The sequence below is a fragment of the Coenobita brevimanus genome, chromosome 84 (assembly GCF_032717465.1).
Source record: "Coenobita brevimanus isolate Jiangsu-jjx chromosome 84, ASM3271746v2, whole genome shotgun sequence".
Taxonomy (NCBI): Eukaryota; Metazoa; Arthropoda; class Malacostraca; order Decapoda; family Coenobitidae; genus Coenobita; species Coenobita brevimanus.
In genome coordinates, this window is record NC_137037.1 from 41,815,844 (window position 1) to 42,044,072 (window position 228,229).

General features: G+C 42.3%; 4 protein-coding genes across 5 annotated transcripts; 3 read left to right on the forward strand and 1 right to left on the reverse strand.

Annotated features, from left to right (window-relative positions):
* Positions 1 to 60,130: 60,130 nt before the first annotated feature.
* Positions 60,131 to 92,327, forward strand: mRpS24 (mitochondrial ribosomal protein S24). 2 transcript variants are annotated; one of them, XM_080280418.1, is made up of 4 exons: positions 60,131 to 60,331; positions 67,541 to 67,748; positions 81,463 to 81,563; positions 92,203 to 92,327. In XM_080280418.1, exons 1-4 carry the CDS (start codon positions 60,290 to 60,292, stop codon positions 92,215 to 92,217), a joined length of 366 nt encoding a protein of 121 aa, XP_080136544.1. In that variant the 5' UTR covers positions 60,131 to 60,289; the 3' UTR covers positions 92,218 to 92,327. The 2 variants fall into 2 exon arrangements, with proteins under 2 accessions (XP_080136544.1, XP_080136543.1); XM_080280417.1 differs by lacking the exon at positions 92,203 to 92,327 and adding an exon at positions 91,280 to 92,183.
* A 13,787-nt stretch (positions 92,328 to 106,114) lies between these two features.
* Positions 106,115 to 126,934, forward strand: Vkor (Vitamin-K epoxide reductase). Its single transcript, XM_080280256.1, has 4 exons — positions 106,115 to 106,159; positions 115,320 to 115,582; positions 124,445 to 124,554; positions 126,662 to 126,934. The coding sequence occupies exons 2-4, from the start codon at positions 115,395 to 115,397 to the stop codon at positions 126,880 to 126,882; spliced, it is 519 nt and encodes a 172-aa protein (XP_080136382.1). The 5' UTR covers positions 106,115 to 106,159; positions 115,320 to 115,394; the 3' UTR covers positions 126,883 to 126,934.
* Positions 126,935 to 133,073: 6,139 nt separating this feature from the next.
* LOC145410198 (DDB1- and CUL4-associated factor 13) lies at positions 133,074 to 174,254 on the reverse strand. Its single transcript, XM_080280404.1, has 9 exons — positions 174,176 to 174,254; positions 159,104 to 159,300; positions 154,368 to 154,550; positions 143,401 to 143,587; positions 140,449 to 140,593; positions 135,767 to 135,929; positions 135,343 to 135,489; positions 134,473 to 134,636; positions 133,074 to 133,517 (listed from the first exon to the last, which is right to left on the reverse strand). Exons 1-9 carry the CDS (start codon positions 174,252 to 174,254, stop codon positions 133,349 to 133,351), a joined length of 1,434 nt encoding a protein of 477 aa, XP_080136530.1. The 3' UTR covers positions 133,074 to 133,348.
* A 4,783-nt stretch (positions 174,255 to 179,037) lies between these two features.
* RpL10Ab (ribosomal protein L10Ab) lies at positions 179,038 to 216,442 on the forward strand. Its single transcript, XM_080280433.1, has 5 exons — positions 179,038 to 179,080; positions 193,245 to 193,397; positions 202,264 to 202,412; positions 203,035 to 203,207; positions 216,253 to 216,442. Exons 1-5 carry the CDS (start codon positions 179,073 to 179,075, stop codon positions 216,421 to 216,423), a joined length of 654 nt encoding a protein of 217 aa, XP_080136559.1. The 5' UTR covers positions 179,038 to 179,072; the 3' UTR covers positions 216,424 to 216,442.
* The last annotated feature ends 11,787 nt before the right edge of the window (positions 216,443 to 228,229 follow it).

Sequence of the window (228,229 nt, forward strand, 5' to 3'; positions counted from 1 at the left end):
GATCAACGCCAGCACGGCAGCACCACCAGGATCAACGCCAGCACGGCAGCACCACCAGGATCAACGCCAGCACGGAAGAATCACCAGGATCAACGCCAGGATGGCAGCACCACCAGGATCAACGCCAGCATGGCAGCACCACCAGGATCAACGCCAGCACCAACTCAGCAATCGCATGAACAGCAGCCTGAGTAACACAGACGGACCCTGAAAATAAGGCAAGGTTTTACGAGATAATCTCAAGTGTGTTCAAACTTAATCCTTTTGTCTGTGGAGGAGTTCAATATGGATCTTAATTACCCCCTAGTGTAATGGTGCTGGATGGGGGGGGGGGAGGGCTGCCTGACTACATTTACACTTCTCAATGCCACACCTATCCTGCAAGAGGAGAATGATGGACTACAGAAGGGTAACTCAGCCTGCAGTCCACTGGGATAATGTTCTGCTGTGCCTGGGGTTGAACTACTACTAGTACACAAGACCTAAGATGAACAAATCCATTTTACATCATCTGTCTAGCTCAATTCCTTGGTTATAGTCCCTCAAGTACTTCCTTATTCCCAGCAGAACAAGAAATTCCGACGACTCTGCATTATTTACCGAACTCTTCATGACTGGCTTTATTCCTGTGTTAATGTTTTGTTACAACTCAGCACTGAATAAGGACAGATGGCAGTTTAAACAGAAAGATAGTGGGAAACTGGGTAGTAGATTCCTTCACAATGATGGCCGTCTCCTAATATAAATGAAAGAGTCTGGTGGTAGCAAGTATAGTATGACAAGAGCAGAAGGCCCCATACTACAGGTCCCTTTGGCAAAATTCAAAAAAGTCACAATAGGACACTTACCTGAGAGTGGAGGCAGATGGTTGGTATTACCGTGATTGGGCAGCTGGTCGGTATTAATTTGGCAGCTGGTTGTGGTTTTCTTCTCCCCTTTCTCTGTCTCTGTTGGCAGTTTCCACAGCTGGGTCAATTAATACACCTGAAAAAATAGTACACATTAGTCCTTTCCTTCCAAACTTTAATTAACAAAAGTATCTGGTTAGCAGCAAGAACAACATAACCTGGGAACAGTAAGGTTTAATTACATGGCAGTAAGAATGTGCAAAGTCTGTAGTAATAATAATAATAATAAATAATAGTAATAGTAATAACAATAACAATAATAATCGTTTCATTTTTAAAGGCTCCAACATGTTTGCATGAGTCGGCCTTGGTCACCTAATGGCGGCTCTCCATGCTGCATGATCTATTGCAGCCTCCCTGTTCAGTCCCTTAACCCTGAGGTCACACTTAATGACCTCGTCCCATGTCTTTCTCGGTCTACCCCTCATAACCCCACCCCCAATATTAACATTTCTCACCTTCCTCACCCAATTATCATCCCCCATCCTCTCCACATGCCCAAACCATCTCAATTTACCTCTGCTCATCACAATACCAATACATTCCAGTCCCATCCTACCTCTCAACTTTTGCATCGTAAACCCAGCCCCCTCAGACCTTGCACACAGGGACGCACTACACATCCATCTAATCATTGTCATTTCTGTACATCTAAGCCAGCGAATATCCTCCTCCTTTACTGCTCAGGTCTCACTACCATACAGCATGACACTCCTAACACATGCTGCATACAAAGACCTCTTAGCACGTAGGAAGAGTCCTCTCAATGTCATGAGAGGCAAGAGCTCCCTGAACTTCTTCCAACCACTTCTCACCCTAGCCACAGAACTAGCTCCAGCCCCACCTCCAGCACACATGTTTCCCAAATAACAAAACTCTTCCACACACTCAAGAGATTCACCAGCAAGATCAATCCTTTCACGCCTGACAATCTCCATCTGCTCTCCCCGACACGCCGTACACATAAAATCAGCAGTATCTCACAGTATACCTCTGACAGCGCTACATCTCTTGCCCCCCCATTTATCACAAACACCGCACAAGATGGAATTACTTCCCACGCCCTCGTGTCAAACTGCACATGGCCACTCTCTCTTGTCTTTGACAGTACCGCCACCAACCCTAGATATCATCACTTTTGTTTTATCTGCATTTACCCTTAAGCCCTTGTGCCCCATACCATCCCTCCACTTCCTAAATCTTTCCTCCGCTTCCCTTTCATTCTCTGCAATCAACACCAAATCATCGGCATGCAACATCTCCCACAGGAATCTGCTTTTGAAGTCATGTGAGAGGGCTTCAAGTACCATGATAAACAACATAGGACTCAAAACTGACCCCTGATGCACACTAACGTTCACGGAAAACTCATCACTCATATCTCCATTCACTCTTACCTGGGTGCTACCTGGGTGCGAGCACCCACATACATAGCCATAACCACCCTAACCAGCCACTCCTCCTAGTCAAGCCTTCTCATTGCCCAATTCACCACCTCTCTAGGGACTCTGTCAAAGGCCTTTTCCAAATCAACAAAAACAAAATACAGATCCCTTTTCTTACCAATATATTTTTCCTGAAGCTGTTAACAATGAATATGGCATCAGTGGTCCCCCTACCTGGCATAAACCCAAAATGCATCTCATCAACATTCACTCTCTCTCTAATCGTACCTTCTAAGACTCTCTCCATTACCTTCATTATCTGATCTAAAAGCTTTATACCTCTATAATTTTCTATTTCCAGGTCATCACCCTTCCCTTTATACACATTTACAATTACACTCTTCAGCCAATCATCTGGGACAACACAATCCATCCATCGTCCAATCCTACACTGCCCCATGAGGAGCGTAGGAGCCCGGGGCTAGGCAGTTGGTCTCGACATTTAAGATGAGAGTGACCAGCCTCACTTATCCCTGAGTGGCATTCACTCATAAATAATCATATTTGTCAGGTCAGTGACTAACCGCACCCCTATATCTCCTGCGGCCTTCAACATTTCGGCAGTCAACCCAGACACACCTGCTGCCTTCCCCACCTTCATCCTGCCTATTGCCTCACTCACAGTAGCAGCATCAATCAAAGGCCAAGGGCCAAACACTGGATCTGCTGGCTCCAAACCTTCCCCATCCCAGTCAAACTCCTCATTCAACAACCGGTTATAATGCTCTCTCCATCTATCTATCTATCTATTGCCAGACGCCTCAATCCCGTTTGGGTTGGCCACAAACATATCGCCTCCAAGTCTCCCTGTCCCCCGCCATTTCACTGCCCTGCTCCCAACTCACACCCCCCTCTCTCATATACCTCTCCACCCCATCCCTCCATCTCATCCTCGGCCTCCCCCTCCCTCTTCCACCCTCCACCTCACTCACATACACTCTCTTCGTCAGTCTTTCACCCTCCATCCTCTCCACATGGCCAAACCACCTCAGTGTGTTCCTCATAACGCTTCCTATCACATCCACATCCACACCACAACGCTCCTTTATATCCTCATTCGTCAGCCTGTCTCTCCACGTTACTCCACAGGCTCCCCTTAAATAACTCATTTCCACTGCTCTCACTCTTGACTTGTGTCCTTCCAACAATGTCCAGGCTTCACTTCCATACATTAGAGTTGGTATCACAATACTGTCATGTAGTAACTTTTTTACTTCCATGCTCACTTCCCTGTTCCTTATCACTGCTTTCAAGGAACCAGCAACCTTTCTTCCCTGCTGTACCCTTTCAAGCACTTCACCCTCCAAACCTCCATCCTTACTCATCACACTACCCAAATACTTAAACGTACTCACATTTTCCAATTCCTCACCATCCAACCTCGCTGTACATTCACTGACTTCACCTCTCTCAAAAACCATCACTTTACTCTTCCCTACATTCACCTTTAGGTTCCGTTTCTTACACACTCTCTCAAACTCATCCACCAAGCCTTGCAGCTCCCCTTCGTCTTCACTCAACAACACAGTATCATCTGCAAACAACAGTACAGGGAGTTTCCAAACACTATCCTCTCTCACCAGGGCCACTCCAACATCCACTACCCTACCTTGTACCTCTTTTATTACCCCATCCATGTACAGATTGAACAACCATGGAGACATGACACATCCCTGTTTCAAACCAACTTTCAAAGAGAAAAATTCACTTAGTTCACCATCCACACGCACTGTAGCCTTCGCACCATCGTACATACACTTCACAGCATTCAACAACTTCCCATCTACTCCATATATTCTTAACACTTTCCACAATCCTTGTCTATCCACCCTGTCATATGCTTTCTCCAAATCCATGAAAGCCGCATACAACTTCTTTCCCTTCTCTAGAAACTTTTCCACTAAAGATCTAAGAATGAATATCTGATCTACACAACCTCTTCCCTTCCTAAAGCCTCCCTGTTCTTCTCCAACTAATTTCTCTGTTCTTTCTCTAACTCTGTCTATAAGTATCCTACCATACACTTTTCCTATTATACTAAGAAGACAAATGCCCCTATGATTACCACACACTTCTTTTTCCCCTTTTCCTTTGTACAATGGAATAATTATACCTGACTTCCAATCCTCCGGGACTCTACCTTCCTCCCAGGCCAATCTGCACATCTTCCACATCCATTCTACTACTATCTCTCCCCCATGCTTCAGCATTTCACCACACACTCCATCAATTCCTGGGGCTTTCCCCATGCATCTTTAATATCCCCACTGTTCACCACTACCCTTCCTTCATCATTCTTCACACACTGCTCACCTATAATATCCCGATTATCCCTCTTCATCTCATCACTTCATCACCTTAAATATCATATTTTTCCTTTCCACACTATTTAGGTTATCAAACATAAGTCTCGGTGACTCAGACTTCGCCCTGTATACCTCTCTTCTAGCCCTACGCTTGGCAGCCAAGTATTCCTCCTTCCTATAATGATAATCATCATAATCATCCGGGAAGGGTGAGGAGTAGCAATGTCCAGACAGCCCAAATTTGCCCAATCCAATGGGCTACGCTTCCATTCGCTCACCATTCAAGCCCCCAGAATCCTGGCTCTGTATGATACACCAAAAACATTGACCACGTTCTGTAGCTTCAAATAAACGTATCCGAGAGTCAATAATAATAATAGTAATAATAATAATAATAAAAATGCAGTACCCCAGTCTGCAGTCCACATACAGTATATGCTGGCTACAGTTTACATATCGAAGGGACAAAAAAAATGTCATCATATGCTGAATTAATCTGCCTTCCAATACAAAGAATTACAGAAATCTGCCTATATCACACTCCAGGGGTTGTTGTTGATCAACCCTTGTCTGTCTAGATGAGCAGACCCATCAACTGCAGGGAAGCAACTGCCCTTCCCATGCACTGAGTCTGTATTCCCTTGCGGCTGACAGCGGGGAATAGTGTAAAAGTTTAGTTCCTGGATGGATGTCACATTTGGGTAATTCCACGAAGATGTCAACCTTTTGCGTCAAAATCAGAATTGCTTACAAGTAAATTAATTATACATCATTTTAAAGCTTAATCATTGAATTTTATGAATCTGAAGAGAAAGAGAGCCTAAACTGTCAACTTGGGGAGCTGCATAAAAAACTGTCATGTTATGTCACCAAAGAAAAACCAGTGCTGAATATAGCAACTTTCATAACATCATTGACCAGAGTATGTTATTGTTTGGAATGCTGACATTGTGTTTTACTGAAAATGTGTCTATTTGAGTTGTGATTGACACTACAGTTGTTTACATATACTGTATGTTGTGGTCAGAATGTAGGATGACCTTTAAATGGAAGTATTTCAGGAGTAACATGTCTCATGTTTTTTCCCCATTTTTCCAATATACAATTAACAAACTGGAGAATACCAACATAACTTTATATTATAAACAGGCATCCCAAGGCCTTAATAATGTAACGCTGGGATACTTTGAAATAAACCCTGGTAAGCCATATGGTCTGTCACACACGTTACATGCCCACTGTGAGGAACGTTACCAGAAAATGATGTAAAGTTTCTCACACACACCTTTGAACAAAAAATCAAAGTACCTGCACTGAAGTCCAATGATAAAACCCCTATGTTTGTAATTTAGTATGTTATCTTTAAGTTTTTATTCTTTCCAAACAGTAAATTGATTTTGCCTGGTACCTGGTGAGTGTGCTTTACCATCATGTCTGCAATGACTCCAGCTGATTATTTGAATTCTGCTGGTATTCATTTTACACATGTATCATTGTGGACTACTGGGGCAGCAGCCCACTTCAAGAATAGGTATTCTATGGCAGCTCTAACCTCTTACAAAGCCATCCACAACTGCACTGCTAAATGGAACTTTCAAGAAAGTTATTATGGCAAGGGCCCTCATGATAGGATTGGGGCTTTACTAAAACGGAATGTCTACAAGCGACTTTTGCAAGGTCGCTGTACAGTAAGGTCTGCTGTAGAATTTTATGAGGAGGCTGAACAAATAACAGATAAAACTGAACTAATGTATGTGTCTACTGAACATATAAACACTGAGAAGTCAAGATATGTACAGATCTGGAAAAACTGTAAGGCAGCAAAATTCATTCAGCAGTGCAGGTCAGTAAAACCTCTTGGCCACTGTAAAGTAGCATTGTATCATTTGACTGCAGACCAATCACCTTTTAAGCAGTGCTAACTTCAGGAGACTGGCTATGATCCACAATCTGACTCCAGTACTAGCAGTGATAGGGAAGGTACACCATCTCTTGCAGAAATGTCAGAGTCATTCATGTCCCAGCCTGAGCCACAGAGTACTACTGATATTGAGGCAGCACGAAAACCATCCCCAGGTAACCATGTACTAGTTCATTACGCTACCAAGAAGCTGTCGAAGCATTATGTTGCAGTGGTAGAATCAGTTCCGGAGCCAGGCATGTTTGAAGTTAATTATTTAAGAAAGAGAAGCACTGACAAAATGGGTGATAGTCAGTTTCATTTTCCTGACAACCTGGACAGAGACGAGATCTCAGAGGATATGGTTGTGCAGGTATTGCCAACTCCTCAGGTGTCAAGAATGACATGCACATTCAAAGAGGTGAACTTTCCTTCCTCAATTAATTAGTCTAAAAGGATGAATTTTCCATCTTCGATGAGCAAGTAGTTGATCTTTGTCTTGTTTATATCGCTGTTGTGATATACAGGTAAGCTTATCATGTAACTTTCATATCTCTTACTGACTGTAGGGTTACCTACATGTTATAAGGTAATTTCTGTTCATAATATTCAAAATTACATTGTTCTTTTCCGCTGCATCACCCCCAACCCTGGTTTACAAGAATCATGTTTTGGTTAATTTATCGTGTTTCACATTAATACATGACTTCCATTGTTTTGTGATACAATTACTGTAACCTTCATAAAAGATGATTTTGTAATTATATGAGAAATATAAATCGCACAAGTAACTTTTCTCACTTTTCCTGTTACGTGTCTCACGGTCACATTTTCCTTAACAGTAGTAAAATTCTTAGGGGAAACAGAATTTGCTGGCTGTGATTATGATCCTCATACACTGACATATGACTGATATAAAGCACTTCTTGACCTAACCAGTAAAATCACAGAGTTATTGAAAATACTCACGCAAAGTAAAAGGTGTGGTAGCATCAAGGTAACGTTTCTCACGCCACTTTTAAAAATTTATATAAAATCAGAATAAAAACATGAATAATCTGACCATGGCATAATGTATTGCGAAGTGTTGGTAGTATACCTTGCAAACAGCATTTATTTATATTGCCTACATAATACAAGTGAGAGTAGATCACTAACTTATCTGAATATAACGTTTCTCACGATGGAATGACCCATTTACATCTCTCCACTCAGTTAACAGGGGACCATAGTTGGCTCCACTTCACCTCATAAAATGGTTCACCTCACAAAAATGGTTATCACTCACAGGTGTAAGTGTGTTCCTGGGTTATAGAAGTGAAATCAAAAGTACATTCAAGTCCCTTCCTTCCTCTCAACTCTTCCATTGCAAATCTAGCCCTCCCAGGCGTAGCATTCAAGAACACACATCACATCCATCTAATCACTGTCCTCTGTATGTCTGAGCCAATGAATATCCTCTTCCTTTACTGCCCATGTCTCACTACCATCCAGCATTACACTCCTAACACATGTCCAAGATTAATATAATTTCCTGACCAACACATATACAACATAAGGTCCAATACTAGACTTCCTTTACTTAGCCTAAGGTGCCTTCATGTGGTGGCACTGATGCGTGTGAGTGGTGGAGCTGCCCAGGTATTTAAACATCCCTCAACACCTTCCCTATCTCTGCATGGAGGAGGATGGAAAAAAAAAAAAAATGTTCATCCTTGGTTTGTATAAATCCACCAACTATGTAAATTAAAATAAAAAAAGAACTGACGCTAAAGAGGGATGCCTTCACCTGGTGACACTAATATACAACCTCCCTCAACCCACAATTTCAAATAAGGAGGATGGTGGAGAGGATGGAGAGTGAGAGGCTAATGAAGATAATGTATGTGAGTGAGGTGGAGGGGAGGAGAGGGAGGGGGAGGCCAAGGATGAGATGGAGGAATGGAGTGGAGAGGTATATGAGAGAGAGGGGTGTGAGCTGGGACCAGGGCAGTGAAATGGTGGGGGACAGGGCAACATGGAGGAGATTTGTTTGTGGACAACCCTTACGGGATAAAGGCGTCTGGTAATAGATAGACAGAGAGATAGGATGGTGGACTGCAGGAGAAGAGCAACATCAGCCTGCAGTCCACTATATTTCACAATCTACCTTTTGATTCACTTTCATCAACCGAGATACATGAAAGCAACAAAACCACACGTGCCCTATGGTAACATGCCACACATACCTTCACTATAAGCGTGCACATGCGTACACACACAGAGGGAGTCAATCGAGGCAGACGTGCGACATCGGAGCTCCGTACCGAACCAACACGGCCAGTGGCATTACCTAAATTAGTATCTTTGTATGAGTCAAGCTCTGTACCAGGTTAGACTAAATGATTTTTCATTATTAAAAGAAAAAAAAAAAAAGTTTAAACAAGACTTGTTCAAACAGAAAAGAGAACAAAGACGAAAGAATGCGCTGAGTCAGCTGAGGTTTGTTTAGACTACAGCTGCACGGGGAATGTAAGTACATACTCTGTTCTTTTAGTATTGCAAAATGGATACATACTTTAGTAAAGCAAATTTGGAAAAGAAAAGGGATAAAAGTAGAAAGCAAAATGATGATTTCTACCAAGAACTGGTTGAAGTGGAGACTCACAACAGACTGGTTGAACGTGTAAACAAACTAGAAATGGCTTTCAAAAATGAAATTGATGAAATAAAGAAGCAGATGCACTTGCAAAAGGAAGAAATAGAAAAACTAGGAAGAGAGGCCAACAAGAAAGACACAACCATTAGTGAACTATCAGTGGAACTGTTTACACTTAGGAAGAAAATGATTGAAATGACAAGTACAGTAGTCAATCACGAGAGTGCTATGGAAGAGTTCAAAAATGACACAGAGACAATTAGGCAAGTAAGCAGTCTTACAGACCAGAGCAGTGATTTTGAGGAGAAGATAACACAGGTGAATGAAGCTGTGCAAAGCTACAAAAATGATGTGGAATCCACGTATGCTGAAATGGTGAAAGTAAAGAAAGACTTAGAAACAAGGGCGAAGGAGAAAACCATTAAACAGGAAGTGAAAATAATAATCCAAAACAATCCAAAGTTAGTCACAGATTCAGTAGATATAAACAAATCTATAGTAATCACTGGTATAGAAGAGGAAGAAGTAAAAAACAAGATCACAAGAGACAAAATGGAGATGGCAAATGTAATGAGCTTACTGAAAGAAGTAACAGAGGAAATCTGTAGTAAAGACATAGAGGAACACAAAAGGTTAGGGAAATACGAGAAAAACAAGACAAGACCTCTAAAGGTGACTTTCCAAAGTGTAAACACTGCGGAAGAGATACTAAAAAATGCAAAGAATCTTATGAAAAAAGAGGAGTTCAAAAATGTATGGATAAAAAGATGCCTAACACAAGAGGAACTGGAATTACTGAAAGAGAAAAGGGAGGAAGCAAAAACAAAAAATGAGGGAAGATCAGAAGAGGAGAAGAAATTTTTTTTTACAAAGTAATAGGATTGCAGGTACGAAAGTGGTACACAAACAGGATGGAATAAAAAGGAGGAAGGTAGTAAAACCATGTCATGACAAGTATATAAACAAGATGATAAAGTTGCTGTACTCAAATGTGGATGGAATGGTATCTAAATTACTAGAGATGAATGATTATGTCAGAGAAAATGAACCACAAATAATATGCCTAACTGAGACAAAATTAACACCAAGGATATCCAGTGACATACTAAACTTAGAGGAATACAATATATGGAGAAGAGACAGAAATTTAAAAAAAGGAGGAGGAATTATAATATTAACAAAGAAAAATCTAAAAGTCAATGAAATAAAACTAGATATACCATCACAAGTAGAAATGATTGCAGTAGAGATCAACACATCTGAAGGGAAAGTAATTGTAGCCAATTTGTACATGCCACCCAGATCAAACACATGGGAAAGAGATGAATATGAGGACCTGGCAGAGAGTACAATTCAGAGTTTAAGATCATTACTACATAAAATGGCAGAGAAATCGGAAAGAATTATACTAACTGGGGATTTTAATACAATTATAAATTGGAATACTCAAGATATAATTAGCCAAGAAAGCTGTTGGGACCAAAAGCTCCTGGATCTCATGCAGGAGTTTTTCCTGATGCAACATGTGAGGGAAACCACCAGAAAAAGAGGACTTGATGTACCTTCAGTGCTAGATCTAATATCTACTAGGCAAGAAAATGATACTGACAGTTTAATATATCACCCTCCACTCAGCAAAAGCGATCATGCAGTACTAAATTATAACTTCAGGATAGCATATGACATAGTTAACAGCAATGACAGTTACAAAAAGAGCCTAACCTATAAAATGGGAAATTATCAAGACCTAAAGAAGTATTTCTTAGAAGCTGATTGGGAAAATGAGCTTAGAGGACAAGATTTAAATGCTGTATATAAAAAATTCTGTGAATTTTATGAAATAAAGAGTCCAGAAGTACATCCCACAGCACAAAGAAGCAGATAAGAAAATACAGAAATGGTTCAATACAGAATGTAAAAAATCAAAAGAAAGAAGAGATTTGTTGTGGAATAGATACAGAAGACACAATAGTGAAAGGGCGTATAATAATTACAAACAGGCAAGAAACGATTATACAAGAATAAGGAGGGAAGCCCAAAAAACAGTTTGAGGAGGATATAATAAATAAAAGTAGTGATCAACCAAAGCTGTTTTACAGCTACATCAGAAGCAAAACCAAAGTAAAAGATATAATACAATCCATTACGGACGAGGGAATCACTTATACACAAGAGAAAGATATTTGTGAAGCACTAAATTAGAATTTCCAATTAGTTTTTACAGAAGAAAAAAATTTTGAGAGGGACTATGTGGAACATGCATGTCTACACATACTACCAAATATACAAATAGCAGAAAAAGTAATACAGGAGGAGTTAAGTAGATTAGACAGAGGAAAAGCAAGTGGTCCTGATGAAATTTCATGTTGGGTACTACAAGAATGTGCAAAGGAGTTAAGTAAACCATTATCTTTAATTTTCAAGAAATCCTTGAGTCAAGGTAAACTACCTGATATTAGGATAAAAGCAAATATTGTCCCCTTATTCAAGAAAGGAAATAGACAAAATCCACTCAACTACCGACCAGTATCACTGACCAGTGTTACAAGCAAGATATTAGAAATGCTTATAAGAAAAGCTTGGGTAAATCATCTACAAGAACACAGTATGATAACAAAGACAGTTTGGTTTCAGAAAAGGAAAATCATGTGTTACTAATCTGTTGAGCTACTATGACAGAGTAACAAACACAATACAGGAAAGGGAAGGATGGGTGGACAGTATCTATTTAGATTTCAAGAAAGCTTTTGACACAGTACCACACCAAAGACTTTTATGGAACTGTACCATCAAGGAGGAATTCGAGGCAAACTGTTTTGTTGGATGCAATTCTTTCTAATAAAAAGACAAATGAGAACAGTACTAAGAGGAAACTACTCATCATGGAAAGAAGTGACTAGTGGAGTACCACAGGGTTCAGTGCTGGCACCAATCATGTTTTTAGTGTATATAAATGATATAAACAGTAACACTGGAAAAGAGAGCTATCTGAATATGTTTACTGATGATGCAAAAATACAAAGGAGAATTACTAACACAGACTCTTGTAAAGAGCTACAAGAAGAATTAAATAAACTTCATGAATGGAGTAGTGCATGGCAAATGGAATTCAATGTGGACAAGTGTCATGTAATCAAGTTTGGTAAAAGTGGAAAAAGACCTGATTGGGATTATAAGTTTGGAAATAAAACCTTATATACATCAGAAAGAGAGAAAGACCTAGGTATGATTATTAATAACAGACTATCTCCGGCTGACCACATCAGCGAGAAGGTACGGAACATGTATACACTGCTTGCAAATATGAGAATAGCATTCACATACATAAATGAAGACATGCTAAGAAGGATAATAACATCATTCATTAGACCAACCCTGGAATATGCATCAGTAGTCTGGAGTCATCATCTCAAAAAACACATAGACAAGATTGAAAAAGTTCAACGGGCCGCTACAAGATGGATACCAAGCTTAAGGGACCTATGTTACGAAGAAAGACTAAATAAACTGAATCTACCAACACTACAGGAGAGAAGGAAAAGAGGTGACATGATAATGCTATATAAGTGCACATCAGGGAAGGAGAAAATACACATAAATGATTACTTAACATATGGAGAAGCATCAGCAAGAGGACACTGCAAAAAACTGCATAAGAAGAGAGGTGATAAAGACGTAAGGAAATTCAGTTTCCCAAACAGAGCAATTGATCAATGGAATGCACTACCGAATGAAATAGTGTGTGCCAAAACAATTCACAAATTTAAGGATATGTATGATAAATATGGTTTAAGACACAGGACAGTACGAGCTTGACTCATTCCTGTAAAGATACAATTAGGTAAGAACAATTAGGTAAGGTAAGAACACACACACAAAGATTCATATCCTGATGGGCCTGAAGCAATAACAAGAACAAAGAGGCATCACATTCACACACTTACCACATTGTACAGGCAGGTGTTGGGGTTAACGTCCATTACAGTTTCAAGTTAGCTGGGGATTCCTCTTCTTCTTCTTTCCACCTCTCTCTAGGTAGCTTCCACAGCTGACAATCAACTCACGCACCTGAAAAAATATTACACAATTAGTCCTTTCCTTCTGAACCTTAAGTTTACCTGATAAGAAACGTAACTGGTGGCAACAAGAACAATATCATTTGGGGACAACAACAGGGTGACATGGAGGCAATTTGTTTGTGGCCACCCCTGGAGGCATCTGGCAATAGATTTATATATATATTTTTTTTTTTTATGCACAGAAGGAACACTCAGGCTACAAGAAAAAATAAAAACACAATAACAGAAGCCATATTCAGGACCCAATCATTTCAAGATGCTTGGACACACTGTATTTAAAACATTAAAGATCACAGACAGTACGAAATACAAAGACAGTTCCAGAGTTGACCTGTTGCATACATGAAGTAATGAATGTAATGGTTAACTCTTGCATTTGAGAGTTTACATATTACAGAGTGAAAGAAAAAAAAATGTCACCATAGACTGAATTAATGTCTTTCAAAACAAATAAAGGAATCAGACTTAACAACATTCAAGAACAGACTCAGCACTCTTTCTCTCTCTCTCTCTCTCACACACACACACACACACACACACACACACACACACACAAAAGGGGGCGATGCCTGGTAGATTTACCCCTTAATACACTTAAAGCATCATACTAGCAAGTGCAAGTGCAATAAGATTATCATATTGTTTATAAAGGCTCCAACCTGATTGCATACATTCGCCTTGGTCACCTAATGGCAACTCTCCACATTACTTGATCTCTGGCAGCCTCCCTATTCTGTCCCTTATCCCTGAGGTCACACTCTATAACCTCGTCCCAGGTCTTTTTCAGTCTGCCTCTCACAACCCTACCGGACATTCCTACTTCTCACTTTCCCCACCCAATTGCCATCCTCCAGCCTCCCCACATGCCCAAACCATCTCAATCAACCCCTCCTTATCACAACACCAATACACTTCGGTCCGATCCTTCCTCTCAACTCTACCCTCGACGTTCACACCTCTCACCCTCCACACCCAGTTGTCATCTTTCATCCTCTCCACATGCCCAAACTGTCTCAAGCTACCCCTCCTCATCACAACATCAATACACTCCAGTTCCATCCTTCCTCTCAACTCTTCATCAACATCTCTCACCATACCAGTTGTCATCTTCCATCCTCTCCACATGCCCAAACCATCTCAATCTATCAATCCTCATCACAATAATGTTTCCATGTACATTTTTATACCCTAACTCCTGTTGCAACAATAATCAACTTACATGGTGAAACTAAAAAATCCCTAATTATATATGACATGGTGGGCATACAAAGACAGGAAAAAAAAAAGATCTATCTATCCATTGCCAGACACCTCAATCCCGTTTGGGGTGGCCACAAACAAATCGCCTCCAAGTCGCCCTGTCCCCTGCCATTTCACTGCCCTGCTCCCAACTCACACCCCCCTCTCTCATATACCTCTCCACCCCATCCCTCCATCTCATCCTCGGCCTCCCCCTCCCTCTTCCCTCCTCCATCTCACTCACATACACTCTCTTCGTCAGTCTTTCACCCTCCATCCTCTCCACATGGTCAAACCACCTCAGTGTGTTCCTCATAACGCTTCCTATCACATCCACATCAACACCACAAAGCTCCTTTAAATCCTCATTCGTCAGCCTGTCTCTCCACGTGACTCCACAGGCCCCTCTTAAATAACTCATTTCCACTGCTCTCACTCTTGACTTGTGTCCTTCCAACAATGTCCAAGCTTCACTTCCGTACGTTAGAGTTGGTATCACAATACTGTCATGTAGTAACTTTTTCACTTCCATGCTCACTTCCCTGTTTCTTATCACTGCTTTCAAAGAACCAGCAACCTTTCTTCCCTGCTGTACCCTTTCAAGCACTTCACCCTCCAAACCTCCATCTTTACTCATCACACTACCCAAGTACTTAAACGTACTCACATTTTCCAATTCCTGACCATCCAACCTCGCTGTACATTCACTAACTTCACCTCTCTCAAAGACCATCACTTTACTCTTCCCTACATTCACCTTTAGATTCTGTTTCTTACACACTCTCCCAAACTCATCCACCAAGCCTTGCAGCTCCCCTTCGTCTTCACTCAACAACACAGTATCATTTGCAAACAACAGTACAGGGAGTTTCCAAACACTATCCTCTCTCACCAGGGCCACTCCAACATCCACTACCCTACCTTGTACCTCATTTATTACCCCATCCATGTACAGATTGAACAACCATGGAAACATGACACATCCCTGTTTCAAGCCAACTTTCAAAGAGAAAAATTCACTTAGTTCACCATCCACACGCACTGCAGCCTTCGCACCATCGTACATACTCTTCACAGCATTCAACAACGTCCCATCTACTCCATATATTCTTAACACTTTCCACAATCCTTGTCTATCCACGCTGTCATATGCTTTCTCCAAATCCATGAAAGCCGCATACAACTTCTTTCCCTTCTCTAGAAATTTTTCCACTTCTATATTTTTACCTTAGAAAGTGCAGAACTAACCTATCTCCTTGCTGGGTATAATTTAGTCAACTACTGAGGGTGTGTTTATACTTCAAGATTACTTTTCTCATTTATTTGTACCCTTAAAATTTGCACACACACACACACACACACACACACACACACACACACACAGGTTCATTTGTGCAACACTGGGGGGTTACAGTAGTTCTTAGCTTTAACTCATCTGATGTCTGTCTATCTATTGCAAGACGCCTTAATCCCATGAGGGGTGGCCACAAACAAATCTCCATATTGCCTTGTCCTGCTATTTCATTGACCTCCCTGCAACTCAACATCCGCTCTCCGATCTCTCTCCACTCCATCTCATCCTTGTCTCCCCCTCCACCTGACTCAAACAGATCTCCATGTTGCCCTGTCCTCTTCTACTTGGTTTACCCTTCTCTAACTCACACTCCTCTGTCTCATACATCTCGCCACTCCATCCCTCCATCTCATTCTTGGTCTTCCTTTCCACCTCAAAATGAACCGATCTTGAATTTGGCTCTCTTTTGTATTGTTTTTGTTTCTTTCTTGGAAGGAACGTTAATGCGGGCTCAGCCTTTGGTTCCTTCTTCCTCGCATTAAAAAAAATACAAATAAAAAAAATATAAAAAAATTCACATGAGCTAAGGGGTCTTTGTATACAACACATGCTACGAGTGTAATGCTGTATGGTAGTGAGACCTGTGCAGCAAAGGAAGAGGATATTCACAGGCTTAAACATACAGAAATGGCAATGATTAGGTGGATGTGCAGTGAATCCCTGTGTGCAAGGCCTGGGGGAGCTAGGTTTATGACAGAAGAATTGAGAGGTGGGATGGGACTGGAGTGTATTGGTGTTGTGATGAGGAGAGGTAGATTGAGGTGGTTTGGGCATGTGGAGAGGATGGGGGATGATAACTGGGTGCAGAAAGTGAGAAGAGTTAATTATAGGGATAGGGTTGCAAGGGGTACAGCAAAAAGGACCTGGGACAAGGTCATTAAGTGTGACCTCAAGGTTAAGGGACTGAACAGGGAGGCTGCCAGAGATTGAGCAGCATGGAGAGCCGCCATTAAGCGACCAAGGCTGATGCATGCACGTTGGAGCCTTTAAAAACGAAACAAAAACGAAACTAGTCACACCAGCTACTGACCAGAATTTTTGGACATGTACCTGCACAAACAGTTGGGTTTCTTAGGGTGCTGTTTACCCCTGCATAAATATAAGTTTTTTGCTTTCATTTTATAATCCTGACAGTCTGTTTATATGTGACAGTATGGTGCAGAGACCAAGGATGAGGTGGAGGGATGGAGTTGAGTGATATACAAGGTAGGGGGGAGTGAGTTGAGGGGAGGGCAGTCAAATGGTGGGTGACAGAGCAACTTGGAGGTGTTTTGTCTGTGGCCACCCTTTGTGGGATTAGGGCGTCGGGCTAAAGATAGATAGATAGATGGTGCAGCACAGATGATTTGCCACACAGCACACCCAAGGCAATTACCCTACATGGAGTTTACTGATGACTGACACCGTGTAGGCAGAGCTGATGGAGAATATGAGATAGTAGAAAGGCAAAAGGAATAGGGAAGTGGGCTTAGAAAGACAAAGAGAGAGAGAAAAAGACAAGTAAATAGATAAACAGATAGAGATAGAGAGAAAGAGGAAGAAACTTTATTACAGTACAATAATCCCTACTCTATCATATGGATGTGAAGCTTAGCCTTACTTTATGACACCCTATGGAGATCTCAGCCACTAACCCTCAGTTACGCAGTGCCGTGGTATCAATATATTCTTGCAAATACCCTAGCCTGTTGCAGAATGCAGCAAGAGGTGGTGTGTCTCCCATCTTTTGCAGGAAGGCATTTGATTTCGGCTTGAAGGCTTCTACGGTGCAGGTTAACACGTTTGTGAAATATCCTTGGACGTGGCAGGATCTTCCCCTCTTGCTACGGAACTTTTATTCAAGCTTGGGTAGTACCAGACCCCTCCACAGGGTTAACATGCTGGTCTCATCCCTGGTGAAAGGACACAAGTCAAGGGTGGGAGCAGTGGAAGAGTGGCAAAGAGTGAAAAAATGTTATCTGAGAGGAGCATATGGAGTGGAAAAGAGTGAAAAAGAGGTATATGAGAGGTGCATGTGGAATTATATGGAAAAACAACGACAAATGATGAAGGTGACACGCACTGTGATGTGGATGTGACTGAAAATGTTACGAGAAATACTCTGATGGTTCAGTCATGTGGAGAACAGAGAATGAGACTGACCAGGAGACTGTATGAGTGAGGTATTAGGGGAAACTAAGGCTAAGATGGTGGGATGGAGTGGTGAGAGATATCAGAGGAGTTGTGAATGGAAGAAGACAGAGTGACGTGGAGGCGATTTGTCTGTGGCCACCCCTTGAAGGATTATCGTGTCTGGCAAGTTATACAGGTAGATAAACAGACAAGGTCAAAGGGCATCTGCTGGTAATGCATGACTTCCTGTAAATGTCTGTTACTATGACCTCAGTCTTGGCTATAAAAAAATTAATAAATAAATAAATCATGCCCTATGGGCCAAAAACTTACATATTGAAACTTTTTATTTATTTATTTATAAGTGTACATTAGTGATTATTTAATGCACAGCTTCTCCCTTTCCTATAAAAATTCTAATGCTTGATCATTTTAAAAACACTTCCCTACCTTTGTTCCTGCCTCCTTCCCTTCCTGGATGGTGTGGAGGGTGGGAGATAATCCTGTCTGTTCTTTTCTCACATGTTTGTTAAATCTTTGTAGCCTCACATCCACTCTCTTCTTCTCACCAGAATGAGAGACTGACAAGGAGAGTGTATGTGAGTGAGGTGGAGGGGGGGAAGAGGGAGAGGGAGGCCAAGGAGATGAGATGGAGTGGAGAGGTATATGAGAGAGGGGTGTGTGAGCTGGGAGCAGGGCAATGAAATGGCAAGGGACAGGGCAACATGGAGGCGATTTGTTTGAGGCCACCCCTTATGGCAATAGATAAATAGGTAACCTTAATATGTGGCAATAGGCCCCTGTTATTCCTGCTTCGTCTGAACGCCTGTATGAACTTGATAATTCCTCACATAACTCTCCATTCACTCTCACATGTACAGCAGCTGCCCATTCATAAAATTTCACGTCAACCTGACAATCCATTAAGATACAGTTTTCTCTATCTATCTATCTCCTGCCAGACACCTTAATCCCGTAAGGGGTGGCCACAAACAAATTGTCTCCATGTCGCCCTGTCCCCAGCCATTTCACTGCCCTGCTCCCAGCTCACACACCCATCTCTCATATACCTCTCCACTCCATTCCCCCATCTCATCCTTGGCCTCTCACAGCCCATTTTTACTATCACCCATGGAACTCTATCAAATGCCTTCTCCAAATCCACAACCATCATTCATTTCCTTGATATAGTCCCACCTACTTCTTCCTTCCCCTTTCTCATTGTGTGTCCTCTCTTCCTACTTCTCCCTTGCCATCCTGTCACATTTTATTATTTTTCCAGTGCAGGTGGCTCTACACTGAGTGACAAGCCTAATGGTTTCCTGTAACTGATGAAACTGTTTACAATGCTGGGTGGTAACCATATAACCAGATGATGGGGTGATGTGCAGCCTTCTATGGTGACTGTCAACTGCTTGGACTGACGCATATCCGGAGTCCATCCAGAAACCAAGCCTCCATAATACTCCCTGTGCCTCATTTTTTATTTATTATTACAGTGGGGCACCAATTTTCGCGCCTAATTGGGTCCAAAAATAATGCGCGAAAGTGGAATTAGCAAAAACTGGGGCATTGTCTTTATGGCAAAAAGGCTAATTGGTTCCCGGTTATCCTAAAGTAACATCAGATTTTCATTTTCACTTGCAATACAGTACACCAAATCACTATTGCACATTGCATTGTGAGATACAAACAATAAAAACTGTACAGTACACATTATATGAGGAGAAACATACCACAGAGACCAGGTTGAGGTGTTTAATGGATGTTGGGGGTAAGTATCCGAGGCGCATGGCGGGCTTATTTAGCCACGCCAGACGTATTGGCGCCACCTCTTGCTGCCTCGCTACCACCATGCTGTTTCCTCATACTACGCACTGTTGATTCTGGGATGTTAAATATACGGCAGATTTCACTGTTTTTTGCGCCCTTGTCCATGTGCTCAACTATCTTCCTTTTCATTTCATTATTATACTGCCGTTTCTTCACTCCAACACGATACTCTCTTTTAGCCTTGGCCTTTCCTCGCGACTTTGAATGTCCCGGCCACTTTTTATCACCACCACTGCCTCCCGGCCCTCCCCCCACACCACCAGGCCCTTTCCCCACACTACCAGGTATAGTAGAGGCCATTGAACCGTGAGAATCCAACACAATGGAGCTAGCACGCTCGTACACAATGGCGGGAATGGGTGGACAGAGTGTTGACATGACGTCATTCAAGATGGCCGTGGGTTGCGGGCGGGCGGTGCAGGAAATTCAAAGTTCAAAATATTGTCCCAAACCCAAACTTTGTGCGTGAAAATCGATTTTTTTCAAGCGAAAGTGGAAGTTAGGGAATATTTGGTGCATGCCGCGAAAGTGGATTCCGCAAATCCTGCTGTAGCGAAAGTTGGTGCACTACTGTATTATTATTTTTTAATGCAATGAAGAAGGAGCCAAAGGCTAGGAGCCCACAAACCATTCATTCCAAGAAAAAAACAAAACAAAAACAATACAAAAGAGAGCCAAATTCAAGATCCGTTCATTTCGATATGCGTGGACACAATGTTTTTGAAAGACTGGAGATCATAGTAAGTAGGAAATACAGACAGAGGGAGACAGTTCCAGAGTTGACCTGTTGCATAAATGAAGGACTGGGAGTAACGGTTAACTCTTGCATTAGAGAGTTGGACAGAAATGGGATAAGAGTTTGCTGCTAGACGAGTGCTACGCACCCGTCGTAGAGGTGGGGGGATACAAGCAGACAGTTCAGAGAAGCAGTGACCACTGATGTAGCAACAGAAAAGAGATAAAGATGCAACAATGTGGCAAAGAGAGACAGGTTGAAGGGAGCCAGTAAGAGGGGGAGAGTTAAAGAGACGAAAAACCTTTGACTCCACCCTACTGGAGCTGGGGGGTGGTTTGCATGCATAAGAGAGGCAGAAAATTACTCTTCAGATTAATCAAGTATACCATCTAAGGTTCAGAAAAATCTTGGGTAGACATCTGGATAAGTGGTCAATTTCCAGTAAATGGCCTTTGAACTCGACATAGACATGCAACTTTTTTCACCAAAAATGAAGGTATAATCAAAGACAATATGCCTCAATCTCTGCTTCTAATTCACATGAAAATATTGTTTTGGCGTCTAAATATATGTTTTTGACGTCCAGGAATTCAGCTATGTCAGTTAAAATGTGCCCAGACTTACAGAAATGCATAAAAAGTGGAAAAACTGTTTGCCACAACCGATGGCAAAATCGTTATAGCAGAAAATTTATTGTAAATCGAATTTTGGGGTGGAATTTTTCTATTACTGTTGTAGCGAAACATCATAAACCAAAACATTGTAAAACGAGTAATGACTGTATTATGAGCGTTCATAAACTGGAGAGCTGCTACCACATGTGTGAAGCACAGGCTGTAGCAGCCATCATCACAGTTGAAAACCGCATGTTTGACACAAACTGGAAGGCACACGATTACCCAGAGGTCACTGACCTGGATACCCTGCCAGAAACCAAGAAAGTCAGGGAAGGAGGCAAGAGCATTGAGGTGTGCACACTAGATGAGACTGTCAAGATCATAAACTCTGATGAACAAGTCGTGGTGACCTATTCTGATGATGGCTCAAAGAAGCAGGGTGCTGGGTCATTTTCCGTTCAGGGTATCACCATTAAAGGAAAATACAGGTCCCTGCCCACACTAAGCATTGCTTCAGAGTCCAGGACGAACTTAGCTGCTCTCTGAGTGGTGATCCTGGAAATTCAGGAGGCAGCAAATGCTGTTGCAGCCAAAACTCTGTTCGAGAAAATTGACTCTGTGATCCTCCTTTCGGGACTTTGGCGAAAGCTTTGCCATTGCACTTGACATCTCAAAGGCTTTTGATCGAGTCTGGCATAATCTTTAATTTCCAAACTGCCTTCTTAAGGTTTCTATCTTTCTATCTGTGCCTTCATCTCTAGCTTCCTTTCTGGTCGTTCTATAGCCGCTGTTGTAGATAGCCATCGTCCTCCTAGATCTATTAACAGTGGTATTCCTCAGGGCTCTGTCCTATCACCAACTCTCTTCCTTTTATTCATCAATGACTTTCTAAGCTGTACATCCAATCCTATCCACTCATATGCTGATGACTCCACCCTTCACCTTTCCATTTGGTTCCTGCAACTTCCATCTCAGCAAACAAGGGATGAGGCTATGGCACACCTATTGTCTGACTTGGTTCGTATATCTGACTGGGGTAAAAATAATCTGGTTGTTTTTAATGCATCAATGACTAAGTTTTTACACCTATCAACCCGACAAAATCTTCCACGGGTATACACACTAATGTTTAATAATATTCAGCTTAATCCTGCATCATCCTTGAACATGCTAGGGGTTTCATTTACTCGGGACGTATCTTGGAAAGATCATATTATTGTACATCTCTTGTAAAATCTGCTTCCAAGAGATTAGGTGTGCTAAGCCAACTCCGTTCCTTCTTTACCCTTGCACAACTGTTGACTCTATACAGGGGTTTTATCCGTCCCTATGTGGAATACAACTCTCATGTGTGGGGAGGCTCCCAACATACAGCTCTTCTCAACAGGGTGGAGTCAAAGGCTTTTCGTCTCATTAACTCTCCTCCTCTTACTGACTCCTTTCAACCTCTGTCTCTTTGCCGCACTGTTGCATCTTTATCTCTTTTCTATCACTACTTCAATGGTCTCTGCTCCTCTGAACTGTCTGCATGCATTCCTCCACCTCTATGACAGGCACGTAGCACCCATCTGGCAGCAAACTCTCATCCCTTTTCTGTCCAACTCTCTAACACAAGAGTTAACTGTTACTCCCAGTCCTTCATTTATGCAACAGGTCAACTCAGGAACTGTCTCCCTCTGTTTGTATTTCCTGCTTCCTATGATCTCTAGTCTATTAAACACAGTGTGTTCAGGCATCTCGAAATGATCGGATCTTGAATTTGACTCTCTCTTGTATTTTGTTTTTCTCTTGGAAGGAACAATAATTGCATGCTCACGGTCTTTGGTTCCTTCTTCCTAAAAAAAAAAAGCTCACAATATCAAAGTGGATGAACTGCGGCAGAGAGTCTGGATTCTGAGCACATTCATGATCATCTGTTCTGTAATGAGCACCAACTCTGATGTTCAACAGGGTCATTACCAGGCAATGGGCTGAAATAGAGAACACACTGGGTAGAGACAAGATTACTCAAACTTCCTTGTAAGTGCAACAGCAGCAGCAATGAGTGGCACTGAACAAACCCTGGACTGCATGACTCAACTTATCATGACTTGATCACAAATCATGGGACAAGTGGCATGAATCTGACCTCCACATAGCCCCATCATCAAACAAGTCTGTCAGCCTCAAGGATGAGAATTCAATCACTTGACAATGACCTGCACTATCAGTCTGTACCATCTGGCTACTGTGGCATCCTATCTGCAGAAGTATGAGTATGTTACCAATCAGCTGGCCTGCATTGTGAGGTGTTTTCTGGACTTGGATTTCCTGAAGGTGATGTACTGTGCAGGTGGTCTCCTTGGACTTCATCTGATTGAACCACACCTGTCTCTGATGACATCTGCTGAAAAACAACACACAGCAAGATCATGCCAGCATATCAACAGCTATACCAGGAACTGGAGGATGTAGTGTCAGTCATCTTGTTGCAGACAGAGCAACCAGCATTCTAGTTTGTTCCTCAGGAAAGGTTCCAGCATACAAAGTATGATGAGGACATCTGCAGTGGCATGCTTGAAGTAGCAACCTCATTCCAACCTGAGGTAATCAGACTCCTGAAGATGATCATCCCCAAGCTGGCTACTGGCTTTCAGAGGCAGAAGGGTAATATCTTCAGCTTTGCAGACTGTGACGTGTCTACAGAAAGTTGTCACTCAGATGGATCCAAAGACGTTGGAGAAGGCACCAGTCCACAACCTGAATGCAGGGTGCAGTGTGAGCTTTGTTAACTATGAGCTGTCAGGAAGGGCTACCAAACAGCTCAGGGGTGCATCTGCAGCACAGGTGAATGCCAAATCTTCAGACCTCATTGGCCCAAGACAACCAGGGTCTTTCAGGAACTATGGCAGCATGATCAGGAAAGGAGGAAGGAGGCCTGAAATCATGCTGGCATAACAAAAAGCAAGAGGAACTGAAGAAGCAGGGCTTACAAGACATGGAGATTGCTAATGTAACGGTAGATTGTCGGAGAAACAAAGACCTTGATATACTGAAGGGAATGGGAGGCCCTTTGACATCAGCTGCTGAAGTTGATGAATATGTTGCAGGCACTGACATAGATGAGGGCATCAAGGTAGGACGTCTCTACCTGGAGGTTCGCTATGCTCGGGACACATCACTCTCCCTCCCAAAGTCCAGTCATCTGTTCCAGTTGATGAAAGACCACAAGAAGCTGCCAATGAACACGTATGCAGCCAATCTTAAGCTGTATCTTAATAACATTACCTGTAATACAGAGGTGACCCTGAATGACTTCAGTCAAGCCATGGACACAATTCTGAGCCAGCAGAACTAACTGTCTGTAAACAGACTATGTACCATGACACAAACTGTGGACTTCGACTCCTTCAAACTCAACATTATGGACTTAAATCCTAGCATTATTCTATCTGAAATGTATGTCTGCTGTTAAGAACTATTTTGCTGTTTATGCCTACTGTCTCCTGTAAATAAAAAGCCATATATTTGGTCTCCTGTGTTAGATTTCAATTTTTACGACTATCGGGAGGCGTTTTGGGAGGGTAAAATGCTAAATTTGGGGGTCCACATTTCAAGGGATATGTACAGAGGGTTAGACTTGATTCTTTAGCCAACCAATGCTATTTCCTCACTCTGACAGACCATCTCCATATTTTAGAGGGGGTATTTGAAAATTATGGAACACCACCTCCTACCCAACCCCGATCATTTTACTAGTACGCTATTTCCTTCTGTCCTAGCTCTTCCCCTTCCTTCCGACCCCTACAGTTGGCCACCAAGTACAGCTCCCTATCTGTTTGTAAAGCTGGGGACAATAATGGATCAAAAAATGGCTGGGCAGATAAACAGGAAGATTGACAGAAGAATAAACGGACAGCCTGGCAGACAGTCTGATAGATACAAAGATAATTATGCTGCAGTGCTCCTCTGTGCAACTGACCTTTGTGTCTGTGGCATTTCCTAAACCATCCTGGGATACAAGGGCACTCTATCATCTGGGTAACCACACAACTTTCCTAGGTACTCATTTTACCTTTTGTATTATTCTCTCTCTCTCTCTCTACCAGTATTGCTAGCCACTCTGCTACTCATTCAAGAAAAATGTATTGAAGGGTTTAAGGGAGCACCAACATGTGCCTCTGATAGCAGCATATAAGGAAACGAATCAAGTAAATAAAAAGGGCCCTGGTGATAGGAATAAATGATTACAGGGCAAACATAGGGCAGAATGGGGACAGAAAAAGTATGAAGGACTGTTTTGTGATAGACTGGTGTTCTCTCTCTTTTTTTATGTCAGGAAAAAGGAACTAACGGCTAGAAGCTCAACAAAAATAAGATAAGAGGGTCAAATTCATGATCCATTCATTTTGAGATGCCTGGACACAATGAGTTTAAGAGATTAGAGGGATGTATTCTTGGGGTGGCACTCTATAACCTGTCAATTCCACTCCCTGGCTGTACAAACATCCCTCAACTCCCTACCTATTTCCCTGACAGGAGGGCCACTTCAGCCTGTAGTTGACTGGATGCACATTTGAGATGGGCCTAGGTCTACAACTACTACTATAACTACTGAGATAGACCTTGGCAAACAGCTTATTTCAGTACACAAAACATCATTATTTGCTGAGATTATTTATGTGTACTGTGTCCATACCAAAAAATCAAACATGAATAAAGAACACATGCTTTAGTACTTTCCCCTTTGTCTCTGCTGGCCAAAGGGAGATCAAGTGTGTGTGTGTGTGTGTGTGTGTGTGTGTGTGTGTGTGTGTGTGTGTGTGTGTGTGTGTGTGTGTGTGTGTGTGTGTGTGTGTGTGTGTGTGTGTGTGTGAACAAGATTCTATCTGCACGTGTATGGTAATGAATGCCAGTACACAACGCTAGAGCCTTCTTGATCATTCATAATGTCCATGTGCTGTGTGCATGTAAGGTTTGAGGTATGTGTACATTTAACAATGCACTACAGTACCAGTCAACTGAGTTAGGTCATAACGTTATGTATTTTACCTTTAACCAGCGTGTTACACATGTGCACTACTGTAAACGTAAGCCACTATCAAGAATATAGTAACAACAATAATGCAACCCTTATTCATGTAACTGCAGACCTATTTTATCGTGTGTGATAAAGCCTCGGAGCCAAATGATTACTCTGGCTTTGTTCACTAATGGCAGACCTTGAACTGATAACACAACACTGTCTTATTACAGTCAAACAACCTGTCCATTACGTAAGGCTAAAGATACGATATTCTTCTTAATGATACCTTACTGATTGGATTATCACGGTTCCCACAGGTTAACAGGATGCAGCAGTACTCGTACAGTAAATGGAGCTGCTGGATATGCACCTGACCTATGGTTCTGTGCACGGAAATGGTAGGGAAGCTGCACGTCTTTATACAGAAAGATTCCCCCAGTGGCAGCATCCACATCACACTACATTCACATCCATAGACAGAAGGCTGAGGGTGACAGGAAACTTTAGTTGCAATCTGTCAGAAACAGGACTACCATGCTTTGTTCGCACACTCCAACCTGAGAGGATCCTAAAGGCAGTTGCAACGAATCCACAAGCAAGCACTCGCAATGTGGCAAGTGATGTGAGGGTCAGTCATTTTACCACATAGAGTGTACTTCACGAACAGCTCCTTCATCCCTACCTTTTTCAGAGAGTTCAGTATTTCCTCCAGAGGACTTTCCCCAAAACTCAGATTTCTGTCAGTGGAGTCTAGACCAAACAGCACTCAATCCAGATTTTTCTAGCATGATGCTGTTCACAGATGAGGCATCTTTCACAAGAACAGGAATGTTCAATAGTCACAAAATGCATGAAAGGGGTGAGGCCAATCCCTATATTACATGGTGGAGAGGATATCAGCATCGCTGTTCTATACATGTATGGTGCAGCATAATTACTGTGGTGATTGTATCATAGGTCCACATGTACTTCCTGGTCGCCTAACAGCCCCTATACATCGTGATTTCTTAAAGCATGATTTACTGCCATTACTAGATGATGTACCTCTAGCATGGTGCAGAAGCATGTGGTACATGCATGATGGTGCACCTGCGCACTTCAGCATGACTGTACGGGAATATCTTGATGCCCAGTTTCCCAACAGGTGGATAGGAAATGGCGGTCTCATCTCCTGGCCAGCATGATCCCCTGACCTAAATCCCTTTGATTTCTACCTGTAGGGCCATCTAAAATCACTAGTTTATGAAATGTCTGTTGACACTGAGGATGAACTACTGTACCCATTCATGTGATTGTGTACATACTACACCACATGCATTTGCGCGTGTGCACAGTTTATGGTTCGGCGATGTCAAGTATATAATGAAGGTGGAGGGAGACATGTGGAACCCCTGTTGTAATGTACATACATGAGTCTGTTTTCATGTATTTACATTAGTCTGGTGGGGATCGTTTAATTCCCCTAATGTCAAACATTATGATACAGTTAACAAAATCATTTCTCAGTGACAGACACTGAGAGTGCTAGAAATACTGATTGTTATTTTTCAGAATCATACTCCATTTACTTTGCTACCATACTGAATGTTATGCTGATGTCAGAGAGCTGGGAGTTAATGTGGAAATGGTAGCATATCTGCATCGGTGAGCAGGTCACAACCGTATGCTGTGTACTACACCACAATTTATTACAGGCTTGGTGGATGAGTTTGGAAGAGTGTGTAAGAAACAATCTAGAGGTGATTGTTGGGAAGAGTAAAGTGATGGTCTTTGAGAGAGGTGAAGTCAGTGAATGTAAAGCGAGGTTGGATGGTGAGGAATTGGAAAATGTGAGTACGTTTAAGTACTTGGGTAGTGTGATGAGTAAGGATGGAGGTTTGGAGGGTGAAGTGCTTGAAAGGGTACAGCAGGGAAGAAAGGTTGCTGGCTCCTTGAAAGCAATGATAAGAAGCAGGGAAGTGAGCATGGAAGTGAAAAAGTTACTACATGACAGTATTGTGATACCAACTCTAATGTATGGAAGTGAAGCTTGGACGTTGCTGGAAGGACACAAGTCAAGAGTGAGAGCAGTGGAAATAAGTTATTTAAGAGGAGCCTGTGGAGTCACATGGAGAGACAGGCTGACAAATGAGAATATAAAGGAGCGTTGTGGTGTGGATGTGATAGGAAGCGTTAGGAGGAATACACTGAGGTGGTTTAGCCAAGTGGAGTTTTTTTTTTTTTCTTTTTTTTTCTTTTTTTGACCGACTCTGGGCATAGGCTTCACAGCCTGCTTTCAAGGCCCAGTAGTCCTCCTACGTACTGCACACCTCTACATGTCACCACTTCGGAGCTAACACCCACTGTCCATACTGAATACATGCTAGGGCTGTCTCTACAGGACTGGTGTATTGGTATTACCGGGGGTATTTTTACGACACGTCGGCGGGCCTTCTGATAGATCAGTAAAGTCTGATTTTTCTGAAATTCAAATCTTTAAACTGACAAAGAGATTGTATGTGAGTGAGGTGGAAAGGGGAAGAGGGAGGGGGAAGCCGAAGATGAGATGGAGGGAGGGGTGTGAGCTGGGAGCGGGGCAGTGAAATGGCGAGGGACAGGGTGACGTGGAGGCGATTTGTTTGTGGTCACCCCGAACGGGAGTAAGGCATCTGGCAGTAGATAGATAGTTTTTAAATGGCCATGTAATAAGTGTATTACAATAATAATTAAACTGTTCAAGGACTCAATGTTTCATGTACAGTATTATACACCACAGTAAACATTATGTACAGTATGATCATCATTCGACTGTAACTATGGACAGCACATGGGTATAACAAGTGGAAGGGGGAGGGGGACGGGGTGAGGGACGAGGCACCAGTGTTTGGATTGGTACTAAGTATCCATAGGCTTGGCCTAGTACAGCACTTACTGTTTTCAGTTCATGTCCTGCATCTCATCAGTAGCTCATTTCCCCCCCCCCCCATCATTGTAGAATAATGTGATTTTGTTTTTCAATAAGAGATTTATTCCCAAAGTTTGCCAGTGCCATTCAGTAATACCCTGTATATAACAGCAGAAGGCACAATACTCTGTTCTACTTTACTCACACCAGCTATGACCTCTGTTTATTAGTAAAGCATTAATTTTCAGTACCTTTGTTTCCACTCCATCCTCTCACCTCTCATATTTCTCTCTAGCCCTTTGAATACTCTCGCCATTCAAAGATAATTCATCAGTACATAAAAGCTCCCAAGGTAGTAACTAACGGACAATGACATTAAGTGCCAGGATAACAGCATAGGATTCAACACAGAACTCTGATGAACCCCACTCACAGAATTCCTTGCTTCACCCTCCATCCTCTTACACACACAGTTGCCTCTTCATACAGCAGCTGCATCAATAACCTGTCTTTCCACAGCCCATTTTTACTGTCAACCATGGCACTGTATTAAATGCCTTCCCCAAATCCACAAATACAGCAGTACAGTATGTCCCCCCCCCCCTCTGGCACCTGTCTTGTTCGTTAGTTCCTTCAGGGGGTGGGGGGTGGGGGGAATGTAGCAGCCGTGGCTCAGTGGGTTAAGAGTGTTCAGGTCTGATTGAAGGGTCAGAGGTTCGCATCCACCCAAGGGTCACTGGTAGACATCATGAAGGGCATCTAGTCATAAAAAGCTATAAAAACAAGGTCCTCTATCCAGGGGCAATGCCTTAGCCCTTATCGAAAAAAGGGGACATGGAGTACAGCTCAAAAAAAAAAGGGTAAACTCCCTGACTCCATCTTTCTTCTCCCTAACTCTTACCTTCCTTCTCCCTCACTCTACCTTTCTTCTATGTATCAAGCACTACATTCTGTCCTGTTTTCACTTCATACTTCCATCACAAAGTCACCTTATACCTAGGGGTTCCCTTGTCCAGCCAGACTACATCTCTGGCTTCTACTCTACTCCATACTGTACTCATTGCCATCTTCAGTAACTCAGCCTAAGTATATTTTGTCTATTTGTCTACCTCCCATGTTCGTATTTTTAGTTACAGGGGCCGATTTCCGGGGAGGGGCACTAACCCTTCGCCAACCCACTTGTTGCCACGTACGGAACAAGTATTGGTTGGTCATAAAGTTACCACCGAGTGTTGTAAATGCTTTCCAGGATTAGAGGAAATCAAGAGTGAGAGCAGTGGAAATGAGTTATTTAAGAGGAGCATGAGGAGTCTCGTGGAGACAAACAAATGAGGAAGTGAAGGAGTGTTGTGATGTGGATGTGAAAAGAAGCGTTAAGGAGAAACACACTGAGGTGGTTTGGCCATGTAGGGGGGCAGTGAAAAAATTAATAAAAAGAAAAAAAAAATCTTTATTTTTGTTTATTAAAAACCTGAAGAGAAACATCCAGGGCATCATCTGGTGAAAAGAAAAAATTCCCTCTCTCACTCTGTCTTTGCATAGCACCATGTGTAAGTTTGTGCAGGGGTGGAGTAGTCAGCGGTGATGCACGGCCAGCACAGCCTGAGCTAAGGCTCGCAATGCGACGCTACCCAGCCTGAGCAGTGGCTCACAATCCACAGGTTAAGCACCATGTTATATACCAATTACCTGTGTTGCTGCACACACTCCTCTCTCCTTACAACTTTAACATCCCTCACTAACCTATCAGCCCTCCTGACCAGGAAATAGTCTATCTGGCTGCTATTTCTCCCAAGACTCATATGTAATCAACCTACGCTCACTTTCCTAAAATGTGTGTTACATACAATCATGTTCATTGCCTCCCCATACTCATGTATCCCTTCCCCTTCCTCATTTCTTGTACTATATGCACATCCCCCATGTACTGCTTCATATCCTTGAGCTGCTTCACCTACATGACCATTTCCCCTCTCAAAACTACAATCTCATCATCCCCCACACCACTTCATGCACATATTAGGTCATTCCAGAATCTATCCTTCTTTACCTCATCCAAGCCTACCTGTGGAGCATATACTGATATAAATGACTCTCATTAATGACATATTCCACCCATTTCTCCTTAACCAACACACCCACACCACCATATCCATCTGCCCTACCCCGCCAAAACAATTTGCAACGTCCATCCTTCCCAGCAATCATTCTGGCTGATCCTCCCCTGTACCTGACTTCCTGCACACATCCCACATCCACCCACCTCCTACTCAATGCCTCAGCTACTTCCCCCGCTCTACTCTTCAAACTTCGCACATTCCACGACATCATTCTGATCCCTTTTGTATGATTTAGTTTCCTCAGGCTTGCTTTGAATTTCTTTCTTTCTTGTCATAATCAGTAAATAAATAATAGGAAGAGACATACCATAGGCCCCACCCACCTGCACAGTCCCAGGTCCAGGCATGGGATCTGGGACTCACTGCAGCTATGGCTGTGACAGTGGCCTCGGGGAACCCTGCCAGAACAGCTACAGGAACACTCTCCAGCATACCTTGACACTGTAACTGCCCTAGCATTATACACCCATTGATAGGGCAGCCTCTTGGGGCGCTACTCCCAGATACGGACCCCTCTCTACTGGGCGGAAGCAGGAGCCTGGGTAGCGTAATGCCCTGTACCCTCAGGTTTCAAACACCATCACATCCCGGCACCAGAATCTATACAGGCAAGTCCCCCTTGATGAGCAATCGCTTAATGAGATTTCCAAGACCTTGTATTAGCGTTTCGCTAATACAAGGTCTTGGAATTTGCACCGTCGCCTGTTTAATGAGCAGGTAAAACCCCCCAAAATCCCAACTTACGAGAACTGAAACAAGGGTATTTGTATTTCGTGTGTATTAACCCTTTATTCCCACTTAAAATTGTCTGTCACAGGTGATGGTGGTCAGTGGAGGTTACTTGGCTGGTTGTTCAACCCATACCTATTTTACCTAAAATTCATGTTATTCTGCTTATATCAATGCTGTATTTATATTTCAAGTGCATTACCCTCTTGTATTAACCCATTACTCCAGCTTAAAATGATCAGAAAGTCAGTTCTGGTGGTTTGGGGGGAGGTTGCCCAGAGGCCTTGCTCTCTAATCCTATTTTCCCCATAAGTTCTTCACTTCGTTTAACAAGAATTTGGCTAACGAGCAAAATCCTTACTCCCAAATAGCTCATAAGATCAGGACCCGCCTATGCTGGCGGAGCCCTTGGCATGCCTCACCACAATAGGTCCACCAATAGGTAGCAGCGGCAAACTTTTCAGGCCGCATGCCCTTGCTGGCATCAATTCCTGTGACGTAGTGAGGTACATTCTGTGATTAGTGCATGAAATTGGGAAGAGAGAGTTATATGTAGAAAGAGAGAGGTGAAAAGATTAGTAAGAGAGAGTAAGAAGAAAGTGGATGAGGAATTTGGAAGGAATTTGAGTGTAACGTGGAGGGACTGTAAGAAAATATTCTGGAAAGAGGTGAAAAGAGTAAGACAGGGTGGAAGTGAAGTTAGCAGGGGAGTGAAAGATAAAAATGGTAGATTACTAGTGGAGATGGGAGAAAAAGTGAGCAGATGGAGAGAACACTTTAAGGAATTGTTGAACATACAGGATGGAAGTAATGCGAGTATAAGTGGCTGGGGAATGGCTGGGAGAAGGAGGGAGGTGAGAAGACAGGAAGAAATCAGTAGGATAGAAGTTGTGGAAGCAATGAAGAAAAGTTAAATCGGGGAAAGCCCCAGGAATTGATGGAGTGTGTGGTGAAATGCTGAAGAATGGGGGAGAGATAGTAGTAGAATGGATGTGGAAGATGTGCAGATTGACCTGAGAGGAAGGTAGAATCCTGGAGGATTGGAAGTCAGGTATAATTATTCCCTTGTACAAAGGAAATGGGGAAAAAGAAGTGTGTGGTAATCAAAGGGGCATTTGTCTTCTTAGTCTATTTATCTATCTATTGCCAGATGCCTCAATCCCATTTGGGGTGGCCACAAAAAAATCGCCTCCAAGTCGCCCTGTCCCCCGCCATTTCACTGCCCTGCTCCCAACTCACACCCCCCTCTCTCATATACCTCTCCACCCCATCCCTCCATCTCATCCTCGGCCTCCCCCTCCCTCTTCCCCCCTCCACCTCACTCACATACACTCACTTCGTCAGTCTTTCACTCTCCATCCTCTCCACATGGCCAAACCACCTCAGTGTGTTCCACATAATGCTTCCTATCACATCCACATCAAGTGTATGGTAAGATACTTATTGACAGAGTTAGAGAAAGAACAGAGAAATTAGTTGGAGAAGAACAGGGAGGCTTTAGGAAGGGAAGAGGTTGTGTAGATCAGATATTCATTCTTAGATCTTTAGTGGAAAAGTTTCTAGAGAAGGAAAAGAAGTTGTATGCGGCTTTCATGGATTTGGAGAAAGCATATGACAAGGTGGATAGACAAGGATTGTGGAAAGTGTTAAGAATATATGAAGTAGATGGGAAGTTGCTGAATGCTGTGAAGAGTATGTACGATGGTGCGAAGGCAGCAGTGCGTGTGGATGGTGAACTAAGTGAATTTTTCTCTTTAAAAGTTGGGTTGAAACAGGGATGTGTCATGTCTTCATGGTTGTTCAATCTGTACATGGATGGAGTAATAAAAGAGGTACAAGGTAGGGTAGTGGATGTTGGAGTGACCCTGGTGAGAGAGGATAGTGTTTGGAAACTCCCTGTACTGTTGTTTGCAGATGATACTGTGTTGTTGAGTGAAGACAAAGGGGAGCTGCAAGGCTTGGTGGACGAGTTTGGGAGAGTGTGTAAGAAACGGAATCTAAAGGTGAATGTAGGGAAGAGTATAGTGATGGTCTTTGAGAGAGGTGAAGTTAGTGAATGTACAGCGAGGTTGGATGGTCAGGAATTGGAAAATGTGAGTACGTTTAAGTACTTGGGTAGTGTGATGAGTAAGGATGGAGGTCTGGAGGGTGAAGTGCTTGAAAGGGTACAGCAGGGAAGGAAGGTTGCTGGTTCTTTGAAAGCAGTGATAAGAAACAGGGAAGTGAGCATGGGAGTGAAAAAGTTACTACATGACAGTATTGTGATACCAACTCTAACGTATGGAAGTGAAGCTTGGACGTTGTTGGAAGGACACAAGTCAAGAGTGAGAGCAGTGGAAATGAGTTATTTAAGAGGGGCCTGTGGATTCACATGGAGAGACAGGCTGACGAATGAGGATATAAAGGAGCGTTGTGGTGTGGATGTGGATGTGATAGGAAGCGTTATGAGGAACACACTGAGGTGGTTTGGCCATGCGGAGAGGATGGAGGGTGAAAGACTGACGAAGAGACTGTATGTGAGTGAGGTGGAAGGGGGAAGAGGGAGGGGGAGGCCGAGGATGAGATGGAGGGATGGGGTGGAGAGGTATATGAGAGAGGGGTGTGTGAGTTGGGAGCAGGGCAGTGAAATGGTGGGGGACAGGGCGACTTGGAGGCGATTTGTTTGTGGCCACCCCAAACGGGATTGAGGTGTCTGGCAATAGATAGATATATAGATAGTTTGGGTGAGTATGCTGGTCTACTCTCCATGTTCATGTCCCACTGAAAAGGTCAGCAAAGGGGGATGGTCAGATATTCTGGTAGCTAGTGAAATGGGAGCCAGCTCTCCCTATCACTAGCATTCTCATTCCCCTTGGGAGTAACACCCTAATCGGCTGGTGCTGCTGCCTGCTCCTATCCAGTACAATAGAAATACACCCTTACATCCTCTTCATGATAGGATAAATATGCTACAATAATTCTGCAAAGACATGAGCACTAACCCATTATGTGGTTGCCATGGTAATGAACTGGCACCCAGGCCATACATATTCCATCCCTCTTCTGTTGCTGTATCACCACCAATTTGATCTATACCTGCACACTCAGCCAGCCAATCACCTGCAAATAAATATCAACAGTGAGCATCATCATCATCATCATCACCATACCCATGCAGCCACCCAATCAGCTGTGGGCAAATATGAAGTGGGAAACAAATGGGTCAAATGGTTAGACTGACTTCTTGACCCATTCAATTTTTATATTATTCTTGTTGCTACCACATGAATTTTTCCAGATTAGGTCAATTACAATGGCTGGTTAATCCCTTGAAAATGGTGATTTATTTACTCCTGTTGCTAAGGTTATTTATTCTTTTATTTACTAGCTTGAGTAACCTAACAATGCGGTGATTATTGAAGGATATACATTACCCCACCAGTTAAAGTCTTTGTCTATATAAAACTATATTGGTAATGATAAAAAGAAGTCACCAGACTGAAAAGTAGAAATGAATCCTGGCAGCATAACAGCCATCATTACCATCAAAGGGCAAAAACAAACAGAAAGACCTGAACTTCACAAGAACACTGCAATATTTACTTCTTGTAACATTTTTTTTCTTTTTTTTCTGCCACCAGAGAATTTTTACTTAGCCTTAAGGCAGATCTAGATGTAATGGAGTTAAGGCTGCATCTAACACCTCCAATAAAAAAAATAAATAAATAAATCTCCTAGTATATAATAAAGCAATCTGGAAGCAGCAAGAACTAAAAAAAAATGCAATCAGAGTGATGGGAATAAACATTAACAACAGCTGTCAAGGTTTCTAATGACAGTACTAGCTATATACTGTACAGCCAACTCTTACCCCTTCCAACCACAGGGGCCTGAAGTTGGGCTACCATAGGCCAAGATACTTAAGGGGTAATGACTACCAGTGCATTTCAAAGTAGGCTATATAACCAGCATACTTGACACCATGATAAGAAACCTCTTGGGAATCAAATCTACACTGTGCATGACCATCACTCCAACTAGGGTTTTGTAATTATTAGAGCTAGGGAAATAAACTTCAATATAAACCCTTCCTAGATTGAATAAAACAGTCTGCTGGTATCCAGAACAACATAAACATGCTATCACTGTGAATAAGTTACAAAAGACACTATGTAACCTTCACCATGAAAGGTGTACCCTGAGATTAATAAAGTAGTCTATGGCAGCAAGAATGTTACTATACAGGCTAAAATATTGTATGGAGGCTCAGACAGAAGTTACCTAAAAAAGATGTGTCCTAAGCTAAATAAAATAGTGACAACAAGAATACACTGTTTACATACTGACAGTGGTGCAGCCTGGTGTCTGCTGATGAATACAACTGAAAGTCCTCAATGCAGGAAGAGATTTTTTGGATAAGCAAGTGCTTGTAACCTTTTCTTGGCCCTTTATTTTATGTGATTTTTATTCCCTTTGCATGCATCATACAGAAATTTTACATGCCATCAAGTGACTAGAGGATAACCCAGCTGGGTCAAGCTGAACAAAAAAGAAGAGTGAACAGAAGCAATTTCTGTTACACATATGTATGACTGTGTTACATATTTTCCCTTATGTGAAATGGACGAGAAAGGTAATGCTCTGGGGAACATCTGTGTGGGGAGGGGATTGGTCATAATGATCCACGGGTATACATGGCAAGTGACGAGAAGGGTGGGTGATGAGCTGGATGAATGGAAAGCAATGGAGTGTGTGGATGTAAGATTGAGAAAATATGTGCTGGATGCAAGAGATCACAGAGGTTGGGGACATGCTCTCTGACCACCACTTAGCAGTGGTGAGAGTCATAGAACATATAAGCTGGAGAAGGGCAAGAGGAAGTAGTCCATACAATCAGGGTAGAAAGACTGCAAGGATTTAAAAAAAAAAAAAAAAAAAAAAAAAAAAGCAGAGTATAAGAGAGAAGTGGCGGAGTGTTGGGTAGATATGATCTGCAGCAGGTGGGGAAGGTGGAAGGTACGTGCAAGGTATTCACAGAAGAAATCTGTGCAGCATGTTAGGTGGTGTGTGGGGTGAAGAGAAGACAAAGGGGGATGCAAGAATCAACATGGTGGAATGAAGAGGTGAGATAAGCTGTGGTGCAAAAGATGAAAGCATAGAGTGAAAGGATGGGAAGCAGAGGGAAGGAAGTTGAGAGATGGAATAGAGTTATATGTAGAGAAGAGGGGAGAGGTGAAAAGATTAGTAACAGACAGTACGGTATAAGGAAAGTGGATTTGGAGTTTGGAAGGAATGTAAGCATAAACTGGAGGGAATGTACGAAAATATTCTGGAAGGTTAAGAGAGTAGGAAAGGATGATAAAGAAAGTTGCTGGGAGTGAAAGATAAAAATGGCAGATTACTGTTGGAGAAGGGAGAAAGAGAGAGCAGATGGTGAACACTTAAAGGAATTAACATAGAGAATGAAAGTAACACTAGCATAAGTGGCTGAGGAATAGCTGGGAGAGGGAGGGAAATGAGATGGGAGGAAGAGGTCAGTAGGATGTAGCAGAAGCAAAGAAAGTAAAAATGGGGAAAGCCCCAAGAAATGATGGAGTGTGTGGTGAAATACTGAACAAAGAGGGAGATAGTCACAAAATGGATATGGAAGATAGAGTGCCCGAGGACTGGAAGTCAGGTATATTTATTCTCCTGTAGAAAAAAAAAAAAAAAAAAAAAAAAGGTGTTTGGTAATCACAGGGGCATTTGTCTTCTTAATGTAATATGAAATGTATATGGCAGGATACATATCAACAAAGTTTGGGAGACAACAGGTGAATTAATCAGAGAAGAACTGGGAGGGTTCACAAAGGGAACGGGTTGTACAGATCAGATATTCTTCCTAAGATGATTAGTCCGAAAAGTTTCTTGAGAAGGGAAAGAAGTTGTATGCTGTTTTCAAGGATCTGGACAAAGCATATGGCAGAGTGGATGGACAAGGAATTTGGAAAATGCCTTTCCTTTCTTCCATCCTTCTATCCTCTTCTGTTCTTTCCTTCATTCTTTCCTTGTCCTTCTGCCTATGGGTGACTTTACACCCCCTCTTCTATTTTTCTTTCTTTCATTCTTTCCTTTTCCTTCTGCCTGTGGGTGACTCTACATTGAGTGATAAGCTTAATGGTTTCCTGTACACCAGGAAACCATTTACTACGCTGGGTGGTAACCACATAGCCAAATTTTGGCACCTGGTGGGTTAGTGGGTAATTATTGCGCTCCAGTCGGAGTGAGCCGGTGAAGGTTTATATCCAAGGGGTGGTTCGGGTTGATAGCTCATGTAATGCTACTCAGGGATGAGTGAGGCTGGTCACTCTCATCTTAAATGTCGAGACCAACTGCCTAGCCCCGGGCTCCTACGCCCCTCATGAGGCAATGTAGGATTGGATGATGGATGGATGGATTTTAAAAAATACAGTATATAGTAAATGAAAAACTGCTGAATGCCGTGAAGATTATGTACTAGTATATGGGCGCTAGGGCTGAAGTGTGTGGGGCTGGTGAAGTAAGTGAATATTTCTATCTGAATGTTAGATTGAAATGGGGACATGTCATGTCCTCAAGGTTGTTCAGTTAGTATATGGATGGAGTTACAACACAGTTACAAGGTAGGGCTGTGGATGTTGAAGTGGCCCTAATGAGTAAGGGTTGTGTTTGGAAACTTCCTGTTTTGCTGTTTGCAAATGATACAGTACAGTATTGTTAAAGGAAGACAAAGGTGAACTGCAAAACTTGAATGAGTTCGGGACAGCATGTAAGAAACGGAATCTAAAGGTGAAGTAGGGAAGAAAGTTATGGTCTTTGAAAGAAATCAAGTCACTGAATGCATGGTGAGGCTGGATGGTGAGGAACTGGAGAATGTGGGTGCATAAGTACAGTACTTGGGTAGTGTGATGGGTATGCATGGAAGTTTGGAGGATGAAGTGCTTGAAAGGTTACAACATGCAAGAAGGGTTGCTGGTTCACTGACAGCAGTGATAAGAAATGGGCAGGTAAGCATGGGAAAAAAAAAAAAAAAAAAAAAAAAAAAAAAAATTGCTGCATGTTAGTATTTTAAAAGCATTTATGAGAAATAACAAAGCAATTATGGTAACAGTACAGAACAACAATGTCTCTGTGTGTCAGTTTAGGTTTGCTACAATGACACATTAATTAATGATTTATTTAAGTTATGTACTGTTCTTTTCCATACAATCCTGGATAATACCTAATTTAATCACAATACTGAATGATACCTAATCTAACCACAGTACTGGATGATACCTAACCTAACCAATAGAGGTAGGCTTGTTTAAAATACACTCAATCCTCGTAAATCGCGGCAATTGGGTCTGGACCACTGCCATGATTTATGAAACCCATGATTTATGAATAATAATTCTTATGTGAAAAATTAATTTGGGTCTGGACTTTGGCCAACCTGCCCCCACAGCACCCTACCTATGCCAATCTAGGCACCATCAAACACAAACATACAAATTTTGGAATATTCGGTGCATGTATTAAATAGAAATAAGCAATGTTAAGGGATCGCACCTTAATCCTATGACGAAATTGCTTAAGTGAATGGAGTGGGGTGATGTTGGGAAGAACTTAGAACTTCTCAGCACTCGTTCTTTCAAAACTCTTTCGCCAGCTTTGAAAACTTCTCTCCTTTCTCTACATGACGAATGAGCTCCAAACGTTGACTGTACGACAACGGCGGCAGCTTCTTGACGCCATACTGCTTAGAGCGGTTCATCGGGGGGTCGGGAGGGGCCATGGCAGGTAGGAGGCGGGAGGTAAGTTGCACAAAAAAGGCAGGTAGCTCTCGCACTCCATGGCGACAGTCGGTAGTGTGCAGACTGGCGGGACAAAAACAACAACAACATGGCGGCATTAATATGCATACTTGCCACCAGGGACATGCATTTTCAGTCTGAATGCCGCGGCTTACAGTTCTCCTCGGAAAAGACCCATTTGGGTGCCTAGGTCCGTGATTTTCATGACTTAACAGTGATTTAACCCTTTAACCGCGGGCATTGTTTTGCCCCGACTGGCCTCTCCCGCGGGGGTTCCAGCCAAATGTAAACAAACCTTTAAACCTTAATAACTCTGCACAGAATAAAGCTAGAGAAAAAAATAAGGTACCATTAGAAAGTACTAACCTTCAGCTTTGCAGTGATGTAGGTTTCATGACTTTGTGGACTTTCACAGGACAGGCAGTGCCGTTAGAAGTGAGGGGTGTAAAATCACTATTTTACGCCCCACACACCAATACCAAATGCCAACTACTCTCTGATAATAGTACTATAAACATATATGAACACTGCACATACGATAAACACCCACTCTGTGTTCACTGAGGTAGGTAAAAGGCACTTTAATTGTCCGCACTTCACTGCGGCATCACACGCTCACTGATGTTTGGTTAACGGCGAAGTTTTCATTATTTCTAACTTCTGTTACTATTTTACATATAATCTGGGCAATATACATTATATTTACACTGCACTTATTACTATATTGCGTCACTGTCGCATCACAGAATTACAGCAGTGCCGCAGATTTTCTTATTACCATATCACTTATATACTGGCCATATTTACATAATTTTCTGGGTAAAATATCTCTTATTACTATATTATACAATTATTGGTAAAGCACGTCACTGTTGCATCACAGCAGTGCCGCAGATTTTCTTATTACAATATCACTTATTATACTGGTCAATATTTACATTGTTTTCTAGGCAAAATATCCCTTATTACAACATTATCACTTATACAATTATTGGTAAAGCACGTCACTGGAAAATGTGAGTACATTTAAGTACTTGGGTAGTGTGATGAGTAAGGATGGAGGTTTGGAGGATGAAGTGCTTGAAAGGGTACAGCAGGGAAGAAAGGTTGCTGGTTCTTTGAAAGCAGTGATAAGAAACAGGGAAGTGAGAATGGAAGTGAAAAAGATACTACATGACAGTATTGTGATACCAACTCTAACGTATGAAAGTGAAGCTTGGACGTTGTTGGAAGGACACAAGTCAAGAGTGAGAGCAGTGGAAATGAGTTATTTAAGAGGAGCCTGTGGAGTCACATGGAGAGACAGGCTGATGAATGAGAATATAAAGGAGCGTTGTGGTGTTGACGTGGATGTGATAGGAAGCGTTATGAGGAACACACTGAGGTGGTTTGGCCATGTGGAGAGGATGGAGGGTGAAAGACTGACGAAGAGAGTGTATATGAGTGAGGTGGAGGGGGGAAGAGGGAGGGGGAGGCCGAGGATGAGATGGAAGGATGGGGTGGAAAGGTATATGAGAGAGGGGGGTGTGAGTTGGGAGCAGGGCAGTGAAATGACGGGGGACAGCGACTTGGAGGCGATTTGTTTGTGGCCACCCCAAACGGGATTGAGGCGTCTGGCAATAGATAGATAGATAGAAAGACGTCACTGTCACATCACTGTATATCACTGTCACTGTCAGTATTTACTCAGAGAGTGGTACTCGGCAAAGCAAGGAGTCACACAGAGAGCGACTTGGCATTCCTGGCACTGGTGTGTGCTCATTTTTCTCGTCCGAGGCCTCCGTGTGGTGTTATGACACACTCTGCAGCGGCCCTGTGACAACCTGCCACCTGCGGTGAGAGGCAGTTTCACAAGCTGGTGCCGGCTCATGTAATTGCGGCACTCAAGATGGTCAGGTTGTGTGTCAGAGTGTCGCCTCGGGACCAATGCCGTCACCTGACCAAATCCTGCAAGCAGCTGCTGCACGACAGTGTTGGAGAACTCTCTCAGGGATGGTTGCCTTATGCCCCCAACTTGTGTCTTGTAGAGGAAGAAGGCGTTGAGCATGCACATATCGAGCATGTGGAGGCAAGCCTTCCTGTACCATCGGGTGTTTCTCCTGAGACAGTCTATCTCGCCAATCATCATGTCAGACTTATCAACAAGTCTCATGTTGATATTATAGTCAATGACGGCATCGGGCTTCATGATTGGCTCTCCCGTCCTGTAGCTGACCTTCCCAGTTCTCTGCAATTCCCCCTTGTGGATGGTGCTGAGCATATTCACGACCTTCTTGTCGTGCCACCTGATCGCCAGAAGCTTGTCAGACTTCTTCAGGTGCACATCTCCCTTGGATGATGATGATGCTTCAGGGAAACTTGGCCACTCTTTCCTATGGCTCCGTACAGTGCCAACAGTGCCGATGCCGTGTTCAGCCAGGTATTTGGCGAGTTTCGGTGTTGTGTAGTAATTGTCTGTGTACAGTACATGATTCCCACCAAAATACCTCTCCATCAGCACTTTTACTACAGAGCCAAAGAAGCCAAGGGGGGCTTTCCTGTCCACGTCCATTGTACTTGCACAGTAGATCACGAAATCAAGGATATACCCCGTCTCACAGTCACACAGCACAAAGAACTTTATCCCAAAGCAGTGGCGTTTGCTGGGGATGTACTGCATGAATTTGAGACATCCTCTGAACAATACCAGGGATTCATCTATGATGACTTTTTGCATAGGACAGAAAAATCGCATAAATCGATCCTTAATCCTGTTGAGGAAATCCCTCACTTTCCACAAAGGGTCAGTTTGGGACGGGTTTCCATTGTCAGCGAAGTGCAGGTATCCTAGCAGCTGTCGGAACCGATCTCGTGGCATGTACTTGCCGAATGTTGGGATTGAAGTAATGTCATCAACCAGCCAGTACTCCTCCAACTCAAGTCTCTTGATATGGGGCATCAAGAACATGAGAGCAAAGAACACATACAGCTCTCTGATCCCGACAGGCAACCACGACACTTGCTTTGGTGAGCCAATAGGTCCCAGCCCTTCTGTTGCACATTGAGCTGCATACCTACTGGTCTCATCGCTGACAAACTTCACGATTTCGTCATCCATGAAGGCCAGGAAGTAGTCAACAAAGTCATCTCCTTCGTTGCATGGGAAGGCAGGCTGTATTCCCGCATTTGTCATGTCAAACGGCGGATTGTGTGGCTGAAAATCAGCACCGTCAGACCAAACAAATGCATCCACTTTCCCGGTGCGTGGTTCAGTGGCAGTGGCAGGTCGCATTGCACTCTTTTCCCCGTGAGAAGGAGCTGAGGTGGAGGCAATGGGTGAGGCAATGGGTGAGGCAAGAGGTGAGGCAGGAGGTGAGGGGGAGGGAGGTGAGTGGGGGGGTGGCAAGGGCGAGGGAGCTGGGCGGGGGGCAGGCGGGGGGGTTACTGACCTGGTGTGTGGTGAAATCTGACCCTTTCTTCCAGGCTTATCACCTCACTTATCACCCTGCTTTGCCCTCCTACTGCCACGCATCCCCTTTGTTCTAGGCCGGCCTGCCCTGCTTACCCTGCCTGCATGGCCTGCACGGCCTGCCTTCCCTCGCTGTCCAGGCTCTGGGAATTCATATTCCTCAGATGATGTAGACTGAGGAGAGGGCACAGCAGAAGATGAAGATGATGTAAGGGCAATAGGGCTAGGGGAATGGGAAAGTGGTGGGAAATGCTTGCTAGGGCCTGGTGTAGGAGACGTAAGTTTACGCTTCACTCCCTTCCCACGTGCTACACCAGTTTTCCCCATAGGCGCCTTCCCTTTCCCAGAGTAAGTTGGGGGCGGTGGGGGGGAGACAACATGTTCACTTTCGTCACTGTCACTGTCAATCCTAAACGGTTCACCACCAATCACTGCATAGTCATCACTACTACTTGCTGTAAGTGTATCACTCTCACTGCCACAATCCAGAGTTGTACTTACAATTTTATCCAGCTCTGTCCTAATTTCTGGGGTGCTCAACCCCTTCTGCCTCGCCGTCGGCAGTTCCTTCCTCGGTGTAGAGGTCAAAGGCACACTAGCACTAATAATTTCCGAGGAGGAAGCGAGCGACGATGACTCGGGACGGAGTGCCATTATCACAAACAGAGCTGGGCAGATACTGACTGATGCGTGTCAGGGCAGGGGTGGGGGGGCCCCCAGGGGGTGGGAGGAGGGAGGTATGGGAGGGCTGGCGTGAAAGAACTCGACAGCTACTCTTGCGTGAAACAATTTGCGCACAGGAAAAACGCGCGGTGTTGAAAATATTCACGAACATTCCAGAATGACACCAGCGGTTTGGTCCAGTTTTGTCGATGTCATTCTGGAATGACACCCACGGTTAAAGGGTTAAGGTTGGCAGCAGTCTGACAGCCACTTAGCCGTGATTTACGAATCCGTGATTTATGAACACGCGATTTACGGGGACTGACTGTAATTACAGTACCTTCAAAAAAAATAAATAAATAAAAAATAAATAAAAACTGGGAACAAATGTACGGTGAATAAAATAGCAGTGTTTAGCAGTATACATTACCTTACCTCAACACACTACACGAATGGTTCTCCACAAACAGGCTCAAAATAGCCCAAGCCAAATCTACAGTGACCCTTCACACAAACTGGACAGCAGAACACAGTCACATCCCACACTTCACCATAAACAACACTCCCTTACCACACACACACACACTCAAAATCCTTGGTGTAACATACAATACATCAATGTCATTTAAACAACACATCACAAACATTAGAAATAAAATAACACCAAGACTCAATGCTTTGAGGTCACTTGCCCATACAACATTCGGACACAACAAAGAAACCACCACTACAGTATACAAACAATACATACGTTCATTGATGAATTATGCAAGCCCTGCCTGGGCTTCTAATCTCACCAAAACACACTACAACACTCTACAGACCATACAGAACAAGAAACTAAAAATAATCACAGGCTGCACAGCTACTACACCCACAGACCACCTACATCAAGACACCAAAGTCCTCAAAGTCAAGAATCACCTAGACATGAGGGGCACCCAGTTTCTTGCTGCAGCCTCCACAAACCCACAACATCCACTACAGTACATGGCAGCACATCCACCCACACCAAGGAACACCAAAACAACACCCAGCACATCATATCATACTCAAATACTGTCATCTCTCCCCCCTCAGACCAGCTTCCAGAAGCACATCCACACTCAGATCACCCGCCACTCCATTCAGTCACTTAAAGACAACTCACAGCTGCATACACGGCCTCCTGACATCCACCCTTCTGAATCCTATCTTCCCCGTGAGGTCAGGGTCCACCTGGCCAGACTGAGATGTGGGCACCATCCAGCCCTCTTAAGCTACCAGAAGAGGCTGGATGACTCCGTCGCTGATGCCTGTCCAGGATGCAACACAGCACCCCATACTATTAAGGACATTATAGAAGATTGCATTGCACACAATCACCTATGCCAACAACACAACATACACTCTTTGAGAGCTCTGTGGGAAAGCCCGGTCTCGGCCATGGCCTTCCTAAGGGACTCAGGGCTGTTCGGCCAGACTGCCTAGGGAACAACTACTACTACTACCCATAATTTCCAGCATAACCAGGAATATCTATCTATAGCCAGATGACATAATCCCGTAAGGCAGGGATGGGGAACCTTTCTCCTATTAAGGGCCATTAGGATATTTTTAACATCCTATGTGGGCCACACAAAATTATCAACTTAAAATCAACTGTAGCCCAGTACATAATATATATATATATATATATATATATATATACATATACATATTGTGGCAGGTGGGGGTGCTCACCATCCACTCACTCGATGTAGTGCTGCTCTCGGGTGTCTGCCCTTTCCTCTCCATCCTTCTTTCCTTCCATTCTCTTCTGTCTTTCTTTCCTTCATTCTTTCCTTGTCCTTCTGCCTACAGGTGACTTTGCACTCCCTCTTCTGTCTATCTTTCCCTCATTCTTTCCACTTCCTTCAGCCTGTGGTTGACTCTACACTGAGTGACAAGCCAAATGGTTTCCTGTGCACCGGGAAACCATTTACTACGCTGCGTGGTAACCACATAACCAAATTTTGGCGCCTGGTGGTTTAGTGGGTAATTATTGTGCTCCAATCGGATTGAGCCGGTGAAGGTTTATATCCAAGGGGTGGTTGGGGTTGACTGCTCATGTAATGCCACTCAGGGATGAGTGAGGCTGGTCACTCTCATCTTAAATGTCGGGACCAATTGCCTAACCCTGGGCTCCTACGCTCCTCATGGGGCAATGTAGGATTGGATGATGGATGGATGGATGGATGGATATATATATATATATATATACTGGTATATATATATATATATATATACTGGTATATATATATATATATATATATATATACAGTAATCCCTCTAATATCCGAACGCCCAATATCCGAACATCCCCACTAAACGGACATAATCCTCCTGGGATCCAATATTCCCAAAATGGGCCAAAAACCACAAAAAATTCAAAAAAAATCTGACTTTTTTCCCTCCCATAATTTGAAATTCCCGCCTGGCACCAAACAGCTGTTACACCATGGTCCCTTCACCCCTTCCTTCCTCCCCCTCCCCCCTCCCCTGTCAGGTTGCCATTTGGTATTTTTCATTACCAAGTGTGGGCCAATTTGGTAATGAAAAATTCGTCTGGTAATGCATTAGAATAATGCATTACCAAATGGATTTTTCACATGTATGAGGATACACAGGATGGAGATGGTGGATTGTTTGCTCTCTCTGATTAATCTGCTACCCTACATAGTGTGAAAAAAATCAACATGGTGTTAGTTATAAGGAGAGTGATTACATGTATTTCCACTTGTATATATAATTAGTCATAAGTGGGGTTGGTGGAGGATTAGTGCCCCTCCCTGTAAAACAATTAACTCTAAGCCCTTGGCCACCCCGTCTGGGATACATGGCGTCTGGCAATGAATGAATGAATATATAATTAGTGAAGAATATATGCTAGCTTTACGAATTTGGTATTGAAAAGTTATATTTGACAATGAAAGTTGAGGAGATTGGTAATGTGGCTGTTGCGATCTGGCAACTCTGTTACCCCACCAACATCAACAGTCACAGCTTAACTCCGATGGAGAGCAGATACTCATAACAGTGCAAGCCACATGTGCTTGTTTTTTGTGAATATACAGTGAATAAACTGCAATACCTTGCCACTAGAACACAGAGGAATTTACAGTGTTGTGCAGTGTTAAGAAATTAGAATTTAGAGTGCAGAGGATTAACTGTCGACTGCAAACTGGCGGTTCAAACCAGTCCAGGAGCAAGGGACTTGTAAGTACCCAGAATGTTTAATATTGTATAAACTCACCTCTAAAACCTCATTTTATGGTTCTTTTGCATTTATTTAAGTCTTTTATGTCCCTTATTGGTGTGATTTGGGTCTTAAATAGGTGCAATGCATGTGCAGAGGGAGTTGTATAGGTGTTTTTCAGAGTTAGGGTCCATAAGTAGAAGTCCATAAGCTGGGGCCCAATATCCGGACAGGACCACTATCCGGACCTGCCTATGGCTCTATTGATCCGGATATTGGAGGGATTACTGTATATATATATATATATATATATACACACACACACACACACACACATATATATATATATATATATATATATATATATATATATATATACATATATATATATATATATATATATATATATATATATATATATATATATATATATATATATATATATATATATATATATATATATATATATATATATATATATATATATATATTCATTCACGAGTTTATGGAATTGCATTTATGAATTGCCTCGTGGGACTGATCAAATGGTCTTGCGGGCCTTATACGGCCCGGAGGGCAGACGTTCCCCACCCCTGCTGTAAGGGCTGACCATTTGTCTTTAAGTTGGCTGTTTTACAGGAAGGGACACCAACCCTCCGCCAACCCATCTGTTGGGTTGGTTATATGGTTACCACCCAGCATTGTAAACGGTTTCCTGGTTGACAGAAAACCATTTGGCTTGTCACTCAATGTTAAGGCACCTGAAAAAATGAGTAATAAAATGCGACAAGAAAGATGGGAGAAACAGAAAGAGACAAGGGCAGACACCGGAAAAAAAAAAAAAAAAAAAAAAATGGTGGTGAAGTAAGCAGGCAGCACTACATCAAGTGTGCGGATGATGGTTGCCATCATGAAGAATAAATGTAAATCAATATCGTGCACATGCATATCAAACTCCAAAACAGGTCTAACTATCTATCTATCTATAGCCCGACACCCTAATCCCGCAAAGGGTGGCCGCAGACAAAACGCCTCCAAGTCGCTCTGTCACCCACCATTTGACTACCGTCTCCCCAACTCACCCCCCCCTCCCTCATATACCTCTCAACTCCATCCCTCCACCTCCAAAACAAGTACAGAGGACAAATTTCACTTAAATGAATGATAATCATACACTTTAAGCATCACAAGTAGCTTAACAAATCAGATCTCCCTGATGGTCTTCTATCTTTTTCTGGTTATTTTTTGGGGGGTAACTAAACATTTCATATTAATTTTCTTTTCCTATTCCTTTAAGCCATGTTTCTTCTGCTGTATCAAATGTTACTTGAGTGTAATATTCCAATACGTCCCGGTTGTCTTGTAGTATCTCTTCCTAACCTTACATTTTAACTAGCCCTTACCAAACCAAACCTAACCTAACCTAGCAGTTTATCCTAACCTAACTTTACCAAGAATCGATTAAGTTTTGGCAAGTCTGCCATTACAAACATCAGAGGTATAAGGAACATGATAACAAGGGAAGAAAAGTCAACTGAAAACAATTGTTTCCCACCTTGAAAACAGAAAAATACAGCAAACAAACTGGAGTAATACCAACTGACTTGGTAATGACCTTCTGGTGTTCAAAAATGTAAATTTATCAATAAATGAATAAAATCAAACATCAATTAAGAAAAGTACTGCATAACAGGAGTCATGGTCTGAGTAACCTGTGAAAACTACTCACCAAAAGCTCTCTGAGCCACCTTGGAACATTTAACCCGAGTGGGTTCCTGATGCTAAGAAAAATAAAGAACTTCAGCATAATTCAATACCACCACTATACAAGCATTTCTAACCAGTGAACATACAAATACTTATAGAAGCACATCTAACAACTGAGATTTTAAAGATTAATCATAAAATCCTCCCCTTCAATATTACAAAAATACAAACAACATTTTAAATAATGCAAATTACAAAATTAATCATAATTAACTACCGAAATTAAGAAACATACATTTCAATAACATTACTCTATTTGCATGTCTAACTACAGAAGTTTCAAATATTTATAGAGAAATCTCAAGGAAACCCTTTTAACAAAACTGTAACAATGACAATACCATAGTGATAAAAAACATTTTTAACAAATTACAAAACATTACCATACAGATGTATTTCGTTACTGAAATACGACACACATTCCAATTTGCAAGGAATGGATCTCTGGCAAATTACCTATCATTAAATTACCAAATGAAAATGTCCAAATCATAAAAATTCGTCCCACCATCCTGTATCCATCACCATCCCAACTCACCTCCCTTCTTTCCGTCTTATTCCTCTACTCATCTCTACACAACCCTCACATAAACACAACTCATCACAGGCATTAAGAACTTCTAACACACACACTTACCTTTGCGAATATTTGTGATTTTACACGGCCCTTTGCATCTCTTTTGCGGTGACAGTATTGCGTTTTAAGTACGGGTTCTATAATAAATTTTTTTTTTATTTTTTTTTATCTCCTCGGGTTAAAGTAGTTACATATTATTTGGTCAGACCGTACAAATATTATAGCATAAAAATATGTGTTAAAAATATTGAAATCAAAACATAATTTAAAGTACAGTATTACTGCCAAGCTAGAACATGAACCAGATTGCGGTACACACAAACGTTTGTCCAAATCCATTAAAAATTCTGAAATCACATTCAAATGACACCATTTGACAACATTTAAATTACCTAAATATATCTGCTTAGTTGGATTAAAATTTGATGTTTTATGCAACATATTAGAGACAACTACTTTGCAAAAGTTTATTAAAGGAGCTACTAACATATTCTATTATCCTTCACCTTATAACAGGACTGAACCCTCACCTTACAATTAATAACTGGATTGAACCCTCGCCCTATAATTAATAATATGACTGAATCCCCGCCTTTTAATTAATAATAGGAGTGAACCCATACCTTATATGGCTATGCAACGTCCAGTCATCGCAGGTGACTGCTTAATCATCTCCGGTCCACTGATTGCATTCACATAATCTCGTAGAAGCTGCATCTGAGACATGTTACTCTCTTTTAATAACTTTAATAAGGCAGTAACTGCATTAAAAATTAAGCAATAATGGAGTATTTCTGTTATGCAGCGTATTCTGGGTCCAACTCCTTGGACTCAGATACGGGCACGGACTTGGGTTCTGAAATACCACCCGCGACAACATACCACCGGAACGTCGCGACCCTCACCCCAGGGGGACCACGGAAGGGCTCCGAAGGCGCGTGCACTCCCCAGGCAGTATGGACCTATGTCTCCGACTACCTTGCGCCCTTATTCCCCGCAACGGACCCAACCAGGAGTACGTAGTTGAAGGGCATTACTCTCCAGCCAAACCAGCCCTCACCAGGTTAGGGGTGGGACTGATTCTTCAGTCCCAGACAGCACCCACATGACGGCCATTAGCCGCACCTGTGTAAAGTTAGCCACTAACTGCTTGCTAGCTGCAACCTCCCCCCCCCAGGGACAAGCGACGGCCATTAACCACACCTGTGGAGAGACGGCCACTAGCCGCTCCCCTCCCGCAGCTGCTACAGGGAGTGAGACCTCTGTGACGGCCATTAGCTGCACCAGCAGGAAGGTGACGGCCATTAGCCGCACAGCATCTGCCATCTCCTCTCCTCCCAGGACCAAGGTGACAGCCATAAGCCACACTCAGTTCACCATCCACCACCAGGAGAACAGTGCCGCCCCGGCGACGGCCACTAGCTATGCCAGAGGACGGGCAACGACTACTAGCTGCACCTTCCTTCACAGGACCTCGGTGATGGCCATTAGCCGCACCTGTGGACAGGTGACGGCCATTAGCCACACCTCGCCCTCAGTCCTGCCAAGAAGTCGGGTCCTGGTGATGGCCATTAGTCACACGAACAGGAGAGGGATGGCCACTAGCCGCCTTACCCCTGTTGCCCTTGGGACCTCAACGACAGTCGATCACTAGCCACATCAGGGAGAGATCACCCACCACCCGTCTCTCACCCCCTGTGACTTCACCCTAGGACAGTGTTTCTTAACCTGGGATGCTGAAATTAATATTAGGGGGTGCTGGAAAATGCTGCCTTACTTATTTATTTATTTTTTGTTTTGCTTTGTATTGGCATCCTTGATTTTTTTTTTTTTGAGAATGTGCAAAACAAACTTCTAGGCAGTACTTCACTTTAATCCTGCAGTAGTGTAGCAACTATAGTCCCAGTAACTAGATGTAAAGGGGTGCCGGCTGGACTGAGATCTTATTACGGGGGTTGCTGAGGTCGGAAAAGGTTAAGAAACACTGTCCTAGGAGGACATCACTTGCTCAGCCCACCCTTCCTGTGGCTGAGCGGGATGCCCCTCCCGTTCTCCCCACAGCAGGGGCCCCCAGGAGGAACTACCCTGTCTGGAGGAGGTCTGGCAAGGCCCCATCGTGACCCCAGGAGTGAGAGCAGTCCAGCTGGGGCCCAGGTGAGACCACCCGCTGCCAGATTCCTGAAGGACGCCACAGCCTGCACCTGATGGCGGCCCGACCCAAGGGAGACCGCAGCCCCTCAGGTTCCCCAAGACACCTCTTGAACCCCTGGGTGTGACCTCCCCAGCCCCAAAGGACGACGACCTGCTCTCCAGAGCAGGTGCAGACAAGCACGCCTGCTCTCCCTCTTTAGTCCAAGCCCTAGGGACCGAACGCCCTACCAAGGCCTTAATAAGGAAGGGCCTCTCTCCACGTCGCCCAGAAGACCAATCCAGATGACGCAGACCCTGAGGACGGTCCCGTGCCCCCTGAGAGAAAGCACACCTGACGGGACCCCTCCCACACCTGGCCAAAACCTGTAAGAGCCCAGGGTTTCAGGAGCTCTGTGTAAACCATCCTGTCCTGATAGTACCTTGTGACAGTGTATTGTGGGACAGTGTATTGTCTTACAGTGTATTGTGTCCCTGTCATTGTATAAACCGTCCTGTCCTGTGACTGACTTTGTACCCAGACGGTATATTGCACCTAAGTCATATTTGCATTGTATCTGTTTGTTCCTGAATTTGAGATAATACACATGTAAGGTTGTTGCCCAGGAGTTTTTATGCCTCGCTCCTCTCGTAGTGCATTCTAATTCCGGTCTCGACAGAGAACCCCGGCTCAACAGTTAGTGTGTCTAGGACAAGAAGTCGACCTATAAACACCTAACATAGCAGGTTCTTTTGTTCTGGACCGGGCTAGAGCACCACCCACCGTTTGACTGCCCTCCTCCCAGCTCACTTCCCCCTCCCCCATATACCTCTCAACTCCATCCCTCCACCTCGTCCTCGGTCTCCCCCTCCCTCTCCCTCCCTCCACTTCACCTACATACACACTCTTAGTCAGTCTTTTATTCTCCATTCTCTCCACATGTTCAAACCACCTCAGTGTATTTCTCCTAATTCTCTCAGTCACATCCACATCCACCCCACGTTCTTTCACTTCATTCGTCAACCTGTCCCTCCATGTTACTCCGCATGCTCCTCGATCTCAGGTAACTCATTTCCACTGCTCTCACTCTTGACTTGTTTCCCTCTAGCAAGTTTCACGCCTCACTTCCATAGTCAGGGTAGAGATCACAGTACTAACATGCAGTGACTTCTTAACTTCCATACTCACCTCCCTACTTCTCATCACCGCTTTCAGTGAACAACAACCTCCCATCCCTGCTGTAGCCTACCCTTTCAAGTACTTCATCACATTCTCCATATTCTCACTACTCAACCTCACTGTGCATTCTGTGACTTCATTTCTCTCAGACACCATAACTTTACTCTTGTTTACATTAACTTTCAGATTCCTCTTCTTGCACATTGTCCCGAAATCATTCACCAAATCTTGTAACTCCCATTCATCTTCACTTCACTTGCAGAGAGCCATAAGAAGAATTAAACTTCATGAACAGAGGAATAAATGGCAAATGAAATTTACTGTGGACAAGTGTCATGTAATTAAGTTTCATAAAAGTGAGAAATGTCCAGATCGGGATTATAAGTTAGGAAAATAAAACCTACGCATATCAGAAAGGGAGAAGAACCTAGAAGTGATTATCAATAAGACTATCTCCGGCTGACCACATCAGTGAGAAGGTACGTAACATGTATACACAGCTTCCCAATATGAGAACAGCATTCTCATACATATAAATGAAGACATGCTGAGAAAGATAATAACATCATTCATCAGATCAACCGGCCTGGAGTATGCATAAGTAGTCTAGAATCCTCATCTGAAAAAACACATAGATAAGACTGAAAAAGTTCAAAGGGCAGCTACAAGATGGGTACCAAGTTTAAGGGATCTAAGCTACGAAGAAAGACTATAAAAACTGAATCTACCATCATTACAGGAGAGAAAGAAAAGAGGAGACATGATTATGCTATAAAAATGCATCTCAGGGAAAGAGGAAATAGACGTAAATGAAACTATAACCTATGGGAAAGCATCAGCAAGAGGACATTGAAAAAAAAAAAACATAAAAAGAGAGGCAATAAAGACGTAAGGAAATTCAGTTTCCCAAATAGGGCAATTGATCGGTGGAATGCACTACCGAATGAAATAGTGTGTGCCAAAACTATTCATAGATTTAGGGATATGTATGATGAAAATGATTTAAAACACGGGAGAGTACGACCTGGACTCATTCCTGTAAAGTTACAATTAGGTAGGAACACACCCACACACACATTGTTCCCGTCTTCAAGAAAGGGAACAGCCAAAATCCACTCAACTTTCAACCAGTATATATCACTGACCAGCCTTGGTTGGAGCCTGTGGCAGTGTGGGATGGAGACGTAACAATACTTATTAAAGCCCCCGTCACGCATTCCATTATTAAACCACGACAGCGCCACTAAATAAATTATTGGCGCTGTCATGAAATTTGACCATGATAAACTCCGATAACAATGTCACGATGGTTGTATGTCATGATGGTTGTAAGATGGTCACAATGGAGTCATGATAGCTGTAAGACTGGGTAAAGATTGGCAGATTTTCACATTTTTAACGGTAATTTTGTCGTCAAGATGAGGCCACGATCACCACGATAGTGCCATGACAGTCCCGACAGTGTCATGAACGTACCACGATAGCGTCAAGAGTTATGCCCACACGCTCCCCCATGTGCCACGTGTGCCTGTGCGGTTGCCAAATTGCCGAGGCCGCGAGAAGTGCGTAGGTCAATCGTGACTCTGTCATGACCCATAATTAGCTCTATCGTGACTCAATCGCCGTATTCTTAGTGTTATCGTGAATCCATCATAGGACCATCATGACGCATGCGTGTTAACTATCGAATGATTGTCAAAATTATTAGCTCTATCGTGACTCATGTTTGCATCTATTATGACGCATTCGGCATAGTATAGGCCCTTTCCCACTTCGGCGAAAGTGGGGAAGATAAAGTCACGATGTGTCAAAAATCCCTAATAGTGGGTATTCGTGATCAAAATCTTGTCCCTTCGTGGCATGTCGCCGATACGTCGCACGAGGTGGAAATTTGTCATGGGGGGCCACGACGTTTTCATGCTGCATGAAAACGTCATGGCCCTCCACTATTTTGTAAAATTTCGCAGATTAGTCGTCGACAACAAGGCGATGCCTCGGCGACGTCAGTGATTACCCGGCGTATAAACCGCGTATGATCGCCGACATCGGCGAGGCGTCGGCGGTGAAAAAACCGTTGAGATGTCATATGGTCATACGGCAAAGCGTCGGCAATGTATCGGCGATGCATCGGTGAGGTTAATACGACATAGCCTACGTAAACCGTACGATATGTACCGGGTTGTGCGACAGTAATATTTCATCTTATGAATGTTGGTGATATATCGCCGACATTTCGCGGATGAACCGTCGATTAATCGCCTTAAATACGCCGATGACGGCGAGGCACCTGTGATGGCCTTGGCGTTTTGTCTGCGAAGTGCGTGCGATGCATTCGCTGACACATCGACGATACATCGTCGACAGCACGCCGCCGTTGTACCTTTATCGCCATTGAATCGCCGTTAAAAAAAAACCGTTAAAATTTGAATTTAGAATAATGCTTGCGCATTAGAGGTGTATGGTATGTAGGAGGACTGCTGGGCCTTGATAGCAGGCTGTGAAGCCTATGCCCAGAGTTGGACACATAAAAAAAAAAAAAATTACGCCGACATATCGGCGATATGTCAACTACTAGTCGCCGGTTATATCGTATACTCCGCTGAGGTGTCGGCGTTTTGTCGTACTGGTGTCGCCGTATTACGCCGACACCACGATTCTTGGTCAGAGTCGTTGACACATCACCAACTTCGGCCACGATTTTCATCGTGGCTTCATCGTGCCTATTTATGCCGAAGTGGGAGAGGGCCTTATTAGGGCTATCTTGATTCACTCGTAATGTTTTTTTTTTTTTTTTGTCACGACAGTCACAAAAGGACCTACGACGGCGATGACAGAGTCACATAGCTGCAACAAAGATAATGACAGGGTCACGTAAGACTTACGACAACGCTACGTTGGATTCGAAAATCGGGGAGCTGCCCGATAAATGAACTATCTATCTACTGTCATACACCTTAATCCCAAAAAGGGTGGCCACAAACAAATCGCCTCCATGTCGCCGTCCCCCGCCATTTCATTACCCTGCTCCCAGCTCACACACCCCTCTCTCTTATACCTCTCCACTCCATCCCTCCATCTCATCCTTGACATCCCTCTCCCTCCCTCCACCTCACTCACATACACTCTCCTCGTCAGTCTCTCACTCTCCATCCTCTTCACATGGCCAAACCACCTCAGTGTGTTTCTTCTAACGCTTCCTATCACATTCACATTCGCACCACAACGCTCATTTACTTCCTCATTTGTCAGTCTGTCTCTCCATGTGACTCCACATGCTCCTCTCAAATAACTCATTTCCATTGCTCTCACTCTTGACTTCCGTCCCTCCAGCAAAGTCCGAGCTTCACTTCCGTACGTTAGAGTTGGTATCACAGTTCTGTCATGTAGTAGCTTTTTCACTTCCATGCTCACTTCCCTGTTTCTTATCACTGCTTTCAAGGAACCAGCAACCTTTCTTCCCTGTTGTACCCTTTCAAGCACTTCACCCTCTAAACTTCCATCCTTACCCATCACACTACCCAAGTACTTAAACGCACTCACATTTTCCATTTCCTCCTCATCCAGCCTCACTGTACATTCAATAACTTCACTTCTCTCGAAGACCATAACTTTGCTCTTCCCTACATTCACGTTTAAAGTCCGTTTCTTACACACTCTCCCAAACTCATCCACTAAGCCTTGCAGCTCCCCTTTGTCTTCACTTAACAACACAGTATCATCTGCAAACAGCAGTACAGGGAGTTTCCAAACACTGCCCTCTCTCACTAGGGCCACTCCAACATTCACTACCCTACCTTGTATCTCTTTTATAACCACATCCATACACAGATTGAACAACCATGGAGACATAACACATCCTTGTTTCAATCCAACCTTCAGATAGAAAAATTTACTCAGTTTACTATCTACACGCACTGCAGCCTTAGCACCCTCATACATACTCTTCACGACCTCCAACAACTTCCCATCTATTCCATATATTCTTAATACTTTCCACAATCCTTGTCTATCCACTCTGTCATATGCTTTCTCCAAATCCATGAAGGCCGCATACAAGTTCCCTATAGAAACCTTTCCACTAAAGATCTAAGAATGAATATCTGACCTACACAACCTCATCACTTCCTAAAACCTCCCTGTTATTCTCCAACTAATTCCTCTATTATTTCCCTAACTCTGTCAATAAATATCCTACGATATACTTTTCCTATTACACCAAGAAGACAAATGCCCCTATGATTACCACACACTTCTTTTTCCCCTTTTCCTTTGTACAGGGGAATTATTATACCTGATTTCCAATCCTCTGGTACTCTACCTTCCTCCCAGGCCAATCTGCATATCTTTCACATCCATTCTACTGCAATCTCTCCCCCATGCTTCAGCATTTCACCACACACTCCATCAATTCCTGGGGCTTTCTCCATTTTAACTTTCTTTATTGCTTCCACAACTTCCATCTTACAGACTTCTTCCTCTCTTCCCACATCCCTCCTTCTCCCAGCCATTCCCCAGCCACTTATATTTGCGTTACTTTCATTCTCCAATGCTTGCGATAATTTATCGTGGCCTCAGCCACGATCGATCACGAGACCCAGAATCAGGACCATGATGCAGCAACTAACTGAATTAGTGGCGTTATCGTGGTTCAATTATGGAATGTGACGGGGTCTTTAGGACGTGTGGCTACACCCACGAATGTACTGTACGATCACTAAATGTATATATAACTGTGTGTGGCAAGACCCACCACCTTCTTTTGCTGTATAAGTACTCTGCACACCTTTTAGAACAATAAATAGTATAAATCAAACCAATATGCATAGGAAAGACCCTTCGTTGCGAAGATTTGTCCAACCATCTTTTGCATGGTTGCCACTGGGGAATGAAATACCCACCCCGGCGAGAGATCACGGGCAGGGTGGCGAAACACCCACCCCAAGGAGGGACCAAGGACAGGGTGACGATACACCCACCCTAAGGGGAGATCACAGGGAGGTGCATAGAGTTCACAGAGGGCCCAGGCCAGACGAGCCTTGGTCCCTCACTACCTTGCGCCCCTCTTCCCCTCAATGAAGCCAGTCAGAGGAATGCCACTCCGGCAGACTACTCTCCAGTCAGACCAGCACTTGCCAGGATCAGGGTGGGACTTGTGCCTCTACAGTCCCAGGTAGAACCGCGATGACAGCCACCGTCCACATCGGGGAGAAGTCAGCCACCGTATGCTTCTCTTCTACCACTCCCTGCAGGACCATGGCGATGGCTACCATCCGTGCCAGGGAAGGGTCGGCCACTGTACGCCCTTCAGCCTCTGCTAGAAGCAGAACCGTGGTGACAGCCACCGTCCGTACCGGGGAGAGATCAGCCACCGTCTGTCTCTCGTCTGCAGTCCCAGGGAAGGGCAGAACCATGGCGACGGCCACCGTCTGCACCGGGGATCAGCCACCATCTGTCCTTCGTTTGCCACCTCCACAGGGAGCAGGACTACAGCAGCACGACGGCCACTGTCGCGCTGGGGAGAGATCAGCCACCGTTCGTCTCTCACCTGCTGTCCTAGGGGTAAGAGGAACCGCAGTGACAGCCACCGTCCATGCTGGGGAGGGATTGGCCACCATCCATCCCTTGTCTCCTGCCCCTGTGATGCCCCTCATGGAGGACATCCCTTGCTTGCCTCATCTATCCAGAGGCCGAGCAGGACACCTCTCTTGCTCTTCCCGCAGAGCCAGCCCCCTTGGTGGAGTTGCAGCTGGCGAGGATTTGGAGTGGCCCCACAGTGAGTCAAAGGATCCGCTCCCTACAGCCAGCGCCCCTACGTCGCCCCTCGCTGTCGGACTCCAAGAAGAAGAGACGCTGCAGGCAGCCCCTGACGACCGCAGCCTTCAGTCACTCAGGGGCGCCCCCAGGACTCCAGGACGAGACCTCCCCGGCCCCAACGACAAGCAGTCCTCCAGGAGTGGGCGCAGGGAACCGCACCTGCTCGCCCTGTCCAGCCCCAGTCCCGTGGGTCGACCTACTCACCGAGGCCCCACCAGGGAAAGGCCTCCCTCTGCACCACCCAGCGGCCCACCTCGGACGACCCGGCCCCTAGCAATGGTCTCGTGTCTCCTGAGGGATGGCACGCCTGACGGGACCCCTATCACAGCTGGAAGACACCTATAGCAGCCCAGTCACCAGTAGCTCAATCTGAGTCCTCTTGTCTCATAGTGTGTGTTTAATCTGTGCAGTGTATTGTGTTTAGCACTGCATTATCTTCATAGCAACATACGTGTAAGGTTGGTTGACCCGAGTTTTTATGCTCTATTCCTCTAGTTGCAGCCTCTGGACCCGGTCTTGAAGGGAACCCTAGATCAGTCGCTCGCGTCCACAGAACAAGGAGTTGGGCTACGAACACGTAGCATAACAGGGAAAATAGGAAAATCCAAAACGGCTCACCTAAAATCTCCAAGATAGTATGAAAAAAACCAAGATATACGTAACAGTTTTTACATGTACATACAAATACAGGTATAACTCCTTAAACTCACCTTTTAGGCTTTTATACAGCAGAATTATTGTACTGTACATAAACTGTTTTCCTCTCTGCCACTGGCAACTTCGGTCTCGTCGGAAGGATACGTGTTGCCTGTTGTGTGCTGCAACCACTGCAACACTTATCTCCGTAACGTCGGCGAATTTTGTCACTTTTCATATCAATGATGAGTTCTTTTGATGGTTTCCGTTCAAAGAACGATACTTCTTGTCGAGCGATGGCTTGTTTTGCAAACAACCGATCGACAGTTGTGTGGGTCAACAATCAGTTCGTGGTCTTGATTTTTGTAGCATAGTCATTTGTGAGAAAAATCAGCTGACGCAGAAGCATGTGGTAGAACTAAAAGATCACACATTAATCTTGAAAGAAATTCAGATGTAGATTGATTATTCCCATCATTAATTCCAAGCATTTCATGCCAGAAATATGTTGCTGATTGACTGAGATGCTAAAGAGTTGATCTGGAATGCAACAGATCTTGCCACTATTCCTGTAGAGAATCAAGTTCTTTCTCCTTTACAAGAGTAGGGAAGTGTACCACCAATTTTGCAATTGCTTTTGTTTTTCTGGGAGACAGAGCTACTTTTGGATAAAAAATATTGAGTGATCCCAGCACATTTTCCTCATCAAAAGGAAAACGCTTTTGCATCTGTACAATCGTGAGCTTATAATATGGAGAACTGTCTCCACCGCTAGCGTATGATTTCGGCCGCCATATTGAAACACCTACACTCGTCGCTTATAATACAAAAACATGTATGGAGTGACTTTTTTTTTTTTTTTTCGGCCTAGTACATTTAGCCAATGAGTATAAAACAACGCCACAGATTGCTGCAGTGCAGAATTTACCCTTTACGACATTAAGGCAGAGAAAGGTAATGGGAGAAAGGGAAAAGATATTGTGGTATTAACGATAAAATGATAGCGATGTTGAAGCTGTTTTACGTCGAAGTAATGGTGTTGAAATGCTAAGGATAAACTAGCAAGCAAATGATGATAGTTATCAACAAAGAAGTTTGAAGGGCAAATAATGCCCCAGGACAGTCCACAAATCAAGACCGACACAAACGTCAAAATAGGAACATGATGTTGGGGTTGCACTCTTCTCGTCCAAATATATTATTAGTGAGTATCAGAAACAAGGCGGTTTGGTTTTATTGTATATTATTGATTAAGAAAAAGTAATCATATGGTTTAGTTAAAGCAATAAGAATACCTTACCGATCCTCTTCATCTTTTCCGTGGTTGTCTTCTGTGTTTCTCGGAATCGTTTTCGTGGTGATATAACTTCTGTCTCTCAGTCTATAGCCAGACGTCTCAAACCCGTAAGGGGTAGCTACAAACAATTTGCCCTCCCTGTCCCTTGCCATTTCCCTGCCCTCCCCCCCTACTTACACCCTCCCCCTCTGTCGTATATACAGGTATATTTCATCCCTCGATCTTATTCTTGGTTTCCCCCTCACTCTCTCCCGACCTCCTCGATCGCAAACACTCTTCTTGTCAGTCACACTCCATTCTCACCACATGGCCAAACCATGTTAATGTATTTCTTCCAACGCTTTCTTTCACATCCAAATATAACTTCATTCATTCATTCATTCATTGCCAGACGCCATGCATCCCAAACGGGGTGGTCAAGGGCTTAAAGTTAATTGTTTTACAGGGAGGGGCACTAATCCTCCACCAACCCCACCTGACAGTATAATTTACCACTAGTAATTGCACCTGTTGGCACATTTATGCCCGCAACTTAAACTGTCTCTGCCAATGAGTTATTTTTAATGTGTTCTTTTGATCATAAACATGTTTGAATTCATCTGCATTAATTTTGTGTTGAACATTATTGGGTAAGCTATTCCAATAATTTATTAGTCTTTGGGAGAAGAGTTTTTGATCAAACTGCAGGTGAGTTCTCATTAACAAATGATGAAAATTGTATGACAGACTGTCATTCATAATTATAATTTCATTAGAACACCCAGATTCAGCAGAAATATAGTTTATGTTACTAAACAATGTATAATTCATTCATCTGGCTCAAGTTATGCGAAAATGTGTCACTAACCCGTTAACTGCGTATGGCGTTTTTTTGGAGGTGTCTGTGGTGCACAGACATAGGGGTAAAAATGAAAATTCCCAAAGGCCAAATTTTGTCTTAGGAATTGAGAGAACACATGCCAAAGTAAATAGTAACGAAATATTAGCTCAATATTTACCTTGGTAAAGCCATGGATGAACATCGAAGTCTGATTCCCTACTGGAATGTATGGTTTTCTTTTTCGGTTTCAGTTTCGTTTTTGAAGGCTCAAACGTGCTTGCATGGGTCGGCCTTGGTCACCATGGCACTATATTCGAAATTCAGGCATGCAGCCAGGACTGTACTGAGCAGTCGCACTCGGAACAGCCCAGGCTGTATAGAGCAGTTAACGGGCTAAAGAGCACAAAGTTAGGTTTGATGATATCGGCAATTGCATCTTACAGAGGGTGATGGGCGTGGTTGAGCCCAAACTCATTTGTCCCCAGATTGTTCAGTTTAGTTATCGGTAGGTTAAATGAAGTTTGGTTGGGTTAGGTTAAGTCAAGTCATATTAGGTTGGGTTAAGTAGTGACAGAGTGACATTGGAGCCAGATTAACCTAAAAGTCTGATACTGACCTTTCGCTGACCCACTTGTTGACGCATAGGAAACACATATGGGTTAGTTATATGATTACCACCGAGCATTGTAAATGGTTTCTTGGCTTACAGGAAACCATTAGACTTGTCACTCAATGTAAAACCGCCTGAAAAGGAAAGAACATTAATAAAAAGTGACAGGAAAGATGGGAGAAATAGGAAGAGAGGAAGGAAGAAACAGAAAAAGAATGATAAAGGTAAAGGAAGAAGTAGGCAGCAATACGTTGAGTGAGTGAATGATGATTGTCACCACCTACCACCAAGACGGTGATAATTATGTTATAATTTATTGGGAAAAATATACCATACGATTGTAAATTTCCTGTGTGGGAGCTCGCCTGCAGTTTCACTGTGCTTTTTAATATCTTCCGTATTATGTTGTTTATAAAGTTTGTGCAAGTTGCAAGTAAAATTGTTATTGCTCTGGAAGAAGTGTCTGTTCCTTTCATTATTTTGAATGTTTGTATTCAGTCTCTTTTCTTCTGCTTTCCAATGTCAGTAGCTTCAGTCTTCTTAATCTCTCCTCATACAAGGTCTCTCCAAAAAGACGCTGAACTTCTTAAGTAGTCGCAAACTAGCTGGCCTAGTGTGATCATGCCAGGATCACTGTGTAGCAACAACTTTGAGGTTTAGTCTAACACTAGCTGCATCACGCCACATCACTTAGTCATCAGGGTACACATACATAGGGACCACTGATGCCATATTCATTGTCTGACAGCTTCTGGTAAAATATATAGCTAGGAAAGAAAAAGAGAGCTGTACTGTGCTTTGTTGATTTGGATAAAGCCTTTGACAGAGTCCCAAGGGAGGTGGTGAGACAGGCACTGAGAAAGCCTGGGATAAAGCGTGGCTGCTTTGAGTGGTTATGGCTATGTATATGGGTGTTTGCACCCAGGTGAGAGTGAATGGAGATTTGAGTGCCGAGTTTTCTGCGAATGTGGGTCAGAATTGAGCCCCTTGTTGTTTTTCATGTTGCATGAAGCTTTCTCATATGTGGTTTTGGAAGTGGTCTCCCATGAGAGATGTTGTATGCAGATGACTTGGTGTTAATTAAAGAGAGTGAATGGAGGAGTGGAGAGACAAAATGGGGCACAAGGGTTTGAGAGTAAATTTGGATAAAACAAAAGTGATGATATCTAGGGCTGTTGAACTGTTGATGGTACTGTCAAAGCAGAGGGAGAGTGGCCATGTGCATTTTTTTTTTTTATGTGAAGAAGAAGGAACCAAAGGCTGTGAGCCTGCAATTATTGTTCCTTCCAAGAGAAAAACAAAATACAAGAGAGAGCCAAATTCAAGGTCCGATCATTTCGAGATGCCTGGACACACTGCGTTTGAAAGACTGGAGATCACAGGAAGCAGGAAACACAGACAGAGGGGGACAGTTCCAGAGTTGACCTTTGGCATAAATGAAGGACTGGGAATAACGGTTAACTCTGGCATTAGAGAGTTGGACAGTAAAGGGATGAGAGTTTGCTGCTAGATGGGTGCTACGCGCCCGTCGTAGAGGTGGAGGAATGTATACAGGCAGTTCAGAGGAGCAGTGACCATTGAAGTAGCGATAGAAAAGAGATGAAGATGCAACAGTGCGATGAAGAGACAGAGGTTGAAGGGAGTCAGTAAAAGGAGGAGAGTTAATGAGACGAAAAGCCTCTGACTCCACCCTATTGAGAAGAGCTGTGTGTGGAGAGCCTCCCCACACATGAGAGTTGTACTCCACACAGGGGTGGATAAAACCCCGCATAGAGTCAACAATTGTGCAGGAGTAAAGAAGGAACAGAGTTGGCTTAGCACACCTAGGTCCTAATCTCTTGGAAGCAGATTTTACAAGAGATGTAATACTGTATGATCTTTCCAAGATAAATCCCGAGTAAATGAAACCCCAAGCATGTTCAAGGATGATGCAAGATTAAGCTGAATATTATTAAACTTAGTGGGTATACAAGTGGAAGATTTTGTCAGGTTGATAGGTGTAAAAACTGAGTCTTTGATATCAAGCATTAAAAATAACCTGATTATTTTTACCTCAGTCAGAGATACGAGCCAAGTCAGAGATTAGGTGTGCCATAGCCTCATCCCTTGTTTGTTGAAGTAACTGCTGAGATGGCCGTTGCGGGAACCGAATGGAAAGATGAAGGGTGGAGTCATCAGCGTATGAGTGGATAGGGTTAGATGTACAGCTTAGAAGGTCATTGATAAATAAAAGGAAGAGAGTTGGTGATAGGACAGAGCCCTGAGGAACACCACTGTTGATACATCTAGTAGAAGAACGATGGCCATCTACAACAGCGGCTATAGAACGACCAGAAAGAAAGCTAGAGATGAAGGCACAAATAGCAGGATAGAAACCGTAAGAGGGCAGTTTGGTAATTAAAGATTTGTTCCAGACTCAATCGAAAGCCTTTGAGATGTCAAATGCAGTGGCAAAGCTTTCGCCAAAGTCCCGAAAGGAGGATGACCAAGAGTCTGAAAGGTAGGTGAGAAGATCGCCAGTGGAGCATCCCTGACGGAACCCATACTGACGATCAGAAAGAAGGTTGTGGTAGGAAAGATGCTTTAAAATTTTTCTATTAAGAATTGATTCAAAAACTTTTGAGGGACAGGATGTTGAAGCAATTGGACGATAGTTAGAGGGTTGGGAATGGTCACCCTTCTTTGGGACTGGCTGAATGAGAGCAAACTTCCAGCAAGAAGGAAAGGTACAAGTTGATAGACAAAGGCGAAAGAGTTTGCCTAGGCAGGGTGTAAGCACAGAAGCACAGTTCTTGAGAACAACAGGAGTGACTCCATCATGGCCATATACCTTATTAGTATTGAGGCCTGTGATGGCAGAAAATACATCAGCTGAAGAAATTTTAATGTTAGCCATGCGGAAGTCAGGGGGGGAAGTGATGGAGGAACAGTACCGGAATCGTCTAAGGAGGAATTGGAGGAGAAAGTCTGAGTGGAGAGATCTGCTTTATCAGTAGAAGAAATAGCTACAGAGCCATCAGAGTAGAAAAGGTTTAGGGAAGGATGATGAGGTAAAGTTGTTAGAAAGGTTTTTGGCAAGGTGCGAGAAGGAGCAGGAAGAATTTGAGTTGGAGAGTTGAGAGCATTTAGTACGGATGAAATTATTTTTAGCAGAGCGAAGAACAGACTTAGCACAATTCCGGGCAGAAACGTATAAAAGATGCGATTCAAGGGTGGGTTGGCTCCGGTACCTTTTATAGGCCCTCACCTTGTAGCAGACAGCATTAGAATAAGCGTGATTAAACCAAGGCTTTCTTGCATTAGTCAAAGGATATGAGAAAGGAATGTATGCTTCCATGCCCGAGAGAATAACCTCTGTAATGCGCAAGGCACACTCAGATGACTCCTGGCCATGGAAGCAATAATAATTCCAGGGATAATCAAAGAAGTACTGCCTGAGCGCCTCCCAATCCGCAGCTCCTAAGTGCCACAGACAACATCTCTTTGGAGGGTCCACAGGCCGTACCAGAGCGATAGGACAGGGCGTGGGAAGAAACTCCATCTTGTGCAGTGTTTGTGAAAAGTGGTTGCATAGGAGATATAATGGTATTAGAGGTAGACGGTGAGATAATGCTGATTTCGTTTGTGCGGTGTGTCAGGGAGAGTATGTAGGGATTGTCAGGTATGATTGGATTGAGCTTGCTGGTGAGTCTCGTGTGTGTGGAGAAGTTTTTTTTATTTGGGGAACATGTTATATGCTGGAGACTGGGCTGAAGCTAGCTCTGTGGTTTGAGAGAGTAATGGTTGGAGAAAGTTCACGGAGCTGTTGCCTCTACTGACATTGAGACAGCTCTCCCTCCATGCCAGGGGATCTTTGTATGTGGCATGTTTTAGGAATGTAATGCTGTATGTTAGTGATACCTGGACAGTAAAGAAAGAGGATATCCTTAGACTCAAGCATACAGAAATGACAGTGATTAAATGGATGTGTAGTGCGTCCTTGAATGCAAGGCCATGGGGGGCTTGGATTACAATAAAAGAATTGAGAGGAAGGATGGGTCTTAAGCATACTGTAGTATTGTTCTGATGAGGAGGGGTAGATTGAAATGATTTGAGCATGTGGAGAGGATGACAGTTGGGTGTGGAAAGTGAGAAATGTGAATGTCAGGGGTAGGATTGCAAGAGGCAGACTGAAAAAGACTTGGGGCGAGGTCATACAGCATGATCTCAGGGATAAGTGACTGAATAGGGAGGCTGCCAGAGATCAAGCAGCATGGAGTACAGCCATTAGGTGACCAATGCCGATGTATGTAAGCATGCTGGGGCCTTTATAATGGTACAAATGATACAATATACTGTACATTCTTAATTAGTGCACGGTGAATCACAGAATATTATTTAATAAAGTACTGTACTGTATACAATATATACCTGGCAGTACTGTACCTATCATTTGCCAGATCCTTGAGGTTAAAATACCATTTATTGTTTATGGGAAATTTTGTGATACTTTGGTATACGTCTCTGACTTATAATGAAGGCTGTATGTATCTAAATTGAATATGATAGTAACCTGCTGAAAATGAGATATTTTAGTGGGTTCTTCTAGTTGTGGCCTCAGGCTCATAAAAATGTGATACACTGGACTGCAGGCTGATGTTGCCCTCCTCCCGCATTTTTACTTCTGGGAAGTAGAGCTAGCTAGTTATATCGGTTCCATATCAGGAAAAGATCCCTCTCCAGCACCCCCCCCTCTCCATTTTTTTTTTTTTTTTATATAAAATGGATCATTGATGAAGAGTTATTATCTAACCACCTGTACCACCTGTAGTATGGCCCATCATACAGAGAAAAACATGCAGTGAAACTCTTTAAATATTTATTTTTGATACAAGGATGGTGGTGTCACCACTGCTGAATGTGCAGGGAGGTCAATGGACACTGATGAAAATGAAGAGCTGAAGAGGGTAAGTAGTGTATAACATTAGAGGGAAGGTTGAGGTAGATGGAGAGAAAGAAGAGGAGACAGAGGAGAAAGGGGGTTGTGGAGTGGAAGGAAGAGGGTAAATGGGCTGGACCAAAGTATGAAAGGGGAAGTGTTTGATTTTGAACTGAGATGTGTGATGAAGTAACAAAATTAACTAAGTGAAACCTGTGTTAACAGTTGGTCTAGAACAGTGAACCCATTCCATCCTAAACTTACATGCAGAGATGCTACTCACTGCTTATGAATACCTGAGATATTTGGCATTTTATTATGGTACTGACTTTATGTTATGGTACATATTGTACAGTACCAGTATTATGATTTAATTGCTTCCGTTTGATGTTGTATTTTCAGTTGTATTCCTCCCATGGTACAATTAGAAAAATTTTGATTAAATATTGAAGAAATTTTTCAAACTGAAGGGGATAGATTGTCTCCATTAACCCCATGAGTGCAAGATGTCCTGCTAAAGTTGAATAGTATCCTCTGTACCTGGCAAGAATAAAGTAGAACTACAGGTGCACATCATTGTATTGAAAGGGTAATGTTGTGTTTATAATTTTATCATAGTACAGTACTATACATAATGTACAGTATTTTTCAGGTCGAATGTGATACATTCTTTGCATTCTTTTGCATGTGTAGGTGAGTTTATTAGTCATTTATTAGTGATGGTTATGGTACATGGAATATGATTTATGTTTTTATTTTTCCTTTTAGGCCATGAAGTCCATCTCGAGTCAAGGTATGGCACAGTTTCTACCTTCCCTTTCAATTGTGCGTGGTCTGCATGTAACCCCTCTCCAACTGAAGGCCCAGGCTGGACGCTACAGGGTCACCAGAGACAGATCAAGGCCATTAACATATGAGATGGCCAATCAGCCTTGTCAGATTGCACACAGAAAATCATGGAACAGTTGGAATACCAGTAAGTGATAGTTTCCATCCGTGTCTTCTGTATGTGTGATAAACACACATGTTTGGCAAAAGCTTCATTTAGTGATGACACTGACAGATACTTTGGCATAGTGCTGGCATGTATTATCCAGTGTTGGATTACTAAACCCCTTGACTCATGTAATGTCTTATTATTGTATTTCCATTACCTTAACCCCTAGGGTACGCAATTCTCCAGCCTCGACTGTCCCCCAGGACACAAAAGCAGGCCAATTTTTCGACTTCCTCAAAGGTTAAAAGTTTTATGCCCGATTTATAGAGCTTGAATTTACACACCTGAAAAAGCAAACCCCACCCTCCAAGACCCAATAGTTACCGAGCTATGGTCCGTCAAAGTTTATAATAGTTACCCGTTGCGGCCCTGGCGAGAAAGAAAATACGCCGCTCGCACCTGTTTTCTTCGCAACAATACGTACAAAAATCACCAAAATCAATTTATTTTGGTGTATATAGATGTTATAAACCATTGTAATGTGCTTCGAAAAAATAAAGTAGTAACAAACCCCCCAAATAAATATAAATAAAAATTATCCTTCCCTCCTCTCCTCTCCTCATACCTCCAATCCTCTCCCTCCCCTTCCCTTCCCTTCCCTTCCCTTCCCCTCGCCTAACATCCCCTCCCCTTTCCTCTTCCCCTTTCCCTCCCCGCCGAGCTGTCAAATCTAGCAAGGGAAATAGGTCATGAACCCCCCAATAAAAATATGATAAATAGTAAAAATTATCCTCCCCTTCTCTCCCCTCTTCAAACCTCCAGTCCCCTCCATCCCCTTCCCTTCCCTTCCCTCCCCTCCTCTCTCCTCTCCTTACCTCCCCTCCCCTCGCTTAACTTCCCCTCGCCCCTCCCCTCCCCTCCGAGCTGTCAAATCTAATTTTCATTTCGTTTCGTTTTGAAGGCTCCAACATGCTTCCATGCGTCGGCATAAAATAGAATGTCTTTTTCAAGTGGGTTTCGACTAAAGACAGCTAAAGTAATTGTGGTGTGGATATCTGTATACAGACACCAATAAATTACAGGTAATGATTCAAAAACACGTGCCATAAAGCGTAAAAAATACGCAAAATATTTGAGGCCTGGGAGGTGCTAGGGGGTGGAGGTAGGGGGTGGGGGGTAGGGGGAGTTGGTAAGGCCAGGAGGGGGTGGATGGGGATCGAGGGATGGGAGGAGGCCAGCACAAGACACAAAGGAAGGGCCAAAGTGGAGAACAGGGACATGGAGGGAGGGTAGGGGAGAAATACCCTCCCCCCAGATGACTGGGGTGGGGGACATGGGGGGGATCCACATTGGAGGGGGGGATGCATGAGGAGGGGGTGGGAGGAGTTGTTGTGGTGGTAAGAACGGTGGGAGGTAGGGTAGTAACAAGGTAGTGGAGTAGAAGGACGTGGCAAGAGGGAGGTGGGGGGTACACCCCCCACCGCCTGGTTACGGGCCTGGGTCCCCCCTCCAGTGTGTCCAACACCTAGTTCTGATTGGTTAGAAGCCATCTACGTCACAGCTGGGGTGGAGCCAGCTGCCGCCAGTTTTTTGTGGATGTTGTACGATCGGTGTTGCTCGTCCTCTTAAGAAATTGCGCAAAAAGCCCGATCGATGAGATTAGCACTTATGTAATGTCTTATTATTGTATTTCCATTACCTTAAGATGATTCTGTTTGGCTTGTAAGATACTTTTAAGATTGCAGGGATTGAATATATATATATATATATATATATATATATATATATATATATATATATATATATATATTTTCGTTCATGAGTTTATGAAATTGAATTTATGAATTGCCTCGCTGGCCTGATCAAATGGTCTTGCGGGCCTTATATGGCCCGAAGGCTGGACTTTCCCCACCCCTGCTGTAGAGGGTGGAGAGATGTCTGGGGTGGCACTGTCCTGCCTATTGCTACATTTAGTGGAATTGTTTTGCATTATACCTAGCATAGGGAAAAGGAATTTTATTTTTCGCTAAATTGCTCTCCGTTAAATCAAGCATGTACTGTATATACAGCAAACCCTTGATATAACAAACCCCGGTATTGCGAATTTTGGATATAACGAACGGCCAAATCGTGACCGAACTTCCCCCGGATTTTGTGAACAGAGGTCACTAAATGCGAGAGAAGTTCACGAATCAGCCCATGGTGACAACAGCATCCCTTCCTGGCACAGTAAGTGTACTCTAATAGTACTACAATATACAGCATTCATATTATAGGTACTGCATTGTATTTATATGTACAACTTTGTACAGTTTTGTATTTACATGTACAGCTTAATAAACCATTGAATTCTCCATGTAAAACTTCATAGAGTTAGTTTAGGTTATGTTTGAGCATGTAGAACCGAACAACTCCCCTTATATAGCGAACTGAGTTTGGTAATCCCTCGGAAATACCGAAACCCTTACATATAGTGAACTTCTAGATATAGTGACCCACTCCTCCTCCCAATTAGTTCATTATATCGAGGGTTCACTGTGTGTGTGTGTATATATATATATATATATATATATATATATATATATATATATATATATATATATTCGTTTTCATTTTTAAAGGCTCCAGCATGCTTGCATGTGTCGGCCTTGGTCACCTAATGGCGGCTCTCCACGCTGCACGATCCATTGCAGCCTCCCTGTTCAGTCCCTTAACCCTGAGGTCACACTTAATTACCTCGTCCCATGTCTTTCTCGGTCTACCCTTCATAACCCCACCCCCAATATTAACACTTCTCACCTTCCTCACCCAATATATATATATATATATATATATATATATATATATATATATATATATATATATATTGATAGATATATGTGTGTATATATATATATATATATATATATATATATATATATATATATATATTGATAGATATATGTGTGTATATATATATATATATATATATATATATATATATATATGTGTATATATATATATATATATATATATATATATATATATATATATATATATATTGATAGATATATGTGTGTATATATATAGATATATATATATATATATATATATATATAGTGATAGATATATATATATATATATATATATATATATATATATATATATATATCCATCCATCATCCAATCCTACATTGCCCCATGAGGAGCATAGGAGCCCGGGGCTAGGCAGTTGGTCTCAACATATAAGATGAGAGTGACCAGCCTCACTCATCCCTGAGTGGCATTATGTGAGCAATAAACCCCAATCACCCCTTGGATTACCCACTAAACCACCATAATTTGGTTTTATGGTTACCACCAGCGTAGTAAATGGTTTCCTGGTGTACAGGAAACCATTTGACTTGTCACTTTGTGTAGAGTCACCCATAGGCTAAAGGAAGAGGAAAGAATGAAGGAAAGAAAGACAGAAGAGGGAGTGCAAAGTCACCCATAGGTAGAAGGAAGAGGAATGAATGAAGGAAAGAAAGACAGAAGAGGAAGGAAGGAAGAGAGGAATGGGCAGACACCCAAAGCAGCACTACATTGAGTGAGTGGATGGTGAGCTCCTCCACCTATATATATAAAACTCTAAGAATGACAAATATGGTACAGTATATCATAAGTTTCCAGGGCACCCTGCAGACTTCATAATAAGACTCCGAGGGCGCCGTGGCGCCCACGTGCTACAAATTGGAGATCACTGCTGTACACACACAAGAGCTCATCTGGGCTGTATGTCGCCACGTCGGTCCTCACTGATTTCGAGTCATTTTTCTGGATGTACAAAGTGGTGTCATTAACCACAGCGTGGAACTCCTTCACCGTCTTTGATGTCCAGGACATGTGCTGACTTGTCCCTCCCACCGTCCTCGCCATCCATTTCTTAGCCTAGCGAGCTCCTCTATGAAGAGTTGCTTGATGTGGCTCTCCAGGACATCTTGCACATCAGCTTTGTTGACCTTGTCAAACCCTGCCTCTTGTGAGAGGTAGAAGATTTCACAACAAATGTTCTTCACTGCTGGGAACCCCATGAAGAAGTGAACACACTGGCCATATTTTCCTCAAGATGGTGTTTAGTGCACTTGGCTGTACTTCTTTCCACACTGCCATGATATTGTCAGTGGTGTTCGTTATGTTGCATTTTTTTTCCAAAATTGTCACAGTGCATTAGTCTCCCTTTAATCACTCACTTTCACCATTTGCTCATTGGTGCAGCAGAGGTAGTTTGTGATAACCCCTGCTGGGCTGATTTTTTGTAAAGTATTTTACCTCCCTTGAGGTAATCAATATGAACTGTGCCTCATATGAGGCTTGCAGTGTGGCCCATGCAGACCTTCATTGCGCCTCATATGAGGTCTGCAATGGGACAGGTGGCGATGACGCCTTGGTCTATGGGCTGTAGCAACAGTGTTGTGTTGGGGGACAGGTACACCACCTTCATATTGTCCACCCAGTAATCATGCTGTCAGGGGGGCTTGAGATGTTGTCCACCAGGAGGAGGAAGTGGTTTGTCAGATTGCTTCACTTGGCATAGTCACACAGGCAGTGGGACAGGTAACCTTGCCATTTATGATTGGCATAGTGCAGGGGTCAGCCAAGCCTTGGGGTTACTTTTCCAAATAATTCTCAGGTTCTTCTTAATATATCCTGCGAGTGCCCATGGGATCTCCCTCTCGGCATTAGCGCCAAGGAGAAGGGTGCCTTTAAGCCAGGCACACATCATTCTTCCTTGCTAATATCAGTCTTACAGGAGATGTTTCCAAAACAGGCCTGTCTCATCATAGTTCAGGATCTGTTTTGGAGAGTATCCCCCTCCTTTGATGATCCCCATTAGCTTGGCATGGAAGGTCTCAGCATCCACAAGGTCAGCACTAGCAACCTCCCTGTGTGTGGTCACGTGACTAAGGCCAGTACGGGCTTTAAACCACTCGAACCACACTATGCTTGCCTTGAACTCATCCTTTGCCTCTATTCTTTTCTTTTCTGTGAGGTTCTTCCACAAATCGAGAAGTGTTGTGAAGATGAAGCTACAGTGCAGGGGCTGCTTTACTCTGTTGAGTTCATTAGCTCATAGTGCAAGGAGATGCCTCATCGCCTTCATAATAGGTTCCCTAGTTTTTGTTGGGCACTTAGTAGTCAGAGTAGGCATGTTCAGCAATGCCACTAGGACAGCATCAGATTTTTAAATTATGGTAGACTGTGGACTGGTGCAACTTAAGGGCCTCAGCAGTCTTCCTCACTCCCTATCCCTCCTTATGGTGCTTAGCAGTATCCAGTGTCATATCAAGGGAAAAGCTATGCCTTACCCTTTTAGGTTTGCTGTTAACACCATCAGTAGAGCCATGCATTCTGCTGGGGATGGTGCCAGACATAATAACCAAGTCACAAGTTTCAGTATTTCACACTCAAAACTTTCTCTCCACTCATACACAGCACTATTTATTGCACACTTGTACTGTTATTTAGCAACAGCAGTGGTGTTTTGATAGCCTTGTGAGACATATGAGCAAGTGGTTGAGCAACATGTGGTCTTCAAAAGGATGGCACGAAGGAGGCCTCGTGTATAGAGGCCTAAAATGGGGGTTCAGCACATATAAACATTGGTCAGCCATCTTGGGTCAAACATCTGACTGTCAGCTTGCATGCAGCACGACATGTGCGCAGGATTGTTGTACCCGGCCATCACAATTGTCGTATAAGTGAATTCTGCCATCGTTATACTCAAGCTAGGTACCTTAACATTCACTTCATCATTCTATTGAGCTTTTGAAATCTGAGGCCTGACTAACCAAATAGCAGGGTGATGAGCTTACTATGGTACCCCCAGTTAACAAGGTGGAGATACACAAATGTGGCTTTCATACAAGAACCAAACCACAACACTTTTCCCTGCATTTTGCTGTGGCGAGGTATTATTCTTCACAAGGGAACATTGGTTCACTGTGTGGGATGGCCCTGCAGGGGCAATTGTTTGCATGTGCTTTATGGGACTACTACTACTGCTGCTGCCACTGCAGCCATTGCTGCTTCAACAGCATAGACAAACCTACAGCGTAACCTTAAAAAAAGAATATCTGTGGAAGTGTCCAGTTGAAGTGACTGGATTTATGAAGTGCATTAGGTTCACATTTAGTTATCCCACACCATAACCAACTCTTCCTCTTCAGGTAGCTTAACCCCCTCAGCCTAGTGACATAGTATGTGTGTTATTCTTTGTTGCCTGCAGATGATTTTATTCAGCACTGCAGAGACCTTGCAGCAAAGGGGTAAATGAATGCTTGAAAAGTCTGTCCAGATATGAATAAAATCATGAAAACATAAAGAAGAAACTTCAGAATTTTCATTGGATGGAAGTGGTTAAGAAAGACAAATATTTGTTTATGGGATAGAGGATGTGGCTTCCTTCAGTTATCCATCACCATCTCTGAACAGAAATATATACACCAGTACTGTATACAGACTCATGCATACTATCACACCACACACATTTTTGTTGTTTATATTTAGAAACAATTTGACTATGTTAGCATGTGTGGGTCCTTTGACCCAGTGGCAGCTCTCCTTGTGTCATGATCTTGGACCATTTACCAGCTTAACCCCCAAGCCTGGAAATCTCGACACAAGACCTCCTCCCACATCTTTCTCAGAATGCTTTTGGGTACTCTTGCTTCAACTTTCACACCTGTGACCCTCTTTGGCCAGTCCTTTTCCTTCCTCCACTCAGCATGTCCAAATCATTCAGCCTGTTAGTTTGCGTCATCTCCCTGATACCAGTTATGCCAAATCGTGCATCACACCACTCAGTCCTGTCATTCGTGAAATCTGGGTGCACAAGCACTTCAGTAATTCCAAAAACACACTGTAACATTACAAGTTCACTGTAGGCAAGGAAGTAGGCTGTAGCACCAGCCAGTCAGGATGGTACTCCAGAGGAGGAAGGGAATGCAGGTGAAAGGGAGAGCTGGAGCTCCTGTTTCACTAGCCATCTGGATATCCTGACCATCCCCCTTTGCTGACCCTTTCATTGTAAAACACAGAGAGTAGGCCTGCATACTCTCCCAAACACTTTTCTCTAGCTGTCTCATGCACTGCTACTCCAGATGCATTTTACATATCACACAGTGTACCCCACTACATCACAGGGATTAATGCCAGCATGGGCATGCGGCCAGAAATTTTGCCTCTGCTACCCAGTGGCAGACCTGAGAGGAGGCATGACACAGGCTCCACCAGCATAGTATTGGAATTGGGATTGGATTGGGCTTGGATTTGTGGAGGAGGATACAGTGCATTACGGTTCCCAGGCTGCTGTCCACGAGGCTGCCTTATCATTGAGTGTATAATGGCAGAGCAGTTGCAGTGCCAAAATGTGCTTGGATGGTGTCCCTGTAGCTGTCCTGGCAAGGTTTCCTGAAGTCACTGCGACAGCCACTGGCCACAGCTGGTGGGCTATGGGTTCCAGAGGACTGTGTGGGTGGACAGGGCCTGTGGTCTGTCTTCTTCTTTATTGTAGTTACTGATTTATGATAAAAATGGGAAGAAAAAACAATAATAATAGCAAGTATGTGGAAATCAGATCACCCAAGGGATTCAGAGCAGCATTGTGGAATGTGGGTAATTTGAGGGTAGAGTGGGAGAAGCAGTAGAGACTATGAGTAGGAACTGGGTTGCTGTTGGTTGCGTACAGGAAGTCAGGTTACTGATGCCATACTCATTGTCTGACTGACAGCTTCAGCAAAAATAAAGAGGACTGAAAGGGGAGCTGTACTTTATTTTTGTTGATTTGGAGAAGGCTTTGACAAAATTTCTAGGGAGTTGGTGAAGTGGGCCATGAGAAAGCTTGGGATTGAGGAGTGAAGTGGGCAATGAGACAGCTTGGGATTGAGGAGTGAAGTGGGCAGTGAGAGTAAGTGTGGATTAAGCAACGTGATGATATCTAGGGCTGGTGGCAGTACTATCAAAGGAGAGGGAGTGTGGCCATGTGCAGTTTACCACAAGGTTGTGGGAAGTAACATCACTTAATGCAGTGTTTGTGATTAGTGGCTGCATTAGAGATGTAATTGTAGTAGAAGTAAACTGCAAAATAATGCTGGTTTTATGTATGTGGTGTGTCAGAGAGAGCATGTAGAGATTGTCAGGTGTGAAAAGAATGATCTTGCTGGAGAGTCTCTTGAGTGTGTGGAGGAGTTTTGTAATTTGGGGGACATGTTTTGTGCTGGAGGTGGGGGCTGGAAGTAGCTCTGTGGCTAGGGTAAGGATTGGAGGAAGTTCAGGGAGCTGTTGTCTCTCCTAACATTGAAAGGACTCTCCCTCCATGCTGAGGGGTCTTTATATGCAGCTTATGTTAGGAGTGTAATGCTTTATGGTGGAGACCTGGGCTGTAAAGGAAGAAGATATTTGTAGGCTTAAACATACAGAAATGACAATGATTAGATGGATGTGTAGTGTGGCCTTGAATGTGAGGCCTGGGGGGAGGGGGGCTTGGAGCACAATTGAAGAGTTGACTGGAAGGATGGGACTGGATCGTATTGTTGTTGTGATGAGGATTAGATTGAGATGGTTTGGGCATACTGAGACAATGGAGGATGACAATTGGATGCGGAAGGTGAGAAGTGTAAATGTCGGGGATAGGGTTGCAAGAGGCAGAGCAAGAAAGACCTGGAACAAAGTCATGCGTGTGACCTTTGGGATAAGAGACTGAATAGGGAGGCAGCCAGAGATTGAGCAGCATGAAGAGCCTCCATTAGATGACCAAGGCTGATGCATGCAAGCATGTTTGAGTCCTTATAAACAATACAGTATGATATGTTACCTATTTATCTGTAGCAAGATTCCTTAATCCTGTAAAGGTGGCCATGGACAAATCACCTTGTCATCTTGTCCCCTGCCATATGGCTTTCCTCCCTCCAACCCACACATCCCTCTTCACTCTGTCCATCCATTCCTCCACTGCACTCACATACACTCTTCAAGTCAGTTCTTCATTCTCTATCCTCAACACAAGTCCAAACCATGTCAAGAGTATTTCTTGTAGCACTTTCAATCACCTCCACATCAGTACCACAGTGCTCCTTTGCTCCCTCATTTGTCTGTCTCACTGTTTAACTGCATATGCTCCTCAGAAATAACTCATTTCCACTGCTCTCACTCTTGATTTGTGTCCATCCAGCAAGGTCTAAGCTTCACTTCCGTACGTTAGAGTGAGGGTCACAAAACAGTACTGCTGTGCAATGACTTTTGTACTTCCTTGCTCACTTTGCTATTCCTTATCACTGCTTTCAGTGGTGGTAGGTGGGGATGCCCATCATCTACTTACTTGATGTAGTGCTGCCTACTTCTTCCTTCTTGTCAGTTATTCTTTTTCTGTGTGTCTCCTCTCTTCCAATTTCTCCCATCCTCCTGTCACTATTTACTATTCTTTCCACTCAAGGTGACTTTACTCTGGGTGACAAGCCAAATGGTTTCTTGTAATTCAGGAAACGTTTTTAACGCAGAGTGTTAACCATCTAACCAATGTTGTGATGTGGAGACTGTTATGGTGTCCCTGCTATCTGAGTGGGGAGACATAAATGCAGCATCCACTCGTGAAACAAACCTTGACACTAATCCCAGTGCCTCGTTGTGGTGAAGCGCTGTCATCCACGTAGGAACATCGGTTCACTGCATGGGATGGCCCTGCAGAGACAGTCGCTTGCCTGCAGTTGGTGGGAGTGCTTGACCAGACACTGGGCTAGTACAATAACAACAACAGCTTTCATTGAACCAACAGTCCTTCTTTCTTGTTGTACCCTTTCAAGCACTTAAATCAGTAAATTTTCAATCTTACACATCACACTAAGTACAGTATAGTACTTGAATGCACTAATATTCTCCATTTCCTCACATCCAGCCTCATTATGCATTCTGTGAGTTTATTTCTCTCAAAATCTTTAACTTTACACTTACCTACAGTACATTTACTTATAGATTCCATGTCTGACATACACCTCCTTACTCATTCACCAAGCCTTATAACTCCAATTCATCTTCATTTAACAATACAGTCTCATTGGCAAACAACAATGCAGGAAGTTTCCAGACCCTACCCTCTCTCACTGGGGACACTCTAACATCCACTGATCTATTGTCTCTATCTATCTATCTATCTATAGCCCGACGCCCTAATCCCGCAAAGGGTTACCGCAGACAAAACGCCTCCAAGTTGCTCTGTCACCCACCATTTGACTACCCTCCCCCCAACTCACCCCCTCTCCCTCATATACCTCTCAACTCCATCCCTCCACCTCATCCTCGGTCTACCTCTCCCTTTACATAATTTTTATAACTTCATCCATGTATAAATTGAACAACCATGGAGACATGATACATCCATTTCAATTCAACATTCATATAAAAGAAGTCCCATAGTTCATTGTTCACCTACACTGTAGCATTAGTATCCTCATACATAATGATCACAGCATTCAATAGCTTCCCATCTACTCCATAAATTTTTAATATCATCCATATTCCTTCTCTATGTACTCTATGCTTTCTCCTGACCTATTAAGGCAGCATACAACTTCCCTTCACTAGATACTTTTCCACTAAACTTTTGGTAACAAATATCTGGTATATGTAGCCTCTTCCCTTCCATTAATAAAGGGGAAAATGTTCTTCAGCTACTCATAATTCAGCTAATTTATCAGCTCTTGTTGATAAATATTGTACTTCAGTATACATTTTTCCTCTTACACTGAAGACAGATATTCCTGTTAATGCCAGTTACGTCTCTTTCTCCTTTTCCTTTGTAGCCTATAGGGAACTTTTTTTATTGTAGTTGACTTCCAGCTCTCCAGAAGCCAACCATCCTTCAAGGCCAGTCTGCACATCTTCCATATCCATTCTGTCACCGTCTCTCCCCTGTATTTTACCATTTCGCCACCCTATCAATTAGTTCCTGGAACTTTCCCCATTTTGGCTTCATTGCCTCACTTAATTCCCTCTTAAAGATCTTTTCTGTACTCACTTCTCTTTTTACACTTCATTAAATCCTGGAACTTTCCCCATTTTGACTTTTGTTATTGCTTCAAATAATTCCATCATACAGATTCTTCCTCTCTACTCACCTCTCTTTTTCCCAGGGGTTCCCCAGCCACATACTTGTGTTATTTCTGTTCTTTATGTTCAACAATTTCTTGAAGTGTTCTGTCCATCTGCTCACTTTTTCTCCCTTCTCCATTAACATTCTGCCACTTTTATCTTTTACTCCCCTACTGCTTCCCTTATCACTTCTTGACCTCCTTTCATAACAGTTTCTTACATTCCCATTATGTTACACTCAGATTTCTTCCAAGCTTCTCATCCATGCTTCTCTTATTCTTTCCTGCTACTCTTGTCACATCTCTCCTCTTTTCTACACATAACTCTCTTTTCCGTCTCTTAACATCTTCCATTCCTCAACATCCTCTCAGGCACTATGTGCTTTCTTCTTCGCCGCACCTCATTTCACATTTTCAGTCCACCTTGCTCTTCCTTGCACTCCTTTATGTCCTCTCTTCATCCCACACATCCACACACTACCTCACATGTTACACAGATATCATCTGTGATTATTTTACATATGCCAGTTTGGTAATCAGTTAGTCCACCCCCCCAACTTCTATACACTGTTATGTGCAATATGCATCTCATTTGCTTACATGCGTGCCCACGTGTGCATCTCACACACACACACACACACACACACACACACACATCATTGCCCTCTACTCATCCAACTCGCATACCAATCCTCCTTAGTATTTACCATGTATCGTATATACCTGTAGATCATTTTGTGCCTAAAGAAGGTATTGGTTATTGCCCTGCCCATCTTCACACAAATATCCACCAGAGCACTACCATTTTCAATAAAAACAGCCTTCTCACCTTGGTTACCTGTTGGCTGCTCTCCAAGCTGCAGGTACACCACAGGAGACCGTGCAGAATGCAAAGTGATCAACAGGCCATCAGGTGACCTAGACACACTTGTACATTCAGTGGAACAGCCTCCCAACGATAATGAAAATAAAAACTATTTCCAATTTAATTAATACCGTTATCATAAATAATACATTAATAGTAATAGTAATACTAATAAATGACCAAGTAATAGTAATAGTAATAGATGACCACTAAAGTAATTATCTATCTATCTATCTATCTATTGCCAGACGCCTCAATCCTGTTTGGGGTGGCCACAAACAAATCGCCTCCAAGTCGCCCTGTCCCCCGCCATTTCACTGCCCTGCTCCCAACTCACAGCCCCGTCTCTTATATAATTATAATAGTAATATAATAGAGAGCAATTGATTTTAATAGTAATAGTAATAGAAACCCAGTAATATACCCCATATCTGGTCTGTTCCCCTGAATGCATCTCATTGTAGACTTGTGTCATCAGTAAATTACCATATCATGTTGTATGTGATGTTTGATGTCCCAGTTTTTAACAGGACTGTAGTAGTGTTTATAAGGATAATAACATGACATATGGTGTTTCTGTGGCAGTCTCTGTTGTCTAAGGTATGTGAGAGTTTGGATGTGGCCCCAGAATACATCTCTGGCTTTTCTTCAATATCTTATAGGGAAAGTTGCGTCAATATCCGGCAGCTCACTGTCCAAACACTCCCACCGGTACACAACACTGCCGGATTTCGGGGTATACTTGTACTGAACGTGGTATGTGATAATGGAATTGTGCGATAATGAAAGCACAGAACCTGTGAGACTTATCCTGATTTGTACTAGGCATCCCAAATGCAAGCCCTTTTACAACAGTTTATACCCATTAAATACATACCATACATACTGTTATGATAAATATCAGAAACATACATAAGCATGGTTAGGTTAATAGAACTTGATGAAAAGAGCACAGTAAGGAAGAAATACATGCCATAGAGAGACCTGAGATGGGCTTGAAGTTAGGGTTTCTGAAGCTAGGGGATGGTGAGTTAGTGGTCTCCACCACCTGGGATTAACTCCTTGAGTAGGGCATCATCTTTGAATCCCTCAGAGCCATCTGAAACTGCAGACACTGCACCATCATTGTTGGCAGTAACCAGCTCAGGTGTGCAATACTGATGTTTTTAAGCCAACAAATCACAATAATGAGAGGAGCACAGATTTTCATTTCACAGTGAAATTGAAAACCTCTGTAACCGAGTGTGTGATAACCAAGGGATCACTGTATAAGAGGAGTAGATACTGTAGAAGAATAAAAAAAAAAATGGTGCTTTTGTTAGACAAATATTTGCACAGCAGAAAAACTGCACAATCCATGAATGTAGTGACCTTGGGAATATTGTTGTGACTGCTAGCTTCACTAGTGTCTGCATTCATTCATTTATGAGTGCCAGGATAATCCATTCCTATTGCTATTTGCTGTTCTAACTACTCCTTTTTCTGTTTCATTATTCATATTATACACTGGGGAGCTGTATTTGGGCACTGTGGGCATGTCAAAATGGCTGCCAACCTGCAAATTTTGAGCTTGTGTGTATTGTAAGAATTCAGGGATTGTGTGTGCTTGCAAAGCACAGATTGATGAAAATAAAATGTGTTAAATTTGAGAGCTTACTGTGCCTTTATATGCATAAACCTGGTATACATATATCAGTCCATTAGGCACTGTCGTATGTACAGTACTATCAAGTTGTGTTGTGTTTAGATTGTCATCAAATATATGAGTTATTTTTTCTCTTGCCAGCAAGCCTGTACGAGGGAATGCGGGAGCCAGAGACAGTGATGGAGGACATTTTTATTCGAAGGTTTATGACTGGTACATGGCATGATCTCTTTGTTTCTGAGGTAAGAATGTAACTTCTTGCTGTTCAGTATTTATTTACTGACATTTATTTTTTAGGCATTGAGAAGTAAGAAGCATTGTATTGTTGATGTGGATGTGCTGAAAATTTCTAGGAGGAGAGGGAGAAATCGAGAATGAGGTGGAGGTTTGGAATGGAGGTTCTGTATACAGTATTGATTTGAGTGATGTGTGTTGGAGGAAGTGCAGCCTGATGGTGGAGGATATAAGTGACATGGAGTAGAACAAGTGTATTTGTGGCTTGAGGGTTTGCATTGCAAGGAGGACATATTAGATTATTTGTCATTAGTGTTTTATGTTTATTAGTTGGAGAAGAACAGGGAGGCTTTAGGAAGGTAAGAGGTTGTGTAGATCAGATATTCATTCTTAGATCTTTAGTGGAAAAGTTTCTAGAGAAGGGAAAGACGTTGTATGCGGCTTTTATGGATGTGGAGAAAGCATATGACAGGGTGGTTAGACAAGAGTTGTGGAAAGCATTAAGAATATATGGAGTAGATGGGAAGTTGCTGAATGCTGTGAAGAGTACGTATGATGGTGCTAAGGCTGCAGTGCGTGTGGATGGTGAACTGAGTGAATTTTTCTCTTTGAAAGTTGGGTTGAAACAGGGATGTGTCATGTCTCCATGGTTGTTCAATCTGTACATGGAGGGGGTAATAAAAGAGGTACAAGGTAGGGTAATGGATGTTGGAGTGGCCCTGGTGAGAGAGGGTAGTGTTTGGAGACTCCCTGTACTGTTGTTTGCAGATGATACTGTGTTGTTGAGTGAAGACGAAGGGGAGCTGCAGGACTTGGTGGATCAGTTTGGGAGTGTTTGTAAGAAACGTAATCTAAAGGTGAATGTAGGGAAGAGTAAAGTGATGGTCTTTGAGAGAGATGAAGTCAGTGAATGTACAGCGAGGTTGGATTGTGAGGAATTGGAAAATGTGAGTACGTTTAAATACTTGGGTAGTGTGATGAGTAAGGATGGAGGGTTGGAGGGTGAAGTGCTTGAAAGGGTACAGCAGGGAAGAATGGTTGCTGGTTCCTTGAAAGCAGTGATAAGAAACAGGGAAGTGAGCATGGAGATAGAAAGTTACTACATGACAGTATTGCGATACCAACTTTAACATATGGAAGTGAAGCTTGGACGTTGTTGGAAGGACACGTCAAGAGTGAGAGCAGTGGAAATGAGTTATTTAAGAGGAGCCTGTGGAGTCACATGGAGAGATAGGCTGACAAATGAGGAGCGTTGTGGTGTGGATGCGGATGTGATAGGAAGCGTTAGGAGGAATACACTGAGGTGGTTTGGCCATGTGGAGAGGATGGAAGGTGAAAGACTGATGAAGAAAGTGTATGTGATTGAGGTGGAACGGGGGAGAGGCCGAGGATGAGATGGAGGGATGGGGTGGAGAGGTATATGAGAGAGGGGGGTGTGAGCTGGGAGCAGGGCAGTGAAATGGCGGGGGACAGGGTGACGTGGAGGTGATTTGTTTGTGGCCATCCCGAACGGGATTGAGGCTTCTGGCAATAGATTGATAGATAGATAGTTTTATGTTGGTGCTGAGCAGATAGCTTGATTTGATGACTACATCATAGTCAGGCAAGGTGAACTTGTCTTTCTCACTGGAGAGGACAACTTCTGTGAGATAAGTATTTGGTGAGAGTGAATGGAGGTTTGACTAGATTTGGAATGGACATGGGGGGTAGGGTTGTTGTGGCATTCTCTGTAGTGGTGGGAATTTACTCATCTTTTGTCTGTTTGTTTGATTCTTGTTTACCACATTTGTCTGCATCTGGCTTCATAACTCACACTCATACTTTTAGATTTACTGTGGCACCATATCTCCTGGCTTTATAATATGTCCTCATCTCATTTATATCACCTTTTGGTCCATTCCTGACTACAAAGGGTTTACATTAACCCTGTCTAATCGGTTCTGAACCCCTGGTGCAAAAATTACAACTTTTCAGAACTTGAACACATGGATCTAGGAAAAGCTAACTGCTTCTGGGGTTTATGACTAACATGGGGCTAGACACATCCTCTTACCTAATCATTGACTAAATTGTGTTACTTATGAACTTTTAACAGTACAGTACAATCCCAGTTAACCGGGTGGCTTGGGGAATTTACCTTCCCGGTTACAGATTTTTCCCGTATTTCTGATTTTCAAGTCAAATCTATACAAAGGCTATCACAGCAGTAAATACAGTTCAGGTACTCACCAGTCACATTAGGGGTTACACTAAGAGATTCTGCCTGAAAAACTGCCTTGTAAACACACACCATGGTCATAACACACGTGCGTACAATGTCTAGCAATTTGCAGTACTGCAAATTGCACCAGTCCATTGTTTACCGAATTACTGTATTCATTATATGTACTGTACTCATAAAAATTGAAAAATAAAATAAAGAAATAAAAGCTTGAACATTTATTAGTGAACTGATGATGTGTTAAGACTGCACTGTAGAATTATCATGACACCTGTGCCCCCACGTGAGTTTGTTTACGTTTCTGACCCCGACTGTTCTTCTTCTTCCCCATCTGACCTCCATCACTCCACCCCTCACCCACCACTCAGCTGTTTTGCAGAAAATAAAATAAATGATGTACGTATGAAATGCAGGCATATTATTTATTTATTTTTCTTCCAACAAAGTAAACTTTCATTCCTATTAACATTTATATTCAGCCATTAGTGTTTTATGATGTTCGCCTTTTTCAAGTGTGTTGCATATGTCCAGCTTCTGTTTCAAGGTAAGCACGATACGCTTACGTTTAGTTTGCACTTTAGGCATTTTGGAGTGTACAAATTACCGTCTATCAGAGGAACACAATAGCAAGAGAGCTTGTTTACTGTCTGGTGGCAAAAAGCAGACTGGTGATTTTTGGAGGGTGTGGAGGATGACTGAATTCAAGTAGGGGAAAGAGGGGGAGAGGAGGGGTGGTTAAGAGGATTTCCTAGGGATTTACATTAGCCGGAAATGCCTTCACCTCGCTTTGTCTGACTTCACCCAGCCTCGCGTGACACGATCAGACGGCGGTTTGGCGGTCCATTCAAATTGGCGCACAGTTATAACTTACTGACATTTTTACCAGCCCTTGAATTTTCCAGTTTTTCTGAGTATTCCATTTGTCTGGATACTGGATAGCTGGGATTGTACTGTAATATGTACTTCAGTACAGGTATAGTACTGGGCTGAGGTGAGTATTGGGTATAGTGTGGTAAGGAGGTTAGGTGACTTTGAGGCCTGGATGGCCAGATGAAGTGGACTCTTGCTTTATGCAGGCTTGCTTTGCACTAACCACCCTCTATGCAGCACCCCAGTCTCCACCCTTCTTTTCTTTATGTTGGCCCTTCCATGGTTTATGTGGGAAGATTGTGGCTGTTAACCCTGGGTTGTTGCCTTCAGCATTCAAAATATCCATGCAGTGACGTGGTTGTCACAGGATGTTGACATCATGACTTGATGCATGTGCATAGGCTGCTCTGGGTATCCTTTCTATGCCCTTTTGCACCATGCAGGCTGCATATTGTCCCAGTCTTGACCCATGAGCTTATCAGAGTCCTGTGTAATCTTACCTTGTATTACTGTACATGAACTATGATGTCCTCCACACAACAGAAAAACTGTCAGTGTGGTAGTAAAGGCAAGTGAGTGCCAATTACTGTTGGGAAAAAAAGAAAAGAAAAAAAAAAGGATATCTGAAGTGCTTTGATATTGGAGAATGTGTGGCAGACACTGCAAAGTTTTACAAGATTAATTAAATCAGCTATAAGGTCTGTGCACTTACACTGTACCAAGTTAAGGTGGAGCAGGCAATCAGACTGGCCAGCCTCAATTGATTGAAATGTTTATTGTTGTAAAAGTGTAGCATTATGGTGATATTGCAAGCACACTTGCACTCTAGGCCCACTCAGCAGACACTGTCTCACCTGTCTTCTATTGAAAGTGCTGTTTTCACATTTCTTTTAGATTATGCTTTGAGAATGTGACTTTCAATGATGATGATGTATGTACATGCTAGAAGTAGCTATGGATGCATTTTAGAAATGAACATTGTATGTAAATAGTATCAGATGATTGGATTATTTATTGTGATCAACTGAATGAAGGATAGAGTGCTTTTGTTGGGTCACTGAGCCTTAAGCCAAAGGCTGAAGCCTGGCTTAAGTCTCAAGTCTTGCAAAAATGCCACACTAGTCATTACAACTACTGTGTCAAGCTGAGTTTAAATACCATTATTACCATCTTTCTTGTACAATCATTGTTTAATATGTGCAGTGATGGTCAGAGGAAGTTTAGAGGATGAAGTGCTTGAAAGGGTGCAACATGGAAGAAAGGTTGCTGGTTCTTTGAAAGCAGTGGTAAGAAATAGGGAAGTGAGCATGGAAGTAAAAAAGTCACAGCTTGATAGTATTGTACAGTAATACCAACCCTGACATATGGAAGCAAAGGATAGACCTTGTTGGAAGGACACAAGTCAAGAGTGAGAGCAGTGGAAATGAGCTATTTGAGAGGAGCTTGTGGAATTACGTGGAGAGACAGACTGACAAAGAGGAAGTGAAGGAACATTGTGGTGCAGATGTGGATGTGATAGAAAGTGTTCAGAGAAATACATTGAGGTGGTTTGACCATGAGGAGAGGATAGAGAGCAAGAGACAAAGGAGAAGAGCATATGTGAGTGAGCATGGGGGGGGGGGTATGTAATACTGTGCGTCTTCTAGAAATAGATAGCAAGTACAACACATATGGCCGATTCTTGATACAACTGACTACTGTAGACTTGCTATTGTATTGCTATTGTATAATTATATTCATATACAGTATATACAGTACAGTATATCTATTATGTTACTACGAGTATATTACAGTTATGTAACTACATTCAGTTTTACTACATTATAACAAATACCACATATTTACATTAGTATTTAACTTAATTGTTTGACGAATTGATAAATAGTCATGTAACATATTCCTGTACACTGTAGATTGAAATACAAAGATAGGTCGTAGGTACGACTGTTTGGCACGACCGAGCGATATACTGTATAAGCATTAATATATCATAGGACAATATGTAACACTAGCACATGATGTATATCAATACACATACCAGATGACCAAGAATGTCAGTACACATGATGTATGTCAGTACACATACCAGACTGTCAAGAATTCAATGTATCTCAAATGCTTGACGTAATGCACGGAAGATTGCTTGTCACATCTGAAATGTACCAGACGCAATACATACACACACACACACACACATCACCCAGCCAGTAATATACAGGTATACAGAGAAATCAGAGGTGAGAGTCAAAGAGCAAGAGAAGGCAGATTGGAGAGACGAGAGAAGGAAGCTTAGGAGATAGAGTGGAGTAGGAGGTTTGCCATCACACTGATAGTATGTGGATCACGTCACTTTGTCCATCACATAACTGTCACAGAAAAACCCCTTAACCCCAGAGTGTCTGTACCATCATTTACAATACAACTTAGACGGAGGGGGAAGTGAGACAGAGAAAGACAAGCCTCAAGATAGAACCCACAATGAGCTATCCAATGCCTCACCATTTTACGTTTGGCAGCAATAGTAATGTACAATACACTACGATACCTACGCTGGTAACAACAATTCTACATATCTTCCACAATTTTGACACTGGGGGTACCTACCTACCTAGTTACATACCGACCTCCCACCCTCTCTACTTAATGACAAGGGGAAGACCAAGGATGAGATGGAGGGGTGGAGTGAAGAGGGAGGTGTAAGCTGGGGGGAGGGCAGTGAAGTGGCAGGGGACAGGGCTACATGGAGGCGATTGTTTGTGGCCACCCCTTATGGGATTAAGGTGTCTGGCCATAGATAGATAGATAGATGATCAGAGTTTGTTTATGCATGTGTTGGGTGGTCATACAGCTTTGATTTGGGCCATTTTGGATAAGTTTTGGAGCCCTTTCCTCTTATTAGCCATATAACAATGTATCTTATGGAACCATTTATGTAGAATTCGTTCACACAAGGACCTTACCCCCACATTTCCTGTGTAAATTGTGGCCTCACTATATGTTATTTTTCTTTCTTTTTGCTGATGCCCAATCGATCACTGCTTGGTTTGTTAATTCTATCTATCTATAAACCTAGGCTGCTTCCCCCAAGGAAATGTAATGCACAGATCAGAATGAGGATAATTAGGGCACCCTTTGACTGAATGTGTGTGTGTGTATGTGTGTTTGTTGCAGTCTTTATTTATTTTCTGCAGTGCTGTTCCACATATATCATTGAATCATTCCTTTATCTTTTTATATTTAGTTCCATGTGTAGGAATGAATTTATTAACCATCCATCCATCCATCATCCAGTCTTATATTGCCCCATGAGGAGTATATGATCTTGGGGCAAGGTAAGTTGGTCCTGACATTTAAGATGAGAGTGACCAGCCTCACTCATCCCTGATTGGCATTACATGAGCAGTAAACCCCAACCACCCACTGGATATAAACCTGCACAAGCTCAGTCCAATTGGAGCACCGTAATTACTCACTAAACCACCAGGTGCCATAATTTCGTTATATGGTTACCACCCGACATAGTAGAGGTAAATGGTTTCCAGGTGTACAGGAAACCATTTGGCTTGTCAGTCAGTGTAGAGTCACCCATAGGCAGAAGGAAGAGGAAAGTATGAAGGAAAGAAAGACAGAAAAGGGAGTAAGTCATCCGCAGGCGGAAGGAAGAGTAAAGAATGAAGGAAAGAAAGACAGAAGAGGAAGGAAAGAAGAAAGGAAAGGGCAGACACCCAAAGCAGCACTACATCGAATGAGTGGATGGTGACCTTCCCCACCTACCACATTATTAACACCATCATTATATATCTCATTAAAATAGTATATATTTTGCAAATTTTTGGCTTCAATGAATTCTTTTCAGTCATATTTCATGAAATAATTTCTCAATACCACAAAATTAGCTTTTTCAATTATATCTATCTTCTTTGTACTTTTTCCATGCTTCCTCTTCGCAGTTCATGATGTCAAATTTAGTTACTAAACAGTCACTCTTTCCTAAGGGACAACAGTACTTTATATTTTGCAAATCTTTTAATCTTTTGTAAACACAAGATGTAACCTAAATGGTTCATCACCACCTCTAAATCTTTTTTGATGTTCTCAACCACCAAGTTATTTGTTAACAGTTCATGTAATGTATAACCCCATGTGTTTGTATTATTACCAGCATCACTCTCCTACCAAGTACCATACTTCTTTGCAGTTAAAGTCTTCAGTTAGGTCTAGTCCATTTTTTCTTTGTGCTAGTTTTTCCAGATACATCAACATATCTCCAACCGTATCCTCATGCCCTTCATCATGTCATGTTCTTGTTTGGGGTGGCATATAAGCCACTCCTGTATCCATCTTGTTCCCTTTATCACTTTGAATTTCTACTTGTAATGTTTTTTCCCTGTTGCCCATTTTCACCTTTCCTGTCATTAAATTACTCTCTGTCATTAGTAAAACTCTTCCTGTCTTCTCCATATACTATATCCACTCCAGTCCAACATCTGTAGTTTTATGTCTTCATTTTACTTTGTTTCACTGATACATATGGCTGATAGTTTTTTCTTGGTTATATAATCCTATACAGTATACATATTTTTTATTAATCCATCTACATTACTATACATAACCATTATGTTACCATTCTCCATTACTTTTACTTTCCTTCCCTGCACCTTTACTTTCACCTTTGTGATTTCTGTTTACAACATTGCCATGCATAACTTTTGTTACTGTGCTCCCTTACTTTTATTTTGCTTCCCAAACCTCTAGTTTCTCGTTTGTGACTTCTGTTTACTTTTTTGTCTTTTCTCCACTGTACCATTTTTAATACTTTTCAGTGTATCACTCACACACACACACAATATATATATATATATATATATATATATATATATATATATATATATATATATATATATATAAAAGTGTTCGCTCTTCAGTTTTCTTCTTTGCATCTGCCATGAAGTTTCTTATTTTCTGTCTTCTCAATTTGTGTCCTTTCTAACAATTATACCACTGAATCTTGCAATATGTTTCAACCTCCATGTGAATCATAATGCTTTTTCAGCAACCCTGGTCAAATTAAACTTTATCTTAGGTGGCCTCTTCTCACCCTTTCAGTTCCGTCCTCCACTCCATACACCCTCAGACTTTCTCCCAACCATTATTATCTGTATCTGTCTTAGATCAGTTCCTTGGTCTTTTTGTCCTCTGAAGTTCATTTCAGTTTTGTTCCTAATTTCATCTTCATTATATTAAAAGAAAATCACTTATTTTTTTTCTATCACCTATTTCTCTCACTATATTTTCTCTCTTCCTCATAATGTTCAATATACCTGCTTCGAAATTTACTTTTCTTTTTCTTCACTCTCCAATTTCTCCTTTGTTCTTTTCTGTTCCTTCATTATCTCTGCCAATGTGGTTGATTTATTTTCTTCTTTTACCTGCCATATATTTTGCATATCCTTCATCAGTGTTTATACCTCCTCTGTTTTAGCATTATTTTCTCATTTGCTTCTCCATAATACTGTATTTCAGTTTCTTCTCAACATCATAATTTCGGTGCTCTGCATTTTCTGTATACAGTATTTTTTTTTAGTTCTTCTTCTGCTGACTTTTCACCCTCCTCATTTTTATCTCTTTTCTGTAGCTTAATTTCTGCATCACTTATTTTTCTCATGATGTCAAAATTGTTAAGTCCCATATCATCATCATCATCATTTGGACCTTTCCCACCCTAGGGCAGGGTGAGGAAACTCCTATATCACAGACATCATTATTTTTTCTCCAGTGTTTCAGTTGTTGCCAAAAGTGCTTGTGCTACACTACTTTGTAATTGCCTTTTCAAACTTTTAATCCTAGCCAACACATCCTGATAGAAATTTCACTCCTCACCTTCCAGCACCTGAGTTTCAAAGCCATTGAATTCTGTAGATGATGCTGGGCTTCTAGTCTTGCATATTCTTATATTTATCCTAGTGCCATCATGTTTGGGGTTTAGAGATGAATGCCCTGCCATATACTTGTAAACAATGATCACCATAGTTAAGTCACTAAGAATATCCATCTTATAAGCTCAACATTTTTTTTTTTTTTCCTAAGCCAACCTCACACAAAATTTGTTGCATGGAGACAAAAATGAAATTTTAGACGTACTCCTTGTTTACAATATAGGTGAAAGTTTGGCTGCGTTAGTCCATTGTGTCCTCTTCACTTGTGCATGCGTGTGTGCGTGCATGAGAGAGAGAGTTTGGGTGGGTGAATAAGGCCATTACAGGGAATCAGTTACTATGCTGGGTGATACAAATATAACCTAGTGATGCCTGGTGGTCTAGTGAGTTAAGGCACTCCAGTTGGATGAAGCCTGTAAAGGTGTTCCATCTGAAGGACTTTGTGTTTTCATAATGCCACTCAGGGGCAGGTGAGGCTGGTCATCCTTGCCTTAATTGTCGGGACTGAGTAGCCTAGCCCTGGGCTCCGAAACTTCTTATTGGGCAGAAATGTGTTGGGTGATACAAGGATGAATGATCACTGGATATTAGCCACGTCATTTACTGTAGTAAATAGTGTTAGGAAGATTACAACTTTAAAACTAGAAGCAGTGTTCCATGTTGGAACAAGATGAATTATTCTGATTTTTCTTTACAGGTTATTATCAAGAGGCAGCACAACATGATTCGGATTGCTGGAATTGTGCAGCAGAAATTAATCCCACGTAAGATGTACTTCCTCATTGGCTATTGTGAAGAGATGTTGTCATATTGGTTAAAATGCCCTGTCAAACTTGAGCTCCAGACTGTACCTGATAAAAAAGATGTCATTTATAAATATATTTAATGTTAAGCTTGTGATATTAGTCTTTGTGGAATGATGTAATATTATAACTTTTTAGTGAATTGTCGTGTACAGTTGTTAATACAAATTTTTAAGATTATTAGTAATGGTTTATAATTAAACTTTATACAGTAATAATTAAATGAATAGTACAGTGTGCTAGAAAAATGTACAAAACTTTTTGTGGCCACCTTTGTTGTTCAGTTATATATTTTTCACAGTCAGTGACTTGTAAGTTGTACAGTACTACAGTATACCTTGTAGCTAGTAGAACAAATAGGTTCATTCATCTCCCTGGTAACAGTACTTAAGAGGGGGTATTGCATGAGAATGGCCAGGCGAGGGTGGTGGTGGTGCTGGAGGTAGTGAGTCGTCACATCATTTTGTTTTTGATGGCTCCAACATGTCTGCATGTGTCAGCCTTGGTCACCTAATGGCGGGTCTCCATGCTGCTCGATCTCTGGCAGCCTCCCTATTTAATCCCTCATCCCAGAGGTCACATTAAATGACCTCGTCCTAGGTTTTTTTCAATCTACCTCTCACAACCCTATCCCAGCATTAACACTTCTCACTTTCTGTACTAGGTGGTTAGTGGTGGCGACCATCATCCACTCACTTGATGTAGTGCTGCCTATTTCTTCCTTAACCTTTATCATTCCTTTTCTGTGGCTGCCCTCCTCTCTTCCTATTTCTCCCATCTTTCCTGTCACTTCTTATTGCTTTCTTTTCCTTTACAGGTGGCGCTACATTGAGTGACAAGCCAGATGGTTTCCTGTAAGCCAAGAAACCATTTACAGTGCTGGGTTGTAACCATATAGCCAAACCATACGTGCTCCCTATGTGTCAACAAGTGGGTTGGTGGAGGGTTAGTGCCCCTCCCCGTATAACATATAACTCAAAAGAGTACAGACTTTCTGTACTCTTTTTGTTTTTTTTTTTCATGTGAGGAAGAAGGAACCAAAGGCTGAACCCACAAAATGTTTCATCCAAGAAAAAAAAAAAAAAAACAATACAAAAGAGAGCCAAATTCAAGATTCATTCATATATCATCCCCCATCCTCTCCACATGCCCAGACCATCTCAATCCACCTCTCCTCATCACAACACCAATACACTCCAGTTCCATCCTACCCCTCAACTCTTCCATCGTAAACCCAGCCCCCCGTAGGCCTCACACTCAGGGATGCATTGCACATCCATCTAATCATTGTCATTTCTGTACCTTTGAGCCTGCGAATATCTTCTTCCTTTACAGGCCAAGCATCAGTATCATACAGCATTACACTCCTAACACATGCTACATACAAAGATCCCTTAGCATGGAGGGAGAGCCGTCTCAATGTCAGGAGAGGCAACAGCCCTCTGAATTTCTTCCAACTATTCCTCACTTTAGCCACAGAGCTAACTCCAGCCCCAGATGTGGAAGAATTGTGTGTATCAACTTTTTCTTATTAATTAATGTTGTTGGTACCCTGCTGAGACTGAACCCTTTTAACCCTGTTTTGTAAATATAAATCTGAAGTTGCTGTTACCAAATAAACCACACTGAAAGAGTTAATGGACAGTATGTGCAGCTCCTTACCTAATTTCCAGGTATTGGTTTATGAGTTGTTGAATAACCCTGGCCTTTCTGGCTAAGCAGACCCATCAACTGCAGGCAAGCAATGCTCCTGCAAAGTCATCCCATGCAGTGAACAGCTATTCCCTTGCAGCAGACAGAACCTCACTAAAGTGAGGGCCAGGGAAAAGTGTAGAGGTTTGACTCCTGGAAGGATTCCGCATTTGCGTCTCCACCCGTTGAACAAGGGAACCAAAGGAGGCTCCACATAACCCCAGTATTGGTTACATGGTTACCACACAGCATTGTTATTGGTTTCCTGGGTTACAGGAGATCATTCGGCTTGTCACTAAGTGTAGAGCCATCTGAAGTGGAAAGAAGAGTACTAAAAAGTGACAAGAAGGATGAGAAGAATAGGAAGAGAGCAGGGCAGATAGAAGTAAAAAAGGGAACAATCCATATGAGCTTTGGCTTATGTACTGTACATATTGTTTTATGTAATGTGATGAGGTACGGTAACCAGTCATGGTTGACTAGACATTAGACCTAGATAACATTACAAAGGCATTCCGCCCTTGTTAGCTTCATCTTTTCATTGTAGGGTCTCCAATTTACTTGCATCCCTTTCTTTCCCTGCTATTTCAGTTCTTCCTCTGCGAGATTCTATGTTTCCGCCTTGGCTTCTTCCTCGCCCTGTTGTTTGTGATGCCCTGCTTTCTCGCCCAAAGTCCTCTTCCACCTCCCAGGAACTCTATCATCTTTTTATGGATCATATGCGTTGTCACTCCTCAGCGACCCCAGTGTACACAAACTGCTCTAAGTCTTCTGTGGGCTCAGGTTTTGCTGTTCTTTTCCGAGACCATACTTATCAGATCTGCCTTCCACCAGTTGCCGGTATTTTCACTGCTGAACTGCTGGCCACTTTACTAGCCCTTCGTGTTATATACCGATCAAGTTTACACACTTTTGTTATTTTCACAGATTCACTGTCCCGGCCAGCAACCCACTAGTGTTGGAGGTACAGGAATGGTTGTTCCGTATTACCACCAGATTGAAGTCTGTCTCCTTCTGTTGGGTCCCAAGCGCTATTGGAATACCGGGTAATGAGAGAGTTGATTGCCTGGCATGTACAGCTGTCACCTCTTGCTCTGTCACACCTCGTTCTATCCCGGCAACTGATTATTTCCTGATTGTTACCCGTCTCCTTGGCCAGCGGTGGCAAGCAGAATGGATGTCCACAACTGATGACAAACTCCGCTCCATCACACATACTGTCACTCCCTGGCAGTCGTCCTCCCATCGCAACAGGCGTTGGGAAATAGCCCTAGCCCGTCTGCGCCTTGGCCACATGTGGATCACACATGGCTTTCTAATGTCAGGAGGCACTCCTCCGATCTGTCAGTGTTGCCAGGTTCCATTCACAGTCCACCATCTTTTGCTTGACTGCCCTCAGTTCCACGCCGTGCGCAGACGGACTCTCCCATTCCTTTACTCCCTCGGATATCCCCCTACCTTAGCCGATCTTCTTGGCGACTCCCATGTTTTCCATCACACGCCTCATGCGCTTCCTACCTCAAACCCGTATCTTGCCTCACATTTAGTGTCTACCCTGCCTTCCCCTCTGCTTTTATTGCACCATAGCATACCCGTCATTTTTATGCAGCGGTTTTAGTGCCATATGGTCCTCTTGGGCTTGGTGCTATACCTCATACCAATTAATCTGGCCAGGCATGTATGGCAACACTGTTCCTGCCGATATTCTGATTGGCTGGAGGTGTTTGTTCGATTTCGTTGTTGCTTAAACCGATACTCTCTTTATTATCAGATGTGATACTGAGTTTGTCAACAAGACAATCGTGAAAAGCAAAAAGAAATCCGATATATACTTAACAACAATCAAATTTTCGTAGGAAGATAGAAATATGAGTCAACAAAGTATTAAAAAAGTCCAAGTCGAGGTCAGCATTCGAACAATTCCTTTAAATCTCCGACACTTCGTAATATAACAAAAAATTAAGGAAACCTGCTTAATCTAAGCATTCGTATAACACAAATTTAAATTTTAAGATCAGTCCATACTGTGATAATGAGGAGATATAATGAAATAGTTTTCCTTTAGCCTACTTTGATTTTCGCAATTTTTTCAAACCTCCCTCCCCGCAGAACTCGTCTTTTCATTAGAATTTTTAATTACTCAAAGTTGTGGCACGATTTAAGGATGCGAACTGATCTTATAATTTAAGTGTGTATTATACCAACACTTAGATTAAGCAGGTTTCCTTAATTTTCTGTTATATTAAGGAGTGTTGGAGATTTAAAGAATTGTTCGAATGCTGACCTTGACTTGGACTGTTATAATACTTTGTTGACTCATATTTCTGTCTTCCTATGAAAATTTCATTGTTGTTAAGTATATAACGGATTCTTATTGCTTTTGCGATTGTATTGTCGACAAACTCAGTATCACATCTGATATTAAAAAGAGTACGGGATTATGGCGTCTGGCAATAGATAGATCAGTTTTAGCAACAACGAAATCGAACAAACACCTCCAGCCAATCAGAATCTCGGCAGGAACAGTGTTGCCATACATGCCTGGCCAGATTAATTGGTATGAGGTATAGTCCTTATTACTTACTTACAGAGGCATTAAGTAAGTGGTGGCTTGAGCTGTTGAGGGAGGGGGGGAGACTTGCAGAGGTTTATAGTTGACCATGGATGAGGCTAAAACTTAGTAATGTTTGGTGCCAAACTTTCAGTGAAGCTTTATTTTAATATTTGTGATGGACAAAGAAATCTGTTTTGTAGTGTCAGGTCATCATCTTCACCATCAGCATATCATGCAGACCTTCTTTCCCACCCCAGGGTGGGAGAGCCAGAAAAAACTTGATTGAATGAGATACTAAAGTTTGTCTGGCTGGATGAGCCACACTCCCATTCACTCACTATTCATGCCCTCTGAATCCTGGCTCCACCAGATAGGTAAAAAATCATTCCACACATAGCTTCACACTTACACATCTGACAGAGTCTATCCAATGACTGTCAGGTTAGAAAATGGTGCCAAACTCTGGTCATAGGTCTCTCATAACACCATGCATATTTATATTGGACAACCACAGGGACATCATGTAACCTTGTCTCATGCCAACACTAATTTTGAACCATTCGCACAGATGCCCACTTATTCTTACACATGTTTCATTACCTTTGTAATAGCTCTTGGTGGCACTCAGCAGTTTACCATCTACACCATACATATTCAAAACCTTCCATAATCCTTCTGTGTTTTCCTTATCCTATGCTTTTTCCAGATTCTTAAATGGCATAAGTAGTCCTTTTCCACTGGCTATCTCGTTGCAGATATTTGATCCACACATCTTCTACCACTCTTAAAGCCACCCTGTTTGCTACTCACCAGGTACAGTATTCTGATATATCCCATACTTTTTTTTTTTTTTTTTTTTTTTTTTGAATAATTCTTACATATACCTTTCTTACAACACTTGAGATATACACCACCATAATTTTTCACTCATGTCCTTTACCTTTATTTTTGTACAGGGGTACAGTTACAGCTTTTTTCCACTCTGCTGGTACAGTTTCACTTATCCATACCTTCTTACATATCTCAAACAAACTTCATTCCACTTTCTCCAGTCTGCTTAATCATATCAACATACACCTCAACAACCCCCTATCCTCTCCCATTCTTCACCTGCTTCACAGTCATTTTCTGCCAGTGTTATGTTTGTTGGCACTGCACTCCTTCTTTGCACACCACCAAAGACAGTCATACGTACAGTTGCTCTGCTTCCACCATTTCCATTCATTAGCCTTTCAAAATATTAAAAAGCATCGTTCTCTCTACAAGCAAGTACCGTAATCAGTTAGGCTCCTTTCAGCACTGTCTCCATTCTCTCTATCGTTTATATTAGTGTGCATATTTATACTTAAAATAGGAGTTACGTATGCATAAGCTTCTTTCCTGACATATGCCTTTCAGTTGCCTTCCATTATCATCTTCCCTGGTACAGTACTCCATAATGACCCATTGTATTATCCACAGGATCAGAGTACAACTCACCCATTCATATCACCCATCACAAACACTCATTAACTGACGGGCATCTCTCCTATTACTCCATCCAGCTGATCCCAGAACCTATCTTTCTCTGCCTCATCTCTGTCATCACAAGGCTTATGCAACACTTACTAACTTTTACCCCTTTGAGCAGGAAATTGACGTGCATACATCTTGAGCTACACATTTGTAATATTTCATTTCTCTCTACCACTTGTCACTCATCACCAATGCAATTCCTTCTTTGCATCCTCTATGCACAGTCATGCCCAACCTTACACATTTCACATCCTCCCATTCTTCCACAACACACCCTTTCATCTTTGCTACATCGTGTTATTGCATTGTGCATAGCAATCAAACACGTTCTCTTCCACTCTCTTATTCTCCTCATATGTGCTTCGCAGATTCCACATGGCCATACAAACCTGCCCATTTGGTTTGAGCCCTGGGCAGTTACTGGACCTTCCGAGGCTCCCTGAATTTTTTCACATTCTGAACAAGTGATTTAAAATTTGCGGAAGCTGGGGGACCCTACTCTTACCAGGAACCTCAGGTTTGCATTCAGAGTTTGAGATGATTGTTTCTGAATAGGGATTAAGTTCACGTACAGTATTTTGGTTACTGTACTACATGCATTTCATCGTGGCAGCATTAAAAATGCCGTAACGTTATAATTATTACAAATGCTTTCCTTCATCTAACAGTGAATATTGCAGGTAAATGTTATCATAATTCAGTGGAAATTAACAGGACTATACTTTCAGATATTGTGTGCAATAAAAAAAAATCCAAATTGCTTGAGTTGAGAGTGAAACTTCAAATAAAAAACAATGGCTCAATCCATTGATGTGCTAAACCCCCTAAGTAGGGGGATAAGGGTGCTAGATCCCCAGATGGTGTTAGATTCCCATAGGGAATGTAGGTGAGCTAGTTCCCAGGGGGGTTCACTAAAGGCTTAACCCCCAAGGGGAAGTTGGGGAGAAAGAAGATCCCTGGGGGGGCTAGACCTAGGCAGTGTCCAGGGGAGCTAGACCTTCAGAGGGGGTTATACCGCTCAGGAGGGGTCAAGAGGGCTAGATCCCTAAAAGTTGGGGGGGGGGGAGATTAGATCCCCAGAATGTCAACTGGACCCTACAGAGGGTTGTTTCGATGCCAGAGCCTACAGGGGAACTAGATCCTCCATGGTGGAATTGGAAGCTAGGTTCCCTTCAAGGGGCTAGATCCAAATGGGTTAAGGTAGGGGGCTTGATCTCCAAGGGACTAGACCCCCCCATGAAACAGGGAGGTTAGACCCCAGGGGGAGTTAGGTGAAGTTAGAATCTTGGGGATCAAAGGGAGTTAGATCCCCCTGGGGGGCTGGACTTCAAGAGGAAGGATGGGTGACTCTACTCTCCAAGAGGGGATTCAGTTCCTAGACCCTCAAAAGGTGGTTAGATGGCTAAAACCCAGGGGAGGGTCTATCCCAGGGAGGGAGTTAGAATTTACAGTGAGGATCATGAGAGCTAAACCTCAGTTAGGAGTCGGGAGGTCAGACTCCATGGGTGATCAGGGTGGCTCAACCCCACAAGGCAGATGTCATTGTATCGTTACTAAAGACTACAACATGCTGACATGCATCAGCCTTGGTCAGGGAGTCATGATCTCCCAGGTGGGATAGGCTAGACCCACAAGGGAGATAGGCCTCCAAGGAGGGTTAGGGGAAAGCTTGAACCTCATGGGAACATTAGACTTCCAAGAGAGTTCGGGGTACATCCTCAAGGGGGTTAGGCAGCTAGACTTGACAGAGGAGCATCAGGGTGGGATAGACCTCTGGAGAGAGTTCAGGGGGGACTGATCCCTGGAAATGTTTCCGGGGGACACCCCTGGGGGCTCAGAGGGGAATTATATTACCCACTGGGGATCAGGAGGGATGGGTCAGGGAATAGATCACCAAGGGTGTGCGAGCCCCCACTGGATCGGAAGTTAAGGGATTGCTTGGTCTGCACTGGAAGTTGAAGATTGGGACGAGGGGCACACCCAGGGGGAGGGCCAGGGCCCCCCCCTTAGCTCTCTGGGTCCTTTAAAAGTTTATATATATTTATTTTGATAACCGCAAAACATGAAAAATTGGCAAGTACAAACAAAGAGTAACACATGAGCCAGCAGCTCTCTAACTCTAAACCTGCATGTGACCTCCCAGTAATTATCGGATTACCTGACCTTACCTCACTACGGGCCCCCCCCCTTAGAAAATTCCTGGGTACGCCACTGATTGGGATCCCAAGGTGGTGCGGTCTAGGGCTTGACCTTTCTAGGAGGCTAGCGTCCCTTGGGGGTTAGACGCTTCAGGAAGAGCTAAAGATGGCTAGACACCCCAAGTGGGGATTGGAATTGATAAACCCTCTCAAGAAGGGTCAGGGTATAGTTAGTCTGCTCAGGAGGGAGGCTGGACATCCCAGTGGGGTCAAATGGGCCTAGGCCACTCAGAAGGGAGTCAGGAGCTAGAGACCCTTTGGAGGGGTTGGGTGGCAGAGCACCTAGGAGAGAGTCAAAAAGGCTAGATCCAGGAAGATAAAAGGGTGACAGCATCACCTGCCTTCTCTTGCTTCCCCCTGTAGTGACCACCACCAGTGTCCACTACAACCGTTTCCCCTGGCGGTCCCGAAGACAACATATGCGTGCTCCGGGCAACAACAGCACAGGGGCCCCCCTGGCCGGTGTGCCCTTCTTGCCCACAGGAGCAGAGCAGGCAACTGTAGCCATACCAGGGAAGTCAGACCAGGGTGAGCATCACCAACTCATCAGCACCTGGTCCAGCTAGCTCACCAGCAGCACCAGGTCCAGCTAGCTCACCAGCAGCACCAGGTCCAGCTGGCTCACCAGTGGCACCAGGTCCAGCTAGCTCACCAGCAGCATTAGGTCCAGCTAGCTCACCAGCAGCACCAGGTCCAGCTAGCTCACCAGCAGCACCAGCACCAGCTTCTCCAGCAATATTTCACCAGCACCACTGGGAGCCGTCATCACTACAGCAGATACACTGCACCTGCTTAAGTCTTACAATAAACTCCATAAACTGCTGTTAGGTCCGATGAGTTTCCATTTTCCCATCCTTGCATGTGTTTGCACCTTGGTCTCTGTGTCGCAGTTGTAAAAGGAATAAGACAACCAGTGAACAGGGTACTACAAATGGTGACCCTGGAGTAACACCTCAATCTATGGCTGAGCAAAAGATAACTCTTCCCACATTCAGTCACAACATACAGGACTGGCTGGAGCATGGCGATGCCGCTCTCACTGGCAGCACAGCCATTGACACAAAAGTACGCGGCACTGTGTTTTGCTCTTCTGACAGAGGTTGTCTCAGAGGTTTTGGCAGTCATCACCAACCCACCAGCCGACCACAAGTTTGTCTTCCTTAGAGATGCCCTCCGCAAATGGTATAGTCAGTCCCGCCACAACATCCTCCAGGACCTCACACGTCTCACACTTGGCGACTCACACCAGCCTGCTCATGGGAAGAGATGCAGCACATTAACAACCGTAGTGCTGACTAGCTGCCAGACACCATCCTGTGGCAGTTACATTGCCAAAAGCCTCCTGATGACATCTGCCTCGCCTTATCAACCATGGACACTGCCTCCTCAGCTGGGGAATGCTCAGCAACCGCAGACAGGGTATTCAGGGAGTTTACCTCACTGTTCCACCACAACACTGCCTCCATCATCACCTCAAGCCAGAACAGTGCTGCCAATGCTGCCTCCAGCTACCCACCACGTTGCCTTCTCAAGCTGACAGAATTAAGAGTGAACTCCAGGCCCTCAGCTGACACGTCAACTTCTTAGAACATTTGCTTACCCATGGCCAGCCACCCCAGGGTGCTCTGAGATTACAGCCATCTAACAGTGAAATAACTGCATACCACCCTACCACCACTCAACGGAACAACATATGTTAGATCCACGCCCGTTTCGGCCCTTGCGCGTGTAACTGTGTCGCTTCCTGCATTTTTTAGGAAAACTCCAGTAACGAGAGATGGTAGACGCTGCCACTCCCTTGCCTTCACCCCATCATACAGACACCCCTGCCACGGCTATCACTTCTCTGCAGCTCATCATCATCCTGCACGTCACTGACCACACTTCAAGACTTTGTTACCTCGTTGACACAGGAGCAACCTTCAGCATCATTCCTCTACCTCCTTAACACAACTGCCAGCAGCCTTTCTATGACCTCTTCGCAGGTAGTGGATCGTCCATTGCTACTTATGGTGTGCTGACCCTCAACGTTGACCTTGGCCTGCCACATACCCTGACTTGGCCTTTCGTTGTTGCTGACATTTCTCAACCGATCCATGGCTGCGACTTCCTAGCCTACTACAACCTCAGTGTTGAGCCATCCAACAACTGTCTCTCTCATATTCCCTCAAGATGGAAAGTGGTTGGTAAGCCTGCCACAGGGATGAAAGTTATTTCCTGCTTTTTACAGTCTAATGACTTCTCCTACCCCCTGCAGGATTTCTGTGAACTGTTCCCTTCTCGCACATCACAGTCCACACCTCTGCTGGAATCTTTCACCACATTGAAACATCAGGACCCCCAGTTTTCACCCGACCTAGCCCCCCCTTCCTCCAGCATTACTCAGTGCAGCCAAGGGAAAATTCAGTTCCCTCCTGGACTAAGGCATCATTCGGCCCTCCAAGAGCTCTTGGGGCTCTCCGCTCCACTTGGTCCCAAAATCTGCCCTCAGTGGGCGGGGAGCTTGTGGCAACTAGAGAGCCCTCAGCCGGATTACAAAACTGACTTCAACCCCATCCTACACATCCATGATTTCCACCACAAGCTGTACAACAATAAGATTTTCTCCAGAGTCGACCTTCTGTAAGATATTCTCCAAAATCGACCATGTGCACGCCTTCCACCAGATTCCAGCGCACCTGAAGACATCCAGAAAACTGCCATCACCACTCCATTTGGACTGCGCAATGCAGCTCAGACCTTCGAACAATTGATGGACCATATTCTCTGCGACCGATTTTGTCACAGTATACATCGATGACATACTGGTTGCCTCCCTGTCCATTGTTGACCATCATTGTCACCAGCAGCTTCTCCAATGCCTCCAGGACTTCGATCTCAAGATGCATCTGGCCAAATGTATCTTTTGTGCTGCATCACTTGACTTCCACGGCCACAGAGTCTCTGCAGATGGCATCTGAGCTCTCCTACAGAAGATCTAAGCCATTTAACACTACCCTCAGCCTGATACAGCGAAGAAGCTTCAGGAATTCCTTGGCATCGTCAACTATTACCACCGCTTCAGCACAGAAGCAGCTGATCTTCTTGCATCTCTCCACAATCTCAAGCAGCTTCCAAAGTCATCCTGCCAGCCACTTACTTGGACCCAGGAAGCCCAGGCTGCATTCACCACCATTAAGGAACACATTTCACGCCTCATTCTACTCGCTCACCCCGCACCGAATGCCACCACCACACTCACCTTGGATGCCTCAGTCACTGCTGTCGGCACAGTCTTACAACACAAGAGATCAATGGCCAGCTAATGCTTGTTCTTTTTTCATAAACTCTCCAGCCCCCCCAAATGAAGTACAGTGCCTTCGATCGTGAACTATTGGCCATATACCTTGCCATCAAGCACATCCAGCACTTCCTTGAGAGCTGCCAGTTCACCATCTGCACGGACCATAGGCTGCTTATCCATGCCTTTGCTAGAAGCTCATAGATGCCCACACCCAGAGTCCTTCGTCACATGGTCTATGTCTCTGAATTCACCACCAACATCCGGCACATCAAGGGCAAGCACAATGAAATCACTGATGCCCTCTCCTGCATCTCCATTATGATGCCTCAGGTGTTCCCAGACAACAAGCTTCTCTCCGCAGCCCAGCAGGATGACGAAGACCATGCCAAATATAGGAATTCACCCTCAGGCCTTGATCTTCAGGAGCTCTCCATTCCTAGGACAGATCTCAAGATCTGGTGTGATGTTTCCTGTGTGGGGCCCACACCGTTCATCCCACACACCCTTCATCGCGACATGTTCAACTGCATACATGGCTTAAGTCATCCAGGAGTATGGGCCTCCTGGTGTCTCCTACTTCATCGTGTTGTCTGGCCTGGGATCAAGGCAGACACTCATGTCTGGACTGCTCAGTGTTTTGCCTGTCAGTCATCCAAGGTCCATCGACACACCGCAATCCTATCAAGATGCTTCCCATCCTTGACGAACACTTCAAGACCATCCACCTGGACATCTTGGGACCCCTTCCGTCTTACTGGGGTTACATCTACCTCTTCACTTGCTTTGACCAGTTCACTGGTTGGGCTGAGGCCATCCCTATGCCAGATACTATCACAGAGGCCACTGTCCTGATCTTTTTGTCTGGGTGGGTTTCTCGTTTTGGCACCCCGACTATGATCATCACTGACTGGGGTGTGCAGTGTGAATCACCCCTGTGGAGGGAGCTGCTGCAATATCTCGGGACTTCCCGACACCGCACGTCGAATGGCATGGTTGAACGCATTCATCACCAACTGAAGCAAGCCATCAAGTTACAGCCTCACCCTTACTGCTGGGTGGACGTACTTCCAGTGGTGCTCCTCGGCATCCATGCTTCACCCAATGAAGAATTCAGCTGCAGTCCAGTGCACCTCACCCTTGGCAAAAAACTCTGAGTTCCTGGCAGCCTCTCACTGGACTCAAGCCCATTCCAAGTCGCCTCCCGTTCAGCGAAGTTGATAGCCATCAGCTGCAAGGGAAAACAGGACACCGTGAGCATCAACCACTTGGAGCCAGCAATCATGCCTCCAGATGAACCACCAGACGATGTGCCACCACCCCAACAGGAGCCTCCAACACCCAGCACACCACCATCATCACCACCACCACCATCACCATGCTCACCTGACTTATGGGCTCCATCACCTACCTCACCAGATAATGATACCCATGGCGAGACACACACCTCTGTTCTTCCTCCACAGGTTTCTTCTCCCGATTCTGCCATGGATGCTACTGGTGGATACACATCCCATAATGGCCACACCGTACGCATGCCAGAGCACTATGTCTCACATATTGGAGCGAGCCATCTTCCCACAGCGTCCATGGGGGAAGGGGAGTATGGAAGTGACCACTACCAGCGTCCACTACAACCACTTCCCTTGACAGTCACGGAGACAACATATGCACGCTCCGGGCAACAACGGCACAGGGTCCCCCTGGCTGGTGTGCCATTCTTGCGCACAGGAGCAGAGCAGGCAACTCCACAGCCATACCAGGGAAGTCAGGCCAGGGTGAGCATCAACATTAGTTCACCAGAACCTGGTCCAGCTAGTTCACTACTACCTGGTCCAGCTGGCTCACCAATAGCACCAGGTCCAGCTAGCTCACCAGCAGCACCAGGTCCAGCTAGCTCACCAGCAGCACCAGGTCCAGCTAGCTCACCAGCAGCACTAACACCAGCTTCAGCAATTCATATCTCGCCGTCACCACCGGGAACCGTCATCGCTACAACAGCTGACAACCCGTTATACACCGCTCCTGCTGTGATCTTACAATAAACTCAATAAACTGCTCTGAGTAGCTTCCTTTCTCCCATCTGTGAGTGTGTTTGCACCTTGGTCTCAGTGTCACAGTGGTAAAAGACAACCAGTGAACAGGGTACTACACCCCCCCCCTACCCCCGGGGTGTCGGTCTGACCTCAAACGAACTAGTCCCTTTTGTTCCCCTGTGGATCGAACTCTCTTAATGTGTTTACCTGTGTTTACCCTCACTTCAGCCTCCCCAGTTTAGTCCTTCCTAATCCCCCCTTTCGTTGGATGTGTAACTCTCTGACATACCCTGTGTGGTCTACCCTACTAGCCTCAGCGAGGGTGTACAGAAGGGTGTTTCTTGGCATTTCTAGAACAGAAGTATTTATAAAGGATTTACCAGTGTAGAGGATGAACAAGTCTCCGTAACAGTTAAATACTGTAACGAATCGTTTTTCCTTTTTTTTTTCCACAAATATTTACTGCTAACTGTTTGGTAGCTGTAGGTAAGCTATTGTATATTTAGACCTTCATACACAGCATGTGAGTTTATAAATATGTCTCAGTTGATAAAGATGGGCATCAGGAGGTGCTGCTTATCATTTCTTATTCACCTGTGTCGAGAAACGACTCCTGGGAAACATTAAAGCAGCGAGGTGCAGACCATTATAACCGAGGTTAAAGTCTTCCTTAAAGTGTCCCTTGCAATCATTTTACATCCAAGGTAAGGTGCAAGTAACATAAGATTTTTGTGACTCGCAGCCGAATAAAATCGTATGGCTTTAGATGAAATAAAATAGTTATGAAGACGCAACCACGAGAGGGTGTTCGATTGTCAACATGAGCATATGGAGCTTCTGGTAGTTTGAAATTCTGAAGTGTTAGCCTACTGAATCCATCCATCCATCATCCAATGCTGCGTTGCCCCATGAGGAACGTAGGAGCCCGGGGCTAGGCAAGTTGGTCCTGATATTTAAGATGAGAGTGCCCAGCTTCACTCATCCCTGAGTGGCATTACGTGAGCTATAAACCCCAACTATCCCTTGGATATAAACCTTCACCGGCTCAATCCGATTGGAGCGCCGTAATTACCTTTAAAAATTGGCTCTCAGCACGTAGGTTTTTAAGGTGAGCTGTTGTGCACCCTGATCATCCAGCTCTCCACTGGATGAACCCATATTCGTTCAGATTGCTGGATGGTATTCTTGGGGGAAACTTACCTAAATGGCCCTCCTATAATTTACAGTTATCATTTTTTTTTTTTCTATTTCATGGAGGATTATGAATATGCTGAACTGTCACTAAACGCGCTATAAATTTTTAAATAACCCGCTAGATTACATGCATTTTACATAACCATTGTTTTTGCATGGTCCTACCTTTTGACTGCACACCGAAAACTTTGAATAGTAATTTTAGTCTACTGTACTACCATGAAAGTAGTAGTATAACGAGTGCTAGTATCATTGTGAACTTCTTTCGCCCGTATACAGTAAGGAATTAGTGGATTGTTAAGTCGGTAAGAAAACAAAACAGTAACAATGCAAGTGTCAGACTGTCATTCTAGTGACACTTGAATTGACCCCTTCCCCCAACCCCTTCCATAAATAGTTACACACCCAGCAACTAGTCTTACCTTCGGTGTGGTCACTGTCGCCTTATGGAGTTAGGGCGTTCTATAGCGGCCGTTACGGTATGTAACTTTCGTGGGAGTCGAGTATTTTTCACGACCAGAAAATACGTGCCCGAAATCTCTGCCGTATTATAAGATTGATTAATTGGTATTTTCCTAGTTGTAATTGTCACCATATTTATCAGGCTTTGTTACTAGTTTTACAGTGTTCATCAGAGTATAATGTATGGTTTAGATTAAAATGTGACGACGGACGTAGTATCTAGCTTTTCTTATTTTTTATAGGTTAATGTAATTAATGCGCTTATTAAAATTGTTCATAAATAGGGGGTTTCATTATTGTACATCATTTTGTGTATATTTTAGATTGTGTGAAATGTTTTAATCGCTGAGCGTTATTTTGCTAACCTGTATCATATTTTAATGGATGTCTCCTTTGTGATATATACCGTATATATAAAGATTGCTTTATGATGACACCTGTCTTCACCGTCGCATGGTTGTGTGGTGCATATAGAACTCTGTTTTGATGCAGTTTTACCTAAAGTGCATTTTAGTTTACATGCTGTTAGGTAGATTATTATCATTGGGGGATCTGGGGGGCAGAGACCCCCTAGTTAGGTTTCAACCCCCCCTCCCTCCTTTTAAATTTCTACCAGTTTATTTTTTTTAATTTGAGAGTGTTTGGTGCACTGACATTGTGTCCAGTATGCGAGAATGGCAGTAAACACACTGTTGTGGGCAGTTAAGCAGCTTTCTTTAACATTGCAAACTGCAGGGTGTCCCATAAGTCTGGTATCATAGGATTAATGAACATTTCATTTCTCTCCAGATACATGAATATGGGGGTCATTATGAACTGATTCTATAAAAATTCTTATAATGCTGGACTTATGAGACACCCTGTAGGTACCGGTATGTTGGTAAAGTTATTTCGATCAAATCCATATTTTTCATTTCTTCTAAAACCTTACAAATGTATTGTTTTCTGTAAGATTTTGATTGGCGATTTTATCGCAGATTACCCCATTTTCGAGTTTGGGCCCCCCTGAAATGGGCAATTTGCAGCAAATTTGACAATGAAAATCATACAGAAATCACTAAAATACCAGTGGTAAGGTTCTATAAAGAACAATAAATTTGAATACCAGTTTGATTAGAGATTACTAAGGCCATGTAGTAAACCAGCTGTTCTGTATTTGAACTAACCTGGCCAGACCTAACCAACCTAACCTAACCTAACCTTGTAAGGCCATGATCTCTTATAAATTTAACAGAAGCCTGGTCCATTTTGAAAAAATTAACAAATTTGTAACACCCAGTGTCACAAGTCTGACTTGCACTTCATGCTCGCCATGGCTAGACTAAATTAAAATTTATCAGAGGGGCCTCCCTTTCCTATTGTGAGAACAAAAGGTTTGAAATCATAGGCATAAAACAAAGCAAAGATTGCTCGTTGGACATTGTCCACACATTCAAAACTTGTTCTCCTTAAATTCTAACCTTGGTATTCCTTTATTCTCAATTTGTCACTGTTTAGGCTACATGGTCATGTATAGGATTATACTGTATACCATACAGTATTTCAGATTCATAATTCCTATGAGGAGAGGAGGATTAGGCTATTTAACCTTAGCCAGAATGGAATGAAAAGTAGGTAGTTAGTAATAAAAGGGTAAGTTTTGTTTGCACAGCCTTAGTTATAGAAGTTACACACACTAAACTTGTTATAGCTGGTTTGTGTACTGTCTGGAAGGAGGGTTATGCAACAACACTATAGAATTGCCCTGTAATTTAATCTAAAGGAATACAAAATACAGTACATGTACAGATGTTCATCTTAGAGAATTCTTCTCCATAGAAGGTAGGTGGGGGTGCCCATCATCCACCCACTTTGTGTAGCGGTACTCTGTTGTAGAGGAGCTCTGCACTGATTGGCAAGCCATGTGATTTCCTGTGAACCAGGAAATCTTTGACATCGCTGGGTGGTAACGTTATAACCAACCAACATATGTTCCCTACGTGACAACAAGTGTGTTGACGGAGGGTTAGTGCCTCTCCCTGGAAAACTATCTATCTGTCTATCTATTGCCAGGTGCCACAATCCTGTAAGGGGTGGCCATTTGACTTTGAGTTATTTGTTTTATAGGGAGGGGCACTAATCCTCCACCAACCCACTTGTTGACATGTAGGGAGCACGTATGGTTTGGTTATATGGTTACCACCCAGCATAGTAAATGGTTTCTTGGCTTACAGGAAACCATTTGGCTTGTCACACAATGCAAAGCCACCTGTAAAGGAAAGAAAAGCAATAAGAAGTGACAGGAAAAATGGGAGAAATATGAAGAGAGGAGGGCAGACGCAGAAAAAGAATGATAAAGGCCGTGGAAAACAACTGTGGTAAAAAAAAAAAAAAACGAACAAGAAGTCTCGGACCAGAACTGACCAACAGGTGACGACTAAGGACCGAACAAAGGACATGATATGGATTGTGACATGGAATGTAAGAGGTGTGAATGATGAGGTGAAAGAGAGAGAGGTTGTCCAGGTGCTTGAGGTTGCAAAAGTGGATGTATGTGGAATAACCAAAACTAAATGGAGAGGTGAGAGTGTGAGAGAATGGGAGTATGGATGAGGTATATGTGTGGGAGTGGGTAAGAATAGGAGGGCAAAAGAAGGAGTGTGTATTGTTGTGTGCAAGAGATAGAAAGAGAATATAAGAGAGTATGGATCAGTTAGCTCAAGGGTTGTGTGGGAAAGATTGAAAATTGGATTACAAATGTGAGTGATTGTGTGTGTGTATGAGCCAATGCAAGATCGTGCAAGTAGAGTGAAAGAAGAGTTCTGAACAAATGTACAAGCGTGCATGGAAAACTTTGAAAGGAGTGAGAGATTTTTTGATTGGAGATATGAATGGAAAATTAGGGAATGTGAAGGTGGATGGAGTACAATAGTTGGTGAGTGGGGTGTGCCTGCAGAAGTGGAAGACAATGGCAGTGCTTTATTGGACATTTGTGCAGCGACGGGGCTGGTGATAGCCAATACCCTCTTTAAACACAAAATGATCCACAAGTATAATGGCAAGTGATGAGAAGGGTGGGTGCTAAACTGAATGAACAGAAGGCAATGAGTGATTATGTGTGAGTGGATGATAGACTGAGAAGGTGTGTAATGGATGCAAGTGCATATAGAGGTTGGGATAGTGGACTTCCTGACTGTCACGAATCAATTCGCGACATTTCCCTTTTGTGAGAAGCCACGAACTATTAGTGGAAAACTCACTGTGTATCGCTCAGCTAACCGTTTCTCCCTCCATTTCGGGGTATACTTTCCAAAACATTCGTCACTGTTTTCAAAAGTGACCGATTTAATGCACTTCACTAAGTGCTGTACTGAGCGATACTATTGTTCTTTATTGTTCGCCTCTGCTTCCCTCAACCGTTAGCCACGCCTTCTTCCGGTGGCTTGTGCGTCCTGCCTATACATTATTTGAATTCAGTCTAGTTGTTGCTTTGACGGAGAGAGGTGCTGTGCTCAAGAAGTGATGAGAGGTCAGCTAGCACCCAAACTCCACTAGTACAGTTAATCCAAACTCCCACCCCCCGGGTGATACATAGCATTCATTGACTGGTATTTCCTTTGTGTATTTTGTAGTCTTAAGAGTTTAGTTAAGGTGTTTTTTTTCTAGGCGTAAGTATTTAGCTTTTGTGTGAGTGAGTGCGTCTCATTGATTTGATTTGAAATGTAAAGTTAAATTTATTTTTTGTAATCAATAAATTTAACAGTTCTTTTTCTTGAGCTCAATGTAAAGTAAAATCTTGTTTCATTTCTCCAAATTAAGCTTATTTTCCGTATAGCTCCTAGCTTGCATAAACGTTTGCTTTCATAACTGGTACTTAGACCAGTCTTGTTGTATTAATTTAATATCCGTTGTGCCATCTAGGGGTTAAGCATCGGCAAGAACCTGATGTTATTATTATTAGTATTAGTTATTTATTGTCAGGGGTGAAGTAACTTTCTCCAGAGGCTAACAGTACTAATTCAGCAATTGTGAGTAATTAGTCTCTGCTGTGTACTGTTGAGAAAGTTTATAAATTCTCGTTCTTAGAGAATCGTAGCAAGTCAGCGTAAAGTAATCGTTGCTTGATGTAGCAAGACAATCATTGTCTCTGCTCTTCAATATTATTGAATATTATTATCAATTTAAATAATATTTAAACATATATTTTAAAAACACAGTGATATTATAAAAACCCCGTGACACTGACCACCGCTTGGTGGTGGTGAAAGTCAAGGTTCAAATGAAATGGAGGAATAGAAGAGGGATGGACAGGAGGAAGTAGCTCATACAGGGAGGGTAGAAAGGTTGCAAGAGGATGGAAAAAAAGGCAGAATATAAGAGAGAAGTGGAGGAGCGATGGGGTTAATATGGTTTGGAGCAGATGGGAGACATGGAAGGTGTGTGCAAGGTATTCACAGAAGAAATCTGTTCAGCATGTGAGGTGGTGTATGAGGTGAAGAGAGATGAAAAGGGGTGCAAGGAACAGCATGGTGAAATGAAGAGGTGAGACAGGCTGCGGCACAAAAGAAGAAAGCATATAGTGAGTGGATGAGAAACACGGGCTTAGAGGAAGTTGAGAGATAGAAGAGAGAGTTAAATGTAGAGAGGAAGAGAGAGGTGGAAAGAGTAATAAGAGAGAGTAGGAAGAGAGTGGGTTAGGAATTTGGGAAGAATTTGAGTGTGAAGTGAAGAGAATGTGAGAATAGGTTCATCATCCTTGTAAAGTGGAGGGAATGTGAGAAAATGTTCTGGAAAAGAAGTAGAGTTAGGCAGGGTGATAGAGAATTTAGTTAGGAAGTGAAAGATAGAATTGGTAGAGTGGTGGTGGAGAAAGAAGATATGATGAGCAGATGGAGAAAACACTTTAATGACTTCTTGAACATAGAGAATGAAAGTAATATTAAGTGGGTGGGAAATGGCTGAGAGAAGGGGGGATTTGAGAAGAGAGGAAGGAATCAGTAGGATGGAAGTTGGGGAAGCAATGAAGAAAGCCAAATGGGAAAAGCCCCAGGAATTGGTGGAGTGTGTGATGAAATGCTGAAGCATGAGGGAGAGATAATAGTAGAATGGATGTGGAAGATGTGCTGATTGGCCTGGGAGGAAGGTAGAGTCCAGGAGGATTGGAAGTAAGGTACAATTATTTCCCTGTACAAAGGCATGGACCTTGCAAGAGGGGAACAAGTCAAGAGTGAGAGCAGTGGAAATGAGTTACTTGAGAGGAGCATGTGGAGTGACGTGGAGGGACAGGTTGACGAATGAAGAAGTGAAGGAACGCTGTGGGGTGGATGTGGATGTGGTTGAGAAGATTAGGAGAAATACACTGAGGTGGTTTGGACATGTGGAGAGAATGGAGAATGAAAGACTGACTAAGAGGGTGTATGTAGGTGAGGTGGAGGGAGGGAGAGGGAGAGGTAGACCGAGGATGAGGTGGAGGGATGGAGTTGAGGGGTATATGAGGGAGGGGGGGTGAGTTGGGGGGAGGGTAGTCAAATGGTGGGTGACAGAGCGACTTGGAGGCGTTTTGTCTGCGGCCACCCTTTGCGGAATTAGGGCGTCGGGCTGTAGATAGATAGATAGAGACAAAGGAAAAGGGGGACAAGAAGTGTGTGGTACCGTAATCATAGGGGTATTTGTGTTTGTAGTGTAATAGGAAAAGTATATGGTAGGATACTTATTGACAGAGTTAAGGAAACAACAGGAATTAGTTGAAGAAGAACAGGGAGGTTTTAGGAAAGGAAGTGGTTGTTTAGGTCAGATATTCATTCTTAGGTCTTTGGTAGAAAAGTTTCTAGGGAAGGGAAAGAAGTTGTATGTGACCTTCATGAATTTGGAGAAAACATATGACTGGGTGGATAGACAAGGAATGTGGAAAGTATTAAGCATATATGGAGTAAATGAGAAGTTACTGAATTCCATGACAAGCACCTTATGTATGAGGGTGGAAGGCTACAGTGTGTGTGTGGACAGTGAACTGAGTTTTTCTCTTTGAATGTTGGATTGAAAGAGGGATGTGTCATGTCTGCATGGTTGTTCAATCTGTAAATGGATGGGGTTATAAAAGAAATACAAATTAGGGGAGTGGATGTTGGAGTGGCCCTAATAAGAGAGGGCAGTGTGTGGAAACTCCCTGTACAGTTGTTTGCAGATAATACTGTATTGTTAAGTAAAGACGAAGGGGAGCTGCAAGACTCCATGAATGAGTTTGGGAGTGTAAGAAACGAAACCTAAAGGTGAATGTAGGGAAGGGTAAAGTTATGGTCTTCAAGAGAAATGAAGTCACTGAATGTACAGCGAGACTGGATGAGGAGGAAATGGAAACTGTGAGTGCATTTAAGTACTGTACTTGGGTAGTGTGATAAGTAGGGATGGAAGTTTAGAGGGTGAAATGCTTGAAAGGGTACAACAAGGAAGAAAGGTTGCTGGTTCTTTGAAAGCATTGATAAAGGTTCTGCATGACATTACAGTACTTTGATACCATTTCGAACATATGGAAGTGAAGCGTGGACTTTGTTGGAGGGACACAAGTCAAGAGTGAGAGCAGCGGAAATGCATTATATGAGAGGAGCATGTGGAGTCACATGGAGAGACAGACTGACAAATGAGGAAATGAAGGATCATTTGTGATGTGGATGTGGATGTGATAGAAAGGTTGAGAGAAGTACACTGAGGTGGTTGGGCCATATGGAGAGGATGGAGAACGAGAGACTGACGAGGAAAGTGTATGTGAGTGAGATGGAGGGGGGAAGAGGGAGGAGGAGGCCATGGATGAGGTGGAGGGATGGAGTAGAGAGGTATATGAGAGAGGGGTGTGTGAGCTGGGAGCAGGACAATGAAATGGCGAAGGACAGAGTGACATGGAGGCGATTTGTTTGTGGCCACTCCTTACTGGATCAAGGCATATGGCAACAGATAGATAGATAGAAGGTTAACTATAATTTGGTAATAATCAGTGGAAGAATTATATCCACATTGTGGCCTAGGTTGGACCTTCTTTAGGTATGAATAGAGATGGAATATTTGTTTATAAAGGTACCTGTGTGTGTGTGTATATATATATATATATATATATATATATATATATATATATATATATATACTGGTATATAGTGAGATAAGGAAGAGAGACATGGAGGGGTAGATAGAGAAGGGTTTGGAGGGGGAAGGGAAGGGTGAGGAGGAGGAAAGGAGGGAGAGAAACAGTGAGATATGGTGTAGAAGAAAGTGATGGGGAAAGAGATAGTGAGAGACCTAGGATTTATGAAATGTTTTGACAAAATGTGAAGCAGACAGCCATTTTCTGGAAGTGCAACTATTTCATAGTAATGCCACCCCCCTCCTTTTTTTTTTTTTTTTTTTTTTTTTTTTAAGTGTGTGATTTTGGTGCTACTGGAGGGTGCTAAAGAGGCACGTATAAAAACATTTGCAATCTTACTTACTTTGGGGATACAGATGTTTATTTTAGTTAATCTCTTTCCTCTAACCAGATTAGGGTAGGTTAGGTTTAATCTAAATATTGTACCTGTAGTTGAGTTAAAATAGCTTTGCTCCAGGTTAGGTTAGGTTTGTTACACTGTAATTCATCCACCTTAACTTGGAGAAAAATTTTTCTTGTTGCAGAATATTTACTGTAGCTCAGTGGCTGAGTAAGAATTTTATGGTTTTACATCCTTTCACTAGCACTTTTTAATGACTAGTAGCTATCATATTCTTGTGTCAATCTCATGCTATAGCTCATTATTCAAGATGGGACAGTAATGACAGTTTAACCTCTTCAGCCCCATCGGATGTTTAATTGGCAGAGTTTTGCTTCCTCCAGTCAAATTTATTCAGCATTTGGGAGGTCTTGCAGTGAAGAGGTAAATGAGGGTTGTCTCAAACCCCATAATTTAGAAAGTCCCTCATGAGCTGTATAAAATTGTCTACAGGTGGAAAGATTGTTATATATACAGTAAAAGTCCAAAATTTCGGCATCCAATGCCCCGGCAAATCTGACATTTCGGCAGTTTTGAGAAATAGTCCCATTTACGAAAATCTCCAATCGTTCGGCAGATTCTCCGATTTTTTTCGTGAGTCTTGAAATTCTCCATGAGGCTCGCCAGCTAGCTACCCGCCTTTACCCACCTTAGTGAGTGAGATAGTGAAAGTGATGGAATGAGTCTACCACTGCCATGAAGCTCAGAAGCTAGCTCTTTCTCCTATAGCATAAAGAGAGGACAAACATGTAGTGAGTCTAGCATGGGAAAGAGAATCTGTTTTGCCATTCTTCCGCCATTCTTCCGAGTTGTTGCCATGCTGCTGCCGACTTCTCTTGATTCTTCTGTGTGCTTTGTGAACTTCGTACCGAAATACCTCTGAAATTACTATTCGAGTGTGCTGTAAGCACCGTAACATCAGACAGGAGCTTTGTAACACCTGAGTGGACCAGCCGTGTGTTGTGAACAGTATAAACATCTGCGTGCTTTGAAAATGGCCTCCACGTGTGGAAAGTTAACTGGTGTTAGCAAGAAGCGTACACATAAGATGTTGACTATTGTACATATTGTACATATGTAAATAAGGAACCTACTGTACTATAAGTTTAGGTAAGTGCATGTGAACTTGTAGGCCTACTGTACCATTACATTTATATACAGTATGTTCACTAATTTCTTTATTTTTCATATTCATGTATAGTACTGTATTCATTACAGTATTGTACAGTATCAAACAGTATACAGTACTCTCTCCAAACACATTTGTAATGATATGAGTAATGATGATAGTGTTCACCGAAACATATAAGGTACTGAGTGGGTAGGGTTTTCGATAATTCGGCAATTTTGCTATTTCGGCACTTGCCTGGTCCCATAGATGCCGAAATATTGGACTTCTACTGTATGTTACCAGATTTAAGAGGTGATCATTTTATTTAACTGCAATAGTTAAGGGACTTTGTACATCCTTGTCACATTGCAGCATATAATAAACACCCACTTACCATTGCAGGAGTTCAAGAGCAGGATAGCACAGTACAAGGCTCTACCCCACCATCCAGGAAACAAGAATACGTCAGTTGTAACCATGGGGTCTAACACAGCTGAGAAGACTTACCAGAGAGTGAGACTGGGGATGCTGCTGCTGTCGTTAGTGGGTATTATGCTCTCAGTGTATGCACTTTATGTAGAGACAGCCAAGGAAAGTGACAAGAACTACACTGCTATGTGTGATATCAGTGGCTCGATCTCCTGCTCCAAGGTCTTCACATCAAAGTAAGAATGCAGTGGCATTTAACAGAAAGCCCTTGTATTTTTTATTTATTTATTTATTTTTTTTAAGTCCACCATAGATTACAGTAAGTGCCTGTTAACTCACTGAATTTGGGGATGTCTTCTTGCTACCTTCAGGTGCCTGTAGTAAGCTTAGAATAGACTTTTCAAACTCTGAGAGGTAGGTAGAGCCTTAAAAAATAGCTGTGTAAGAGACCATTACTAAGTTGAATAAAAGCAGATGCAACAAGTTTAAACTGATAAGGATGGCACCCAGATTCAAGGGATTAAGTTTCAGTGGTACCTATACATCTGTTGGGCAAGTCCTTCCAATTTTTAGTACTGTACCATCTGTATGGAGAAGGCTGTTTTATTTTGGAACATACCTTTACTGTAGAACTGGAACTGCCTATATTTTGTGTTATCCAATTACTTCATTTTGTTGACTCATCCTTTATTGCCCTGTCAGAAGCATAGGGGCCTGGGCTACCAACCTGCACTCGTGACTTTTTGGTCTTGTAATATGTAAGTCGTGAGTTTTGCTTAAAGTTATTGTGCTAAACGAAGAGCAGGAGGAGTTAAAGGTGACTACAGGGAGTTGATCTTGATTTATTATTTTCAAAGAAAGTCTAAGTTGAGCAGAGTATGTAGTACACAGGGATGTAATTTACTAACTAGGTGTCATCGGACCCCTCTTCTTATTTCCTCTCTCCATTACTTGTCGGTTCTGTGGCTAGCCCCATTCTGATCTCTGATTCCTGCATTCTTGTTTAGCAGGGGTTGTGTCACGTGAGCTATACTGTCGTGGAAGCTTCTAGAACTCTGTATGTCTGTGTGTATGTACTGCTTCCGGCACACTTCTAGCATTCCTTCACTTAAGAGTTGCAAGCTCATTTCCTTTTGGTTGATTCTCGCTGACACACTTCCTATCTCACACCCTGGCTTGGTGCTTCTATCTGTCTATCTATCTATCTGTCTATGAGTTGTATTATTATAATATGGAGTCCAGACATCGCTCGGTCATCCCAGCTGGCAGTCCTCCGACAGCAATCATCATTGACATATGCTAATCTATTAATACATAACATTGATTATAATATTGCATAGATATAATATTCATGTTAATATTGCACTGATCCAGTAAATACATTTTAAACAAGTTGTATGTATAATTGAACAAATGCAATATGGTTAAATTGGTTATTGTATGGCACATTGTAAGATGTGTATGTATAACAGTCATATGCATACTGTATATGCAAAAAAAAAAAAAAAGTTCAAAGTTAAGATTATGGTAAGAGCTATTAATATTTCATATACAGATAATGATACTGGTATACTTCTATATCATGTCATTTTTTTTTTTTTTTTTTTTTAATTAATATTGTATACAAAACATGTACACTTCAAACGGGGGTTTACTTGAATTCGCATTTACCCCCATTAAATACTGACTCCAAGTTTGCAGTTCTTGCATGCATTCTGTGCATTGCAAACAGCACTACTGCAAATACAATACAGAAGATTATAAAGATAGTAGGTGCTGGGCTATACACATAATATGGGTTGAACATACTCAAACTCAAATCTTCCCAGGGCCTCATTGTTTCATTGATCAGTTGCATAGTTTCAAACTTAGGTGAAGTCAGCTTAATACCTGTGCTCATGTTTAAGTCCATATTAGGTAGTGGGTGGAAATGTTTGTGTGTATGATTGAGGATGGCATAGTGATTGATGGTGGATAAAGTGGACATGGATGGTGTAAATACAGCACAGTAGTCTGGTGCTATGTATAATCCTGAGGCTGAAGTATGAGATGGTGGTATATCTGGACAGACTATGTAAACTGATGTGCTATGAGTGAAATAAAAAAACTGCGAATGTCCGATGCATTGATGGTGTACAAGCTTATCTGGAGCAAAAGTGAAGTTGCAGTGATAATTATGAATGTCGTGATTTCTTATGATAGCAGTTTCACAAGGGACTGTTTCAGTAGGCTGAAACATGAAAATGTACGCAGGACAAAGGTGAACAGCATGTAAGGATGTACGGTATTTTTGTTCAATCGTTGATTCACTGGCGAAAGTGACAGTGTTCAGTCTCGTGGAGACCATGATGAGTTCGGTGTCTGTGTTGATGTTGATGATGACCAAAGTGTTATTATTCTTAGAAGGGAAGGGGAATTGTTGAATATAGAGGATGGAAGTAATGCGAGTATAAGTGGCTGGGGAATGGCCGGGAGAAGGAGGGAGGTGAGAAGAAATCAGTAGGATAGAAGTTGTGGAAGCAATGAAGAAAATTAAATTGGGGAAAGCCCCAGGAATTGATGGAGTGTGTGGTGAAATGCTGAAGCATGGGGGGAGAGATAGTAGTAGAATGGATGTGGAAGATGTGCAGATTGGCCTGGGAGGAAGATAGAGTCCCGGAGGATTGGAAGTCAGGTATAATTATTCCCTTGTACAAAGGAAAAGGGGAAAAAGAAGCGTGTGGTAATCATAGGGGCATTTGTCTTCTTAGTATAATAGGAAAAGTGTATGGTAGGATACTTATTGACAGAGTTAGAGAAAGAACAGAGAAATTAGTTGGAGAAGAACAGGGAGGCTTTAGGAAGGGAAGAGGTTGTGTAGATCAGATATTCATTCTTGGATCTTTAGTGGAAAAGTTTCTAGAGAAGGGAAAGAAGTTGTATGCAGCTTTCATGGATTTGGAGAAAGCATATGACAGGGTGGATAGACAAGGATTGTGGAAAGTGTTAAGAATATATGGAGTAGATGGGAAGTTGTTGAATGCTGTGAAGAGTATGTACGATGGTGCGAAGGCTGCAGTGCATGTGGATGGTGAGCTAAGTGAATTTTTCTCTTTGGTAGTTGGGTTGAAACAGGGATGTGTCATGTCTCCATGGTTGTTCAATCTGTACATGGATGGGGTATTAAAAGAGGTACAAGGTAGGGTAGTGGATGTTGGAGTGGCCCTGATGAGAGAGGATAGTGTTTGGAAACTCCCTGTACTGTTGTTTGCAGATGATACTGTGTTGTTGAGTGAAGATGAAGGGGAACTGCAAGGCTTGGTGGATGAGTTTGGGAGAGTGTGTAAGAAACGGAATCTAAAGGTGAATGTAGGGAAGAGTAAAGTGATGGTCTTTGAGAGGGGTGAAGTCAGTGAATGTACAGCGAGGTTGGATGGTGAGGAATTGGAAAATGTGAGTACGTTTAAGTACTTGGGTAGTGTGATGAGTAAGGATGGAGGTTTGGAGGGTGAAGTGCTTGAAAGGGTACAGCAGGGAAGAAAGATTGCTGGTTCTTTGAAAGCAGTGATAAGAAACAGGGAAGTGAGCATGGAAGTGAAAAAGTTACTACATGGCAGTATTGTGATACCAACTCTAACGAATGGAAGTGAAGCTTGGACGTTGTTGAAAGGACACAAGTCAAGAGTGAGAGCAGTGGAAATGAGTTATTTAAGAGGAGCCTGTGGAGTCACATGGAGAGACAGGTTGACGAATGAGGATATAAAGGAGCATTGTGGTGTGAATGTGGATGTGATAGGAAGCGTTATGAGGAACACACTGAGGTGGTTTGGCCATGTGGAGAGGATGGAGGGTGAAAGACTGACGAAGAGAGTGTATGTGAGTGAGGTGGAGGGGGGAAGATGGAGGGGGAGGCTGAGGATGAGATGGAGGGATGGGGTGGAGAGGTATATGAGAGAGAGGGGTGTGAGTTGGGAGCAGGGCAGTGAAATGGCGGGGGACAGGGCGGCTTGGAGGCGATTTGTTTGTGGCCACCCCAAACGGGATGGAGGCATCTGGCAATAGATAGATAGATAGATAGGAAGGGGTGTATTTGGTATACTGTGAACAGGTCGTCAGTTATGAATGGTACATGAACTACTACTGATGTTGGTGTTAGTGTTGCATCTAAATATGGATAATATTGTATGAAATTCCTACAGTGGGGCACCAATTTTCGCGCCTAAGTGGGTCCAAAAATAATGCGCGAAAGTGGAATTAGCGAAAGTTGGGGCATTGTCTTTATGGCAAAAAGGCTAATTGGTTCTCGGTTATCCTAAAGTAACATCAGATTTTCATTTTCACTTGCAATACAGTACATCAAATCACTATTGTACATTGAAGTACGTGAAGTACGTGAAAGGGTACAGCAGGGAAGAAAGGTTGTTGGTACACTGAAAGCAGTGATGAGAAATAGGGAGGTGAGTATGGAAGTTAAGAAGGCACTGCATGATGGTATTGTGATCCCTACCCTGACGTATGGAAGCGAGGCGTGGACCTTGCAAGAGGGGAACAAGTCAAGAGTGAGAGCAGTGGAAATGGGCTACTTGAGAGGAGCATGTGGAGTGACGTGGAGGGACAGGTTGATGAATGAAGAAGTGAAGGAACGTTGTGGGGTAGATGTGGATGTGGTTGAAAAGATTAGGAGAAATACACTGAGGTGGTTTGGACATGTGGAGAGAATGGAGAATGAAAGACATTGCATTGTGAGATACAAACAATAAAAACTGTACAGTACACACTATATGAGGAGAAACATACCACAGAGACCAGGATGAGGTGTTTAATGGATGTTGGGGGTAAGTATCCGAGGCGCGTGGCGGGCTTATTTAGCCACACCAGACGTATTGGCGCCACCTCTTGCTGCCTCGCTACCACTCTCTCTCTCTGCCTCCTCAGATGCAACTTGATGCAACACTTCCACTCTGTGCTGAATTTCCCTTTGTGCTAGGTTCTCTTGAACAAATCCATCGAAATCTTCATCCAGGTTAAGCTCCTCTATGGCACTGGAGCTAGCACGCTCGTACACAATGGCGGGAATGGGTGGACAGAGTGTTGACATGACGTCATTCAAGATGGCGGTGGGTTGCGGGCGGGCGGTGCAGGAAATTCAAAGTTCAAAATATTGTCCCAAACCCAAAATTTGTGCGCGAAAATCGATTTTTTTCAAGCGAAAGTGGAAGTTAGGGAATATTTGGTGCATGCCACGAAAGTGGATTCCGCGAATCCTGCTGTAGCGAAAGTTGGTGCACTACTGTACTTCGGAACAAAGGCTTCAATTTATGTTTATGTATGCCTTGACTAATTATCCGACGTAGCTCATGAACTGGAAGTAAGTCAGTTGTGATCTTGCCATTACTGGCATTCAAAATTCCTTGCATAAGTGCTCTGTAACGAACTCTAGTGTTGTCTGATTGGAGTAGAATTGTGTCAATGTGTTCCATGATGATGGAAAAGTGTTATGTTCCCTTCCATGGCATTTATTTTATCTACATTTTAGAGAGCCATGTTTTCTGCCTTTTTCAGATTTTTCACGATTGTCTTCATTGCCGAGTTATGTCCGGCGATGAATTTATCTTGGTATGTTAGTACCTGAGCTATTTTATTAAATTTGTTGTTTATTTCTTGAAGGTCTTCCTCCGTAGCCAATCCAAAGATGTTCCCAAGAATTGCACCACCCAGGTCGAACAAACTGCGCTTTTGGCGAGTACATGTAATGTTGTTCGTGGCGCTCAATACCTCTGTTCCATGAGATGGGAGATCTTGGATCATGATGAGCATAGTTGACTTCGCCTGTTCTATCTTCCATTTTGCTAACTTCACTATTTCATCCACTTCCATTGTGTTATGTGCTTGTGAAACATAGCTTCCTCTCATGAAGTCCAGGGTCCTCATGGGTCTGGCGATGTTCTCTAGATAAGAAGGTAATTCGTATAAGTAATCCAAACTGATTTCAGTACTCATGACATCTTTTACCATTGACGTCGTGGCCGTTGGAGCTATGAGGCATCCTTGCCGTATTATGTGTTGGGGGTCTTTAGTGAGCATATCCTCTTGCTATGTAGAGGAGAATCCATAGCATAAGTCCCTTCATCATTACCTACCAGCAAAAAAAATTATTAATTTTCTAATATGGTCATGCTGTGGTCGATGATAGCGATGATGTGCGTTGACTAACGGAGAACAATAACTTGCTTGTTATTTCATTTATAGAAGGAGTTTAAATTGATATTTAAATCATGTAAATGATGTACTCTAGATTTTTTTGGAACAGTTGCACCTATGTTTGATTGGTATATAACTTTAATTTATTTTTGTAATTATTGTTGTTTTCTTGATTGGTTTCATGAGTTATGTTCAGTTGCTCGGTGGTATCTGAGGCTGTATAATTATTGGATAGTTCCCTTGAAACTCGTTTTAAATGGTCAATATGAACTTGTTTCTCTTTGCCACTCGACAGTGACCTAATTAAAACTTTGTTTGCTTTTATGTTAATTACTGTACTCTGTATGGGCCCTCAAATTTTGGGGATAATTTATTGTCTCGTATGAATGATACCATAGACATTGTCTCCTAAGCTGATAGGTGAGTCTCTTGCCTTTTTATTAAATGCCTCCGTCATTTCTTCCTTGGACAGTGTTAATTGTTTTTTGACTCTTTTATGTATGTCCTGGAATTCACGTAAATGGAGTTTAGAATAATCATCATAGTTATATATGGGCAGAGTTTCACCTTCTAGAATTTCATATGGTAGTTTTTTATCTGTCCCATATACAGGAAACTCGCACGAAACACGTGGGTTTCGTTCCTACCGTGCCGTGTTAGGTGCGAAATCGCGTATATTTAAACTACTCCGTATTTTGCTCCCTAGACCCCCCAAATGTGTTGTTTTGCTGTTATCTGTCACTGGTAATCACTAGAAAGCACTTTAAGTGGTAAGAAGGTTTATTTAATGTTATAACTCACAAATACAGTACTCCAGAGCAAAACTTCAACACACAAATACTGTACGTAAACACAAGGAAACATTCCGACGCCGATCATAGGTAATCATATAAATCAGGTTAACTGGTACCAGGGCTTTATTTAATGCTTTATCTTTTTTGAGTGCTTTAACTTACAAGTACATACCAGAACAGTACATATTTAACTTAGAAATGCAGTACTGTGGAAAAGCTGTACAGCAAGTCTTTATCGAACAAACAAAAAAGGCAATATTCCGACGCCGATCATGGGTAATCATATCAATCAGGTTAACTGGTTACAAGGCTTTATTTAATGCTTTAATTGCTTACAAGTACATACCAGAACAGTAAATATTTAACTCACAAATACAGTACTGTAGAAAAGCAGTACAGTAAGAGTTTAACGAACAAACAAAAAAGGCAGTATTCCGACGCCGATCATGGGTAATCATATAATTCGGGTTAACTGGATACAAGGCTTTATTTAATGATTTAACTTTTATTTAAGTGGTTACAAGTACAGTACATACGAGAACAGTAAATATTTAACTTACAAATACTGTACAGTACTGTGGAAAAAACGAACAAATAAAAAAGGCAATATTCTGACGCCTATCAGGTAAACTGGTTATAAGGTTTTATTTCTTGCTTTAACGTTATTTAATAGTACTTTAAGTTGCACATAAACTTACCAGAACAGTACAGTACTGTAAATGTTTAACTTACAAATACTGTGCTACTGTACTCGGGAGTGTCTCACTCACTGAATAATTTCCCGCCTAGATCGTCACGTAATCAAAACAAACCGAGCGCTGCGGTGACATTCGAGGATTTGATCTTTCAAAGGCCTCTCCTGTGTTAATTTGTAGTTTTCATAATGATTCTTTAATCTTACGTTGTCTTATATGTATCCCAGCCCTTACCGTGCATAATTGCGAGCGCGTTCCGTGAGATCGTGTTCCGTGCGAGTTTCCTGTATAACAAAATGTGGTGTGTCTCCTATAGATTTATTTATAGATCCATTAACTGAGGCTTCTACTCTGGGAATCCAATCATCCCAGCTTGCATGATTTTCATTGAGAATGTGTCGTAGACATCATTGGTTATGTAGCTGCCATGTGTAAATTACCTGATAGGACCCTCAAGATTGCCAAGACGATCATGTACACCCCAGGTATGTGCTTACTAGACTTAATGAACGAGGTAGAGATGCAGTGTAGCAAATCGCAGGTGATCGAAACACAATCACATTCTCGTAGACTGAGAGTGCCTGAGACAGTATCAGCTGTGAAAACAGCTACAACTACCCCAAACAGAGAACAAAATCGATTGCGACCCAAAAGCAGACAGAGCAAACAACCAAACGCATCGAGGCAACGATCTCAAACACCAGGCCACAGGCAGTCTCATAAATTTTCGCGCAGTTCGAGCAGATCTCTTGAGAAATTATTGGCATTACAGAACATTAAAAAGGCTTTCTCTGTGTTACCGTTGGTGTCATAATATTTCAAGGAATGTAGTTGGCCCTCATGTCAAATTGTTTCATTATTTCTTGGTAAGCAACTGATGCTTGTGATTCCTTATGAACTTGTTTTAAGTCAGAAATTAGTGTATTTTTTTTGCTTTTAATGCCCCAGTCATGAACCAAAAGACAGACAAACAGGTGGGCAGACATCCAGACAAACAGACTAACAGAGATAAGTTGCACATCTACAGTCCGATGTCTATTACTCTATTGATGCTCCGAATAAACATTTTTATTCATCTTCATGTCTCACTTAAAGTTGTATCACTTAAAGTACGGTAGTATTTTGCCAGCATGTATCATTGCTTTTAGTCCTTCAGTCTGTTGATGTATTTTTATTGTATTATTGCTGTTCCCTAATGATTGTATTCACCATTATGACAGACAATAGAACTGATGAGGTTAGACACTGTACTTTCAAAAACCCTCTCCACCAATGGAGGCCCCTCTTAAGTTTAACAAAACAGTCTGGAGATAACAAAAACAAAATTAATATAACAAGTTGCCATACTCAAGGGATATAAGTGAGGATTGGCAATATACTGATACTATTGTGACCCAGTATACATCAATATTCCCTTCATCCGTAACAGGTATGGCAAAGGCTTTGGGTTGGTGGGGCCACTGTTGGGAGAGAACCACCCTCTTAATGTCCCAAACAGCATCCCAGGCATCATATTCTACGTGTCTGTCATCATCATGGGTAGGTTTTGTTAGGCAAGGCTCACATTCTAATTGGTTTTGGAAATTTTAAAGCATTTCTTTGTATGAAATATATTTTGCACTTTTATTCTTTTTTTTTTTTTTTTTTTTTATGCAGCTTCTTCTTTGATGCTCAGCAGGCCTTTCTGTGCTGTTGAGCAAGTAGAAAGTGTGAAAAAAATATTGTAGTGATAAGAAACAGGGAAATGAGCATGGAAGTGAAAAAGTTACTACATGACAGTGTTGTGATACCAACTCTAACGTACGGAAGTGAAGCTTGGACGTTGTTGGAAGGACACAAGTCAAGAGTGAGAGCAGTGGAAATGAGTTATTTAAGAGGAGCCTGTGGAGTCACATGGAGAGACAGGCTGACGAATTAGGATATAAAGGAGCGTTTTGGTGTTGATGTGGATGTGATAGGAAGCGTTATGAGGAACACATAGTCATTGACAGCATCTGGCTTCAACATGGGTTCCCCAGTCCTGTTGTCTGTCTTTCCTATTTCCTCAGACAAACCTTTATGTACCGTTGACAACATGTTAACCCATCTCTTATCATGTCAGAGGAGGGCCAACATGTCGTCACATTTCTTGGTAAGAAGGGCACCTTTCTCAGTATTTGCTGGGAATACAGGGAAATTTTTTCTGTTTGCATGGACAGTTCCACAGGTCCCAGTACCATGTTCAAGCAAATACTTGGTCAACACCGGGGCTATGTAATAATTATCGGTGTGCAGAATGTGGTGCTTGTTGAAATGCCTTTCCGTCAGTACTTTCACAACGATGCCGAGAAACTGTGAGAGTTGTCAGTAGGTGTACCAACATCCGTAGCTGAATAACCTATCATATCAAGCGCATATCTAGTTTGTCAGTCACAAAGGACAAAGAATTTTAGTCCAAAGTGGTGATGCGTGGATGGCACATAATGAATAAATGCCAGCCTGCCCTTGAATAATACCAGCAACTTGTCAATAACCACTTTCTGAAACATGCGGAAAACCCTGGAAAATGACTCCTTGAGCATTGTCAGGATGGGTCTGGTATTTCCATAACCTGTCATTTGGTGCAGGCCCATAACGTCTATTGAAATGCAGGAACCTTAGGATTGCCAGGTACCTGTCACAGGCCATACAGGTATGCCCAGTAGATCATCAGCCAACCAGTAGTCATGGAACACGTTTTCCCACGTGCGCCGTCAACATGGAAAGGGCTAGCCACACAAACAACTACCCTGCCTCCACAGGTAGCCAGTCCCTCCTTCCCCCCCCCTCCCCCTCGACTCTGGGCATAGGCTTCACAGCCTACTCCCAAGGCCCAGTAGTCCTCCTGCATGCCATACTCCTCCACATGTCACCACTTTGGCGCTAACACCCACCGTCCGTACTGAATACATGCTAGGGCTGTCTCATACAGGACTGGTGTACTGGTATTAGCTGGGGCATTTTTACGACATGGTGGCAGGTCTCCTGGTAGATTGGTAAAGTCTGCTGTTATGAAATTCAAATCCATAAACTGTTCCCTGCCCCAGCGGAGATTTGAACCTGGGTCCGTTAGGAATGCAGGACCCCTCTGAACCGAATTCATCCATCCATCATCCTATCCTATGTCACCCCACGAGGAGCATAGGAGCCCGGGGCTAGGCAAGTTCGTCCTGGCAATTAAGATGAGAGTTACCAGCCTCACTCATCCCTACGTGGGCAATAAACCCTAACCACCCCATGGATATAAACCTGCACAAGCTCAATCCTATTGGAGCACCTTAATTACCCACTAAGCCACCAGGTGCCATAATTAGGTTATATGATTACCACCCAGCATAGTAAATGGTTTCCTGGTGTACAAGAAACCATTTGGCTTGTCACTTAGTGTAGAGTCACCCATAGGCAGAAGGAAGAGGAAAGAATGAAAGACAGAAGAGAGAATGTACTGTCACCTGCAGGTAGAAGGAAGAGGAAAGAATGAAGGAAAAAAACACAGAAGAGGAAGGAAGGAAAGAGGAAAGGGCAGACACCCAAAGCAGCACTACATCGAGTGGATGGTGAGCACCCCCACCTACCACAAATGAATATATATACTGTGTATTAATATAATATGGCCTCATGTTTTCAGGTGAAGTGCATAGCATAGGGATGGCACGTACGCAGAGAGCGGTATTGACACTCTCCAACCTCATGAGCCTTTACCTGGCGTATCTGCTCTACTTTGTGCTGTATGACTTCTGTGTGGTGTGTGTGTCAACATACCTTGTTAACTTGGCCCTCACAGTACTGTCATTCCTCCGTGTGTCAGCCTTAGAGGGCAACGCTGAGACAAAGGTTAAAGTCAAATAGAGAAGATAAGAGGTAGCTACTGTCACTGGATACAGTATCTACTCACCCTCTAATCATACTTTGGCTGGAGGAAAGTTGTAGCCATAGCTTTCTGCCAATTAAAGACCTATTGGCAACTGTTAAGGTGGCAGTTTAAATCATTGGTATGCTGCACGAGGAACAGTTCATAATGGTACTGTCACTCATGCAGTCTAGAAAAACTTTAGTATACCAGTAACAGGCTGTTGTTCAGAGTGCAGTCCTGGTTGTAACTCCCTTGTCAATAGAGGATGAGTAGTAATAAAATCATTTAGTGTATTCATAGAAAGTGAAAGGTCTAAATTGCCATACTGTATATGAAGTGATACAAATGATGCTGGTAGCCTTGTCAGCACTGGAGGCGTTAGTCAGCTTGATGTACAGTAATTTTTTGTCATTAGAGGTACATTCCTTGTGTCTTTAAATTACTCAAGATCACAGTAATATGGGTAAGGATGGTGAATATCATTGATAAGACACAGTAAAAGCGAGTATTAAGTTTTAGCATTGGTTACTGTAGTAGTGAAATTTCCTTCCTGTCATACATATGAGTCATGTTATGTACAGTACTATGATTTAGGAGTGTATTGTATATTGCATTCCACCCATGTGTGGTACATTGAATCCACACTTTTTTATATCATTTTCTTTGTTTGGTTGTAAGATCCATCTATCCATCATCCAATCCTACACTGCCCCATGAGGAGCGTAGGAGCCTGGGGCTAAGCAGTTGGTTCCGACATTTAAGATGTAAGATCCAATATTACTTAATAATTAAAACATGATAGATGTATATTTAATGTAGTGCATTAAAACGCCCAAATAAAATTACAGAGGAAGGTAAGAAAAGGAGTTAAATCATGTTTTTTTGGTACTAAATCTGCTGTCACTGAACTGAGGGAGAAAGAAAGATAAAAGAAGAAAATGCATCCAGTAAAGAGGAAGACTTGTCAGTGAATACTTTTATCTCAGACTCAAAGTGTCATGTGGGAAAGACACCTTTATATTCCCATTCACTGCAGAGAGTAGGGAGTAATTACTGGCAGAAAAAGGTTTAACCAACACCTACCAGACAAGGAACCTCCAAAAAACTTGTTGGCACGATAAAATTTCCAGTCTTTCTTCCTTGATTCAGTATGATGTGATTTTCCACTCTAATTTTTCCTCTGAGTCTTTCAAGAAATTAGCAGGACAAATGCAGGAAACATTTCCTTTGATTTATAATATTAAGTCTGTGTGCTTGTTTAATACTATTTTGGTGGTGCCTCAGGGTCTGTATGGATCTACTTGCAAGTGATGGTCCATACAGGATGCAACCCTCTCCCCCCTCTCTCTTCCCCCCCCCCCCAGGATGTTGCAGATATTACATTTACTTCAACTGTTAATCTACAGAGGAGCAGTTAACACAAGTTTCATTGACAAGTGTTGTTTCTCATTTCCAGCATTTTTCAGTTTTTTACAAATATTTCTCTATTAGTACGATCCAAGGTGATTCCATCCTCCTTGATGTGTGCAAACAAAATGCTACTTTAAGGGAAACAGGATTAAGCCTGGGGGGGGGCCTAGGTTTATGATGGAAGAGTTGAGAGGTAGGATAGGACTGGAGTGTATTGGTTATGTGATGAGGAGAGGTAGATTGAGTTGGTTTGGGCATGTGGAAAATGGGGGATGATAATCGGGTGCAGAAAGTGAGAGGTGTTAATGTTAGGGGTAGGGTTGCGAGAGGTAGACCGAAAAATCCTGGGATGAGGTCACTGAGTTCAACCTCAGGGATAAGGGACTGAATAGGAAAGCTGCCAAAGATCAAGCAGCACGGAGAGCCACCATTAGGTGACTAAGACTGATGCATGCAAGTACTGAATGTTGGAGCCTTCAAATACGAAACAAAACGGTTCTAGTTCATGGTCAAGGGGGTAAAAGTGCAAAAAAGTACTAACCCCAGATCAACATTGTAATGAAACTTTACTCTAAATAATAGAGTCATGCCCTAAATAACAGAGATAAGGGATATATATATATCCTCATAGTACATTGGAGGATTGGTTCATTTCTATAATAGACATTAGTGTACAGTATATGAGCTGAGAGCAGATATTTAGCTTAATTATATATTTCTATATTATCTTAGTGTTGAGTTACATTATTAATGTGGTCAACATATTGATATTCTGATATTTATCCTTGTTATGGATGTTGGATATACCAAAAGTTTTGAAAGACAAATTCTCTACATATGGTGGAACATACTGAGTGTCTTGATTTGTTTAAATGGCAGAATAATGCACACATGAAAATGTTTATCAATAAAATTTCCATGTTTGGGTATAATTCATGTCTAAAAAAAAATTATTGCTGATCTCACCCTAAACCTTGATTGTCTTGATAATACTCTGTGTGGTGCTTACACAAGGGTGTGAGAGAGTCACTTGGGGAAAAAAAATTAGATTTATCCTTCATGGTTGTGAAGAACCATGTTAAATACCGAGTGTGTTGATGAAATTCATTATAAACACATAATCTGTAGTTTTGGTTTGTACATTATAGTCGCGGCGCACGACTCTGAGGTTGTCATTATCGTACCCTGGCAACCTACCATTCAAAAATGCGTCCGATTTCGTATCATGTTGTACACGAATCATAGTATTGTGCACGAATATATTATACACGAATATTATTAAACACGAACATATTATACACGAATCACTTGCGTCTCATGTTATACATGCAATGAGATGCACTTTTGAATGGTAGGTGACCAGGGTACGATAATGACAACCTCAGAGTCGTGCGCTGCGACAATAGTTGGTTTGATATGAAACTTATCAAACAGTATATGCACTCCCCCCTGCCCCCCAATGAATTTAACCCTTAAGCCCCAGGTGATGTCTTCTTTACTTTAGCCAATACCAGAGAATTTTACTTGCCACAAGGAAACCACCCAGTGACAGAGGGTTAAGAAACTATCTTAGTGTAAGCCTTAAAACCTCAGGGAATGAATTATGTATTTACTCTGGCCAGCACCAGACAATTTTACTTGCTGCTGCAAACTTCCTGAAGGCAGAGGGTTATTGGATGAGGGAAATTATTGTTCAAATTCTGGTATAAGAACATATCATTTAAATGAGAGATTGCCCAAGTCACTCTATGGATGTTTTGTTAATAATAACAGAAATAGTTAAATATATTTTGTTATTCAATATACATTTTGTTTTTTTACATATTCCCAAGTTCCTGAACTGAAATAAGATAATAAAGATGATAAAGAATTACATAAAAGCATAGTTACAGGGATGTGATAAGAATGATAATGAAAATTATAACAAGTACCAAATTACATAGCAAAGACCCAACCAGGCAGCAAACTTTCACCGACATTCCTCCTGTTTATCATCAATACAGGCAATCTTCATTAACCTACCGAGTGCCAAGAGACTTTGGACCCTCATGGAGCCGTGGTATCAACCCTTTTTTTTTTTTTTTTTTTTTTTTTTTTTTTTTAAAGAAATGATGAGAAATCATGGTGAACAACCATAAAAGTATTCACGGAAGCCATTTAGGTTGATTTTGAGGTCGATTCTCCTTGACCAGGCGGCTGAAAACTGGAGTATCACGCACAGACTTTATCAGCCACCTCCGACACCCACTGAGTCGAGGTAGGAGATCTTCGTTTTCTTCATCAGTAACTATGTTATTCGAGCCAAAAACACTTGGATGATGTAGGATGGCCTAGAGAGGCACAGGAATATCCCAACCGATTTTCTGGCACCTAATCTGAATTTTCAAATTTTGGCAAATACTGTACAGTATACCAAATTGCCGACGTACATATACGTCAATGTCACTGTCTGTGCATATAGAGGCCGACGTACATGTATGGCATTGGCATGGGGTAGGTTAAAACTAAAGGATGAGTAAAATACCACATTGTTTCACATACAACTTCTACTTTAAACTGGGGAAAACTAGCAAATCAACTTCATATAATGCACTGGGAAGGAAGAACGAGTAAAAGCAGAGGATGGAAGGATGTTAACTGAGATGGATGCAGTAAGGAAGAGATGGGCAGAGTATTTTGAAAGATTGTTAAATGTAGAGGAGGAAAGGGTGGCTGAGATTGTGGCGGATGGAAGGGTGCAAAGAATAAATGTGTTGGGAGAGTTGAATGATTCTTTGATCACGAAGGAGGAAGTGGAGAAGGCAGTAAAGGAGATGAAAACAGGGAAAGCTGCAGGTATGGATGGGTGTGCTATGGAATGCCTGAAGGCTGGTGGAGTAACTATTGTTGACTGGTTAGTAAGATTGTTGAATGTGTGCTTTGAGAAAGGTATGGTGCCAATTGACTGGGCAAGTGCTTGTGTGGTCCCGTTGTATAAAGGCAAGGGTGATAAGTATGAATGTACTAGTTTTAGGGGTATAAGTCTGTGAGTGTTGTAGGTAAGGTGTATGGTAGAGTGTTAATTATGAGAGTTAGAGAGGGTACAGAGGGAGTGATTGGTAATGAGCAGTGTGGCTTTAGGAGAGGGAGGGGATGCATTGATCAGGTGTTTGCTGTGAGACAAGTGTGTGAAAAGTATTTAGCGAAAGGCAAGGATGTGTTTTGGGCATTTATGGATTTAGAGAATGCGTATGATAGAATTGATAGGGAGGCTTTGTGGACTGTTTTAAGATTGTATGGACTTGATGGTAGGTTACTAAAAGGGGTGAAAAGTTTTTATGTAAATAGTAGAGCGTGTGTAAGAGTGGGAAATGCTGTGAGTGATTGGTTTCCCGTGATAGTGGGGCTGCGACAGGGATGTGTGATGTCACCTTGGTTGTTTAATATTTACATGGATGGTGTTGTAAGGGAGGTGAATGCAAGAGTTCTAGGTGGTCTGAGTCTGATAAATGTTGATGGTGGAGAGTGGAATCTGAAGCAGCTGCTGTTTGCAGATGATACTGCACTGGTGGCTGATTCAGAGGAGAGATTGAGACAGTTGGTAGAGGAGTTTGGAAGGGTGTGTGAAAGGAGGAAATTGAAAGTAAATGAGAATAAGAGTAGTGATGAAGTGTACGAGGTTGATAGATGGTAGGGGGATGAATATAGTTTTGAATGGTGAGTTGCTTGAGGAGGTAGATTGTTTTAAATATCTAGGGTCACAAGTTGCTGTGGATGGAAGAATAGATGCAGAAGTGAAGTTTAGAATAAATGAAGTAGGAAAGGTGCTGGGAGGAATGAAAAAAGTGTTTAAATGTCGTTCGCTTAGAATGGATGTAAAGAGAAGGCTGTATGAGGGTGTTGTTGTACCGACTGCATTATATGGGGCTGAAACATGGAATATGGGTGTAGCAGAGAGGAAAAGTTTGAATGTAATGGAGATGAGGTGTCTGAGGAGTATGTGTGAAGTGATGCGTATGGATCGGGTGCAAAATGATGAAGTGCGAAGGAGAACTGGAGTTGTTCGGGAGATGGCTGGTAGAGTTGAGCAGAGGGTGTTGCGATGGTTTGGGCATATGGAGAGAATGGATAATGAGCGACTGGTGAAAAAGATAACTAGATCTGATGTGAGAGGTGTAAGGCTGAGAAGAAGACCACGAATAGGATGGATGGACGGTGTGAAGAGAGCGTTGGATGCGAGAGGGATGTTTGTCGAGCAAGGAAGAGTGGCTGTGCGTGACAGAAATAAATGGAGAGAAATTGTGAATGAATAAGTGATGAGGCAGCCCTGAGGGGATATTCTCCCACATTTGGTCTGATCAGCTAGTCAGGTCAGGTGTGGGTAAGGGGATGGGTCTGTTATGATGTGGCAGGGGTAAACCAGTTCTGCTGTCGGGCCCTGCTGCGGATGTCACTGATTGCATTGCGCAGTTGACCCTTGTGCGGTGTGGTGCGGTGAGGATCTGTCCGTTCTCCCCTTTGGGGCTAAGATGCGAATGAATGTGCTTGAATGGATGAGTAAATGGGGAGTGTGTCGTCCTGTCTCGGCTACCTCCCTTTCCTTGGGGGAAGCAGCCTAGGTATATAGATAGATAATGCACTGGAACTTTAATTGGCATTTTTTCTTGAATTTACTGAGGACCTAACTGCAAAACTGGACGCAACACAAGGCTACTTACTGCGTAAATGATAATCATCTGTATCAACATCTCCATTTTCTCTTACAACATGACAGGCCTATATGACAATGTGTGCTGGGATGCAGGGATGAGGTGACGATGAAAATGACTATGAAGAATGAACCAGATGGAACCTATAGGGTTTTATATCAGATGAGTGTCGGGATTTATTGCTCACAAGCAACTAATTGGTCACTCACCTAAGATGACCACACTGATTAGCCTAACCTCCCCTATGATCCCATTGAGGCAACCATCACTCAGATGTAAATCCTTACAGTATAGGACTAGCCTGGTTCATTCTTAACAATTACATTGTGTGGTACAGCAGGGTATGGAGACCCAACCAAACTTTTCACTCATAATCTTCATCCTGTTCATCATCAATATCATCATTGTCCTGGTGTGAGGTAGAGGGAAGTTTATCTGAAGGAAGGTCATCCACGGGACCCACCACAGCCCGCTGTCTGTAGGGCACATATGGCACAGTACCTGGCTTTGAGTGCTTCCGTCGGTTGGCCTCCCTGAAATAGAGTTTAGGTTGTTATAGTGAATCCTAGATAAAGTGACAGCATGCTTAAAACATACCATGGAGAAGCCATGCACTTTACTTCTGACGGACATTTATGGAAGGACAATAATTTTTAATGAACACATGAATAATCTATGATTATTTGGTTTAATGAACTTGCATCCCACACTGTGAAGTGTATTCAACAGTTGTTGTTGTTGCTTAACCTTGGTCCATCTAATCAAGCAGACCTGTCAACCGCAGGTAAGCAACTGCCCCTATGGGGTTGCCCCACAGGTTCCCTACAATGTTGATTCTGTGTCTGGATCTTAGTGTGGCATGTGCTGTACAGTGCTCCAGTATTGCTGTTATGTTGTATGGGCCTATTGTGCATGTGTAGTACCATATGTGTCATGTGATTCAACCCAACCCATATCTAAGCTGGTAGCTAAGGAGGGTTAGGTGATGTTCCGAGCTAAGCCTAGTTAGATGAACTTGACCATTTCTATTTAAGGTCACCTCCGATGGGTGTATGTCAGGAGAGGGGCTTGTGTTGTGCTGTCCTGCAACTGAAAGAGTATGTAGGTGTTTCTTCATTGCTAGTACTGGAATGGCTAGAGGTGGGATACTGCTGTAGAGGGTTTGATAATGTTTGTATGGTGACTATTCTATGTGCATAAGAATACTGTGAGATGACAGGTTTTGTTTCCTAGCACACTCTGCTGCATAGAACTGTGTGCCTCTCATATCAATGTACTCTTTGACAGGGAAGAATTTAGTTTCAGAGTGTAAATGAGTTGTGGCAGTGATTTTACTGAGCTTGAGAGAGCCCTCTGGTGGTGAAGGTGTTAATGATGGCTGTATCTAACCCCTCCTATTTGAAATGGTCATCCCAAGTTAAGTCAAAACATCAAAAACATCTGAAGATGGCAATAATGAAGGACTATGTGAGAGAAAAGACAACATACTTTCTGGCACGACTCTCCTTTGAGGCACGGTGTTCCTTGCGTGCATTGTATATGTGCTTTGGGAGGTGGCGGTGGCGGGCAATTCTTCGTATCTCAGGGAAGTGCCCATACTTTCTCTTCAGCTCCTCTTCATAATTACGTGCTGCTTGTTCCCTCAGACCCAGCTGTATGGAGAGAAAGGTGGGAGGAACTCGTAACTCATTACCAAATCTTCTGTAGTTACTTGATAGCTGAGTCTGCTTTAATAACACATGGATACTCTAAGAAGCACCCTGCTACTTATACCAGGGAATATTATGACAACAATATTGGAGACAGTAAATAACACGGTCCATTAAATCATTAATACTATTTTTAATCAACAAGCCAGGAACAATGTTCATGAATGAGGGATTTAAAAAAAAAAAAAAAAAAAGACACCATAATAATGTTACCAGAGTCAACCAAGTCAAAAGGTGTTAATTCATCAGCGGCTTAATAATTAAACGACTAAGTGAAACACCCGTAAAACGAGGGCTATCCATCCCTCATTCAAGCCAGTACTATCCCATCAGAAGCACAAGTCCAAGTCTGGGATACTCAGTCCAGACATTCAAGGTGAAAGTAATCAGGTGCTCTTCCCTGACAGCATTACATTGGCAAAACCCCAACTGTCTCTTAGATTTAACCCTTATGAGCCACATTTGGTTGGAGCAACTTAACCCTTAAAACTACTAGGTATCCATTACCTGGTTATATGGTTACCATTCAATGCAGTAAATGGTTTCTTGGGTAACAGGAAACCATTTTGCCAGTCACAATCAAGGAAGCACTACATCATGCAAATGAATGGTGGAACTGACTGTAAATAAATGGTGGTATCTTACTTACCACTCCCATTTTCTCATTGGATCTGGCCTTCCAGATGCGCAGGTTGTGGTCTGAGGAACCTGAAAGGATGAATTTGTCGTCTGCCGTCCATAAAACACAGCTGACCTTGAACATTCGTTTGGTGTGGTACACATCACGACTCTGGGCCTGCATAAACCACAAAGTAAATCACCACCACCTCCACCGTCATTATCATTAGCATCGTAATCATACATCATAATTCTTGCCAAACATAAGCTATAATAAAATACTGGAGATGATACATTACAATCATCAAAGGGTGAAGAGATAACAGTAAAAATAGGAAAGACAATGAAAACAAATAAAATAACACGAAACTATGAGAAAGAGACACTAACAAGAGATGCCAAGATATCATCTGCCACTCTACCCCTTCACCAACATAACTACAAAGAACCCTCACCTCTGTCACTCTGAATATCCTGATAGACTTATCATAAGAGCCAGTGCAAAGCTCACGTCCAGTGGGGGCGTAGTCGATGTCAATGACAGCTGAAGTGTGTCCTTCATGTACACTGACCACACGGTTACGGTTGTCCATTTTGCGGATGTCAAATGAGTATGCACTGTCAAGGAATATTAGTTAAGGGTATATGTATATATCTATCTGTAAGAATCTACTGTATTTGCCTACTCATCTACAGCAGAGCCTCATTATACAGTATGGGGAACCAGTAAGCGATGAACCACTTATATGACAACAAAAAAGTTATGTCTTTTTTTCAACATACAATAAAAATTTTCACGTATGATGATTACGATCCCATACAAAATATCACTGGTCAATATACAATCGCTACTTTTGCTTATAAGATCGCCCTCACGCAAGTTAACAGTCATCTTTTGTTCCAAGACGGCATGTGCATTTGTCATTATCAGGTGTGTTAGTGATTTTTTTTCTTTTCTTTTTTTTTAATGCTAGGAAGAAGGAACCAAAGGCCATGAGCCTGCAAAAACTGTTCCCTCCAAGAGAAGAACAAAACACAAGAGAGAGCCAAATTCAAGATCCGATCATTTCGAGATGCCTGGACTCACTGCGTTTGAAAGACTGGAGATCATAGAAAGCAGGAAATACAGACAGAGGGAGACAGTTCCAGAGTTGACTTGTTGCATAAATGAAGGACTGGGAGTAATGGTTAACTCTTGCCTTAGAGAGTTGGACAGAAAAGGGATCAGAGTTTGCTGTTTGGCGGGTGCTACGCGCCCATCGTAGAGGTGGAGGAATGCATGCAGACAGTTCAGAGGAGCAGCAACCATTGAAGTAGCGATAGAAAAGAGATAAAGATGCAACAGTGCGGCGAAGAGACAGAGGTTGAAGGAAGCCAGTAAGAGGAGGAGAGTTAATGAGATGAAAAGCCTTAGACTCAACCCTATTGAGAAGAGCTGTATGTGGAGAACCTCCCCACACATGCGAGTTATACTCCACACAGGGGCGGATAAAACCCGTGTATATAGTCAACAATTGTGCAGGGGTAAAGAAGGTACAGAGTCGGCTTAGCACACCTAATCTCTTGAAGCAGATTTTACAAGAGATGTAATATGATCTTTTCATGATAAGTCCCGAGTGAATGAAACCCCAAGCATGTTCAAGGATGATGCAGGATTAAGCTGAGTATTATTAAACATTAGTGGGTACACCTGTGGAAGATTTTGTTGGGTTGATAGGTTTAAGACCTCTGTCTTTGATGCATTAAAAACAAACAAGATTGTTTTTACCCCAGTCAGAGATATGAGCCATGTCAGACATTAGGTGTGCCATAGCCTCTTGTTTGTTGAAGTAACTGCTGAGATGGACGTTGCGGGAACCGAATGGAAAGGTGAAGGGTGAAGTCATCAGCATATGAGTGGATAGGGTTAGATGTACAGCTTAGAAGACCATTGATGAATAAAAGGAAAAGAGTTGGTGATAGGACAGAGCCCTGACGAACACCACTGTTGATAGATCTAGAAGAGAGATGGCCGTCTACAACAGCGGCTACAGAACGACCAGAAAGGAAGCTATAGGTGAAGGCACAGATAAAAGGATAGTAACCGTAAGAGGGCAGTTTGGAAATTAAAGATCTGTGCCAGACTCGATTGAAAGCCTTTGAGATGTCAAGTGCAATGCCAAAGCTTTCGCCAAAGTCCTGAAAGGTAGGTGAGAAGATCGCCAGTGGAGCATCCCTGACGGAACCCACTCTGACGATCAGAAAGAAGGGAGTGATAGGAAAGATGCTTTAAAATTTTTCTATTAAGAATTGACTCGAAAACTTTTGAAGTACAGGATGTTAAGGCAATTGGATGATAATTAGAGGGTTGTGAATGGTCACCCTTCTTTGGGACTGGCTGAATGAGAGCAAACTTCCAGCAACAAGGAAAAGTACAAGTTGATAGACAAAGATGAAAGAGTTTGCCTAGGCAGGGTGTAAGCACAGAAGCACAGTTCTTGAGATCAACAGGAGAGACTCCATCAGGCCCATATGCCTTGTTAGTATTGAGGCCTGTGATGGCAGAAAATACAACAGCTGAAGAAATTTTAATGTCAGCCATGAGGAAGTTTGAGGGGGGGAAGTGATGGAGGAATAGCACCGGAATCGTCTAGGTGGAATTGGAGGAGAAAGTCTGAGCAAAGAGATCTGCTTTATCAGTAGAAAAGATAGCTACAGAACCATCAGAATAGAAAAGAGGAGGGAAGGATGATGAGGTAAAGCTGTTAGAAAGGTTTTTGGCAGGGTGCCAGAAGGATCAGGAGGAATTCGATTGGAGAGTTGAGAGCATTTGAGGCACTGAGTTCATTACCAGGCTAAGCGCCAAAAGTACAAAACGCCAGAAAATCCATTTAAAGTCTGGGAACTTTAAAACTTTGATATCTCGGTAATCGCTTGTGTTTTATATATATATATATATATATATATATATTTAATGTAGCTTATGGTATTTTCTTTATTCCAGTAACTTCTGTTTTGCACTGTCATTAATCATGATGATATCGTGTGAAGAAGTAAAATTTTGCCCCCCACTGCTGGACCGATTGGCCAAGAAAATATTTTTATCCTATTAAGATTTTTTTTTTTTTTTATGTGTCCGACTCTGGGCATAGGCTTCACAGCCTGCTTTCAAGGCCTAGTAGCCCTCCTACGTACCACACACCTCTACATGTCACCACTTCGGCACTAACATCCACCGTCCAGATTGAATATATGCTAGGGCTGTCTCATACAGGACTGGTGTATTGGCATTAGCGGTGATATTTCTATGACATGTCAGCATGTCTTCTGGTAGATCAGTAAAGTCTGATTTTTATGAAATTCAAATCCTTAAACTGTTCCCTGCCCCAGGGGGATTTGAACCCGGGTCCGTTAGGACTACAAGCCACCTCTCTACCGATTGAGCCACCGCCTCCCCCTAAATACAGAAATACATCATGAGATGTCAGTAATATATTAGCATAATGTCTCAGGAATGTCATACTGTGGAATAAAATCAAAGTTCTATGACATAGGTATTATTATTTTCACAATAATAGCAGTTGAAAGGTCGGAAACTTTGTGCGTGATTTTCTCGGAGTTTTTAACCACCAATAAACACGAACCACATCACAAACATAAAAAAAAAACATAATAAATTATTATATTGCTGATATTAATATAAAAGTAAGATAGCATTCAATGTATGAGGACATTATTAGAAAACCCATGTAACCTGAATGATAAAAAAATGAACCCGTAACCTGAATTTAAAAAAAAAAAAAAAAAAAAAATGTCATGAGTACCAGTAACTTCACAAACACAATGACAATATTAATAATAGTAATAATAGTTAAAAAATATTATAATAATAATAATGAGAATGCAGCAAGTTACTATGCACCACAGCTGCTAGTGGGAATAGTGTCAGGTGTCAGCTTACTGGCTAGCTGCAGTGCAACCCGAATATCTGATTGGCCAGATTCAAGGGGGATATGGAAAGGGGCTGGGATATAGCCTGGTAATGCTCTCACATTCGCTTCAACACCACAGGAGTCGACATAAGGAACATAGGAAAGGCTGAACTCATAGGAAAAGCATTCATACAGCTGGCAGAATTCTGGACCTAGTTGCCTGCCTTGAGCACTAGTGCGGAACCAGACTGGTTTTTTTGCTGCATGGTGCGACAGCGCACCAGACATGTCTACTTAACCAGGATTTTGACCCCTTTGTAGATTGTTTCTTAGCACTTTTTTACTTCCAACGTATAGAGGGATGGTTTAGCTACTTGTTGGTATGTGTAGGTGCTTGGTGGCCATTTTGGCGCTCAGCCCGGTAATGAACTCAGCGCCTCATTTAGTACGGATGAAATTATTTTTAGCAGAGAAAAGAACAGACTTAGCATGATTTCGGGCAGAAACATAAGCAAGATGTGATTCAGGGGTGGGTTGGCTCTGGTACCTTTTATAGGCCTTCTTGTTGCAGACAGCATTAGAACAAGCATGATTAAACCAAGGCTTTTTTGCATTAGTCAAAGGATATGAGAAAGGTACATTAGTGGTGTTGAAGTTCAAGCAGCAAATAAAGTGAAATAACTATCAGTTTGGTGAGTTAGAAACTTGTTTTTAGCCTTATTTTTGGTGGCAAGCAGGAAGTGAAGTGCAGTAAAGTGGAATAACAGCCAGTCTGGGAATTGGAAACCTGTTTTTAGACTTTGTTGGGGGGTGACCAAAAGGCCAAAACATATCCTCTCTGAACCCGTATTATAATTAACAGGATAAATCATTATGCAATGGATTTTTTCAAACTCAATTCCATTGTAAAACAAGGCTGTGCTGTATATGTATATCATACCTGTGTATATTTATCTATCTATCTACCTCTCTACTGAACTAGTCATCTGTCTATAAATCTCACATGGTACAAGCTATTATATAACACTTCCGGGATATATCAATGCCGGGTGTGGAAAACATTTTTCATATAGTTACGGTATATACAGTAAATTCTTACAATATATCACCCTTTATGGTGCCCTTGTGTGTCCACAGTAAATTCTGCAAAACTATCAAATTCTTTCTCTGCTCAGCTAGGAGAATAAGCTACGAGTGATCTGCATATTTATCCCATTTATCCTTACTTGTAGTCCTCACTGGCAGCTGTCAATATAAAGGCCTCCATTGGGTTCCAGGCCAAGGCATTGACCCTGGTCGCCATCTGAAGTTTCTTGACCTCACGTGCTCTGGTATCATACAGCACTATGTTGTTCCCATGGTCGCTGGATGCTGTGTGAGAGTTTAATGTTCATCATTATCATCATCATCATCATTCATTCATCATCTAATCCACTGTTGTGCCCTGAGGTGTGTAGTAGCCCAGGGGTAGACAAGTTGGTCATAATATTTAAGATAAGGGTGACCAGCCTCTCACATCCCTGAGTGGCATTACATGAGCAGTAAACCCCAATCACCCCTTGGATATAAACCTGCACTACCTCAATCCGATTGGAGTGCCTTAATTGCCCTCTAAACAACCACGTGCCATAATTTGGTTATATGGTTACCACCCAGCATAGTAATGGTTTCCTGGTGCACAGGAAGCCATTTGGCTTGTCACTCAGTGTAGAGTCACCTGTAGACAAAAGGAAGAGGAATGAATGGAGGAAGGAAAGACAGAAGAGGAAGAATGGAAAGAAGGAAGCAGGAGTGGAAAGCCAGACACCTGAGAGCATCACTGCTTGGAGTGAGTGGATGGTGTGTGCCCCCACCAACCACTTATCGTCATTATTATTATCATCCTGAGGTCATATTTACAGGGGATCTAAACAAATTTTTGTGATAAACAAGACTCCATAAGTTACAGAAAATAGTATTATGGACATCAACCTGAAGTTAACTATGTATGAGGGATCCTAACTTGATCTTACTATAAACAATTATCTATAATAAGCCAGAAAACAAGGCAGGAGAAGTATAAAAGTGAGAGAAATCTCACCATGATGTCCAGTGAAATAAGCCACACACATTCACACATCATCCAAGCCTCTTTTAAACAGTAAGTCCTCATTATGTGTTACATTTTTATGTTCCTTTTTGCAAGAAGTCCACAGTTAATATTAAGACACTGTTAGTTAAGGTTCCAGTGCTGCTAATAAACCTGACGACTAATTTCTGCCCTTTTACCCTACCACCTGTATGAGATAAGTTGTGATATACTGGAACACATCCCTAACAAAAAATCAAGACATCATCAGCATCCAACAAATTTCAGATATTCCATCCATCACCATTCATTATCAATGCCATCCCTCTCTCCATTACTCATGTTTTTACTTCCCTCATCACCTCATCCATATATATACTGAACAACTACGGGGACATCACACAACCTTGTCGTATGCCCACAATGATCGTGAACCAATCACTTAGATGCCCATTTACCCTTACACATGCCTCACTATCATCATAAACACTCCTGACGGCACTTAGCAGCTTACCATCTACACCGTACATGCACAAAGCCTTCCACAATCCTTCTTTGTCTACTTTCTTGTATGTTTTTCCCAGATCCATAAATTCCTTAAGCACCTAATAGTCCTTCTCACATGCTTTCTCCACTATCTGTCTTACTGCAAATATTTAATCTACACATTCTCTGCCACTCCTAAAGCCATCCTGTTCGTTACTCACTAGGACTACTGATCTCTCTCTTACTTTGTGTATGATAATTCTTCCATATACCTTCCCTACTACACTCGACAGACTTATGCCACAATAATTCTTGCATTCAATTCGCTCATCTTTATTTTTGTACAGGAGCATGACCACTGCCTTTTTCCACTCTACTGGCACAGTTTCACTCTTCCATGCCTTCTTACATATCTCCAACAAGCACTTCATTCTGCTTTTTCCACTGCACTTAATCATCTCTGAATACATCTCATCAACCCCAGCTGCTTTCCCATTTTTTAGCCACTTCACAGAGTAATACACCTGTGCGAGTGTCACATTTTCTGGAACTGCATTCCTTCTCTGTACACCCCCCAAACCAGTCATGCTAACAGTCACTTTACTCTCTCCATTCCCATTCATCAGTCTTTTAAAACATTCTTTCCATCTCATCCTTACTTCATCTCCATGGGTTAATAATCTACCACTTAGATCCTTCATACCTACACATTTCTTTCCACTGTCACTTCTACATTTCTGCACCTCTTTCCAGAATAACTTCCTATTTTCAGAGTAATTTGCATTCATTTTTCTTCCTGGATCATCACTTACCTCCTTCTTTTTCCTCTTCACTAGTCTCTTTATGTGCTTCTTAATCTCTATTTATTTATTATTTCAACTGAACACCTATGCTGTATCCACTCTAGCCACTCCTTCCTCTTTTCCTCCACTGCTCTCTTAACCTCCTCAACCCATCATGCCCTACCTTTCTTCTTTGTTGTTACTCTTGCCACACCACACACTGCTTTAGCATTCCTAACCAAGCAATCCCTATACAGTATACATTCTACAGGCTGTCCAGACCCATTTCATTCCAATTCACTGATTCTAACTCCTCCCCTACTTTGGTCCTGTATTCATCTGCCATTTCTTTGATCCTCAGCTTGTCGACTTTCAGTCTCTCTCCCTGACAGCTCCTCTATCTCCATCAGTCCACCTCACTCCTCTCAGCTTGATCTTACATACCACAATCACATGATCTGACAAACCTTGATAGTGTCCTTTCACTTCCCTTGTATCAGCAGCACTACCCAGCATCAATTTCTCTAAAAGCTCGTAACCAATCAGGCTCCTCCTTTGTGTTTAAAATATGAATTACAGATACACAACCTCCTTTCCTAACACTAGCCTTTCAGTTGCTTTCCATTATCATTCTCTCCTGGTACTTCATTATTACCCAATACATCATTCACAGGACCAGTGCCTAATCTATCATTCATATTGTCCATTACAATCACTTTATAACGCCCAGGCATTTCTCCTACTACTTCATCCAGCTCATCCCAAAAACTGCATTTCTCCAGTCACTTGAAATAAATAAACCTTTAACTCCCAAACAATAATAAACAAAGGTGAATGGTTACCAAAGACATCTACTTCCACAGGGTTGAACTTGACTGAGGTTGTTGTTGCATCAGAGCGGTTGCCAGTGGTGGTCCAATCATATGATGCTTTAGGTGCCTTGGTGGCTACGTCCCACAACAAAACTCGCTCACCACATGTCACAAACTCTGCGCGTCGCCGATGGTGTGTCAGCCCAGTTACCACACTCTTGAGGGTTTAAGGCTCAATCAATAATTAATAATCATAGTAAATGATAAAAACACACCATGGAGGAGGAGGAGAATGATGGTGGTAGTAGCAGTGGTGACAGTGATGATGATGATAAAGAAAGTCCACAGTACAGTTCATCATCAATCAAAGCTGTTTCACTTTAAAAAATTTTTTCACTATCGGTAATGTATTACACGTAATTTCTATTCTACTCTCAAGCTGCTCAGGTATAATAAAGCTGCAATAAAGTATTTAAAAAAAAAAATCATGCAATATAAGCCATCAATTGTAAATCAAAAGCATGTTTCAATTAACCCTTTCATGTTTAATGGGTGCAGTGCAAATTTCACCAACTCGTTACCATTTGACACAGGCTGTGTCTGTGCACATATAGCTTGCTCATTACCATTTGACACAGGCTGTGTCTGTGCACATATAGCTTGCTTATTACCATTTGACGCTGGTTGAATCGAACGAAACAGCCCCTGTTTTTTTAGATATAGAATGATTTTGCATCCATTTCTGGGCAAGAACAAAGCACTACTTGCATCCCCATGTATCCTTCCGCCACGCTCAACTCACACCACACCCGGCGTCGCCCCACTGCCACGATCAGTGTGCTACAAGCCTTGCCCGCATGTTAAGATAATTTCTTTTCGCGTTCCGTAAAATCGGCCCAAATTGACCTACAGTAATTCTTTATACACCAAAATGTAGCAAAATAAATTCCCTTTAACTTTTTCTCAGTAACATTTACCATAAAAATTATATTTCTATGAGGAAAAAAGGAAGTAAAAATAAAAGGACTTTCTGACCACTACTTGGTGGTGGCCAGAATTAAAATTCAAGTAAGATGGAGGAATAGAAGAAGGGAAAGACGAGAGGAAGGAGTAGTTGCAAAGGAGAGTGGAAAGGTTACAAGAGGATGAGAAAAAGGCAGAGTATAAGAGAGAAGTGGAGGAATAATTGGGCAAATATGAATCGGAGCAGATGGGAGACGTGGAAGGTGTGTGTAGGATATTTACAGAAGAAATATGTGCAGCATATGATGTGGTGTGTGGAAGGAAGAGAAGACAGAGGGGGGTGCAAGGAACAGCGTGGTGGACTGAAGAGGCGAGACAGGCTGTGGCACAAAAGAAGAAAGCATACAACGAATGGATGAGAAATAGGACCGTGGAAGAAGTTGAGAGGCGGAAGAGAGAGTTATATGTAGAAAGAAAGAGGTGAAAAGATTAGTAAGAGAGAGTAAGAAAAGAGTGGATGAGGAATTTGAGTGTAAAGTGGAGGGACTGTAAGAAAATGTTCTGGAAAGAGGTGAAAAGAGTAAGACAGGGTGGAAGTGAAGTTAGCAGGGGAGTGAAAGATAAAAATGGTAGATTACTAGTGGAGAAGGGAGAAAAAGTGGGCAGATGGAGAGAACACTTTAAGGAACTGTTGAACATAGAGGATGGAAGTAATGCAAGTATAAGTGGCTGGAGAATGGCTGGGAGAAGGAGGGAGGTGAGAATACAGAAAGAAATCAGTAGGATAGAAGTTGTGGAAGCAATGAAGAAAGTTAAATCGGGGAAAGCCCCAGGAATTGATGGAGTGTGTGGTGAAATGCTGAAGCATGGGGGAGAGATAGTAGTAGAATGGATGTGGAAGATGTGCAGATTGGCCTGGGAGGAAGGTAGAGTCCCAGAGGACTGGAAGTCAGGGATAATTATTCCCTTGTACAAAGGAAAAGGGGAAAAAGAAGTGTGTGGGGCATCTGTCTTCTTAGTATAATAGGAAAAGTGTATGGTAGGATACTTATTGACAGAATTAGAGAAAGAACAGAGAAATTAGTTGGAGAAGAACAGGGAGGCTTTAGGAAGGGAAGAGGTTGTGTAGATCAGATATTCATTCTTAGATCTTTAGTGGAAAAGTTTCTAGAGAAGGGAAAGAAGTTGTATGCGGCTTTCATGGATTTGGAGAAAGCATATGACAGGGTGGATAGACAAGGATTGTGGAAAGTGTTAAGAATATATGGAGTAGATGGGAAGTTGCTGAATGCTGTGAAGAGTATGTACGATGGTGCAAAGGCTGCAGTGCATGTGGATGGTGAACTAAGTGAATTTTTCTCATTGAAGGTTGGGTTAAAACAGGGATGTGTCATGTCTCCATGGTTGTTCAATCTGTACATGGATGGGATAATAAAAGACATACAAGGTAGGGTAGTGGATGTTGGAGTGGCCCTGGTGAGAGAGGATAGTGTTTGGAAACTCCCTGTACTGTTGTTTGCAGATGATACTGTGTTGTTGAGTGAAGACGAAGGGGAGCTGCAAGTCTTGGTGGATGAGTTTGGGAGAGTGTGTAAGAAACGGAATCTAAAGGTGAATGTAGGGAAGAGTAAAGTGATGGTCTTTGAGAGAGGTGAAGTCAGTGAATGTACAGCGAGGTTGGATGGTGAGGAATTGGAAAATGTGAGTACATTACTTGGTTAGTGTGATGAGTATGGATGGAGGCTTGGAGGGTGAAGTGCTTGAAAGGATACAGCAGGGAAGAAAGGTTGCTGGTTCTTTGAAAGCAGTGTTAAGAAACGGGGAAATGAGCATGGAAGTGAAAAAGTTACTACATGACAGTATTGTGATACCAACTCTAACGTATGGAAGTGAAGCATGGACGTTGTTGGAAGGACACAAGTCAAGAGTGAGAGCTGTGGAAATGAGTTATTTAAGAGGAGCCTGTAGAGTCACATGGAGAGACAGGCTGGCGAATGAGGATATAAAGGAGCGTTGTGGTGTCGATGTGATAGGAAGCGTTATGAGGAACACACTGTGGTGGTTTGGCCATGTGGAGAGGATGGAGGGTGAAAGACTGACGAAGAGAGTGTATGTGAGTGAGGTGGAGGGGGGAAGAGAGAGGGGGAGGCCGAGGATGAGATGGAGGGATGGGGTGGAGAGGTATATGAGAGAGGGGGGGGGGGTGAGTTGGGAGCAGGGCAGTGAAATGGCGGGGGACAGGGCAACTTGGAGGCGATTTGTTTGTGGCCACCCCAAACGGGATGGAGGCGTCTGGCAATAGATGGATGGATAGTTAATTTACATTTGGCTGATCTTTTTTTACAACACCATAAGCAAGTACTGTACATTTATTCAGGATTATGGTGAAAAATAAATTACGATTATCGAAGCATAAATAAGGGTGTGTGGATAAAATACTGCATTTATGAACTATCGAGTGTATCGGAACAGCGCGGTGACAGGGGGGTCTCTCAGTGGATGGCCTTAGGTGCTGAGGCCCATGTCCTGAGTACTCACTCACAGTAGGATGTAGCCTGTGTAAATGGTAACACAAGGGTTAACAGAATACAGTAGCCTTTATGCAGCTTAGACTTCTACTGGGGAATGATTATAATAATATCTATCTATCTTCAGCAAGACGCCACAATCCTGCAAGGGGTGGACATTTGTCTCGAGTTGTTTTATGAGTAGGGACACTATCCCTCTGCCAATCCACTAGCTGACATGTACGGAACACATATGGGTTGGTTATAAGATTACCACGCAGCACTGTAAATGATACCCTGGCTTACAAGAAAGCATTAGACTTGTCACTCAATGTAAAGCCACCTAAAAGGGAAAGAAAAGTAATAAAAGTGAAAGAAAAGATGGGAGAAATAAGAAGAGAGGAGAGCAGACACAGAAAGAGTACCATATGATGAACACTGAATGTCAAGGAAGAAATAGGCAGCACTGCATCACGTATGTGGATGATGGTCGCCGCCAACTACAACAATTATAATAATAATAATAATAATAATAATAATGATGATACAATATTATTATTACTATTAATCTAGCGCTCACCAACCACTCACTCGATGTAGCGCTGCACTCTCGGGTTTATGCCCTTTCCAGTCTTCCTTCCTCTTCTTTCTTTCCTTCATTCTTTCCTCTTCCTTCTGTCTACAGGTGGCTCTAAACTGAAGGCAAGCCAAATGGTTTCCTGTATACCAGGAAACCATTTACTATGCTGGGTGGTAACCATATAACCAAACTATGGCGCCTGGTGGTTTAGTGGGTAATTTAGGCGCTCCAACCAGATTAAGCTCGTGTTGGTTTATATCCAAGGGATGGTTGGGGTTTATTGCTCATGTAATGCTGCTCAGGGATGAGTGAGGCTGGTCACTCTCATCTTGAATGTCAGGACCAACTTCCCTAGTCCCAGGCTCCTACACTCCTCATGGGACAGCACAGGTTTAGATGATGAATGGATTAATCTTGCCTTTTTGTTTCTCAAACGCACCAGTTCTTCTTAAGGAATTCACTAGTGCTCGACACTCAATTACACTTTTACAAGTACTAGAACTGTAACATCACTCCTATGCTATACTGACTTCATCAGCAAAAGGTGACAGCAATTAAACCCTATACAGTAAAACCTCGATATAACGGACTTCAATAGACCGGAATTCGCTTTTATCGGACTTGAGGAGCTACCGGACTTAATTGCTATATATCGGAAAACGTCCGATAAAGCCAGATGCAGTCTGGACTGCCTGACCACTTCAACTATGTTCACCACAATAAGGGAAATAAAAGATATGTTTATCAGTGTACAGTACAGCATTATTATATTTATTATACCATTTGATTAATGTAGTGAAGGTATAACACAGCACAGTTCTGCAGTGGTAGTGAAAACTGTTTAAAAACCATTGGTGCAATCCCGACTAATGTCTGATATATCGGAAAAAGTCCAGATTAGCAAGAGGAATTCCGGATATTGTTTTTATCGGAATTTCACTTTTTTCGGAATGGCTTGGGCCCCAATTAGTCCGTTATGGTGAGGTCTTACTATATGGTAATCATCCATCAAAACACCTCTACCCAACTGACAGCTTCCTGGAAAGAGAAAGACTTTGAACTGCCCTTTAAAAGATTCAACTGATGTCCATTGCACCATGAATAATGATAATTTATTACTGTATTTGAAAGCAGTGATAAGAAACAGGGAAGTGAGCATGGAAGTGAAAAAGTTACTACATGACAGTATTGTGATACCAACTCTAACGTACGGAAGTGAAGCTTGGACGTTGCTGGAAGGACACAAGTCAAGAGTGAGAGCAGTGGAAATGAGTTATTTAAGAGGAGCCTGTGGAGTCACATGGAGAGACAGGCTGACGAATGAGGATATAAAGGAGCGTTGTGGTGTTGATGTGGATGTGATAGGAAGCGTTATGAGGAACACACTGAGGTGGTTTGGCCATGTGGAGAGGATGGAGGGTGAAAGACTGACGAAGAGAGTGTATGTGAGTGAGGTGGAGGGGGAAAGAGGGAGGGGGAGGCCGAGGATGAGAGGGAGGGGGAGGCCGAGGATGAGATGGAGGGATGGGGTGGAGAGGTATATGAGAGAGGGGGGTGTGAGTTGGGAGCAGGGGAGTGAAATGGCGGGGGACAGGGCGACTTGGAGGCGATTTGTTTAACGGGATTGAGGCGTCTGGCAATAGATAGATAGATAGATATAACCTAGGGGCCGTATACGAGAAAAATGACCGATAAACATCTGCTAGCTCATCAAGGTGCAAGGAATCATCTTCCCTACTTAACATTACACTTGGCCATGCTGAGAGAAGTTTTAACAATTCAGCAAGATACTCTACTTTGGTCTGACAAACTTTAGAACCTTAAAAGTAATAAGACACCATTATGAATTCAATTCTAGGCTTTGCTGATAACCATTGCAACTCAATTAAAAATAAGGTGTTGAGGTTCTTGGGGGGAGAACAAAGGTAAAGTCTTGTTGCTCTCTTGAACAAAACTGAACCTTTTTCAACAGATAATTTGGGAAGTCATTCCATAACGAATTACAATACAGTAAACAACATAAGACAAGACCATAGCAAGGCCCAGTGTTAAGGGTAACATACGAGGAGCTACCCAAAAGTTCCAGTGATTTGAACACAGGGAGCCAACTGTTTGCAATTTTGCCTCTTGCCACTAGGAGGAGTCAGCAGCACCGCTTGTGTATCAGTTTGGCCCCAGACGTGTCTGTGAGCGGATGTGTTGTTGAGCTACGCTTACTACTGTAACGTGGTGTATAAATGATTTGGCAGTTTTGCAATGGCGGACCTCATGGAAGAACCTGCATCAAGTTCTGCTTCAAGATCAACAAGATGGCTGCAGAAACTCACTGGTTGCTTCAGCAAGCCTTTGATGACAATGCCATGTCCCAAAGCAGAACATTTTTCTGGTACAAGTGGTTCAAGGAAGGACGAACGTCCGTCGAAGACGATGACCATTCTGGATGACTGGCAACAGCAAAAAAACAGAAAATGTCGGAAATGTTCATCAGGCTATCCTTGCAGATCGTAGATGAACTATTCATGATGTTTGTGATATTGTTGGATTGCTGTACAGGAGCATGCAACGCATTTTGTTGGATGTGTTGGGCATGACATGCATCGCTGCAAAATTTGTGCCAAGACTGCTGACTGACGAGCAGAAGGCACATCGTGTTGCAGTTTCCAGGGAGCTCAAGAATCAGGTCAAAGATGACATGACCTTCATCTCCAAGGTCATAACTGGTGATGAATCATGGGTTTATGGTTATGACCCAGACACAAAGCAGCAGTCATCACAATGAAAGTCTCCCAATTCACCAAGGCCAAAAAAACCGCGTCAAGTTTGCAGCAATGTCAAGTCGATGTTGACTGTTTTCTTTGATATCCAAGGGATTGTTCAAATGGAATTTGTCCCACCCAATCACTCTCTCAGCAGAAAGTTTTACTGAGAAGTTTTGCAGCGTCTGAGGGAGACCATCCACCGCAAACATCCAAAACAGTGGAAGAACAAGGACTGGGTCCTGCATCATAACAACGTCCCTGCCCACACATCAATTGTTGTCCTGCGGTTCCTGGCTTCCACTAATATGGTAGTCATTCCCCACCCACCCTATTCACCTGACCTTGCCCCCTGAGACTTTTTCCTGTTTCCCAAGCTGAAATTACATCTGAAAGGGCATTGATTTGACTCGATTGAGGTGATCCAGTCAGAATTACAGGAAGTGCTCAAGACCATCACGCCTGGAGCCTTCCAGGGATGTACTGTATGGACTCATGGAAAAAATGCTGGGACCACTGTATACATGCCCAAGGGGACTACTTCAAGGGCAACAGTGAGAACTAGAAGGTAAGGTAACTTGTTTTCCTACAATATTCAAATTACTGGAACTTTTGGGTAGCACCTCAAATATTCAGTAGCTGTCTCACTGATACAGGTCTCTGATGTGCAGACTGCATTTTCTCACAACTTGATTAATGTGTTCATTATAATTTGGTTTTGAATTAAATATACTGCATACACATGTGCTGGACAGAACTAGCTGGATCAAGCTGTGACTCGCCAATCTTCAGTGTTAGGGCATTATCAGCATCACCATTCCTCCTGTTTCCTCGAAAAATTTTTGTCTTAACATCATTCAGCTTAGACTACTCTTTGCCATCCAGACTTAAACATCAGTTATCGGGGATTCCAACTTATTCCTGGTATCATTAACCCCTTAACCGCGGGGCGTCACTTTCGTGACGCTTGGGAGCAAGAGATCATACCACGGGGCGTCGCTTTTGTGATTCTGTGTTATTTTGAATTCACCCGGGCTTCCAAGTGGGGGCTTGTATCATCTATCAGTACTGCCAATGTCCAACACTAGTCAGCACTCCTAATCTCATCTGTACTCCCATCCATTGTTGACAATTTAGCCATTTCTCCCCGTTCTTGACTCCCCTCCCTACCCCCCCTCCATTACACTATCCTCTCGCCTGCCCGGCCGTGCTACGCTAAGTAAATCTTCCCTGGAATTTTTCACTGATTTCATCCATTGAAATAAGCCCTATGCCCTATTCTTATACCAAATAATATATACAAGAAAGAAATAAGGTAAGTGAGAGTGCCATACACCTGGAATTGGCTAATTATCACCTGACAACACCTCACGTGCACTCGTTCACTAATTTTCGCTGTTTTTTCCCCTTGAAATATGCCATATAATCTATTTTCGTAATAAATATACATATAAGGAGGGAAGGGAGAAGCCTAAGTGATATTTACATTCACCTGGAACTACCTAATTTACAAAGTATTGTCTAGATTTCCTGCCAATCATTTCAGTGAAATACATAGCTGTTTCAAGAGCTACGTTGGTAGTACTGAATAACCCCAAAGTAGGCCTCAACCTAGGCCGGCCCTCCTTTATCAGTTCTCTCTCATCTTCCGAAGAGGAGGTACGGCTCATCCTCTTGCTGACTTCAGGGCCTTTTTTCACCCCCATGCAAAGGGCCCTGTGACCTTTACCCCCTACTAAACCTCGTGTGGAAAGAGGTAAAGGGCTGACAATTGATAAAAGAGTGACTACGATCTTTCTATTGAGTAAAACAGTGCAAGTGGAATTGTAAATAATGTGTAAATAATGTGTAAACAGCAAGTGAAAGTAATGAATGTAAATATACGTGAACAATGGAAAATAGTTTTATAAGTTACTTCAAGTGACAGTGCATAACACAGTGTAAATAAAATAGAAATGTAAATAACGTAAATAAAATAGAGAACGTAAATAGAAATGTAAATGAGTAGTATTATAAGAATACGAGTATATACCCTAGGAGTAATGAAAGTGAAAGTTTCACTATAGCATGTCTGAATACTATGAGTTATGAGAGTGAAGATGAAAGTGACATTCACTCTCAATGCCAGTATACAGGACGAGAAAGTGAATGCTACGTATTTTACTGAAAGAAATTGAATCCCTACGGTGACAATAAACTAATACTACTGAAGGAAACTTATGGATAAAGACTGTAGATATATATAAGTGTTATATAGTAACAGAAATATAAAGTGTGAGGGGGTTTTATGAATAATAAATGACAGAGTACCAAGAGCGAACTAGCGCAAGTGCGGCGGTCAGACGAGCTCATAATTTTCATTGCTTTCACAGTGGTTTTTTTTTGGGAGTATGGATCCCAAACTACTTGAAAATCATAGAGTAGTGTTTATAGTGTTAATATCTGGCTGTGGTAATCATATTACGGGTTGTCGGGAAGTGTAAAGTGGAGACTTCGTTACCCAACTTCAGAGGTCTCCACAAGTCCTACGGTAACCGACGAAGGCTCAACAAACATTCCAGGAGAAAGCTGAAGGTATGTGCCAAAAGCATATATAATTTTAATATTCTAGGACTAATAACTGATTTTTGGCAAATATTTTTTGAGAGTCTGTCGGAGCCCGAATAACCCCGCGGCACACGCAAAACATCGGTAAACATGCCCGCGGTGTAGGGGTTAATATCTGTCATCTTAACATAAAGCTGAGTGTCATCAGCATAAAAATGACAGAACACTCCATGTGCATCAAACAGATGATGATAAACTACTCGTTTAAACTGTGAATATAACTGGACCTAAAACAGATCCTTGAGGAACTTCAAACAGAAGTGGAACTGAGCACAAGTAAGTGCTGTCCACAACTACTCTCTGAGATGTGTCAGAATGATATGATTTAATTAGCACAAGAGCATCATCACAGACACCATTTTGCAGGTCATTTAGCAGTAGTTCACGAACTACTGTGTCAAAAGCCACAGAAAGAGCCAAAAGAAGCAAGACAATGGACACCCCATTGCAGGTGTTCAGAACCACATCATCATGAATCTTCATTACTGCAGTTTCAGATGAGTGGTATATCCTACATCAAATGAAACCTCAGAACCAAATAATCATGAATCTTCGTTGCTGAAGTTTAGTTGAGTGGTATATCCTACATGTTTAATGAAAAGGAAGAGCAACTCTGTTTTGTTCCACTAATGGTGCAAGTTGATCTAATATAGCTGGATCAATATCTTGGACAAGAATGACAGGTTGGAGACAGGACAATAGTTTAATATGCTCTCAACACTGAGACCAGGCTTCTTCAGCAGGGGCCAGAGCAAGGCATGTTTCTTGAACAGCACAAAGTTACTTTCTGGGACAGGATATCTTTTCATGTTATTCTTGCTAGCTCCGCATGATCTTACTGGACCTGGGATACAGTTTTACAGGTGGAATGGGTTACATCTAGCCTTTATCCCTTCAATTGAATGATGTACATTTAAACTTTATAGCTGCAACTTTTGGACAATTTTTTTCAGCTTATGAGACATTTTGAACAGGTGGAGATAAATGTACCAGACAATCCATGTAATCAAAAAGACTTTTCCTGGAATGAATAAAATTGCCTAGGAGCAAGGATAAACTAAAAAAATGTTACCAGATTCAGGAGTAATTAAATCCCTAAGATGAGCAGAATCACTGGAAAACAGGAAGAACAAACTACAAAGGATGTCACCTGAATTCAAGTGGTAAATGCCCATTAAATGAGATCAGTGCTCAATATAAAAATTTCCACGGGAACAAGAGGTGGCTCGTTTGACTGTTATGTAGTTTTTTCAAGGATATATGTGCAACGGCCATGGGTGAACAGAGGTACGGGAAGGTAGAAGGAAGGAGCTGTTGCAAGGAAAATAACAAAGCTGCAGGATTAAGTAAAATGGGAGAAGTACATGAGGGAAAAGGAGAACTGACTGGAAATATATTAACTAAAGCAGAGTGGAAAAGGAAGGTGAGAGAATAAATCTGGCAGCATGTGAGGGGTCACAAAATGAGGTAAAAGGGAAAAAAGGAATGGCAAAGTGGAATGAGGAAGTGAAACAAACATAAATGAGGAATGATGATGATGATAATGACATAATGATGATAGTAAATGATTAACATACAACTAACCTCACAGAGCCATGTGTCAGTTGGCATGTCACTTTGCTCCAAAGACCACCTCTTGATAGTCTTGTCATTGCCCACAGTAAAGAATGATCCACCATCTGGTGCACCCACAATGCACCACACCTGCCCATTATGTCCCTGTACACTCCACTGGCAGGACTTCTTGGGTAGGTCCCACAGTTTTAACTGCAGGGGGGGAAAAAAAATAAAAAAAATTGAAAATGTTACAGCAATCAATCCTATACTGTCATTCTCACTGCAATATGAAGAAGTGAAGTCTGGATCTTGTTGGAAAGACATAAGTCAAGAGTGAGAAGAACTGAAATCAGTCATCTGAGTTTACATGACAACACAGACAGACAAATGAGGAAGTTCAAGAGCTCTGTGGTGTTGATATGAATGAGTTGAAATGTGATAAATGAAGAAGTAAAAAGGAGCGCAATGGAAAACAAACAGAACCAGACTTAATGGTACTATTGGGGAAGTTTGTTACAGAGAAGTATTTGATTATGATATCTAATTTTATGAGCTGAGGATAAGGTTTATTAATAATGCCATGTAGGGTGAATGGACAGTGAAGGATTGACTAGGAGAGTGTATGTGTGATGTGGAAGGATAAAGGAACAAAGGGAAAATATGCATGAGGTGGAGAGATATGCAAATAGGTCTGATGCGAGAAGGAAGGAGGTCAGCCTGATGGTAGAGGAGAGGGTGGCATGGAGGCAATTTGTACGTGGCTACCTCTCCAGGATTATGGTGTCTGGCTATAGCTTGATGGATACATGACCCTTGATGAGACTATGTGATAAAAAACCTCCAGTCACCTCTTAGGGATTGAACCTATGCATGGCCATCACTCTACTGGGGGATTCTAATCAGTGGACTGTGGGGACTTACTATAATTATTAACTGATATTACCATTAACAGTACCTGAGAATATACTGGCAAATCGGCTTTAAAGATACCAGCTAAACATTAAGATGCAATTTTTCTGTGATTCAACATAGTTTTAAGAAAAAAATATATACTGTATACACATATAAATATGGGTATTTATAAAGCTGATTCACAGTTGTATTAAAAAAACAGCATAAAGGCGTGAAAATGCTCCTAATTTCTGAGTCATTTATGGCATCCCTGTAATTGTTAGATGTGATCAACCTGTGCCTCACATTACACAGTGTGGTTTGCAAAAACACATAAAGGCCAGACATACTCTGTCATCATCATATGCTCCAGAAATTATCATCATAAGTTGTGACTTGTCCACACCTTAGTCATCATCATCATCATCCTGACCTCCTTTCCCATCCTTGGGCAGGGTGAGGAGTAGCAATGTCTAGACAGCCCAATTTTGCCCACTCAGATGGGCCACACTTCCATTCACTCATCATTCAAGCCCTCAGAATCCTGGCACTATCTGATTCGTCAAAAACTTCCACCACGTTCTGTAGCTTCACATAAACATATCCTATAGAGTCAATCCGGATGCTGTCACGTTAAAAAGGGGTGCCAAATCCCTGATCATGCACTTCTCACAACATTCATCCAGCCAGCCTGATCTCTTGTCAGTCCCTTAACCTCACTAATTTCCATACCTCTCTTCCTCACACACTCATCCACCATATCCCACCATCTTCTCCTTGACCTACTTTGCCTTCTCCTTCCTTCAAATTCACTCAGATATACCTTTTTCACCACTCTGTTGTTATCCATTCTCTCCACATGGCCATACCATCTCGATACACTCTCTTCTATTCTGATATCCACAGACTTCCTCACTCCGCATCTTTCATGAATCACATTATTTTGTATCCTATCCACTATGTACTCCACATACATTCCTCAGCAGTCCCATCTCCACTGCTCTTAGTCTTGACTTTTCATTTTCATGCCATACCATAGTCTCACATCCATATGTTAAAGTTAGGACTAACACTCCTTCACGTAAGCCTCGTGGACCTGCAACACTCAAGCCTCTGTTTCTTATCAAGGCCTTCATAGCACCAGCTACTTTCTTTCCTTGTGTCATTCTACTTTCAACATCTTTTGCACATTCTCCTCTCTTTTCTATCACTATACCCAGGTATTTGAACTCTTTCACCAATTCCAGTCTCTCTCCATTCACTGTAACATCACACTGGTAGTCATCTTCTCTTTCAATTACCATCAATTTACTCTTTTCTACATTTACTCTCAAGGCACGACACTCACAGATATCAGCAAAAATCTGCACTAGTCTACCAAGCTCTTGTCCAGTATTTGCAAGCAGCACTGCATCATCAGCATAGAACAAATATGAGATATTCCATCCATCACCACTCATTACCAACACCATCCCTCTCTCCGTTACTCGTGTTTTACCTCTCTCATCACCCCATCCATATACAATAAATATACTGAACAAACATGGGGACATCACACAACCTTGTCGCATCCCCACAAAGATCGTGAACCATTCCCTTAGATGCCCATTTACCCTTACAAATGCCTCACTACCATCATAAAAACTCCTCACAGCTACCATCTACACCATACATGCGCAAAACTTTTCACAATCCTTCTCTATCTACTTTGTCGTATGCTTTTCCCAGATCCATAAATGCCATAAACACCTTATAGTCCTTCTCACAAGCCTTCTCCACTATCTGTCTCATTGCAAATATTTGATCCACACATCGTCTGCCACTCCTAAAGCCACCCTGTTCATCTCTCACTAGGACTTCTGATATCTCTCTTACCTTTTCAGTAATAATTCTCCCATATACCTTCTCCACAACTCAATAAACTTTTGCCATGATAATTCTTGCACTCACTCTGCTCACCTTTATATTTGTACAGGGGTACAAGCATAGCCTTTTTCTGCTCTGCTGGCACAGTTTCATTCATCCATGCCTTTTTACATATCTCCAACAAGCACTTCATTCTGCTCTCTCCGCTACACTGAATCATCTCTGAATACACCTAATCAACCCCAGCTGCTATCCCATTTTTCAGTCGCTTCACAGCGTTGTTCACCTGTGTGAGTGTCACGTTTCCTGGCACTGCATCCCTTCTCTGCACACACCCCAAACTAATCATGTTTACAGCCGCTCTGCTCAGGTTTTCAAAATATTCTTTACATCTGGTCCTTACTTTATCCCCATGACTTAATAATCTACCAATTACATCCTTCACAATTCACATTTCTTTCTGTTGTCACTTATACATTTCCACACCTCTTTCCAGAATAACTTCCAATATTCTGAGTAGTTTTCATTCATTTTTCCTCCTAGATCGTCATTTACCTCCTCCTTTTTCCTCTTCACTGGTATCTTTACGTGCTTGTTGCTCTCAGTATAATCAGTTCTTACTTCAACTGAACCCCTGTTCAGTAACCACTCTAGCCACTTCTTCCTCTACTGCTCTCTTCACCTCTTCATCCCACCATGCTGTACCTTTCATCTTTGTTGTTACTCTTGCCACACCACACACTGCTTTAGCATTCCTAACTAAGCAATCCATACTATATATGCATTCCACTGGCTGCCCAGATCCATTTCATTCCAATTCACTGATTCCAACTCCTCCCCTAATTTGGTCCTGTATTCATCTGTCATTTCTTTGATCCTCAGCTTGTCGACTTTCAATCTTTCTCCCTGACTGCTTCTCTTTCTCCTGGTCCACCGCACTCCTCTCAATTTGATTTTGCATACCACAATCATAAGATCTGACAGACCTCTACACCTTAGTACTCTCTTTTAACAGCCTACTCAAGGTCTTACTGCATAATACCTTTACGGTAAGGTAAAAGTGGAGGCAGACACCACGAGGCACTGACCTGCAGTGCGCATCTCTGTAACATAGGCCTTTGAGCCTGTGGTGGATAATTTAGGCCTTTGAGCCTGTGGTGGATAATTCATCCAGTATCATGGAATACAAGGCCACTACATTATCCAGGTTACCACAGTTACCTTTTGTGGGTGTTACCCTGGATACTCATTTTACCTACCACCCCATGAAGGGTGGTTGGACACCTGAGTCAAGTGATGCCAGCTGTCTGCATAAGGAACTGAACCCTCCACCCCTCCTTTTTTTTAACGAAAAGAAGAAGGAACCAAAGGCCAGGAGCCTGCAAATTGTTCCCTCCAAGGAAAAACAAAAGCAAGATAAGAGAGAGCCATCTTTTCACGGTCAGCAATGCTAATCATGGCCACCACAGCTGAATAATAAGTAGAGTGCAATAATTCCTTATTTAACATGCTTTAACTTACATTTCATATTACAGCTGTTCATTACCACATTTTCACATACAGTACTATACAAATGTTCATTACTAAGCAGTCAGCATGTGCAGTGAAAAGTCATGGTTGAATGAACTCACACTACCATTTATTTCAATATATCACTTCTCTTTTGGTAATTTAGCAATTAACTGTGGACTTAAAAAAAATAAATAAATAAAAATAAATAAAAAAAGGAAAGATGATATGGACTTACTATATACTGTACCTGTAATGTCTTTGCTGATTAATAATGGACTTATTTAATTATAACAAGCCAAAAGAGCAAAGAAAGAACATTAAATCTGACACCTTAAACAAGGACTTAGTCATATGACCTTTACTGAAAAATAACCCAAGAATGTAAGGCAGAAAAAAAAAGTTATACTGAAGTTGACTGGCCCCCACACTAAGAAGCTTCTGCAAAAGTGTGTGGCTAAAACTAAGAGATGAAAGAAAATTGAAGATGGACTGACCTCACCCTCAACAGTGCCTGAGAACACACAGGAGAGGCGTGTGGGGTGGCGGCAGATGGCTGACACACCCTCAGAGTGAGTAAGGCTGCCCACAAATGGCTTGGCAAATACTCGCTCCAGCTTGGTTGCATTTAATGCCAACTTGTACTCCCGCGCTGCCTCAAATGGGTGAAGATCTGGGTCATAGTTCCTCTGTACTGTGCAAAAAATAAACTGATTACAGTTCTCATAATTTTCTCCATTTCTTTGTACTGTATTATTCACATCTCCACATGATTTACTTACCTCAGAATAACCTGTTGGTACAGTAATGGGTAAATTAATGAAGGCTACATCTACTATAACTGCTTCACTCTGAAAAGTCTCTCCAAAGCTAAAGTACTCAGGAGATAACAATAAGTCAATAAAATTGTTACTTTAACTTGGTGACATCAACACCAATTTGTACTCTCATGCAGTCTCAAATAGGAGAAGACCCAGATAAGCTCCTTTGCACAGAAGAACATGAAAAACAACCCTTCAGCCCAGGTGCAGCACGTGAAATTTATTCCTGCTGCTATTAGACTTTGATTTGACTTAGGAGTGCACCCTAGAAGTCTATCAATCTTACTATCTATTTATTGCCAGAGGCCTTAATACTGTAAGGGGTGGCCACAAACAAATCGCCTCCATGTCACCATGTCCTCTGCCATTTTGTTGCCCTCCCCCCAGCTCACATCCACCTCTCTCATATACCTCTCCACTCCATCCCTCCATCTCATCCTTAGCCTCAGCTCACTCACATACTCTCCTTGTTAGTCTCTCACTCTCCATCCTCTCACCCTTGAAGTGCACGAGTTAATTTGAAAAGTATCCTAAGGTGAGTAAAACTGGTTGGAAACAGCAGAAGTAAAATGACATGTGACTGTACTGTGGAGTGAAACTGATGGGAGTTCTAATTTACTCCTTTACATGGTGTCTTAACCCACTGGTAAACATACAATACAGTTTAGTTTAAGCATCAGAAATATTTTACTGATTCACTTTCTCTTCTCCCAGGTTGTTTTCTATATTTTTCTAATATTTTTTATGGTGGTAAATGACTGTTTACAGCTGATTTTACTTTCCTATTGCATTTAACAATGCTCATTCTGATTCACTTGTGTTTATTTTTTAAGCATAATGGCAGGCTGTCAACATACTTAAATCAACAGAAATTTATTCTTAATAAGGCTAACGGGATGATGGGATTGATAGGAAGAACTTTTGGTGCCCTAGATGAAATTACCGTATGTTCCGAATTTTGTATGTGACAATGGTGGGACCACTGAAGGAATACGCAAATCAAGTGTGGTGCCCATATGGGGTAAAGGATATAGAGGCTGTTGAATCTGTTCAGCACACGGCCACCAAGTTAGTACCAGCATCGAAAAATCTGACCTATGAGGAGCAATTAAGGAAGCTAAATCTACCAATGTTGGCATACAGAAGGTTGAGGAAGATATGATTGAAACAGTTAAAATAGTAAATGGCATACTGCATATGATAAGGAGGTTACTGAAAATCTTTTTCTGATGAATCAGGACTCTACAACATGGGGAGGTAGTAAGAAGATTTATAAAAGAGGAATCAGGTTGGCTATCAAGAAGCATTCTTTCTGAAATAGACTGGTAAACATTTGGAGGTCTTCCAGATACTGTGGGTAACTCGAGAAATGTTAAGATATTTGAAAAGAGGTTGGATGAAGTATTGAAAACACAAGAATAGAGGTTTGATTTCAAAGCCAAAATTCAGTGTCAATGACACAACCACCACGACCATGCAACTATGGAAATAAATGCTCGAGATCTAGAGCTGGAGTCATAGGCTCAATAATGAGCATCTTCCAGAATTCTTCTGTAAGCATCTGTATGCATTATTACAGCCGTACTAGCCCGACCTTACATATTCATTACCTATCCACACCTGACCCAATCTAACCTAACAAAACAATACAACCTAATCTAATAAAACTTACCAAACCAAACCTAATCTAACATAACCTAATATAACCCAATCTAACATAACCTAACAGTTACTTAACCAGACATGCTGAAATGGAAAACCTAAAAAATACTGGTACAGCTGAGTAGCTTTTAGTCCACCAATACACCCAGGAAACAACATGCACTGGGGTTACAAAACATGGGTTAAAACAAGAGGGAAACAAAATCACTATGACGCAATAATTTACTACAAGAACCAGACTGATGGACTATGCAGGATATACAAACAAATACCAGCTATGAACAGTTACAAACAAGTGATCACATCACCAACAAAAATAATAGAAAACACGACTACCATTATAGATCACCTATTATGCAACAGGGAAGAAATGATATCACAATCTAGGGTCACTGAGTCAGGACTTAGTGATCACTTCATCACTTACTGCACAAGAAAGGCTTATAAAAACTTTATTGGTAGACACACAAAAAATAAATAAATAAAATCAGATCATTCACAAATTATGACCCTCAAACATACATAACTAAACTAAGAAATGCAGACTGGTCATTAGTACACAAGAGCAGGAATGTAAATGACACCTGGGCACGTTTTAAAAGCATCATTACAAAGATAATGGATGAGGTAGCCCTTTTGAAGGAAAAAAGAATAAAAAACAGGACAGAACCATGGATAAGTAAGAAATTACTCCCACAAATAGAATACACAGACAAACTTTTGTGTAAACTCTCGAAACACAAGCATGATAACAAACTAAGATGTCAGTTCAACACAGTAAGAAACAGGTTAAGCAATGATATCAAATCAGCTAAAGCAGACTATCTTTACAATAAGGCAAAGGAACACATGTATCACCCCAAAAATCTCTGGAAACATTTAAAATTGACAGGGTACAGCCAGGAAATATCAGAATGCCCAAACATAATACTGAACATTGAAGGGGAAACATGTCATGTCAAAGTCTGAATAGCTAAGCATTTTAACACGTTTTTTACTACTGTTGCAGCTACACTAGCAAGGAAATTCCCGCAACCTTTTAGAAATTACAGTACAGTGCAGTACAATACAAAAATTTCTACAGAAGCAAAGGGTTGCCTTAAACAGCTTCTTCCTTTGTAATGTTACAGTTCAATATCCAGTACCTATCAGGAACTAAGCAATCTTAACACAAGTATGGGCACCGGACCAGATATAATACCAGCTAGGTTTCTGAAAGATGGAACTATGGTAATTGCAGGACCCTTAACACGCCTGATCAACTTGTTAATAGGCATTAACTCAGTACAGTAAAACCTCGATATAATGGACTTCAATACACTGGAATTCGTTTTTATCGGAACCGAGGAGCTACCGGACTAAATTCTTATATATCGGAAAAAGTACAATAAAGCTAGAAGCAGTCCGGACTTCCTGACCACTTCAGCTATGTTCACCACAATAAGGTAAATAATAGACAGGTTTAACAGTGTACAATACTGTATTATTACATGTGGTACAATATACCATTTGATAATTGAAGTGAATGTATAATACAGTACAATACTGTAATGGCAGTGAAAACAGTTTAAAAACCATTGGTGTGATCCGGACTAATGTCTGATGTATTAGAAACAGTCCGGGTTAGCAGGGGGAAGTCCAGATGTTGCTTTTATCAGAATTTCGCTTTTTTTTGGAATGGCCTGGGCCTCAGTTAGACACTTTGCCAGATCCTGTCTCAGAAATCTGCCACTACGTTCGCTTCCGTTGCCCAGCTCTGATGCGGGGTAGGCATTGAAAAAGTAGCCAGTGTTCAATATTTTTTAAATTTTGACACAAAGTAAAACACCTCAAAACAAATTTTACTCATCAAATTACTCAGCTGACATGATATGCTACAAAGAAATTACAACATGGGAGCCTTTTGATTATATATAATGTAATACTATTTTGTAAAACTCAGCTTTCGTCAGTTTACTCACCTCTTTAAGCATAACACAGAGACAAAACCTAGGCAATTGTACTAGAACCATCCATAAAGCAAGATAACAGTGAGAAAAATATTTGCCATTAGTTAGTATCCTCAAAAGAAATTAGATATGAAGCTGCAGATTTGGCAGCATCTTTCGATATGCTGCCCTGCCTGACATTCTGTTCTCGGGCGCCTGTCTTTTTTCACCATCTGTTTGAGCTTGTCCTTGTTGTACCCCAAATATGGTACACCTCTTTCTTTGAGAAACCCTCATAATTCTGGAACGGTCCATTCTTTTAAATGTTTCCCTGACTCCATTGCACAGTTTAGTAAGTGTACTACACCCAACCCCTCCCTACATTCACCTGTAGTTAAAGTGTTGTACCGTGCTGCCGTTTTGTTTTGTTTAACATGGCTGATTCACTAAATAAGCATTCATTAAGTAAATAACTTTCAGCGGAACAGCTTACTTCTTTAATGCATGCTAAAACACACACATCAGAAGTCCTGAAGGTGATCTCTTACTAAATGCACATGACTTATTCAAATACAGTATGTATATGAAAACAGACAGCACACTATTTTAGTCTTCAAGCTACAATTCTCTGAAAGCCTGGTTATTCTTTCTTTACAGGTATATACAGTCATCCCTTTCAGATCTAGAAACCCCAAGTCCCAGACATTTTGGGCTTGAGTCCATTAGTCCAAGCCCTGGATTATTCCCTATGATATCTGGACACCTGGGACACCAAAAATGCCCAAAAAATGTCAGAAAAAAAAAAAAAAATGTGTTCATCCCTACTCTAAATATGCCATGCAGTGACCGACAGCTGTGTTTTGGTGCATAGTTCTGGTGACGTCCGCTAAAACACTCCTGCATCCTCCCCATCTCCTGTCTACCTACCGTCATGACTGCACGCTCGTCGCCATGGCTGCCCATGTGCTCTTTTGTGGTAGTGCCTTACCTCTGACAGTAAATAAACTGCAATACCTCGCCACTAGATCACATGGGAATTTACAGTGTTGTGCAATGTTAAGAAATTAGAATTCAGAGTGCAAAAGATTAAGTGCAGAGTGCAACACTAACATGTTGCAACTGGTATGGCACAAGTAAGAACAGAATGTGCAGTGTTAAACAATTATAATTCACGGTACAAAGGATTACGTACAGCACAACACTGGAATACTGTTCATTCTTCAAGTGCACCTTCACCACTAGCAGAGCCATAGAAGAGGCAGGTTAATCTTTGCAACAGCCACAGATGTGTCGTAAGTACCCTGTACCCTGTACACTGCTTAATATTTTCCTTACTTCTAATTTCTCATTCTCTGGTTCCTTTTCATTTATTTTATGGTTTCCGTCCATGTGAATAGCGTCTTAAATAGGTGCTGTGCATGTCTGGTAGGGAATTATTTAGGTGACTTTCAAAGTTATGTTGGGTTGGGGTCTATAAGTACCTGTCCAGGGGCATTTTTCCCAAGTCCTGGACAAGACCAAGTCCTGAAAGTTGCTTGGACCCTATTACATCAGATCATGGAGAGATTACTGTACAGGTATATGCAGTTGACTGAATAGGAAAAAAGATTCCTATAAATAGTAACATTATTATTAACTTAGTATTAAGTACAGTTTCACAGTCTTGAAAACCCTGCAAAAATATTTAATCAAGGCTGGGCGACACTAGACCACCTGGTGGCAGACCTCTAAAACAGGGTTTAGTGAAGCCTCTACTGTAATTAATCCATTATAGTGAGGTTATACTGTACTGTATCAGATGAGCTCCACGAAGCACTAGTAAAACCTCTATAAAAAGGGTGACAAACATTATGTAAGTAACTACAGACCAGTTAGTATACTCTGCACAGTGTTGAAGATTCTGGAAAGAGCTGTATATACACAAATCATAACAAACCTAAATCAATATGACATTTTGTATATTTCTCAGTCAGGCTTCAGAGGGGCATACTCTACAGAAACATGTCTCATTCACCTTACAGACTTTATAAGATCAAACATGTCAGCAGGTGAATACACTGGTATGGTTCTGCTAGATCTTCAGAAAGCATTCGACACAGCTGATCATGGCATACTCTGTGACAAACTGCAAGCCAAGGGAATGGAATCTGTTAACTGGTTCGGATCATACCTCAGCAACAGAAAACAAAAAACAAAAAAGTTAATGAAGTAGAATCAGAATTGATGAACATAACCTGTGGGGTGCCACAGGGAATCATGCTTGGTACTACTATTTTTGTGCTGTCACTGACATGATTCTGAGTGTCAACTGTACACGTATGTTATAATGATGCAGATGACAGTGTACTTCTTGTACTGTATCTGGAAAGAATCCTAAATTAATACCAGACATTCTATCCAAAAACCTTGAATCCTGTTAAAAGTGGCTTGTAGACAATAGATTATCACTACATCTGGGGAAAACAGAATCCATATTATTTGGTTCAAAAAGGAAATTACAAGCAGCTGAGAATTTCCAAATAAAGAACACTAGGATATGTAAAAAATATATAATATAACTGTGAACACACTGCAGCAAGAAATTAATGCATTATAACACTGACAGAAAACAAAAACGTTAACAACGATCATCCCGGGCCTCATGCATTGGGTGCTTGCATGCATGCGCGCGGGTGTGTGTGTGTGTGTGTGTGTGTGTGTGTGTGTGTGTGTGTGTGTGTGTGTGTGTGTGTGTGTGTGTGAGGAAAGAAGGCACATTTGTATTCTTGGAAGCCATCATGATGCTATAAACCAAGGCTGAGGGGCAACAAAGTTTACAAATAATGTAATAAGTGAAGCATGGAGACCACTCAGGGCACGTCCGTTACGGAGAAAGATCCGGGCTGAACTGAGCAGCATGGCGCAGAGACATTGTTTGGAGGGAATTCCCCGCACAGGAACCCTTGTTCGGACTCGTGTCGCTTAAATCGTATTTCTATCTGAATTAAAATCATTTGTCCAGCGGTCAAAAAGATCCAAATTATCCGATATCCGAGTTATGGGGTTCGAATTAGAGGGGGTTTACCGAAATTAATACTTTGGCAGTACCTGTTGTGAAATATTTAGGACCCAGACTGGATGCTATTATGTCTGGGGATGAAATAATTAGGGATCTGCCGATGGTATCAGTATTGGCAGTATCTGCCTTTTTCTGTAGTATCGGTATCGGTATCAGCAAGGTAAAAATATGGCCGATATTCTGATACTTTTCTTTGCCTTTTATTTCTTATTCACACAAGCAGATTATCAACTTAGCAAAATATTTTATTAGTCCAACTTCCTAAGGTCATAATTGCCACTTGGTACTTGAGAACTAAGTCAACTAATTAAGATCATGGATACTGAATTACACTACTGACCTCAGCTCCGTATTGCATGAGAAGTTGCACTCTTAGGGTCACTACTCTCCATGTGCTCAACATACAGGTGGATGCTGGGTAAAAGTTCACAAACTATAGATACTATTTCAATTTCAGCTCTATGAGTCTATGACTTTCCTTGTCTTCTTTTTTTTTTTTTTTTAACTGTCAGTACCATGCAATTATAGGCCTATAGTTACTTCCAGCTTCCCCTATTTCTAATATTAAAATACAAGTAATTCTATACTTTTATAATATAAGCTTACAGAAGTTACAGATTAAACACAGGGTAATCAGAATAAAAAAGTATCGGTATTGGTATCGGCAAAGCATCGGCCATTTGTTAGTATCAGAGTATCGGCATCGGTTGAAAAGTGGGTATCGGTATCAGTATCGGCCAACATCTCGGTATTAGCACATCTCTAGAAATAATGGAATCAATAGTAAAAAAGTCTACCAGCAGACTAAAATTCCTTTACAAACAGGCAGGAAGTTTGCCAACAGTAACAAGGAAGACCCTGTGTTGGGCACTCGTACAATGTCGCACAGAGTATGTGATATTAGCATGGGACTCTGCCCTCACCAAAAAATCAAAACAGACGCCCCAAGTCCTTCAAAACAAAATATACTGAATTTAGAACCTATATCACATGTAGGCTATCATGAACTAAAAGAACTTGGAATATTATGGGTAGCAGACAGGGCAAAGCAACTGAGACTACACAATACTGTACCTACAAAATCTATATGATGTTGCACCTGAATATCTACAAGAAAATTTTGTAAAATCTAAGGCTTGTGCTAGCCATAATACGAGAGGCAGAATGTTAAATTTTGATGTACCAAGCATTAAAGGTCAAGAAGTGTGTACATTCTTCTATGTGGCAACCAAAGACTGGAACAGTTTGCCTCACAGTATAAAGGCAAGCAGAAGCCTTCATTCTTTCAAGAAAAATCTGAAAAGATATCTTCAACAGGCAGCCTCTGTCAGAGATGCTTATGTACGAGGTGCTGCCCAAAAGTTCCAGTAATTTCAACAGAGGGTGCCAACCATTTGCAGTTTTGCCTTTTGCTGCTAGGAGAAGTCAGCAGCACCCCTTGTGCAACAGTATGGTCCCAGCCATGTCTGTGAGCAGACATGTTGTTGAACTACACTTACTATTGTAACGTGGTGTGTAGGTGGTTTGGAGGTTTTGCAATGGCGGACCAATGGCACAGCAATGGCAAGTCGATGTTGATCGTTTTCTTCAATATCCAAGGGATTGTTCACAAGGAATTCGTCCCACCTGGTCAATCTGTCAGTGGAAAGTTTTACTGTGAAGTTTTGCAGCATCTGATGGAGAACATCCATCGCAAACGTCAAGACAGTAGAGGAACAAGGACTGGGTCCTGCATCATGACAACGTCCCCGACCACACATCAGTTGTTGTCCGGCAGTTCCTGGCTTCCATTATCAAAGCAGTCATTCCCCACCCACCCTATTTGCCTGACCTTGCCCCCTGCAACTTTTTCCTGTTTCCCAAGTTGAAATTATGACTGAAAGGGCATTGATTTTACTCGACTGTGGAGGTCCAGACAGAATCGCAGGAGGTGCTAAAGACCATCACGTCTGAAGCCTTCCAGGGATGCATGGACTCGTGGAAAGGACGCTGGGACCACTGTATACATGCCCAAGGGGACTACTTCAAAGGCGACAGTGAGAACTAGGAGGTAAGGTAACTTACTGTCCTACAATAATCAAATTACTGGAACTTTTGGGTACCAGCTTGTATTTTTTTACTACCAAACACTTCAGAGTCATTGTCAGTTTTAAGTATATTACTGACAAACTGATATTCTATATTTATTATATTCTTGTGTTTGTAAATTAATATAACTTAAGCTGATATTACCTTTGGAATAAGACTAAATACTCCTCCTTGCCCCCAGCTGATCCTGATCCCAAAAGAAGGACCCTAATGGAACTATGCCACACAGGCCTCATGGGGTTATTCTTGGTTGGTTTCAAGCATGGCTGGTACTTTTAAACACTTGTTCAATGCTTAATGTGCCACTCTGATTGTACTGTATATGCCAAACTGAATAAAATTATTATTAGATTAACACCATAAAAATTAGAAAAATATGGAAAGCAACCTTCAGCAATAAAAAGTGAACTGCTAAGGTCTTTCTAATGCTTAAACTAAACCATACATTTCCAGTCCAGTCCAGCAGAAGGCGTGAGATAAGTCTTTATAATGGCTCTCACTTTCTCGTGTTTATTTATTTTTCTTAAATAGTTTCAGTATTATTATTATTATTATTATTATTATTATTATTTTAACTACAGCATTTTATATACATCTTTTCTTTTCCGTTTCCATCTTCGTTCTGTACTTCATGGATAATGGCTATTTTTTACTTTATTTGTTATATTTTCTAATGTAATTCTTGGCTTATGTTGTTTCTTTTTGCCCAGATTCTACTGATGAAGTCCTTCCTGATTTCAGTTTCTTCATACTGTAATTTGATATATCAAATGCTAGCATGTTTGCTATTCTGTCTTCTTTGTTTTTTTTTTAATGTTCTGTATGAATTGAAAATTTCGTCCTACATCATTGTATTCAGTACAGTCCAGTAGGAAGTGTTCTAGTGTTTCTAAGTTGCAGCATGGACATTCCTCTCTTTTTCTCTGAAATCTATTTTTTGATTTAAAGTGAGTAAGTTTGTTCTAGCTCTTACAAGTATTTTGGTACCTATCATGCTGTCAACCCAGCTTTCCTCTTTTATGTTATTCTTGTACTTTTTACATATATTAAGTGTTGATTTTGTTTATGTTTCTGTTCTCCACTTTGCTGTGTCCCATTCCTTTATTCTATTCACAATATTCTCTTTGGTCATTCTACTTGTCAGTTATATTTATATTTAGCTAGTTCATTCATATATCATTTTAGTGTTTTTATCCATTTTGTTTCTTCATTTTCAAATTCTTTTATAAACATTTCCCTAACAAGTTCATTTCTGTCCTCTTTTCTTAAGTACTCACTTGGTTGGCTACCCCATTACAATTTAACAGTATGGTTCAGTATGAATCCATTTTTCAAGAAATAGGGCAGCCCATACCTGCTGGCACACCAGCCCCATTTCCAGTACACATCATCATCAGGATAGACCGTACTATGAATCGTATTCAATATAATCGAACAAGATGTGACCTAGTTGTGAGTGGAGGGACTTTTTAAATGATACAACTGAGTCAGTGCTAACAGCATCACCTGACAGAGAATTCCAGAGGTCTATACGTCTAATACTGAAAAACCTGCGTCTACACTCGGCTGAAGTCCGGGGCTTGGCCACCTTGACTTTATGGTCCCTGGTGTGAGTTAATGAAGAAAGAGAAAGCTCAGGCAGTGCAATCAGGGACTGGTGATGGATGATTTTCCAACATTTAATAAGGTCAGCTCTGATCAGTCTCCCTTTTACAGAATAGAGGTCCAGGTTTTTCAGACATTCAGCATAACTGAGTTCGGACAGGCCACTGATTTGGTTAGTCCATCTGCGCTGTACGGACTCCAGGAGCCCCAGGTCACCGTGGCAGCCTGTATTTCATACAGTGGAGCCAACTCCAGGATAGGTCTGATGTGGGATTTGAACAAAGTCAACATAAAAAGCATGCTTTGTAAAATGTAATTTAATTTTCCTGTCTCTAGCTCCACTTGAAGCAGCTCCAATCTCTCCTCTTAAGGCACAATTTGCTGTATATGTGGAAACTTGTAATACTGCCCTATATACTGAGTTTTCAGTATTCTGTAGTTTTGTTACTTCCTCTTCTGTAAAGTCTACTACCTCTTCTGCATACAGTATTGTTGCCAGTGCTAGCCCTTTCCAATAACTTTTTCCTATCATAAGCCTGTTGCAACATCTTGCAACAACATTGTACGTCATATTTGCTAATGGATTTGCTTTGTTTAATCTTTGCCTTTTATACTCTGTAAAGCAGTTTTTCTTGCTTGTGATAATGACTCCTAAATAGGTGATGGATTCACATATTTGGATGTTTTCAATGCTCGGTGATTGTTCCTTGTTATTGTATATAATTATTTTACTTTTCTCTTTATTTATCTTCAATCCATAACTCTCTGCTACCTCCTGAATAAATCTAATGCTCTCCCCTGCTTCCTCCACTGAATGAGACAACATTAGTCCGTCATCAATATATTTTTGGTTCTCTGAAATATTCATTCCTGAATCCTACATCTGCTGCTTCTAGTCTATTTATTATTTCATATGTTATTAATAGGAACAAGAGCGTTGATGCATTACAGTCTTGCTTGATGCCATTTGCCATGCCAATGGTGGTTTGCTTTGTCCCATTTAGATATGTCTGTTTTATCATCTGTATATACTGTTGTATTTGCCTTCTTAGTGTAACTGGTAAAATACAGTATATGGTAGAATACTCATTGATAGGGTTAGGCATATGACAGAGGAGCTAGTTGGAGAAGAACAAGGGGGATTTAGGATGGGAAAAGGGTGTGTAGATCAGATATTTGTTTTAAGATGTTTTAGTGTATACTGCCTTCATGGACTTGGAGAAAGCTTATGACAGAATAGATGGGCAAGGTACAGTAAAAGTCCAATTCTTCGGCGTCCAATTCCCCGGCAAATCTGACATTTCGGCAGTTTTGAGAAATAGTCCCATTTACAAAAATCTCTGATCGTTCGGCAGATTTTCCGATTTTTTTCGTCAGTCTTGAAATTCTCCATGAGGCTTGCCAGCTAGCTACCCGCCTTTACCCGCCTTAGTGAGTGAGATGGTGGAAGTGATGGAACGAGTCTACCACTGCCATGAAGTATGTTCACTAATTTCTTTATTTTTCATATTCATGTATAGTACTGTATTCATTACAGTATTGTACAGTATCAAACAGTATACAGTACTCTCTCCAAACACATTTGTAATGATATGAGTAGTGATGATAGTGTTCACCGAAACATATAAAGTACTGAGTGGGTAGGGTTTTTGATAATAATACAGTAAGACCTCACTATAATGGACTAATTGGGGCCAAAACCATTCCGAAAAATACGAAATTCCAATAAAAGCAACATCCGGACTTCCCCCTGCTAACCCAGACTTTTTCCGATATATCAGACATTAGTCCGGATCGCAAGAATGGTTTTTAAACTGTTTAGACTAGCACTGCAGTACTGTACTGTGTTATATCTTCACTACATTAATCAAATGGTATAATATATATAATAATACTGTACTGTACACTGAAAAACATGTCTTTTATTTACCAGTATCTTATTGCGGTGAATATAGCTGAAATGGTCAGGCAGTCCGGACTGCTTCTGGCTTTATCAGACTTTTTCCAATATATAAGAATTTAGTCCAGTAGCTCCTTGAGTCCGATAAAAGCGAATTCTGGTCTATTGAAGTCCAATATATCGAGGTTTTATTGTACACCCCATAACGATATCCCGTCCATGTAGTTAGTGTGTCCAGGTAAATACGATACTCCATGAGTCTGTCCCGCGAAGGCCCTGTGAAATAGTGTCCCTTCCCGTCGATGTCATGCGAGTAGGTAATAAGAGTTATATCCACCCGTCCCATGTCACATAAATGTAATATAAGATAGCCTGTACCTCGTCTATGTCATGCGGATGTGTTATAGATCATATAAGGTTTACCCACCTGGTTTACTCACCTGGTTGGCTACCCTACTACAATTAACAGTATGGCTCAGTAGGAATCTGCTTTTCAAGAAGTAGGGCAGACCATACTTGCTGGCACGCCAGCCCCGTTTCCTATATACATCATCATCAGAATAGACTATTGATTAGAGGCTGAGTTTTGTGCCATATGCACGGTAGTTGCACTACTTGAAGGACTTCGAATTAAGAGTCGTAGTTATTCAACATAGTCGAACAGGATGTGACCTAGTTGTGAGTGGAGGGACTTTTTAAATGATGCAACTGAGTCAGCGCTAACAGCATCATCTGAAAGAGAGTTCCAGAGGTCTATACATCTGATGCTGAAAAACCTGCGTCTACACTCGGCTGAAGTGCGGGGCTTGGCCACCTTGAATCTATGGCCCCTGGTGTGAGTTAATGAAGGAAGAGAAAAAAGCTCAGGCGGTGCAATTGAGGACCGGCGATGGAAAATTTTCCAGCATTTAACCCGTGCCGTCCCGGCGATGTGAATTAACGCGGCAACATTGCAAGGCCCCTAATTTGCACAATTTTCAATTTTCGCGAATGATTTCGCGAGTGATTTTTGGCACATATACACGGGACACCTTCCTCTATTCCTCTACAAGATGCCAAGCAGGAACAATGCCTTACACCGCATAACTTCTCCCCCCCTCCTTGCACGCCATTGTCTCGGCAATTCACCTGTTACCAGTGACCTGGCCAATAAAGACATTCAGGGCCAGAGTGATTCCCCAATTGATGACAATGTGGAGGACAAAGTTTATATAGCATTAGAGGAAGAAACAGTCAGAAATGATGATCAGGTAATGTGGGAAAAAAAAGGTCATGAATGGTGATGAGTTAGTGAGTGAAACAATGCTTATAATGCCTATATTACCGTTCGAAAACCAATATACTCTTGTACTACATATAAATTCATACCAAGTAAATAAATAAATGCTGTTTATGAGTGGATAAAATAGTTACCCTCCCACAGAACTCATTTTCTTTGGTGCCAGCCTGTTAGAAAACCCAGTCAGGTAAGGAAGTACTCGTACCTAAATCCGGTATTTTAAACCTCAGGTGAGCGATTTCTCTATGAATTTTCGATGTTTCTCACCAAAAGCGGAAGTTTGAGCCAAAAAAAAAAGAAAAGAAAAAAAAAAAAAAAAGGTCCAAAAATGTCAGGATGGGGCGGGTTAATGAGGTCAGCTCTGATCAGTCTCCTTTTTACAGAATACAGGCCCAGGTTTTGCAGGCAGTCAGCATAACTGAGTTTGGACAGGCCACTGATTTGCTTAGTCCATCTGCGCTGTACAGACTCCAGGAGCCTCTGATCTCCGTGGTAGCCTGTGTTCCATACAGTGGAGCCAAACTCCATGATGGGTCTATTTCACGCGGATATGTTACGGAATGAGAGGATATTCCCATCCCTGTCAGGCACGTATGTGCATATCGAGATAGACTGCTCCTAGTGGTTTTGATGTCTTCCCCCTCTGTGTACACTCTAGTGAGCCATATCCAGTGTATTGGAACTGTCACATGTGTATTGTATTGTGAAATCATTTTATGTAAGTGTGTACTGTAATCCTAGAGAGCAATTAAGGCATTGTATTGGTTAGGTCTGATCACAGGCCACAGTGTATATCATTGTACTGATCTGTGTGTTACATTCCACATTCAAAATACATGTGTCTTTGTTCAGTTGGTGTTTGGGTTTCCCCTCCTTGTCTGCATACTCTGGCTCAGTCAAGAATAAAGAACCCAAGGCCTGCACCATGCCTGAACCAGAAGAGCCAGGGTCAGGCAACGCTGCAAAACAAATACAGTATTTGAGGTCTTCCAACTATTGCATACCTCCTTTTCATTAAGTATTTTGTTTAAGCATTTCTTAAGCTGATTGATAAATACATTACTGTCCTCTAGCATTTTAAATAAGTCAGATTTTAGGCCATCTGGACCAGGAGCCGTTTTATAGTTTACATTTACCAACTCACTGAACCTGGGGAAGTCTTTAGCTTTACTCTCGGCACGATATGTAGAATACACGCTGTAACTCCCACCGCAAATGAAACCCTTACCTTTATGGATGTCCCTCTTAGTTTCACGGAGATAATGATCAGGGTTCCTGGATATGACTTTTATACTTTTGATGGACATATTTCACAAGGAGGAATACACATGGAAGTACACTGTGTACAAACGAGGTTCATTCGTCTTCTTCTTTGTCTGTATGTGATGGGTCTGCTGCTAATGTTATTGTTGCCTCATGATCACTAACTTTATTATTATTACTGTATTTCTGTAAAGCGAGTATACAGCATAAATTACCAGTTAGCTAAAAATGCAAATCATTCAACCTGAAAATCCTTAAGCAGTATAGGAGTCAAAAGTTCAACTGGGAACTCGGAAATCCATTGCACTTTAGCGCTTCCTTTGTTAATGCAAATTTACTTTTAGCAAGAATTTTGAGCTTCTAATGACAAAAAATCGATTGATTGATTGAATATTTAGTGTTGTAAGGGTATATGGAGTACGTGTACAACAAAAGAAGATGGTTGGTCTGCCACACAGTTCCTTCGGCAAATACAGTATTATACAGTCAGTGGTTATAAATTCATGGGCGTTGCCACACGACCTTTAGCAAATATTAGTCATAGTATGTGTTATAAAATGTAAGTGAATTTATAGATAGATTATATACAGGAGTGAGTTGTATCAGAGCAATATTGAAGGACAGCATGGGATTAAGGTGATGGCATCGCACCGCCTATCAGTGGTTGTAGTATATACGTTGGGCGCTTTGCCCATCACTCACCGAGACACCGACCTCATACAACGCACTGATAAGGCAGTGCGATATGTCAACACCATAGGCTGGGCCTCATGCTCTTATACCATACTTCTATGCTACTCTGATATTACTGCTCATTCATGTGTGTAATATACCTCCCGAATTCCTCTGCAGTTTATAACATATACTATGGCTTATGTTGATAAAGCTATAAAGGGCGTGTGGCTACACTCACGATCTTATAACCAATAACCGTATGTAACTGTTGAAGGTGTGTGGCAAGATCCACCACCTTTTTGTTGTATAATTACTCGTATTTCAAACACAGAGATGCACATAAATATACATGGTATAGAGGGAACGGGAATCGTGTTGAAAGAAGCCTGATTGATTATACGTGCTCGTAGAGAGATCGATGATGGGAATGGTTGCTGATACGAGGGCTGTGAGAGGACGATGTGGAGGTCTGTCAGATCATATGATTGTGGTATGCAAGATCAAGCTGAGAGGAGTGAGGTGGATCAGGAGAGAGAGGAGCAGTCAGGGAGAAAGACTGAAAGTTGAGAAGCTAAGGATCAAAGAAATGGCAGATGAATACAGGACCAAAGTAGAGGACGAGTTAGACTTACTGAATTGGAATGAAATGGATCTGGACAGACTATGGAATGCATTTAGGGATTGCTTAGTTAGGAATGCTAAAGCAGTGTGGCGTGGCAAGAGTAACAACAAAGAAGAAAGGTACGACATGGTGGGATGAGGAGGTAAAGACAGCTTTGTTTTGTTTTATTGTTTTATTGGGGCTTAATGGCCATCACCCTCCTGGTGGGGTATTAGGCCAGCCTCGTGTGTAGGTCTAATGGGATCAAACTCCTGCATCGCACAAAAAAACGCCGATCTAGGGGACCAGTCGAGTAGGGAGCATGTGGTAGAATGCTCGTAGATCGGCCAGCCGCACCTCCTCCCCCCTGACCATAAGCACAGGTCGTATTTCCTCACCCTGGTCGGCAGCCCGGAGCAGATCGTATAAGGTGGAATAGGTCGTTGCTCCGAGCTGGTACGACCGGGTGTGGGCGCTGAGGGCCAGGAGGTGTCGGTAGGAGGCTACGTCTAGCCGATCCTTGAGGTCAATGATGGAGGGGCGAGATGGGATGCCCTCCATCATCGGAGGAGGGGAGGACCCAGTGACCTCCTCCCCGGCCGAGGAGCCGGTCGACGCATCCTCGGCCATGGAAGTAGTGTCTGAAGAGTCCTGCCCCTCCTCTGTCATCGATGGTGGGTCGTGGACGTCAGCGGTGGTCTGGGCCGTATTCTCGTCCGTAGCTGGGTCAGTAACCGTGATAGCAGTCCGCCTGTTGAGGGGAGCCTCCAGCCTAAGCCGTTTCCTCGGGGTGGTGCGAGGGGCAGCAGGTCGTGGCTGCTGAGCCTGACGCTCCCGTCGGCGAGGAACCGAGTGTACATCGCGGACGAAGCACTCGGGGATGATAAGGCTGGGCAGCCCATTCTCCTCATAGATCTTAGAGAGCGGTGAAGGGAAAGAGGAAGAAGTGGCTAAAGTGGTTACAGGATAGGGGTTCAGTCGAAATAAGAACTGAATATGCTGAGAGCAAGAAGCACGTAAAGAGACTAGTGAAGAGGAAAAAGAAGGAGGTAAATGAGGATCTAGGAAGAAAAATGAATGCGAACTATCCTGAAAATAGAAAGTTATTCTGGAAAGAGGTGAGGAAATGTAGAAGTGAAAGCGGCAAGAAATGGGATGATGTGAAGGATGCAGGTGGAGATGAAGTGAGGACCAGATGGAAAGAAAATTTTGAAAGCCTGATGAATAGGAATAGAGATGGCAGAGCAGCTGTAAACATGCTTGGTATTGGGGATGTGCAGAGAAGGATTGCAGTGCCTGGAGACGTGACACTTGCACAGGTGAAGAGTGCTGTGAAGCGGCTGAAAAATGGGAAAGCAGCTGGGGTTGATGAGGTGTATGCAGAGATGCTTAAATGTAGTGGAGAGAAAGGAATGAGGTGCTTGTTGGAGATGTGTAAGAAGGCATGGATAAGTAAAGCTGTGCCTGCAGAATGGAAAAAGGCTGTGATTGTACCCCTGCACAAAAATAAAGGTGAACGAAGTCTATCTATCTATCTATAGCCCGACGCCCTAATCCCGCAAAGGGTGGCCGCAGACAAAACGCCTCCAAGTCGCTCTGTCACCCACCATTTGACTACCCTCCCCCCAACTCACCCCCCCCTCCCTCATATAGTGCACGAATTATCGTGGCATAAGCTTACTGAGTGTGGTAGGGAAGGTATATGGAAGAATTATTATAAAGTAAGAGAGATATCAGAAGTCCTAGTGAGTGATGAACAGGGTGGCTTTAGGAGTGGCAGAGGATATGTGGACCAAGTATTTGCAGTGAGACAGATAGTAGAGAAGGTTTGTGAGAAGGACCATAAGGTGTTTATGGCATTCATGGATCTGGAAAAAGCATATGAGAAAGTGGACAGAGAAGGATTGTGGAAAGTTTTGCGCAGGTACGGTGTAGAGGGTAAGCTGCTAGGTGCCGTCAAGAGTTTTTATGATGGTAGTGAAGCATGTGTCAGGGTTAATGGGCATCTAAGTGAATGGTTCACGATCAGTGTGGGCGTGCGACAAGGTTGTGTGATGTCCCCATATGGTTGTTCAATATGTGTATGGATGGGGTGATGAGAGAAGTAAAAACACGAGTAATGGAGAGAGGGATGGCATTGACAATGAATGGTGATGGATGGAGTATCTCAAATTTGTTGTATGCTGATGATGCAGTACTGCTTGCAAGTACCGGATAAGAACTTGGTAGGCTAGTGCAGAGTTTTGCTGATGTTTGTAAGCTTTGTTCCTTGACAGTAAATGTAGAAAAGAGTAAAGTGATGGTTATTGAGAGAGAAGGTGACTCCCAGTGCAATGTAACAATGAATGGAGAGAGACTGGAAATGGTGAGAGAGTTCAAATACCTGGGTACAGTGATAAAAAAGAGAGGAAAATGTGCAAAAGAAGTTGAAAGTAGAGTGACACAAGGAAGAAAAGTAGCTGGTGCAATGAAGGCCTTGATAAGAAACAGAGGCTTGAGTATTGCAGCTGCACGAGGTTTACATGAAGGAGTGTTAGTGCCAGCTTTAACATATGGAAGTGGGACTATGGTGTGGCATGAAAATGAAAAGTCAAGAGTAAGAGCAGTGGAGATGGGACTGCTGAGGAATGTATGTGGAGTACCGAGGGCGGATAGGATACGAAATAAATGTGATTCGTGAAAGATGCGGAATGAGGAAGTCGGTGGACACCAGAATTGGAGAGTGTACTGAGATGGTATGGTCATGTGGAGAGAATGGATAACAATAGAGTGGTGGAGAAGGTAAATCTGAGAGAATTCGGAGGAGGGAGAAGGCGAGGTAGGCCAAGGAGAAGGTGAAGAGATATGGTAGATGAATATGTGAGGAAGAGAGGTTTGGAGGTCGGTGAAGCTAGGAACTGACAGGAGATCGAGCTGGCTGGATGAATTTTGTGAGCAGTGCATGATCAGGGATTTTTGGTACCCCATTTTAACGTGGCAACGTCTGGATTGACTCTGTCAGATACGATTATGTGAAGCTACAGAACGTGGTGAATGTTTTTGGCGTATCCGATAGAGCCAGGATTCCGGGGGCTTGAATGATGAGTGAATGGAAGCGTGGCCCATTGGACTGGGAAATTTTGGGCTGTCTAGACGTTGCTACTCCTCACCCTGCCCTAGGGTGGGAAAGGAGGTCTGGATGATAATGATGATGATGATGTATAAAACTACTTGCTGAAGGAGATGTGTCGCAAGATCCACCACCTTTTTGTTGTATAAGTACGCTTCACCCCTTTACAGCAATAAATATTATCAATCATTACAACAGCATAATGTAAAGATCGTTTTTGAATTACGCGGCTGAACTGTGGGTAATATTCTGGAAATGGAAAAATTTTCACACCTGACACTATTTGCAGCAATGTTTTGACTGGATAAAGGTATAAGAAATAATGAAAGACAAAGGAATAATATATTAGGTTATAGAAAAAATATATATTTCAATTCTCAGGTTGAATAGTGTCAGCAGATCTGAAAATTTGCGGCAGTCGAGTGTCGTTTGACTGTAAATGCCCTTCTCAGCTCGGCAGCCCCACGGACCGCAAGGATGACGAGGTTTGTGGTGAATTTCTTGAGTAGTTTGACTGTCATATGGTAACTTCCTTAGCTCAGGTTGCTTGTAAGGACAAGAAAAGTGCTCGTGCATGATTTTGTACGTGTTTCTTGTGCTTTGAAGTGGGTAAATTGAATGAGATGAGCAAACACGTGGCCGCCCTGCCCAATGATGGCATGTATTAGCTGCTGAAAACCTGATGTATATTGTTTCTGAGGGTGGGCAGCCTCGACTGGATGTGCTCTTCATACAATGCCTAATTTTCACGTACTATGGCAGTATGTAGGCAATTTTAGATAACCCTGTTAATGATGGCTTTTATTACGATATTCATGTTCATAGAGGTAAACTGTACCTGTGCCGAATGGTACCGTGAATGCCGCATTTTTATAAGCACGGGGCGCTGGAACATGGTTGAACAAAACTTACGGGTAAAATTATAGTTTCAGCCAACCACAGAATTACGAGATTTGTATTAGTTTTAAAGGTGTTTTCGACAATTCTAAGACATGGCATTTTCATCGCATTTTTAATTTTACTCGTGAAGATAGCCAAACTCAACCTTCAAGAGAAAATTAGTTTCGACGAAGGTGCCATACAATAAAAGTGCCTTAGAATTGTCAAAAATACTGAAAAAACATCAATATATCGTAATTCTGTGGGTGGCTGAAACTATAAAAATATCTACCAAACCCAACCTTCAAGAGTAAATTAGTTGCGACAAAAATGCCATAGAAGAAAAGACTCTTAGAATTGTCAAAAATAACGAAAAAAAACATCAAAATATTGTAGTGCTGTGGCTGGCTGAAACTATAAAAATATCTCCTTATCTGGTTAACTCGGGTAGGGCACATTCTTCCCAAGAGTTACTGGCTGTGTTTTGGGGGGTCCTAGTCATGAATACAAGCATTGAAGCTAGATGGTCTGTTCCAGGTTATACCAAGAGTTTTGACAGTTTTATGTACCTTAATTGGTGTTTTACATTAGTTTTACTAGGTATGTGTGTGTTGTGCCATAAGAAAACATGAAAAGCCAATGTATGGTACTGGCATTTGTCATCGTTTGGGGATAATTATGTAATATCACTACATTCCTGTACATTGTACTGTGAAATGAAAGATACCAAAGTATCGTATATATTGTTTATATGCTTGCATGCATTGGCTGTGGGCACCTAATGGCAGCTGTTGATGCTGCTTGATCTCAGGCAGCCTCCCTGTTCAGTCTCACATCCCAGTGTTAGGTGGGGGTGCCCATCAGCTCTTCATATTGCTTGATCTTAGGCAACTTCCCTGTTCAGTCTTTTATCCCAGTGTTAGGTGGGGGCACCCATCATTCACCCACTTAACCCCTAAAGACCTACGCCTCATGATCGTGCTTTTGTGTAATTTGACACGCCAGCCTATCCCACACAAAAAACTGGGGGAGGGTAACTCTGCCCCTTTGGTGACGTATATGGGATCAGACCAATGAAAGCTAGAGCGTCTGGGGTGGTATGGCATGATTGGCCTCCTAAGGTAGGGGAGAAGAACCCCCCTCCCCACTGTCACTTTACCTCCCTCAGCCTCATTGCATCATCACATTGTTCCCTAGGCTCCCAACCAACCATACCTCAACATACCTCATACAGTGGTGTGTGCATAGCAACCCTTCTCCCCTCCCTCCCCCCTATCCCTCCATCACTTCCCCCCTCTGACTTCCTCATGGCTGACATTACAATTTCTTCATCTGATGTATTTTCTGCCAGCACTAGCCTCAGTACTAACAAGGCATATAGGCCTGATGGGGTCCCTCCTGTTCTCAAGAATTGTGCTTCTGTGCTTGCACCCTGCCTAGGCAAACTCTTTCGTCTTTGTCTGTCAACTTGTACCTTTCCTTCTTGCTGGAAGTTTGCTCTCATTCAGCCAGTCCCAAAGAAGGGTGACCACTCTCAACCCTCCAACTATCGTCCAATTGCTTTAACGTCCTGTATTTCAAAAGTTTTCGAGTCAGTTCTCAATAGAAAAATTTTAAGGCATCTTTCCTATCACAACCTTCTTTCTGATCGTCAGTACGGGTCCCATCAGGGACGCTCCACTGGCGATCTTCTCACCTACCTTTCAGACTTCTGGTCATCCTCCTTTCGGGACTTTGGCGAAAGCTTTGCCATTGCACTTGACATCTCAAAGGCTTTCGATTGAGTCTGGCGTAAATCTTTAATTTCCAAACTGCCCTCCTACGGTTTCTATCCTTCTATCTGTGCATCTCTAGCTTCCTTTCTGGTCATTCTATAGCCGCTGTTGTAGACGGCCATCATTCTTCTTCTAGATTTATCATCGGTGGTGTGTTCCTCAGGGCTCTGTCCTATCACCAACTCGCTTCCTTTTATTCATCAATGATCTTCTAAGTTGTACATCTAACCTTATCCACTCATACGCTGATGACTCCACCCTTCACCTTTCCATTCGGTTCCCGTGACGCCCATCTCAACAGGTACTTAACAAACAAGGGATGAGGCTATGGCACACCTAATGTCTGACTTGGCTCGTATCTCTGACTGGGGTAAAAATAATATGGTTGTTTTTAATGCATCTAAGACTCAGTTCTTACACCTATCAACATGACAAAATCTTCCGCAGGTCTATCTATCTATCTATTGCCAGACGCCTCAATCCCGTTTGGGGTGGCCACAAACAAATCGCCTCCAAGTCGCCCTGTCCCCCGCCATTTCACTGCCCTGCTCCCAACTCACACCCCCCTCTCTCATATACCTCTCCATCTCATCCTCGGCCTCCCCCTCCCTCTTCCCCCGTCCACCTCACTCACATACACTCTCTCTGTCAGTCTTTCACCCTCCATTCTCTCCACATGGCCAAACCACCTCAATGTGTTCTTCATAACGCTTCCTATTACATCCACATCAACACCACAACGCTCCTTTATATCCTCATTCGTCAACCTGTCTCTCCTTGTGACTCCACAGGCTCCTCTTAACTCATTTCCACGGCTCTCACTCTTGACTTGTGTCCTTCCAACAGCATCCAAGCTTCACTTCCATACGATAGAGTTGGTATCACAATACTTTCATGTACTGTAGTAATTTTTTCACTTCCATGCTCACTTCCCTGTTTCTTATCACTGCTTTCAAAGAACCAGCAACCTTTCTTCCCTGCTGTATCCTTTCAAGCACTTCACCCTCCAAACCTCCATCCTTACTCATCACACTGCCCAAGTACTTAAACGTACTCACATTTTCCAATTCCTCATCATCCAACCTCGCTGTACATTCACTGACTTCACCCCTCTCAAAGACCATCACTTTACTCTTCCCTACATTCACCTTTAGATTCGTTTCTTACACACTCTCCCAAACTCATCCACCAAGCCTTGCAGCTCCCCTTCGTCTTCACTCAACAACACAGTATCATCTGCAAACAACAGTACAGGGAGTTTCCAAACACTATCCTCTCTCACCAGGGCCACTCCAACATCCACTACCCTACCTTGTACCTCTTTTATTACCCCATCCATGTACAGATTGAACAACCATGGAGACATGACACATCCCTGTTTCAACCCAGCTTTCAAAGAGAAAAATTCACTTAGTTCACCATCCACACGCACTGCAGCCTTCGCACCATCATACATACTCTTCACAGCATTCAACGGCTTCCCATCTACTCCATATATTCTTAACACTTTCCACAATCCTTGTCTATCCACCCTGTCATATGCTTTCTCCAAATCCATGAAAGCCACAAACAACTTCTTTCCCTTCTCTAGAAACTTTTCCACTAAAGATCTAAGAATGAATATCTGATCTACACAACCTCTTCCCTTCTTAAAGCCTCTCTGTTCTTCTCCAACTAATTTCTCTGTTCTTTCTCTAACTCCGTCATTAAGTATCCTACCATACACTTTTCCTATTATACTAAGAAGACAAATGCCCCTACGATTACCACACACTTCTTTTTCCCCTTTTCCTTTGTACAAGGGAATAATTATACCTGGATGTGGTTGAGAAAATTAGGAGAAATACACTGAGGTGGTTTGGACATGTGAAGAGAATGGAGAATGAAAGACTGACTAAGAGGGTGTATGTAGGTGAGGTGGAGGGAGGGAGAGGGAGAGGTAGACCTAGGATGAGGTGGAGGGATGGAGTTGAGAGGTATATGAGGGAGGGGGGGTGAGTTGGGGGGAGGGTAGTCAAATGGTGGGTGACAGAGCAACTTGGAGGCGTTTTGTCTGCGGCCACCCTTTGCGGGATTAGGGCGTCGGGCTTTAGATAGATAGATAGATAGACTTCCAATCCTCCGGGACTCTACCTTCCTCCCAGGCCAATCTGCACATCTTCCACATCCATTCTACTACTATCTCTCCCCCATGCTTCAGCATTTCACGACACACTCCATCAATTCCTGGGGCTTTCCTCGATTTAACTTTCTTCATTGCTTCCACAACTTCTATCCTACTGATTTCTTCCTGTCTTCTCACCTCCCTCCTTCTCCCAGGCATTCCCCAGCCACTTATACTCACATTACTTCCATCCTCTATGTTCAACAATTCCTTAAAGTGTTCTCTCCATCTGCTCACTTTTACTCCCTTCTCCACTAGTAATCTACCATTTTTATCTTTCACTCCCCTGCTAACTACACTTCCACCCTGGCATACTCTTTTCACCTCTTTCCAGAACATTTTCTTACAGTCCCTCCACTTTACACTCAAATTCCTTCCAAATTCCTCATCCACTCTCTTACTAATATTTTCACCTCTCTCTTTCTTTCTACATATAACTCTCTCTTCCGCCTCTCAACTTCTTCCAGCCCCTATTTCTCATCCATTCATTGTATGCTTTTTTCTTTTGTGCCACAGCCTGTCTCGCCTCTTCAGTCCACCACGCTGTTCCTTGCACCCCCCTCCGTCTTCTCTTCCTTCCACACATCACATCACATGCCGCACATATTTCTTCTGTAAATATCCTACAGACACCTTCCACGTCTCCCACCTGCTCCAATTCATATTTGCCCAATCATTCCTCCACTTCTCTCTTATACTTTGACTTTTTCTCATCCTCTTGTAACCTTTCCACTCTCCTTACAACTACTCCTTCCTCTCGTCTTTCCCTTCTTCAATTCCTCCATCTTACTTGAATCCTAATTCTGGCCACCACCAAGTAGTGGTCAGAAAGTCCACTCCCCCAACCTGTATAAGCTCTTGCATCCATCACACATCTTCGCATCCTTTCATCCACACACACATAATCAATCATTGCCATCCTTTCATTCAGTTCACCACCCACCCTTCTCATCACTCGCCATGTATACCTGTGGATCATTTTATGCCTGAAGAGGATATTGGCTATCACCCTCCGAGCACAAATGTCCACTAACGCACTCCCATTCTCATCTATCTCAGCAGGCACACCCCACTCACCAACTATTCCATCCACCTTCACATTCCCAACTTTACCATTCATATCACCGATCAAAAACACTCTTACATTCCTTCCAAACTTTTCCATGCACACTTCTACATTTGTCCAGAACTCTTCTCTCACTCTTCTAGCACGATCTTGCATTGGCGCATACACACACACACACACACACACACACACACACACACACACACACACACACACACACACACACAATCACCCACATTTGTATTCCAACTTTCAACTTTGCCCACACAATCCTTGACCCAAGTGATCCATACTGTCTTATGCTCTTCCATCTTTTACTCACAACTGTACATACTCCTTCCTTTGCCCTCTCATTCTCACCTGCTCCTGCACATATACCCCATCCATACTCCCATTCTCTCACAGTTTCTCCTCTCCATTTTGTTTCAGTTATTCCACATATATCCACTTTCGCACCCTCAAGCACCTGGACAATCTCTCTCTCTTTCACCTTATCATTCGCTTCTCTTACATTCCACATTCCGATAACCATGTCCTTTGTCCGGTCCTTGGTCGTCATCGTTTGGTCAGTCCTTGTCCGAGGCTTATTGTTTGTTTTTTTTAGTTGTGTTCCGGGGAGGGGCACAAATCCTCCGCCACAGGTATACCCACTAATGTTTAATAATATTCAGCTTAATCCTGCATCATCCTTGAACATGTTTGGGGTTTCATTTACTCGGGACTTATCTTGGAAAGATCATATTACATCTCTTGTAAAATCTGCTTCCAAGAGATTGGGTGTGCTAAGCCGACTCCGCTCTTTCTTTACCCCTGCACAATTGTTAACTCTATACAGGGGTTTTATCCACCCCTGTTTGGAGTACAACTCTCATGTGTGGGGAGACTCCCCACATACAGCTCTTCTCAATAGGGTGGAGTCAGAGGCTTTTCATCTCATTAACTCTCCTCCTCTTACTGACTCCCTTCAACCTCTGTCTCTTCGCCGCACTGTTGCATCTTTATCTCTTTTCTATTGCTACTTTAATGGTCACTGCTCCTCTGAACTGTCTGCTTGCATTCCTCCACCTCTACGACGGGCACGTGGCACCCGTCTGGCAGCAAACTCTCATCCCTTTTCTGTCCAACTCTCTAATGCAAGAGTTAACTGTTACTCCCAGTCTTTCATTTATGCAACAGGTCAACTCTGGAACTGTCTCCCTCTGTCTGTATTTCCTGCTGCCTATGATCTCCAGTCTTTCAAACGCAGTGTGGCCAGGCATCTCAAAATGATCGAATCTTGAATTTGGCTCTCTGTTGTATTTTGTTTTTCTCTTGGAGGGAACTGTTGTTGCAGGTTCATGGCCTTTGGTTCCTTCTTCCTCAAAAAAAAAAAAAAAAAAAGAGAGAGAGAGAGAGAGAGCCACACACACTCCACCTCCACTTTTCGCCTGGCTTGTTTTGTTGCTATGGGCGTTTATCACACTGACATTTCATGCCTAGGGAACACTTCACATTGACATTACTGTAGTTTTGTATATATAATTATTTACCATAAATAATGTATTTTCTGTACATTTTCTATTTTCGCCCGTGGGGGATTGGTAACTTTTTTGCATCTTTGATGGGCGATTGTGTGACAACTTTTTGGTCAATCTGGCTGAAACATACATTTTGAGGTGTGTAAATTAAGTCTCTTGAAATGTGGAAGATAATTTTTTACCATGGTGAAAGTTGAAAAATCGACCCAGTTTTGTGGCTGGAGAGGACAGACCTGCTGAGCAAATTGCATACTTTAGAGGTTAATGTAGCGATACTCTTTTTAGGGTACTTCTACATTGAGTGGCAAACCAGATGATTTCTTATAAACCAGGGAGTCATTGACAGCGCTGGGTGGTAACCTTATAACTAACCAACACGTGTTCCCTACATGACAAGTGGGTTGGCGTAGGGTTAGTGTCCCTCCCCTAAAAACACGAACAAGAAGCCTCAGACCAGGACTGACCAACAGGTGACGACTAAGGACCGAACGAAGGACATGGTATGGATTGCGGCATAGAATGTAAGAGGTGCAAATGATGAGGTGAAAGAGATTGTCCAGGTGCTTGAGGATGCAAAAATGGGTGTATGTGGATTAACTGAAACTAGAGAGTTGTGAGTGTGAGAGAATGGGAGTATGGATGGGGTACATGTGCAGGAGTGGTTGAGAATGAGAGGGCAAAAGAGGGAGAGTGTATTGTGTGCAAGGGGTAGAAGGAAAATATAAAAGAGTATGGATCAGTTGACTCAAGGATTGTGTGGGTAAGATTGAAAGTTGGACTGTAAATGTTGGTGATTGTGTGTGTATGCACCAATGTAAGATCATGCAAGCAGAGTGAAAGAAGAGTTCAGGACAAATGTGGAAGTGTGCATGGAAAAGTTTGAAAGGAATGAGTGTTTTTTATTAGAGATATGAATGGAAAAGTAGGGAGTATGAAGGTGGATGGAGTAGTTGGTGAGTGGGGTGTGCCTGCAGAAGTGGAAGAGAATGGCAGTGCTTTAGTGGACATTTGTGCTGGGAGGGGGTTGGTGGTAGCCAATACCCTTTTCAGACACAAAATGATCCACAGGTATACATGGCAAGTGATGAGAAGAGTGGGTGGTGAACTTAATGAGCAGAAGGCAGTGATTAAGTGTGTGTGGATGATAGAATGAGATGGTGTGTAATGGATGCAAAAGCATATAGAGGTTGTGGGAGTGGACTTTCTGATTACCAGTCGGTGGTGGTGAGAATCAAGTTCAAATGAAATGGAGGAATAGAAGAAGGGAAGGACATGAGGAAGTAGCTCATACAAGGAGGGTAGAAAAGTTTCAAGAGGATGGATAAAAAGGCAGAATATAAGAGGGAAGGTTAGGACCAATTGGGTTAATGTGATTTGAAGCAGAAGGGAGACCTGGAAGGTGTGTGCAAGATATTTGCAAAAGAATTATGTGCAGCATGTGAGGTGGTGTGTGGGTTGAAGAGGAGACAAAAGGGGGTACAAGGAACAGCATGATGGAATGAAGAGGTGAGATGGGCTGTGGCACAAAAGAAGAAAGCAGTGGATGAGAAACAGGTTTGGTGGAAGTTGAGACAGACGAGAGAGTTATATGTAGAGAGGAAGAGAGGTGAAAAGATTAAGAAGAGAGTGGAATAGGAATTTGGAAGGAGTTTCAGTGTAAAGAAAATGTTCTGGAAAGAGGTAAAGAGAGTTAGACAAGGTGTTAAAGAAGTTAGTTGGGGAGTGAAAGGTAAAAGTGGTAGATTACTAGTGGAGAAGGGAGAAAAAGTGAGCAGATGGAGAGAACATTTCAAGGAATTGTCGAGCATAGAGAATGAAAGTACTGCGAGCGTAAGTGGCTGGGAGGAGAGATGTGAGAAGAGAGGAAGAAATCAATGGAATGGTAGTTGTGGAAACAATGAAGAATGTCAAAAGGGGGAAAGCCCTAGGAATTGATGGAGTGTGTGGTGAAATGCTGGAGCATGTGGGAGAGATATTAGTAGAATGGGTGTGAAAGATGTGCAGATTGGCCTGGGAGGAAGGTAGAGTCCCGGAGGATTGGAAGTCAGGTATAATTATTCCCTTGTACAAAGGAAAAGGAGAAAAAGAAGTGTGTGGTAATTATAGGGGCATTTGTCTTCTTAGTATAATAGGAAAAGTATATGGTAGGATACTTATTAACTGAGTTAGGGAAAGAACAGAGGAATTAGTTGGAGAAGAACTGAGGTTTTAGGAAGGGAGTGGTGGCGACCATCATCCCCGCACTTGATGTAGTGCTGCCTACTTCTTCCTTAGCCTTTATCATTCTTTTTCTGTGCCCGCCCTTCTCTCTTCCTATTTCTCCCATCTTTCCTGTCACTTCTTATTGCTTTTCTTTCCCTTACAGGTGGCTTTACATCGAGTGACAAGCCAAATGGTTTCATGTAAGCCATGAAACCATTTACAGTGCTGGGTGGTAACCATATAACCAAACTATACGTGCTCCCTACATGTCAACAAGTGGGTTGGTGGAGGGTTAGTGGCCCTCCCCGTAAAACAAATAACTCAAAGTCAAATGACCACCCCTTACGGGATTATGGCGTCTGGCAATAGATAGATAGATAGATATGAGGTTGTGTAGATCAGATATTCATTCTTAGGTCTTTAGTGGAAAAGTGTCTAAAGAAGGGAAATAAGTTGTATGCAGCCTTCATGGATTTGGAGGAAGCATATGACAGGGTGGATAGACATGGAATGTGGGAATTATTAAGAATATATGGAGTAAATGGGAAGTTGCTGAATGCTGTGAAGGGTAAGCTATGTATGAGGGTGCTAAAATTGCAGTGCATGTGGGTAGTGAACTAAGTGAATTTTCTTTCTGGAGGTTCGATTGAAACGGATGTGTCATGTCTCCATGGTTGTTCAATCTGTATGTGGATAAGGTTGTAAAAGAGTTATAAGGTAGGGCAGTGGATGTTGGAGCAGCCCTAATGAGAGAGGGTAGTGTGTGGAAACTCTGTACTGTTGTTTGCAGATGATACTCTGTTAAATGAAGATGATTGGGAGCTGCAAGGCTTGGTGAATGAGTTTGGGAGAGTGTAAGAAACGAAATCTATAGGTGATTGTAGGGAAGAGTAAAGTTATGGTCTTAGAGAAATGAAGTCAGTGAATGTACAGTGAAGTTGGATGAGGATAAAATGGAAAAGTGTGAGTGCATTTAAGTACTGTCCTTGGGTAGTGTGATGAGTAATGATGGAAGTTTAGAGGGTGAAGTGCTTGAAAGGGTGCAGCAAGGAAGAAAGGTTGCTGATTCTTTGAAAGCAGTGATGAGAAACAGGGAAGTGAGCATGGAAGTGAAAAAGTCACTGCATGACAATACAGTGCTTGTTGTGATACACCAACTCTAACGTATGGAAGCGAAGCTTGGACCTTGTTGGAGGGACACAAGTCAAGAGTGAGAGCAGTGGAAATGAGTTACTTGAGAGGAGCATGTGGAGTCACATGGAGGGACAGACTAACAAATGAGGAAGTGAAGGAGCAATGTGGTGTGGATGTTGATGTGATAGGAAGCGTTAGAAGAAACACACTGAGGTGGTTTGGCCATGTTGAGAGGATGGAGAGCGTGAGACTGATGAGGAGAGTGTATGTGAGTGAGGTGGAAGAGGGGAGGAGGAGGAGGAGGCTAAGGATGAGATGGGGCACTGGAGTGGAGAGGTATACGAGAGTTGGTGTGAACTGGGAGCAGGGCAGTGAAACGGCGGGGGGAAAGGCGACATGGAGGCGACTTGTTAATTTTGTTTGTGGCCACGCCTTACGGAAGTGAGGTGTCTGGCAATAGGTAGATAGATCCCTGAGGTCACAGTGACCTCATCCCAGTCTCTTTCAGCCTTCCTCTAGCAACCATACCCCCTATCATTCACACTTCTCTTTCCACACCCAGTTGTCATCCTACATCCTCTCAACATGCACAAACCACCATAATCTGTCCTTTCTCGTTACAGTAATATTCACCAGTTCCATCCTTCCCCTCAACTCCTCAGTTGTAAACATAGACCGAACCCCTCCTGGCCTAGCTGGCAAATCCTTTCACTTTTTCCCTACTACAAGATGATTTTGTCCAACTGTGTGTGTGTGTGTGTGTGTGTGTGTGTGTGTGTGTGTGTGTGTGTGTGTGTGTGTGTGTGTGTGTGTGTGTGTGTGAGTGAGAGAGAGAGAGAGAGAGACTCTGGGCATAGGCTTCACAGCTAGCTCTCAAGGTTCAGTAGTCCTCCTACAGACTATACACCTCTACATGTCACCACTTTGGCACCAACACCCACCTGCAGGATTGGATACATGGTAGGGCTTTCTCATACAAGACTGGTTTAATTGTATTAGCAGGGGTACTTTTATGACATGTCAGCAGGTCTTCTGGTAGATCAGGAAAGTCTACTTTTATGAAATTAATATCCTTAAACTGTTCCTGGCCCCAGCTGGGATTCAAACATGGGTCCATTAGGGCTGCAGGCCCCCTGTCTGCTGACTCAGTCATCTCAGTAGGGCATTCTCGTGCATGTAGTAGAAGTATGGAAAATGAAAGCTTATTTAGACTGGTAGAAATTCCCTCTGCTGGATAAAAAGGTTAAGAGTTTAACCTGTGCAGAATGATTGAGTGTATCCTATGTATCTATCTATTGCCAGATGCCTTAACCCTCCTCCATGTCGCCCTGTCCTCTGCCATTTCACTGCCCTGCTCCAAGCTTATACCCCCCTATCTCATATTCCTTTCCACTCCATCCTTCGATCTTGTCCTTGGCCTCCACCTCACTCACATACTGTACACTCGCCTCATCAGTCTCTCACTCTACATCCTCTCCATATGGCCAAACCACCTCAGTGTGTTTCTCCTAACGTTTCCTATCACATCCACATCCACACCACAATGGTCCTTCACATCCTCATTTGTCAGGCTGTCTTTCCATGTGACTCCACAGGCTCCTCTCAGATAACTCATTACCACTGCTCTCACTTTTGACTTCTGTCCCTCCAATAAGGTCCAAGCTTCACTTCCATACATTAGAGTTGGTATCACAATACTGTCATGTAGTAACTTTTTCACTTCCATGCTTACTTCCCAGTTTCTTATCACTGCTTTCAAGGAACCAGCAACCTTTTTTGCTTGTTCTACCCTTCAAGCACTTCACCCTCCAAACTTCCATCTTTCTCATCACACTACCTAAGTACTTCATGCACTCACATTTTCCATTTCCTCTTCATCCAGCGTCATTGTACATTCACTGACTTCACTTCTCTCTAAGACTATAACTTACTCTTTCCTACATTCTCCTTTAGATTCTGTTTCTTACACACTCCCAAACTTATCCACCAAGCCTTCCAGCTCCCCTTCGTCTTCACTTCACAACACAGTATCATCTGCAAACAACAGTGCAGGGGGTTTCCAAACACTGCCCTCTCTCACTATGGCCACTCTAACATCCACTGCCCTATCTTGTACTGTATCTCTTTTATAACCCCATCAATATACAGATTGAACAAACATGGCAGGGCTCTTGTTTGGCGAGCCACAGCTCGCAAATGCGATTATTTTTTCCCTTCTGCGAACAAGTTTTTCATCCAAGTCGCCTTTCGGCGAGGAGAAAATACATCAACTTCAAAACACAGAAAACTACAAAATAAGTAAATCACACTTAAATGAACAAAAAAGCACATTGTGATAGATTATTAAGTCTTTCCTTATCGCCATTCTGAATCTTTATAAATAGACCGACGAATGTTGCCGAGCGTACCCGAACTAAAGCCTGAATGTTCCAGAGATGGTTTGTTTACAAATATTGTGGCTCGTAGTCAGTTTGGCTACTAAAAATTTATTTGGCTCATAAATCTGAAACCTTAGGAGCCAAGTGGCTTGCAGCCATCTGCAGTTAGCAAGAGCCCTGCATGGAAACATGACACATTCCCGTTTCAATCCAACCTTCAAGTAGAAAAATTCACTGAGATCACTATCCACACACACTGCAGCCTTAGCACCATCATACATACTCTTCATAGCATTCAGCAACTTCCCATCTGCTCCAGATATTCTTAATAATTTTCACAATCCTTGTCTATCCACCCTGTCTTATGCTTTCTCCAGATCCATGAAGTTCGCTTACAACTTTTCCCTTCCATAGAAACTTTTCCACTAAAGATCTAAGAATGAATATCTCATCTACACAACCTCTTCCCTTCCTAAAACTTCCCTGTTCTTCTCCAACAAATTCCTCTGTTATTTCCCAAACTCTGTCAATAAGTATCCTACCATTTACATTTCCTATTACACTAAGAAGACAAATGCCCGTATGATTACAACACATTTCTTTTTCCCCTTTTCTTTTGTACAAGGGAATAATTATACCTGACTTCCAATCCTCTGGGATTCTGCCTTCCTCCCAGGCCAATCTGTACATGTTCCACATCCATTCTCCTACTATCTCTCCTCCTTGCATCAGCATTTCACTGCATACGCCTTCAATTCCTGGGGCTTTCCAAATTTTGACTTTCTTTGCTTCCACAACTTCCATCCCATTGATTTCTTCCTCTCTTCCATGTCAGGAAAAGGATTAGCACTTTGATTCAACTTTTATTAGTGATAGGTGATGGCAATGCTCATCCACTCACTTGATGTAGTGCTGCCTGCTTCTTCCTTCACCCTTATCATTCTTATCTGTGACTGACTTTCTTTGTTCCTGTTTCTCCCATCTTTCCTGTCACTTTCTATTACTCCAATTTTCAGGTAGCTATGCATTGAGTGACATGCCTAGTGGTTTGCTATAGGCTAGGAAACCATTTACAATACTGGTATTGGGTGGTAACCAATCCATACAGTTCCCTACATGTCAAAGTGGGTTGGAGGAGGGTTAGTACCCCTCCCTGTAAAACAACGAACTCAGAGGTAAATGGTCACCCCTTTTGGGATTATGGTATCTGGCTATTTTTTTTATTTTTTTTTTTCCCCTGACATATGGTTAGCTTAGGCTTTTCAGACTGGAGAGGTTAGATAATAACCATCATTATCCCCACCAGTAAGATATTTTTCATAAATTAATGAATTGAATAAAACTGAAAGGGGCAAGAAGGATAAAATACCAGTACATCATAATAATGGAATTGGTGCAGTGAGTGTGAATGGGCCAGTTATCTGTTCCTACAGCTTGATCAGTAGTATGTGAGAACATCAAGTTTTTAAAAAATTACTTATATTGCTTGTGGCCTTTAATATATTAATATTCATTGTGGTTGTCCTGGTGCCAGCAAGGTGACAAGAGACACGCTGTATGAGTGTGTAAATGCTACACTGCAAGGTTCCAAGGACAAGAAGCGACGCTTCAGGGAGACTGTGGAACTCCAAGTGGGGTTGAAGAACTATGACCCTCAAAAGGACAAACGTTTTAGTGGCACCGTAAAGTAAGTGTTGACCTAGCAATCAGGTGGTGGTAACAGCAGGTTCACTTACACCTCATCACATTCCCTCCACCCTCATTCCACTTCCCATGCTGAAATATACCCCTCCCCCCCTTTTTTTTTTCACTTTTCCCTCCCAAACATCTTTTTCCTAACAGTTTCTTTAATACTTCATGTTTTTAGGAAATTTCTTCAGTATAATAATTGTGATGGAGCTTTAGCCTATGAACCAAAATTACATAATTAAGTTTAGAGTGTCAAAGTGACTGTCTGCACAGTATTTGTTACTTAGGTATATGTTTAGGTCAAGTATTGATATCCCTGTGTGGTTAGCTTTGGTTAGGTATAGGTAGCCTTTTGCAGTTAGATTAGGTATTGATATCTTTTTCACTTATATTGATTAGGAGATGCCACACTAAGCCCAAAACAAGGCACAGATACATGCTGCCAGAATTTTTAATTTATTATTTTGCGGGCAGTGCAGAGTGCTCACATACAGGTATTTTTTCTTAATAATAATATATACAAATTTTTCTCATTGAAGGTGAGCCTTGTGTGTAATAATGAGGTCACAAAATTCTTTGTGATGTTTGAATGTTTTGTGGTGTTGTCTGTATAGAGGTACATACATCAAGGGATGAAGCGTTATCGGTTTTACATGTATGAATACTGTATTTCATGATTTATACTTTATTCAAATGTTGCCAGTGGTCACCAGCAAAGGTATTAACCCCTTCTTTACCGACCCCTCCCCCGAATGTAAACACTATGTTTACCCCCCATACCGACCTGATGGTTCCCCCTCCCGTAGCGTGAGGGGTAGTGTATGTTTTATTGCCACGTCCAAACTATTCACACTTTGTTATTTGTTTGTATATTGATGATCTCATAAAGCCAACGTGATATTGCTATTGCAATGAAATGATTATAAAATAACTCATTATATAAGTTTTCATACCTTATGCTAAAGTACTGTTACCCAGGTAACTATAGTACAGATTGGCTTGAAAAGAATGTCATGCACAGATGGATGGCTTATTTATTTACCTTGTAAATTGAGTTGATTTTGGACAATAAATAACGGTCTAATTATGTCGATAAAGTAGTGATGTGCTGTGGTGTGCTCAAAGGCAGACGCAAACAGGTGAAGCCAGGCCATATGCGAAAGATAGGAATAAAATAAAAGAAAATGGAGAAGGAAGAGGATGTAATGTATAACAAAATAAACAAAAAGGAAAGCCATAATAACAAACAAAATAAAGGAAGTGAAAAGTAAACTATGAAAGAAAAAAAAAAAGGTAAGTGAAAGACAAGAGAATGAAGAGAAAGAAGGTAGGAAGGAGTGCATGTTGGCTACTGGCTGTGCCAGGCCTGGAAATGTTCTGGAGAACATAAGCCAGGCTGTTCATTACATGCAGGGCAGTATTTCCTAGACCACTTTGTTCGCCCTTCAGCAATACATACTCTGCATCTTCGTTGTGGCCGACGACGTGTTGCAGTAGCAGGTATGGGCATGAGGCCATGAGTTAGCTGTGGCTGTGCAGCATCAGAGGTGCTATGTTGTGCACCTGTAGGTGGGGTGTATCTTGTTCTTTTTTGTTTTTTCTTAGGAGACAGTATTTCTTCATTTGCAGTGAGCAAGGCAACATAACCCAGACTGTATTCATACAAAAGTTCATGAATAACAGTTTTCAGGAAGTCATGGTACTCAATACTCCTAGTACATGCATGTAGGTTTTGGTATACAATGCGAGCATTCGGTACCATTCTAGTTACCATGTGCAATCCTAGCTTTTTGAACCATGCGAAGGATTTCCTTGTGGGATCGTAGGGTTCAAGTACTTGATCCACAAAATCTACAGCTCCCATCTGCTCATTGTACCTCTGAATAGGTAGGGGCTTCTTGACCATCTCTACGTTTCCACCTCTCAGGTGATGTGTGTGCTCCACATAACCAGCCTCATACTTAGTTGTGATAACATGCACAACTTTACGATCACAGTACTTGATAACAAGAATATCCTCCTTTCTCCCAAATACAGCTTGAGGCATTTGAAGTCGCTGGGATGAGATGTTCTTTGGTACCCCTCTGTTTGGATGAATTGTCCCAGTGGTTAGTGTCTTCTTACTAAGTAAAAATTCAGCAAGATGAAGAGAACTGTACCAGTTATCTAGTACTACGTGCCTCCCTTTTTTGAGCAGAGACTTCATCAGATAAACAGGGACACATTCAGACTTGCTGAGAACTGCAAGCTCAGGATCCTGCAACATTTCATCATAAAGGCCAGTTGTGTAGAGGCAAAAATTCCACGTATAACCTCAGGCATTTGGAGAACTTGGGCAGAGTGAAAACAGTTTCAGGCCAAAACGCTTCCTCTTGGTTTTGATATACTGGCGAAAATGCAGACGTCCTTTATACAGAATGAGAGATTCATCCACTGCAAAATTTTCCCCAGCAGAAAAATATCCCATACATTTCTCATGCAGCATCTGGAAGAACATTCCAATCCTTGACATGGGCTTTCTGGGAACAGCATCATCAGGATGTGAAAACCTTAGAAATCTGAGGATCTGAAAAAACCTGTTGCGGCTCATAACAGCTGCAGTAAAAACAGGTGGACCTCGGCACAACACGGATGAGCTCCAGTAATGAGACAAGCGAGGTAATTTGTTCAATCCCATGGTTGGTTGTAAGGCAAAAAACACATACAATTCAACTGTCACATCTGTCCATTTTTTCCCCATAAAGTTATTTGGATTCTTTGTCGGATTGTCTCTGAAAAAATGTGCTGCACGAGTATTTGTCCACACACATAGCGAGTTCATTACATCTTTACTCATAAACAGCTGGAAGCAGTCAAATGCAGTCATTGAATGTGATGCATGATGTGTAACAACTCCTGGATGCACATCCATAAAATCCTCTTCCACAGTAGGCAGAACGTTAGGTCTGGCATCTCCAAATGGATCAGACAAAAGCATGAAGTGTGTGGACACATGTGATGGTGATGGGGACCTTGACCCACTTGTTGCCGAGAGTGTGGCATCACTAAGCTCGCTAATTTCCTCCTCCTCCTCACTCACATCAACTTCGCTATCATTTTCAGGTTCATAGTCATCATCACTGTCATCTACTGACACATCAGACACTGTTGCATTATCATCTGATACATCCAAATAAGTATCATCGGGAATAAACTCGTCACTATCAGAATCCGCCAGTGACGCCATGAGAGAAAAATATCCTGTACACCCTCTCTCATGGTCAAGTGCGTGGTAACTGACTTTCTCAGGCAGGCCAAGGGGTGTAAATTTTGCCGTATGCTAGTGGAAAGTATTGTATGATATCTGTAGCAGAAATTATAAATAAAATAATGATTGGTCTAGAGGTTACATCACAGTTGAGTGAGCAAGCCATTGGTGCCATCACAACTCAGTCATGACGTATCTTATGATGTCAGAATTCGTCAGAACTTCGTCACAGTCTTTGTTGTCAAAACACAGAGCTGTTGCTAACACGAGGTCCTCAAAAACACCCTTACCGGGCTACCCTGAGGCCCATATGTTGCCATTCATTAGAGGGTGTACCAGGGTACAACGGTTGCAGTTCCGGTATCTCACGGGTGTTTACAAGTGACGTACGGGGGTACATCAAAACACATTTTCGGTAAAGAAGGGGTTAAAAGAAAACTCTAGTCACAGCCTGTGGTACGACATGCTCTACAAATCAAAACACACCCACATATTTTCTCCCAGCTCCCACAAGCAAGATATTTTCTTCTTTTCGAGCTTGATTTGTGGTCAGCCATGGCATATATAAAGTGTCGTATTGAATGTTGACAAATGCTCGTACACCAGGCATCTTGGAGCTGAGACTGCATGCAATATTTTTTTGCAGCAGATAAATCTGAAATTAGACTTGACAGCAATATCCATGACTACAGTGGTGTGAGTTCGTATAAAAATGAACAGTCTTTATTATGTGGAGGTGTAGGAGGACTACTGGGCCTTGGGATGGGTCACTGCCCTCGAGAAATAGGCCCTGAAGCCTTTGCCCAGAGTCAGACATTAAAAAAAAAAAAAAAAAAAAAAAAAAAAAAAAAAAAGTTGTCCTGATTATTTACCTATTACAGTATATAACATATTCTGCCAGTGGTTATAATGATTGGTATTTGTGAAATATAAACAGTTTTATGCATATTATCAAAATAATGATACTTTCGACATATGAACTGTCGTTTGCTTCTCAGTTGAGAGACTAATCATAGACTTTCTTTGCCAAGTTTCTTCCTGCCTGTGGGAACCATAGTCTCTGACGAAAGTCTTAAAATCTTGTTTTTTATTATTATTATTTTAAATACCTTTGCTGGTGATCATTGGGAATATTTGAATAAAAGTATAAATACAGACTATTTGTACGTGTGTAAAACCGGTAAATCTTCATCCCTTTATGTAGCTATATAGCCAACACCACAAACCATTCGAACAACATCATGGAGTATTTTGTGACCTCATTATTAGGCACGGGGCTCACCTTAAATGATCGAGAAAAGTGTGTATATAATATTGAAAAAACACTCGTTAGTAAGCACTTCGTGTTGTCCTCAAAATAACATCGGAAATTAAAAATTCTGGTGGTACGTAGTATCTGTGCCTTACTGCGATTGCTCCTATTAGGTATTTTCCTTTGCAGTCAGGTTTTGTAAAATCCCTATGCATTTAGGTTAGGTATTGATTTCACCCAGGGTTCACGATAGATTATTGATGTACCTTTGTGGTTAGCGAGTTGTGGTAGTGTTATGAGAGAGGGTGACCTGCTGCTGACCCCCCCTGTTTGGTTTAGGGAGCTTGACTACATGTCTGGCGGACCCCTACCCAGGGTCTTAAAGAAAATTGGGGAGGCAGTAAACTGCCGCTAGCCATGTTTATGGTGAGGTGCCTGAAGACACCCTGGTTGTGCTCGTATAGAAAGGTAAGCATTGTATTTGATGCTTGTATTGGTGATGGATGCAATCCAGTGGTACGGTAAGTCCTTGATGTACTGTACGTCCACAGTAGAAAAATTGTCTGTTTAAAGTGCTACCCCTAATTTACAGTAGTGGATGTATGGGTACAATTATGATAATTAAACATCATTGTATTATGAAGTGAGCATGGAAGTGAAAAAGTTACTACATGACAGTATTATGATACCAACTCTAATGTATGGAAGTGAAGCTTGGACGTTGTTGGAAGGACACAAGTCAAGAGTGAGAGCAGTGGAAATGAGTTATTTAAGAGGAACCTGTGGAGTCACATGGAGAGACATGCTGACGAATGAGGATATAAAGGAGAGTTGTGGTGTGGATGTGGATGTGGTAGGAAATGTTATGAGGAACACACTGAGGTGGTTTGGCCATGTGGAGAGGATGGAGGGTGAAAGACTGACGAAGAGAGTGTATGTGAGTGAGGTGGAGGGGGGAAGAGGGAGGGGGAGGCCGAGGATGAGATGGAGGGATGGGATGGAGAGGTATATGAGAGAGGGGTGTGTGAGTTGGGAGCAGGGCAGTGAAATGGCGGGGGACAGGATGATGTGGAGGCGATTTGTTTGTGGCCACCCCAAATGGGATTGAGGCGTCTGGCAATAGATAGATAGATAGTATTATTAGGACTTATTGTTGGACCATAGGATCATGATCAAATGGTGCACTTACCAAGATGGTCCTTGATTTAATTGTGAAATATAGCCACCTATCCCAAAGGCACCTTCATGGATGCTCTGAGTTAATTTTTAATCTTATTCTAAGTTATTAAATAAAATTAAATCAGTTCAACCAGACCCAACGTTTAAGCAACGTTGGGTCTGGTTAGTACTTGGATGGGTGACCGCCTGGGAACACCAGATGCTGTTGGCATCCCTACGTGTCAAATGGGGTTGGTGGAGGATTAGTGCCCCTTCCTGTAAAACAATTAACTCTAAGCCGTTGGCCACCCTGTTTGGGATACATGGCGTCTGGCAATGAATGGAATGAAAAATCAGTTCAGTCAGTTGATGGTCTGCAGGAAAGTGAAGATAGCACTAAATTGAGTAAGAAATGAAGGCAAGTAAGTTGTATTTGCTGGTGACAGTTGTGGATAATTGCAATGTAAGAAACTTCAGTTTTGTTTATTTATTTGTTTTTTTATGTGCTCGACTCTGGGCAAAGGCTTCACAGCCTGTTCCCAAGGCCCAGTAGTCGTCCTATATATCATATACCTCTACATGTCACCACTTTGGCACTAACACCCACCATCCATATTGAATACATGGTAGGGCTGTCTCATACTGGACTTGTGTATTGGTATTAGCAGGGGTATTTTTGCGACATGTCGGCGGGTCTTCTGGTAGATCAGTAAAGTCTGCTTTACATGAAATTCAAATCCTTAACTGTTCCCTGCCCCAGCAGGGCTTTGAACCTGGGTCCAGTAGGACCGCAGGCCACCTCTCTACCCATTGAGCCACCCTGTTAGGGACAAAGATTCACCAAATATTTCACACCTTTGTACCATGCTTGAATATAATCTTATCAAGAGGGTGGTTGGTATGATTATCTTATTGATATGATGCATCAGGGAGTGAAATTATAAACATGCCATATGTGTGGAGGAGAGGTGCAGCATGCCCCTGTTGTACGAAGAGGATGCGTTTTTAAAAAATCCATTGCGTAACCATCCATCCACCTATCCAATCCTCTGTTGCCCCATGAGGAGTGTAGGAGCCCTGGACTAGGCAAGTTGGTCCTGACATTTAAGATGAGAGTGACCAGCCTTACTCATCCTTGAGTGGCATTATGTGAGTAATAAACCTCAACCACCCCTTGGATAGAAACCTTCACAGGCTCAATCTGATTAGAGCACCGTAATTACCCACTAAGTCACCATGGGCCATAATTTGGTTATATGGTTACCATCCAGTGTAGTCAATGATTTCCTGGTGTACAGGAAACCATTTGGCTTGTCACTTAGTGTAGAGTCATCCATATGCAGAAAGAAAAGGAAAGAATGACAAGAGGAAGTGTAAAGTCACCCATAGGCAAAAGGAAGAGGAAAGAATGAAGAAAATGAAGACAGAAGAGGAAGGAAGAGAGGAAGGGCAGTCACCCTAGAGCAGCACTACATCAAGTGAGTGGATGGTGAGCACCCCCACCTACCACTAAACGATTTATTGTCTATTGAGTCATTAATTAACCTTGGTTCAGTGGAGATGTGTTTTAGGCCAAGGGTCACCCACCCAACAAAGTCGAAAAACTTCACAACTCGGCCAGACTGATTATTTCACTTCTTCACATTCTGCTTACCACCAAAAATGTCTAAAAAGTTTCCAAATGACCTAAACTGATAGTTATTTTTACTCCAGTGCACTTACTTGCTGCATGAACTCAAATACCTGACTATTGTGCTGTCCCTGACACTAATATACTTGATAGTGACAAGTGCAAAGGCCATATTTGAACAGATGACTTGTGTGAGGGCAATCATATAAGCAAAAATAGTCTTGTTTATTGACCAGTGAGGCCTCTTATGGGATCATAATCATCGAATGTATATTGATCAGTGAGACCTCTTGTGGAATCATAATCATCATAACGAGCAAAAACCTTATTGTGACGAAAAAAGGCCCTGACTTTCCTCATTATATAAGTGACTCATTGTGTACTGGTTCCTCATAACAAGGATCTGCTGTGGTGGAATAGTAGGTGAATTTTTACTCTGGATGCATTAATTAAATGACTTTGAAGTGTAGGTCGAGTGTAAAAGTTGTAACTGGTGAATCTTGTGAATATCTGATGCATAGTCAGTCCTCTCCAGTGTCCCTTAATCTTATAATCTCATGTTTCATTCTTGTAAACTTGACATTTAATTTATTTTAGAGAGCGAGAGAGCAGCTGGTGTAGTGGTTAATGAAGGCTGTGTATAATCTTCAGGGTCAGTCTACCGGACTGAATAATGTCAGGAGATACCAAAAATAAACAAGTAATCATAGTGAAGAGTTTACAGTCTAGAGTACGTATTGAAATTCTGCTTTTAATTGGAATGCATTTGATTGGTGACTGAGGGGTTACAAGGTTAAAGACACTCACATCAGACAGCAGAACAGGGAAGAATGCACTTACTACACTTCAGGTGGCACTTCACTGCGTGACAAGGCTAATGGCTTCGTTTAACCCAGGGAACCATTTATAAAGCTGGTTGGTATCCATATAACCAGTTAATAGGGTGAAGTGTAGCCTACTGTGGTGCTGCTGATCATTGGGTGGAGAGATGCAAATGTGACATTCATCCAGAAACCAAACCTCCATACTATTTCCCACGCCTCACTGTGATGAGATGCTATCACCGCAAGGGAATATTGGTCCACTGCACAGGACAAGCCTGCAGGGGCAGCTATGCTTGCGTGCAGTTGATGGGTCTGCTTAGCCAGACAGACTAGTGTTGATCAACATGTTAATTGGTCACCTTAGAACAGCAGTGGAATAGTATTGATTGAAACTAAAAGATTAGCTGTATGTCATTTGTGGTACTGTTAGAGAATAATTATCCTCCCAGTTTTTTCTTGATTTGAGCGAGGTCAAGCATAATCAGTCTTACTGTAAGAATGCATGTCTTTGATTCGACTTTGTAGTGTATTCACTCATTATAGTGGGTTTTGTAGGTAGTCTTTTTTTATTATTATTATTATTATTTTTTTCCATTATCCTCAGCAATAAAAAAAAAAAAATTCTACATATGAAACTGATTTGCCAGTTTCCTCCAATTTACATTTGCATCTGAACTCTCCCTTAACAATGCATCTAATGATTGTCTGTATAGGAAGATGTAATTTCCAAACTTTAGTATTGGTATAATACAGGTTGAAGCACATCCCAAAACCCAAGATGAAGGTGTGCATTTTGGGGGACCAGATGCATATTGACGAGGCAAAGGAGAATGACCTCCCCCACATGTCTGCCGATGACCTCAAGAAACTTAACAAGGACAAGAAGCTTGTCAAGAAGTTGGGTGAGTTACCTTGTGTGCGTCATTCCCACATGAGGTGGCCATGAGTAAATCGCCCTCATGGGATGCTATCCTCAGCTTTCAGCCTGTCCCTCCATCTTACACCACTTCACATTTTCAGACTACCATTCCCCCTTTCTCCTCCCACTTCATCCTCAGTCTTCCTCTCCCCTGCCACCTCATCCCTGGTCTTCATCTCCCTCTCCACATGATCCTTGGTCTTCCTCTCCCCCTCCACCTCGTCCTCTTCCCCTCTACCTCATCCGTGATTTTCCTCTCACCCACGAGTTTCCATGGTCCCCCCTTCCAGCCTGCTTATGTTCTGTCAGTCTTTCTCCATTAGGTCTGTATGACAAAACCATCTTGGGCTCTCCCAGCAGTTTCTAGCAAATTCACGTAAAGTGACCCTGAACTTCATTTTCAAAGTAAATCTCCCTTCAGTATGTGAGTTAGCATACTTGAATAAGTATTTTTCTGGATGCTTTCTGAGTACTCAATGATGATCTGTATTTGACTGATTCGACTTGGATGTTATATCTCAGCTCACTCTGATAATCCTTTTTAGTAATTTTACTGTATTGGCTAGGTATGGTGTCTAAGTGCTGTTTTTGTATTGCCTTGACAGCTAAGAAGTATGATGCGTTCATCGCCTCTGATGCCTTGATCAAGCAAATTCCTCGTCTGGTTGGGCCGGGTCTGAACAAAGCTGGCAAGTTCCCCACCATGTGCACACACTCTGAAAAGTTGTCAGAGAAGGTGGATGAAATTAAGGCCACCATCAAGTTCCAGATGAAGAAGGTAATGCATTTGGCTAGTTTGATGGTAGATTGGGTGTAAAGATCGGTGAGTGAATATGGAGGGTAGAGTATCTAGGTGAGTGAAAATTTATAAACATAACTCGTATTCTGGTTGGCCTAGGCTAGGCGGCTCTTGTGACTAAACTACAAGGATAGTAAAAGGAGGCAACTCTGTTATCATGTTTGTTTTTTCTTGGAGGGAACACTCTTGTGGGCTTCTGGGCTTTGGTTCCTTCTTCCATGCATTAAAAAAAAAGAGAGAGAGAGAACACCATGGAGTGTAGAAAAAGTTGTCATGGAGATTTTATATGAAAGGAAAGCAGATTTATAGTTGGGGGGGGGGGAGTAACCAGGAAAATTTTTATCTAACCCTTACGTGTCATGCATACTTAACTTATGCTTAAAACATGTGGCCCTTGTGCTAGGTTAAGGTACAGTACTGTATTATTTACCCCATTAGTGCCCAGGGTTTGTGTTTGAGGGATTGTGCTGGAAGGGCACTAAGCATACTGCCCTCCACTTATCAGCTTATAGTCGTGGAGTTCATAGGTTCCTACCTTGGGGTTTCCGGTCATTGGATGATGGATGGATTAACCTTTGAAAACGCCCGATTCTCTCTTAATTGTGACCACTGGATACGAATGAGTTAATTTGCCCTGTTGTGTATGTATCTAGAATTTAAGTAATAAGAGCCATTTTTATTCCTTGCACTAGTACACAGTTGCATTGGTTTAAGGTCTTTGCTAATCCTCTTGCATCCATCCATCCATCATCCAATCCTACATTGCCCCTTGAGGAGCTTAGGAGCCTGGGGCTAGGCAGTTGGTCCTGACATTTAAGATGAGTCACCAGCCTCACTCATCCCTGAGTGGCATTCCATGAGCAATGAACCCCAACCATCCCTTGGATATAAACCTTCACCGGCTCAATCCAATTGGAGCACAATAATTACCTACTAAACCACCAGGCGCCAAAATTTGGTTATATGGTTACCACCCAGTGTAGTTAACGGTTTCCTGGTGTACAGGAAACCATTTGGCTTGGCACTGAGTGTAAGTCACCCCCAGGCTGAAGGAAGAGGAAAGAATGAAGGAAAGAAAGAAGTGGGGGTATAAAGTTACCTGTAGGCAGAAGGACAAGGAAAGAATGAAGGAAAGCAAGACAAGAGGAGGGAAGGAAAGAAGGATGGAGGAAAGGAAAGGACAGACACCCGACAACAGCACTACATAGAGTGAGTGGATTGCATTCTGATTTATTAATTTATTGTTTAATTTGTCCTTGGTGCCATCAGTAGCACCACACTTTCCACTAGGGGTAGCATCCTTGCCAAACGTGATTACCAAGTCGCAAGTTTCAGTATTTCACACCAAAAGTTATTGCTGCACTTATCATCACTCACTGCACTATTCATTGTGCAGTTGCACTATTATTTGGGGATAGCACTGATGTTTCAATGGCCTTGCACGCACAAAGCTGAGTGGAAGGGAGACTTCACACCTAATGTCAACACTCGTGGCCATCTTGGCTCAAGTGTCTGACTGTTGGCTTGTGTGGGAGGCACTGTGTATGCACGGGATTGTTGTACTCGATAACCACAAATGTCATACTGTGTAAGTGAATTTTCCCATCATTATTGCAAAACAGTATAACTTTAGTTCATTGTTATGTTGATTTATCGCATACCAAACTGACATACTTTGTATTGAGGCCTGACTGACATGTGGCTTGTGTGCATACGTAGTACTCCGAATTTCATTTTTATTCTTTACTTCATTCTTTCCTCCTCCTTTTGCCTATGGGTGACTTTACACTCCCTCTTCTGTCTTTCTTTCCTTTAGCCTTTCCCCTTCCTTCTACCTGTAGGTGCCTCTACACTGAGTGACAAGCCAAATGGTTTCCTGTACCCCAGGAGACCATTTAATACGCTGGTTGGTAACCATGAGTAAAAGTCGTATTATTCAGCACCTGATTATTCAGTAGATCCAACATTTTGGCAGTTTTGAGAAATAGTCTCATTTACGAAAATCTTTGATTGTTCGGCAGATGTCCGGAATCATCTCGGCAGTCCAGGAAATGTTATCTGTGACTTGTAGGCCTAATGTTTCATTACACTTCTGTATGTTCACTAATTTCAGATTCAGGTAATAGTACTGTATTGATTACAGTATTGCACAGTATCATACAGTACAGTAACCACCCCTACCAAATTAGCGAGGGTTACGTTCCAAGCCTCCTCGCTAATTCTTGAAATTCATTCATTCTTGACACCTTCCTGTAAATGACATTTACTGGTAACTGCTAGCCCATGAACCACTGATACTGTAATGCATTACCCATAAATAAATGTTGCCTGTTAATCAGTTTCCCCGTTGTTTTTAGCTGTACGGTTGTGACAGCTCTAGTATTTTTATTCATCAGCATAATGGCGAAAGGGACTGTCCTGTTTAACTAAACCTAACCTAACTGAGTTTAACTGCACCTAATAATTTAACTAAACCTAACCTAACCTAAAGTCAGAAAAATACTTAAAAATAAACTGGAGGAATATGAATTGCTAAGGTCTTTCTGATTAACGTTAAATGTACATTTAGCGCTCATTCTTTTGTTCGTTTTTGTGTTTAATGTGAGAGAGAGAGAGTATTGATGCAAACAGTAATATATCCCATTAACCCCTTAATAACCTCCGGCACTGAACAACCCTTTACAGTACAGATGTCAGTGATGTCAAGTTAGTGTGAGCTATAAAGAAAACTGAACAATTATGGGGAGAGAACGAAGGTCACTGGTATGTTTCACGACTCTTATGTTTCGATTCCAAGCAGTCAGGCGGTTGAATAATCTCAGATGTTTTCGCCCATTTGGTAAATGCACCGTAACTTTATCAATTTTTCTGTGACTCATAGCGAATCATAGCATAGGTTTAGGAAGCTAAATAACACATTGCTAGGTGAGCCAGACGATTATCTTCATAGCTCACTAACTCAACATCACTGACATCGGTACTGTAAAGGGTCGTTCAATGCCAGAGGTTATGAAGGGGTTAATGGAATACATTACTGTTTGCATCAATAATCCCTTTCACCTGTAAACAAAAAAATGAACAAAAGAATGAGTGCTAAATGTACGTTTAACTTTCATCAGAAAGACCTGACCAATTCATATTCCTTCACTTTATTTTATGTAATTTTCCAACTATTTTATTTTGTTTGGAAAAAGTACTGTATTACAGTACTCACTCCAAACATATTTGTAATAATATAAGTAGTGATGAGTTCACCAATACAAGTGATGTACTGAACTGGTAGATAACATTCCGTATCATTTCAGCCATCCAGGAAGTGTTTTCTGACTTTTAGGCCTACTGTGTCATTACACTCGTATATGTTCACTAAATAATATATATAATTCGGATTCAGGTATAGTACCATATTGATTGCAGTATTGTACGGTATACAGTACTCTCTCCAAACACAGTTGTAATACCACAAGTGGTGATGACAGTGTTCACCAGTATATTTAAGGTACTTAGTGGGTAGGTTTTTTGATTATTCGGCAAATCTAATTTCTCGGCATCATCCTGGTCCCATAGATGCCGAATAATAGGACTTTTACTGTAACCAGATTTTGGCGCCTGGTGGTTTAGTGGGTAATTATGATGCTCCAATTGGATTGAGCCGGTGAAGGTTTATATCCAAGGGGTGATTGGGGTTTATTGCTCACGTAATGCCACTCAGGGATGAGTGAGACTGGCCATTCTCATCTTATAACTTCAGACCAACTTGCCTAGCTCCGGGCTCCAATGCTCCTCATGGGGCAATGTAGGATTAGATGATGAATGAATGATGAACTACATGAGCAGTCTGGATTTTATCTTAAAACTGACCAATCCATTAAAGATAACTCTGTTGCACGTTTGGAAGTTCTCAGCAAGAGGGTGTGACTTAAGTCTTTGGTGTACCATCACTGTATGTTTTGTGAGTATGTATGTAGGAGGCAATGCTAAGTGATATTAGTGTATCCTAATAAAATATTGATAATTTTAAAAGTATAGGGGTAATATACATTGACTGTTATTTTAATCACATTTTGTTTAATAATAATAATAATAATCTGGCCTTTTGTTTCTCAAAAGCGCCAGTTCTTCCTTTTGGGAATTCACTAGCGCTCGATACACATACATTATTTTTAAAATTACAAGAATTGTGACATTTCTTGTATATAATACAAGCTACATCATATATACATGGAAGTGGCAATAATTAAACCCTATAATCATCCGTCATAGTACCTCTCTCCAGGTCATAGCATTTTGAAAAAAGAAAGGCTTTCAGCTGTCTCTTAAAGGATTCAACAGTAGAGAGTTGTCTTATGGACAATGGCAATCTGTTATATAATCAAGGGGCTCTATATGCAAAAGAACGATCAGGGAAAGATTACTGGTGAATGGCTCCTGGCTCATCAAGAAGCAAGGAATCATCTTCACTGCGTAACATCACACCCGGGCGTGTCGATGGGAGTTTTAACAATTCAGCAAGATACTTCGGTTCACCAAACTTAAGAACCTTGAATGTAATAAGACAGTTTAAATTCAATTCTAGCCTTTACTGGTAACCAATGCAACTCAATCAGAAACGGGGTAGTTGAGGTTCTCGGGGGGAGACCAAAGATAAGCCGTGCCGCCCTGTTCAACACAGACTGAACTTTTGTTTGTATATTATTTGGAAGACCAACCCACAGTGAATTACAATAATCAACACGAGACAAGACCACTGCATGGACCAATGTTAAGAGGCACCGTCTATTCAGGAATATTCTCACAGAGTACAGATTTCTGATATGCAAGTTACACCCTCTTACAACCTGATTAATATGTTCTTTGTAATTTAACTTAGAATTAAAATAAACACCCAGATTTCAAACAGAACTGACTGGATGCAGCTGTGACATGCCAATGTTCAAAGCCAGGGCATTGTCAGTGTCATCGCCCCTTCTGTTTCCTCTGATGATGATGATGATCTCAGTTTTACCATCATTCAGCTTAAGTTTCCTCTTAGCCATCCAGATCTTAATATCAGACATTAGAGATTCAAACTTTGTCTTAGTATCGTTGATATCTGACATCTTAACATAGAGCTGGGTGTCATCAGCATAAAAATGATAGGACACATCATGAGCATCAAGTAGAGACGATAAACTGCTTGTGTAGATAGTAAATAGAATTGGACCCAAAACTGATCCTTGAGGGACTCCAAATAGAAGAGGAGCAGAATCAGAGCTAGCGTAATCAACAACCACTCTCTGAGATCTGTACGACAGATACGACTTAAGGAGCAAAAGGGCACTATCACGAACGCCATAAAAATACAGATCATCCAACAATAGTTTATGATCTACTGTATCAAAAGCTGCAGACAGATCCAAAAGTACTAGGAGAGAGGACATCCCACTACAAGCGTTTGCCACCAAGTCACTCTGAATTCTTGGTAGTGCAGTTTCAGTTGAATGGTATTTTCTGTATGCTGATTGAACAACAGGAACAACTCTTGTGTTCCAGTAGTGGTAAGAGTTGATTGAGTATGGCCCGCTCAATAATCTTGGATAAAAAAGACAGGTTAGAGATGGGATGATAATTTGTCATGCTCTCGACATCAAGGCCAGGTTTCTTAATTAGGGGCCTAAGCAAAGCACGTTTCTCAGACTGCACAAAATTACTTTCTAAGAAGCATCTATTTATTATGTTGCAGATAAAGTCTGCAGCATGCTCATACACATCAGGCAGTTGTGACATGTTACATGGATCGAGTGAGCAAAATGTTTTATTAAGTTCTCTGATGTAACATTTGACTTTGATTACATCCAGCGGATGAAATGTTGAAAGCAAATGATCCCCGGTGCACCGTGGCTGGAAGTCAACTGAGTACGCTTCACTAGGAGAACTGCTGTCTAAATCACTTCGTACACGAAATATCTCACTTGTAATAAATGAAGCAAAATCAGAAGCCAATTGGTCATCAGATACAGAAGTTGGTTTAACAATTACATTCCTCCGACCAACCAAATTGTTCACAACTGCAGACAGTTTTTTTTTATCACCGCCACATGAATCAACTTTATTTTGATAATACCTATCCTTTTGGGCTTTTACAGTGTGAACAACTGCTCTTCTCGCAAAAACATAACGCAAACGAGTTACTTCGGTCTGCTGCAAGCACCACTCACGTTCTGCCCTTCTACATTGTGTACGCAAAGAATTAATGGATGGACCATACCACGGAGAATTATCACGTACAGTGATAGTTTAACTACCTCAGGACAATAATGGTCAAAAATTGACCTGAGCTCGTTGTAAATATCAACCAATTCACCAGAAGAAAGACTTGAAGAATCGATGGAGTTTAAACGTTGATCAATTTCAAAACACATCAACTGGCGGTCAACGTTGTTGTAATTTCTGAACCTGATGACCTTTTTATATGAAGGGGATTTCGGGACATCAAAACTAGAGTGATCAGAGCATGATCAGAGATGAGGGGGTCAAATGAGTCAACCTCCATGTCTGATACGCGCCTGCAACCAACAGGGGACAAGATCAAGTCAAGGACATGTCCTGAGACATGAGTTGGATTACTCACATGATTGAAAAACTTGTTCTGGGTGATCAACTCAAGGAATTCTGAAGAAAATGGTGTTGACTCTAGACTGTCAACCCAATAATTGAAATCACCACAAACAAGAAGTCCTCCAGGTTTAAGAGAAAACCCTTCAAGAAACTGCCCAAACTCCTCCATAAAACCTCGATCTCTGCCCAGATGACCTGGTTGATAGACAATTGCAATTCTAACGGTATTCTGATGGAAATTTATTAATACTTCCATAAATTCAAATGAAGATGGGGTCAGGTCTGAGTCAGTGAGAGAAACGTTTGCAAGTAGACTGTAGCACCAGTCGAGCAGGGCAGTACTCCCGAGGTGAATGGAAAGCTGATGACAGGGAGTGCTGGAGCTCCCGTTTCATCAGCCCTCAGGACTGGTTCCTGACCATCCCCCTTTGCTGAACTTTTTCAGTGTCTCAGTTACACAGAGAGTAGGCCAGCATGCTCTCCAGTACAATTTCTCTATCTTCACCAAACTACATGCAAAGTACACACTACACTACCTATTCTAAATTAACAAAAATGGCGTCAATTCACCCAGCCTCGGAGTCCCCAGGGGGGGGGACCATAAATGCCCCCACCATCTGCCCCTCTCCCGGTGACGACTCGAGGTGCCTGGAACCACTGTCTGACTCTCTTCATCTTCATTTCTGCAACATTCGCGGCCTTTCATCTAACTTTTACTCTGTTGAGCACCACCTCTCCTCCTCTAAACCTCACCTTCTTTTTCTAACGGAGACTCAGCTGTCTGAGGCAACTGACAGCAAACCCTTTTCTGTATCCTCCTACTTTCTCTATACTCATTTCAAAGCCAAAGGTGGCTGTTGTGTATACATACGCAACGACTTATCTTGCTCTCGTGTTCCTGAACTTGATTCTTCTGAATTCTCCACACTCTGGCTTTGGCTTTCCTGTCATTCTCTGACTAAATATATCTGTGCTGTTTACTTATCCCCTAATTCTACCGACTATCAAAAATTCTTCGACTATCTTACTTCTACGATGGAACACATTCTGTCCATTTCTCCTTTCTCTGAAATCTCCATTCTTGGAGATTTCAATGTTCACCACCACCTTTGGCTCTCCTCTCCTTTCACGGATCCACCTGGTGAACAAGCCTACATCTTTTCTATCCTTAATGACCTAGAGCAGCTTGTACAGCACCCTACCCGTATCCCTGACCGCCTTGGAGAGAGCTCCAACATACTTGACCTCTTCCTCACAACTAATCCTTCTGCTTACTCTGTTAATCTTTTCTCTCCGTTGGGCTCCTCCGATCACAACCTTATTACCTTAACCTGTCCTATCACTCCGGTACGGCCTGTGGACCCTCCAGGGAAGCGTCGTCTGTGGCATTTTGGAGCCGCGGACTGGGAGGCCCTCAGGCAGTACTTCTTTGATTTTCCCTGGAATGATTATTGCTTCCATGGCCGTGAGCCATCTGAGTGTGCCTTGCGCATTACAGAGGTTATTCTCTCGGGCATGGAAGCATACATTCCTTTCTCATATCCTTTGACTAACGCAAGAAAGCCTTGGTTTAATCACGCTTGTTCTAATGCTGTCCGCAACAAGGAGAAGGCCTACAAAAGGTACCGGAGCCAACCCACCCCTGAATCACATTGTCTTTACGTTTCTGCCCGGAATCGTGCTAAGTCTGTTCTTCGCTCTACTAAAAATAATTTCATCCATACTAAATGCTCTCAACTCTCCAACTCGAATTCTTCCCGCTCCTTCTGGCACCTTACCAGAAATCTTTCTAACAACTTTACCTCATCATCCTTCCCTCCTCTTTTCTACTCTGATGGTTCTGTAGCTATTTCTTCTACTGATAAAGCAGATCTCTTCGCACAGACTTTCTCCTCCAATTCCACCTTAGACGATTCCGGTGCTGTTCCTCCAACACTTCCCCCCTCTGACTTCCTCATGGCTGATATTAAAATTTCTTCAGTTGATGTATTTTCTGCCATCACTGGCCTCAGTACTAACAAGGCATATGGGCCTGATGGGGTCCCTCCTGTTGTTCTCAAGAACTGTGCTTCTGTGCTTACACCCTGCCTAGGTAAACTCTTTCGCCTTTGTCTGTCAACTTGTACCTTTCCTTCTTGCTGGAAGTTTGCTCTCATTCAGCCAGTCCCTAAGAAGGGTGACCACTCCCAACCCTCCAACTATCGTCCAATTGCTTTAACGTCCTGTATTTCAAAAGTTTTTGAGTCTATTCTTAATAGAAAAATTTTAAGGCATCTTTCCTATCACAACCTTCTTTCCGATCGTCAGTATGGGTTCCGTCAGGGACGCTCCACTGGCGATCTTCTCACCTACCTTTCAGACTCCTGGTCATCCTCCTTTCGGGACTTTGGCGAAAGCTTTGCCATTGCACTTGACATCTCAAAGGCTTTCGATCGAGTCTGGCATAAATCTTTAATTTCCAAACTGCCCTCCTACGGTTTCTATCCTTCTATCTGTGCCTTCATCGCTAGTTTCCTTTCTGGTCGTTCTATAGCCGCTGTTGTAGACGGCCATCTTTCTTCTCCTAGATCTATCAACAGTGGTGTTCCTCAGGGCTCTGTCCTATCACCAACTCTCTTCCTTTTATTCATCAATGATCTTCTAAGCTGTACATCTAACCCTATCCACTCATACGCTGATGACTCCACCCTTCACCTTTCCATTCGGTTGTCGCAACGCCCATCTCAACAGTTACTTCAACAAACAAGGGATGAGGCTATGGCACACCTAATGTCTGACTTGGCTCGTATCTCTGACTGGGGTAAAAATAATATGGTTGTTTTTAATGCATCTAAGACTCAGTTCTTACACCTATCAACCCGACAAAATCTTCCACAGGTATACCCACTAATGTTTAATAATATTCAGCTTAATCCTGCATCATCCTTGAACATGCTTGGAGTTTCATATACTCGGGACTTATCTTGGAAAAATCATATTATATCTCTTGTAAAATCTGCTTCCAAGAGATTGGGTGTGCTATGCCAACTCCGCTCTTTCTTTACCCCTGCGCAATTGTTGACTCTATACAGGGGTTTTATCCGCCCCTGTGTGGAGTACAACTCTCATGTGTGGGGAGGCTCCCCACATACAGCTCTTCTCAATAGGGTGGAGTCAAAGGCTTTTCGTCTCATTAACTCTCCTCCTCTTACTGACTCTCTTCAACCTCTGTCTCTTCGCCGCTCTGTTGCATCTTTATCTCTTTTCTATCGCTACTTTAATAGTCAGTGCTCCTCTGAACTGTCTGCTTGCATTCCTCCACCTCTACGACGGGCGCGTAGCACCCGTCTGGCAGGAAACTCTCATCCCTTTTCTGTCCATCTCTCTAATGCAAGAGTTAACCGTTACTCCCAGTCTTTCATTTATGCAACAGGTCAGCTCTGGAACTGTCTCCCTCTGTCTGTATTTCCTGCTGCCTATGATCTCCAGTCTTTCAAACGCAGTGTGTCCAGGCATCTCAAAATGATCGGATCTTGAATTTGGCTCTCTATTGTATTTTGTTTTTCTCTTGGAGGGAACTGTTACTGCGGGCTCATGGCCTTTGGTTCCTTCTTCCTCGCATAAAAAAAAGAAAGAAAAAAAAAAAAAGTGCTGCCGAGTAGATGAGTGCTACGCCTCCTCCTGGATAGTCAGCAGCAGGCCTGGGAATACTAATAATAGAATGTGTCTTAGGCAAGGCATTACAAATAATATCGATATCAGACTCCTACAACCAGGTTTCAGTCAAGCACAATATGTCAAGCTCGTGCTAATTTAGGGTTTCATTAATATAGTCTATCTTATTATGGATGGAACGAATATTTAAAAGACCCATCCTTAACTGGTTCAAGAGGGACGTAGTCAGTTTTTTGAATGGTCAAAATTGGTGTTTTCAATCAATCTATTCCTATGAGAAATCATAATTGGACATTCTCTACTTGATGCAAAATGGGCAACTGCCTGTGACTTTGAATTAGCATCTTGATGTCTTAAAGAGGAGCAGTTGATGCATTTGGGAGAATTTCTGTTACTACAGTCCATAGATTTATGGGCTCCAGCACAAAAGACACATTTAGGTTCATCACTTTTCCTAGAACATCTCTCAAATGTATGTCCAAAGCCTTGACAGTGATGACACTGTGTAACCCAGAATCTATCGAAAGCGCGGCATCTTGTAAGATCCACATAGATGTAATTTACACAAACTACGGAGTCCAGGTGGACCACCCATCAACATAGAACATAAGGAGAGGATAACTGCAATAGATCAGTTGGCCCATGCTAGTCAGCTCTTAAAACAATCTGACTAAAGTACTACTCATAGACTTCATGTCAGAAAAACAACGCAACAGATAAGGATAGTGAGGTTTCCTGATTTATCTTTTCCCTCATGGTTTGTGGGTCCTCCAGACTAAGCTCTTAGACCAAGTTATTATAATATAACCCTCCCGCCCCCTGGTGGCAAGTCATGGAGATGAGTTCATGTAGGTTTTTCTTTTTGATGATCATTAACATTGCCAGAATAACTGCCGCCTTGTCAGCCTTTGTCATCATCATTGTTGTTACTCTGGTAGTAACATACCAAGGTTCAGTACAGAAGATTGTGGCATTCATTCATTTCACTTGTATGGCAGTGTTCGCTTGTTTTACTTTCCTGGGACTGAATGACTCATGTGGCCATGGCCACCCTTAATGCCTGAAAATCACAAATCTCCCACCCTTATGGTCTCCCCAGCTGTATTTCGGGTCCAATTTTTCAACTTTCACCGAGGTAAATTTTGGTCTTAGAGATTTCATGAGCTTGAAGTTACACCTAGAAGTGTATATATCACTCTCTTATGTCTAATGGTTATCGCACTATTGACCATCAAAGATAAAAGTCACCCCTTGTGTAAGAAGGAAAATTTTGGAAAATACATTATTTTTGCCAAATAACTGTACAGAAATCACTAAAATAAATATGAATTATGTGCCTAGGCATGAAACAAGTTGAAGGAGTGGAAAAAGAAACAAAAAAATTTGTAGCCTGTCTATGATTTCCAGTATTAGGACTTTACTTAGCAGGACCCAAAACTGATGGTGGTCAGACATTGTTCTTTAAGGCAGTGGTTTCCAACCTGTGGAGCATGCCCCCCTAGGGGGGCATGAAGGGCTGCCTGGGGGGGGGTGCAAAGGCTTGATAAAGAGGGTAATTATATTTGAAAACTGAATTATGATGGAATTCAGTACTTTCTAAATATGGAGAAAATATTTCAGAAATTAATAAGAAATCTAGTTATCTGAATATACTGTATAAACAATTTCAAAGATTAAGAATCTGATATTTATTGACATGTGCCAACTGTGCCTGTAAAATACAGTACTTGTGGAAGGGGTGCGCAGGGAACATGTCATGCAGTGAGGTGGGACAAGAATTAGAAAAGGTAGGAAACCACTGCTTTAAGGGTTAAAAGAAGTACATTGAAAGGAATGTGGTGAGTAATACACATGTGAAACTAGTAAAGATAAAAAGAAGTAAATGGCTTTAGAAGAAATGTAGATGCAAACAAATCCTAAAAGAGTAAGCCATTTTAGAGAGGTGAAAATATAGAAGTGAGGATAGAGAAAAGTTTTGTGTAGTTGCTCATGGGTCTGCCTGGTCAAGCAGACCCATGGACCACAGGTAGGCTGTACTTCTGGGAGCAGTTTTATAGATACAGTAAATGCATATCTTGTTTAGGGATCTTGTGTCCTCTTGTAGTTGTAGATAATGCCTCAAAAGGGCCCTTCCCACAAGGTGTAGGAAAACAAAGGAGGTTTGGCTCCCCAATAGATGCTGCAGCTGCTCCACCCAGATGGTACAGTATCACCATGTGCAGATTCCCTCTCAGCACAGAGGGAAAAAATGTTTTGAAAGGCTAAGGAATGGGAATGGTGGAGGTTGATGAATGGGCATGATGAGAGCAGTTATGTAGGGTGCAAGGCTATTCTACTAATGTACTCCCATATATTTAAGGGTAGATGATTGGTTACTCTTCTTTGTGGCATTGTATGGTAAGAAAAACTTTTGGAAGACTGTCAGCCACACTGCAGCATTCTCAAAGGTAAAGGTGGAGAGCAAATACCATGAGGCACTTAAAAGCAGTGCTTATCTCTGTAACATGACCTCTGAATCAGTGGCAGGTTATTCATCTAGTCGTGGGATGTTAGACTACTACATCATTCAGGCTACAAATTGCCCTGCCCTAAGTATTGTAGTTATTTTACCTTTCACACCTGAGTCTAACCAGTATATAATGATGAGTTTGTGCATGTATTATCTGAGCCTTACCAGGTATTATGAAGCCAGATTTTACCACTGATTACAACTGAAGGCTAATGTAGGAGTATGTTGTTAATGAGCCTGTGGTAAATAACTTGTTTGTCACAGGTGCTATGTCTGTCGGTTCCCATTGGCCACGTGGACATGACTGCTGATGAGCTTGTGCAGAACATCTACCTGGCCATGAACTTCCTGGTGTCGCTGCTTAAGAAACACTGGCAGAATGTCCGCTCCCTCCACATCAAGTCCACCATGGGCAAACCACAGAGACTCTATTAAATAAACCTGTGTGGAGTGATGTGGACTTTTGCTCTCCTGTTTCAGTAAAAGTTTTTAATTGCTTTAGTTTCTACCTGATTTGGAGTGACCCACCTGAAGAGGCTAATATTGAATATATATATATGAAATAGAACTGTAGTTAGTTCCTGAATATATGTTGCATTTAATGATATTGTCAACAGTAATTTAACAAGTTACTAAAAAATTCGTGTTACATCATGTGATTTATCAGCTTTTACCAGTTTACATGACCATTTGGTAATAGGTGGTGACTGCCGTCATCCATTCATAATGTAGTGCTGTCTACTTCTTTAACCTTTCTTATTCTCCCTGTGCCTGCCTCTCTGCCTACTTCTCTCATGGTCATTTTTTATTAACTTTTTGTCACATCAGGTGGCTCTGCATTGAGTGGCAAGCCTAATGCTTTCCTGTAACTGGAAACCATTTACTATGCCAGGTGGTAAAGGAAGAGGATATTTGTAGGCTCAAATGTACAGAAGTGACAATTGTTAGATGGATGTGTAGTGCATCCTAGAAGGCAAGGCCTGGGGGAGCCAAGAAAGAGTTGAAAGGGGGGACTAGACTGGAGTGTATTGGTGTTGTGATGAACATGTGTAAATTGAGATGGTTTGGGCATGTTGAGAGGATGGAAGATGACCATTGGGTGTGGAGGATGGGAAGTGAATGTTGAGGGTAGGGTTGCAAGGGGCAGACAAAAGACCTGGGATGAGGTTATAGTGTGTGACAAGGGTAAGGAACTGAATAGTGAGGCTGCAAGAGATTGAGTAGCATGGAGAACTGCATTAGGGGACCAAGGCCAAGAGTGCAAGTATGTTGGAGCCTTTTAAAATATGAAGCTGTTCGCAGTAAAGGTGCTTTTGTTTTTTAGTTCAGTAGTTGAGAGAGGAAAAGAAAATCATGGATAGAGAATTGTTTTGCCAGTAGGAAATATTGACAGATTTCAGTAGTCTGATAACTTTCCCCTTGCTGCACCATCACTACGCATGTGCACTCACTGCTGCAGTCCAGAGTGCAGCACTGTACTATACTGAACAGCATACTTCAGAAGTTTGTACCGTGGTAATTGTCTTTTCCAAGAGGAAGCAAATTGACTTATACCCTCAATGTTTCAATCATCCTGTTCTGCACTGCCAGGGCAAAATACTGCACATTCATTACTCCCCAGTCCTTTATTCCCCAATCAGGGGGATTAGGACCTGGAGCCAGACTATTTAATTCGGAAATTTTAAGACCCGTTTGTTCTGAGTATTATTTATAGCATTAAACCATATCATTCCTTGAGCTGTCCACTTACATGCCACATTTGGGTTAGTACCATAGCCTACTAGACCACCAAATGTCTTAAGTGGTTACCACCATATGTATTTGATGACACCAGTCAGTCTGGCTGAGCAGACTCATCATCTGCAGGCAAACAGTTACCCTTACAGGGGCATCTCATGTGGGTGACAGCAAATCATCAGGAATAGTTGGATATCAACTTGAGTAAATGGTTTCTGGGTTACAGGAAAACACTGTACTTGTCTGTGAATGTAGCTATCAGAAGGTAGCACCACATTAATTGAAAACTGTAGCAGGCATTGCTCCATACAATTAACCATGCTCCGCATCTCTTGCATCACAAATAATTTTTCATCAAATTTTTGGAAGCAAGTGGGTGAGCTGACTGGATTCATTTGTGCATCAGCTTCACAATTGTAAACTTTTTCTTTTCCAACCTGATAGTTAATTGCCTGTGAGATAAATTCAAGTTTGGGGGGTTTGAGTGGGTGTATGACCCATTTCATTGGGCATGCCATGGATTAGTTCTCACATTACCATATATTTATTTTTTTTTTTCTCGTTACTTTCTGGGTTGTACCATACCTAGACCACACTGGGGTGTGGGTGGGGTAAATGAGTTGGGATGTGGATTTGGTGCTGAATTTTGATAAAATGTATCTAGTTAATGGAGAATTGATTGCTGTACAGTATAATCAGATCATGGATGGAGGAAGAGGAGGGGGGGGGGAGAAATGCTGTCTTGACAAGAACTGTACTATCATCAGTCTCCTGCTAGCACTGTCTTGACTTCCATTTTCTTATAAAATTCAAGTGTTTTCATATCCATTGTTTTGTGCATCTAATTGCTATCATATAAGAATTTGTCATGTAACCCCTTCCACTATCACAGTTGACTGGGAAGTATTGGTAAAATTTTGTAATGGTACTGTATATTAGACATTTTACCCTCAGAATCTGTGATATTATTTTTAGTTTATAGAGTTATTAGAGATTTTAATAAACTTAGAGAATTTGTCATGTACTGAAGAGATTTATGAAGGATATACAGTGTGTAAAACCTGCAAGGCTATGCAGTACTGGTATGAAATCTTTAAGGCAGATTCAGATCATCAGGAGATAACAAGAAGTAAATGAAAATGACCACCACAGTTTAAGGGTTTTAGGATTGGTGATTGACACCAGATAGCATTACAAGACAGAAGAACCTCCATTGACTCACTTCTTGGGAATCAAACCCACACTAAGGTAAAGCTGTCACTCCCACAGGCTTTCCAACCATTAACCCACTTCATACTATGAAAACAGTTTGAGACTAGGTATGTCTTGCTTAATGACATAGTTGCAGTGCATCTGCAAATGGTTAGGCCTATGATGTAGAGCCAGGATTCTGGGGGCTTGAATGATGAGTGAATATCTAGTAGTAGTAGTTGTTCCCTAGGCAGTCTGGCCGAACAGCCCTGAGTCCCCTAGGAAGGCCATGGCCGAGACCGGGCTTTCCCACAGAGCTCTCAAAGAGTGTATGTTGTGTTGTTGGCATAGGTGATTGTGTGCAATGCAGTCTTCCATAATGTGCTTAATAGTATGGGGTGCTGTGTTGCATCCTGGACAGGCATCAGCGACGGAGTCATCCACCCTCTTCTGGTAGCTTAAGGGGGCTGGATGGTGCCTACATCTCAGCCTGGCCAGGTGGACCCTGTCCTCACGAGGAAGATAGGATTCAGAAGGGTGGATGTCAGGAGGCCGTGCATGCAGCTGTGTGTTGTCTTTAAGTGACTGAATGGAGCGGCAAGTGATCTGAGTGTGGATATGCTTCTGGAAGCTGGTTTGAGGGGGTAGAGAGGACAGTATTTGTGTATGATATCGTGTGCTGGGTGTTGTTTTGATGTTCCTTGGTGTGGGTGGATGTGCTGCCATGTACTGTAGTGGATGTTGTGGGTTTGTGGAGGCTGCAGCAAGAAACTGGGTGCCTCTCATGTTTAGGTGATCCTTGACTTTGAGAACTTTGGTTTCTTGATGTAGGTGGTCTGTGGGTGTGGTAGCTGTGCAGCCTGTGATTATTTTTAGGGCCTTTTTCTGTATGGTCTGTAGAGTGTTGTAGTGTGTTTTGGTGAGGTTAGAAGCCCAGGGAGAGCTTGCATAATTCATTACTGAATGTATGTATTGTTTGTATACTGTTGTGGTGGTTTCTTTGTTGTGTCTGAATGTTGTATGGGCAAGTGACTTTGTGATGTGTTGTTTAAATGACATTGATGTATTGTATGTTACACCAAGGATTTTGTGTGTGTGTGTGTGTGTGTGTGTGTGTGTGTGTGTGTGTGTGTGTGTGGTAGGGGAGTGTTGTTTATGGTGAGGTGTGGGATGTGACTGTTTTCTGCTGTCCAGTTTGTGAGAAGAGTCACTGTAGATTTGGCTGGGGCTATTTTGAACCTGTTTGTGGTGAACCATTCGTGTAGTGTGTTGAGGTAAGGTTGAATGATGTGTACAGCTGTGTTTGCATTTTGGTTAGTACATGTAAGTGTTATATCATCTGCATAGGAAGCTATGTGTATCTGTGGTGTGTGGGGTGTGGGTATGTCATGCATAAATAGGTTAAAGAGTGTAGGGGACAAAACAGATCCTTGAGGGATGCCGTTTGTGAAGTTTCTGATGTTAGAAGACTGACCGGCAAATGTTACATGTGTACATCTGCCTGCTAAGTAGTTTGCCAGCCATCTTTTTGTGTTATTGTGCATGTTTGTGTTGAGTTTTGTTTGTGAGGTTGTGGTGGGGGATGGCATCAAAAGCTTTGATAATGTCTAGTGTGATTAGGATTGTTCTGTGTGGTGGCCTAGCTGAATTCATGCCATCGAAAACTCTCTGTGTAAGGTCTGTAAGAAGGGTGTTTGTGGAGTATAGTGGCCTAAAGCCATGTTGTGACTGGGCTAGGGGAATGTGAGGTGTGACTAGTTGTAGTATCAGTCGTTCAGTGACTTTAGAGGGGGTGCAGAGGAGTGTGATGGGGCGATGTGAGGAGGGTAACGTGGGGTCTTTGTTGGGTTTAGGGATAGTAATGATATTGCCATGCTTCCAGATGTTGGGTATTATGTTGTGGGGGTAGCTGTAGTTTGATATGTTGGTGAGTGCTTGTATGCCTTGTGGTCCTAGGTGTTTCAGGTGAATATTGCTTATGTTGTCTGGTCCACAGGCAGATGAGTGCTTGAGGTTGTTAATGATGTGCTTCGTCTGGTTGTAAGTGAAAGGTGCGTAGTCTGGGTCTCTTGGGAACTGTCTCTTACGTTGGATGATACGTCGGTCTTCGGGATGGGGGTTTAGATGGCTGACTTGTGAAAAGTGATTGATGAGAGTGTTTGCTTGTTGCTTGTTTGAGGGTACGGTGTCTGTTGCTGTGATGGCAGCGTGTGATTGTGTGGTGTTGCTGTTGGAAAGTGTGATGCAGTTTAGTGTTTTGTAGAGTTTGCTGATGTTTGTTTTGTGGTCAAGTGTTTGGAGGTAATTTTTCCAGTTTAGTGTTTGCTGTTCTGATATTTTATTGTTTATTTGAGTGTTGAGTTCTTGTATTTGTTGTACGGTGTCTTGTGTATGGGGTGTTGGGTTGTGTCACAGTTTGTCCCGTTGTCTGATGGGGCCTTGAATTTCTGGTGTGAAGTTGGGGTTGTCTCTCCTTCTGTTGCCCCTAGGGATGTGTCTTTTGTCTGCGTTTTGTATAATTGCATTGAAAGTGTGCACAGTGGTGTTGATGTTTGTGATGGGTGTACTGTTTAGTGTTTCGAGATGTTGTTCTGTTTCAGTTACAAAGGTCTCCCAGTTGGCTCTCTTATAATTAGTGTATGTGTGTTTGTGGCCAGCAGGGGTGATTCTGGTTTTGGTAGTGATGATGACTGGGAGGTGATCAGAACCTAGGGTTTTGAGCACTCTCCATGATGTTGTGGGGGTGAGGTTTTGGGAGTAGAAGGTGATGTCAGGAGATGATGGGAGGAAGAGGGCTTGGTGTGGGATATGGGTATGTTGGTCAAGACTTTAGTATGAAAAGGTGATCTGTTTGGGTTTGTAGTACCAGCCCTCTGTCTATGTCAGGGTTGTTGATATGCCAGGCCGACGACTTGGCGTTGAAATCACCACCCAGGATGATGATGGGTATGTTAGTGATGTGGTGTATCTGTGGAGAGTAATTGTGCGGTACTGTGGGGGACGACTGGGGGGGAATGTATGTGTTAGCGATTGTTACGTGTGATTTGTTGCCAGTGCGAATTTTAATTGATTGTATTTCTTTTGTGGTGTCACGTGGGGGGAGAAGTGACTTTGTGTGTGCACTGGTATCTGCAAAGTTGATGGATTTGTGTACCAGGGTGATGAGTCCACCGCCACCGCCGTCAGCCTGGTCTTGTCGAATGGTGGTGAAGTTATGAAATGTTGGTGTTTTCTATGCTCTGTGTAGTTTTGTTTCTTGTAAGATGGCAATGTGTATGTTCTGCTGTTTGATGAATTGTGTGAGTTCATGTTTTTTGGTGTTTATGCCATCTATGTTTAACTGAAGGATGTTTATGTTGTGTGTGCGATGTGTGTTGGCTGCTGAAGCATGGGGGGAAGGTGGTGTGGGTGGAGGGGAAGGGGTAGGAGGAGGTTGTGATGGAGGTAAGGGTTGAGGTGGATTAGGATGGGTTGGAATGGGAGGAGTTAGGGGACTGGATAGTGTGGGAAGGGTCAGTGGGTTTGGCTGTGGAGGTGTGAAGGAAGTAGGAGTAGGATTGGAAGGGGGGTTGATGGGTGGGGGGAAGGAGCATAAGGAGCAGGTCCAGGTGTTTGTGTGATGTTTTCTGGATGCAAGTGTTGTGCAGGTGTAATGAGTCCAGTTCTTGCAGGAATTGCACTGAACTGAACCCTTTGTCTGTCGGCTCGATGTGATAGGTTTTGAGCATGTTGGACATATGTATTTGTTGGTGAGTCCTGGATTGCTCTCAATGTCCCCGGCTAGAAGAAGTCGTCGAGAAATGACAGCTGGGGAGTCATTTCTTGGTGTAGAAAAAACGGTGTTGTTGTGTGTGATGTGTTGAGAGATGTGGTACTTGCCTGGGCGACCGAAGCCACTCTCAGGTACTCGAGCCCCTTGAGGGGCCGGGGGGGTTTGCGGTGGTTTGGCCCCCATGCTGTCCTCTTCTCTTCGACGGCCTCTGGGGGGTAGACCCATGACGAAGATGCCACTGCTCCAGGTCCTGAATATCTAGTCCATTTCACTGGTGATAGTTTTCCCTCTGGTGCACTTTCTCTCCTTTTTTTTCTGGACCCTACTTCACCCCATCCATAAGTGGGGGGGGGGGAAAGATGAATGTTAATGATGTATGGTTTATGCCAACTGGAAAATCATCACCAGCGGTGCATAACTACGTCTAATATTGAAACACATTTCACAGGCAATTACTGAGTTCGATAGTTACTGCATAGTGTTTTGGTTTTTATCTTAAGGAAGTGGATTGCTATTTGTGTCCACAACCATACATAAGGATTTGTAGTTAATATTTTTTACTTACTGTATAATTCTAGAAATTTCCAGGTAGATGCTGTGTGCAGGTGGGCAGTTCTGGCTATTCAAAGGATATCCAGCATTATTGTGGTGAGTTGTATATGCCCCCTTTTTATTTTTTTTATTTTTTTGGTAATTACTGTTGTGGTGTATGCAACTCTGATATCATTTTAAGAAATATATATACAGTGTCTGTCTATCCATATCGATTGCCAGATGCCTTAATTCCATAAGGGGTGACCACAAACAAATTGCCTCCATGTTGCTCTGTCGTCCACCATTTCACTGCTCTCCCAGCAGCTCATACCCCCCCCCCCCTCTATTATATACCTCTCCATTCCATTGCTCCAACTCATCCTCAGTCTCCCCTTCCCCCTCCTCCACTCCATCTCACTCACATACACTCATTAGTTTCTCGCCCTTCATCCTCTCCACATGGCCAGACCACCTCAATGTACCTGTACTTCTAACGCTTTCTATCACATCCACATCCGCACCACACCACAGTTCTCCTTCACTTCCTCGTTTGTCAGTCTGTTACTCCATGCAATTCCACATGCCTCTCTCAAATAACTCATTTCCACTGCATTCACTTTTGACGTGCACTTCCAACAAGGTCCAAGCTTCACTTCCATTTGTTAGAGTTGGTATCATAATGCTATCATGCAGCGACTTTTTTACTTCCATGCTTACTTCCCTACTTCTTATCACCACATTCAAAGAACCAGCAACCTTTCTTCCTTGTATATGCCCTTTCAACCACTTCATCCTCCAAACTTCCATCCTTACTCTTCACACTACCCAAGTATTTAAGCACTCGCATTTTCCATTTCCTCATCCAACCTCATTATACATTCACTGGCTTCACTTCTCTCAAAGACCATAACTTTACTCTTTCCTTCATTTACTGTTAGGTTCCATTTCTTACACACCCTCCCAAAATCATTCACCAGGGCTTGCAGTTCCTCTTTGTCTTCACTTAACAAAATACAGTATCATTTGCAAACAACAGTACCCGAAGTCTCCAGATGCTGCCATCTCACATTTGGGCTGCTCCAACATCCTCCGCCCTTCCTCGTATCTCTTTTATAACCCCATCCGTATACAAACTGAACAGCCATGGAGACCTGACACATCTCTGTTTCAGTCCAACAATCAGATAGAAAAATTCAGTCATTTCTCTATCCACACACACTGCACTGTCATACATACTCTTCACGGCATTCAACAACTTCCTATTTACTCCATATACTGTATTCTTAATGTTTTCCACATTCCTTGTCTATCCACTCTGTCGTATGCTTTTTCGAATCCACGAAGGCTGCATACAACTTCTATCCCTTCTCTAGAAACTTTTCCACTAAAGACCTAAGAACAAATATCTACACAACCTCTTCCCTTCCTAAAATCTCCCTGTCCTTCTCCAGCTAATCCCATTTTTTTCCTAACTCTGTCAGTAAGTATCCTACCATGTGCTTTTCCTATTACACTCAGAATACAAATGCCCCTATGATTACCACACACTTCTTTTTCCCCTTTTCCTTTGTACAGGGCAGTAGTTACACTTGACTTCCAGTCCTCCAGGACTCGACCTTCCTCCTAGGCCAATCTGCGCATCTTCCATATCCATTCTACCACTGTCTCTCCCTCGTGCTTCATCATTTCACCACACACTCCATGCACATGTATAGTATCAATCATGAGATACAATTTTCATGATGTGTATGCCACATGATGTAGTGCTGCCTCTTTCCTCCTTTACCTTTATCATAATTTTTAAGTGTCTGCCTTCTTTTTCTGTGTCTCCCATCTTTGCTGTCACTTTTTATTACTCTTCTTTTCTTTTCAGGTGGCTTTACATTGAGTGCAAGTCTAATGGTTTTCTGTATGCCAGGATATAATTTACAGCTCTGGGTGGTAACCATATAACCAACCCATCCATGTTCCCTGTGTCAAAAAGTGAGTTGGGGGAGGGTTAGTACCCCTCCCCATAAAACGACTAACTCAAAGACAAATGGCCATCCCTTGCAGGATTATGGCATCTAGCTGTAGATAGATAGAGTGTATGCCGCTGATGTACGGTAATTTTTTTATGTTCATCCCTTCAAATTGTGACACACAGTGGTAATTTTTTTCATGATAAGGTGTGTATACAATTGATGTTATTTTTTTATGTAATGTTCCATGAATTCATGATATTCAGTGTTTTAATCATGTTTTTAATATATTTGTATAACTTTGATATAGTTTTCATACTAGTGCCACCAATTTATGGAATACAGTGTGGTAATATATATGCAGTATATACATACAGTCAAGTCACCTATGGCACGGATGTCTATGCCATGGTTTTCTATGACACGGCAAGGTGCCAGACCCCCCAAAAAACAACCACGCACATAAACTACCTATGGTGCGGGCGTGGCAAGGATTGTAACGCGCTGGCAAATTCTCCTGGTGGCGCGCTCCCCTGTTTGTAAACAAAGAAGATGGCAACCACTTCAGATCCATACTACAATTGCTCCAACTGTGGAATATTAAACATCACCAAATTCATTGCGTTAAGTAATGAAACATTAAAGATTCTTTGGGCATTGTAACTAGTTTATAGGTTTTTTCGTAAAACTGCCATGAACGGGTTAGTGACGAAGCACCTGTCTCTGAGCTAAGACAAAGTACAATGCCTCCCGTCATCATCATCATCACGTATATAAGAACGATTATTAATGTGTTAATTGTGAATTTTGTTGACACTTGAGCATGCAAACTTCATCAAATAAACTTCTTCAATCAGTGCTTGACCAGGCAGCCTTTACCATCTTTAATGTTTTTGATCAGTCAGCTGATCTGTGTCTATTTGGCCAAGCTTTTTTTTCGCTCGATCTGCAGCGCATGGTATTGTCCAAGTAGACACAAGGCTGATCACCCTCTCGTTTTTTGTGCCTATTGTTACGAAATACATGCATTGACTGATTGCTTGATTGTGCATGTGTAAAGTGGGGAAACATGGGGGTAAAGTGGGGTGAAAAGGGTGACTTTGGGCGAACATCCAGAACCAAATTCCATTTTTCCCATAGGTTTAGTTATTTCTATGGCACTGTTTTCTGTGTCACAGGTGCGGTCCAGAACCAATCAGCTGCGCCTTAGGCAACTTGACTGTATAATTTTATATATGTATATATATATATGCCACTGGTGCCCTTTTTTGTAGTAATGCCTAAATTTAAAGGTGGATTCACATTGGGCAAAATGGCTAAGCATTGACTGTTTTTATGAGCAGTTTGTAGTTGTACTTACCTCGTGCTCTAATGGAATATTTTATTCATAGTTGGAGGGGAGTGGGGAAACACATTTAAGTGCTCATCACAAGAGCAAACCTCCAAGCAAGCTGAATCCCACTGATTTGGCCATTTGGCATGCAAAAATGGCTAACATTTAAGCCATTTACTGCCCAGTATGATATGTTGACATAATCTGTTGTGAATTACTTACTGTGCAGGATATTTCAGTATTAATGTTCAATAGCATTGTTTGGTTCTAAAGAAGCCTAATGCACCATAAATGTTAGAACTCATGATAACTGTTTTAACCAAGAACAAAAAACATTGTTGTTAATTCTAGTGAGAGAGGATAGTGTTTGGAAACTCCCTGTACTGTTGTTTGCAGATGATATCGTGTTGTTGAGTGAAGACGAAGGGGAGCTGCAAGGCTTGGTGGATGAGTTTGAGAGAGTGTGTAAGAAACGGAATCTAAAGGTGAATGTAGGGAAGAGTAAAGTGATGGTCTTTGAGAGAGGTGAAGTCAGTGAATGTACAGCGAGGTTGGATGGTGAGGAATTGGAAATTGTGAGTACGTTTGAGTACTTGGGTAGTGTGATGAGTAAGGATGGAGGTTTGGAGGGTGAAGTTCTTGAAAGGGTACAGCAGGGAAGAAAGGTTGCTGGTTCTTTGAAAGCAGTGATAAGAAACAGGGAAGTGAGCATGGAAGTGAAAAAGTTACTACATGACAGTATTGTGATACCAACTCTAACGTACGGAAGTGAAGCTTGGACGTTGTTGGAAGGACACAAGTCAAGAGTGAGCCGTGGAAATGAGTTATTTAAGAGGAGCCTGTGGAGTCACATGGAGAGAGAGGCTGACGAATGAGGATATAAAGGAGCGTTGTGGTGTTGATGTGGATGTGATAGGAAGAGTTATGAGGAACACACTGAGGTGGTTTGGCCATGTGGAGAGGATGGAGGGTCAAAGACTGACGAAGAGAGTGTATGTGAGTGAGGTGGAGGGGGAAAGAGGGAGGGGGAGGCCGAGGATGAGATGGAGAGATGGGGTGGAGAGGTATATGAGAGAGGGGGGTGTGAGTTGGGAGCAGGGGAGTGAAATGGCGGGGGACAGGGCGACTTGGAGGCGATTTGTTTGTGGCCACCCCAAACAGGATTGAGGCATCTGGCAATAGATAGATAGATAGTTAATTCTAGCTTATCAACGGACAATTTTATTCAACTCACAGAAACTCCTAATACCCAAAGTGATAGTTAAACACGGTGTGGTAATTTCTTTCATTGAAGGGTCAGCCATTAACAGTTTATGTTGATGATACTAGCGTGTCAGCTGAAAAGCATGATGCATTAATCCTCTATGCTTCTGATGTGTTAAGTCTTAAATTAATCATTGATGTAGGAAAATGTAGCCTCATTTATTGTGTTGGTTTATTTAACAGGTGGAGACTAACAACAGGGTGCAGAAGATTACAAGTTCATGGAAGAAAATGCAGTCTAGTTTTGTCTTGTGCAAATAGTTCTTCATCACACAAGTTTCATCATGAGCAGCTGCAGGCAGTTCCGGATATAAATGGGGACAGCATTTACATTGCAAGACATACTCAGCTATGTGAATTCTGACATAGTGATATGCGGCTGTATTGTCAACAGCTAAGGATTCTCTCTAGCATCTCTTCCTTTCCAACTTCTTGCTGCATGCAGGTGGC

What these genes read in the sequence shown, in the direction of transcription:
- mRpS24 (XM_080280417.1), top strand. Translation starts at nt 60,290, where the DNA reads ATGATGTTGGGGTTGCACTCTTCTCGTCCAAATATATTATTA. An exon ending in CTCGTCCAAATATATTATTA is followed by an intron (nt 60,332 to 67,540) that starts GTGAGTATCAGA and finishes TTTTCCTTTTAG; the next exon opens with GCCATGAAGTCCATCTCGAG. An exon ending in ATGGAACAGTTGGAATACCA is followed by an intron (nt 67,749 to 81,462) that starts GTAAGTGATAGT and finishes TTCTCTTGCCAG; the next exon opens with CAAGCCTGTACGAGGGAATG.
- Vkor (XM_080280256.1), top strand. Translation starts at nt 115,395, where the DNA reads ATGGGGTCTAACACAGCTGAGAAGACTTACCAGAGAGTGAGACTGGGG. An exon ending in TCCAAGGTCTTCACATCAAA is followed by an intron (nt 115,583 to 124,444) that starts GTAAGAATGCAG and finishes CATCCGTAACAG; the next exon opens with GTATGGCAAAGGCTTTGGGT. An exon ending in CGTGTCTGTCATCATCATGG is followed by an intron (nt 124,555 to 126,661) that starts GTAGGTTTTGTT and finishes TCATGTTTTCAG; the next exon opens with GTGAAGTGCATAGCATAGGG.
- LOC145410198 (XM_080280404.1), bottom strand. Translation starts at nt 174,254, where the DNA reads ATGTCCATCAAAAGTATAAAAGTCATATCCAGGAACCCTGATCATTAT. An exon ending in GCTGCCAGTGAGGACTACAA is followed by an intron (nt 135,930 to 140,448) that starts GTAAGGATAAAT and finishes ATTCCTTGACAG; the next exon opens with TGCATACTCATTTGACATCC. An exon ending in CCAATGAGAAAATGGGAGTG is followed by an intron (nt 134,637 to 135,342) that starts GTAAGTAAGATA and finishes CTCTCCATACAG; the next exon opens with CTGGGTCTGAGGGAACAAGC.
- RpL10Ab (XM_080280433.1), top strand. An exon ending in CGTTTTAGTGGCACCGTAAA is followed by an intron (nt 193,398 to 202,263) that starts GTAAGTGTTGAC and finishes GGTATAATACAG; the next exon opens with GTTGAAGCACATCCCAAAAC. An exon ending in TCAAGTTCCAGATGAAGAAG is followed by an intron (nt 203,208 to 216,252) that starts GTAATGCATTTG and finishes TGTTTGTCACAG; the next exon opens with GTGCTATGTCTGTCGGTTCC.